The sequence below is a fragment of the Cervus canadensis genome, chromosome 11 (genome assembly GCF_019320065.1).
Source record: "Cervus canadensis isolate Bull #8, Minnesota chromosome 11, ASM1932006v1, whole genome shotgun sequence".
NCBI lineage: Eukaryota > Metazoa > Chordata > Mammalia > Artiodactyla > Cervidae > Cervus > Cervus canadensis.
Genome location: NC_057396.1, coordinates 24,918,864 through 25,202,098, shown reverse-complemented (window position 1 = coordinate 25,202,098; position 283,235 = coordinate 24,918,864). Strand labels below are relative to the sequence as shown.

Below are 283,235 nucleotides of genomic sequence, written 5' to 3'. Positions count from 1 at the left end.
GGTTTCCTTTGTCATTTTATGTATGTTACACATTTCAAAGGATTCTGTTTATTGCCTTAAAGTAAATGAATGAATAGATAGACTGATTCTGAAAAGAGGTCCATGGAATATCAGAACCCCTGAGGAAGACAGAGGCGGCCCAGGTCATGGGTGGGTGGGGAGAAAGGGAAAGGCAGTAAGGTTTTCTGTACCCACCTCCAACCATTATTAGACTCCCTCCCTAGGGCAGATGGGGCTTCTTTAGTGGCTCAGTGTAAAGAATCCAGCCGCGAATGCAAGAGACTTTGGTTCCATCTCTGGGTTGGAAAGATCCCCTGGAGAAGGAAATGGCAACCCACTCCAGTATTCTTGCCTGGGAAATCCCACGGACAGATGAGCCGGGCAGGCTACAGTTCGCGGGGGTGCAGAACAGTCTGGACACCACGGAGCAACTGAACAACAACCCTTGGATGGAGGTGCTCCGGGGGGGCAGCCACGGGGCGGGGGCAGCCAGGGGGCGGGGCATCCAGGGGGCGGGGCAGCCAGGGGCGAGGCCTCTGCCCTGGGTAAGTGCCCTCCGTGCTGGGCAAATGCCCTGCATGTGCTGGCTTTCCTCACTCACTGGGACGGCCTACACCTTCTTCCTTCCCCAGTCCCAGCCATGATCACCTCCCACCCCAACACCACCATCGCCATCAAGGGCCACGCCAAGGAGCTCAACTGCACGGCGCGAGGCGAGCGGCCCATCATTATACGCTGGGAGAAAGGGGACACGGTCATCGACCCTGACCGCGTCATGCGGTATGCCATCGCCACCAAGGACAATGGCGATGAGGTTGTCTCCACGCTGAAGGTAAGCCCCCGTGCCCATCTCAGGGGGAACCCCACTCTCAGAAAGTGGGGAGCCCACAGCTATTGCATCTGAATCCAGAAGAGGTAAACAGGGGTCTGGGAGCCCCACCCCGAAAAGTACCTCTCCTTTCCTACCTATTTCCCTCCTTCACACACCAACCTATGTCTTGAGCCTCATTTTGTCTCCTTTCTGACAACTCTACACTTTAAATGTATGGGATCCTCAGCCACGCCCTCCCTCTCCTCTCCCCCCTGGGCCCCTCGGATCCTCCCTCCATCCTGGGACCCCCTCAGCCCCTCCCTCTGTCTTAGGACCTCTCAGCTCCTCCCTCCATCCTGGGACCCCTCAGCCCCACCTCTGCCGTGGACCCCCAGCCCCTCCCCCCAAGCCCTCCAGCCCCTCCCTCTTTTAGACACGCTCAGCCGGCTCCCTGCACAGACTCTTCCACACTTCCATCCATTGAACTTCCTGGGAAGAGGAATTCTTGACAAACCCTGGGTGGGTCCCCTCCCAGAAGAAGGTGGTCTTGCTGGTCCCCCACTAGATGGGCCCCCTTCAGCAGATGGGGTCTAAAAGACTCTCCCCATTCCTTCCTCTCTCCGCGCCCTCTGCCCCTTGGACTGCCTCCCAGCTCAAGCCTGCTGACCGTGGGGACTCTGTGTTCTTCAGCTGCCATGCCATCAACTCATATGGGGAGGACCGGGGTTTGATCCAACTCACCGTACAAGGTACCTCACCTGCCCCACGTCCCCAGCCCCTTCCTCCGGGCTCTGGTGCTCACTGCCAACTCCCCTCAGGAGTGGGGGACACTCCACACCCAGGGGAGGTGACAGGAAACAGCTCTGGGGAAAAGCCTCAGTCCACTCTCCCTCCTGCCCAGAGTGGTGTGATAAGATCTTTCCAGGCCACTGCAGACAGCAAGGTCTGTGATGGCAGAAGCCCCTGTGGAGCACACTGTTGCCCCCAGAAGTGGGGGGCCTGGATCTGTGGGTCCAGACCCTGGGGGAGGTGTGAGGAAGGAAAGTAAAGATGGAAAACCTGGGAGCTCTGCATGGAGGGAAGCGGGCCATCGGCTGTGAGGGGTCCCTCCAAAAGGGGCTGAGGAAGAGAAGGGGGCAGAGCAGGGACCCAACGCGCCTGCCTCTGCCTCTGAGCCCTGCTGCCAGGCTCCTCCATCCGCATGCTGCCTTGCTGGAACTCCAGGGCTCAGGGCCCTGAGAGAGACCCTTGTGCCACCAGTCTGCCCAGCATAGATCCCTTGATCTCTGCAGAGGGTCGGCACGAGGCCAAGCTCTCTGCTGCCATCCTCACCCCTGCCCCCTTCCCCTGTCACTCCCCAGAGCCCCCTGACCCCCCAGAGCTGGAAATCCGAGAGGTGAAGGCACGGAGCATGAACCTGCGCTGGACCCAGCGATTCGACGGGAACAGCATCATCACGGGCTTTGACATCGAGTACAAGAACAAAACAGGTAGGTGAGGGCTCAGCCCACCGTGGCGCCTTGCACCACCTGCCTGGACAGTGTCCCTCCGGCAGGACAGCCCTCGGCTGTCAGGGCTGCCCATCTAAGACAGACACACAAGCCGTCATGTCTTCCAAAGGGAGGGACGTTGGTCAGGTTAGGAACCCAGGGGGCAGATGGAAGGATCCCCTCAGTTGACTGGGAGGAAATGTCAGTCCCTTCTTCCCAGGACTGACCCTGGGCAGATCCATAGGGCATTCTGATTTAAAGCAACTTAAAAGGCCCTGAGCCAGGAACTACTGGCTGTATCTGTGGGGTCAGAGACATCCCAGTTTCACTGGGTCATCTGGGCTGTCCAGATTTGAGATGATGGGGTTGCTTGGAAGTCAGAGAAACTGATCCTTCCCAAGAATGAGTCACTGGGGACGTAGGAGTCCCTGGAAAGTTTAGATCTAAGTTTCTTCTTAGAAGCCCTCCAAGACCCCTCCCTTGGGACTCTACTAATAGCTTCTAAGAGGTTGCCTTCTACTGTGAAGCCACTTAGAGCAAAGTGAACAATGGACCCCTGTGTCTTGGGGAAACCGGGGACCCACAATCAAGTGACAGGGATGGCAAGGAGGTGACAAATGACCTGGACAAAAGGCCAAGCCAAGAAAGAGCTGTAGGTGATGTTTGTATCCGCGTGACTATTTCTAAAAGGTACAGGCAACAGGGGGCTGCCCCTGACAGGGCCCTGCACTTCAGTGCAGGTGAGAGAAGGAAAAACAAACCCCTCCTCTTGGGTCCTTTCATGCTTTCAGAATTCAAGACCACCAGCCCATATAAGCCTTTTAAAAATACTTTTTAATATAAAACACAGAAAGCAAGTCTGGAAAACTGAAGCCTCCCCAACCGCCCTTCTCCCACCAACTCCAGCTCCTCTTCCAGTCCTCAGCATAGATCCAAGGTTTTGTTTCCTCAAAAGCCTTCCAGACCCTTCCTCTCTTCCTTAGCACAGCACATAGTCATTGGCTGTCTGACTATCTGCTCCCCTAAAGTGTCAGCCCCAGGATAGCATCCACAGCTGTGTTTACCTCTTGAGAAGCCACTCTGCCCAGGACACTGGGTTCCTCATTCTTGATGCAGGTTTCTACAGGAAGGAGCCCTGCCCTCAGAAGCTTACAGTCTAATTGGGGAGAAAAGTCAGCTCATAGCCAGACCTCCCAAGGTCACTGTCAGGGCAGAAGGAGGGCCACAGAGAGAAGGGGCTGCTGCATAGACAGGGGTCCTCAGAGCAGTATCTCTCCCGTCCTTGCAGATGCTGCCCTGAGCTGGGAGAAGATGGGAAGCTAACGGGGCCTATATTCAGGGAGAGGGAAAGGGCCGAACCCCAGCAAGGTGCAGTGCACTCCGGGGAGTGGCATGTCTAGCAGAGGGTTCACAGACCCAGCGGTGCTAGTGGTAAGGAATCCACCTGCCAATGCGGGAGATGTGGGTTCAATCCCTGGGTCGGGAAGATCCCCTGGAGGAGGAAATGGCAACCCACTCTAGTGTTCTTGCCTGAAGAATCCTATGGACCGAAGAGCCTGGCGGGCTATAGTCCAAAGGGGCACAGAGAGTTGGACATGCCTGAATGACTAAGCACACAGACCCAGTTTCTCGGCAATAAGACTAAAAAGTGCTCTGGGCTCCAGGTTGGGAGGGAGCCTCTGGACTGAGCTTTTATTTCCTTGGGGAAGGCCATTGAAAGCCACTAGCCATGTCTAAGATCCTAGTGAGAGACTTAAGCAACATGGCACCTTGGCAGGGGTCATCAGGCGTCATTGGAGAGGAGGGGTGTCCAAGAAGCGAGTGACCAGGCTGCCGCAGTCTGTAGCTGAAACAGGTGATGAGCAGGGGCTGGGCAGTGGTGGAGGCAGAGGGCACAGAGAGGAGAGGAAGCCCACTGGGTTCATCTCACATCTCAGGGCTTCCCAAGGCTGGGCACAAGCTTCCTGGGAGCCAGACAAGAAGGGATGGGTCTGTCCACAGCCAGCATCTCCCTGCCTGCTTGATGTAGCTGGCAGGGCTCCATTCCTGTTGGGGGTGGGGAGTGGATGCCCGGGCTGTCCCTCGGGTCCCTCCCCGACTGCTTCCCTGCCCTCCTCCCCCATGATGCCCCATTGCCCACTGTCCCCCTCCTCCACTGACCACCTTCTAATGTGTGGAAACCTTTCCTGGGGCGCTGCTCAGCCAGGCAAAGCTGAGAACATCACACATCTGGAGAGCTGTGGAGAAGGAGAGATGGGCAGGGAAGATGCTATTTTCAGAGCTCATCCACATCTTCCCCCAATCCTGTCTGGCTCTCCTGAAAGATGAGGAACCATCATACCCACTCCAGCTCTGGGGTACCAGGATGGACAGAAGGGGGAGGAGAGTGTAATGAAACCGAACCTCAGACTCTCCCATCCACAGGATCTTTGCACCTGTAAAAAAACAAAAAAAAACAGGTCACAGGATCAAGAGCCCAGAGAAGCTGGGCTGGTCCATTCTCCGGTCTTCCAGTAGGCCTACTCTGGGCCATGCCACTCAGACAGGCATCTGTGCTGCCATTTAGGAAAAGGAGTCCCGTGGGAACTGAGGAGAGTTACCACTGGAGTAAGGCAGAGGCTGTGAACACAGCATCGCTTCCTCATCTGTGAGGCCTGTCTTGTGGGAGTGTTTTGAGGACTGAAGAGAAAGCAGCTATCATGGGGCCGTAGTTCCTCTCCTCCTTCTAACTGAAATAGCTCGTGTGGCAGTTTACAGTCCTGTGGGACTTGCAGGCTGAAATGTGTGTCTGTCAGTCAGCAGCATGTACTGAGTGCCAATCATTTTGTTGCCGAGTCATGCATCGGCCATGTGGTAGAAAAGAGAAAGAACGAGGAGACAGAGCGCTGCCCTTGGAGCTGATGATGCAGTTGCAGTGAGAACATACAGAGATATACACACTTGAGCGTGCACACACACACACATGCACACACGCAGGTACTTTCAGGACCATTACAAAGCACTCTGCAATCGCATGTAATATACCACAAACTGAATTACGTGACAACTGAAAAAGGTATCCTAGGGAACGGATGGGTGACTCAAAGAAAGGAGCGGCATGTGTGTCTAAGTAGATCTTCTGCCTGCATGGAGAATACTAGAACAAGAACAAGTTTCAAAGCAGAAGACTTGGGTTGACCAAGTGTCAGGGTTGCGTGATCTTTAGCAAGCTACTTAAGGTCTTTGAGCATCTCTCTCTGTCACTACAGACAATGGCATATAATCCAAGGTGGCTGTGAGGAACACATGAACATGAAGATTTATGTGCCCGTGCCTAGCACAGAGCCTGGCGCATGGTCCCCATGCTGTGGCTCCTGTCCCTTCCCGCTTCCTCCTGCCCCAGACCGCACCCTCCTGTGGCTGGAACATCTGTCCCTGACCCCCTTCTTTGTCACAAGTGTGCCTCTGCCAGGTTTTCTGCCGTGTTGCTCATCATGCTAATTTTCCCAGGGAAATTACCACGTCTGCCCTTTCTAAGCCATTGTGCTCACGCTGACTCCTCCTGGCCCCAGGCAGCAGAGTAATAATACATGAATGCTGAATGATAAATAGCACCGTCCACACAAATCTATCAGACAGCGCTGCGCAGATTTAAAAATGCAGACACCACATTTCGGCCCTGTTTTCCAAGCAAGGAGCAGGGATGAGTTCTGTGAGGATGGCCCAGAAGGCAGCCTCATGGTAGGAACCATCAGCCATCATGGGCTGAGCCAGCCCCATGCGGCTTGGCACTGTGTGGGTGTGGGGCTGCCAGAGGGTCGGGTGTTGGGATGTGGTGAGTGGTCGCGGTGATCCAGGAAAGCCCTTCTCGGTGCAGTGGAGATCACCGTGGGGGGCTCAGAGCTGTGATGCAACGAGGAAATCAGAGATGCAGGATGGACCTGTTTCCCCCGCACAGGCAGCTGAATGCTCCAGATGTGGCTTTTGTCCAAACGCTCCCCCTTCTACAGTGAATGTGTCTCCTGAAATACCAAAGCCCCCAGGTCCCCTCCCAGCAAGGAGCCCACTGAGTAGAAGGCACTGACATCTCCCCAGCCGCTTCCTTATTTTTTAAGAAGAATATTTTGCATCATAAACCCTTTGATGAAGAAAGGGAGAGAGAGCCCTTAATGAAATATGTTAATCTGGGTAAGCCAGGCTCATATGAAAGGGAATATTAAAAGAGACAATATTCACCAAAGCCAGCTCAGTACTCTGAGAGCTGAAAAGGAAAGGGAAGAAAATAGGGCCACTGATTTCAGCTATTCAGGTCAGAGAGATGGCAGCGATCAAGTTTGGAAAATCAGCGAGTGACCTCCAAATTTGACTCTGATGCATGAGCCTGCAGGGGCTGTGGGGAGAGAGCGGTTTTGTGCCAACATCAAAGGTGATTTGGGAACACAAGGACAAATCCACCTGCAAATGACTGGCAATAGCAGAAAAAAGGGGGCCACTCTCTGGGATCCCCCCATCTTCCTATGATTGGCAGCTAGGGAGGAGGCAAGCAAGCGAAAAGCAAAGGGTATTTACTGTGACTGCAAAATGTGGAGGAACCACAAGTCCAACACCCAGGACCACAAAGTGGGCTCTGATCTAAGACCAACAGTGGGTTTTAAGTGCCCAGGGTGTGCCAAGTGGTAGAGATGGGCAAAGTTGTAGATATGGTTCCCTTCAGGGAGCTTCTCTGTGTATAGATGGAAATAGAATCCAGGGGTGGGAAAAATGTATGGAGTGAGAGGAGAGCATAGGATGGAGCCTTGAAGAACTTGAACCATAAGGTAAGAAAGATGTACCTGCAAAGTGAAGAGGTAACCCAAGAGATTAGTAAAAGCTAGAAAGTGAAAGTTGCTCAGTTGTGTGTGATTCTTTGTGACCCCATGGATGGGGTCCTCCAGGCCAGAATACTAGAGTGGGTAGCCATTCTCTTCTCCAGCGGATTTTCCCAACCCAGGAATCGAACCAAGGTCTCCTGCATTTCAGGTGGATTCTTTACCAGCTGAGCTACCAGGGACTCCCTAGGAAAAGCTAGAGACTATTTTAATAGGCAACCCAAGAGAAGAGTGTGTTGGGAAGGGACAGGTTTAAGTGTTGAACATACCTGGAAGGCCAAGTGAGAAATCAGACTTGATGACATGCACGTCCCCTGTACAGTGGAGATATGGTGCTGATGTCATAGAAAGGTATGAGGGGTAAATGGTGTCCATCACTGCACTTGGCACATCACAAGTGCTTGGTAAATATTAGCACCTCTTTTTTTTAACCCCTTAGTTTTCAGACACATCATTTGGGTCTCCTTCCTCTGCCTGCACTCATCAAAAATGAATGCACTGACTCATGATCGCTGTCCCTCTCCTATAAACATGGGCAAATCAAATATGACGTGTGAGCTGGCACCAGTTCCCAGGATGCCACAGAGAGAAGTGAACACCTGCCTCCACATTGCTAGCCCATTTCCTCCTGAACTAAAGTGGTACCCTCGGCAGGAAGGAGCCTGCGTGTTTGCAACTCTGGCTTAACCTCCCAGCCCCAGTGACTTTCGGGCAGTTGGGGTGTTTTGAAAAGACAAGGAGAATATACTGTTTTTCTGAGCATCCATAGTCTGCCATTTGTGACGCTGGCTCATGAAACCAAAGAATTAAATGCAAAACTGCACATGGGGGACCAGGCCAGTGCCCTTCACAGATGCCAAGCTGGTGTGGCTAAAAGAGGTGTTTTGAAAAGCATCAAGACCTCAATTAGCCAGAACCTGGGAGATGGGATAGTCTCTTTGGGTGAACCAATCCTCCTGATTTACCAGGCATTAGCTTAAAAAAGAGTCTTCCTAAAAAATTCTAGAATATGCCATCCTCCCTCCCTGATTCAGGGATTAAACTGTAGTGAATATAATTTAATCTTTTCTGCTGACAATTCTCAGGATCCTCTACTGTGGATTTAAAAGACATGGAAAATTAGGCTGAATAGTCACATCAGGACGTGCCCTGGGAAGATGTTTAAGCCACACTATCAGCTAGTTTCCTTGTGCTTTGCCTTTTTTTTTTTTTTTTTTTTTTTTTTTTTTGTCTTTTCAAAGCAAAGTGCCAATAACATAATCTGGTTATGAATTCTGGGTTTGGAGGGTACTAGCTGAGGCATTGCTGTAACTGCAACCCCTTCCATTTCCCTCTGGAATCCCCTAGTAGGTGCACAGGAAAAAATTCATTAAATGAACGACTGGGTTCCTCTGGAGATGCAGAATGTTTACTGTCACAATATCCCTGAGTGGTATTTATCGGGTATCTTTCACATTCTACAATTTTGCTAAACATTAGCCCTGGAATGGGCTGCCAGTCCCCCTGGATGAATTGGAAACATGCTCATCACTTTGTTGGCTTCTGACGCTAAAGATTCAGAGACCATTCTCTTGCTGGTGAGAGAGGAAAGGGTTTGCCTAGGGACTCTGGCACTTGGTTTATTCCCCCACCCCACCCCCAACAGCCTAGGAAACATTCAAGACCACCACCACACAAATGCACAGGAAAAAGAAATACAGAAGCACACACAGAGGAGGAGAAAGGGGGGTAAGACTTGGCTTCCCCATTTGCACTGGAATCTTGGGTGGAGGGGGTGTCTCACAGTTACAACACAGCACTGGTGTGGTGAGAGACCAGGAACAAGGGCACTGGCCAATAAGACCCTAAGAGACAGCAAGCATTGGTGATCTTGGAAGGGGCCATAGGAAACATCTGAGGTTTGGGTTTACCAGGCGGCCCTGGGTAGAGAAGGGTTAAGCTCCCTGATTCTCCAAGCAGTGGACTTGCTGTTCCCATGCTCAGGCATCCCGTGATCTCTTGAACTTCATGGAACAGAACAGTCCTCTCTGAAATTCTCTTGCTGCAGTCTCTGTAAGCAGGACCTCTTCTGGGCACCTAGGTTGAGTTTGGGATGTGCTGCTGCTTGAGGCTGGAGAGGGGTCCTGGAGTTTGCCTGGCTGTGGTTAGAAGTGGGTGTCCTTTCTCCAGATTCCTGGGACTTCAAGCAGTCCACACGCAACATCTCCCCGACCATCAACCAGGCCAACATTGTGGACTTGCACCCGGCCTCCGTGTACAGCATCCGCATGTACTCCTTCAACAAGATTGGCCGCAGCGAGCCGAGCAAGGAACTCACCATCAGCACTGAGGAGGCTGGTGAGCATCTCGCCCTGTCACCCCTGCCCATGGGCTCGGAGATCAGGGGCATCTGGGGCCCTCACCTACCCTGTCCACTGGCAGTGAGTTTGCAATTAGAAGAGGTAAGGGGGGAGATTCCAAGGTGTGTGTTTGTGTCTGCCTCTGGATCATCGGAGACTCTTCTGCCTGACCTTTTCCAAATGGGTTTCTAGATGCAATGTTTTCAGGAGCTGTCCGTGGTTCTGCTCCCACTCCACTGGCCCCAGCCTGCCTGGAAAGGACAGATAGGCTAGAATTGCAAAAGCTGGGGGTACTACTGCCCTGGATTATCTCCTGTGACTTTTGTCATGAAGTTTTCCTGAAAATTTAAGCAAGATTTCCCTTATTGTATTTTCTGTTACTGTCATTGCAAAATAGAAATTAATACCAAAAAGTACATATACATGTGCAGTTTTCCACATAGTAATAATAATAATAAAGCAAAAACTAGTATAACCAACACTCATTATCACTTCCCAGAGGTCCTCTATATACCCCTTCTCAACCATAACCCCATCCCTCCCCCTGAAGTAACAAGTATCCCAGCTTCCTTGTTTTCTTTTTCATACATGTCACTGGTATATGTACACATAACCATATAGTTTAGTTTTGCCTGTTCTTCTAATAGAATGCATGCATGAAATAATACTTCATATATTCTCTTGTATCCCCCTTGTTGTGGTCTATATTCCTTTTGTGAGCTTCAGTATAGCTGTATAATTTGTCTATTTTCATTCCCCATCCAAGGAATATAAACAGTTGCAGAATTACAGACTCATCAGATGGACAAACTTTGCTCTTTAACTGAAAAAAAAAAAAAGAAAATAAATGCCAAAATGTTTTCCAAAGGGTTGTACCAACTTGCTCTCCCATGGTTAGCATATAAAAGTTCCTGCCACTTCATATTTTGGTCTGCACTTTGTACTATCAAACTTTTTAAAAATTTTTGCCAACCTGCTGGATGTGGAGTCATATTTAATAGTCATTGTTTGCTATGTTTTCAGCAAACTATGGAGAATGAATAGGAAATTTAAACCCTATGATCACTTCAAGAGGGACTCAAACAGAGGTTCTTTGCTGCTTTAGACAAGTTTTTCCTTTCTCTGCAGCAGCCCTCCAGCTCAAGGATGGGACTGAGGACATAGGGCTCTTTTCTTCCAAGACATGACTCATAACGTTGTTTCTCCTGACCCCACCCCAGCTCCTGATGGGCCTCCCATGGATGTAACCTTGCAGCCAGTGACCTCACAGAGCATCCAAGTGACCTGGAAGGTAAGCAAAGTCAAAAGCATTTCCCCTGAAGTGTCTCCCTCCCTTTCCCATCCTTAATCTTCAAATGAAGCCCCAACAGACTTGTTAGTGTCTGGTGTCTTCCAGTACCCATGCCTACTTATTACTAAATACATGAGGTTGGAGGGGTGGAAAGAGAGGAGGATAGAGGAACTGGTCCCCCCACCGATCCCCACTCCCTTCTCCACCATGGCTTTCTGATGGAGGCCTCTGCTTGGAGTGGGATGAAGAATTTGTCAGTGCCAAGGAGAGAAGATGATTCTTTTACATGCTGGTCTGTCCTACAAACCCCACAGGTTGTAATATATCTAGAGCTGGAATTGATTTTGTGTACATTTCAAAGGGACTCTATGGATAACAGGAGACGAAATGACAGGGTCTCACCCTTGTCTTGGCCCTGTGACTAGAGCTGAGAAGTAGGGTGAAACCATCCCCTATGTTCTCACAGTCAAGACTTCAACAGGGAGCTTGGTCTTTTCTTGATTTCCTCCTCTGTAAAATCAGAATGAAAAAATAACTGCCCTCCCTAGTTCTGGGGGAGGGGGAGCTGTAGAGAAAACAAACCAGTGTGTGCTGCAGCCATTTCTAAGGGGAAGAAACTTGTAGATCTAGAAGGTATCTGAAGACTGTCTCTGATGGGAAATCTTAGAGGCAATTCCACAGCAGGGCAGAGAAACAGCATAATCTTGAGCATGACCGAGGAATGCTTTCCTGGGAAACTCTGGCCTCATCACCGCATCCCTGGCATGGGCACAGAAGGGCTGCCCATTCTGATGGCTTCCTGCTGCATTTTCCAGTGTTTGAGTATTTTCTTGCACTAACTTCTCTGTTCCTGTGGAATGGACAGAAGAGAGATTTCTCCTTCCTATCAGAGGAGGCCATGGTATAGAGATGCAAGGTGACTTCCATGGTCATTCAAGTCATGACAGGTGCGGAACTTCACTGCACACAGTCTGGAGCCAACGCCCAGTCTCCCCACAGAAGCCCACTGTCTGGAGGTCAGGAACAGAGAGTTTCCTAGGGCTTGTTCCTGTTCTTCTTCTTGGATTTCTCCAGCCCCACCAGTAGGGCTTGGGGGGTTACCTCCTCTGCATCTGGGCTTTGAGTCCAGGGTCATTTTCTGACTCTAACTCCTGGTGGAAAAACTCCAGGCACTTTAGTCCTCCTTCTAGTCCCTTCATAAAGGTAGACTTGAGAATCAGAGGGATTCAAAAGGGTCTAGTAATATTTTCCCTAAAAAAAAGACTGCGTGTTTGGGACCTCCTTGGTGGTTCAGTGGTTAAGACTTCACACCTCCCCTGCAAGGGATCCAGGTTCAATCCATGATCAGGGAACTAAGATCCCACATGCTGTGTGATGTGGCCAAAAAATAAAACAATTTTTTAAAAAACCAAGGGAAAAAAGACTACATGTCTTGGCATGCACACACACAAGGCAGCAGAGCCTGGTTCCCTCCCGCCCCAGAGAAATGACCAGGACAAAAGTGGGACAGAGGCTGGGCAGTTGGTCCTCCCTGGGTACCAGCCCTCTGAGTAGATAGATACCTGGAGCCCTGGTTCCCTCCAGGTTCAGATCTGGTTGCCAGAGCTTCCCTCAGAAACTGGGAGTGAAGCCTGGAGTCTAGACCCCAAGTCTTATCTGCATCCTGACTCTGCATCCATTTCCTAAGAATACTCCAAGGAAGCCTGGAGGTGGGGGCGGGAATGAATAAGTATGTAAACCTCTGAGACATTTGGCTACAAAGCTCCAACCTGGAGGTCGATAAAAATTTAGAATCAGATTTACTTCTCCAAAGTCTCATAATGAAAAATAAAATTGATTAGAAAGTTAGAACTTCAGAATGAACCAGCCTATCAATAAAGTTTGGGGCTGACTTCTCAAGGGAATTTTTTTTAACACCAAGAAACAGATTAATGAAAAATAAAGATTCACTTGAAAGATAAGTCACTTCATTTTAAGACTCTTTCCTTGAGATGGATCACCACTGCTTTATGACATAAATTTGCAATCAGCTCTATTGATTTCTTAATGCTTCAGAGAAATATTGTTAAGATTGATTTAAATCCTGAGTGTGCCTGTTTAAGGAGGTGGGGCCTTACAGGGAGAAGGAAGGGGGTGGGGGGGAAGATATGTCAAAATTTGTAAAAATGTGTGAATATCTATATGTATGTAGCAAGGTATGCCTGAATGCCTACCCAAGGCCTCTGCCAGTGTATGTTGATGTGAAGGACGGCAGTGTGGTGCTATGTATATCACACATAGATAAGTGTATATGGTGGTGCAGGCGGCTCTAAGTATGTAGGTGTGTGTGTCATTGTGCAATGATGTATATATCAGTGTATTTCAATGTGGGCACAGATATGTAATAGAGTATATGTCAGTGTGAGGACAAGGGCACCCTGAAGATATGTTTGTGTTTATAATAAGTGTCTGAATGTGTGAGTGTGTAGATTATTTGTTGTTTAGTCACTAAATCGTGTCTGACTTTGTGAACCAATGGACTGTAGCCTGCCAGGCTCTTCTGTCCATGGGATGCTGACAAGAATGCTGGAGTGGGTTGCCATTGCCTTCTCCAGGGGATCTTCCCCACCCAGGGATTGAACCCTCCTCTCCTGCATTGGCAAGCGGATTCTTTACCACTTAGCCACCTGGGAAACCTGAGTGTGCAGATACAACACCCACGTTCAGAAATTCTCCCTCTTACCAACTAGCAAACAGGACTAAGTGCAGAGAGAAAGATTATTCAGGCATCAACAGAAAGTCAAGTCAATTAAATACACACACACCTAGTTAGTGAGTTCAAAACAATTATGTTAAATTAAAAACTTAATTTTATTAAGTTAACGGTGAGCTTAAAAATGCAGTTCATTTGAAACATTCATTGAATTTAAAAAATGAGCTGTTTTACTAACTTAATTGTTTTTGATCACACTATTTTTTAGTACAGTAAAAGGTGGGCTTTTAAATTAACTGCCTCGTCTTCAAAACCCTGATCCAAGCTGTTTTTCTACGTACTGGTGTGTGTGCATGCTCTCTCAATATATAGATGGGCACGTCCCCTCATTAAAGGAGCCAGTTTCTATTTGTGAGTCTATATGTTTCTGGCCGTGGGTAGGTGTGTATTGGGATGTTTGCTTTGATGGATCTGGGTGTGTGTGTTCATGGTTCCAGATGTAAGGGGACGTATCAAGATCCTCTGTGTGTGTGTGTGAGAGAGAGAGAGATCACGTACAAGAATGTCTGTGTCAGTGTTTCCCTGTTGATGGTTTCTCTCTCAGAACACCTGTGTGCGTGGCTGGTTGTGTATCAGGGTTCCTGCTGGGGGTGAGAGTGTATTTTCCACCCCAAGACTAACACCAGTGGAGTCTTCTCCCTTGGCCTGCCCGCCTGGGGTCAGCCCTTCATTCCCGCCAGCCCAGACAGAGCTCCGTGGTCCCCCCTGTCACCTACCTGTCACCCCCATCTCTGTCCCTCCGTCCAGAAGCCAGCTTTAGGCCCAGGCTCTCCACGCACCCCAGCCGCTGGCCAGGATGTCAAGGGCAGTCCAGCTCCAAGAGGGGCTGGGCTCGCATCAAAGTCAAGGACTCTTTTTTTTTCTTTCTTGTGGTACCATACCATTTTATGTACATAAAACTGATCATTTTAACCATGTTCATAGGTAGAGGTCAGTGAAAATGTACATTAACAGTGTTGAGCAGCCGTCACCACTATCCATCTCTAGAACTTTGTCATGATCCCAAACAGAAACTCTGCGGACCCAGCCATCCTAGCCTCCAGTAACCTCTGTCCTACTTTCTGTTTCTGTAAATTTGGGGATTCTAGTCACCTCAGAGAAGCATCATACAATATTGCTCCTTTTGTGTCTGGTTTATCTCACTTAATGTATTTTCTAGGTTCATCTATGATGTAGAGGTTATCAAAGTTTCATTCCTTTTTAAGGCTGAATAATATTTCATTGCATGTATGGACCATATCATCCTTATCCATTCACCTGTCTGTGCACACTTGGGTTGTTTTTTACTTTGGCTTTTACTCCCATCTGGGTGAGATGGGAGCCTTACAAGGCTTGGGAGCAAGGGAGTGACATGATCTGCCTTTGGTTTTACGAGCATCCTCTCAGAATGTCACTGTGTCTTTGTCTCCCCCCACCACCCTCCCACCCCATACTCACAGGCGCCCAAGAAGGAGCTGCAGAATGGCGTCATCCGTGGCTATCAGATCGGCTACCGAGAGAACAGCCCGGGCAGCAATGGGCAGTACAGCATCGTGGAGATGAAGGCCACCGGGGACAGTGAGGTCTACACCCTGGACAACCTCAAGAAGTTTGCCCAATATGGCGTGGTGGTCCAGGCCTTCAATCGGGCTGGCACAGGGCCCTCATCCAGCGAGATCAATGCCACCACCCTGGAGGATGGTGAGGGCGCCAGTAGAGGGTAATGGGTACAGATCTCAGCTGTGGGCAGAGCCACAGGGGTGCCAGGGAGGGCTGGGGGCCCTTCCCTGCTCCTGGGCCCCATCATCATCCTGTGGTACACACAGCCTCCCTGGATCCCTCCATCTCCTCTCACCCATTGGCTTCTCAAGGGATGCTTGGTCCGTTTAAGCCTCTGGGCCTCTCCATCCATTGGCTGGCTCTCTATCCATCACTTTCTAATGCTTTGCCCATTGGTCTGTCTATTGAGCTACTGATCTGTCTGAGTGCCTATCTGTGCATCTGCCTGACTCTGCATTCATCTTCTCCCTCTGCCCCTCATTCTGGCCCCTCACCCACCTCTCTCCCCAAGCTTTCCTCTACACTCTGGGTCCTATTTCCCCTCCTTTAGGCCCTCCAGGCTGGAAAAAGGACAGAAGCCAAGTTACCTCTGCACTTCTGAGCTAGAACCTGTCCACCATCTGTTTTAGGGACCTGAGACGAGACTGTGGAGTTACAAAATCCCAAGGTCCATGGACAGAGGATTTGGAGCCCAGTTTTAAAAACTGAATTCTTTGAGGATTGGAGAGGACTCCAACTTTGAGTGAATGATGGGGTTTCTCAGGCAGAGAGGGTTAAGAGGCAGCAGGAGCATGCCGCTCTCCAAGCACAGAGAAGAGCCCACTGTTACCCGAGCTTGTGCTAGGAAACGAAAGGAGACATGATCCTTGATACCCACCCCAAGAGATGGAGCCGGGCTGGTCACAGCCCCCCAAAAAGCAGAATAAATAGAGCTTCCTTCTTGATACCCCAGCCTAAGACCAAGAAATGGAATTAAAACCTGTCACTGAATCTGAGCCTTCCCCCAGCAAAGGGAGGGAACTGACTGCCCTGGAAACATAATGCCGTTGCCCCACGGGCATCGAGATACCCAGCATTCTACCATTAGAGATTCATTCCTTTTGCTAAGCAATGTCCTTTCCTATCTCATTCTCTCTGAAAATGCAGACACCCTTGGGAGGGAGGACGCATCAGGTCAGAAACACCAGAAAGTAGATTAACTCATGCCAGTTGTTCTTAATTTTGGCTACAAGTTGGAATTATCTGGGGAGTTTAAAAATCCTGACGCCTGGCCTCATCCCCAGAGATTTCCATTTAATTGCTCTGGGGCTCAAGCTAGGCTTTGAGAGGGAGCAGATGTCAGTGCACTGAGCCCCCGGGGAAAAGGGAGAACACAGAAGGAGGGAAAGGTGCATAGAATGCAGAGGTCCAGAGAAGCACCTGAGCTACACTACCACCAGCTCCCTCACCCCCTCCACCATCCCACACCCTCACCAGCCCATCAGTCACTGCCCATCCCCCACCGCCCCCATGCTGGCCACAGGCCTGGCTGGATAGAGGAAGACCAGCTTGTCACCATTACGTACCAGCGGTGCAATCCCAAGCAGTACTCTGACACAGTGCTTCTCAAACCTGAGCACACACAGAGGGTTGTAAACAGATTGCTGGGCCCTCCCCCAGAGTTCTGCTTGAGCAGGTCTGGGGTAGGAGCCAAAAATGTGCATGTCTAATAAATTCCCAGGTGATGCTGATGCTGCCGGTGCAGGGAGCACCTATGAGAACCCGAGCACTAATGGCCAGGTCATTGCCCATAAAAGGACCCAAGACTCACAGAGGTTATGAACCTGTCTAGAATTGCCCATCTGATGAAAAAGAGACCAGGTCAAAATCCAGACCTGACCCTGAATCCCATACTCTTTCTACTTCACCCTGTTGTTACCCTCTTGCTTGGGAGCGAGGCTGGATGCTGGACCAAATGACGTGGATGCAGGATGCTCAGGGAAGTCACCTGCAGGGGGAACAGTTGCCCCAAGTCCATATCAGCACGCCTGACCAAACACTAAACTCCATCCTCCAGGGCCATCCCAGGAAACAACCTGGCCAGGCCCACCCTTGGCTTCCATCCCACATCCCTTGCTTTTGAGGGGGCTACAGTGGGGGCTGGGATTACCCACGGGGAGAGATCAGCATGGGCTGTGGAGACATTTTCCAAACAAAGGAGGAGAGGGGAAGAAAGTTTCCAGCAGCATTTGCTCAGCAGTTTTTCATACTTAATTAAGGCCCTCGTTAGCCTGTCAGATCCTGATCGTTTCCTGGCAATATTAGCACTCCTCCTGGGGTATTCAAGGGCCCCTGCCTTAGCAATAGTGTCTTTTCCATAATTATATTACCTTCATTTTGTTCGAACGGGCGATCTGTATTAGTTTATTACACTGGGTCCCTAATTACATGGTGCTTATATTTTTACACCTAAGTAATATGAAACAATAATCATTCTCAGAGAGGATCGTTAGGATGATGTATTATCATTTAAATGCTCATAAAAATTAGAGTTGCCTCTTGTGGGGCAATGGGATCTAATTACCTTCCATCCAGCCTGCGCCTCCTTTCTCCCACTCAGAGCTAAGCAGACGTGGCCTTCCCCTTTGCCCCCAGCTCCTCGGAAACCAGGGCAAGTGCCACCAAAGTTGTCCCTGGCCAAGGGGGCTCCCTGGGGCCTGGTGTCGCCCCTGTCTCTCATCTCAGATGGGTGGGCTGCAGCTGGGCCACCCCCAGAGGCTGGGACTTAGGTTAGGTTCTCAGATGGAGAGGGTTAAAGGCAGGTGGGCCACCCAGGCTGGTCTTGATATTTTTCCCTCACCCAATGCATTTTTGTGTGTTGGGTGCAGGGACAATGGACAAAGTGTAATGATTCCAGAAGCCCTAAAGGTGTCTGAGGGACCTCTTCTCCCCGCCCCAGGGTTATTTGAGAGCCTCTTTCCTTCTTTTCCTTCCCCTCAGCTTGGCACAGGGGCAGGGACACACACGGCTGGCAGCCATCAGATAAGAGCATCAGTTGCAGCTCCGCACAGGGCTGGCTTGGTCTTCCACGTTCTGTTATGTTCAGCGGAGGTGGACCCCCAGGAGCTCATGCCCGGAGTGCATCACCTTCTTCCCTGGACACTTACCCAGAATCAGGAACATGCCAGCCAGAGCCCAGGAACCAAGCTGGAAAGATCTCCATTCACCCAAATCTCCAGGGAAGGAGACTGGCTTCCCTTCCCAGCCACCAGCCCAAACTCTCGAGACTCACTGAGTCAGGAGGGCCTCCCACTTGGGTAACCCGAGGTCCCTCTGGCCGGGCAGCAGGGTCCTGCCTGCACGTGGACGTTGTCCTGTTCCTCCCTAACCAGGCCCTTTGGCTCTCCCCTCCGCAGTGCCCAGCCAGCCCCCTGAGAACGTCCGGGCCCTGTCCATCACTTCCGACGTGGCCGTCATCTCCTGGTCGGAGCCCCCACGCAGCACCCTCAATGGCGTCCTCAAAGGCTATCGGGTCATCTTCTGGTCCCTCTACGTTGACGGGGGTGAGTCTGCTGGGGGTGGTGGCCAGCTCATGGGGTGAGAGGCAAGGGGTTGGTGGAGGCCCACACTTAGAGCTGAGCATCTTCCCGTGGGATGTCGAGCGGAAGCCCAGCCTCTCCCCTGCACCTGCTATCCCATGCCAGAGCCAGGGGCCAGAGTGAGAGGTGGTGTCCATGGTCACCTGCCCGGCGGGGACAGACATCAGCTGCCCCTGTTCAGCAGTATGTTGGGCAGTGGCTTAAGGGGTGAGAGGAACACATTGGCTTTTTTGATGGAATGTGTTGATATAAGGACTCTGTGGCCATGTCAGTCAGGAAATAGGTGGTAAACTCAAGTGGGGCAATTGAGACTTTAATGAAGGCGCTGCATTCAGAGGAGTGTGGAGGGATGTTGGGGCCCCGGGGACTAGCACCAGCAGGAAGCCGTCACTGCCTAGGACTGAGGGGCAAGAGGAGGAAGCAGGGTCCCTTGGCCAGACGGATGGCGAGGCCTGTGTTCTGTGCAGATGAGCTGCCCAGGACCTGGAGAAGAGTGAAGAAGGTTGCACAGTGGAGCTGGGGGTAGGGATGGCAGAGGGAGGAGAGCCAAGACAGTGGCCCAACCCTTTGGGCGCCTTCCTTCCCACGGGACGGGCTAGTGTAGCCCCGCAAACACAGCAGCCCCTGCCCAGTGGTGCAGCAGAGCTCTGGACCAGGAAGTCATGCCAGCCAGAGGCCCAGCATCCCAAACCGTGGGCGTGAGTTTGCTCGCCACACCCTGAGCCTTCTGCCACTGGTCGCCTGACCCGCTCCTTCTCTCCTGGAGGACCTGGGACTCCAGCTCACAGCCAGCCCTCTGGGCCAGCTGCCCTCCCCGCCCCTCACCTGGGTTCTGGTGCACCCAGAGGCACTGCTGACAGGAATTCTCTCTCCCGGCCACACCTCCACCTTCTCCTCCAGGAGTGCGGAGGCCTGCAGGTCTTCCAGGGCCTTATGCGATGAGATGGCCTCACCTATCTGTGCTGAGCCACAAAAGGGAAGGGCCCTCATTTTCCAGAGCTTGCTCCCCCTTTTCGAACCCTGTGGCTCCCCAGCTCAGCCCTCGGGTGGGCAAGGCATCAGCCTCACTAGTCTCCAAAGGCCACTGAATTAATCGATGGCCAGGCTGCCCTCCTCCTGGGTCTTTCTCTGGCTCTAGTCCTGGACAGGTCCCTCCTGGTTTCTGACCTCCTGGAAAAGGAAAGTCCCACTTCTCAGGCCTCCGAGGGCCCCCTCCACTGACCCAGAGTCCCCTGAGGCTGGGTCTGGAGTCCTCACCCTCTGGACCCTGGCAGACTATGGCTGGTCCCTGGCTAGGCCCGAGACCAGGCCTCTGCCTGTGCCGGGTCCCTGGCGAGGCGCCAGGGTAGGTTTGCTGGTACTTGTCTTCTGCACAGCCTGTCCTCAGCTGGTGTCTGGGGCTGTTTTCTAAAAAAAAAAAAACCCAGTAGTCTCAGGGGGAGGGTTGTCAGCTCAGAAGCCTCTTTCCTCCTCCTGAGACCCTGGCTGTCCCACGGGACGCTCTCCCTAAGCTCTTCTTCAGCGTCTACAGCAAGTTCTTGGCAGATTCAGGGTGACGGGTTCTCGCTGAGCCCGAGGAAGGCCTGGCCCTCCCAGCCACGGCTGTCACTCCAGCAGCCTCGCCCATATCTGCAAGGACATCTTTGCAGACAAGATGTCCTTGATGTTTGAGGAAGGGAATGGGGCCTTAACCCCTTATCCTCTCGAGAGTTCAGGGTGCCGGTCCAGGAGCGGTCATGTGCAGGGCAGGCATCCCCAGCCTGTCCCAGGTCATGCCACCTGGATCCATCGCCTATGAGAGCTGAGAGCCCAAGGAGGTGTCAACTTCAAGAGCGGTCACAACCTGAAAGTTGAGAGTTATTAATAATTCGAGTGGGAATTTTTAGGACTTCAATCCTGGGAGACAGCATCTCAAGTAGCCCTGAGAGAACTGCTCCAAGGAGGTGGGCGGAGGTTATAAAGAAGTTTCGCCACGAAGACCAGGTAGCCTGAAGGTCAAAAGTATTTTTGTGAATGAAAGAAAGCTGGATATTCCAAGTTAAGGAATTTAGCCCTTTTCTGTGTATGGGAAGACAGAAGAGTCTGGACTCAAGGAAATCATCCCTTTCATATGCAACTCACTATCCTGCATTTTTTTACATCCTGAGTTCCTCAGTGTTTACTGTAGGGAGTGGCTGCAACCTGAGATCTGCCATATCACCCAGGTATTCTCTTTCCTGAGTGCCTTCAGGGCTCAGGGATTCAGTTTTGGAGGGCTAGAATGGTGATTGTGAAATCCTTGTTTACTGATATGGTAGGAAATAGTCCATTTTTCAGAGGTGCTGGGCAGCCAAGAGAAACAGCTGCCCACTGTCCACCTGGCCGAGGCTCCTTCTGGGTCCAAGTCACTCCTGGGGTCCCTCACATGGAAAGAGGGGTGGGTGGAGGACAGGGAAGTGAAGCTTGGAGAGATAAAGAGGTAACTATTTTATAGGGAGAGTATTAAGTTGAATTTGGTACAGCGTTGACTAGGGGCTGAGGCCCGGCTGGCATTTGTGGGTCACCCTGGTTGTGCCACTTGGGGAGAGACACGGCCTGGGAGCAGTGTCTCAAGTCTGCAACCATGACCTTGAGGTGAAAGGTCCCCCTTGTTGCCACCACCATGGAGTCAAGGTCCAAGCCCAGGCTGGTGGAGGGGCAGTGGCTGGGGGACCGTGGCCTGGCCTGGCCGGCCTGGGCCGCACTCAGGATGCGCATGTCTGGCAGAGTGGGGCGAGATGCAGAACATCACCACGACGCGGGAGCGGGTGGAGCTGCGAGGCATGGAGAAGTTCACCAACTACAGCGTGCAGGTGCTGGCCTACACCCAGGCCGGGGATGGCGTGCGCAGCAGCGTGCTCTACATCCAAACCAAGGAGGACGGTGAGTGCGCACCTCCCGCCCGGCCCCGCCTCGGCACTCGGGGCCAGCTCCCAGGACTTGTTGCTCCAGCCTTCCACTGCTCACCCCACCCACAGTTAAGGGGGAGAGCAGAGCCCCATCCTTTCTCCTATCCCTTCGTTCTCTGTAGAGTGACTCATTGGAAAAGACCCTGATGCTGGGAAAGATTGAAGGCAAAAGGAGAAGAGAGTGGCAGAGGATGAGATGGTTAAATAGCAGCACCAGCTCAGTGGACATGAACTTGAGCAAACTCTGGGAGATAGTGAAAGACAGGGAAGCCTGGCGTGCTGCAGTCCATGGCATTTCAAAGCGTCAGACATGACTTAGCAACAGAACAACCAGGGTGACTTTGAGAATTCTGGGAGCGCTGCTTTGGAATAATACAGCTTACCACAGGTGGTGGTGAAGTGCCCCAGGACTCATGCCTAAACATACAAGCCACCGTAACCCCCTCCCCTGCAGCATTGGGGTCAGAGGCCAAATACAGCCTCTCCTCCCACCCCCATCCCAAGAGCATCCTCTTTGTGGCATTTGCTCCCCTGCAGGGTTCAGCCTGGCCTCCTCTGGATACAGATGGTTGGGGATGCCGGGAATGGGAACATCACCCAGGTTAGGGACTTGGCAATCACACTGCAGAGGCCCCAGAATGAATGGGCCAGGCCCTGGACTCTGGTGGGTGTGTAGTTGGGGGGACACTCTCAGGACTGGGATGTGCCTGCATTTGGATCTGTGATCTCAAAGCCCTGCCTGCTGAGGGCAGAACTGGAAGAAAAGGGAGATAAGGAGCCAAACCTCCAGGGTAGAGTGATGCAGTCAGATGGGAGAGGCTGGAAGCTGAGTCAGCCCAAGAGTGATCAGGTCCAGACAAGGGTCAGACTTCCCACCCAAGTCAGAGCTGTACCCCTCAAGGGGCCTCACTGGGGACAGGAGGTACCATATGTGACCCTTTGCCGCTCTGGGCCCCTCGTCCACTTCCTTCCTCACCCCACCAACCCCAACACTTAATCGATTCTAATTCTCCTCAGCCAGGTGCAATGTGGTTAAAGAGTCAATTGATGTGACATGCCTTGCATCCAGTGGGTGCTTCATAAACAGTAACCAAGGTTGGCATTTTGGCCTCTTTCCAACTCAGCCTTGGTTTTTCCAAAGGATACAGAGACCCCTGGTCTAGGTTCTACCCAGACAATTTGGCAGAAGGAGCTGGAGGGGTGAGAGGAGTTACAATGGGGCAACTCAGGCTGGGAGTGGACTTCTCCCAGTGCAGACCAGCTTGGTGACTTGACGATGGGACTAACTGTGATTAATGCTCCCCACTCTCCCTAAGCCCCTCCCTTTCCATCAGATCAGCCCCTTCCCCCCACTTAAGCTCTTAGCAATTAAATATTTACCAACCTGCCTGCCCTACTTTTCCTGTCATTAATCCCCGCATCAAGGTTTCCTGGGACAGCTCCAGGCAGAGCCACCTGCTCTTGTGTGGAGACCTACCGGGGATGGTGCTCGGAGCCTGGCCCCTTTCAGGGCCTCAGGGATACACATACACACTGGCACCTTCCTGGCCTCTAGAAATTAACCACCCAGACCTCCAGACTTTCTTGCATCCTATTCTGATACAATGGGCTGCCCAGGAGGCTCAGTGGAAAAAGAATCCACCTGCCAATCAAGAGACTTGGGTTCAATCCCTGGGTCAGGAAGATCCCCCAGAGAAGGAAATAGCAACCCACTCTAGTATTCTTGCTTGGGAAATTCCATGGACAGAGGAGCCTGGTGGGCTATGGTTCATGGGGTCACAGAAGAGTTGGACATGACTTTGTGACTAAACATCACGACAACTCCAAAGGCCTGAGTTATAAGCATCTCCACATGCTTGACTGACCAAGATGAGACCCATGAGGGAACCCAAAGTCGAGAAGCACAACCCTCCCTCCAGGAAGCTGACCCCACCCTAGAGCTGCCCGTGGAGTCACAGGGGCACACACAGCAGGGGCCAGGGTCCTAAGGTGGCAGCTTTACGGGGTGGGAGGAGCAGATATGGATGCCCCAGCCCTGCCACTCATTGGCAGGTCACTAACAGCTCTGCCCCTCAGTTTCCTCATGATAAAATGGGGACAGTGCCTCATCTAGGTGTTGTAAGAAACAGCCTAACCATAGAATCTTTTCTAAAATGTCAAGTGCTGGCAAATGGTAGTTGGTTTACAGCTGCCCAGAGCTGGCAATGAAATGACTGCTTCTGGTGGACCCAGGTGCCCTTGGGGGAAGCCTAAGCCAAAAGGAACCCACTGTCAGATGAGGTCTCATCCAGAACAATGGTCATAACTTGACGTGTGTGATGTGCCATCAAAAGCGTGATTTAACCTTCAATACCTGGCTTCCCAGGTGGTAAAGAATGGTAATAGTAAAGAATTTGCCTCCCAGTGCAAGAGTAACAGGTTTGATTCCTGGATTGGGAAGATCCCCTGGAGGAGGAAATGGTATCCCACTCCAGTATTCTTGCCAGGAGAATCTCATGGACAGAGGAGCCTGGCAGGCTACAGTCCATGGAGTCGCAAAGAGTCAGACACGACTCGCATCTGAGCAGCAGCAGCAACCTTCCAATAGCCCTTTGGGGAGGTTATTATTTCCATTTTAGAGATGAGAAAACGGAGGCCTCGAGAGCTAAAACAACTTGCTGCAGGTCCCAAAACTGATGGGTGGCAAATGAGAGATTTCCTGCCTCCCCAACCTCTATGCTTTTCATCACACCATTTGTATCAGTTAGGAAGCTTTTGGTTGTGAGTAATGCAACTAAAAAAAGATTGAAGCAATAAGCACATTTATTATCACACGTAACAAGAAGTCTTGAGTAGGGCAGCTCCGGGGTTGGGTAACTCACTGGTTCCCATCTTTTCTGCTCTGCCATCCTCAGCCTGTCAGCTGTTCCTCCCATGATTTCAAGATGCCTGCAGCTCCAGGCATCACGCCAGACACGACAGAGTTCAGAGTGAGAGAAGCAGTCTCTTCCTATGGGCGTGCGTCTCTTGGGAGTAAAAGAAACCTTTCCCAGAAACCCCCTCAACAGACTTATGCTCATTTCCCATCAACAACAGCAGGGCAATATGCCTCTCGCGAAGCCAGTCACTGAGAGGAGAATGGAATTATCATGGCTGACTTACTCTAAGCTTGGTAAATCCTCTGGTGTAGGTGATGGAGACAGCTTTCTCTGAAGGGTGGAGGAGCACGGGTCACCCAAGCAAGGGTGAGACTCTGTTTGCAAGGAACATGGAGGAATGATGGCAGAGGGTAGGCAGGCAAGCATGCCCACCCCACCCTTACTGCTCCGCCGCCACCAGGCTCTGCAATTTTTAGGTAGCAGTCATCACAGTTATCACTCAACTGACTTGGAAAGCTGACAGATCCACATTCTAGTTCCATCTCTGCCATGGCACCTTGGACAAATATCCTGATCAGAAGACACTGCCACTTCCTACACACCGCCCCTACCAGGCCCCCTCAGGATTTTGCCAAAGGAAAAAAAAATTGACAGAGAATTTAGAGAAAAGCAAGTAAAATGCAAGCATATCAATTCAAGCTCACTTCTTAAGTCCAGATCTCTCGGTCTGAGCTTGGTTTCAGGCTGGCTTGGCTATACTCAAATTCATTAGCTCGAAACCTCTTGCCTGCTGCTCATCTGCTCTGTGACTACCAGACCTATCTATATGGCCTCAGAGTGCAAAGTTGGGCTGGATTTTAGACCACTTTAAAGGTTTTTAACTGAGGAAGAGGCATGAACTAGATGATAACTCTTGTAGAAGCATGGAGGATTGGTCATAGGAAGGGAAGAGGGGATAAGGACTGGGGTGGGAAAGGCCTCTTAGAACCTGTGGGCCTCTAGGCAGAGAAAAGGAGGGTGTGTGGAAGGGCAGCAGCAGTGAGGATGAAGGGAGGAGGAGGGACAGGTTTAGGGAAACATATCAAAGGGATTCCACTTCCAGGAATGGTAGCGAGTGTAATTCCAATCCACTCTCCTCCTTGCTGAGGACACTAGGAAATCGGAATAAAATATTTTTAAATACTTGCTTGAAGGTAATCAGAGGGTTGGCAGGAAAGTGAAGAGTTACTGGGCCAGGATCCAAGGAGAATAGAGGCCCAGGAGGTGATCCTGGTATTTGGGGCAGCTCTTCCCCTGGGGGATGTTTGCTGAGTCTAGAGGCAGTGACTGAGAAACTGAGCAGGTCCAGAAAGACATGAATTGGGGGCCAGGGCCTGCTACGGTGTGTGGGTCTGTCTGGTGAACCCTCCTCTGCTCCCCACCCCAGCCTACTTTGATTTGAGATTATGAAGGGCAGAACTCTAAGATTAAAAGTGGACCAAAAGTAAACAGCTCAGCCTCAGATCATCTCAGTCCTAGAAATTAGATTGAGGTGACCTCAGGTTGCTAGTGTCCCAGATTGCAGGTGGCTGTTGGAAGCACACATGAATTCTCTCTTTAGGACAATTATATCATCTGAGACCTCAAATTATTTCCGCAAACAATTTTGCAAACAATGTGTCTGGCATACAATAAAAACAATGGGGACAATGTGAACAAAAGCCAGCAGAAAAAGACAAAAGCAGCAGCTCTGCAAGAGTTCCAAATGGGTTTCATCAAATATAGACTTTAAAATAACTATTCTTAACAATTTAAATTTTAAGAGCATTGGAAGCTATGGAATAAAAAATCTAGAAACAAAAACTACTAATATCTGAACTTAAGAACTCACTAGATGGGCTTAATAACAAATTAGACACAGCTGAAGAGACAACTAGTGAACTAGAGGATAGGTCAAGAAGATAATATCAAATGAAGCACAAAAAGACGAATGATTGGAAAATAAAAGAGCAAATAAGACACAGAGCAGTGATTTTCAAACTTTACTGTGCATACAAATCACTTGGGGAATCATGTTAAAATTTAGATTCTGATTTAGTAGGTCTAGGGTGCAACCTGAGATTTTGCATCTCTAACATGCTCCCAGGTGACACTGCTGCTAATCCATGGACCACATTCTGAATATCAAGGACATGGAAGATGTGAGAAGATATCCCAAAGAACAGGATAAAGAGAATGGAGCAGAAGATAAAACGTCTGAAAACTTTTCAAAGCTGTGAAAGATATCAAGCCCAAATGCAAGACGCTCTACAACCTTCACAAGGAATAACTTAAAGTCCACACCTAGGCTTATCATAATAAAGCTACTGAAAAATAAACAGGTAGAGAAAAATCTTAAAAGCAACCAGAGGATGAAAAAACCAGTTACCTTCAAAGGAGCAAAAATAAGACTGTCAGCTAACTTATCAGAAACAGTAGAAGTCAGAAAACAATACAATGGTATATTTAAAGTGTGTATGAAAAAAAAAAGTAGTTATCAATCTGTAACTTTATACCTTTCAAAAATATTTTTCAAGATTAAGATGAAATAAAGACATTTTCAGACAAACAAAAACTGAGAAAACTTATCACCAACATAGCTGCCCTGAAAGAAATACTAAAGGGTATTCTTTAACTAGAAGGAAAAGGATCCAAGATAGAAGACCAATGATGTGGGAAGAAATGAAAGAAGAGCAATTAATGGTGAATATATGGGTAAATTGAAATCAATATTGGTTGCATAAAATGATGATGATGTAATCACCTTGAAAGGAGTGTCTAAATATTTACAGAAATAAAATATATAACAATGGCATGTAAATTGAGAGATAGTAAAGGGAAATTCTAAGCCCTTGCATTATCTGAGAAGAAAAGTGGCAGTTATTAGACTTTGTTAAGTCAGAGACTCACATTATAATCTAAAAGTTATGAAAGAGTGCATAATAGCAAAACTAATAGAAGGGGGAAACAGAGTTTCTTTTAATACACAATCCAAAGGAGGGCACAAAGGAAAATAGAAAGTAAAACAATAGGTGGGACAAATAGAAAATATTCAGTAAGGTGGGATAGTTAAACACAAATGTATCAGTAGTGAGAAAAATTGGCTAAATTCTCCAGTTAAAAGATAAAGACTGCCAGACTGGCTGGCAGTGAAACAAAACTCAAATATGTGCTGTTTATAGGAGACATCAAAAACATAAAGGTGTAGAAAAGTTAAGCATCGAAAAAGATAAAAGATATACCATACAAAACTAAGAGAAAACTGGAATATTAATATCAGACATAGTATGCTTTAAGGCAAAAATCATTCTTAGAAGGACACTTTTGTTATGATAAAAGACTTAATTTACCAGGCAAATAAAACAGTTCTAAATTTTTATGAACCTAATTACATAACCTCAAAATACACAAAAACAAAAACCAACAGAACAACAAGGATAAATAGATAAATCTACAATCATGGTGGGAGATTTCAACATATTTCTCTTAATAACTGGTAAGAAAAAAGTGTTCAAGGACAGGGAAGACTTGAACACTGCAGTTACCCCAGTGACACCCACCCCCTGCACCCCAGAACAGCAGAGACCTCTAGCAGAAGTAAATGGCAAGGCTGTAGTAATGAGGAAGGGCAGAGTCAAGGATGACTGCCAGCTTCTGGGCTCAGGCCCCTGGATGGGTGATGATACTGTTTCTAATTATTTTATTTAACCTAGCATTGTTGACCACTTATTAGATTTTTAAAAATTGAGGTAGGTGCTGAAAGCTGAGAGCCCAGGAAGGGAGTGCAAAAGTACTAATTGTTACAATTTATGGAGTGTCTTCTGTGTTAGGCACCATGCCAGGTGCTTTATCTTAATTAGCACTGATTCTCACTGCAAACCTTTAATGTGGTTGTTTTGTCCATATAGATGGGGAAACTGAGGCTCAGAGAGATAAAATAAGTTGAATAGGACACCATCACCATTTTCAAAGGCGCATAAAAGCTCCCAGGAGAGAAGACAAGTCACAGCAATACAAGGAAAAAATGAAGAAAGGAGAATATGGGCTGGAAACAGGATGCTGCTAGCCTCCAGGCCCTGGGGTCCCAGCCAGGCCAGGCAGGCCCAGACATGGGAGCAAGGGGAGGTCACAGTCCATATGGCTCAGATCCACTCGAGATGGGTTTCTCAGCCAATTCTAAAGTAGACTTTCCCTCCTGAAAAGAGAAAGAGCCTTGCCAGCACCCCAAGGGCAGTACCCTGAGTCCCTGGCAGGAAACACAGTCACCACCGGCTGACCCCTGACCTTTGACCCTCAGGAGGAGGCCGGCTCTGTGAGTCTCTAGAGTCCCCAGCCTCAAGGAGCTCATGGGCCAAAAGGAGCAAAGTGACCAGTGTATTTGGCCTAAATACAAGCTTAGTTAGTAGAGCATTGGCTCGGGGATTAGGTTAGGATCACTGGAATTAAGATGAATTCCTTATGGGTTCTGTTTCTTTCCTGTGTATCTTAAGTTCTTGGTTCTGGCCAAAGAGTTCTGCAGCTGGCCACTCACAAGGCCTTCATCTCAGAGACTTTGTTCCAAGCCCCTAATGATCACCTTTATCCTCTCACCTGTTTGCCATGCTAGAACCTCCTCTTTTAAACCAGAGTTCAAAGATGCCTCCTTCAGGAAGCTCTCCCAGATTAATCTGCCTTAGTCTCTCCACCCTGTCATTGTTTCCTAAAGGTTTTGTTCCTCCATTCTCTAAACTGACCCCACCTTCCCCTGCTCAGTTCCAGGTCCCCCCGCTGGCATCAAAGCTGTTCCTTCATCCGCCAGCAGTGTGGTCGTGTCATGGCTCCCCCCAACCAAGCCCAACGGGGTGATCCGCAAGTACACCATCTTCTGCTCCAGCCCCGGGTCTGGCCAGCCGGTAAGTGGGCCCAGGGCTGAATGTTGAGCAGGACAGGAGAAAAGGAAAGTACCCCATAGATCAGCTGCTTCTGGGCCAAATCCTGGGGCTGCTTATATCTGTGTTTCTACTTGATTCATGGATAAGTATGGGCACCAGTCACCCAAAAGTGGTTGAAGCCTTACCCAAGTCCATCTTGCGTCAGTCCTCCGTTCCAGGGCCTGCAAGATTATCACAAGCCCTGGAGGCTTATTTGAGTAGGGGTCTCCTTCAAGCAGGTGGGAGAGGGAGGACAGGGCCTCGGCTCTTCTGGTCTGGCTGACCAAGGAAGCTCCTAGCAGATCCCAGAGCTCTGGACTGAGCACTCGCTAGCCCATGGCTTTTGGAGTTGAATCAGCTTTTCAGCATGGTCAGTCTGGGCTTAGAGGGCTGCTGGAGCACTGCCCCAAGAGGCCCTCTCGGCATGGATCCAGTTTAGGAGGGGAAAAGATGGGAGACAGTTGGGAGAAGGCCAGGGCATCTCTCTCTGGGCACTGCCTGCCCAAACCTGGGAGTGTAAAGTAAGGAGCCCCCTGGCACTGGGGTGCAGTTTGGGGGGAGGGGTTGGCCCCTGCCCTCCACCAAGGGCTGCTAAGAGGGAGGAGAGGGTGAGGGCAGGTACTGGGGGCTATGCACCCACATCCCATAACAGGCATCCTCCCCTCTGCCCCTTTGCTTACCTCCAGCCACTCAATCACAGAGTTCTGCTGGGTGGCTGATCTGTAGTATACCTGTTCCAGTTGTGAGAGCAGGTGCAAAGAAACATGTGCCCTTGGGATGCCTCCAGGCTAATGAGGGGGGCAGAGGGGGTGCTTCCGGGGTGGGGGTGTGAGTACTGTTGAGAGATGTGCTCAGGATGGGGGAGATCAGGGAGCAGCAGCAGGCCGGCTTCTCCCTCTATCAGCAACTAGTGATGTGACGGCAGCCCCAGCACCTGCAGATGAGCTTCTGACAGCCTAGAAAGCTGCCCTGAAATTGCTCGGTAATTGTGTCATCATCTCGTCCTCCGCTCTCCGCTTTCCTGTGGTCTTTCTGAATTACCCTCTGAGCCATAGGCAGCCCCGCTCCTCGCCAGTGAGGCCATAGTTTTATTCCCAGAGGAGAAGCCCAGTAATGTCTTTTCAGTGACTCTGCCCCCTCCTCTCCATCCTCACCGTCACTGTCTCACACACAGGAAAGTACACATATGATGACTATACAACTCCATGAATTTTCATAGCACTTCCAGGCACTGAGTGGGAGGATTTCCAGAGCAGGAAACAGGGCAACACCCCAGAAGGTCACCACCCTCCCCCTACGGGTGTAACCATCATCCTGACTTCAGATTAATACTATATAAAGTACAAATACACAACATATATGGGCTTCCCAGTTGGCTTAGTGGGTAAAGAATCTGCCTGCAATGCAGGAGACTCGGGTTCAGTCCCTGGGTCGGGAAGATCACCTGGAGCAGGGCATGGAAACCCACTCCAATATTCTTGCCTGGAGAATCCCGTGAACAAAGGAGCCTGGCAGGCTACAATCCATGGGGTCTCAAAATGTTGGACATGACTGAAATGACTGACCACACATGCATGCATGCATTTTATGTGTGTGTGTGTGTGTGTGTATATATATATATATATGCATGCATTTTATGTATGTATACATGCATGCATTTTATATATATATATATATATATATATAAAAAATTTGCCTGGCTTCTTTGACCCAACATTAGTTTGAGTTTGTGAATTTCATCCATATTGTTGTGTGTGGTTAGAGATTATTCACTTTCACTTCTGTATAGTTTTCAATTACATGTATATATCACAAGTTATTTATAATTATCCATTGACAGGCATTTGAATAGTTTTCCCTTTGGGGCTATTGCAGTTGGTGCTATTGTGAACTCCATGTCTCTTGGTGGTCTTGTGTATATATTCCCATTGGGCCTGTGAAGGGAACTGCTGGGTCATGGGGTCTGCAGATGTTAGGTTGAGAACTCTGTCATTGTTGGAGGGGTGTGGGCCAATTTCCAATTAACGTGTTCAGGGGTGTCCTCTGCCCCTCTTTCCCCCCTCCTCCTGCCCCTCCCCCACACACACCTTTCGGGCTCTTTTTACATTAGGCTGGTCACCATTCTGGACACCTGCTCTGCCTTTCACACCCTTGTACCTCTGCCCCTACTGATCCTACCACCCACGGCATGTTCTTCATCCTCTAGCACACGCTGAATGCATTAAACGGCAGTTACCTGCTCACTCACCTGTCTCCCACACTGGTCTGTGGGGCCCTGTGAGGACAAGGGCAGCATCTTTTCATCTTCAGGTCCCCAGCTGTAGAACACTGTGCCTGGAACATCCTTGTCCCAGGACATACATTTGATGAATGAATTGCTAGCAGCCTGGCAATTGTGAAATCTTAGACATTGGGCAAGTTTCCCTTCATAAACTGATGAGAGGGTGGAAACTCCTTCTCCAGCTTGGGTCTGTACGCTCATTACCTCCTCTGATAATGAAGTCTTTCAAAGAGATTGGTGTCTGGGAGCAGAGCATCCTCATTAACTCAGTCTGCAAGAGCCCCGATCCACGGGTGGGGGACACCTCTCCCAGGCTCCAGAGCAGAGCTCCGGTCCCCATGCCCTCCTCCTGCTACTGCAGACCCGGGGACCCTCCCTCCTTCCTCTTCACGTCCTCAGCATGGAGGAACCACCTCTCTCCTGGGGGTGGGGGGGCAGATGTGCTGGTGTGATGAACACTCACTTCAGCCATGTTGCAAAGCAGGGACTGAGCTGAACAAGGGGCCAGGGGACCTAACCACCACTTGTGATTATGGGATGCGATAGTTTTGCAGAAATATACTCCAGGTCCCAAGCAACTGCATCACAAATCCATTTATGAAAGAGCTCCAGGATTGACGGCACACTTGTGTACATGGGGTGAGGCAAAACCGTGGGAATGAGTGTGGGCCTAGGCCACTGCACATGTGTCTGAGTCTGAGTGTGTGCATACATACTGGAGTGCATGACCTTGTGTGTGCAGAATTCTCAGAATAGATGTGGGAAACTGCATTAGGTGCAGGATACCAGGAATGGAATTACACCCTGGGGCTGGCCAGGGCTGGCCAGAGCTGCATTGAGTCCTGTTAGATGTGTTTCCAATTTAATACATTTGCTGATTTTCCCTGATTATCAAAATAATACAATTTTATTGTAGAAAATTCTCTAAATATACAAAAGAATAGAGAAGAAAGTAAAAATTACTTGCATTCTCACTCTCTAAAGATAAACACTGGTAATGTGTTGATGTATAATCTTCCAGTCTTTGACCTGCACATACAATATGATTTTGTTTTGGTTTTTTACAAAATTAAAATAAAAATTAAAAAATAAAAAAATAAAAAAAAATAAAAATTTACAAAGTGTTATATAATCTGCATTTTTTTTTAATTTTATTTTTTTTTAATTTATTTATTTATTTTACTTTACAACATTGTATTGGTTTTGCCATACATTGACTTGAATCCGCCATGGGTGTACATGTGTTCCCCACCCTGAACCCCACTCCCACCTCCCTCCCCATCCCATCCCTCTGGGTCATCCCAGTGCACCAGCCCCGAGCACCCTGTCTCATGCATCGAACCTGGACTGGCAATTCGTTTCACATATGATAATTTACATGTTTCAATGCCATTCTCCCATATCATCCCACCTCACCCTCTCCCACAGAGTCCAAAAGACTGTTCAATACATCTGTGTCTCTCTTGCTGTCTCACATACAGGGTTATCATTACCATCTTTCTAAATTTCGTATATGTGTGTTAGTATACTGCATTGGTGTTTTTCCTTCTGGCTTACTTCACTCTGTATAATAGGCTCCAGTTTCATCCACCTCATTAGTACTGATTCAAATGTATTCTTTTTAATGGCTGAGTAATATTCCATTGTGTATATGTACCACAGCTTTCTTATCCATTCGTCTGCTGATGGACATCTAGGTTGCTTCCATGTCCTGGCTATTATAAACAGTGCTGTGATGAACATTGGGGTACACGTGTCTCTTTCAATTCTGGTTTCCTCAGTGTGTATGCCCAGGAGTGGGATTGCTAGGTCATATGGCAGTTCTATTTCCAGTTTTTTAAGGAATCTCCACACTGTTCTCCATAGTGGCTAGACTAGTTTGCATTCCCACCAACAGTGTAAGAGGGTTCCCTTTTCTCCACACCCTCTCCAGCATTTATTGCTTGTAGACTTTTAGATAGCAGCCATTCTGACTGGCATGTAATGGTACCTCATTGTGGTTTTGATTTGCATTTCTCTGATAGTGAGTGATGTTGAGCATCTTTTCATATGTTTGTTAGCCATCTGTACGTCTTCTTTGGAGAAATGTCTCTTTGGTCCACATAATCTGCATTTTTTTATGTAGTATATGTAGGCACTTTTCTACACCATCAAATATTCTTTTTATTGAAATAGAGTTGACATCAAATATTCTTTTAAAATATTATCTTGAGTGCCTGTATGTACATAATCTATTCAACCAGTCCCTGAATTGTTCTATATTTAATCTATTTTCAGTTTTTTACCATTATAAATAATGTTCTTGGAGAATTCTTCATAAAAGTCTTTATGCACATTGTTTTACTATTTTCTTAGGATAAATTTTTATAGGAATCCATGGATCACAAAAAGTATAAATATTTTTGAGGTTTGCATGCATATTTGCAAACTACTCTTCAGGAAGTTTGCACCAACTTACTCTTCCACCAGCATTATGAGTAACATACTTTCCCCTTGTGCACATGCTAATCTAAGATATTATATATTTTTCATTTTTTGTCAGTTGGATTCTACACTAGTTAGGTTGATTATTGTTTTGTGTTATGTGACTTTGGGCTTTTTTCATCTTCAGATCATTGTCAATTCATGTCCTTGCTACATTTTTTATTTGGGTAGATCATGGTTTTCTTATTGATTTGTAAGTGCTCTTTACATATTAAAGATAATAACCATTTTTGCTCATATAGGTTGCAGAGGTTTGCCAGTTCATTACTTCCCTTTTTATTCTAGTTTTTATTATACCATAGGTTTTCTTTTCATATAATTCAAATTCATAAATCAATTCTAGTTATGACTTTTTGTGATTTTCTATTTTTTGATTTTTTGATTAGAAAGATAGGGGGGAAGAAAGAAAGGTAAATAATTAACCTGTAGTTTCTCCTTTCATAGTTTTACCTTTTTTTAACCTTTGATTACTGTGATTTTATTCTGGAGTGTAGTTGTATGTTTTTGAAAGTGATTTCAGGAGATTGGGGGGAGTCCAGGTTAAAAGGAAGGCACCCAGTACCTGGGTAAGATGCTAATACCTTCAAGGTGAAGCCAAAGCTTTCCTGCCCTGTGTAGACACAAATGTACAGTCAGGTACACGCTGACAGACACAAGCAAATATACTTAACTTTTCTCTACACATGCACACACACACTTCCACCCTCACAGAACACATACCCCCATTTACAAAGGAGAAGAATACGTCCCCATTTACAAAGGACTTGCACACCCCTTGCCTCATGTGTCCTCGCTGTAACCAGTTAGGGCAGGCAGATCTGGATTGCTTTCTTAGTTTGCAGGAGAGAAAACGGAGGTCCCAGGAACCATGAGAGACACTGTGGTCCATACAGTAAGAAAGGCAGGCACAGGCAGGTGTCAAAGCCACTTTATTGCCCTGCTTCGTGCTCAGATATGACCTGCAGATACCCACACGATCCCGGAGCACAGCACCCTGAAAGGACTTCCCAGCTACCAGGGCTCTGGTGGCTTTCAGGGAGCTCCTGGGCCCAAGGCCAGCTCCCCACAAGGGAGGCAGCAGGAGGGGGTTGCCAGGGAGCTCTGTGTGTGTGGTGGGGACACCTGTACCTTCTCCTGAGCATCTTCCTACAGATGGTCTGGGACCAGAAAGGATGTTTTCTCCTGTTACAAGTCACTGGGCCCCTCAGCCCTCCCCTGGGTGGCAAAGAATGTCCCTCTGTGACCCCATGTCTGTCTGGAGATCTGTCCCTCAGAATGTGCATGAATGTGTCTACACGTCCATGTGCATGAGAGCGTGTGCATGGGGGCATGTGTGTGCAACATCCCCTGACTGCAAAGATAACTAATTATTAGCTCCCTCTGGCCTCAGGGCCCCCCATCTGTTCCGGGGGCTGCTCCCCCTCCCTAGACTTCCGCCCTGATTTCAAAGAGGCCCTGGTGCTGTCCTGCTTTCCCTTCCCCGCGGCTGGCCAAAAAATAAAATGAAATGAAAGTCAGCCCCATCCCGCCTGCACCAGGGAAGGGGCTGACAGGAGGTCTGCAAACTAGCGCTTATCAAAAGCTCCTTCTCAAATTCATTTCAATATCTGAGCCTCTGGTTTCCAAGGCAACATAATCTTTTCATCAAAGCAACTGGTAAAACCACTGGGATCTGATATTGTTTTGTTGGCAACTTGTCAAAACTGTCATTTGGTTAAAAAAATTTTTATAGATTTATATAACCTACAAATATATACGGTGATCTATACCACTAATAATCATTAATAAAGTGCTGCCCCGTGAAGCTCTCCTAGTTCCCTCTCCCTCCCCTTCCTCCCCCAGAATGGGGGTGGGGGGGTGGGGGCGGGAACAGGTGGTAGGAATGAAGGAGACATTAGGCAGTAGGGCTGGGAGGTGACTCTGAGTGGGGACAGGCTGGGAGAGCCTGTCTACAACCCTAATAAGGCAAATGCAGTCATTTGGCTTCTTCTCAGAGACTCCCTTTTCTCAGGGTTTTCCTGGGACCCCCCCTCAACCCCCATTCTCCCTTCTCCTGTCTCCCACCATCTCTCACCCACCTGAAACACTCACATTTCCTGGCCTGAAGCCACCACAACCAGCGCCTGGATCAGTCCAAGAGGTAAACTGAGACTGACCCAGCAAACCGCCAGAGCCGGCCCATCAGTGCCCAGGGCCAAGTCCAAGGCAAGCTGTTCAGTGTTGCTCCAAAACCAGAAAGGGTCAACTAGGCAGGATTCTGTCTCCACTGCCCCCCACCCTGGCCATCATCCTCACTGAGCCCAGAGCCCCAGGAAGGGTGGAGGTGGAGACCCAGGGGCCTTGGCTCTTAGTACGCGTTCGCCTCTGCCCCGCAGGCGCCCAGCGAGTATGAGACGAGTCCGGAGCAGCTCTTCTACCGGATCGCCCACCTAAACCGCGGGCAGCAGTACCTGCTGTGGGTGGCCGCCGTCACCTCCGCCGGCCGGGGCAACAGCAGCGAGAAGGTGACCATCGAGCCTGCTGGCAAGGGTGAGCAGCCTGGGGTGGGGGCTGAGGGCAGAAACTGCCAGAAGGCCCCTTCCAGAATGACCGTTCTCCCCGACACGAGTTGTCTCCCTCCCCCCTGTCTGTGGCCTGGCTGTAAGGAGCTGGCTGGCCGCTTGCTTCCCTCCTGCACCCACCAAGACTGGGCCTCTGCTGCCCCCTGACTCCCAGAAAGGCTCACGACAGGCTCGAGGCCACGCCACTAGTCGGGGCGCCCGGCAGAATGCAGAATGCACCCCGGTCCCCCACTCCAGACTCTTCTCTGGGATTGAAAGAAAGGGCTGTTAGCCCCACCCCCAGCTCAGCTCCTCCAGAGGGGATGGAGGTGGGGTATGCTGCTTCCATGGAGCAGAGGGCTGCAAAGACAGCCCCCTCGTTCCAAAACCTGGCCATGTCAGGCTGACATGATCCCACTGATCACAGACGTTACAGAGGGCATGCCTCAAAGGAGGCTGTGGGCTGAGTGGGGCGCATGGGGTGAATAAGAACACGATTGCTTTTGAGGGTGCCCCTCTGAACCCCTGACCTGGGCATAAGTGTGGTGTGGGGGCATGTGTACCCCTACTTTATAGGCAGTGACAGTTCTGAGGCCTCAACCCAAGACCAAGACAGAGGCCATCTCACAGAGCTGCCAGGCTCCCCCATGCCAACCCCAGGGCACCGGGTTTGGCCGCACAAGCCTGAGACTTCCGGCTTCTACCTTGGCTCTGGGCCTCCCTGGGCCCTCCCTCCTGGCCCTGCCTCCTCCCACAGCCACCTGTGTCTACAACCCTGAGGCCCCAGGCCCAGGACTCAGACGACTAGTGCCTGCCTCAGCCCAGCCCCACTCCTGGGGTAACCAGCTTCCTTTGGTTGAGATACAAGAGGCGTCAGCCCTCCCCGCCTCAGGCTCGGGGTCAGCGGGCACTGAATGGAGGCCTGCAGCTGCCCTGCCACGAGGGTTGTTATCCCACTTTCCAGGAGACGCTCTGAGGCGGGATGGCACGGCCCGCGAACACAGCCGAGTGGGCCAGCCCTTCTGGCTCCAATTCGGGGGCTCTTTCTACAAAGCCTCAAGTTTCCTCCCTCCCCTGACCCCACCTCCCAGTGGTGCTGCCAACCCCTTCTCCTGAACTTATCTCCTTCCAGGAGGGAAAGGACCCGGGACCCCACACACACATAGAGACACACATAGACAGACAGATGGACACACACAGACACAGACACAGACACACACACCCCACTGAGAGGTCCCAGGAGCCAACCCCAGCCACAGGGCAGAACTGGCTCTAGAACAGTGTCTCTCGAGCTCCATCAAACATCCTTGGCAGGCAGCCAGGGGTTCCTCTAAAACTCCACTGTGAACATATCACTACTTCCTTGTGAGCCTCCTCGTGACGTCAGGAGGAAGCCCAGCCTCCTCGAGGGGCCAGCAGCGCCCTGGAAGCCCCTCCTCTCACTCACTGCTCCGACCCCTACGCTGTGCCCTCTCTTGACTCACTCTGGGCTTGGGTCACCCCAGAGGCTGGAGCCCCTCCCACTCACCATGGGTTTCAGGCCCCCATGCCTCTCTCAGTACTGTTCCCCCTTCTGACACACCTTCCTTCTCTGCTTACAGTCCATTAGGAATGTTGTGATAGGTTCAGGTGGACAGCAAAGTGACCCAGCCAAATATATACATGTGTCCATTTTCCACCAAACCCCTCTCCCATCCAGGCTGCCACATAACATTGACCAGAGTTCCATACTATACAGTAGGTCCTTGTTGGTTATCCATTTTAAATAGAGCAGTGTGTACATGTTGATCCCTAACTCCCTGACTATCCCTTCCCCCCATTCTTATCCCCTAGTAGTTTGTGAATTCCTTCTTTGCCTTCAGAATTCAAGTCAGAGCTTCCAATTGCAGAAGTCGCCCCCGGCCTTCACCTCCCCCATTCCTCCTTCCTGCTCCCAGGGCTATTGTACCTACCCCCACCATAGTATTTTTCACTCTAGTGATCTGAAGTGTCTGTCTCCCTTTTGGATGGTGAGCAACTTGAAGACAGGGACTAGATTATCCTCATTCTGTGGCTCATCAGAGCCTCCTGTGTTACCTGGTCCAAACAGGTATCTGATAAATGTCTGTTGAATGAATGATTTCCCCTCTGAAACTGAAAATGAAAACATGGGGTCCTTCTCAACCTCTCTTCCCTCTAGCCCCAGCAAAGATCATTTCTTTCGGGGGCACCGTGACAACACCCTGGATGAGAGATGTGCGGCTGCCTTGCAATTCAGTGGGAGACCCAGCCCCTGCAGTGAAGTGGACCAAGGACAGGTATGTACGGGACCCTTCAAGGATGGGTTACCCCCAGAGACAGGCATCGCAGAAGAGCTGTAAAGAGAACTGTTGTCCCTCCCTTCTGGCTGACTCAGCCACCTCCAGCCCTGGGGAGGCCCTTGCCGGGTACACGGCTACACCCTCACATGCTGGCCTGGCCTCCCTGGCTGCCCCTGTCTGCTGCCACGGATCTCCCTTCCCTGCGTGGTTGAAGAGGCATGGTTACTAGATATCCCCAGGAAGCGCTGAGTGAAAACCCAAGAATCTAGGGTCCCGGAGCCAGCGCCTTACTGCTCCCAGCTCTAACTGCCTGCAGCACCTGGGGTTGGCTCCGGGAGGGGATGCCTGCCATAAGCCGTCCCCACCCCCGGCAGTGAGGATTCAGCCATCCCCGTGTCCATGGACGGGCACCGGCTCATCCACACCAATGGCACGTTGCTGCTGCGCGCAGTGAAGGCTGAGGACTCAGGCTACTACACCTGCACGGCCACCAACACTGGCGGCTTCGACACCATCATTGTCAACCTTCTGGTGCAAGGTGAGACCCTGCGAGGTGGGCGGGGCTTTGAGAGGTAAGACCCTTCGAGGTGGGTGGGACTTGAGAGGTGAGACCCTGCGAGGTGGGCGGGGCTTTGAGAGGTGAGACCCTTCGAGGTGGGTGGGACTTGAGAGGTGAGACCCTGCGAGGTGGGTGGGACTTGAGAGGTGAGACCCTGCGAGGTGGGCGGGGCTTTGAGAGGTGAGACCCTTCGAGGTGGGTGGGACTTCAGAGGTGAGACCCTGCGAGGTGGGCGGGGCTCTGGTGGGGACAGGGAGGGCTAAGCGGGAGGAATTCCATCAAGAGACAGAGTGAGAAAGAAAGACAGAGACAGAGGTGTTGTCAAATAAAAAAGACCAGCCACCAGGGAGACAGACCCTCCGTGGATCAGAGGGGCCACGTGGGAGAGGAGGCAGGAGGGGTAGAGAGGAGAATGAGCAGGAATGGGGGAGGCAGCAAGAGGGCACCCCTGTCCCCCATCATCAGAGGTTAACCCTTTGTGGTGTGGGCTGCTGACTCTCCCCTCACAGTTCCCCCGGACCAGCCGCGTCTCACTGTCTCCAAAACCTCGGCTTCGTCCATCACTCTGACCTGGATTCCGGGTGACAATGGGGGCAGCTCCATCCGAGGTGAGGGGGCCAGGATGAGGAGTGGAGAGAATTCTGGGCCAGGGGCAGAGGAAGTGCTTCACTTACTCCCACCGCTTGTCCTCATAATGCTTCGGAAGTGATGGGAGGAGGGGTGGTTTGGACCACAGGGGAGTTACCCAAGTGCCATGGAAAATATACCAGCTTAGATGTCTGGGCTTTAGCTCACCACATTGCCAGTGGTGAGCTGTGTGAACCTGAGGAAGTCTGTTTTCCTCTCTGGGTCTTAGTTTCCAAATCTATAAAATCAACAAATGTCCTAGATACTGCTTCTTGAACTTAAATATGCATATGAATCACCAGGGGATCTTGTAAGAACACAGATTCTGATTCGGGGGAGCTGAGAATCTGCATGTCTAACAAGCTCCCAAGTGATGCTTTGGGGCCAGGGGACTATACATGGAGTAGCAGGGTCTCAATAGGACCCCTTTGAAGTCTCACAGCTCTGGTTTCTGCTCCCCTCCCCACCCTGGCTTCTAAACCCTAACACAAGAGCCAATGGGAGAGAGTCCTACAACTCACCTAAGATCCTTCCAGTTTTGCATCTAATTGGCACCCACCCCATCCTAACAGCCAAAAGTTCCCCCTGCTGGCCCCTGGCAGAGGCCAGGCCCATTACAGCTGTTGGGGGACCCCAGGCCCCACCCTGCCCCCCCTGAGCCAGGCTAAACCTCCCGGCCAGGCTTCGTGCTGCAGTACTCGGTGGACAACAGTGAGGAGTGGAAGGATGTGTTCGTCAGCTCGAGCGAGCGGTCCTTCAGGCTGGATAGCCTCAAGTGTGGCACGTGGTACAAGGTGAAGCTGGCGGCCAAGAACAGCGTGGGCTCTGGGCGCATCAGTGAGATCATCGAGGCCAAGACCCACGGGCGGGGTGAGGCCCGGGACAGGGTGGCAAGTTCTGGGATGGGGCAGAAGGGCAGAGGGAAGCACAGAGACTCCAGGGAGACCCCATCTGGTTCCATCGCTGCAGCATCTGAATGAATCACAGTAGGAAAAACTGGCCCCACTTCCCTGCAGGGGGTGGCAGACAGATGGCTCACCTCTTCCTTTTTCCTGCCTCCGTCTTCCTCCTGGGCCAGGCCTTGCTCTCCTCGTCCCTCTCCCTCTCCTTTTCTTCCTCCCCCTCTGTCCCCTGGAGCATCCCTACTCCCATCTACGCCTCCCACCGATCCCCTGGAACCACTGCAACCTCAGCCACCCCAGGGAAACCCTTCCCAGTCTCTCTAACCTCTGTCTCTCCCTCTGGCCCCCCAGAGCCCTCCTTCAGCAAAGACCAGCACCTCTTCACCCACATCAACTCCACGCATGCTCGGCTTAACCTGCAGGGCTGGAACAATGGGGGCTGCCCCATCACCGCCATCATGCTGGAGTACCGGCCCAAGGGCACCTGGGCCTGGCAGGGCCTGCGCGCCAACAGCTCTGGGGAGGTGTTTCTGACTGAGCTGCGGGAGGCCACGTGGTACGAGCTGCGCATGAGGGCTTGCAACAGCGCTGGCTGCGGGAACGAGACCGCTCAGTTCGCCACCCTGGACTACGACGGCAGTGAGTCAGCAAGCGCGGGCAGGGGCGCTGCCGGGGAAGCTGGCCGAGAGGCAGACACGTACAGCGCCAGACAAGCAAACAGAAAAGAGGCAGGACTCTAGTCAGGGACAAGGACTGATGGGTGAGGAAGCAAGCAAAGGACAGGCAAAAGGAGCAGCAGACAGGTAGACCGGTACGTGGGTAGATGCACCTGTGACCACACAGATGGATAGGCAGGCAAGCAGGTCAGTAACACTGAAGACAGAGGGTCTTTGGGACTTCCCTGGTGGTCCAGTGGCTAAGACTCCACGCTCCCAATGCAAGGGGATGGGGCCAGGTTCTATCCTGGTCAGAGAACTAGATCCCACATGCCATAACTAAGAGTTCACATGCCACAAATAAGACCCAGCACGCCAAATAAATAATAAAATTGAAGAAAAAAAAAAGATAGAGGGTCTTTGAAGGTGCAACCCTTGCTCTCCATTGCTTTAAAGAGATGAGAGGAGGCAGAGATGTAGTTGATGTCCTGCTCTATAAGAACACTCTGCTAAAATGGTACATTAGCCAGGATGGGGTAGCCTATGCTACAGTAACAAACACTAAAAGCTTCATGGCTTGATCCAATAAAAATTTCTCACTCTCATAACATCTTTTGAGGGTTGGCTGGCACCATCATTTAGCCCTGTTAGCTATACCATCTTGAACATGCAGCCTCCAAGGTCACCAGCAAGAGAGAGACAGAAAAGACACAGCAGTTCCTAACTGCCCTGGCCAGGGGGTGATAGATACTCATCATTTCTATTCACATTCTGTTGTCTGTAACTAGTAACATGGCTCTAACCTAACCGCCAGGAAGTCTGGGGAATGTAGCTGAGCACATGGATGTTTTGGTGAGCCCCAGCTGGTGTCTGCCACATGTGGATACCTCACACTCATGCACACACATGTTTAAGGCACATAGAAGGCTGAATTCATAGGGACCAGCTGTCACAAGCTTAACTGCATCTACCTGTGTGTTAAGGAAACAATAAAAGTGGCATCTTCAGGGGATTTGCTCGAAGAAGGAAGACTTCATGAAGAAGATGATTCTTAGCTGAGGTTTTGAAACAAGTAAACATCAGGACTTGGCAGAAGGCTCTATCAGCGGGAGAACTCATCATATCTCCTAGCAGCTCCCAGGGTTAGATATCACCCATGGGGGACAGGGGGCAGGGAGAGACTGCAGGGTGTTGAGTGGCTTTTGCCTCCATCTAGGGAAGAGAATACAGGATCCCACTGCCCTGACTTCTGTCTCCTGTGATCCTCATCATCACCACCCCCCAACCTTACCAGCTGGATGTGGGAATCTAAGCCCATCAGCTACCCTCTAGAAATGAACACTGAGCTCCAACAGGCAGGAGACCATCTCAGAAAGGATTCAGGATGATTCTAAAACAGGCCTAAGAGTCTTTAATATCATATGCAGTATAAAAACTACACAACCATTCATGGCTGTCCTGATGGGACCAGAACTTGGGGGCAGCAGAGGGGAGAGTTGGGGCTCTGAACTGGGAAGTAGAGATTGGAGTGAGACCAAAGGCAGCAAGAGAAGTCCAAGGGCTATGCTGCCCATGAGACTCTGCATAACGCTCAACTCCTAGGGACATCTGACTCCCTTCTTCACCCCCATTCAGGCACCATCCCGCCCATCAAGTCTGCACAAGGTGAGGGGGATGACGTGAAGAAGCTGTTCACCATCGGCTGCCCGGTCATCCTGGCCACACTGGGGGTGGCACTGCTCTTCATCGTTCGCAAGAAGAGGAAAGAAAAGCGGCTGAAGCGGCTCCGAGGTGAGCAAGTTTCTATGTGCTTCCTGAGAAGGAATGACCCTCAGCTGCGCTGGCCACTCTCCACTGGCCTGGAGCACTGTCTGGATGAGAGAGGGTGTCCATGTCCACTTGAAGGGAGCACCGTCACTCCAGCCTTCTGAAACCTCCTTAGTTGTTCACTGCTTCTTCCTCTGTGTCCCCAAGACTTTGTGCCTGCCCTCACCAGGTTGACTTTTAGTGGTCCACACTGGTAAAACCATGTTGCTGGTTAAGACATTTGAACAATTCCATAGTTGGTAAATAGGTGTTGTTCCCTTCCACCCTGGATGCTCCATTCTTTCATATAGGACCTCTGCAACTTTCCTAGGGCCCAGCCACTAAAGACATGCAAGTGGTCTCTAAGACCTTTCTCAGCTTTGACTGAGCTGTTCCTATACCTTGTCCAGTGTTAAATATTGTTAGTATCCTCCCCTGTCCTAATACCTGATACCATAGCCTGGCATGAATGGACTTGATTTATCCATGACCAACTAGTTTCTAGATAAATGTCTGTTCGCATATTTGGAAAACATTTATTGAGTATCTGCTGTATTGTAGATACTGCCAGACATTAAAGATATAAAAATGAATGAGAAGGAGCAGCCCATGCCCTTATAGAGTTCAAAGCCAAGGCACAATAAGAGCACAAAAGAGGGAATAACTAAGGCTGCCTAAGGTATTTAGGAGTTGGGTAGATAAATGGATGGTTCAGTGGGTGGTTGATAGTTGTCAAGTGGTTGGATGGATGGATGATTGGATGTCTGATGAATTGACAGTTGAATCACTAGATGGTTGGCTCGATGGATGGATAGATGGATATTTGAAGAATAGATGGATGATAAAATGGATAGATGATTTTATGGTTGTATGAATGGATGATTGGATGAATGGTTGAATAGATGAATGGATAATTAGGTGAATGGTTGGATAGAGGCTTGGATGGGTTGATGGTTGAATGGACAAATGGTTGGCATTCATTGGGAAGCCCATCAAACATCCAATCATCGATCCATCCAACCATTTAACAACCATCAACCACCCACTGAAACATCCATTTATCTACCCAACTCCTGGTGAGTGGATCACTGGATGAATGGATCAACAGTGGCTAGATCAATAATAAATGGATGGATGGGTGGGTAGATAGATGGTTGAATATATTCATGAAGCTAGATTCACTCTAACCAGTCATTCTCAGTTATCAGAGGTCTAGTGAATTACCCATGTCCTTTGCTTCTCCTCTCTTGTCAATTCCTGACCTGAGAGTCCTAAATTTACTCAGGGTCCCTATGAGATAAAACAGGCTCCCTGAGTGGCTCAGTGATAAAGAACCCACCTGCCAGTGTAGGAGACATAAGAGATACCAATTCAATCCCTGGGTCAGGAAAATCCCCTGGGTAAGGGCATGGCAACCCACTCCAATATTCTTGCCTGGAGAATCCCATGGACTGAGCAGCCTGCAGGCTGTGGTCCGTGGGGTTGCACAGAGTCCAACACAACTGAAGCAACTTAGCACATGCATGCATGAGATAAAACAGTGACCTTCAAATACATCCATGGACTTTTGGAGACAGATGCCCTAGAGAAGGAAGTAAAACTTCTTGGTTGAAGTCATCTGGAGGTGCCCACTGACCACTTGTATTTCATCCCTGACTCTCTCCTCTCTCCAACAGATAACCGAGGATAGATCTACCACGATGCCTATTTCCAACCTGCTATGATGTCTTATTTGATTAGAGTCAATTCAGGAAGTAGACGAAATACTTTATATACTGTCTCCCTGTTAGATAAAATTCTGAGGAAAGGAAAATAGACCTGAGTCAAATCCTGAACTGGGAGCAATAGACCTTATCATGTTTGGGATTGTCTCCAAGGTCCTTACATTTCTTCCCAGGAGACTAGCCCTGGGCCCGCTTTTGGGAATTCTCTCGCCTTGCTCCCCATGCCTCTTCCAATTCTGATACTGCTGAGACCCATTCTCATTCAGTGCCCTCTCTCTACTGTTTTGCAGATGCAAAGAGTTTGGCAGAAATGTTGATAAGGTGGGTGTCACATCGCTGCTTCCTCTATCCTCCCATTTCCCTCCCCTCACCCAGGGTACAGGCTTCTAAGACCCCACTATCCTGCAAAACCTCTCCCCCAACCCTTTGTGGCTGCCTTGTCACCCACCTCCAGCCCTTCTCCCCACAGCAAGAACAACCGAAGCTTTGACACCCCCGTGAAGGGGCCACCCCAGGGCCCACGGCTACACATTGACATCCCCAGGGTCCAGCTGCTCATCGAGGACAAGGAGGGCATCAAGCAGCTGGGTGAGTGACAGGTGCCACGAGCTCTCTGTCCTGCTGAGGGGGCTTCCCCACGCCACATCCCATGAAAAGCAACCACCAGTCCTCAGATAGTGCCCGAGGTTCTAGAAGCAGCCCCATCAACAACTCCACAACCCCAGAACTCACTGCAGCTTCTCTCTAGGACTGGGTTTCCTCTGTTAATGGGGAGACCTGACCTGACCTTTCTTGGGTTCAATGTCAGATAAAGACAAAGAGAAATTTGGGGAGCAAAGCTGGTCCCCTAAGGGAAGGACTCCTGCTGATTGTGCTGCTTCCTCCAGGAGATGACAAGGCCACCATCCCTGTGACTGATGCTGAATTCAGCCAGGCTGTCAATCCTCAGAGTTTCTGCACCGGTGTCTCCTTGCACCACCCAGCCCTCATCCAGAGCTCAGGACCCCTGATCGACATGTCTGACATCCGGCCTGGCACTAGTAAGCACCATCCCCTGGGAGACAGCCCTCCTCCCAGATGGGGTTTCTTGGGCACAGCATAATGCAGAAGTGGCTTTTTTTTTTTTAAAGGAGGGAGGAGCAGCATGGAAGAATGGAAAGAACACTGGAATTAGAGTCTAGAGACCTTGATTACAGACCCACTAGCTGTGGCCTTATGCATATCATTCACCTTATCTCTCTGGGCCTCACTTTCTTTCCCTAGAAATTTTGAGAGGGTTAGTTGTTCTTTCTCTCCAAGGGCCTCTGCATCTTGCACTGAGACTCTGGACGTAAGGACAGAATACATCCAGGACTGTAGGGAATCATACTCATGAGGCAGCAGGAGAGGAGGTGACTGTAGAAAAGATGGGGTGGCCGGGGAGGACTAGGATGCGCCCACTGCCCGTATGCCTGACACTGCTGTCCTCCTCCTCTGTGGATAGCTGTGTGTTCAGGAAAGGCAGCACACTCAGCTTTCCCAAGGGAGCTTCTGCAGCTGCTCCTGCCTCCTCCCTTGGTCCCCACCGCCCTTTCTGGTAAATGCCAGCTGCCCAAGCCTGAGTGGCCGCAGCTGGAGGGTGCTAGCTCTTGCTTCCTCTGTGCAGATCCAGTGTCCAGAAAGAATGTGAAGTCAGCCCACAGCACCCGGAACCGGTACTCAAGCCAGTGGACTCTGACCAAGTGTCAGGCCTCCACGCCCGCCCGTACCCTCACCTCCGACTGGCGCACTGTGGGCTCCCAGCATGGTGTTACTGTCACCGAGAGTGACAGCTACAGTGCCAGCCTCTCCCAGGACACAGGTAAGCCCAGGGACCTGGTTCCTGCTCACTCTCCTCAGGCTCCCCCATCCCCATCTTCTATTTTCCCCACTCCTACCCACTCCATTCACAGAGTCCAAGGCCCCAGTCAGTTTCATTTCCAGCTGGTCACAAAACACTTGACCTAACTGAGCTCTTCTTGTCAAGGATTTCATTTTCCTCTCCCAAAAAATGATGGAGAAAATGGTGCACATGATGTTTGTTGGAGAAGAGGTTAAGGGTTGCTCAGAGGGTGATGCTTATTATCAAGAATGAAAGCTGTGGGCTTCCATGGTGGCTCAGTCGTAAAGAATCCACCTGTCAATGCAGGAGACATGGGTTCCATCCCTGATCTGGGAAGATTCCACATGCTGCAGAGCAACAGAGTCCGTGTGCCACAACTATTGAGCCTGTCCTCTAGACCCCAGGAGCCACAATTACTGAGCCCGTGTGTTGCAACTACTGAAGCCGGGGCACCCTAGAGCCTGTGCTCCACAAGAGAAGCCACCACAATGAGAAGTCCACACATCGCAACTAGAGAATAGCCCCCACTTGCCCGCACAGCAACAAAGACCCAGCACAGCCATAAACAAATGGATTTCAAAAAGAATGAAAGATGTTTTGCATTTTGTTAGTCAACGATCCCACTTTTTAAATTAATGAATCGATTTTAATTGGAGGTTAATTACTTTACAATATTGTAGTGGTTTTTGCCATGTATTAATATGCACCAATATCAGTTGATTGGCCATGGGTGCACATGTGTCCCCCATCCTGAACCCCCCTCCCACCTCCTTTCATCCCTCTGGGTTGTCCCAGAGCACCAGCTCTGAGTGCCCTGCTTCATGCACCGAACTTGCGCTGGTCATCTGTTCTACATATGGTAATGTACATGTTTCAGTGCTATTCTCTCAAATCATTCTGCCCTCACCTTCTCCCACATAGTCCAAAAGTCTATATTTTATTATCCCACTTTTGCCACCACCACTACCTTCACAGAGAGAGCAGGGTCTTGTGAGCCTCGTCCACTCCGTAGTCAGGCCTTCAGATGGCTACTGGGGTTATGGTTAAGGTAACTGCTCAATCTGGTCTCATCTACACCCTCTCCTCATAAGTCCACTTTATTTTTCATTGAGCTATAACTTATATATAACATTTAGTTTCAGGTGTACAACATAATGATCCAATATTTGTATACATTGCAAAATGATCGCCACAGTAAGTGTAGTTAACATCCTTCACCACATATAATTAGTTTTTTTTTCTTATAATGAGAACTTGAAAGAACTACTCTCTTAGTAACTTTCAAATATTCAATAGTATTATTAACTATAGTTATCATGCTGTACCTTATATTCCCATGACTTACTTATTTTATAACTGGACGTTTGTACCTTTTGACCACCTTCACCCATTTTGCCCAACTCCCATCCCCCACCTCTGGCAACCACCAATCTATTCTCTGTATCTGTGAGCTTGGGGGTTTTGTTTGCTGTTGTTTTGGGGTGTTTTTAGAATCCACGTATAAGTGATACCATGCTGTGTTTGTCTTTCTTTGGTTTATTTCACTTAGCATGATGCCCTTGAGGTCCATGCATATCTTCCCAAGTGGCAAGATTTCCTTTTTTATGACTGAACAATATCTCACTGTGTGTGTGTGTGTGTGTCTTTTTAATCTGTTCATCCTCTCACGGACATACAGGTGCCTCCATGTCTTGGCTCTTGTAAATAATGCTGCAATGAATATGGGGGTGCCACTCATTTCCTTTTAACTCTGTGCCTTCCATCTCCCAAGACAAAGGACGGAACAGCATGGTGTCCACGGAGAGCGCCTCTTCCACCTATGAGGAGCTGGCCCGGGCCTACGAGCACGCCAAGCTGGAGGAGCAACTGCAGCATGCCAAGTTTGAGATCACCGAATGCTTCATCTCCGACAGCTCCTCTGACCAGATGACCACGGGCACCAACGAGAATGCAGACAGCATGACGTCCATGAGCACACCCTCAGAGCCTGGCATCTGCCGCTTCACCGCCTCCCCACCCAAGCCCCAGGATGCTGACCGGGGGAAGAACGTGGCTGTGCCCATCCCTCACCGGGCCAACAAGAGTGAGTGCTCAGACCGCCTCCCTTGCTGTGTCCCTGCCTTCCAACCCCCTGAGCTCAGGCTAGGACCTAGCCCTGCCTGCACCCTACCCGCCCACCCAGCACGGCTCCTTGGCAGGGGGGTGTAGTGCAGAGAGCAAGGACTTGGGAGCAAGCAGATCTGGGTTCCCATCCTGTCTAAATGCTTAATACCTCTGTGACCTCAAGCAAGTCATGGAACCTCTCTGGCCTTAATTTTCTTGTTTTTGAAATGTAAATGAGAGCATATACTTTGCATTGTTGTAATGAGCATTAAAAATTATGTACGTGCCTGGCACGGAGTTAAGGAGTAATCCTGGCAGCTAGGTCCATGGTGGTCTAACCTCATGGTGGGCAGTGACCCAGCCTGACTGGGACATCTGACTCCACGGCCCTGGCCAGAGTATATGCCCTTTGAGGTCAGCAGGGCAGGTCTAGGATAACCAGGGGAGGGAAGCAAGGGTGCCCACCAGTGGACATCAGGGCCACCGTATGCAAAGCATAGGCTGTCAAACCAGGCAGTCTGGTCTGCTCAGCACTGGCCTTGCCAAGGGGCCATGCTGACCTAGGGGTTCAGGGTCATCTAGAGAATAGCACGGGTTAACAAAAAGAACAGAGATCTAAGAGCCCAGCAGCCCTTTATGACTCCCCCTCCCCACCCAGCTCTGTGAATTTGGGTAAGTTACTTAATTTCTCTGAACCTCAGTTTCCTCATTTGCAAAATCCAAACAGCTATTAATCTATCCAGGGGTCTGTGGGGTCTAAATGAGATGACCTAAAGAGTCCCTGGCACAGTGGACAGGAGAGAGGCCGGTGCACAGGGTGCTCACAGGGTGGATCAGGATGTGGGTCCTGGAAGCGTGTCCTGTGGAGGCACTGTGAGAAAGGAGGAACATTCTGCCTGGAGAAGAGAGGACGGGGGAGAGGGATGCAGAAACGAAGTTGACTCAGACGTCTGAAAGGCGGCTTGGGAAAAGGGGGAGGCCTGCCCTGGTGGTCCTCAGAGGACAGAATCAGGTTGAATGCGGGGAATTGACAAGGAGTGACATTTCCTTCCTTCTCAGGGTATAGAAAAGCTTTCTAACAGAGCTTTTAGGATGACCATGTTTAGCAATGAGCCCACCACCAGCTGAAGCTGATCAGTTATAGTGAACAGTTAACAATAGGGATCAATCTATTGAGCAACGCTGTGCCTTTTCCCTGTGTGTGTGTGTTAGTCGCTCAGTTGTGTCCAACTCTTTGCGACCCCCATGGACTGACTGACTATAGCTCTCCAGGCTCCTCTGTCCATGGAATTCTCCAGGCAAGAATACTGGAGTGGGTTACCATTCCGTTCTCCAGGGGATCCTCCCGACCCAGGGATCCTCACTGCAGGCAGCTTCTTTACCGTCTGAGCCACACAGGAAACCCAACACGGGAAATTTGACCCAACACAGGACACCTCACCCGGCACCAACATGGGCAGGATTGACTGACTGACAGTTCTTTCTGGATTCCATGGGGGTTGGTGCATGGCCATTCTTGGTGGAGCGATTTGCCTGGTTGATTCCGATAAAGAGCTTTTTCCCTCCTCACAGAATTACTGTCGGGAGATGAGATTATCCCCATCTCATAGATGAGGAAACTAAGGCTCAGAGAGGCCACGTGACTGACCTTTCCCTGACTGGTTACTGCGCGTGGGTGGAGGGCCTGACCGAGGGCTGGGGGCGGGGGAACAGGCTGGTTCCGAGGGGCGTCTGCCGCTGACACCGCGCGCTTCCCCCCTTGCAGGTGACTACTGTAACCTGCCCCTGTACGCCAAGTCCGAGGCCTTCTTCCGAAAGGCGGAGGGGCGTGAGCCCTGCCCCGTGGTCCCGCCCCGCGAGGCCTCCATCAGGAACGTGACTCGAACCTACCACCCCCAGGCTCGCCACCTGACCCTGGACCCTGCCAGCAAGCCCTTGGGCCTTCCGCACCCCGGGGCCCCCACGGCCGCCTCCACCGCCACCTTACCTCAGAGGACTCTGGCCATGCCGGCACCCCCCGCCGGCCCGGCCCCCGCAGCCCCCGGTCCCGCCCCCGCCGAGCCCCCGGCGGCCCCCAGCACCGCCCCTCCGGCCCCCAGCACCGAGCCTCCGCGGGCCGGGGGCCCACACACCAAAATGGGGGGCTCCAGGGACTCACTTCTCGAGATGAGCACGTCGGGGGTGGGGAGGTCTCAGAAGCAGGGGGCCGGGGCCTACTCCAAGTCCTACACCCTGGTGTAGGGGCGCAGCCGGAAGAGCGGCCACGAGCCTGGACCTGTGTGCACCTCCGGCTCTCACACACCAACTTGGCTGATTTCCTGCATTATTTATATCAAACTGACAGGCAAAAACCCACCCACAAGGAAGAAAACAGCCCCCCGAGTCATGAACGCCTGTACATAGAACTCTTTTGTACAAATGAAACTATTTTCTTCTTCTCCATGAAGCCAGGGCACAAAGAATTTGACAGTACATGTCAAATCCCCCACCCCACAAAATCTGTGTGGAGAGATATATACCTATATAGAGAGAGAGGAGCACAGCGACGAGCTATATATCTATATATTTCTCTCACCTTATTTTGAGACAGAGGCACAAAGACTCAGCAATTTTTCCCTCCTACTCACCCTCCCTCCAATCTAGGTGGTTTTGACAAAGACCAGGATCCCAGCTCAGAGACACTGCATGCGATTTTACTGTTCCAAAAAAAACCAGGAGTTGCTTCAATTTGCAGATGCTTATGTGTTAATACCTTTTTCTATGAAAAAAGACCCAGCGCCGTGTGCAATAAAGGTTATGTTTCTACGTGGTGGCTTTTTTCCCATCTGGCAAGGGTCAGTAAGGAGGCAGGGACAAGAGGCCCCTCTACCAGGCCGTCGGTCTCTGGGGGAGAGACTTTGAGAAGACCAGCTTTAGCTCAGCACGTTAAACTTTTTAAAAGACTTTCCATTAGCCAAGCTGCCTCCTTGGGCATCTGTTCCATTCTCTGTTCTGTGCTGGGCCCTACAAGGGACCAGCTATGTGTCTTTGAGCAAACTCCTAAACATCTCTGAACCACAGTTCACTTGTCAGTGAAATGCAGCAACCTCGGTGAGAGCACTGGGGAGCCGAGATGACGGTGGGGGGCTGTGTCTACTGGCTTCTGCCCTTTGGGAGAATGCAGTGTAGCCAGGTGAACAAAGCTACTCTTAACAGCTAGTGGGCTGTTAAGTTGTGTAAACGGTGCCTCTAAACGGGGAGGGAGAGATTATGTTATCCTGGTGTGGGCCAGCCAAAGCTTGAAGTTCTCAGCTAACTCCTGTTAGGGCAAGATGAGCCCAAAGGGGGAAGGAGTGAGGTCATCAGAGGTCCGAGAGGTGATAAGGGCTCACAAGGAGGGGAAGAGGGTTCAGCCAGAGAGAATGAGGCCAGTGAGCCCACCAGGCACCATGCCTAGTATCAGAGGAGCTACATATGGTTACATTCAGGTGGACGTAATCACACCCACGTGCAGACACGCAGAGAAGCCAGTTCTCACAAGAGGGTCAAAGAGCATGTAAGCTGGGCTAGAGGACATAAGAGTTTGGATAGGCGGTGGGGAGAGGATAGACCCAGGAGATGCCAAAGCCTCCGGAAGGGGCGCTCACAGTCTCCCTCCATGGTGGCCAGGCCCCCCTGGGTGAGAAGGAAGTGCCCTTCAGAAGTACACAGGGAGGTCCTGCACTCAGCACCCCAAGTCAAGGCTGACTTGTGGACCCCGAATCTGGAAGGAAGGTGAGTCTGGGCCCTGCTGGTCCCACTGCACCTCCCTCGAGAGGAGGAAGTGGGAAGGGGACCCCAGGGGTGGGTGGGGAGGGAGGAAGGGAAGGTTTGTGCAGGATAGGAGTGGTACCCGTCAGTCTGGGCCACCGGAGAGCCTTCCCTGGGATGCATAACCTTGAATAGAAGTGCTTTTCAAAAAAGCAGCTCTTTCCACAAACGTTTTCTGAGCCCTCGCAAGTGCAGACACAGGAGCTCCGGCCCTGGGTAACTACATGTCAGGTTAAGGGCTGTCGGCATGAAAGAGGGGAGAAGGCAAAGGTTATGTGTTCCTGGGTGACATCTAGACCCTTGGGGAGACTCTGTTTCAGGCCTCCCAGATCCACCCAAGCTGTGGGGGAAACCAGCTGACGGCATTTGTGAGAAAAGGCCCTCTAGGCTCCTTGAGTGACTGGAGGACAGGCTGCCTCCCAGGGCTGCACACGCTATCTGCAGGTCACCTCCAAAACTGTAGGCACAGTGGTCAAGCCCCTAGGTCTCACTGAGGACTGGCTAATATAAATTCACGGCAGGTTATGGAAGCAGGCATCACGATCTCCATTGGGCAGGCGAGAAAGCTGGAGCCCTGCAGAGCTGAGTAAGTTATCCAAAGTCAGAGGAGCAGGAAGAGATGGAGATGAGGTTCAAACTCAGGAGTGTCTGAATCCTTAACCAGTGAGCCACGCTGCCCTGCATTCCACTGTTCAGAGACTGAGTTTCAGTTCTACCCTGAGGATGATGCCAGGTCCAGGGGACCCAGCTGGACTTACTGGCAGGAAAGTGGCCGGTGTGGAACTGTTCATGAGCCATTCAGAGAAGAGAACCAATACAACACACTGGGTGGGCCAGAGTGAAGGAGTGCCTCTGATGGACTGACTCTGGCAGGGGACAGCAATAGGAGGGGAGAGATTTGGCTCTGGGGGGTCTGTTGGAGAAGGCCTGGGACCAGAGGTGGACCATGTAGAAGGAAAAGGACTTGAAGAGGCATGAGAGCAATGAAGCACACGCCAGCTTCATTTGTGCTCAGTTGAGTTGGGCCCCTTACTAAGAGAGACAAGTCCTGGAAATTCAGACAGACTGGGGCAAAATCCACACAATTTTGTATGCTGATGATGGGTTTTTTCATCTAACCTTGATGGGTTTTTCAGCTAAACCACAAGGTTGCCTGTTAGGATGGGTAAGCAGGAGCTAGTTCACTCATCAGCTCACCTCCTGCTCACACATCCCCAGCTCAGCATCACTGAACTCTGTCTGGAGCAGCTGTCCTAAATATTTCTAGTTCCTTTTCAGATCTCCATGTTGTCTACCACAGACAAAGCCACCATGTGTCTCTAGAATCTAGATACTCAAATTGTGGTCCACAGACCAGCAGCATCACCTAGGAACTTGTTAGAAATGTGAAATATCAGGCCCCGCCCTTGAACCACTGGACCAGAATGCAGTTTAGCAAAATTCCTAGAGGATTCATACGTGCCCTAGAATTCAAAAAGCCCTCCTCTAGAAGGGCTTCTGAGAGAGCATGCCCCTGCTCTCTCCCTTCTAAAAACCAAAGCTAGACCTGTGGATCTTAGTTGCACATCAGATTCACCTGAGATGCTTGTTTAAAAAAAAAGTGATCCAGATCTCACCAATTCCAACTGAATCACAATTTGTGGACATGCAACCCAGGCATTTGTATTTTTTGTATGTGTGGGAAAAGATACAACCTAACATTTACCATTTTAACCATTTAAAATTTTTTTTATTTTATATTAGAGTATAGTTGATTTATGGGGTCACAAAGAGTCAGACACGACTGAGAGGCTGAACTGAATAGTTGATTTATGATATTGTGTTTCAGGTGAACAGCAAAGTGATTCAGATGTACATATATTCATCCCTTTTTAGATTATTTTCCCATATAGATTATGAAATATTGAGTAGAGTTCCTTTGCTATACAGTGTGATGGTGGTTTACTCACTCAATCATGTCTGACTCTTGTGACCCCAAGGACTGTGGTCTGCTAGGCTCCTTTGTCCATGGGATTCTCCAGGCAAGAATACTGGAGTGGGTTGCCATTTCTTTCTCCAGGGGAACTTCCCAACCCAGGGATCGAACCTGGGTGTCCTGCATTGCAGGCATATTCTTTACCAACTGAGCTATGAGGGAAATGTTCTACAGTAGGTCCTCATTGATTATTTTATATATAGTGGTGTGCATATGTTAATCCCAAACTCCTAATTTATCCCTCCACCTACCTTTTCTTTTTGATAACCATCATTTTGTTTTCAAAGCCTGTGAGTCTTCCTGTTTTGTAAATGAGTTCATTTGTATAGTTTTTTTTATTCCACATATAGATGATATCATAAGATATTTGTTTTTGATGTCACTTAGTGTAATAATCTCTAGGTCCACTCATGTTTCTGCAAATGGCATTATTTCCTTCTTATTTGTGACTGAGTAATATTCCATTGCATATATGTACCACATCTTCTTTATATATTCCTCTGACGATGGACATTTAGGTTGCTTCTGTGTCTTGGCTACTGTAAATAGTGCTGCAATGAACACTGGGGTGCATGTATCCTTTCAGATTATGGTTTTCTCTGGTTATATGCCCAAGAGTGGGATTGCTGGATCACATGGTAGCTCTGTTTTTTAAGGAACCTCTACACTGTTCTCCATAGTGACTCTCAATTTATATTCCCACCAACAGTGTCCACACCCACTCCAGCATTTGTTGTACCTTGACTTTCTGATGACCATTATGATCAGTGTGAGGTAATAACCTTATTGTAGTTTTAATTTGCATTTCTCGAATATTTAGTGATGTTGAGCATCTTGTGTTTTTTGACCATCTAATATGTCTTATTTGGAGAAATGTCTGCTCAGGTCTTCTGCCCATTTTTTGATTGGGTTGTTTTTTTTTTTTTTTTATACCGAGCTACATGAACTGTTTGTATATTTTAGAGATCAATCCCTTGTCAGTCATTTCATTTGCAAGTATTTTCTCCTATGGGTTGTCTTTTTGTTTATGGCTTCTTGCTGTGCAGAAGCTTTTAAGTTTAATTAGGTCCTGTTTGTTTATATTTGTTTTCATTACTCTTGAAGGTGGATCTGAAAAGATTTTGCTATGATTTATGTCAGAATTGTTCTTTCTATGTTTTCCTCTAAGAGTTTTATAGTATTCAATCTTATATTTAGGTCTTTAATCCATTTTGGGTTTATTTTTGTGTATGGTGTTAGAGAATGTGCTAATTTCATTCTTTTACATGTAGTTTTTTAGTTTTCCCAGCACCACTTATTGAAGAGATTGCCTTTTCCCAACTGTATTCTTGCCTCCTGTGTCATAGATTAACTAACCATAGATGGGTGGGTTTATTTCTGGACTTTATACCTTGTTCCATTGATCTGTATTTCTGTTTTTATGCCAGTATCATACTGTTTTGATTACTGTAGCTTTGTAGTATAGTCTGATGTCAGGGAGTCTGATTCCCTCAGCTCCATTTTTCTTTCTCAGAATTGCTTTGGCTATTCAGGGTCTTTCGAGTTTCCATATAAATTTAAAAGTGTTTTATTCTAGTTCTGTGAAAAATGCCATTGGTAATTTGATAGGAATTTCATTGAATGTGTAGATTGCCTTGAGTAGTATATTTTGACAATATTTTTTCTTCCAGTCCAGAAACATGTTATATCTTTCCATCTGTTTATGTGTTCTTCCATTTCCTTTATCAGCATCTTATACTTTTTCAGAGTACAGGTCTTTTGCCTACTTAGGTAGGTTTATTTGTAGATATTTCATTCTTTTTGATGCAATGATAAATGAGATTGCTTCCTTACCATTTTAAGCATTTTGAAGTGCACAATTCAGTAACATTAAGTATATTCACCTTGTGGTGTAACCATCATTATTATTCACTCCAGAACTTTTTCGTCTTCCCAAACAAAAACTCTGTACCTATTAAACACTAATTCCTCATTTCCCCTGCCCGCCCCAGCCCCTGGCAACCACCATTCTACTATCTACTATTAATGATTTGACTACTCTAGATGCCTCATGTCAGTGGTATCATACAGTGTTTGTTCTTTCAACTGGCTTATTTCACTCACTCATCACATTTTCAAGCTTCATTCATTCCTTTTGGACTTCCTTGGCAGTGTAGTGGTTACGACTTCATGCTTCCAGTGCAGGGGAGCATAGGTTCAATCCCTAGTCAGAGAAGTTCTTCATGCTGTGCAGAGCAGCCAAAAAGAAGAAAGAAAACATTCACTCATTTTTAAGACTGAATAATATTCCACTGCATGTACATATACATTTTTATCCCATTCACTTATTGATGGACACTTGGATTGTTTCCTTTTGTTTGTGAATACTGCTGCTATAAGATTGGTGTATAAGTACTTGTTTGGCTGCTGCTGCTGCTAAGTCACGTCAGTCGTGTCCGACTCTGTGCGACCCCATAGACGGCAGCCCACCAGGCTCCCCTGTCCCTGGGATTCTCCAGGCAAGAACGCTGGAGTGGGTTGCTATTTCCTGCTCCAATGCATGAAAGTGAAAAATGAAAGTGAAGTCACTCAGTTGTGTCCAACTCTTAGTGACCCCATGAACTGCAGCCTACCAGGCTCCTCCGTCCATGGGGTTTTCCAGGCAAGAGTACTGGAGTGGTATGCCATTGCCTTCTCCGACTTCTTTGGCTCCCTGCTTTCAATTCTTCCAGATATATAACTAGGAGTGGAATTGCTGGATCAAATGGTAATTCCATGCTTAACTTTTTAAAGTGAAGAATATATTTATTTTTAGTTGACATATTGTATGTATATGATTTGATATTTGTATACACTGAAATGATCGCCACAATAAGTCTAGTTAATATCTGTCTCAATACAGAGTTACCAGTTTTTTTTCTTGTGACTTTTAAGATCTACTCTTTCAGCTTTCAAACATGTGATACAGTATTATTAGCTATAGTTATCATGCTGTACATTATATCCCCATGACCTACTTATTTTATAGCTGAAGTTTGTTACCTTTTTGACCCCCTTTCATCCATTTAGCCCACTCCACCATCCATCTCCCCAACCACCACCTCTGGCAACCATTATTCTGTTCTCTGTCTCTATGAGCTTGGAGTTATAGGGCTTTGTTGTTGTTGCTTTAATAGTCCATGTATAAGTGAAATTATACAGTATTTGTCTTCCTCTGATTGACTTATTTCACTTACCATAATGCCCTCAAGATCCATTCATATCATCACAAACAGCAAGATTTTATGCTTTTTATGATATTGAATAGTATTCCATTGTGTGTATGTTGCATCTTCTTTATTTAGCATTAGTGGACACTTAGGTTGCTTTCATGTCCTGGCTACTGTAAATAATGCTGCAATGAGCATGGGGATATAGATATATTTTCAAATTAGTGTTTTCCAGTTTCTTTGGATAAACACATCTTCCCTGGCAGCTCAGAGGTAAGGCCTCTGCCTGCAATGTGGGAGACCTGGGTTTGATCCCTGGGTCAGGAAAATCTCCTGGAGAAGGAAATGGCAACCCACTCCAGTACTCTTGCCTGGAAAATTCCATGGGCTACAATCCATGGGGTCACAAAGAGTCGGACACGACTGAGCAACTTCACTTTTGGATAAATACATAGAGATAGACTTGCTGGATTGTGTGATAGTTCAATTTTGAATTTTTTTGAGGAAACTCTACTGTTTTCCATAGTGGCTATACCAATTTAGAGTCCCATTAATGGTGTACAAGAGTATACTTTTCTCCATATCCTTACCAATACTTGTTACTTCTTTTGGATAATAGCCATTCTGACAGGTGTGCTGTGCTATCTTATTGTGATTTTGATTTGTATTTCTCTCATTAATGATGCTGAGCATATTTTCATGTACCTCTTGGCCATCTATGTGTGTTCTTTAGAAAGATATTCAGATTTTCCTGCCCATTTTTTAAAACTTTATTTTATATTAGAGTATAGATGATTAACAATGTTGTGATAGTTTCAAGTGGACAACAAAGTGACTCAGCCATGCATATACATGTATCCATTCTCCTTCAAACTCCCTTCCCGTCCAGGCTGCCACATAACATTGAATCCAGCCCATTTTCAGTCAGATTTTTTTCATTTAATATGTATGAGTTCTCTATTTTGGATATTAACCCCTTATCAGATATATGATTTGCAAGTATTTTCTCCCACTTAGTAGGTGGCCTTTTCATTCTGTGAAGGTTCCCTTTGTTGTGAAGTAAACTTTTACTTTGATGTAATCCCACTTTTTAGTTTGATGTAATTGGAAAAGCCCTGAAGTTGGAAAAAAATTGAAGGAAGGAGGAGAAGGTGATGACAGAGGGTGAGATGGTTGGGTGGTATCACGGACTCGATGGACATGAGTTTGAGCAAGCTCCAGGAGATGGTGATGGACAGGGAAGCCTGGCATGCTGCAGTCCATGGGGTTGCAAAGAGTTGGACACGACTGAGTGACTGAACAACACAATCCCACTTTTTAATTTTTGCTTTTATTGCCTTCCCTTTTGAAGTCAGATCCAAAACAATTTTCACCACAAATGAAATCAAGGAGCTTGCTGCCTATGCTTTCTTGTAGGAGTTTCATGATTTCAAGTCTTCCATTCAAGTCTTTAATCCACTTTGAGTTCATTTTTTGTGTATGGTGTAAGACTGTGGTCCAGGTTCATTCTGCTGCATGTGGCTGTCCAGTTCTCCCAACAATATTTATTGATGAGACTGTCATTTTCCCATCATATGTTCTTGGTGCCTTTGTCATAAATTAATTGAGCATATCTGTGTGGGCTTATTTCTGGACTTTATTCTGGCCCATTGATCAACGTGTCTATTTTTATGCCATACTGTTTTTATTACTATAGCTTTGTAATATAACTTGACATCAGGGAGGATGTTGCCTCCAGCTTTGTCGTTATTTCTCAAGATTGATTTCTCAAGACTCTTGGGTGTCTTTTATGACTCTACACAAATTTTAGGGTTGGTTGTTCTATTTCTGTGAAAAATGCCACTGAAATTTTGATAGGGATTGCATTAAATGTTTAAGTCTCTTTGGATAGTATTAACATTTTAACAGTATTCTTCCAATCCATATTCCAAATAGAATATCTTTCCAATTACTTCTTCAATTTCTTTCACCAGTGTCTTGTAGTTTCCAGGGTATAGGACTTTTACCTCCTTGGTTAAATTTATTCCTGGGTATTTTATTCTTTTTGATGCAATTGTAAATGAGGTTGTCTTATAATTTCTCTGATAGTTTGTTAACAGTGTATGTAAACATAACAGATTTTGTATATTGATTATATCCTGAAACTTTACTGAATTGTTTATTCTAACAGGTTTTATTTTGGTGGAGTTTTTAGGGTTTTCTATATATGATATCATGTCATCTACAAAAAGGGACAGTTTTACTTCTTCCTTTCCAATTTGGGTGTCTTTTATTTCTTTTTCTTGCCTAATTGCTCTGCCTAGGACTTCCACACTATATTGAATAAAAGTGGAGAGAATGGGCCATCCTTGTCTTGTACCTTAACTTAGAGGAAAAGCTTTCAACTTTTTACCATTTGATGTTAATTGTGGGTTTGTCATATATGGCCTTTACTGTGTTGTGGTATATTCCCTGTATACCCACTTTACTGAGAGCTTTTATCATAAATGAATGTTGGATTTTGTCAAATGCTTTTCCTGCATCTATTGATGATCATGTGATTCTTATCCTTTAATGTGTTAAAGTGAAAGTCGCTCAGTTGTGTCCGACTCCTTGTGGCCCCATGGACTATACAGTCCATGGAATTCTCCAGGCCAGAATACTGCAGTGGGTAGCCTTTCCCTTCTTCAGGGGATCTTCCCAACCCAGGGACCAAACCGAGGTCTCCCGCATTGCAGGTGGATTCTTTACCAGCTGAGCCACCAGGCAAGCCTAAGAATTCATTGTGTTAATGTGGTGTATAATGTTGACTGATTAGCAGATGTTGAACTATCCTTGCATCCCTGGAATAAATCTCACTTGATCATGATGTAGGATTCTTTTAATGTATTGTTGAATTCTTTTGCTAATACTTTGTTGAATTTTTACATCTATATTCATCAGGGGTTTGGGCCTGTAATTTTCTTGTGGTGTACTCACCTGGCTGTGGTAGTGGGATAAAGCTGGCCTAACAATGAGTTTGGAATTGTTCCTTTCTTTTCTATTTTTTGGAAGATTTTGAGAAGGATTGGTATGTATTCTTATTAGAATGTTCAGTAGAATTCACCAGTGAACCATCCAGTCCTGGACTTTAGTTTGTTGTTATTGTTCAGTCACTAAGTCATGTCCAACTCTTTGCGACCACATGGACTACATCATGCCAGGCTTCCCTGTCCTTCAGTATCTCCTAGGGTTTGTTCAAACTCATGTCCATTGAGTGGGTGATTCCAGCCAACCATCTCATCCTCTATCACCCCCTTCTTCTCTTGCCCTCAATCTTTCCCAGCATCAGGGTCTTTTCCAATGAGACAGCTCTTCACATCAGGTGGCCAAAGTACTGGAGCTTCAGCATCAGTCCTTCCAATAAATATTTATGGGTGATTTCCTTTAGGATTGACTGGTTTGATCTCCTTGCTGTCCAAGGGATCCTCAAGAGTCTTATCCAACACCACAGTTTGAAAGCAACAATTCTTCAGCACTCAGCCTTCTTTGTCATTCAGCTCTCATATCTGTACACGACTACTGGAAAAATCATAGCTTTGACTATACAGACCATTGTCAGTCAAGTGATATCTCTGCTTTTTAATACACTGTCTAGGTTTGTCACAGCTTTTCTTCCAAGGGGCAAATGTCTTTTAATTTCATGGTTGCAGTCACCATCTGCAGTGATTTTGGAGCCCAAGAAAATAAAATCTGCCACTGTTTTCATTTTTTCCCCACCTATATGCCTTGAAGTGATGGGACCAGATGCCATGATCTTGGTTTTTTCAATGTTGAGGTTTAAGCCAGCTTTTTCACTCACCTATTTCACCTTCACCAGGAGGCTCTTTAGTTTCTCTTTGCTTTCTGCCATTAGGGTGGTATCATTTAATTCCTGACTCGATCTCCTTTCTAGTAATTGGTCTATTCAAATTTTGTTTCTTCATGATTCAGCCATGAAAGCTTGTATTTGTATTTGTTTCTAGGAATATATTTTGTCTTGGTTGCCCAATTTGGCATGTAATTGTTCATATTGGTCTCTTAAGATCCTATGTATTTCTCTGGCATCAGCTGTAATGCCTCCTCATTCATTCCTGATTGTCTTTATTTGAGCCTTTCCTTGTTTTCTAAATGAGTCTAGTTAGTTATATCAGTTTTCTTCTCAGGGAACCATATCTTTCCTATTGTCTTTTTTGTCTCTATTTTATTTACTTCTATTTTGATCTTTATTTCCTTCCTTCCACCAGCTTTGGTCTTCATTTGTTCATTTTCTAGTTCCTTTAGGTGTAAATTTAGGTTGTTTTGAGATTTTTCTTGTTTCTTGAGGTAGGCATTTATCTCTATTAACTTTTCTCTTAGAACTGCTTTTGCTGCATTCTATAAATTTGGGTATATTTCCATTTCATTTGCCTCAAGGCATTTTTTAATTTCTCATTTGATTTCTTCATTGACCCGTTTGTTGCTCAGCATGTTGTTTAATCTTCACGTATCTGTGAGTTGTCCAGCTTTCTTCTTGTAACTGATCATTTTAACCATCTTTAGGTGTACAATTCAGTGGCATTAAGTACACTTGTAATGTCATGCATCACCACTGTCTATTTCCAGAACGTTTTCATCTTCCTAAAGAAAAACTCTATACCTGTTAAGCACTAGTTCCCCTTTTCCCTTCACCCAGCCTCTGGTAACCACCATTCTATGTTCATTTCTATTAATGAGACTAATCTAGAAAACGCATATAAGTGGAATCAGAGTGTTGTCCTTTTGTCTATGTTCTTTTTCTCGGCACAATGTTTTCATGGTTCCCCCCGTCGAAGCATGTATCAAAATTTCATTCCTTTCTAAGGCTAAATAATATTCCATTATATATATCTTACACTTTTTTTCCCTTTCACTTATTGATGGACATGAGTTGTTTCCGTTTGTAAACTGAATACTGCTGCTATGAACATTGGTGTATAAGTGATTGTTTAAATCCCTGTTTTTAATTCTTTTTGGTATACAACTAAGTAGAGTTGCTGGATCAAATGGTAATTCTATGTTTAATTTTTGAGGAACCGCCCAATGGTTTTCTGCCAGCCATCTGATGGCAGTATTTGTAGCCAGAAAAATGATGGTCGAACATTTATTCATTCACCAAATACCCCGAAACCCTTATGCCCAACCACTGAGTTAAGCACTGGGGCTGCAAAGGGCCAGTGGATCAGTTCTAATGTTCAAAGGGCTCTCTGTCTGCTGTGTGTCAAAACTGGCAGAGTCCTGAAAATGGAAGCCTGGGGGAAGAGAATATATCGGAGACAACTAGTTGCCTGCCAAAGCCTCATGCTTACCCCACTATACACACACACTCACACACACTCACATTTTACATAGGTGCTGGGAAGTGGCTGCCCTGCTAGTGACTACAGTTTCTAGTTCCCTGACTTCTGGATAGGGCCCTAAGACTAAGTTCTGTCCAGTGGAATGTGGTATAAGTGATGCATGCTATTTTCAGGCCTGACTTAGCCACCCATCACTTTCTCCAACTGGATGTCAATGCAAGCTCAAAAGCCACTTACTATGGATGGCAGAGCCTCAGTCAGCCTGGGTTCCTATACATCTACGCAAATCTGTGCCCCACCCCCACCCATGCCAACTGGACTTTCTATGAGCAAAACAACCAACTTTTGTTAAGTCACTGAGATTTCGGCACTTACCTTAACAACAGCTAGCACCTTCTTAACCTACGCGGAAGATGAGGAGGAACTTGACCCCCCATAGAAACCTTCCCTCCATAACTCAGATTCAGGACATCTCCACAAATGCCATCTCTGCTTCACCCACACCTATGCAGGCGAAGTGTTGGGGAACGGCAGCTGAGGAGTTCAGAAAGGGGAGGGTAACTGTGTAGGATGAGGGTGAGGGAACCAATCAGGGCTCTGTCCCTCCTCCCAGAATCCATATCATCTGGGCAGTGGCAGCAAGGCTCTTAGGAAGAAAGGGCAACAGCCATCAGATGTGTGTTACCCTGGAGGTGATCCATGTTTGGTTTTAGTGTCTCTAAGGATCAGTGACTCTCAGGATTCAAAAATGCCTTCAAGGTTACCTAGTTCAGACTTCCATCCAAATCTTGAACCTCTTCTGCAATAAGTAAGGATTACCTGGCCTTCACATGCTTTACCTCCTGATAGAGAATGCATCACTTCCCAAGCCAGCACGTTTCACCTTTGGACAGCTCTGCTAGCATTGCCCCGTTTACAGTAAGCCTGGTCTGCCTCTCTGACTTTCACCCAAAGTCTTGGTACCACCAATGGCAGAGAATGGCCCTATCCCTTCCCAGTTAACCAGGACAGTGCTTGACATAACAGAAGTGCATAACATGTTAGATAGATGGATGGCAAGTAAAGAGTGGGAGAAATGATCATGGAAGACCAATGAAGACTGAGGTCTCATGAACCTTGGTTCTCTCAGCATAGAGTGCTAAGACATGAGAAAATAATCCAGTGTAACACAATAATAACTGCTGCTCTGTTGGAGAGTCTACTGTGTTAGGCACTCTGTTCATGAAGTATCATGGACACCTTCATATCTTTACAACTACCTTTAAGAAAGTATAACTCTTATGAAAACAAAAACGTGTGGCTCAGCCTCAAAGCAATGATGCTGGTCAGAGAACCCCAGTCCAACAACCAAACAAAATTTTTTTGTTTTAGTTTGTTATTTTTAGATTCCACATATAAGTGAGATCATACAATATTTGTCTTTCTCCGTCTTCCTTAGCATAAGGCCTTGAAGGTCCTTGAAGACAAGGACAACCATGTTGTCTTTGTCAATTTCCTCAATTTTTAAGGTTAAATAGTATCCTATTGTGTATATATGTACCACAACTTCTTTATGCATTTGTCCAAAACTTAGGTTTGATCCTTGGTTGGGGAACTAAGATCCCACATGATGTGGAGCAACCAAGCCTGTGCTGCATGTAGGGAAGCCCGTACATCGCAGCCACAGAGCCCAGTTCCTCTAGAGCCAGTGCTCCACAGCTAGAGGAGCCCACAGGCCACCGCGGGCAGCCTTTGTGCCACCAGCTTCTCCATGTGGCACCTTAGTTCCCCAACCAGGGATCAAACCCTCATCCCTGCATCAGAAGACGGACTCTTAACCCCTGGACCACCAGGGAAGCCCCCGAGTATACTGTTTTCCACAGTGGCTATACCAATTTGCAGCCCCACAAACAATGCACAAGGTTTCCCTTTTCTCCACGTTCTTGCCAGCAGTTCTCTCTCCTCGTTCTGATGATAGCCATTCTAACAAAGAGCTGGACACGGCTAAGCAACCAACACTTTCATTCTAACAGGCATGAGGTGATACCTATTTGTGGGTCTGACTTGCACGTCCCTATGACTAGTGATGCTGACCATCTTTTCATGTACCTGTTAGTTGGAAAAGATGTCTCTTCAGGATTTTGCCCATTTTTAACTGGATTATTGGGAGTTTTACTATTGAGGTGTATAAATTCTTTATATATTTTAGATATTAACCCTTATCAGATATACAGCTTACAAATATCTTTCCCCATTCCACAGGTTATCTTTTCACTTTGTTTCTTTTGCTGTGCAGAAAATTTTTAACTTTTTGTAGTCCCACTTGTTTTTTATTTTGTAGCTCTGTTTTAGGTGTCATATCCAAAGAATCATTGCCAAGGCCCACATCAAGGAGTTTTTTTCCTAGGTTCTCTTCTGGAAGTTTCATGATTTCAGGTCTTACATTTAATTTTTGAATCCGTTTCAAGTAAATTTTTGTGAGTGGTGTAAGACAGGGGTCTAGTTTCATGCTTTTACATGTGAATATCCAATTTTCCCAGCTTCATTTATCAAAGAGATTGTGTTTCCTCCATTAAGTATTCTTGACTCTCTTATCAAATATTATCAAATATTGACTGTACTTGGGGCTTCCCAGGTGATGCTAGTGGTAAAGAACCCACCTGCCAATGTAGGAGACATAAAAGATGTGGGTTCGATCACAGGGTCAGGAAGATCCCCTGGAGGAAGACATGGCAGCCCACTCCAATATTTTTGCCTGGAAAATCCCAAGGGCAGAGGAGCCTGGTGAACTTCAGTCCATAGGGTTGCAAAGAGTCAGACATGACTGAAGCAACTTAGCACACACATATATACTTGGGTTTATTTCTAGGGCCTCAATTCTGTTCCATTGGTCTATTTGTCTATTTTATTCCAGTATCATACTGTTTTGATTACTACAGCTTTGTAATACAGTTTGAAAGGAGGGAATATCACACCTCGAGCTTAGTTCTTCTTTCTCAGGGTTGTCTTGGTTATTCAGGGTTTCTATGGTTCCACATAAACTTTAATGTTTTTCTACTTCTATTAAAAAAAAAGTCATTGAAATCTTGATAGTGATGGCATTGAGTCTATAGCTTTGATTAGTATTGACATTCTAACTATTCTTCCAATTTATGAATATTTATTTTATTTCTTTCTCAATTTCTTTCATCAATAAGCATTCTGTAGTTTTCAGAATAGAGATCTTATACCTCTTTAATATATCTTAGTATTTTATTGGTTTTGATGCTATTGTAAATGGATTTTTTATTTCATTTTCGGATAATTTGCTGTTAGCATATAGAAACACTACTGATTTTGTTTGTTAATTTTGTATCCTACAATTTACTGAAGTCATGATCTAGTATTTTTTTGGTGGAGTCTTTATGATTTTCTGAATATAAAATCATGTTATTTACAAACAGAGACAATATTACATCTTACTTTATAATTCTGATGCCTTATATTTCTTTTCTCACCTAATCACCTCTGTTGAATAGGAGTGGTGAGAGTAGGAACCTTTGTCTTAATCTTAGAAAAAAAGCTTTCAACATTTTATCACTGAGTATGAAATTAGCTGTGGGCTTATCATAAATGGCCTTTATTATGTTGAAGTACATTCTTAGTATTCCTAATTTGTCTAGAGTTCTTATCATGAATAAATACTGAATTTTGTCAAATGCTTTTCATGAGTCTGTTGAGATCACATGGTTTTTTCTTTTATTCTATTAATGTGATGTGTCACGTCTATTGATTTACATATGTTAAACCATTCTTGCACCCCACATATAAATCCCAGTTGATCATGGTGAATGATCCTTTTAATGTGCTGAATTCACTTTGCTAGTATTTTATTGAAATTTTTGCATCTCTATTCATCAGGGTCTTATTTTCTGGTAGCTCCCTTTCTGGCTTTGATATTAGGGTAACAATGACCTTGTAAAATAAGTTTGGGAGTGTTTTCAGCTCATAATTTTTAGAAAGAGTTTGAGAAGGATTATTGATTTGTTAAATGTTGAGTAAAATTCACCAGTGAAGCCATCTGGTCCTGGACTTTTCTTCACTGAGAGATATTTTTACTACTGATTCAATCTCATCACTAGTAATTGGTCTATCCAGACGTTTTACTTCTTCCTGATCCAGTCTTGGTAGTTTGTATGTTTCAAAGAGTCCTTCCATTTCTTCTAGGTCGTCCAGTTTTCTTGTGTACGGTTGTTCACATTAGCCTCTTAGGATACTTTGTGGGGTGTCAGTTGTAATGACTCCTTTTTTGTTTATAGTTTTTATTTGGGTCCTTCTTTTTTCCCCTGGTTAGTGTAGCTAAAGGTTTGTTAATTTTGTTTATCTTTTTAAAGAATCAGCTTAGTTTGGTTGATCTTTTCTATTGTTTTCCTGTTCTCTATTTATTCCTACTTTTAATCTTTACTGGCTTCCCAGGTGGCTCAGTGGTAAAGAATCTGCCTGCCAAAGCAGATGTGGGTTCAATCCCTGAGTCAGGAAGATCCCCTGGAGTAGGAAATGGCAACTCACTCCAATATGCTTGCCTGGAAAATCCCATGGACAGAGGAGTCTGGTGGGCTGCAGTCTATGGGGGTCACAAAAAGTCGGACACAACTGAGCAACTGAACACACACACACACACACACACAATCTTTACTAATTCTTCCTTCTGCTAACCTTGGGCTCAATTTATTTTCCCCCCTCAAGCTCATTATGGCATAAACTTGTTTCTTTGGACTTTTTTTTTTTTTAATGAATTTTCTCCTTAGAATTGCTTTTGTTGCATTGCATAAGTTTTGAAACATTGTGTTTCTATTTTCATTTGTTTCAAGGTACTCTTATTTCCCTTTTAATTTCTTCTTTGATCCATAGTTGTTCATACGAGTGTTGGCAAATTTCCATGTTTGTGAATTTTCCATTTTCCTCCTCTTACTGATTTCTAGTTTCATACCATTGTTACCAGTGAAGATACTTGGTATGATTTCAGTCTTCATGAATTTTATGAGGCTTGTTTTGTGACCTAATACATGGTCTATCCTAGAAAATTTTCATGTGCACTTGATAAGGATGTATATTCTATTGTCCAATAGAACATCTATATATGTTTGTTAGGTTCACTTGGTCTAGTCTTATTCAAATTCACTGTTATTAATTCTCTGTCTAGATGATCTATCCATTGTTGAGAGTGGGGTATTAAAGACCTCAATTATTACTGTATTGCTGTTTATTTCTCCTTTTAGCTCTTAACTTTTGCTTTATGTGTTTATGTGCTCCAACATTGGGCACATAAATATTTACAATTACTTTATCTTCTTGATATATTGGCCCCCTGATCATTATATAATGATTTTGTCTCTTTATCACTTTTAAAGTCTGTTTTGTCTGATGTAAGTATAGTTACCCCTGCTTTGCTGTTGTTCTTACAATTTGTTTGAAACATTTTTCCATCCCTTTACTCTTAGTCTATATGGCTTTAAGGCTAAAATGATTCTCCTGAAGGCAGCACATCTTTGGATTTTTTTTTTTTTTTAAGAACACAAGCTTTTTATTTTTTCTTAGATACAATGTTCAGTTTGGATGATGAGAATATAAGCTAGCTAGCTCTACCATTTATTGCAATGAATTCCAATGAAGGAAGAGGCTAAATAGGATCTAGACTCTTTTGGTCTATTAACATTTAGCTTATCAAATCCACAGCCTGTACTTCTGGAGCAGGCATCCCCAATAAGGCCAAAGTGATAACTGTTAAAGATGGCAAATATGGATGATTCAACACATACATACAGTCCGGTCTGCTGTTGCTGCCTCCATACGCTCTCTAAAATTCCCTATTTGGCTAGAGCTAGGAGCAGTATCACAGTACTGGTTCATCTTTGCTCCACCGTTCCTCTGTTTCTTCTTCGCTGCTTTCGAGGGAGAACAGGTTCAGATCTTCTGGAAGCTGGTGGAGATCATTCCCTTGGCAGCTTGCTGGGCTAACCAGTACTTACATCTTTTGACTTTGGGCCTCTCAAAGTTCACCATGGACATAGGTACCTTCACAGTGTCAAGTCCAGTTACCGTCACCTGGCACCAGTACTCACCCCTCTGGGTGATGGGCTCTTCGGGCAACTTTAATGCGTGTGGGGCAACCACAACGCCAAGATTTCTGAGAAAGTGGCGGGCAACTATTTCAGGGTTTAGCTCCCATTTGACCTTGTTCTTCATTCCTACCTCCAGGTGACAACTCCTCAGAAATTTCACTGTCGCCTCACCTGCCTCGGTCTGGATCTTGTCTAGTTTTCCTTCTTGTCTCAGCAATTTCTCCTCTTCAAACAGCTTCTTGTTTTCAGGAGATGCATACAGTCAGTCGTTCAGGAAGTAGTTGATTACGGCCCACAGATTTTTTTCACCGAGACCAGGTCACCTCGGACTCCAAGTTTGTCCGCAGACTGGGTGAGGATGAGCTCCAGGCTGCCTTTGGGCCGGTGTTTCGTATCTTCCACGAGCTTGTAGACGCGGTGTCGCCGGTGCAGGCGCTTCCGGCCTTCTCCCGCTAGCGGCACCTTCCACCAGCTCTCTACAATGACCGTGCCCCGACTGAGAGACAGGCTGAAGTCGCGCTCCGAGCCGGGGGTGCGCCCTACAGGTCGCGGCCGGAGGAGCTCCCGGACCCCTCCTCGCAGCAGCCGCTCAGCGAACACCCGCAGCTGAATTCCCCGCGGGACCGCGAAAGCGGCTGCCGCCGTGTTCTCAGGCGCAGAGTTCTTTGGACCTTTTTTTCCCCATTCAGTCATTCTGTGTCTTCTAATTGAAGGGTTTAATCTGTTTACATTTAAGGTAATTGATGGTAAATAAGGACTGCTGCCATTTCATTTTCTAGGTCTATTGTTCATTGTTTCTTATCCTGCTGTCTTTTTGTGTGTTTTGATGTCTTGTGGTATCAAAATGTTTTGACTTGTTTATCACGTTCTTGCGTATAATTACTACAGGTTTTTCCCTGTGGTTACCATGAGGCTTAAATAAAATATCTTAAAATCGTAATTCCCTATTTCTTTAAATTTTTATATTAAAGTATAGATAATTAACAATGTTTTAATTTCAGGTATACAGCAAGGTGATTCAGTGATACATATACATGTATTTATTTTTCAAATTCTTTTCCCATTTAGATTATTAAAGTGTATTGAGCCGCATTCCCTGTGCTATACATTAGGTCCTTGTTGGTTATCTATTTTAAATACAGCAGTGGTAACACACTATTTTAAACTGATAACTTCAATAGAATTTCAAAGCTTGCCACTTTTACTTCTTCCCCTCACATTTTAGAGTATTGATGTTACATTTTACATGTTTCTACATTGTATAACTAAAAGAATATTGTTAAAATGGTTATTTTTAACTACATTTGTTTTCTAACTTTTAAACTAGAGTTGTGAATTACATACTACTATTACTGAATCTGACTGTATATTTACTATTAGCAAGTTTTACACTGCCGTAAGTTTTTATGATGCTAACTAGTTTTATTTCACTCGAAGAATTCCTTTTAACTTTTCTTATAGGGCAGGGCTAATGGTGAATTCCCTTAGCTTTTGTTTGTTCAGGAAAGTCTTTATCCCTCCATTTCTGAAGGACAGTTTCATCTAAGATAGTACTCTTGGTTGACAATTTTTTTTTTCTTTCTTTCAATATTTTAAATATGTTATCTCATTCTTTTCTGACCTAAAAAAATTATGTTGAGAAATTTGCAAACAGTCTCCCCTTATACATAACTTTTCTCTTGCTGCTTTAAAAATTCTTTGACTTTTGACAATTTAATTATAATATGTCTCACTTCAGCCCTATTCAGGTTCAACCTATTTGAGGTTCTCTTGGATCTGGATATCTATTTCTATCCCCAGGTTTGGGAAGTTTTCAGCCATTATTGCTTTAAATATACCTTCTATCCATTTCTTTTTATCATTCCAGAATTCCCATAATGTGAATATTGTTTCTTTTTAATGTGTCCCATAAGTTCCATAGGCTTTCTTCACTTTCTTTTTCCTTTCTTTTTGCTTCTCTGACTGTACAGTTTCAAATTTCTTATCTTCCAGGTTACTGATTCTTCTGAATGCTGAGTCTGCTTTTTTTTTTTTTTTAACTCTATATTGAATTCTTCCATTATATTTTTCAGCTCTAGGATTCCTTTGTTTTTGATGGTTTCTATTTCTTTGCTGAACTTGTTGGGATCATGCATTGTTTTCCTAATGCCATTTAGTCATCTTGTATTCTTGTAGCTCACTAAACTCCTTTAAGAGCATTATTCTGAATTCTTTGACAGAATATAGATCTCCATTTCTCTAAAGTCAGTTTTTAGAACTTTACTAGTTTCCTTTGGTCTCATACTTATCTGACTATTCATGATCCTTGATTATTTATGTTGGTATCTTCCCACATGAGTAAGGCTTTCCCAGTCTTTGTAGGTTTGCTTTGGCAGAGACAATTCACCTGTCAGCTCAGTTTAGCTCTGGATATATCTGTTGGTAATGTCCTTGGGCAGGTGGGGCCTACTAATGGATCTATTCCTGTTTGAGGCAATTGTTTAAGCTCTGAAGTTTGGAAGTGAGGTGCCACTGGCTAAGAACAGTTGGATAAGACTGCTGGCATGGTTCTCTAGCCAAAGGAGGCTGTAGGATAGGCTCTGCGGTTGCCTGAATCCTCTGGTCAGGCTTCCTACACAGTGGGGCTGGGTACTATACTTAGCAGTTGATGGGGCTATGGATTAGTTTCCCTTGCCCTCATGGGACAGAGGAATGGGACCCAAGGCCTGCATGGCTCCTTGTTTGGGAACCCAGATCAGGCAAAAGTTGTGCACTGGATATCCTCGTCAGGTAGGGCCAGCAGCTTTGCTCTAAAGACAGGGAAAGCCATGGGCTATACTCTCTGCCCAAGTGACACTATAAGCAGGACTGTTGGATGGGCTATATGCAGCCTCTCTCTCAGAAGATTCCCTGGTCAGGTGGGCTAATGGCTGCATTTAGCAGTAAGTGGAGCTATGAATTAGTTTCTCTGCCCAGCTGTTCTTGGGAGGACAGCTCCAAGGCCAGTAAGGCTCCTTGTGGTCTTGACTCAAGCCAACCTGTGCCCCAAGTTCCCTGGCCTGACCAGGGCTACTGCCCTTTCTCTAGGGGTGATCAGCTCTGCCCACCTGCCTCTGGGCTCAAGCATTGCTGGATTACACAGCACTTTTCAGGTGTTCTCAAGCAGCCCTTCCTCTTAATGGGCCAAAAACCAAATTGGCAGCAGGTAAGGCTATGTCTGTTCTCTCACCTGGGTGGGACTGGGAGGCCCACTTCAGACAACTCCCAGATTTTTCCTGAGTAGGCTTTCTGGCTGGGAGAAGCTGAGAGGCACGCCACAGCTGGTAGGACTGTATAAGTCAATTCTTCCACCTTGAAGTGAGCTGACCAGGCTCTGGGGCTGGTCGAACTCCTCATTTGAGGACCTGAGTCATGCAGACCTGCACTCTGCCAAGTTCCCTGGCCATGTGGCATCATTGACTTGCTCTGCAGATGAGCAAAGCCACATGTTGGGACTGTAATTGGGCTCTGCAGGCACAAATTTGGTCTGCCAAGACCCGGTGCTGGAAGCCCCTCCCCTTCCCCATGAGATTCCCAGTGGCTGAGCCTCGCAGTCTCCTGTGATCCCAGTGGGGTGACACCACAGCAAGGGCTCCTGTGAACTGACCCACAATGCTGGGGCTGCTGGATGTCACCCCCAGGCTCTTTGCCTCTGGAGGAAGCAGTCTCAGGAGAGACCTCTCCGTGTGGGGCTGTGCCAGCTTGGGGGAGGGGCAGTGTGGTCCGTGTGCAGCTGTCCCTCTTACCCCCCTCTAAGGCAGTATGTCTGGGTCTCTGTGGTACAGAGGGTGCTTCAGCCTTGCTCCCAGGTTCTAGGATTCTCTCAGTGGTGTCTTATCCATGAATAGTTGATAGTTGCTATTGCGAATGGGGGAAAGTCAGGAATACCTTATGTCACCATCTTGGTGACATCATTCCCCTTACTATGTGTTGAACACTGTTCTGAGAACTTTACATGGATTAACTTCGTTAATCCTTGTAACAACTTTATGGGCTAGATACTCCTATTTTTAAATCTTTTTATTTTTAAATTGTAATAGTTGATTTACAATGTTAATTTCTGCTATCCAGCAAAGTGACTGAGCTATATATTTCTTTCTCAAATTCTTTTCTGTTATGGTTTAAAACAGAATATTGAATATAGTTCCCTGTGCTATATAGTAGGACCCTGCTATTTATCCATCCTATATATACTCATTTGCATCTGTAATCCCGAACTCCCAATCCCACAAATCTGTTCTCTATAGATCTGTGAGTCTGTTTCTGTTTCAGATAAGTTCATCTGTGTCATATTTTAGATTCCACATATAAGTGATATCATATGGTATTTGTCTTTCTCTTACTCCATTTAGTATGATAATCTCTAGATCTATTCATGTTGCTGCAAATGGCATTATTCCACTGTTTTTATGGCTGAGTAGGATTACATTGTATGTATGTGCCACATCTTCTTTATCCATTCATCTGTTTATGGATATTCAGGTTGTTTCCATGTCTTGGCTATTGTGAACAGTGCTGCTATGAACATACGGGTGCGTGTATCTTTTTGAATTACGGTTTCGTCTGGATATACGCCCAGGAGTGGGATTGCTGGATCATACAGCAACTCTAGTCTTAGTTTTTTTGAGGAACCTCCGTACTGTTTTCCATACTGACTGCACCAGTTTACATTCCCACCAACAGTGTAGGAGCGTTCCTTTTTCTCCACACCCCCTCCAGCATTTGTTATTTGTAGACTTTTTAGTGATGGCCATTCTGACTGATGTGAGGTGGTACCTCATTGCAGATTTGGTTTGCATTTCTCTTAATACTTAGTGATAATGAGCATCTCTGTTTGTCTTTGGAGAAATGTCTATTTAGGTCTTCTGCCCATTTTTCGACTGGGTTATTTAGTGTTTTGTTGTTGTTCAGTTTGGCTAGATTTTGCTATTAACCCCATTTTAAAGATGTGAGAATCAAGCCACAGAGAGGATAAAGTGGGAACCTTTGATTCACACTTCCACTGCATTTAAACCTGAGCAGGACCCCTCAAGAGCAGATGCACCTCCCCTCCATAATGAAAAGTGGCGTTACACTGCCCTTCCCTGGGCCCTCTGTGTATGTACCTGCTGGAGGTGGCAAAGTCAATCAGGGAGGCAGGAGAGGAAGATTGGAGACGCGGGTCTAAAGGAGGAATGAGATGTTCCAGCTCATCAACACTGCTGAGGGGCGGGTGCTCCGTTTTTTTTTAACTATCACTTCCCTGCCTTCCCCAAACAAGCTGCTGGAGGGACAGGCGACAACAGCTGCCAGCACCCCTCCCCACCCCAGCCCTGTGTTAGGCCACTGGATGAGGCAGCTCCCCACCCAGGGCAGACCTCTCAGTCACCAAATCTGAGACATTCACCCTGCTTCATCCCTGGACTGTGGATTCGGGTTTCAAGCTCTTGACCAGGAAAGACACGGGCCCAGAAAGGACCTGTTCAGGTCACAGAGCTTGTAAATGTCAGAACGAAAAGTAAACCAGGTGTCCAAAGGCCAGGATTATTTCCCCACTCCCCAAACAGCTATTCTGTGTGGAAGCTTCCATGGTAGAGGGGCTATAATCATGCCCAATGCGTCTCCCTTAAGAAAAAGAGGAAATAAACATATCACAGAAGAGCTCTGGGAAACTGTCTGATCCCCACAGCAGGAATGGCCCTTATCCCACCTGTAAAAGTGAGTCAGAACAGTTTTGTTTGTTTGTTTGTTTGTTTGTATTTGCATAAAATCTCCAGAAAGAATTGGTATATTTGTTAACTTCAAGATGGCCTATGGATGAACTGACTTTTGTACTAGTTAAATATGACGCCATGTGAATGCAGAGCCTGTTCAAAATAAGTATCTTTTTAAAAATACTCTTTCCTGAAGCCCCAGTCAGGACTGCTCAGGTCTGGTCTCACCTCTGCTGCACCGACTGTGCCTTCGGCCTCTCCCGGACTCTCTCTGGGCCCCCTCCTCCGCTGTGAGTGGGCTGAGCCAAGTCATCTGTAGGCTGCTCTCAGTACCCTCCTCCCTCCCATCCGCAGAGCAGCTCAGACTCAAAAGGCTAGGTACCTTTGTCTGTCTTGTCTTTTAGGTTGGTTTTCTTTTGCAAGTCCATGAAATGCAACCTTCTCGGCTGGTTCTTCTGGCAATTTTGTTGCTATAAATCTAAGACCACACAGGCTATTCACACCACTGGAGCAGGAAAAAAAGCCAGGTGACTTTGCCAGCTTAGAACTTCAGGGAGCTCACCTCTGTCTGTGTGAAGAGACAGGGTCGAGTAGCCCCTGGGAAATGGCATGGTGAGTCTCCAGCTGGTAGGTGGAGCTGGGGGGTGATGAGGGAGAACAGCACTGCTCCAGGGGGACAGGGTGCTCTGAGGACACACACATGAGGTGTGAGGCTCCATGCTTGTAGGGAGCTTCAGGCATTTAAAAGACCTCTGAGCCCTGATTTTCTCACTCACAGAAATGGAGCTGAAACTATATCACAGGTGTGTAATTAGATTCGATACTGAGGTATTCTTTTTGAAAAATATTCTATGAGTGTCTTTGCTGGGTCTTTGTTGCTGCACGTGGGCTTTCTCCAGTTGCAACGCATGGGCTTCTCATTGCAGTGACTTCTCTTGATGCAGAGCATGGGCTCTAGAGCACAGGCTCGGTAGTTGCAGTTGTGGTTCACAGGCTTAGCCGCTCCGCAGCACATGGGATCTTCCTAGACCAGGGATCCAACCTGTGTCTCCTGCACTGGCAGGCAGATTCTTTATCACTGAGCCACCAGGAGAGCCCTAGCTGTTCTGTGACTATTCATTTCCTTCCCTTTATGCTTAAGCAGAAGGAAGCAAAGGCCTTCAAAAAGAAGAAGACACATTCACGCAGCGACTGTGTAGCAAATGGACCTGCAGAGATTTAATTGATGTAGAAAACACAGGATTGTCACCAAAGTTGGTTGCAGCACATGAGCTATTCCCAAAGCACACAGAATGAACAAAATGGACATCCTATGTGGCAGACTGATGCCGAAAAAGGACCTGCAGGTAAACAAGCCAATGGCATCTTAGTTCCTTATAGAAAGAAACGAGGGGTGGGATGGTGGAGAGGTGGTTTCTAGGCATTGGAGAGGAACCCCCACAGCTTTCAAGATGAGAAAAAGGGGGGCATTTAAACGATGGGGCAGATGTTGAACACCCCAGCATGTCCCCTCAAGGGGCCCGCTGACATGGGAAGGGTGGCAGGGTGCTGTGCCAGACGGCAGGCATGGGCCCAGCACCTCACCTCCTTCAGAACAAGTCCCCAGGCTCTGAGAAGGGGCGGCAGGGGTGGCACAGGCGGAAAAGACAGATGGAAACAACACACATATATACCCGAGGTGATCCAGGAAGACGAAACCAAGGTAAGCCCTCCTGGTCTCTTTCTATGGCTCACTGGCTTCCTGGAAGCTGGGTGCTTGATACCTGAGAATGTAGCTGGGGTGCTCTGGGGAGGAGCCCCAGGGTGGGGGGGGAGGAAGTGCCCCTGAGGAAAGCCCAGGACGAGCAGAAGGAAGACCGGTGGCAAGACTTCTGGGGCCAGTGTCCAGCCACCACCCACAGGGCTCTGGGTCCAATCCTGAGATAAGTCAAAAGGTGAGACAGAGTGCTCAGGAAAGGGGACGGTTTAAAAAAAAAAAAAAAGCTTGATCTCTACAGGGCTGAGGTATTAGAGAGGCGGGCCCTGGTCCCAGAGTACAAACATGCCGGGGGGACTTTGTTCTGGGGAGTGAGGGACCACACATGTGACCCTGGGAGCTCCAAGCGGGCCCCACGGGTCCAAGAGACTGTTTCCACTCCCAGGGAGTCCCCTGGCCTCTGAAGTAGGAGCTCCACCAGCGCCACCTCTGTCTCCTGAAGGCGCTGCCCCACGTCAGTGTCGCCAGGTTCACGCAGAAGTCACACAGGGCGGCCTGAGCTGTTACAGTCTAGGGGTGGCTTACTGTTCCTGGTCACACCATCCGTTTCCCCTGGTCCCCCGTGGTTCCTCTAAGTTCCAAGTGAGGCAAGCAGCACAGAGGGGAGGCCGGGAGAATGCTTTATCAGAGGGAGTAAAGTGCAGGCAGCAAGTAGGGCACACGGTCTGGGTGCGAGAGGCCAGGCTGCGCCCCCCACCCCCCTCCCGGCTCAGCGCCTCAGTAGTGATAGGTCTTCAGTCTGTTGCTCTCATCCAGGTCCAGCTGCAGGAAGCTGGAACCAGCCGCTGGCTTGGGCACCGAGGAGAAGAGAGGTCTGGCCACTAGATGAAGGAGAACTCTGCAGTCAGCTGAGCACGGCTGGGGAGCAGTCACGGGCCAGACGGGACCCTCCTGGGACCCCCACCCCACCCCCCTAGGGCCCACCTGCACTGGCAGTTAGAGCAGGAAGGGATCAGGGTTTGGGAGGCAGCTAAAAGGATACAACTTGGGGTGGTTCTTGTAATGCTCTAGCCACTTTTGGTTAGCCGCGATCGTGTCCCGGGAGTTGGAGACGCCCACCTCGGGGACTCGGGAATAGGGACGCTGCAGGAGGCGGAGCTGCTCACTGCAGGGAGGGGAAAGGAGGCAGGAGCCTGGCAAGAATGCCCCTCTGGGGTGAGGAGCATCTGTTTCCAAAAGGGAAGAGGGTGGAGCCCCCACCCTGGGTGAATGCGCCTGACTTCAAGGCTCCCACGTCGGCCTGTGCCCAGCCAATCTCATCAGCAAACACTTTCCTCTCTATCAACTCAAATACCGTCCCAGCATTAGCTCCCAAGCTGGCCAAAGGGTAAGAGGGGCTGTGCTTATGGTTGGGGGCCTGCAGGGGACACATCAAGGGGGGTACATTTGGCAAGGAATAAGATGAAGGGGAAATTAATAACAGGTTTCAATAATTGCCCATCTGTCTCCCCTAGAGGGAGCTCCCCCTCCCTCCAGATGTTGCTCAGCAGGTCTGGGGGAAGAAGGGAGCCGTGCGCAGCAAAGAGCTCAGGGCAGAGACGAAGGCCTCACTCCACGGCCAGATCCTATTTCTCCCCAGGGTGCCACCAGGGAGCTTCCTCATGGGGCTGGCTCAGGTAAGGCCATCCTGGCCCCGCTGGGACCTCAGCGGCTTCGTGGCCTGGGGGACCTGCCTAATGTCTGGGTGACGTGACAGGGCCTTCTGTCCCTTTACCAGGTCCCACCTGCCCTGGGAGCTGCAGCTGAGCGGCAGGGCCCCACCCTGAGCCCACAGGGAGGCTTACCTGGCAGACACATAGCCCAGCCTGTTTTCCAAGGGGGCAGGGCCACTGCTGAGGAACGGGATGCCAGCTGGCAAAGTGTGAGGGAGGCATTCAGAAAGGAGCAGCAGTTTAGCCAAGCCAGCCCCCTCTCGCCTCCCCCCACCCAGAAGCTGCAAAGGCAGTGCCCCAAACCAAAAAGCGGAAAAGCTTCTGAGGTTGGAGGTGAGAGACCGATGGTACCCAGGAACTGTCCTACTTATTTCTAAAACTGAAATTACTTTTCCGTTTGGGTCACGACAGGAACGTAGAACCTTTTCCTTCAAATAACTGTTTTTATGGATTTTCACATTCCTCAGCAGGGCCATGAGACCAGAGGAAGCCACATACAGCCAAAGGGCTACAAACCCCGAAGTCACAGACACGGGGTCAATTGCTCACTCCCTGGGTCCCCTGTAGGATATTACTTAACCTCTGAGTCTGTTTCCTCACCTGTAAAATGGGGATAAATATTGTGGAATAACCTCAGAGGATTATTATAAGGACTCAATGAAAAACCATACATAAAATGCCTGGCCCATAATATATAACACACAAGATGGCAGCGACCACAACTCTGACAAATGACCTCCTTAGGTTCAGCTGAGCTCTAGAATCCATCATCAAGGCCCCATCAGGTAACCCGTCCTTGACCCAGAGGGCCTCCAGCCACAGGGCAAGCAGCAAGGTCCTCCCAGGGACCCTCAGTGTCCGGGGGCCCTGCCAAAGCTGGGGGCAAGGGGCAGGCAGAGGAGGGAGGTGGGGAGGTGGAGCCAGAACCGCACACAGCCCAGAGGGAGGCTTACTTGGAAAGTACTTGCGCCACTTTTCCACCAGGAAGTCGTCCACGGTCTGAGCCACAGAGGAAGAGAGCCTGGGGCCCAGCCCCGGGTCCCAGGTCCATGGGGCAGACGTGGACTGAGCCAGGGACGAGGCTGAGCCCCGGGCCTGGGAGGGGTGGGAGGGAGCTGGGGCACTCCTGGAGGCCTGGATGGGGGGCGGCACAGGCATGGAGGTGAAGAGCGGTGGCGGCTGGGTGTTGAGGCTGCCCAGGACGCCGAGCACCCCATTGAGCTGGCTGCTGATACTCTGCAGGGAGCTGCTCAGATAGTGGATCTTGTTGGGGACGGTGGGGCTCGGGGTCAGGTTGCCTGAAAAGGGAAGAGGCGGAGGGTGGAGAACGGCCTGGCTGGTACTGCACCCTACTGGCCCACATCCCTACCCGCTTCCCTGTTCCTCTCAACAAAAGCCTCACGGCTTCAGTGTTCCAGAGCGTCTCCGGGAAGAGGCCCTCTGCCCCTGTGCAGGTCAGAGCGGCAGAGGGAGAAGAGACTCCCAGGCAACAGCAGGGGAGGGAAAGGCCAAGAGGGATGCTTTTCTCGCTGCAAGTCCCCTGTGCACTCAAAAGGCCTCCCCTGAGCCTCTGAGCCCCGCACACCCAGCCAGCTCACTCCTGCCAGGTCATTTGCTGACCACTTGCTCCAGACCAGCATGGCAGGGAGGGCCCTCTTGCAGGGCTGTGGGGAGGGGCTGCATCTCTGGTCCCCGTGGACATCCCAGTCCTCCCCCCCACCAACTCACGGCGAGGCAGAGGACAGGAGTCGGAACTGTCACTGCTCCCATCTTCCAGGTCGCTGAGGTCAAAGGTCACCACCTTCTTTGGGGGGGGTCCTCTCAAAGTGTCCTCATCTGAAGCCTGGTGGGAAGACGCAGCAGATGAGGATGGCACCTGCCCTGTTTTTCTGCCCTCGTGACAGCTGAGGACTTAGGTCCCAAGTTCTGGGAGAGGCACAGGCTGCCCTGCAGGTGAGGCTGAGAGAACTCGGACACTGGAGATACAGGCAGTAAGGTCACCAGAGTCACCCCAGTAAACACTCCCCATGGTGTCTTTCCAGCTTCTGCTGTGTCCCCATCTCAGGCATCCAGAGGAAAGCCTACAAGGCCCAGGGAAGGGAGTGAAACCGAGGAGCCTCTATTCCTGGCCCTCAAGGCACACCTCTCCTCGGGCACCAGGGCAGGGCCAGTCCTCTCCTGAGAACCTTCAGCAAAAGGATCCAAGTCTGCTCAGGATGTCTCGGCACAGATACCCAAACCCCTAAATGTGCTCGACAGTCAAAGTTGAAGCCACGGCCACTTTCAGAAGCCCCAAGCCTACTGCCAATCCTGGGCCTAAGCTGCCTTGACATGGGACCCAAGAACCCCCACCGAATCCCAGGAACAGAAGAGGGAGGCTGGGGCCAGGCTGGGCTGCACCTCTTCCCGGAGACAGGACTCCAGCTGATGGAGCTTCTCCTCCTCCTTCAGCAGGTCATGGCCTTTCCGCATGGCCAACTTCGTCTCATCCAGATGCCTGGTCTCCTGCAGCCAGGGAGGAAGGGGAGGAGAAAGACGGTGACTAACCACACGGGCACATGCAGGAGTCCCTGCTCTGCTGTTTGTTGGCTGGGTCATCTGGGTGAGTTTAAACAAATTCCTGAACTCTGGATGTTCATTAAAAACAAAAAAAAAACTTTTCATAGGGTCTTGAAGATTAGATGAGATAACGTATGCTATGCACCCTCCACTATGCCCACACCTAATAAATTCTCAAAACAGTTACTATTAAACAAATGGTTATTATTATCATCACTGTTCTACCATTACTACCCCCATCCTCAACAGCAGAGATTCAGCAGAGCAATTCCAGGCCCTGGGGGTGGAATGCAGATGCCCCTGGAAGGCTACCCCTCCATAAGAACTGACCTCTGACCCTCTGCTGCTCCCCAGTCAGACTTAGGGGCCACAGGGCCCACAATCCCTCACCAGCTCTGAGCACCATCGGAACTCTAAGGGACCAGACAATCTTCTGCCAAGATCCTCACATGGCAAAAAGATGTGTGATTCCACTAATAATAACCATGAAGTCGTCTCCTTTTCATTACAAATTAGGGTCTCAGAGAAGGAAAACGGGGAACTCAGGCTTATGCTGAGTGTGCTCAAAAGATTTTCACTTATGAGTAAAGTCTTGAGTGTGATAGAATGGCCAAGCAATGTGGAACTTCTAGAAAATGGGAACACCACTACAACCCTGTACATTGTCTCTGGTTCTGTGAGGCCCAAGTCACTTCCTAGTAGAGAAAGCATTCTACACTGCCAGGTGAGTGTAAGGAGCTTCCATCCTTGTGGTCATCCATAACCTCCATCTCCCGTCTGGTCTCCCTAGACTTGTCCAGTGACCCTGGCTCCTACCTCAAGGGGAGCCCAAAGGGAGGGCCGGCTTCCTGCCCCCGGCCTCCCCCACGTGGCTGAGTCCCACCGGGGCTCCTGACCTCCTCCAGGGCCGTGGTGCCTGGTAGGTCTTTGGCCGCCTTCTGGCGCCAGTGCTGTTGGGCAGCCTTCAGAGCTGTCTGCCGCCTCCGCATGGAGCGCGACTGTCGCACCAGGAAGTCTTTGGCGTTGCGGAGAGCCACCCCCTCAGCAGAGACGTAGTGCCGAGCACTGCAAGAGGACAGGGCAGGGGGTGGAGTGGGGACACACGCTCTGTGAACTCCTACTGTGGGTCACGAGCACTGCCCCAGCAGATGTCTAGCCTGAGCACAGACCACAGGGCTAGGAGAGCATGGGGATGCCGCTGCTTGATACCCACAGTGTGCGGCACACAGGATGAGCGCTTCAGTCCTCCCACCCTGACCCAGACAGGGACCAAGCCTGAGGCCTCCTGAGATGGCCAGACTCTCCTATCAGCCTGACCCTCAAGCAAGGGTCAGTGCATGCTAGCATGCTGTGTCAGTGATCACCCTGGGCACCTTCCTGGGTTGTCACAGAAGACTCCTCAGTGCCCCAGCCCCTATCCTTGAACCAAGCCCCACTGGAGACCATGGGCCCACATCAGTCCCCACCCCTGAGGCATGTCCTCACTCAACTATTCCTGGATCCTCAACCCAAAGCAGGACAGGTTATTGGAACGCACCTGTCCAAGGATAAGGCAGTCTCCTTGCTCTGGGAAGAGAGAGAAGGATACCTCTTTAGTCTGGGTGTAAGACACGCAACTGAGCAACTGAACTGAACTGAAGACACACGCAGTAGAAAACGCCCACTGAATGTAACAACATCAGATAACTACAGGCTCAATGGACTCCGAAGTCCCTCCTAGTGGCCCAGACAATGGTTCTGCCAGCCACTGAGCACCAGTCACTTACAGATTTAATTTGACTGATGGAGAAGTAGGGCTAGGAATGATAAGAATAGGAGACTAAAATCCTAGGCAGAATAGTCAGGACCCTTCCTGGAGCCCCTCTCCTACCCACTTTCCCCTGCTGGAGCCCCATCCCTCCTGGACCTCAACCCCTCCTAGAGCCCCGCCCCCCGTGAAGCCCTGCCCTATTCCAGCAACCCTGACCCTTCCAAGAGAAGCTCACCGTCTGGGGGGATCTCCTCAGGTCCTCGAGGTGGAGATCAGGCTCCAAATGTGGGGAAGCATTACTATCCTTTATCTCCAGCTCTTTCAACAAGTCCTGTTGCTTCTGAACTTTGACCTCCAGGTCGCTGTGATGGGAGATTGGGGTGGGGGGGGCGGGGGGGAAGAGTTGGTGAGGCAGGGTCACATGCTGAAGCAGACCTGGCAGCACCTTTCAGGACTCCTAGCGGGGAAGGGACAGAGCCATCTCCATTCTTTCAATCCTGCTAAAGATGCTGAGGCAGGGCTGGGGCAGGGACAGTAGAACTAGGGGACCCCGGCTAGTCACAGCCTCTTAATCCACCCCCCCAACCCCCTCTCCAAGTCCCTACAAATCTCAGCCACTCCGCTTGGCTCCACCTCCGCTTGCCAACTGGACCACGAGGAGACACAGCTCCCGAGCAGCAGAGGTCAGAGGGCAGGCGGGAGGCGCAGGGGTGGCGGGGCGCAGGGGTTCAGACCACCTGACATGCTTCTGCAGCCTCTGACTCTGGGCCTGCAGCAGCTCCACCTGGGACTCCAGCTCCAACTTGCGGGCCTGAAGCTCCTCGAGGCTTCTTCGGAGCTTCCGGTTTGACTCCAGCAGGTGGGTGTGCTCCTTCTTGGCCTCCTCCAGGTGCTGATGGGTGGCTGTGGCTTCCTGGGGGCAGAAGGAAAGACAGAAGGACCTGGAGACGCGGGACGCTGTCGACGGCGGAGGCACAGAACAGACAGCAGCAGACACCGGGGAAGCACTGGGCGAGAGGCTGGACCCGGCACACGTCAGATACAGGCCCTGCCCCTTCGTGGCCCCGCCCCCTCCGTGCCCCCCACCCCCACCCCCCGGTTGCCAGGCTAATCCCGCACAGAGAGGCAATCTGTGGGATGCTAGCCACCAGAGAGGCAATCTGTGGGATGCTAGCCACCAGAGAGGCAATCTGTGGGATGCTAGCCACCAGAGTTTGGAATCCAATTCCCCGGATAGACCAGGGGAATGAAGGGGCTAGGGAAGGAAGGAAGTGCAATGAGGGAGGACAGGAGGAGAGGCAGACGCACCTCGCTCTCCAGCGCGACCTGCCTCTGCACGTTGAGGAGCTGTTGCTTCTCTTTCCGGGCCGCCTCCTCCTGCGGGGCACAGAAGGTCTGGCCATCTGGCCGACTCTGGGCCTCTCCTGGGGGAGCTGACTTCCAGGTCAAGGGTACCTGAGAGCCTGTCCTCTGCCCCTACTCCCGCACCTGGACATCCAGCTGAGCCAATCGGGCCTTGATATCCTTGGTTCTGGTTTCAAGTTCTGCCTCTAAATCTTGGAGCTTCTTTTCCTGCACGGAATGTAGGTGGAGAGAGAAACGGGAGTGCAGCCAGCGCCCAGGCCTGAGCTGAGGGCCTGGAGGAGTTCACGACCCTGTGCCCCACACCACGTGCTCCAAGCTGGGCTGGGCTCCCCCAGCAGAGCATCACCCCTTACTTATTTGGGGGGGGGGGGGGAAGGGGAGCAGAAGCAAAGACACCAACCCCAAGGCCCGTGGTGCACTGACCTCCACTTCTAGTCCTGGGGATGCTCCCTGGCCCAGGAAGCAAAAGAGCAAGGATGCCCCAGCTTGGGGATGGGCAGCGAGAGACCTCCCCACCCCTGAAGCCGTTAGGCTCCACCCCGCCGCGGTGGCAGTGCCGGGCCCCCAGCACTCTTCTGCCCGGGTAGAGGGGTCGGGGAGGGCGGGCCCCAAGCGACCGTCAGTCCAGCGGCCCACCTGCTCCCGGTGCCGCCGCCGCAGGTCCTCCAGCTGCCGGTCCTGCTCCTGTCTCGCCGACTCCAGCTCTCGCTCGTGGGCCCTGCGCAGGCGCTCCAGCTCTCCCGTCAGGTGCCGGAGGAGCTCAGCCCGCTGCTTCCTCTCCTGACGGAGGGTGGGGCCATCGGCGGGAAACCACGGCGGCCCCTCCCAACCCTTCGACCAGAGCCGTCCCCTACCCCCTGCCCTGCCACCTCAGGTCAGTAAGATCAGGGATCCCACCAGGCCTCTGAGGCCGACTCTTGGAGAGAGAGGGCCCGGGACCATGTGGTCTCACCCCCAGAAACCCTGCACCCCCTCTGCTGCTGCCGAAACAACACTGGACAGATGTCCTGAAAAATCCCTGGTGTGGACCCCTGCCTCTCTTACCACCCCCAACACACACAGCCTTCCTTCCTTAAGGGAAGGGGTCTTGACTAAAATGTCACTATTCTTCAACAAGGGCAGAATTGGTTTAGGAAAGGAGTCAACTACATTTTCCTCTGGGCTGCTATTTCTGCCCTGGTGCAGAGTCTGGGATACTGGTTCGAGTTTCTGGAGGCGTAGCCTAGAAAATAGGGACAGAAGCCCACCCAGCTCTGGGCTAAAGTCAGCCACCAGCCCTCCCTGTTGTTCACCCCAATGTGAGCACACCAGCGTGGGTCCACTTAGTCATGTACTTTCCCCTCCAAGCCAGAGGCTGAAGAAGGGCAGGTAATATCTAAATATTGGTGGCTCAGATGGGAAAAGCGTCTGCCTACAATGCGGGAGACCTGGATTCGATCCCTGGGTCGGGAAGATCCCCTGGAGAAGGAGATGGCAACCCACTCCAGTACTCCTGCCTGAAAAATCCCATGGACAGAGGAGCATGGTAGGCTACAGTCCATGGGGTCGCAAAGAGTCGGACACAACTGAGCAACTTCCCTACTTCCCTTCCCTTGCCAATCTATTTCCTACAGTCCTGGAATTTCTATTAGGCCTGGAGGCATGGGGTTGGCGGTTAAACCAACCGCATCAGAAGGCTCTGGAGTCAGACAGTCTTGGCTTTAATCCTAGCTCCTCTCCTTCTCAGCCAGGGAGGCTTAGGGGAGTTGCTTATGCTCAAGTCTCAGTTTCCTGTTTTTAAAATGGAGAGACCGGTGGTAGCATGGACACCCCCGCCTGAGGGTATTGTGAAGACTAAATGAGGTTAACGGGCAAAGAGCTCAGGATGCAGCTGGCACATCATATAAGCTCAATACACCACGGCTGTTATTAACAGGAGAGCAAAGTGCAGCCTGATGGCAGGGAGGCTTTAGTACAAAGGCAAAACCGGATTTCACCACTGCCGGGGGCAAGTAAAGAATGCTTCCCACCACCCCTAACCCCTTCCAAGGCCCTCAGGACATCTGGGAAGGACCCCGAGGCGTGGGTGGGTGGGTATGGGTTTGTGTGTGTGTGCACACGCGCACACACATACACACACACACGTGCACCAGGGGATGTGGCCAAGTCACCTCAGCCTCGTACTGCTGCCTGGCCTCGGCTACCACCTGCTGGTGCTCCTCCTTCATCCTGTCCATCTTCCGCTCGTGCTCCCGCTCCACCTCCTGGCGCTTCTCTCTCAGGAGGCCGCTGAGCTGCCGGGCAGGAGGCAGGGATGCGACATGCAAGACTGAGGCTGGAGCAGCACCCGGGGACTGAAGCACTTGAAGGACTCACACATGTGTGCGACACATGCCCACCTCCCCCAATGTCCCCACATACACACACGGCCACACCCAGCACCCCCTCCCACTCCACTCACGTACAGGGCACAGGGTGGAGAAGGACTTGGCCTCCAGGGAACTAAGGCATAAAAACAGAGCCCCAGCTGAGCCGTCCAAAGCAAAGCAAAGACCCTCAGGCCAGAACGGCTCAGCTGGCGGTCCACGACAACGGGCCTGCAGAGCGAAAGGAGCAGACCGGCACTCACCTCCTGCTCGTACTCCAGCACCTGGTACACTTTGTGATGGGCTCGCTGCTCTGCCCACCCAAGGCTCTCCTGCAGCTGGGCCTCCTCTCTCTGGTGAGCTTCCTCCATCTTCTTCTGGAGGCTGGAGACCACCTGAGGAGGCGCCCACACCAGGCAGTGTGATCCTCAGAGGGCCCTACAGAGTGGCCGCGGGTGACTCGCTTCCCAGGGACCCAGCCCCCAGGGCTGCAGGAGAGGGAGGCCAGTGGCAGGGACGGTGTCGGGGTGAGTTCTTCTGCTGACCAGCCCAGCTGTGAAGGCTCAGAGCCCAGGGACCAGCATGCCAAGCTCTGCCCGGCAGGCAGGGCCGCCGCCCCTCACCTCCCGATGCTTCGCCTCCAACGAGGAGGAGAGCCGCTCCAGCTCCTCTCTGTGCTTCCTCTCCAGTGCTGCCACTGCCTGGGGTGCAACACAGGGCCCGTGAGGACCAGGGCAGGCTGGCCAGGCTCTGACCTTGGGCCGAGCAAAAGCCAGGAAGACCATCCCCAGTGCCCCCTGAGCTAAGGGGCTGAGGGCAACTGCAGGCACGTCTGTATTCCTCCAAAACAGCTGCCCCTCAAGTCTGCAAGCAAATGGGGACATGGAGGCCAGAGTGGAGGGAACCTTTCAGTGAGGCTTGGTCATGGCCCTTCCACCCTCGGGCCTCTGGGCCAAACCACAGTACCCAGGCCACACTCCTGCCTGTGAATAAGGGCCAGGAGGCCTGGAGGCTCAGTACCGTCTCCCTGAGCACGGGCAGCACAGTGACCTCCTCCATAGGTTCCCTTGGTCTGGGAACTGACACTCCACCCAGAACCAAAATAAAACACCAGTTCCACTTGACCTACTACCTACTTCAGCCTCTTACCTAGAGACAGACCACTGGATGGGAGGGACAGGGAGTGAGGACAAAGGAGAACAAACCCCCCTGAGTGAGCTGGCCTCTGCTCTGAGGCAGGGGTGGGAAGGAGAGATGAGAGGTCATCACAGCTGCCCCTCAGGGACGAGGACGGGGACGCTGCACCTTCGTCCTAAGACCTCTGGTCTGGTTTCAGATCTTTCAGTCATGGAGTCTTTCCAAACCCCCGGGTCCTTTCCCTTCAAACTTCTTCTCTGCTGCTGACAACTCCCAGCAGGCCCTGGAGGGGGGCCTCTGGATCCCACTGTGCCCTCTGTCCGCCGTGGAGACCAGGGCAGCATCTGCTCTGAGACGAGTGGGCTCCACATGGGCCCAGACGGCCAGCCCAACATCTCCGTGCCCCTTTTCACAGACCCCCGCACTACTGGCTCCCCTGGGCACCAAGGCTGGCTCTTGTTCTTCCTCAGCACCCAGCCCCTCCCCAGGGACACACAGGGGTGGACGGGGGCACTCACTTCTTTCCTCTCCCCTTCCAGCTGCTCCCTCAGCTGCTGCAAGGCCCTCTCCTTCTCCGCGTTCAGGGCAGCCTGCTCTCTCTTCTCCGAAGCCTCCATCTCTTCCCTGAGCTGCTCCAGCATCTGCCTGCTCCTCTCTTCCAAGCTGGCCCTCTCGGCCTTCTGCAGAGACTCCAGCTCTTCTCGCAGCCTCTGCAGGGAAGCCTCTTGCTCAGCCCTGGGCAGAAAAGGAGGTGGGGGTGGGTCTGGGCACTTACGTTGCAGGGGTGTGGGTGCAGAGAGGGGAGAGCCTCCGGGGAGGCCGGGCTGCCGACAGCCCGCACTCACCTGATTTGGTCCTCATCAGCCTCCGAGCTGGACTGCACCTGGGCGCGGAGCCGGGACAGCCTCTGGCTCTCCTGCTCTCTCATCTGGGTCTCCTCCTCCTCGGTGGCTCTCTGCAGCTGCTCCTTCAGGGAACTGCAAAGCAAAGGCAAGTTTGCTGGTGGGACCACAAGGCCTTCCCCCTTCTACACCTAACCCCTGGCTCTCAGTCTCCAAAAACCTAGAGCCTGCTTGTGAAGCTTCCTACATCTTAAGAACAAACCTAACCTCAGCCTCTGGCTCCTACTGCCTTTAATACCTCCCAGGGCGAGAGGGGCTACGAACTCTACCTGCCCTTTGCCACAGGAAGCAGATTACAGGCTCTGTGATCCCAGAATAGCATTTCTGCCAAAGGTTCTCCTCTGCCTCCAGGTGGGAGGCATTTACTCAAGCTTGGATCCAGTCTGACCCCAACCTAGCTCTGGCCACATCACATGAGCCAGCACCTCCAAACCCCACCACACTCCTCCCTGCCTCCTGGCCTTTGTTCAAGCCAGTTCTCTCATTGAGAATCCCCTTTCCTACCTGACAAACCCGTGTTCCTTGTTCAACACCCATCGCCCTCCTCTCGAAGCCTTTCCAACTCTCTCCAAGTTCACCAATCCTCTTTCAGCTCCCATCACACTTTATATGGGGACCTTTCTTATCCATGCCGCTCTGTGCCATGCATAACATCACACCATAATTCAGCCTTTGTATGTGTGTTTTCCTTACAGGTGTGGGAGTGTCTCAAGAGAAGGAATCTTGTCTTAAAATCTGCTGTCTCCCAAGTGCCAAGCACAGTAACAGAAATGGAAGTAGGGACTCCATGAGGGCTGGCTGAATTTGGGCAGTATCACCCAGGCCCAAACTACAAGCAAGTTCTGATTATCTGTGAGGGGTCCCTTATTCACAGACCAACGAGATGGTGACCATCTCATCCCAACCAGACAACCCTCGCGCAGCCTGCACGTGACCAGGGGCTGTCATGTGACCGGTGCTGCACACTCAGGGAGTTCAAGCCTGAGAAAAACATGATTCAGAAGACAATCTCTCGGAAAAGCTTCTGCAGTGAATTCCAGAGCCAGAAAAGACCGGATCATTCTCTATTCTCGACTATCAACACCACTGCTCTCTTCCGTAATGATAGAAAATTTAAAGATTCTTCCTGCTAGATTCCCCAGAAACCCTTTGTCTTTGTCCCAAGGCTAAATTTTACACATATCACCACAGAATGGAAGGTCTTCAGCAGTTAAGTCCTGCATTTTACAACACTCTCCTCTCTTCATCTTACAACTAAACTCAGTCTGTTTCATAACTTAAGAAACGAAGCGTCAGCCTGCCTGCCTGCATTCTCATTCAAGAAATATTTGCTACAAGGTCCACTGTGGTTTCCAGAAATTTCCACCAAGTGGTAATTTCCCAGGAGAGAGGAGACCCTACCCCTCAGAAAGGCTCATGTGTAAATAGAAACAGGGTTCTCATGACAAACTACTTTGAAGAAAGCCAGGCAAGGCACTGCCCACAGAGAAATCACTTAGTCAAGATCACCAACACTGTACTGATTTCAACTGAAAATATAACCAAGAGTCAGCTTTTACTGAGCAACTATCATGTTTTAGGCCCTGAGTCAGATACTTTTCAACAGGCTGGTTTTCACTACAATTTAGGAGGGCTCTGGGAGGCCCCTCTTAAGTTGGGGAGTTCGGGAAGGGACAGAAAGCAGTCAGCACAGCCCAGGGTGGCCAGGGAGAGAGAGGAGCCTGGTAGGTAGATACCACAAGTATTTCTTCCTAGGCACTGCCTCTCAAGGTAAGCTGAGTTGCACTCTATTTGGGAGGCCCCCTCCCCAAGTTCCAGGTGGCTAGAAGAGGAGGATGCCTGGGACCATCTATACTTTGGGGTGCTCTCTGGCAGGGGGACCCAGGAGGGGTGACACAGGATGGACCCTGGTCAGCAGAGCCTGTGTTAGGCTAATGAGAGAGACTGTCCCCAAGCCTCCGGGCAGTTGGGTGCTGGTTTTCTGTTAGTTTCTCTAAATTAAGCATAAATATTTTATACAGTCTTTGCCATGTATGATATAAAAATAGTAAGTCTACAGCACTTTGGGATCTTCTGTCCAAGAGGACAAGATTCAGCCTTTAGCTTAACTGCCAAGTAAGTGAAACATATTAACATCTTTTCGTAGCACTTTCCTCATCCTGGGACTGTGACAAAGATGGTTTATGACCCTCTCAATATCCATTCTCCCACTATTCTTTACTAAGAGAACCCTAATTTTATTCTCAGGCCCAGAGACCAGCTAGAGGACTACATTCCCCAGTCAACTTTGCACCCTTTGCAAGCAGGAGTGGCCAGTGAGATATAAACAGAAATTATTGGGTAAAGTTTCCATGAAAGTGCCTTCGAAGGGACTGAATGAGCTAGAAGGGGCCCCTATACTTCCTGCCTGGAACACAGATACGATGGCTGGAGATCCAGCAGCTACACTGGACTATAAAGAGCGCCTGAGAGTAAAAGTCAGCACTAACGATGACAGAGGGATTAAAGGACACCCGGTGACACTTCATTGTGGAGCCATCATGCCAGCCCTCAACTGCCTTTTCCTATAAAAACCAGAACTCCAGCACAGAAACACACAATCCTACACACACAGGCCCAGCCTAAGCTTACGTGCTGCATTTGTCGAGGGCCTGCCAGTCAGCTATTCAAAGAGTAGGAACCCAAACAGAAACTTCTGGGTCCTGGGCAAGAGCACCTCACACCCTATCACATGGTCCCTACCAATCTCACTGGGTCCCCACAGGGCCCCGACTCCCAGGAGAGAGGACGTCATAGTCATTCAGAAAACAGGCTCTGGGACTTCCCTGGGGGCACAGTGAGCAAGAATCCAGCTGCCAATGCAGGGGACACGGGTTCAATCCCTGATCCGGGAAGATTCCACACATCAAGGAGCAACTGAGCCATGCGCCTTAACTACTGAGCCCGTGCCCTAGAGCCTGGGAACCACAACCACTGAAGCCTACGTGCCCTAGGCCCTGCGCTCCACTGCAATAAGAGAGCAGCCCCCACTCACCGCAACTAGAGAAAGCCCGTGCAAAATGATGACAACCCAGTGCAGCCAAAAATAAAATACATAAAAATTATTCAAAAACAAAAACAGGGGACTTCCCTGGCAGTCCAGTGGCTAAGACTCCGAGCTCCCACTGCAGTGGGCACAGGTTCAATCCCTGGTCAGGGAACTAAACTCCTCCATGCTGCATGGTGCAGCCAAAATAAAAAAACAAAGAATGGTGTTTAAAAAAAAAAAAAAAACAACGAAACAGGCCCTGGAGACAAACCACCTGGACTGTTAATCCAGGCTCTGCTGCTTATGAGGCTCCATACCTTGGACAAGCTACTTAACCTTCCTGTGCTTCAGCTTCTTCATCTATATTATAAATTCTACAAAATAGACGATGACAACACCTCATAAGGGCCGTTCCAAGGACTGAACGCGTTAGCAGACATAAAGCACATGGATCAGAGTAATCTCTCAAAACATACCAGCCATCCCCATTACTATCATGCCTCTCAAGTCCCTTCCCAAGAAAAGGAAAGGCACGGGTCTTGGCCAGGGAGCCCACCCCTCCTCCTGGGCCAGGGAGGAGTCGTCCTGGAGGGGCCCAGGCATCCCCGTGTCTGGGCCAGGGGGCGGCAGTACCTGAGCGCCCTCTCTTTCTGCTGGTGAAGCTGCAGGGCCTCCGCCTCCTCCTCTCGCCACAGCTTCTCCCGCAGCCGCTGCATCTTCTCTCGCTTGGACTCCAGGAGCCGTGTCTGCTCGTGCGCGAGCTCTCGGGCCACCGCCTCTTCCGTGGCCTCCAGCGCGGCCTCTGAGAGCTGCTCCCGGGGAGCCACGGGCTCTGCAGATCGCCTGCCAAGGGCGGGAGCAGCGTTTCACTCGGTTTACTGTTCACCCACCTTCTGGCACCAGGGTTTATACAGATACTGAACAGCCCACATGGAGCCCTAACAGAGGGCCCCCGGTCAGGAGTCCTACGTGCATGTCAGGTTGCCTGAGGGCGAGCAGCAAGGCTACCCTCTCGAACACAAGGGCAGCATCTGTTCCAGAGCAGCGGCCCCCAACCTTTCTGGCCAACCTTGCTGGAACTGGTTTAATGCAAGACAATTTTTCCACAAATCAGGGGTTGGGGGGTGGTTTGGGGATGATTCACGTGCATTACATTTACTGTGCACTTTATTTCTATTATTACCGTATCAGCTCCACCTCAGGTCATCAGACATTAGATCCTGGAGGTTGGAGACCCCTATTCTATATGATAAGCTCTACTGTGGCTATGTGAGGGAGGGCCTAAGTGCCTAAGGAGTGGGATGACGCATAGGAGGCTCTCAGGGGACTGGGTAGGTTGTGGCCGGAGTGAACACCCTGAGACATGGCTCAGGAGCTGGTGGCAGGAGAAGAGGGCAAACTTCTGTCCCTCATGGGCTCCTCCCGAGTGGGTTCATGGCCCTGGTTCCGTCTCCTACCAGTGCTCTCCCTGTTACTTGAGGCTCATGCCAGCAGTTTGGGAAGTCCCCAGAGGCTGCTCCCTGACTCTCAAAACTGAACAGCGGTCAATGCTTATGAGCCAGCAGAAGCAGCAGCAGCATGTCTCCTAGCCCTGAGGCCCAGAATAGTCCATGGAGGACCAGGAATGCCCAACCTCTTTCCACAATGCCAAGAGAGCCAGGCAGGAGACCCTTCCCTAAGCCAGAGAGAGTAGCAGAGGCACATCCGAAATGCCAGGCTCCATATCTCCTCAACAGTGCCACAACTTCATCTGCTTAGAGTGAATTCACCGTGTGAAAATGGGTAAAAGGAATTCTGACTGGGATGCAAAAGGCAGGTGGTTAGATAAGGAACAATGGGATTGGTTAAAGAGATGTCTACAAAGTCATGAAGCTTGTTCTGTTGCGCATATTTTGGCTCTTGAAGGAAACAGCCAAAGAGAAACCCCAAGAACATCTTAAGCAATGGAAACATAAGTGGGATAAAGTATTTTGCCTCCCAGAGTGGCTTTCCTAAAGGCAAGGATGCATGTGCAGTCCCAGGTCCTTAAAGCTTACATTAGAAATTGGTCTGGCCACGCAAGCGCCACCTTCTCCCGCGATGATCAGCCTGTGGCAGGGCCTGGCACCATGGCCAAGTGGACCACAGCAGCATGCAGGAGGGGTCTGAATCAAGGAGGGGTGGGGACAGGGTCCGAGAAGGGAAGCAGCCTGCTGGGGATGCAGAAGCCCCTCTGCCCTCAGCCCCTGCTCTGCAGCAGATGGAAGGCGGTGGGTGGGATCAGACTAGCACAGCAGAAGGAAACGAGGGCTCTGGAATTCCCTTCCAGCCCCCTTGAGGCCAGAGACAGAAGAAACACACAAAAGTCTCTGAAAAATTGAGATCCTTCCTAAAATCGTGACTCAGACCAGAAATGGTCCTGAGCTCTGTCTTCAGCTCCCTTCTGCTCCCAAGCCCGTCTCCCTCCTTCCAATTCCCGCTTCCTCTCAGTCCCCTGACGCAGCCCAGACTGAGGCAGATGTAAGATGTAGCCGCCACCTCCTCTGAGAATCCCGCCCTGGGAAGAGCCTCCCCCCAACCCCGCCGCAGCTCTCCGCCTCATCAACCCTCTAACTCATTTCCAACCTGAGCTGAAAACATCTTTTTTTCCCTGAGATAGTACCTTTTAATGTCTCCCTTCCCTGCGGGCTGCGGAGCTATGTGGAGCCCTAGGGACAGATGCTGCGAAGAGACAGAGCACCAGCCGGCGTGACCGCGTGCACCCAGGCTGCACGCATCGGTGAGCCTGCCTGCACGCCTGGCATGCAGGCAGATCGGGGCTGCTTTTCCAGTGGGCCTCTTCGCTGTGTCCCTGTTTTCAAGACTGAGTATCCCAAACTCCCAGCTTAGGTCCAATGCAGTCAACAGTGAGCCTGAAAGATCTATGACACGCCTGGGGAGTCAAAGCCTCCAGGGGAAGAGGCAGGTCCGATTTCTAGGCCACTCCCCAAGTATCACCATCAGTGAGACCCAGTTTCCAACAGCGAGTGGCCAAGAGGAGGCTCAGCAGAACGTCGTTTCAGGCTGCCGGCCGAGTTACTCTGAGACATACGAGGGAAAGCGAGGAGGGACGGGCAGGGAGGGAGGAGAGGGTGGAGGGCTGTGGTACCCAGGGTCCTGACGCGGCCGTGCCACCACTAAAACTCGGATCGCTATCAGGGATTCTGTCTCCACTCATTTTCAACCCAGTGGTTTTTGTTTGTTTTTTAACTTTTTATTTTATACTGAAGTGTTAGTTAGTCCCTCAGTTGTGTCCAACTCTTTGCAACCCCATAGACTGCGCCGACCAGGTTCTTCTATTCTCCAGGCAAGAATACTGGAGAATATTCCCTTCTCCAGGGGATCTTCCTGACCTAGGGATTAAACCCGGGTCTCCTGCATTGCAGGCAGATTCTTCACCATCTGAGCCACAAGGGAAGCCCATTTTATATTGCGGTATAATCAATTAACAGTGCTGTGACAGTTTCAGGTGGAGAGTCAAAGGACTCAGCCATACTCCCCTAAACTCCCCTCCCATCCAGGCTGCCATATAACACTGAGCAGTTTCATGTGCTATACATGAAACTTGTTGGTCCTTGTTGGTTATCCATTGTAAATACAGCAGCATGTACCTGTCCATCCCAAGCTCTCTTAGCTATCCCTTCCCCGCAACCATAAGTTCATTCTCTAAGTCTGCGAGTCTCTTTCTCCAGCCCAGGGGTTTTAATGCATTTGCCTTCTCTCTCTACAAACACCTCATGAAGGATGCTGGGAAGACAGAAGGAAGGATATGCTTATTTCCCAGACCCGGGCCTTCCAGCCATAAAGCACACACAGCAGTGGCTGCTTGCTGGCCCCGCCTGCACTCTGACCTCCCTGTGCTCCTAACCCCTCCTGATTCTTCTTGACAACATCCATGCCGGTGACAGACTCTCCTAATCATGCTTTTTATTCTCTGTATTTTACAGTGTTACAATATCTGAAGAAGTTGGCTGGTCAAGGAGAGGGTGCCCCTCCTTGGACCAGGCAATCTTTATAGACAGCAAAGGGAATATGTCTTTCCTAAGCAAACCCACCCCTACCGTCTCTTAATCTATTTCCCATGCCCCAGATCACCCAGGGCCAGGCCCCAGGCAACCAGAGACCATGCCCAGAGCCCAAACCCATCCAAAATTATTCAAACTTCCCCCGCTACAATCGCTCGAGTACTCACCCCGCCTCACCCACTGCTTCCCAAGAAAACCCCAATAAGAGCTCCGGGTCATGCAATTCCTTCTCGCTTCTTTCCCCTCCTGACCAACTCTGGTCCTTCCCCACGTGGCCCCGGCTGGCAGGGCATGCCCTCTGGAAACACAAGGAATAAATTCTTCTTTCAGTGGCATCGGCCCCTCTGTGTTGTCACTCAGTCACCTCTGCAAATTATAATTCCATGGATACAAATGAGGCACAGCGTCACTCCCCCACGAAACCCAGAGAACAAATCCATTCTGAAGCCAGCTGTAAAGGTCAATAGCAAGGAAGTTCTAGAGCCTGAGAAGACTCCAGGAAAGGAGCAGAAGACATCTCCTAAGAGCACCGTGTAAACTGAACCTGTGGGGTCAAGGGGAGGGAGGCCCAGCAGGGACAGCCTCGCAGGGATGGGAGGAGAAACACAGGGAAGAGGACTTGTCAGCCCGGGTGGCCGGGAGGAGCCTCACCGCCCAACTTCTCTCCCAGAAGCCCTGTGAAAACGCCCTCTGACCCCTGACCTCCACCCAGAGGGTCCTGTTTCTGAAGCCCGCTCACCTCCTGTCCTCATCATAAGCAACCTGATCTGGCTGTCCACAGACACCAAGAAGACCAGGGAAAGCCATGTCATTCCCCAGGGGCAGGGCTGTCACCAGCGCTGGATGGGCTGGATCACCACCTGAAAAGGGGGCCAGCTCTTCCCTACATCACTCCTTCAGCACTACAGAGCTCTACAGGAGAATGTGCATTCTCGGTCCCGCCAGCCCTCGGCGACACTTACTGTGAGTAATCAGTGCATGAACCTGTCTCTGCTCAACAGTCAGCCCCAATCCTGAGGACTCTTAATCCTTTAGTACTGCTCAGCTCACAGGCAGGAAAAACTGTATCACCCTGAAACCCTGACACCACGCAGGGAAAAGACACAGTGACTGCAGACCAAGAGACAGAAGTCAACGGCTCCAGAGACTAGAATCTAGATCTAATTCTGCAATCGACTAGCAATATGACCTTGGGCAAATCCCTTTGCCCCTCTGAACCTCAGTTTCCTCATCTGTAAAAGGGGCGAGAGAGGGGGAGAAGAGCTAAAAGGTTTCTAAGTTTTAGAAGTGCAACAGAGTAGGTGAGCTGTGAACCCAGGCACAAAAGATCTACATTGTGTACTGGATAATTCCATTCAAATGAAGTCGGGGAACAGGAAAAATGAATCTATGGGACAGAAGCCAGAAGAGTAATGATCTGGGGTGGATGGACTGAAAGGAGAGGAGCCCGAGGAAGCTTACAGGAGGGACAGAAATGTTCTAAAAGATCTGGGAGGTTGTGACACGGTGTGTAAAAAGTGTTAGTCACTCAGTCAGGTCCGACTCTTTGCGACCCATGGACTGCAGTCCACCAGGCTCCTCTGTCCATGGAATTCTACAGGCAAGGATACTGGAGTGGGTAGCCATTCCCTTCCCCAGGAGATCTGTCCAACCCAGGGGTCGAACCCAGGTCTCCTGCATTGTAGGCAGATTCTTTACTGTCTTGAGCTACCAGGGAAGCCTGTGATATGGTCCACATGTATATAAACATTCATTGACTTGTACAATTCACGTGTACATACAACCAGGTACATAAATACCACAATAATTTTTTAAAGGAAAACATTGCTTGATAGAGTGGACAACGTGGTTGACCAGGTTTCTGCTAATGACCCAGCAGGTACTCTGCCCCCTCGCTTCCAGCCTCATACCCTAGGGGCTGACGAGGGGAGCCCTGAGGGCTGCTTAGGGGTCAAGGCTGCACACAGAACCAAGGGTACACTCACTTTCCCCCCACTCCACTCCTTGAGCCAGGGCCAGAGCACCCTCTCCCCACCACCCAAGACACGATGGGCACTAAAGCAATCCACACAATGGAGGACAGGGACAGACATGGAAACTGGCCCTTACACCTCTGGAGAGCCTGGCAGGGTGGGGCTGACCGCCACCTTCTCCTCGGGCTCTTCCTGCCCAGGGCCTGGCCCCTCGGCCTGGGGACGCCGTTCCTCGCCCCTCTCGTGGGCAGCAGGTGGGCTTGGGAGCATCCCTTGACAGCAACAAGGAAGGAACTGTGTTAAAACCAGCGGAAGGTGACAGGCTCCCAGGTGTATCCCACTTGGGGCCAAGGGAAGAGGCAGCCCCAGCAAGATGTGCGGTCTCAGGCCCCAGGCCTCAGCTCCGCTGCCCACTGCCCCACGCAGCAGGGGCTCCGTGGGTGCTGCTGCTCTGCCTCCACAGTGACTCATTCCAGCTGAGTGAGCTCTAAGGCCAGCGTCTTTCTCGTCCTGGGGGAAGCCCAGGGCACCGCACCTCCTTGACCTGGGGCCCAGCACTAGCAGGGCTCCGTCCACCCCCGGGGCTTGCTGAATGACTAGCGGTGGGATGATCATGGGGAAGAAGGGGGCTGGCAGGTGGGGACCAGGAGACGTGGTCGCCCCGCAGCAGGAACCGCCCAGCCTGGGTGACAGCAGACTCTGCCCCACCCCTGGCAGGGGGTGGCTGGGTTAGAAGAGATACTTCCTTGTGTCGGAGTTTCTAAGTTCCCCTAACCAGTCTGTGCACCCCGATTGTAGCTGTAGACTGCAGACTAGGAAGAGGCAAATTTCCTCCCTCCTCAGTTTTTATGAAGCACTAACCAGAAACCTCCGTTGCTGCTGCTTAGGCTGCAAACCCGCCCCCTGCTCTCCCCACCTCTCCAGACCCACTGCCCCCCAACCCTGGGAGGCTTCTGGCCGGCCCTTACCTCTGCAGGGAAACAGAGGGTGGGGGACTGCCCAGAGAGCCCTCCTCAGGCTTTGCTGCCTCCTTCCGCTCAGGCTGCCCCTCTGGGGCCTGCGGAGGCCCTTCGTCGGTGGCCTGGCTGTGAAGGAGACTCTGGAGCCGCTCCTCAGGCAGAAGAGGGGGAGATAACCTGAGCAGAGAGCAGAGTCAGGGCCTCCACTCGGACAGCAGCAGGAGAACTGTAGAGTGGAGTATGTGGACCCAGGTCCATGCCGCCTCCAGGCTGGACCCCAGTCCTGGCCCCACCTCCATGGAGAGCCCATGGAGGGCAACACAGCTAGAAAAGCAAGACGGACAAGCTCCCTACTGAGCTCGCCCTTTGCCTGGACTGGACTCAGCCCTCCCAGGTCCGGAGGCTGCATTTGCATGGCCCAGGAGTGACATCTGGGCATACACGGGTGTATCTATCCCCACCATCCCTGGGGTCTGGGAGTGGGGGGAGTGATGGAAGAATTGAGCAGAAAAGAGGGAGAAAAATAGAAGCCAGGCTCAAATGGTCACTCTATAGAAAATACATGAAGCTGAAGCTTTGAAGAAGTAAAAATGCTGATAGCTTTTCAAGTTTCAAAAAGTAGAATGACCACCCCCTTCCCCTGCCAGGGTGGCAACCCTTCTCTTTCGTGGGCCCAGGCCTGAGAAGCTGGAAGCCCCTGTCTCTCAATCTCTCTCTCGCATACACACACACACAGCTGCAGCCATTTCTGATGTGGCTAGGCCTGGCTCAGAGCCCTGAGCTGCAGCACCGATCCTCTAGCCTGGTCCCCCAGACCTCTAGCAGACTATCCAGCCCTGACCCATGACCAGGGACACACGAGGTTGCATCCAATTGGGTGAAGAGGACAGAGCCCTGGCCCCACAATGGTGCTATGGCCACAAAGTCCCACCAAACACTGCAGCAGTACCTCCCACTTCTGTCTTGGTTTGCCTGTGCATGTGCGCACACACACACACACTCGTGCGCACGCACACGCACAAACTCTGCAAGGCCATCCAGTGAGTTCATCACTGGCGCACACTGAGGCATGTAGGCCAAAGGCAGGAATTCTGGCCCCAAGTCCACGCCATCCCAAAGTCCCCAAGGGCCGCCTCCCACACACCGTACCTCTCTGAGACTCCGGACTGCTTGCTCTGCAGCTCCTCTTGGCTGGACTGGCTGGCATCCTTGTCTTCTCTTCCAAACTTCTGGGCCTGCAGACAAGCAGCAGTGGAAAATGTACACTGGGGTAGGGGGTCTGCATCGGGTTCTTTAATCCTCCAGTTGACGCCCATGCCAGGAGGAGGCACTGAGAAGTAGCTCTTGGTGGGAGAGGACCACTTGGGATGCAGAAGAGAAGGCCTGTCTACTGTACAACGAAGCCCCTGCGGCTCTGGCTAAGCCCCCAGGCTCACAGCTGTTCCCAGAGCCGGCCTTGCTGCCCTGGGGAGGATGAGTCAGATACCACAGCCACTGCAGGCAGAGTCAGAAGCCACAGGCTGAAGGAGGACACACAAGAAAAAGAAAATCCTGCCTCCTGCAGGTGGAAACATTCACTGCCAGCTGCAGAGAGAAAGCAGAGACGTCCGTGAACACCCCAAATCCACAGGCCCCCGACCGCCAGAGCCACTGATCATCGGGAATGCTGAAATTCAGTGAGCAGGATTGGGGACGGCAGACAAAGTGCATCAAAGTGGAAATCTCCTGGAGAGATGGAGACGTGGTGAAACGAGAGACAGCTATACTCCAGATGAGAAGGGCACCGTGAGGGCAACCGGAAGGGAGGAAGACGGAGCGCTCCTTTGCACCATTCTGAGATCCCCCGACACCCAGGTGCCATCAGTAGACAATGACACCCCCTTCCTAATAAGGAATTATACCTGCCAGACAGTGCAAAGAAGAAACAAAGAGAGTCAGGCCCAAACCTCATTTTAAAGTTTGGGTGTCTGGGCAAAGTTAGCAAGCTGGTGAAAAGGACTATTCTTAATACATTCACCAATTTTCTGAAGGGGTGAGGTGACAGGGGTATAGCAGTGCAGTCAGCCTGGACTTAACCCTTAGTTCCAGCACCTCCTCCACTACAAAATGGGATCGCAGGGCTTCCCTTGGGCTTTCCCGGTGGCTCCATGGTAAAGAATTCGCCTGCAATGGAGGAGACGCAGGAGACACAGGTTCAATCCCCAGGTCGGGTGGCTCAGCGGTAAAGAACTCGTCTGCCAGTGCAGGAGACACAGGTTCCGTCCCTGAAGGCGGAAGATCCTACACGCCCACAGCAACTAACCCTGTGCGCCACAACTATTAAGACTATGCTCTAAAAAAAAAAAAGACTGTGCTCTAGGGCCCAGGAGTCGCAACTACTGAAGCCCCCGCGCCCTAGAGCCTGTGCTACATTCAACAAGAGAAGTCACCAGTCACCGCAATGAGAAGCCCACGCGCTACGGCTAGAGAGGGGCCCCTCTTGCCACAACGAGAGAAAAGCCCACGCAGCAGTGAAGACCCAGCACAGCCAAAGATAAATAAATAATTTTTTTTTTTTAAATGAGATAGTGAACCACAGGGTACAGGGCTTTTAGTGGGGATTAAATGAGATCATATACTTTAAAGCCCGACTCCGGCCCAAAAAAGGCATGCTACAAACATGAGCTCTCCTCACACTCCTCCTCCTCTCCCCACACTCCTCCTCCTCTCCCCCAGCCCGGCGGGCGGGGGGGTGGGGGGGACAAAAGAAACCCAGCTTCGCCAGTGCCAGTCCCCATCCTAGGACCTGCACTCCTTCTGTCACACTCACAGGGGCCCCGTCTGTTCCGGCACACAAGGGTTAACAGGAGAGGTGGGGCTGGAGACAGCCCACTCCATCTTCCCCGGCGGGGTTCCGGCCGCGCTGGCACACCTCCGTGTCCCCAGCCCCGTGCCCGCAGCCCCCCACGTCTCTCCACTGGCAGCCTGAGCCCCAGCAGCTGTGGCCGACTCTGCCATCTGGATGGGTGAGGAAGGGCAGGGTCTGAACTAAAAGCCAGCTCCCCCCAAATTACATTAAAAATAGAAACGCTGCCTGGGAGTGCCTCCCGGTGCCCGCAGCAGAAGGGCTCCCTGCCAGCACTGCCATTCCTGATCGCATCAGCCGGGCAGAGCCCGCAGACAATGGCAGGGCGGGCGTCCTTCTCCCGCCCCGCCTCCTCCCCTTCCAGGACTCAACTTGCAACTTGTCTTCCCTACAGATCACACCATGCTCAGCAGAGAGCTCCCCTCCCACAGGCCAATCTATTTCACAAACTAAAATATAAGATGGGTAACAAGGTGCAGTGATCATAATAAATATTGGGGGGCTGAGAATCAGCAAGGATGAGCTGCAGACAATGTCTGTTTCCTTCCTGATTCACCTTTCTGCTAGAAACTCAGTCAGCCCTGAGCCAAAGAAAAGGGCACACCTTGGGCAAGTACCCACACAGAGGCCCTTTGAGCAGAGTTTTACTTGCTCCCTAGAACTTTCTGCCCCAGAAAGGGAGTCAAAGGAACCAGGCAAGGCCATCAGGCACATGGGCACTCTTCAGAACGAGGAAACGCATGCCCGTTCTAAAGCCTCTGGCCTAAGACTGCTCAAGACACCCGTTCCCCAACCTAAACTCAGCTCTGGGGTTTTGTTTTTGTTCACGATTCAGTCTTCACTTAAGTAAATCACAGGGACTTCCCTGGTGGTCCACTCTTTTAAAAAAAACCCCCAAGGAAATCTGTCTTTTTAAAAGCCCCCCAAGGGCTTCCCTTGTGCTCGGCTAGTAAAGAATCCGCTTGCAATGTGGGAGACCTAGGTTCGATCCCGGAAAGATCTCCTGGAGAAGGGAAAGGCTACCCACTCCAGTATTCCGGCCTGGAGAATTCCATGGACTGTATAGTCCATGGGGTCTCAAAGAGTCGGACACGACTGAGTGACTTTCGCTTTCTTTCACTTAAGGATTCTAATATTGGCCAGATTTTGGAGTCAGAGCAGTGGAAAATCACCTTGCCTGGCCAACTCGGTAACTTTCCCACTTACCTGCTGCCAAAGGTACCTCACCAATCACCTGCTCCAAACCCTTCCTGACGAACACCACCTGGCCTTGTCTGTGCCTTTACAGACCTCCAGTGCTGCAAACGGTGGGCAGGCAGTAAGGGGGAGAGATCCAGTGTCCAGCAGGGACCCAGTGGCTAAGCAGTGGCCCAGGAAGGCTTATCAGCCAGAGCTGAGAGGAACATGTCAGGCTCCAATCAACCGGACTCACAACTCTACCCTGACTCAGGACTGGCTTCAAGAAGGGCTCCCAGGCTTGATTCACATTAAATACCTTGTTTTACCCAAAGGAAACGCCCCCTCAAACCTGCAGAGACCACACGTCAGAACCACTCTCCTCTCAATAATCCCTCAGAGGAGGCAAAAAGATCTTGGCATTTATTTTTTACAGATTTTTTTTAAAGGATGGCCATTCCAGCTGGTCTAAAGGGATACCTCATTGTAGTTTTGATTTGCATTTCTCTAATAATTAATGATACCGAGTACCTTTTAATGTATTTGTTGACCATCTGTCTTTTTGTTTCAAAATTGGTGTTTATTTAAAATAAGTGGTAACGTTTTTTTGTTTCAAAATTGGTATTTATTTAAAATAAGTGGTAATGTTTGTTTGTTTGTTTGTTTGTTTTTTTGTCTGTCTTCTTTGAAGAAATGTCTGTTTAGGTCTGCCCATTTTTGGATTGGGTTGTTTGATTTTTTGGTTATTGAGCTACATGAGCTGTTTGTATATTTTAGAGATTAATCCCTTGTCAGTTTTGTTTGCAAATATTTGCTAGTGTTTCACCATGATATTGATGCTTGTTTTGAGAAAAAAATCATTTTAATCATGTTAAATAAATGGCTTCCTTAATGCTATTATTTTTAGAAATCAATATTAAATTTTTATCAAATACCTTTTGATCTCGAAGTGATCAGGTTTTACCCTCTGATTCACAGATATCATGAAATATAGTTAGAAGATTCATAATATTAAACCATCCTTCAATACTAAAAGAGAAAATGAAAAAATGACCTTGGCTTCAAGCTCCTTTATCCCCTACTCTGGGTTCAATGACACCCATGCCTGCCCAGAGCTTACATCTGGCCAAGGAGACAGAGAACCGGAAAAGAAAAGCAGCAGCGCTAAGGGAAGCAGAGGGGAGGACCAATCCATCCGGCACGGAGGAGGTGACGTCAGAGGTGGGCCTCCAAGACCAAGAAGGAGCTCTCAGGGCACAAGGGGAGGCGGCCGGCAGGCAGGGTGGTGAAGCAGTGGACGGTGTGGCCCAGGGGAATGGCGAGTGGTGGGCACAGCCAGGGCACGGCAAGTGGGCTGAGGATGTGGGAGCAGAGGTTGAATGGGCCAGGTGAGGAAGTGCCCTGAAATCCACAAGCTGCACAGTGCTTTTTTGCACAGGCATAAATGGTTGGCCCTCAGGAGCTAAATGAATGGATGAAGAGACAAAAACAGGGAGAACAGGGGCCAGGGAATGCCCTTAATTCACAGCAGCAACAGAGCACGAACGTTGGAAGCTCCATCACAGGCACAGTCAGGGCCTTGCCTTGATGAATCAGAAGCGAGAGAACTCCCAGAAATGCACCCTGGGATAGGCAGGCCTCAGCTCTTGATTATCAGCAAAAATGAGGCCCCAGCCCAGCCCCAGAGAGACTTACCTCCCAGCGGGCTCCACCCAGGACAGAGGAGTGCACATCCACATCCAGCAGGCGCTCTGAGATCTGGCTGCGGAAACCGAAGTCCTGGAGATGGTGGAGACGGGGAGGTCAGCTCTCCCCCAATCTTGGTCAGTGCCCACCAGAGATCAGGGCCTCTCCTCCACTCCCACCTTCCAGAAAGACGCCTACTATGTGCCAGACACTGTGCCAAGCATTCCAATACCTACTCATTAATCTCATCTTTAAAATAACACTGGGCTTCCCTGGTGGCTCAGACAGTAAAGAGTCTGCCTGCAATGCAGGAGACCCGGGTTCAATCTGTGGGTCAGGAAGATCCCCTGGAGTAGAAAATGACAACCCACTCCAGCATTCTTGTCTGGAGAATCTTATAGACAGAGGAGCCTGGGGGGGCTACAGTCCATGGAGTCGCAAAGAGTAGGACATGGCGGAGTGACTAACACTTTCGCTTTTCTTCAAAATAACTGCAACTAGATGGAAAGATATGTGGTAAAGCAACTATGGTATACTGCTCACTGCAGACTCTAGGGGGTGAGTATGTAGATATTCACTATAAAATTCTTTTAATTTTTCCATACGGTTGAAATTTTTCATACTCAAATTACAGGGGAAGAAAGTAACCCTATGAGACTGTCCTCTTATTTTTATCTCACAGAGTAGGAAGCTGTTTGAGAGCCCATGTAACTTGCCCAAGGTCACGCATCTGTTAAGCAGCAGGGCTGGGGGTCAGATGTGTCCTGGGCCGACTCCAGAGCCCAAGCTCTTTGCCTGACATGTGCTGCAAAGCATGTCACTTTCCAGCTGTCTCTCCCTGCTGGTGCCCAACAGGAGGCCTAAGTGCCCAGAAGATCTGTGGGCGGGTAGGAAACAGGGCTTGCCAGGCTCCTCCCAGCTGGTTTCCCCTTCCCATACAGGTGCCCCTCTGGACAATGGGGATGAATCAGCACCACTTTCTCCACTGGCTTCTCTTTAGGACGGGCAGCAAGGGCCCACGCAGGTGCCAGCTCCCCACTGCCCTCTGGCTGCCACAGAGCCAGGACACCTCCCCCTCTGAACCCAGGAGCCCCACTGGGCTAGGTGATGGATTGCTATCTGACAGCACGCTAACAGGGACAGTTCTGTCATCAGCCCTGATGAATGGCGCGATGCCCAGCCAAGGTCTGGTCCTGCTGGCCATGGCTTCCTCCACCCACTCCCATAAAGAAGAAAAATGCTGACGGACACACTTCTCCACAGGGCGACTCCCTGAGAAGGGCCAGGGCCCTTGCTTCAGAGAGCTCTGTGGCACGGTGACTCTTCATGATGGTTTCTGCCAATAGTGACTTTGCCTCCCCTTCCTGGCTTGTGGGTTTTCTGTGTGGATGACATTTTCCTTTCAGCGTGAGTTCTACTCCACTCAATGCAGCTGCCATCTGGCTCCTTAAGCCCATGGCTCGGCAAGGGGCTTGAGCACACAGCCTCCTAATTCCTCTGCACCCCCTCGTATCACTACTGCTCATCCCTGACCCTCTCCCACTAATCCCTTCCCTTTGATCTGCCTCCTCCAAACAGATGGAGTGTGGTTTCTGGAAGAAATGCTCTGCCAAAAAGCACCCCAGACTACTCCCCTTAGATACAAACCCGGCAAGTGAAGCCAGGATTTGGGAAGCTCTGTGGAAGGTGGAAGGGCTGGAACAAAGACACCATGGATGCTGGCATTCCAGAGCAGTCTTCACTTTGGAAATGACCACACCACAACACACTTCTTGGTCAGAGCCTGAAGACTGGTCCTTCCTTGCCACAGTTCAGTGATCCCATAAACACACACACACACAGCCTCGACTCTCTTACACTCATACAATGCTCTTGTTAAGAGCCCAGAGCCATGATCTCATATGATCTCACAGGCAGTTCAAGGAGCAGTAGTAATAACAGCTATGCTTGTTTAATAGTCATATGCTAATGATGTATATATGCTTTACCCCACTTTCTTCTCACAAGAAACCTAAAAAGTAGGTAGTGTTATCCTTGGTAGGGCGAGCTGAGGAAACAGAGTTATACAGGACCCAAGTTTGAGTCCTAACTTCCCCACTTACAAGCTGTGAGATGCTCGGCAAGTTATTTAACCACAGTAACTCGCATAGCCGTGCTCTTTATCACTACTCTGCTGCCCACCGCACCCCCGCACCCCCATCTCAGACTGAGACTCACCAAGCCCAGGAAAGACCTGGGGTCAGAAGCAGCGGAGTCTGAGAGCTGTAGCTGCTTCACGTGTTCACTGATCTCCGACTCCTGGGGAGACAGACGCAGAGAAGTCACCGGAGCAAAAGACAGAGGGTCGTTACCAGTCTCCATGGCGCCCACACAGGGCTGAACCCAAACCGAAATCCACCTCCTCTGGAAAACCTGAGAGGCCTGTGGACCCTCCCATTCCCAGCCCCCAGCCCACTCAGGCTGGGCAGCCCACGGGCAACACTCTACACGTGGAGGGACAGCCAAGCGAAGCGGAGGGGGAGGTGGTTAGAAAGTCAGAGGTGGAGAAGTTTGATGTTCTCCTAGAAATACATAACGAGAGCATCTTTTCCAGGAAGCAGTGAAAAGCTCTTTAATGAATTCCCTCACCATCCCCCTGGAGGAGGAGCAGGACTGAGGGCTGGAAAATGAAGACGCCAAATGCTCTCGCCCCTGGCTCCTACGTCTGTCCATCTGGGTCACTGGACCATCTTGCCAAGCAAGGCTTCCTGTAACCTGACTGACCAGTGCTGGGGCAGGACACTCCCAAATGTGGCCCCCCCACCTCCCTCCATGCTTCCTCTCTTTCTAGGAACATAGGATGCAACCAGGAATAACCCAAAACTGATGTCAAGAAGTAGGAGGGGGAGGTGGGAAATGGTGAGAGGAAGTAAGTGGGAGCCCAGAAGAGCATGAATATCCCAGGAGGGTGCCCATGGAAAAGCAAATGTCTGCTCTGAATTTCTAGTGCCAGCAGGTATGGAGTTTCATTCAGGATTTTACTGCCTGCTGGGTCTGGGCATATTTGTCACAATTAAGGGTTCTGGCTGATGTTGACAGCCCATTGCAGGGTCTGCAAATGAAGCTTCTGACTCAGTAATAAAGATGAAAAGAGAGAACCGTGCTCCGGGCTCAAGAGAGCAGAGAAGCCTGGAGCCAGCAACTGCCCTCGGGACCGAGTGACTTACTTCACTCGCCTCTGATCTGCTCTCTTTTGGGACAGAGGCCTCCTTCTTTGGCTCCTCAGCTGCCTCTTCCTTCCTGGAACCCTCCTCTCCTGCGTCCACTGGGTCCTCTGGTGCCTCTTTTTTAGTGGCATTGGCAAGCTGATCACCTCCGGGGTCCACCACACTTCTGGATGTCCCAGGATCATTCTTCTCATTCTTTCCTTTATCTGGGAACCAACTTGCCTCTCTTCGCTGTTGCTCTTTGCCGTCAGCACTGCTCAGGCTGCTGTCTGCACCTTGGCTGAAGGGCTTGCCAGCAGTAAGGGGGCCGGCAGCATCGGAATCAAGAGAAACGTCCTTCTCCTCTGGCTGGCTTGCTCTTGGAGACTCCTAGGGAGCAGCCAACCACGTCAGAAGGGAAGACATCAGGAATTAATGCAAGGAGTTTGGAGACTTGATAAGACAGAACTGCCATTGTTCCTTGATGCCTGCAGTTCTGAAACCAATGGTTATCCCATACCTGAAAAGCTTTTAAAAACAGACTCCTGGCTCCAGCCCAGATCCACTGACTCTGAACTTCACGTTGACCTGGATATACCCAACCTGACGCCTGTCCACTGAAGGGCTTGGAATCCAGTGCCCTGGACAGTGCCCGACTCTACAACCACCCATCACATCCTCAAGTAATAAATCTGTCTTGTTCCAGTCCCACTGGCCAAACCGTAAGACCGCAGGCTCAGAAGTCAATGTTTGTTTCTGACAATGAGGACAGAGAACCACACGAGAGAAAGGTCCAGAGCTTCTGTTTTTCATTTTTAAAGGCAGCAGGAAAATGAATAAATAAAAGGCAGCAGGGAAGAAAGATCGAGAGGGTGCCCCTCCTCCATAGCAGCGAGGGTAGCTCTCTCCCTAAAGCACCCACCCACCCGCACCAGGAGGCTACACAAGCAGCCCAGGGGCCAGGCTCCTCTGTCGGAGGACTGTCCAGTGAGTGTTGTGGGCACGAGGTGCCAGATGGGGTGAGGGTAGGACACTGATGGGGGAAATGCCCAGAGGGCCCGGGAGGTGGGGGGAGGCCTGGGAACACAGGTCTGAGAAAGGGAAGGCAGGGGCCCAAGTAGGAGCGCCTTGGGCCACAGACCAGGTCTGAGAGGGCCTCCAGCCCCGGGGAGAGCCCCGCAGTCACCAGGCAGAAATGGCCCTACTCTGGGACCTGCTGCACCACCACCAACTCCTTCAACAAGCCGAGCCTTGGCACGAGCCGGGGCAGATCAATGGTTCAGGAGCTGCAGGCCGTCAATCCACCAAGGTCCCCTCGGCGGGTTCTCTTCAAAGGAGACGGGAGCAGCACCCCTCTACAGCTGCCCACCCTGCTTCTCACTCACAAACCCCATGGGAAAGACCTAGAGAAGAGACCTAGGAAAACGTTTAGAGCTGCCACAAGAAGAAAAGGACCCTGCCCTTGGAAACACAGCCAGCAATCTCTTCTGGGCTCAGGCAAAGACCTTCTCCCAGAAAACATCTGGCCTGACACTTGAGCCATCAGTGTGAACAGTGACTTTTGAGACCTCCTGACCCCCAACTCTGGAGACTCCAACAAGAAGCCCGATGACCAGAGTCCAGAGGGCCAAGGAGAAACCCCAAATCCAGCATTCATCCATGCCGTCTGTCTGTAAAAGGATCCACTGAACCCAAAGCTGTGACCACCCACTGTGGGTCTGGTAGTCGACCAACAAGCCCACCCAAACTTTCCAAGGATGGTTAAGAGAGAGAAGCAGCAGGGTGCTTTCAGAGCCTGGCTTCAGAGACAGAACACCCAGGTTTCAAATCTTGGCTCCATGCTTCCAGGGACCTCGTGGAAACTAAATTTTCTGTGCCTCAGTTTCTTCCCCTAAAATGAGGGGTATCATAAAGCCTATCTCATAGGGTTGTTAGGAAGATTAAATGAGTTAACGCTCATTAAGTGAGTAAAGAGCAGAGAACTGTACCTGGACACTGCAAGCGCTCCATAAACGCTAACTCATTTTTTCGTGTGCTTATTTGGCTGTACCAGTCTTATGTGGCAGGCAGGATCTTTGATCTTCATTGCAGCATGCAAGATCTTTTTCAATTTTTTTAAATTGCAGCATGTAAACTCTTAGCTGCGGCAAGCGGGATCTTAGTTCCCTGACCAGGGAAGGAACCCACGCCCCCTGCATTGGGAACATGTGGAGTCTTAGCCACTAGACCACCAGGGAGCTCCTGATACCTCATGTTTTATGATGAGGCCCACACGTTCATTCACTGAGCACCTTCTCAACCCTGCCGTGGGGACCCAAATATGAAGACCGATCCTGCCCTCAAGGAATTCAGCTAGGTCTGGAGAAAAGTGAAGTGTCCCCGGTGGCCCTGGCTATGAGCTTTGACTGCCAGAAGCAAAGGACACGGGACACAGTGATGATGCTGTCATCAGCTCCCAGCCTGCGCCCAGGGAGGGAAGCGGAGGCCGAACAGAGAAGGGGTGGGCTTCCCTCACGCCCTGGCAGCACCAAAGCACAGTGCCCTCCAGTGCTGCCCACCCTCCCGACACTCCAACTGCAGCGTGGAGGAGATCCGCAGTCAGCTCCTCCCTCCTCTGAGAGGCCTCTCCAGGGCAAGGCCAGGCCTCCTCACCTCGGTGTCCCCACAGCGGCCAGCACGCAGTGACTGGTCGGGGGCTCACGGAGGATGTGGGTAAAGAAGATGTGGTACATGTATACAACGGACTCTTTATTACTCAGCCATAAAAAGGAATGAAACTGCGCCATTTGCAGAGACATGGATGGACCCAGAGACTGTTATACAGAGTGAAGTAAGTCAGAAAGAGAAAAACAGATAGTGTATATTAACGCATATACGTAGAATCTAGAAAAAGGGTATACGTAATCTTATTTGCAAAGCAGAAAGAGAGACAGACACAGAGAACAAATGTATGGATACCAAGCAGGGAGGGGGGTTGAGACTGACATATATACTCTGTTGATGCTACGTAAAAACCAGGTAACTAACGAGAACCGCACATGGAACCGCAGCGTGCCGCCCAGCATAGCTCGGGGCTCTCGGGGACCTGAATGGGACGCAAATCCAGAGGGAGGGAACCCGTGTAAACACAGAGTGGATTCACTTTGCCATATGGCGGAAACGAACACAACATCACAAAGCAACTATAATCCAACAAAAATTCATGAAAAATCTTATGGAGAAGAAGAATGTGGGGGTGTCTTGAGGGGAGTGAAAGGTGTCTGACTCAGTGAGCAGGCCCAATCTGCCCTGGCCATGCTCATCTCCTGATGAAAGACAGGCAACAGACCTCTGATTGGAGGACAGAGAGGGTATCAGACCAAAAGTTCACATCTCCTCGCACGGCTCACAGCCCTTCTCAACAAGCCCTGCCTGCTCCTCTGAGGTCATCTCCAGCCACACACATCCTGCCTGCGAACAAACATCACGCTATTTCCCTGCTCTGCTGTGCGTATCCTTAACACACACACACACACACAGAATCTACCCTGACAAGCTCCCACTGGTCCTGACAGCATCACCTCTTCCAGGAAGCCTTCCTGAAATCAGCCTGCCCCAACCTTTTGCACAACCACTACTGTATTATAAAGGCTGACTTCCTTGTCTGTCACCCCCACCACATCAGCTCCCTAATATCCTCAGTGCCTTCTAGCACATACAAGATGCTCAATGTTTGGGACTCGATTTTTAAAAATGATTAAGTGCATCAACACAGAGAGAGGAGTTCCTACTCTGTAAAGTTGTATCTACTTTGCAAAGCTATACAGAGATCAGATTATATTTGTCACGGTGGTTATGAGATGGAAAATAGCTAAATAAAAGTCAACTATGGATATTCAGGATGATGGAAAAACAAGTATGCTATCAAAAATCAGAGGACACCAGATCCACATGGAGATTCCCATTCTTACACATGAAAGAAGACGGCCAGACAGCAAGAATGTCAGGCCCAGGCTATGCCACGCTCAAGCCTTCAAAAGAAGAGTGTTCCATGACAGAACTGAACCTATTCTGTCTATCTAAACAGTAAAATATTAAAACATGGCTAACATTAAAATAAATGAACTTGCATTCCCTGTGCCCACGTCAACTAACTGCAATGACAGGGCGGGCAGAGGGACATCTTGCGGAGGAAGACGGTAGAGGCAGAGGCATCTGTTGTGGATTATCCACAAATGGATGAATGGGAGCTATATGCCTGGAAAACCCAGCCGACTCCATGCTCCTCTCCACCACTGCTCCTCATCCCATCTCGGGGCTCATGGCCTGAGGCCCCACCCAGGACGCACGCCCAGGCCCCTGCACATGGCCCCCTGCACCAGCGTCCTATGGGGTACCCGGGTGAGAACAGGGACACACCCCCGGCACAGCCCTACTCCCAGCTCAACCATGCTCCTTCTGTTTCCTCCTGTCACAGCCCCTGGTCCTTGAGTGTCTCAAGGCACATTCCTGCTGTTTATTCCAAAAAGATCTTGCCATCTGCATGAAGGGGTGTGGGGGAGGGTGCAGGAGAGTGCCTGTAAGAATCGGTTCATGAATATTGAACATACCCCCCAAAAGCTCTGAGGTCTTCCATGCCGCAGTCCCCCTCCTGTGGCCCAGAACACAAAGGCAGGGGCCCTACGATCCACACGGGGGCTCAGGGGTGGGGAATGGGGGAGCTGAACACAACGTCCTTGCACTGATCCCATGCTGGGGAGACCCCCACCAAGCCAAACGTCAGTCTGGTTTCTTTCCCACGCCTCATTCCCACCCAGTCCGTCTCAGCTCTTTGCACTGCTCCCTGGTGATGTGGTTAGCGCTTTCCAATCACACTGACATCATCCTGTTATTTCTAAGCGCAGCTCCCTCCCTCCCCTTTGATCTGCTGATGGGCTTTTCAAGAGCTCCACAAGGCCACCTGCTGCCTGCTCATCTACCCTTCAGCCTTCCCTCTTTCACTCCCTTCCATTCTTAGTGTCTGTTCCAGGAACCTAGCGCTTTTGATCCTGTAATAGACTAGAAATGGGTTTAAGCTGAAGGCAGGAGAGGAGGGGGAAGGAGAGAGAGAGGCATTCTTGCCATCCTACTGCCCTCTCATGGAATCATGAGCAAAGTGACTGCTCACAGCGAGACAGAGTAGAACAAACCATAGGATAAGCCCTCCATCTCCGGCAGCCCGAGATGCCCAAGAGCTGGAAGAGGTAGGCAGTTCAGAGGACCCAAGGTCTACACTACTGCTGTTCAGTCACTAAGTCGTGTCTGACTCTTTGCAACCCCACGGAGCGAAGCCTGCCCGGCTCCTCTGTCCGTGGGATTCTCCAGGTAAGAATACTGCAGTGGGTTGCCATTCCCTCCTCCAGGGGATCTTCCTGACCCAGGGATCAAACCTGAGTCTCCTGCACTGCAGGCAGATTCTTTACCATCTGAGCCCTACCAATAAACTGGGACAAAAGCCATTTTAAAGGGTATGGCAATCAGAGACAGCTTTGTCTGTCCTGAAACTCCCGTTCATCCCCAACACGAACAGCCCCAGTTCCTGCCTGAGGCTAGAACACAGGACTCCAACACTCCATGTGGCAAAAAGAACGAAATCTGCTGGGATGCTAGAGACAGAGGTGGGGAGTGTATGTAACACCTCCTACTCCAGACATTTCCCCCCCATCACACTGAGTTGCCTATTTATATTAAAGAGGTTATAAAAAAATGCGCTTAAAACACCCACTCCTTCAAAGAAACACATAAAGATCAGAAAGGAAGTGTCTGAAAATCCAGGACATGTCAAAGAAGAAAATCCCTTTTTTTGTTGACATTTATAATCAATTATAAAGTAAAAATAAACTCTTCCAAGTCATAGTACATTATGATTGGTCCATATGGGGATTTTCAATTCACCAGCTGAAGCAGGGACCAAGTATCTACTCTAGTTAGGACCCGGGAAAACCCAGGAAAGAAAGAAGCACAATGAGACCTGACAGCATATCCTCCGGTCCCAGCGTGGCTCACTCACTCACTCACTCACCTATTCATCCTCTCAACAGAAAGTGAAAGTCACTCAGTTGTGTCCAAATCTTTGCAACCCCGTGGACTTAGCCACAAGGCTCCTCTGTCCATGGAATTCTCCAGGCCAGAATACTGGAGTGTGTAGCCATTTCCTTCTCCAAGGGATCTTCCTAACCCAGGGGTCAAACCCAAGTCTCCTGCACTGCAGGTGGAATCTTTACCATCTAAGCCACCAGGGAAGCCCAAGAATACTGGAGTGGGTAGCCTATCCCTCCTCCAGTGGATCTTCCCAACCCCGGGATTGAACTGGGGTCTCCTGCATTGCAGGGGATTCTTTGCCAGTTCAGCTTCCCGGGAAGCCCTTCATCCTCTCAACTGCTCAGCAAAATACACCCATGCACTTCCTAAGTTCCACAGCAAGCCAGGTGATGGACACACAGACATGAACAGGCCAGAATCTTTACTCTCAATTTGCTCAGTCTCAGGGAGACTGCCCTTTCTCCAAAAGCCAGGGAGTCCTCCTGACACCCTATTCCTACTCATGGTCATCCTTCCAGGCTCAGAACCTAAGCTACTGATTCCAACAGCATCGTAACATCTTAATGGCAGATGAGAACTAATAAAGTTATCATTTCAAAAGCACCAAAGAGGCAGAAGGCTATGGATTTAATGCCAACAGACCATGCCCCACTTGAAAGAAACAGTTTCAAAGTATACCCAAATTAGGTTGATGACACTCAGAAAAAAGTGTCACATGTGACAGAAAGTGTCAAAGTCACAATCAAAGCATACATGATTGAGCAGAGCCAAAAACGGAGACAGTTTCTGAGGCAACAGAGACAGCTCAGGGACTCCTCAGGTGGCCCAGGGGTTAAGAATCTGCCTTCCAATGCAGGGGGACATGGGTTCGAATCCTGGTTGGGGAACTAAGATCCCACATGTTGTGGGGCAACTATAAGCCTGCATGCCACAACTAGAGAAACCGCTGCACACCGCAAAGAAGACCCAGCACAGCCAGAAGTGACTTTACAAAATAAAACGAGACAGCCTAAGTATAAAACGGGACCCACCTAACGGCCAGAGTGGGATCAGCTGAAAAAGCCCACCTGTATCTCAGGATGTGAGTGTGAGCAACCTCCGGAAGACGGTGAAGGACAGTGAAGCCTGGCAAGCTGCAGTCCACGGGGGCAAAGAGTCAAACACAACTGAGACACTAAACAGTACTTCAGGGGTCAACAAGCGTCCTCAACCTCAGCCAGTCTGGGACCCTCCCCTGGCTCTCGAAGAGAGCTGAAGACCATGAAGCAAAAGTCAGAAACAAGAAGAACGTGGAAAGGGATAAGGATATAATAATAGAAGATAATAAGCAAACAGTGAAATCTGTGATACATGCATTCTTGTTTCATTGGTCAGTTTTATGAGCATTCTAATAAATGTGAGTGATCTCTTCATTTGAAAGTGTTTAAAGTCTTTAAGAGAATTTTCTACTTTACGGAAAGTTTAACTGACCTGGCAATCGATATTTCAATGTTTGGGGAAATCTGAGTTGCTGACTTCATGATGTATTGGTTGTTTGAATACTTTGGGCACCCTTAGAGAAAGCTTAATTGTCAAAAAAATTACTAAATTAGACATTAGGCCAAGAACAAACAGTAGGCAATGTGCCTTTTTCAGTAGAAAAATGCATTGGAGGTTTTAGCTATTACAATGACCTAATGAGTTTCAGGTTCTGTCTGTTCGTTTTAAAGAACATTCTCGTGGGAGTGAAGGACAGACCGGGGGAAAGAGATGAGAAGCAACACAACTGCTGGGGGCACAGTCTGGAAGCTCTTCCCATCCACATTCTGTGGTTCCCAGGCCTTGTGTCTTTGTTCAAGCTGTTCACTTGCCTAAAACATCCCTTCCACTCCCACGTCTCGAACTTAACTATTTCTCTTCAAGATCCAGGTTAAATGCCGTCTCTTCCAAGTTCTCCCTGATCTCTCAGCAGGTAGTTTCTCTCCCCTCTAAGGACTTCCCTGGTGGTCTGGTGGCTAAGACTCTGCTCTCCCAATGCAGGGGCCCCCATTCAATCTCTGGTCAGGGAACTAGATTCTGCATGCCTCAACTAAAAGATTCCATGTGCCACAACTAAGACCTGGTGCAACCAAATAAATAAATTCTGAACAGTGTAGCAGTGCTGGAGCTCTTTACACACCCTCCCCTGCTTTAAAACTTCCTAAATATTCATTTATTCAACATATACTGAAGGCTCACGAGAGGACCCAGCAACCTTCCTCTCTGACTGCACACTCCTGGAGGCCACCCTGGACCACACCTTACCAGTGTTCAGATCGCCCACAGGGTCCAGCACACGGATGCCCCACAGCCAGCACTCAACAGATGTTAAGAATCCGGATGGCGGGACTTCCCTGGCTGTCCAGTGGCTAAGACTCCGCATTCCCAATTCAGGGAGACCGGGTTTGATCCCTGGTTGGGAATTACAACCCACGTGCTGAAACTAAAGAGCCTGCATGCCACAATGAAGACTGAAGATCCTGAGTGCCACAACTAAGACCCAACACAGCAAAAAAAAAAAAAAAAAAAATTTTTAATTAAAAAAAAGAAAAAGAACCTGGATGGCATTACATTTTCATTCACACCCTCCGATGGCTCCCAACGCCTGTGTAATTCAGTCCCAAATTTTCAGCCAGCACTCAGGTCTTCCATGACCCAGCCCAACCCGCCTCCACAGCCCCACCTCCAATCCTCTCCCACACGTGCCCGAGCTCCAGGTGAAAGACTGGCCCTCGTCCTCCCCTCCTGCCTCTGCCCATTCAGTGCCCTGCAGCCGGCTCGCTCCCTCACCGCTCGCCTCTGCGCATGCAGTCATGCTACCGTTCTTCCTGGCTCACCTCAGGTGTCAGATTCTCACTGAAGCCTTCCCAAACAGACGGGACACCCCGGGATTCTGCCCGCCCCCCACCCACAGCACTGCGGTTTACTGTCTGGACAGCCTCCCTGCATTCTACTCTTGTGTTCTGATTACAGGGGTCCCTCTTTTATGAGACTATAAACTCTTCGAGGGCGGGAATCGCAGCTAACTGAGACTTGTACGGCTGAGAGTGAAGTGCCTCACATAGAAGGAGTTAATAAATGGCGGTTATTTGATAAATGAGTGAATGGATGAATTCCTTTCCCGGCTTGTACTTCCCCCAACCCCAGGAACCCCATGTGGACAGGACCGGGACAAAAGAGTTATCTTTCCAAATATGTATCCCTGAGAAGAAAGGCTCAGGAAGGAAGGGGGGAACCTGCCAGGCTGAGACAACTGTCTGCAGGTGCTTCAGGCTCTTACCTCATACTCAAAGTCACCCCCCAGCGCCCCGATGTCCAGGTGCAGGTTCCTAAGAAGCTCACTTGAGCTGCGAACACTCTGAAAATGAAAATGATGGCAAGCAAACTGGTCAGCCCCGGGTGCAGGCCCAGAAGCTCCTCACAAGTCCAAGAGCTGGGTCAGACCCAGCAGGGATACAGACTGGGCAAACAGTGAAGCTGTGGGCTGGAAAACCACTTTCACTTATTTTCAAAGTAGCACAGAGATTAAACCAGAAGGTGAAAACAGCTCAAGTACCCAACAACAGATGAACGGCTGAATGGAATGTGGTAATTTCATACAATGAAATACTATCCAGTCACACGTGCTACAAAACACCATGCTACATGAAAGAAGCCAGACACACAAGAGGACAAAGACAGTATGATTCCACGTATATAAAATACCTAGAACAGGCAAATTCACAGAGACAGAGAATAGACCAGGGACTGGGGAGAGGGGAGGATGCAGAGTTATTGTTTAATGGGTACAGAGAGTCTCTGGGATTATTAACAAGCTTTGGAGACAGATGGTGATGAAGACTGTATAACACTGTGAAGGTATTTAAGGCCACTGAATTGTACACTTAAAACTGGTTAAAATGGTAACTTTCATGGTGTATATATTTGACCACAATTTAAAAAAAATTTTTTTTTGTTTTTTTAATGGCCCAAAGGATATTCAGGCCAAGAAAAGGATTCATTCTTACCTGGTTGTCACTGTCTGCCTCATCCTCCTCGTTGGTCTCCTCTCCTAAAGCCAAGAGGCTGACAGCATTCTTGTCCTCATGGACGGAGCCCAGGAGACCTTTTGTACAAGCAGAAGGCTTGAGACCCTGTGCCGGCTCCAAAAAGAAGGAAGGTCAAGGCACTTAGTGGGAAGACCCTCAGCATGAGTTCGCCTCTCTCTGTCAAGATAGCGCCTACAGCGAGGCCACCATGTCCGAGAAGCTGACCCAGCAGCTCCAGCTCAGTGGTCCCTCCCTGTCCAACTCCTACTGCCCTGGTCACAGGGACCGGGAAATGAGCCCTGAGTCTCTCTGACCATCCTCCACGGCCCACCCACGTTCAGCATCACCCAGGTGTGACTCACCTTCTTCCACACCATATAATGTGTGTTGAGGAATCAGCCTGTGCCCTGTATTTCTCCATGGGCCACAGCTCCTAGCATGGAACACGGAGGCCCCACGGTAACTAACTATACTGTATACGAGAAAAAAAGCATTTACCAGTAAGAGTTCTCCGAGCTGACCGGACTCCACCGAGCTCCCCAGGCTGACACTCTGAGGTCCACGAAGAGCAGAGGGCGGGGCGTCCACCAGGCCCCTTAACGGGGCCAGGCCCCCGAGAGGAACATGGATGGGAGCTAACGAGGTACCCACGGCCTGGGCAACAGAAAATATCCTGTTAGAAACCCAAGCAACCACAGGGCTCTAAGAGTGTGGAGACGGATATAAAAATAAAACATCTAAATCCTGCCCACTCAAATTTAAACCACCTCCGTTCAGAGGCTGCTAATGAAACACAACATCCAGAAGTCGGTATTGTGCCAACCATGTGAGAATCATGGGCTTGTTTCCCGATTCTCGTAACTCTGCTGCTATCTCCCAACAAACGGCTCTTTCACGTCTAGAGAAGCTGCAGGGGGCCCTGCTCTCCCTTCTGAAGCCACAGAGGAAGCTGGGGAGGGGGTGAGGAGCAGAGACAAAAGCCTCATCTCCCAGCATGAGAAGACTCAATACATAAAGCTGAAAACTGATGAATCAAGAAAAAGCAGCCTAAGCATGTTATTTACAATATGGAAGCAGACCCCAGAATAAAGGCATTGCCGGGGTGGAGGTAGGAAGGGTACCCACACTGGAGAACTGCTATATTTTGTTCTGCACCTTTTGGCTTGTCTTGGCATTGTCTAATATGGGCATGTATTACTTTGATTAAAATAAATATTCATTCTGAAAAACTCCCATGAGGGTAATTCCCTGGCGGTCCAGTGGTTAGGGCCCCATGCTTCTACTGCGGGTGGCATGGGTTCAATTCCTGCTTGGGAAACTAAGGTCCCACATGCCACACTGCATGGCCAAAAAAAAGTAAAAGAAAAAAAGACATGTGAGTAACAGAAGAACTCTCTTTCTGCTCTCCACTGAGGAGCAAAGGGGCTGTAGAGAGCTCAGCCAGAGGACTACAGCGGCCGCTCCTCTTTCGTGTTCTCAGGATGGCGGGCTTCATGCCAGTGAGGACTGGGGAGAGACACCAGAGAGATGGCAGAATTTGTGAGACTTGGGCCACTCACAGAATCTTGGATTCTCAGTTTACTCATCTACAAGTCAGAGATGATATGTGCAAGCTACTTAAGGTCTGCTGAGAAGTTCAAATGAGATACTGAATGTAAGAAGCATGCGTGCATGGCCCAGACAACCCCAGTGCATGTGTGTGTGGTCCGGGCTACTCCAGGCATGTGTGCGTGGCCCGGGTTATCCCAGCGCATGTGTGCGTGGCCCGGGTTATCCCAGGGCACGTGTGCGTGGTCCGGGTTATCCCAGGGCACGTGTGCGTGGCGCGGGCTATCCCAGGGCACGTGTGTGCGTGGCGCGGGCTATCCCAGGGCACGTGTGTGCGTGGCGCGGGCTATCCCAGGGCACGTGTGTGCGTGGCGCGGGCTATCCCAGGGCACGTGTGTGCGTGGCGCGGGCTATCCCAGGGCACGTGTGTGCGTGGCGCGGGCTACCCCAGGGCATGTGTGCGTGGCGCGGGCTATCCCAGCGCATGTGTGCGTGGCGCGGGCTATCCCAGGGCATGTGTGTGTGGTCCAGGTTACCCTAGTGCATCTATGTGACCTGGGCTACCCCAGTGCTATGGAATTGCTATCATGACAGATTTGTATTACAATGGTCTGGGCTCAGAAACTGAGGCAGGTGACAGTTTACAATGAGCTCCTCAAAATCCATTTCTCAAAGTTAAAATGTGTATAAAACAAAAATTCCATTCCTAATCCCACAGTGACTGAAAAGAGAAAGGGGAACCCGAGGGGGTCAAGATGAGAGGTTCAGGTGGCCCGTCTTCTTACCTGCGGCCGGGCCTGAGGCCAGACCATTGGGTGGGTTCCAAACACAACCTGTTTCTGCCCAAGAAGGGCGTTAGACTCTCAGCTGAAAGGTGACATGAGACCACCCACTGCCCACCACCCCCTCAACCCCAAGCCTTTGTATTGGGTTAGCTAAAAGTTCGTTTGGGTTTTTCTGTATCATCTTATGGAAAAAAGCCCAAACAAACTTTTTGGCCAACCCAAAGAGACTCCCAGTCATCTAGCCTGTTGCAGGGTATCTTCTCGAGGCAGAAAAGGAGCTAAAAATAATAAAACTGGCCAACATTGCCTGAGTCCTGGGCCCCTAGGTAAAAGCACCTGTCTCATTCTGCTCTCAGAACCATCTGAGGCCCCAGTCCCCACAAAAGCAAATGGAGATTGGTGAGGTCAAGACCTCTGCCTGCCCCAAATCGCGAGGCCAGCAACCACAGGAGTAGATATGAGAAGCAGGGCAGTGTCTAAGCCGCTATCTCACACTGGCTGTGGCGAAAAAGGAGCCCGGGAGAGCTGCTCTGCGGTATACTCTGAGCAAACCTGGCCGGCTCCTCCCAGCCGCCCAGCCCACCCAGCAGATCAGTGAGCAAAATTCTTCCCACACTGTATTGATGGAAAATTACAGATTCCTGACATGGCTAATTTGCTAACGTGCTGGGGGCCTGAGGGAGGGAGATGGGCCCGCTGAGGGCTTTGTTCTCCCAGGCCTTGACCACATCAGCAGTTAGTAGAGAAATTATACATTCCTGGCCCCTAGCTGATCAGTTTCTATAGATGGCCATTAACTCTGGCTAAGAGCTGTGCCTGGCATTGTCCTTCAGAGCGGATAAACTTGCCGCCATTGGGCTAATTAAAACTTTGCAGGATAATCTGCAGCTTATCTGATGTTTATAGTGCTACAGGGGTTATTAGAGCTAACGGAGGACCCAGGCATGCCAGCAATTAGGAACTGAGGTAACAACTGGGTAAAGCCACAGCTGGGCAATAGCAAAAGCAGCCAGGGAATGCAGATAAACCCCATGGTCTGTGATCCTATTTGACTTCTGAATGAAGAAGGTGACAATTCTTTAAAGGGACAAAGGGCCCCGAATGACAGGGCAAGCCCACTCTTTGGCAGATCCCACTAGGGGAGGACGTGGTCTGTGCAAGCCTGACACAGGCTATTCACATGGTTCTGGAAACCCTGGGAAGGAAGGAGCAGAAGCAGCCACGGAGCAGAAGAGAGTCCGGGCTTCAGCCTCTCCTCTCAGGTGGCGCTAGCGGTAAAGAACCTGCCTGTCAGTGCAGATGTGAGAAGCTCAAGTTCGATCCCTGGGTCAGGAGTAGGGAATGGCAACCCACTCCAGTATTCTTGCCAGGAAAATTCCACAGACAGAGGAGTCTGGCGGGCTACAGCCCATGCGATCGCCAAGAGCCGGGACACAAGGGAGCAACTGGGCACGTCATACCGCAGGACAGTACTAACTCTCTGTGCTGAGTCTCTTCAGTTGTGTCTGAGTCTCTGTGACCCTCGGCATGGCAACTCACTAATTCTGAGTGATTCCGAGAAGGGACTAAGTTCAGAGGCTGGGGGCGGGGTATCTTTTTGGGAGGACCTCTCTACACTATCAGCTCATGCGGAAGGCGTCCAAAGCCTGGAACAGTACCTACGTCGTGCAGGAATGCCATGATCTGTGCCACCTTACTCACCCTCAAAACGGATCATCTTCAGAGCACGTAAAGCACCCGTGAAGTATGGTCAGATCAAGGGAAGGGAAGTCCAGACATCCTCTGCCCCCATCTTGTAGGTGATGAGGTAGAAGAAATAGGAAATGCATGTCATCCCACAGGATGGCCATCCCGGGTGGCTAAGGGCTCCCTGGTCACTGAGGGAGGACAGACAACAGGAAAGCTGACCTGATGGCTGGGTTCAGACTGTCAGCACAACCTGCTCCCTGCCTGCCAAGTTCACTGGGCCTGAAGGTCGTGATGCCCTCTGAGACGCCTACCTGGTCGAGAAGCTGCATCTTGCCTGGCTCTGCTGCAAGCCCTCTGCTGGAACTCAGCTCGACCAGCCCCTGCCTGAGGGGGCTGCTGCCGGGCCGGAGACGAGAGGCCTCCTGCGCGGCTGGGGCAACGTCCACTTCTGGAGGACGCTCCCGTGGCTCCGGCCCCCAAGGCAGAAGCCCGGAGTCCGTGGCAATGATGGCCTCGTGCTCAGCCTCGCTAGACAGCCTGGAAGACTCGGCAGCCAGGCAGCAGATCATGCTGGCCAGGTCTTGGCCTGGCATCTCCTGCGCGCTCTCGGGCAGCCCCAGGCCCTCCAGCCGCCGGGAGATCTTGACCATCTGCAGGATGTGCTGGTAGAACCTCTGGTCCTCAGAGTAGTCTTCGCTCTCTGACTGCTCCTCAGCGGAGCTCTGCATGGGAAGCAGCTGGGGCGCCAAGAAGGCGCTGGGGTGCTGCTCTATGGGCCCGGGGCCTGACTCACCCATGCCCCACTCAGACCCCCGCGGGCTCTGCAGATCCCACGGGAAGTTGGTCACCTCCCCCAGGACCTCCAAGCCAAGGCGAGAGGCCAGGCTGCTGCTGCTTTCCAAGTCGGGCTCACACCCGCTCGGCCTCCTGTCCTCTTGGGGGGGCTCTGGAGAGCCTGGGGATGGGTTCTCCTCAATGGCAGGAGGCCCCCCGGGAGCACTCCCTGCAGGGGCGCTCTGGACCAGTTCTGAGGCTAGGGTATCAGCGGGTGTTAGCAACAGCCCCTGGGGTGGACCTCCAGCTGAGGCCCCTGGAGTCTCAGGGTCATCAGGCTCGGTTTCCTTGCTGCCCCTGGAGGCATCCCTGTGGACAAGCTTGGAAACCTGCCCCATCCACAGTCCTGGGGGCTCTCTTCTCCTCCTGCCTCTGCCCACGCTCCCCGCTTCCCCAGAAACACTCTGCCAGCTCTGGTCTTCAGCTGGGTTGCTGTCTAACAACAACAACTTGCTCTTCCCGGTGAGCAGCATGGGGTCAGAAGAACAAGGGGACAGTGAGGGGGCCTCCTCGGGGGATGGTGAGGGAACGGGGCTCTGGCCCTTGTCCCCCTCAGGGCCAGTGGAGCTCCGTTCGGCCACGTCATGCCTGTGCTCCTCCCTTCTCAGCTGCGGGCCCTTGAGGGTCTCCGAAAGCTTCGCATGGACAGAGGCCTGTGTCTTGCTCTCTAACGCATCCTGCCTGTTCTGGAAGGGCCCGGTGTCGTCAGGGCCCAGAGCGCCAGGTTTCAGCTGTCTGCTCCTCATCTCCAGCTCTTCTATTTCAGGGTCTGAAAACCCCAGGTAGATGTTCTCTGTCAGCGGCTGGGGTTTCTCCAGACCCTGCTGGTCACCTAATTCTGTCCTGCAGTGGGCTGGGGCCCTGCCTAAGATTTTCTCCACGTCGGCAAAGATCTGGTGGGTTCGGGAAGCTTGGCCTTTGAAGAGCGGCTGCAGCTTGCTGGGCAGAGAGCCCGTGAGAGGCCTGGGGGTGTCAGCCAGCACACACGGGCTCTTCCTTTTCTTAAAGGAGCCCTCAGTTCTAGCCTGCATCTCTCGGTCTAGGTCCAGATCAGCCAGCCCAGGCGCTGGGAGAGGGGACGGGCCACGGAGAAAGGAGGAAGAAAGCAGAAGGCCCTGCTCAGGCTGTGTTTCCTAGACGGGTACATAAATAGGCAGAGAAAACGAAGACAAAGCGCTGCTGACTTCTACTGGCTACCGGAGCTACTGGCAAACCCTTAGCAGAAACCCACCCTCCATTCAAAGTGAAAACAGAAACCAAAGAGGGAAGAAAAGCTAAAAACTCCCTTGGGCTTTGTTGTTTTCTAGGCTCTACTTTCCTCACCTACAAAGAGACTTGACTAGATCCATGGGCTCAGGACCCTTGCTCCCCATGGCACCTTGGGGCCACCATAGTGGGTATGTCGTGGGGAAGGAGCATCGCCCAGACCCCCACTCCCAGGTTCAACCAGAGCAGCTCCACTTCTTTTTGGACACTGGTCTTCCACAGAGGAACTGATGTGAAGACGGCGTCACTACTAACAAAAAGTCTGAAAATCTCCAACTAGGTTATCCTGGAGATACCATCAAGCTCTCAAGTCTGTGACTGGTTAATTTCATAAAAATCCACCATTCTTATCAAGGACTATCAGAAATAATCTAAGAAGGGAGGAAGAGGGGAAACATGAGCTGAGCCTTGAACACTCAGACTAAGTCTTCTACCAAATGAGCTGGTGCTGCTCAAGAGAGGTCCACACAGCCAGGGAATCTTGGGGTTACCAAAAAAAAAGTTCCTAGGGACTTCCCTGATGGTCCAGTGGTTAAGAAGCCGCCTGCCAATGTAGGGGACGTGGGTTCAATCCCTGGTCCAGGAAGATCCCACATGGCGCAGAGCAACTAAGCCCGGGCGTCACCAACTACTGAGCCTGCACGCCACAACAAGAGGCCACCACAGCGAGAAGCTTATACACTGTGACGAAGAGTAGCCCCCGAGAACGCCCACATGCAGCAACGAAGACCTAGTGCAGCCATGAAGAAAGAAAGAAAGAAAAATTCCTAAAAGATCACCCAGCTCTCCTCCAGGGAGCCCAAACTAGCTGAGCCCAGATCACCCACCTGGTCAGGTCTGCCCCCAAACAAACTCAGCTTTCAGGCACCTGTCCTGAGCCCTAAGATCCAGACTGACAGCCCAGGCCTGTCCACTTTCCCTAAGATCCTGAACCACAGGAGGAATCCTTTGTAACAGGGAGCTCCAGGAACTCAGTCAAATACCCAGAACAGATCTATTACCCAACTCTCCAACACAGAATCCTCACTTCATTCCCTCTCTCACCTGCAGTCATGTCAGAGACTACCCAGATGCCGACTGTCATCTAAAATAGGCCCCGGCAGGAATTCCCCAGTGGTCCAGTGGTTAAGACTCCACACTTTCAGTGCAAGGGCAGTGGGTTCCATTCCTGGTCAGAGGAACTAAGATCCCACATGCCTCGTGACCAAAAAAAGAAACTAAAATAGTCTGGGATTAGTGAAAAGTCCATTATCCATCTTCTACCTTGCATGCCATTAGAAAATTCAACCTCTTTGGAAATGACTTTTCCTCTTTTCTCCACCAGAAGAAATGGGTTTGTTATCTTATTTCTTAGAACCATGACTAGTAATATGGGGTGAGGGTGGGGACACGGGGGAGGCCTATCAGTAGAGCTTGAAAATGATAAAAAGGATAAATTTATCAGCAACCATCCAACATCAGAGCTGACACCTTGGGAAGGAAGGCAAATGGAGGAATTTTTGCTGAGAAGTAACCATCAGGCACCGGTGGGAAATAAAGACCATAAATAAGAGAGCAAATCAACTCGACCATTCAGAGGATTGAGAAGGTATTCCCAGGGCTTCCCACCAGGCTGAAATGGGTTCCCAAGTGCCTCCCTCTCCTCAACGTGGCCCATCGGCCTCTCACCTGGAGGAGGGACACAAAACAACAATGGGAAAGAGCACTTTCAACTCTCGAGTGAAAAAGCTGCTTGGGGAGCAAGGTGAGGGCACTGCACTCAAACGTCGGTTTCCGCCACAAACCAAGGACACCGGCAGCAAAGACCACCCATGGGAGCAGATAAAAAACCCTCAAACTTCTCTTTTTGGGTCTTGAAGGCACTGGTGTTCTGACAACCGAATTATGGCCCATCAGACATCCAGGAACTCGCACCACTGAGACACACGATGAATCCACTCCGGGCAGGCTTGGCTTGGAAAGGAAAGGGGAGGCACATGCTCCTCTAGGCTCTCTGGCCTCCGCCGACTCTCCATAGAGGCAGACGGCATCAGTTCTCGGACCACTGCAAAACCCTGTCCCCAGTCGGGCACTTGCTCACTAACCTTATTATGTTATATATGCCTCCAAACAGGGAGGAGGGCAGAAATTGCTTAGCGATAGTAAGCACTAGTTCTAGAAGCTAAAAGGAAAATCTGCCAGAAAACAGGTACAATTCAGATGATGTACTATCACAAAATTACTATATTATTCTTGTTGGTCTTAATCTCCCAGCTGTAAACAGCCAGACGTTCCCAATACCCCCTCCTCAAGTTTCAGGCCTGGTCTCCCTGGGAGCTGGCACCCACTAACTCACCAGGGGACTCTTGGAGGTCTCCTTATCCTTCTTGTCTTTCTTTTCCTTTTTCTTTTTCTTTTCTTTCTTCCTAGTGGCCCCAGGAGTTGACAGCTTGCCTCGCTCTTGGATCACCAAGTTCCGATAGTGTTCATCACAGGGGTGGTCCCACGTGGACTGGCCGTTGGAAAAGTTGAAATAGTAAATGTCACCTGTGATGTCCTGGCTGGGGGATGAGCAGAGGTTACACGTTAGTTCCTGCTCAGGTCCAAAGCTATGTAGGAAAAAAGAAAAATGGCAAGGAAGCAGAGAAGAGGAAAGAATTGTGGGGATAGGGAAAGAGGGAGAGAGTAGGAGGAAGAGAAGAAAGAGCTAACACAAAATTGGCTAGATTTGGCTAAGAATAAGGAGTTAGGTTAGACAGAGACAAACAATTAGGATATTAAGGATTTCTCATATCGAGATGTTTAATCATTTGGGTTCCTGAGAATTCATGCTAAACTAGAGTAGGAATAAACTTAGTTTTAGATGGATAAATACAAACGCTATGATGTCTTAGAGGTAAATTCTAGGATACACCTTGCTTAGTATTTTCATAAATGATCTAAAGAAAAAAGATATGTTGTGAAAGCTCTGATTTTGCAAAAGACTCTAAACATATAAGAGGCAACAATCCAAGTTAGTGGGGTCAATCAACAATAAAAGAAAATAATGTAGAAAGTGGGCCTCAAGAATCTGTTTCATTATGGCTGAAATAAGTCTAAAATAAGTCACTCACCCCATCCACCATTATCTGTAATCCATTAGGACAGCTAATAGGAAAAAACCTATCACAATAGCAATGTGAAAGATAAAATACCCAGGAATAAACACAGTGTGTGCCAGACCTTCATAAAGTTTTACTGAAAATTCAAGGGGGAAAAAAACAATTGGTGAGACACCCTGTGTTCCTGAATAGGATTCAAGTCTGTAAACATGACAATAATCCTCAAATTAATATATAAATCCAATACAATCCTAATCAGGCTCCTTATGAAACTCTACCTTGTCTTGGCCAAGAAGCACATGAGAAGATGCTCAACATCACTCAACATTAGGGAAATGAAAATTAAAACCACCATGAAATGCCACTTCACACCCATTAACACAACTATTATCAAAAGAGCAGAAATTAACAAGTGCTGGCCAGGATGTAGAGAAACCGGAACTCTGGTACGCTACTGGTGGGAACATAAAATGGTATAGCCAAAGCGAACAACAGCGTGACAGTTCCAACAGTGTAACAGAAAAGTTAGAATTACCGAATTTCCCTGGTGGTCCAGTGATTAAGAATCTGCCTGCCAGTGCAGGGGACACGGGTTCAATCCCTGGTCCAGGAAGATCTCGCATGCCACAGAACCAAGCCCGTGTGCCACACCTACTGAAGCCCCCGCACCCTAAAGCCCGTGCCCCGCAACAAGAGAAGCCACCACAATGCGAAGCCTGCGCACCCCAACTAGAGTAGCCCCTGCTCTCCGCAACCGAAGAATGCCTGCGCACAGCAACGGAGACCCAGCACAGTCAAAAATAAAAATAAATTTCAAGTTTTAAAGATATAGCACTATATTAAAAATCTGAATTACCATATATAAACCAGCAATTCTACCTCTGGGTATACACCCAAAAAACATTGAAAGCAGGAATTCAAACAGGTTATTTGTACACCAATGTTCACAGCAGCACTATTCACATAGCCAACAGAAAGAGAAATTCTCAGAGGTCAGAAACAGAAAGAAAGCATGAAATCTGAGTAATAAGTGCATGAACTGACAGGTCAAGGTCGGGATCTGACCTCGATACAGGCCCACGGAACTTGAGTTTAAGTGCCAACCTAGAACAAAATGTGGTCTTAGGGCATCATAAGTTTGGAAACTAAAACTGAGACCCTAGATATATCTGGGGTTCTTCAGGCTGTTCTCTCCAGAATAAAAGGACCTAGTGGGCCACAGAAGTAACAAGGAAGCACATCACCCACTCCAGGTTCTAGGTGGGGAAAATAAAATTTAATGAAAAACTGAAACCCCAACACATATGTAGACAGAGTCCAAAACGTGGTAAGAAAATGCCAGATCCGGGAAATTAACGTAAAAATTGAATCCTAAAGCACTAAAAAAATCCTTGACAGAAACCACTGTAAGGCTACTCAGCAACCCAGGAATGAGACACTCACAGAAAATAACCTCTGCAGAAAATTAATTCACAAAATGCACAATAGATAATTACAAACCATGTGAGGAACACTTAACCATGAGGGAAAATCAGTAACACAATGAAAAGAAGAACTGAGAGTAGAACAACCAAAAGAAGACTAAAAATAACAATATTTTAAATTATTGGAGGGATAAAGGAAGAGAATCCATAATGAAAGAACAGAACTCTTTAAAAATAAATAAATAAATAGACCTATGCATATTGAAAAGAACATAAGGGGACTTCCCTGGTGATCCAGTGGTTAAGACTCCATGCTCCTAATGCAGGGGGCCTGGGCTCAATCCCTGGCCAGGGAACTAAGATCCCACATGCCACAACTAAGCCCACACACCACAACCAGAGAAGCTAGCATGCCACAACAAAGACCCACTGCAGCCGAAATGAAAAATAAAATTAAAAAAAGAAAAGAACATAAGAGAACTTGTAGGAATTAGTAGTCATTAAATTCAAAACAAATCAAAAAAAAAGAACACATTGATTAAGCAGCAGATTTGACACAGAAGAAACAAACAGTGGATTGGGAAATATATATGCTAAAGAAAATTATAAAGTCATTTTTAAAATATGAAATGGCAGTTAAAAGACATGGTGGATAAAAATAATAAGGTCTAATATATTTATAGTAGGAGTTCTAGAAAAGAAAGTGATAATGGTTGAGAAGTTTTCAAAATTGGAGAGAGACATGAGTCCTCAGTAAGAAAGCATTCCAATTCCTGGACACAGTAAATAAAAGTGAATCCACACCTAGATATATTGTAGTGAAATTACAGGACACCAAAGATTAAAAACAAAACGATGAAAACAACCAGAGGGGGGAAACATTGATTACCTACAGAGGAAAAACTAATAAAACCAAAAAACATGTCTTATCAGCAAACCCAGCATACAGAAGATAAAGGTATACAATATTGTCAAAGGGCTGTTTGACAAATCTGTAGGCAACTAAACCATTATTCAAGAGTGAGACCAGGAAATTCCCTTGTGGTCCAGTGGGTAGAACTCAGCACTTTCACAGTCAGGGCCCCGGATCAACCCCTGGGTGGGGAAGAGCGAGACCAGACAACAATTGCTCAGGACACAGGAAGATCAACACATTTGGCATGCCTGGTGAAAAGGACATTTAAGAAACAGAAACAGACTCACAGACATAGGAAACAAGCTTGTGTTTACCAAAGGGGATGGGGAAGGACACATTAGGAGTTTGGTATTAACAGATGCAACAAGGTCCTGCTGTTAGCTCAAGGAACTGTGTTCAATATTCTGGAGTAAACCATAATGGAAAAGAACATAAAAAAATATTTCTTATACATATATATATAAATACACACACATATACATATTTGAATCATTTTGCTGTATACCAGAAACTAACACAAAACTGTAAATCACTATACTTAATCTAAAAAATGAGAGACCACATTCTTATCAAGCACAGATAAAACACTTAGATAAGCAGGAACAATTACTGAACCAGAATTCTGTAACAGCATGTAACAAAGAATAGATATAATGAACAAATAAAATTGGAAATCAATAATTTAAAAAATACCCAACTCTATCTCATCTCCTTCAAGCTATTATTTTGGAGAAAAGATACTTAACAAAATTTTAAAAAATGAAATCCAATAATATGTAACCATTATCAAGCAGTTTACCCCAAGAAAGTAAGGTCGGTCTAACAGTTGAAAGCCAATCAATATAATTGACCGTATTAACAGACCAATATAGAAAAATCATGATTCTTCGGTATATGCAGATGCATATATAGACGTAGAAAAAATATTTAACAAAATTCAATATCCATTTCAGATTTAAACTCTCAGCAACCTAGGAATACAAGGGAACTTCTTCATCCTGACACAGGACATTTAGAAAACCCTACAGTTAACACTGGCTAAAATCACTTAATGGTGAAAGACTTAAGGGGAATGCTTCCCCTTAAGATCAGAAATAAGCCTAAAATGTTCATCGTCACCATTTCTGTTCAACTGTATTAAAGGTTCCAGTCAGTGCAATAAGGCAAGAAATAGAAATATAAGGTATCCAAGTTAGAAAAGAAGATGAAAAAATGTCTTCATTCCCAGAAGACATACTATCTATGTAGAAAATTCTATAGAATCTACAAAAAAAAGCTATTAGAACTAACGTAAGTTTAGCAAGGTTGCAGGCTAGAAGATCAGTATACAAAAACCAATTTTATTTTATATGAATGCAACCAACACTTGGAAATTGACATTTTAAAAAATAACATTTATAAACATAATGGAAAAGCATATGAAAAAGAATGGATGTATATTTATAACTGAATCACTTTGCTGTGCAGAATTAATACATCATAAATCAACTATACTTCGATAACAAAAATAAATACAAGATACCAGAAGCATCAAAAAAGGAGATAAATCTGACAAAATATGGGCAAGATGTGTAAACTAAAAACTATAAAAGATTTCTTAGCAATATTAAAGAAAGCCTAAATAAATGGAAACAGACTGTGTTCATAAGTTGGAGGACTCAATGTTGTTTAAGATGTCAGTCCTCTCAAACTGATTTATAGATTCAGTGCAATTTCAGTCAAAACCCTAAACAGGATTTTTTATAGAAATTACAAGCTGATTCTAAAATTCATACAGAAATGCAAGGGACCTAGAATACAACTTTGAAAATGGAGAACACAGTTGCAGGATTTACTCTAAACAATATTCAGATTTATAATAAAGTTACAGTAACCCTGACAGCATGGTATTTGTGTAAGGTAGACAAACAGACCAATGGAAGACAACAGAGAATCCAGACCTGGAAGGCATTCCCCAAGTGACAGCAATTACTCACGGGATTGGGTGTAACGGTGAAAGAGGACACATGTACCTAGGCTTCTTTTTTTTTTTTAAGTAGGAAGTAGAAATAAGTTTATAGAAATGAGATAATTTTTTCAGTACACAGCATGATGATTTGATAAACTTCTTTACTATGAAATGATTACCACAGCAGGGTTAGTTAACGCCTCCACTACCTCCATAATCACCATTTCTTTTCTGTGGTGAGAATATTTCAGATCTGGGACTTCCCTGGTGGTCCACTGGCTAAGACTCCATGCTCCCAGTGCAGGGGGCCTGGGCTCGATTCCTGGTCAGGGAACTAGATCCCACATGCCACAAGTAAGTGTTCGCACATAGCAATAAAGACCCCACGTGCTGCAACTAAGACCCAGCACAGCCAAATAAATACATTAAAAAAAAGGAAAGAAAAAGAATAAAGAGATTAATGATGAGGCAAATGTGGCTAACATGATGGATACTGGAGGCCAACAGAAACCACTACCTACAAACACAACCATGAAGCCTCAGCACCTAGAATACCATGCACAGTGCTGACGGCATTCCTACAAGAAAGATGTCATGAGCTGGAGAAGGTCCAAGGAAAAGTGGCCAAAAAGGTCCAGAGAACAGGGAACCTGCCATGCAAGAAGAGCTGGAAGGATTAGGCCTCTGAGGCAGCGATGAGTGAGGCGACAATTGCAGTCATTTTGAAGCATGGCCAATGCATCCAGTGGTTCAGGAAAGAAGAGAATAATCACACCTTGTACACACAAATGCACAATCCCAGCAGAAGACACGACCCCCTCCCCGCCCCGGGGGACATCTGAGGGCTAGTGTGGGACAAATAGGAAATCCCATTCTTTGGTACAAAACTCGGGTCACTTACTGTAGGGAGGCAGCGTGGAGAGAGCTCTGTGTACGTGAGGAAGACAGAGCTGCGTCTCCAAGAGTGAAAATCCTGGTGGGGGGGAGGAGGGAGACAGGTGGATGGCAGCGGCTGCCCCACCTCAGCCAGTCTGATCCTCACCATCAGCCTCTGCTCACCCGAGATGACCTGAGCGAATACCTGCTCCTCACAGTGCACAGCCCAAACTGAAACTGGAAACAGGGACCCATTCATGACCAGGTCACACAAGTTCAGGGCTGGGCTGTGCAGGGAGACAGAAACCGCTGCCGGTCTGTGTCGCCACAAGCAAACCTCTCCAGCACCAGCATCCACTCTGGACACGCTGAGGAGGTCCCAGTGTTCTCCTCTCCATCTCAGTCTGCAAAGAACAATGACACCTCCTCTGTGAGTCTGAAGCAGATGGTGGTGCTCGAGAGCTTGATGCAGGGCAGCAGGTGAGATCCTGGGACCCTCCGGGGACCAGAAAGGTAACCTGATTGCTGTTGTCCAGTTGCTCAGTTGTGTCCAACTCTGCAACTCCGTGGACTGTAGCACACAGGGCTTCCCTGCCCTTCACCATCTCTCAGAGTTTGCTGAAACTCATGTCCATTGAATCGGTGATGCCATCCAGCCATCTCATTCTCTGCTGCCCCTTCTCCTCTGGCCTTCGAGCTTTCCCAGCATCAGGGTCTTTTCTAATGAGTCCATTCTTCACATCTGGTGGCCAGAATACTAGAGCTCCAGCATCAGTCCTTCCAGTGAATATTCAAAGTTGATTTCCTTTAGGACTGACTGGTTTGATCTCCTTGCAGTTCACGGGACTCTCCAACATCACAGTTCTTCTCCAACATTACAGTTCGAAAGCATCAATTCTTCAGCGCTCAGCCTTCTTTATGGTCCAACTCTCACATCTACATGACTACTGGAAAAACCAAAGCTTTGACTGTATGGACCTTTGTCAGCAAAGTAATGTCTCTCCTTTTTAACATGCTGTTGAGATTTGGCATAGCGTTTCTTCCAAGGGGCAAGCGTCTTTTAATTTCAAGGCTACAGTCACCATCTGCAGTGATTTTGGAGCCCAAGAAAATAAAGTCTGTCACTGTTCCCTTTGTTTCTTCATCTATTTACCATGAAGTGATGGGACCAGCATCTGCTGGATCATCAAAAAAGCAATAGAGTTCCAGAAAAACATCTATTTTTGCTTTATTGACTACACCAAAGCCTTTGACTGTGTGGATCACAATAAACTGTGGAAGATTCAAGAGATGGGAATACCAGACCACCTGACCTACCTCCTGAGAAATCTGTATGCAGGTCAAGAAGCAACAGTTAGAACTGGACATGGAAAGGAGTACGTCAAGGCTGTATATTGTCATCCTGCTTATTTAACTTGTATGCAGAGTACATCTTTCGAAATGCTAGGCTGAATAAAGCACAAGCTGGAATCAAGATTGCTGGGAGAATTATCAATAACCTCAGATATGCAGATGATACCACCCTTATGGCAGAAAGCGAAACATAACTAAAGAGCCTCTTGATTAAAGTGAAAGAGGAGAGTGAAGAAGCTGGCTTAAAACTCAACATTCAGAAAACTAAGATCATGGCATCTGGTCCCATCACTTCATGGCAAACAGATGGGGAAACAATGGAAACAGTTAGAGGCTTTTTTTGGCTCCAAAAAAACACCATCACTGCAGACAGTGATTGCAGCCATGAAATTAAAAGACACTTGCTCCTTGGAAGAAAAACTATGACTAACCTACAAAGCATATTAAAACGCAGAGACGTTACTTTGCCAACAAAGGTCTGTCTAGTCAAAGCTATGGTTTTTCCAGTGGTCATGTATGGATGTGAGAGTTGGACTATAAAGAAAGCTGAGTGCCAAAGAATTGATTCTTTTGAACTGTGGTGTTCAGAGTCCCATGGATTGCACGGAGATCAAACCAGTCAATCCAAAAGGAAATCAGTCATGAATATTCATTGGAAGGACTGATGCTGAAGCTCCAATACTTTGGTCACCTGATGCGAAGAAGTGACTCATTGGAAAAGACCCTGATGCTGGAAAAGATTGAAAGCGGGAGGAAAAGGAGGACAACAGAGGATGAGATGGTTGGATGGCATCACCAATGCGATGGATATGAGTTTGAGTAAATTCTGGGAGTTGGTGATGGACAGGAAGGACTGGCATGCTGCAGTCCACGGGGTCGCAGAGTCACACACGACTGAGCGATTGAACTGAACTGAACTGATGGGACCAGATGCCATGATCTTCTTTTTTTGAATGTTGAATTTCAAGCCGGCTTTTTCACTCTCCTCTTTCACTTTCATCAAGAGGATCTTTAGTTTCTCTTCGCTTTCTGCCATAAGAGTGGTATCATCTGCATATCTGAGGTTATTGATATTTCTCCCAGCAATCTTGATTCCAACTTGTGCTTCATCCAGCCCAGCATTTCGCATGACATACTCTGCATGTAAGTTAAAATAAGCAGGGTGACAATATACAGCCTTGACGTACTCCCTTTTCCAATTTGGAACCAGTCCATATTCCCATGTCCAGTTCTAACTGTTGCTTCTTGAACTGCTACAGGTTTCTCAGGAGGCAGGTAAGGTGGTCTGATATTCCCATCTCTTTAAGAATTTTCCACAGCTTTTTTCATGACCCAAACAGTCAAAGGTTTTAGTGTGACAATCAACGAAGCAGATGTTTTTCCTGGAATTCCCTTGTCTTTTCTATGATCCAACAGATGCTGGCAATTTGATCTCTGGTTCCTCTGCTTTTTCTAAATCCAGTTTGAACATGTGAAAGTTCTCGGTTCATGTACTGTTGAAGCCTAGCTTGGAGAATTTTGAGCATTACTTTGCTAGCATATGAAATGAGTGTAATTGTGCAGAAGTTTGAACATTCTTTGGCATTGCCTTTCTTTGGGATAAAAAAGAAAGATGACCTGGGCTCTGGCCCAAAGTGGCCAGAGGGATGGCCCACTGCTGTTCTCAATTCTATGCAGGACAGGCTTCAAAAGGTGGCCAAAGGATTTCCCTGGCAGTCCAGTGGCTAAGACTCCATGCTCCCAATGCAGGGGGCCCAGGTTCAATCCCTGGGCAAGGAACCAGATCCCACATGCCACAACTAAAATCAAAGACTCATAACTAAGACCTGATACAGTCAAATAAATAAATAAAAATGAATTTAGAAGAAAAAAAAAAGGTGACCAGTTAAAGCCGATCTCCCCCCTCCGCCACACAGGCCAAGCCAGAGGGCCGCAGCCATGCTGAACTCACCATGGTTTCCACTCCACAGGCAATGGGGCCACAATGCCCTCCCGCGCCAGCCACATCAGCTCTGGTTCCTTTATGGGATCAATACCAATCTCTCTGGCAAATTCAAGAATTTCTGCAAGGAGGAGCAGGGGGGTGGCAAGGTGAGAGAGGTAAGAATGGGAGGGGGTGGATACAAAGAAGGAAAAATCACAATCAGTCTTGGGAGATAACGAGAGAGATACATTGGTCTCTGCCCCTGTTCCAGCTAATATTTGGTCTTTGGCCCCAGTTCCTGACACTGAGCTCCTACATCTTGTGGCATTTCATGAGTGATAGGAGGGTCTTCCGTCCCAATGAGGCGACTCTGGGTGGGCTCCTGGGTGTGACCTGGTCACCAGGAAGACCAGTCATGATTAGAAGCTTGGAACTTTCAGCCTCACTGCCCGCATTCTCTAGAGAGGGGCTATAAAATGAGTTAGTAGGTGATCATACCTACATGACGAAGACTCCATGAAAATCCCTAAACTTGGGTTCAGAGAGCTCCTGACACTTCCACATGCCAGAAGAATGGCACATCCCAGCTCCATTGGGCCAGGAGCTCCGGCACTTGGGACCCTCTCAGGTGTCGCCCTATGTACCTCTGCATCTGGCTGTTCACCTCTAACCTTTATCCTATCCTTTTTGGGCTCCCCTGCTAGCTCAGCTGGTACAGAATCTGCCTTCAATGCAGGAGACCCCAGTTTGATTCCTGGGTCAGGGAGATCCCCTGGAGAAGGGATAGGCTACCCACTCCAGTATTCTTAGACTTCCCTTGTGGCTCAGCTGGTAAAGAATCTGCCTGCAATGAGGGAGACCTGGGTTCAATCCCTGGGTTGGAAAGATCCCCTGGAGAAGAGAAATGCCACTCCAGTATTCTGGCCTGGAGAATTTCATGGACTGTATAGTCCATGGGGTCGCAAAGAGTCAGACATGACTGAGCGACTTTCACTTTATGGGTCATCTCAGCAGAGGATTTTGGAGGCTGACATACCCAGGGACTAGGAAAGGCAAAAGGGACCAGCTGAAATGTAGCTAGCCAAGGACTATGTGTTCATTAATTTCACAAATATCTTCTGAGTACCTTCTATGTGCCAGTCACCATGTGCCAAGACTACAACAGAAATGGCCTCTGTCCTTATGGAGCCTACATGCTGGTAGAAGAAACAGCCAGTAATGACATCGACAGATAAATATACAAGGAAGTAAAGCTTCTGATAAACATAATGAAGGCAGTAAGCGGGGTACGAGACTGAGACTGTCGAGGTGGAGGGGCACTCCTTTAGAATGAGTGGTCCAAAAATCTCTCAGAATGGTGACGCTTAACTAATTCTGTGGGAGACAGAGGAGCCAGGCGTGCAAAACAGCGAGCAAAGAGCTCTTGGGCAGAAGAGCAGGTGCAAAGGGCCTGCGACACGTAGCAGGCTGGGCTGTCTGGGGATGGCCAGAAAGGCCGTGTGCCTAGTACAGGGGGAGACAGGCGCTGAGCCAGCCCGGCCAGGTGGCAGAGCTGGGTCACACAGAGTCCTGCGCATCCCACTGAGGGCGCTGTGCTGAGAACAGTGCAAGATCACATGGAAGATTATAAAAAGCAGAGCGCTGACAGGATCCGCTTCACACTGCAAGTTCACTCTGGCGCTAAGTGGAGCACAGATTGCAGGCAGAGGAGGAGAAGCAGGGAGGCAGACTGGGAAGCGGCTGCGAGCCCAGGAACAGAAAATGGGGGCTCCAACTCAGGATGTCTGCACGGGACTGAGCAGAAGAGAGGTTTTTTAACAAAAATCCTGAAAAAAAGTTAGACCCCTTTCACAACAGCAAACCAAAAAGAATAAAATATTTAAGAAATAAGCTGAGGGGACTTCCCTGATGGATCAGTGGTTAAGACTCCACACTTTCAAAGCAGGAGATGTGGGTTCAATCCCTGGTTGAGGAACTAAGATCCCACATGTCACATAGCACAGCCAAAAAAAAGAAAAAAACTGAGCAAGAGGTGTGCAAAATCAAAATGAAGGAAACTTCCAGTCACCCCTGAAGAAAACAAAAAAAGATGCAAACGGAAAGGAATAGATGTTCTTTGATAGGAACCCCCAGGTTGACCTGGATGCATAACTTAACTGCACAGAGATGGCAATCCTCCGCAGGCTCATTCATAAATTTAACACAATTTTCTCTAATTTTTTTCTACTAACAGTTCCCCAATACACAGCCCTCCCCAGAAAGACAAGGTGATTATAAAGTCCATGGGGAGATAAAGCAGACAATCCCAAGATAACCAAGAAAACTTTGAAAAAAGAAGAAGGGCATTTCGGCCTTACTAGATACTGGAAGGCTTATAACTTGAGCCTCAGTAATTCAGAGCACAGCTCTGTATGAACAGACAGCCTCAAAGAATAGAAGAGAAAGTAGACCCTCATGCACAAATGTGGCACTCAACCAGTGGGTGAAGGATGAGTTATTCAGTGAACAGTGTGGAGACAAACCCGAGGAAAATCTGAGAGCAGGGGAGCTTTTCTAACTATGATCAAAATTCAGGGGCCATATGAGAACTGACTTATAAATTTAACACAAAGATTAAAAATTTCTACATAGCGGGACTCCCCTAGTAGTCCTGTGGTTAAGACTTTGTGCTTCCATTGCAGGGGGTGCAGGTTTGGTCCTTGGTTGGGAACTAAGATCCCAGGTGCCACACAGAGTGGCCAAAAAAAATTTTTTTTTTAATTTGAATTTCTTCATGGCAAGCAAACAATAATCCTATGCTATATAACAAATGCTATCTTATCCTATCAGATCCACAGACACAACAGTTCTTCCCCCAAACTGGCTCACAAACCATCTGAACTATAAGCAAAATCTGTGTGTCTAGGTCTGCAACTCAGGTGAAATTCAAAGAAATCTTCACCCATCAAAATAGCATGGTGTTTCACAGTGAGGCCCTGGAACTAGAAGACCTGGGTGTGGATCCTCACTGCCCTATAGTAAACTGTATGACTATTAGGAAGTGACTTAACCTTTTGGTGCCTTGGTTTCATCATCTGTAAAATGGGATAATAATAGTGCCTCAATCATGGAGTTGCTATGAGGGTTGAAAAGGAAATAACATGTAAAGTTCTTTTGTACAGAGACTGGCACATGGTAGCACTCAATAAATTTTGTTGTTATTTTTACTAATAATGCTATTGTTGTTTTAAAAAAACACAACCACTTCCTGATGGCTCAGACTGTAGAGTCCACCTGCAATGCAGGAGACCCGGGTTCAATCCCTGGGTTGGGAAGATCTCCTGGAGGAGGGCATGGCAACCCACTCCAATATTCTTGCCTGGAAAATTTCAGGACAGAAGAGCCTGGAGGGCTACAGTCCATGGGTTGCAAAGAGTTGGACAGACTGAGCGACTAACACACTTTAAGAAACCGAGTTTCTGGAGAAGGAAATGGCAACCCACTCCAATACTCTTGCCTGGAAAGTCCCATGGACAGTGGAACCTGGTAGGCTACAGTCCATGGGGTCACAAAGAGTCAAACACGACTGAGCGACTTCACTTTCACTTTAAAGGACCACAGAAGAGGAAACTGACATGAAAGGAAGTGACAAGAAGGACTGAGGGTGGCCCTGAAGATGATGATCAGTGAAGCAACCCCATGTAACATAGCTTTGGGATGGCTGGGTTGACGCAAGGTCAGGCATTGACAGGAAGGGAATTAGAGCACTAGTGATGTTGTTACTTAAAGCGATGGGAAACTAGGATGACCAGCTGGGCTGAGGGAGCAGAGCTTGGAGAGTTCAATGAGGTTGAAGAGCATGCTCAGGAAGAGCAAGAGCTATTGTGATCAGCGACTAGGTTGTTGGAGTTTAAGGTCTCATAGGTAGAATGGTTCTAGATGGTGAAAATGGTCTAGGTCTGGTGACTGAACTGAAAAGAGAAGTGAAGGAGGTTTACATTAAAGAGCTCAAGGAAGTAAGAGGCTAAAACGTTGATTAGGACATTGGTTAGTTAGATGTTAGCAGGGTAGTTGGATGCTTGCCAAAGTCCTAGATAAATAAGAGAGTTTTAGTAATAAGAGATAGATGAAAAGGATGAGGGAAGAAGAAGGCAGTTGACTAGGATGGAAGGGAGTTTTACAAGTAGGTGGAAGGACTGCTCTGGGGAACTCAGAGAGTGTCTGCCCCCATGGACTTTTCAGTTGAGATTATGGTGGAATGAAGGGAGCACTCTTGAGAGGGTGCTGTAAAGTGATATCCTGAGGAAGAATTAAAATCATCTGAGGCCTGAAAGAGATAAGAATGTAGGCTTTCCAAAAGCCTCAATAAGAGGAAGGGGTTCAGTAGGGGTGGAGGAAGGGGGAGGAATGTGAAGATACTAAGGTGTAAGGAAATGAGGGAGCACACTGGGGAGGACCACAGGCTAAATAGCCATGACTCTGGGCCCTTCAGCCTGTCCAATGAGTGAGGGAGAGGGGATTCTCACTCTGGCACAAGATGCCCAAAGAAATGACCTTTGGTCATTGCTGTTGTCAGAAAAAAAAGAAAAAAAAAAGAAAAGAAACCGAGTTTCCCCTAGCCTCAGGACATACTGTATTTTATGATATCCTCTACCATATTTTCATTTAAAATTAATCACTGATTTGACCCAAGGTCACCAAGCTTTTTCTGTAAAAAGTAAATATTTTAGGCTCTGTGGGCTGTACAGTCTCTTGTCACAACGACTGAATACTGCCCCTACAGTGTGAAAGCGGCCATAAATGACATATAAACAAGTAAGTGTGGGTGTTTTCTAATAAAACTTTATTTACAAAAGCAAGCTACAGGCCAGGTGAGGCCCATGGGCTATAGTTTGCCAGCCGTGGATGTAACCCAAAGATACCGAGCAGCCCCGTGCACGTTCCCTCCTCTACATTAGAAGGACGAAAATTAAATCAGCAACAACTGCCCTCACAGAACCAGCACGACACCCTCGGGGCCTCTTACCATGCTCGCTGGGGATGTAGTTCTCATCATAGTCTTCCTCCAGAACCAGCTGGTCTCCTATGCGGATGGGTCTGCCGGCCATGATCGGTCTGAGCTCCAACGCCTAGATCCCCAACCCAGAGAGAAAAATCAGTGCCCCAGCTTAGAAGCAGAGAAGCTGAGCTGGTCTTGGGGCACCTGGGCAGCCCAGGTCCTGCAGGCCAGCTGGGCCAGAAAGGAGGTTTTTCCAGACATTGGGGAGAGTGGAACAGGGAACCAACAGCTCAGAACTTACAGGCCTTTTAGGCTCTGTACCTGGAAATGTTCCTGGAGACACACCTCCCCCAAAGCCTTGCTGAAGACTCCATGGACCACAAAAGTTCTGGAAACCCAGCTCTCTCAAGGGTTTGATGTCATACACTTGCCCACAAAGATGAGTAAGAACTAACAGCCTTGACCCCTGCTAGAAAACCCTAGTGAGACACCAAAATAACTAGCAGCACATGCACCCCCATACACCAATGTCCCCCAGTGCGCTCAGGCTGTCTCAACATGTGGCCCTATTTGCACATCCTTACTGACATTCAGCGAAGCCCTCAGGGAGCTTACAGTCTAGTGGCGGCAGGCACACAGCTTCACCAGCAGTAGGAGGCAGAAGAGAAAAAACACATTCTGCTCTGGGGAGTATTAAGAAAGAGGTCCCACACTCCCAGTGCAGGGATGAAGGCAGACTTTGTTAAGGAACCGGGTACAGAAGGCTAACAAGAGCTCTGAGAGCGGAGAGAAGAACCCAGGCAGAGGGAACAGCCTTTGAGGCAAGGCATTATGCAGCGCCAACGCCAGCATGCATGGCAGGGACCACGGGGAAGCCAAGCCTGGTCATGGAGAGCTTGGTGGATGGGAAGGGCCTTGACTCTGCCCTGTAGCAGAGGGGAGTCACTGAGGGCTTTGGTGGAAGAAAGTAACACAGAGTGGCCTTTTTTTTTCAAGATGAGAACTTTGGCAGGAGTGGCCCGGCCAGATTGGAGAAATCAGAGACTAGCGTCAGGAAAATCACTAAAGAGGCTACGGTTCCTGGGAAAGATGATGAGGGCTTCAGCTAGGGCAGAAGTAGTGGGAATGGAGAAATAGGGATAGACATAAGGGACGATGTGATGTTAGGTTTAACAGAGACAGAGTCAATTCCTAGGCAGGTTGATAGGAAGCCGGGATTCCTGAGGCGAAAGGCAGGTCTGGGGCTCTGGAATTCTTGAGATAGGGGTCTGGAATTCTCAAGGAGGAGGAAAGGACAAACACCTTTTATTCTCTACATTCCTTAGTCTTAGGCACCTAAAACACTTTTTTCTCTTTAAGCCTGGAACTGATGATTACATAGCAAACAACTCAGTTTAAACTTTGTAATAAGGATAATATAACAACAATGTATCCTGCTTGAAGACAGTTTCTCCTTACTGAAAACCTTCTGGCTAATCCTGTTATCTTAAAAATGTAAATTATGGGAGTGGGTCTAGTAAGATCTTTACAACTTTGACACATTCTGTTGATTTATTGTAATAACTAATTTAAAAAGTATACAACTCCCTTGCTTAGACTAGCAAGAGGGGCATTCTCCATTCCCCTTCTGATGTCTATGTCAGAAGCTTTCGAAGTCCCTTTTCACTTGAATAAAACTCTGCTACACAAAAGTTCTTGAGTGATCAAGCCTGGTCCCTGGTCCCCAAGTTAAATCTTCTTCAGAGATCACGAATCCCACACTGTTCACCTAAGCTATCAACCGGACCAGGATGGGGTGGGGCGGGGGCAGGAAGAGTGGAAAGGAACCCAACCTGAATGCAAGGTTTCTAGCTCAGGGACGGGGCAGTACCACATTCTTCAACTGACAGGCTGGTGTGGTTCCAGACCTGTTCCTCCCTTCGCATCCCTACTCCTTCAACAACCTCAGGACCCCAGGTCACAGCACCAGTCCCCTGTGGGAGCTCGCACACTGAAGCCTGATGCCGTCAGGACAAGTCAGCCTGTAGCCTGTGCAGACAGCCCCACTGAGGCAATGTCAGCCATCCCATTGTGACCAAAGGGAGCCTGGAGGAACTTTCTGACATCTCCTGCAGCCGCCTCTTCAGAAGCAGGCAGTGTTCACCTGGGGCGGCGAGCAAGACACAGCCATCGCAGCAGGGGAGTGAGCAGACAGACCTGGTCGTCAGAAAGGAGGCCGGGATACAGCTCATAAAGAATGGTCAGGAAATGGCCAGGTCAGTGACTCTGGAGGGGGGTCCCTGATAAACACAAAGGATCTCTGAAGGACCATTCCGTAGCCCTCGCTGCGCCCTGGCAGGTGAGAGATGGACAAGGGAGGTGTCTTGCCTTAGGACTCACAAAAGATGGTTCCCAGACTTCCCTGGTGGTAAAGCGGAGAAGAATCCACCTGCCAATGCCAGGGATACAGGTTCGACCCCGGTCTGGCAAGATCCCACATGCCGCAGGGCAACTGAGCCCAAGTGCCACAACCGCTGAAGACCGCGTGCCCTAGAGCCTGTGCGCCGCAACAGGAGAAGCCACCGCAATGGGAAGCCCACGCACTGCAGCTGGAGAGCAGCCCCTGTTCATCACAACTAGAGAAAGCCCAGGTGTAGCAACGAAGACCCAGCACAGCCAAAAATAAGCAAAAACGCTTTTTAAAAAAGATGTTTCCCTGTGTCTGTCACTGGACCCAATGGAGCCGACCTTCTGCCACCCATCAGTCCCACCATGGCACCTCCAAGCAGTAACTTAGGGCCTCAGGAAGAAAGGCTAAAGAAAGCAGCACTCTTCCCGGCAGTACTTAAGCCCAAGTGAGATGCTCTCTCCCTCCCCGAAGAACACGTAACACCTATGGATGTAATGCTTGTAATGCCCCCCATGCAGTCTACCGTAAGTAGGGCTCTGACGTGGAAAAAGCAAAGCAAGAAGTACTGAGAACCAGGGCAGCAGAACGTGGTCCACAGGCTGGTGGCTTAAAGAGATCTCAGAATCATTAATCCTGAGTCAGAGAGGAGAGGGCAAGGAAAGAAGAAAGGATCTCTATGGGTGGAGGAATCACAGTGGCCTAAACATCAGGCTGTTCCTTATTCAATTCAACAGGCAGTGATCTATACAAGGCACCGCACCAACTAACTCAGGGAATCTGAGAAGTTCTGCCTTTCACAGACTTCCCTATCCCTAGACACGTGCCATCTCCAGAAAGAGGGGGCAGGTAAAATCTCTTGTCTTCCTGGCAAAATGCCTCATTAGCTACTTACAGAACTGTCTGTGTTAAACTATTTATAAAGTTCGGGAAGAATGTGGAAAATCTAAATTCCTGAATCACTCAAACGTCAAACAAATCTTCTGCCGGAAAAAAAATTAAAATGTGGGAGGTCTATTTCCTGGCTTCAGGAAAGAGGTAGGCAAGGACAGGGTGAAAAGAACAGGGATTGCAGGATTGAGGAAGGTAGTGGAAGAGAAACCATATTCGTTTAATGGCAGCTGGAGATCACTTATTCATTCAAGAAATACTGCGTTGGCCCAAAATGTGCGTTTGGATTTTCCCTTAATATCCTACAGAAAAACCCAAATGAACTTTTTGGCCAATCCAATATTTATTTATTGCTGGGCACTGGAGAGGCGATTAAAAACAGATTCAGCTGCTACTCCCCTGGAACTGGTCTAGTGAGGCAAGGAGACAAACCAGTCACAGAAAAGTGTATAACTTTAACTGGGGAAGAGCTCTGAAGGATATGTGCCTGATTTAGATGAAGCCCGTGCTGAAAAGTGAAGAATGAATAGGTAGTCACCAAAGAGAGGAGATAAAGGTGTTCTAACAACTAGACCAAAGAATTTCACAATTTGTATGGAAATACAAAAAACCTCGAATAGCCAAAGTAATCTTGAGAAAGAAGAATGGAACTGGAGGAATCAACCTGCCTGACTTCAGACTCTACTACAAAGCCACAGTCATCAGACAGTATGGTACTGGCACAAAGACAGAAATATAGATCAATGGAACAGAATAGAAAGCCCAGAGATAAATCCACGAACCTATGGACACCTTATCTTTGACAAAGGAGGCAAGGATATACAATGGAAAAAAGACAACCTCTTTAACAAGTGGTGCTGGGAAAACTGGTCAACCACTTGTAAAAGAATGAAACTAGAACACTTTCTAACACCATACACAAAAATAAACTCAAAATGGATTAAAGATCTAAATGTAAGACCAGAAACTATAGAACTCCTAGAGGAGAACATAGGCAAAACACTCTCCGACATAAATCACAGCAGGATCCTCTATGACCCACCTCCCAGAATATTGGAAATAAAAGCAAAACTAAACAAAACCTAATGAAACTTAAAAGCTTTTGCACACAAAGGGAACTATAAGTAAGGTGAAAAGACAGCCCTCAGATTGGGAGAAAATAATAGCAAATGAAGAAACAGACAAAGGAAAAATCAAAAAAATATACAAGCAACTCCTGCAGCTCAATTCCAGAAAAATAAATGACCCAATCAAAAAATGGGCCAAAGAACTAAACAGACATTTCTCCAAAGAAGACATACAGATGGCTAACCAACACATGAAAAGATGCTCAACATCACTCATTATTAGAGAAATGCAAATCAAAACCACAATGAGGTACCATTACACGCCAGTCAGGACGGCTGCTATCCAAAAGTCTACAAGCAATAAATGCTGGAGAGGGTGTGGAGAAAAGGGAACCCTCTTACACTGTTGGTGGGAATGCAAACTAATACAGCCACTATGGAGAACAGTGTGGAGATTTCTTAAAAAACTGGAAATAGAACTGCCATATGACCTAGCAATCCCACTTCTGGGCATACACACTGAGGAAACCAGATCTGAAAGAGACACGTGCACCCCAATGTTCATCGCAGCACTGTTAATAATAGCCAGGACATGGAAGCAACCTAGATGCCCATCAGCAGATGAATGGATAAGGAAGCTGTGGTACATATACCCCATGGAATATTACTCAGCCATTAAAAAGAATTCATTTGAATCAGTCCTAATGAGATGGATGAAACTGGAGCCCCTTATACAGAGTGAAGTAAGCCAGAAAGATAAAGAACATTACAGCATACTAACACATATATATGGAATTTAGAAAGATGGTAACGATAACCCTATATGCAAAACAGAAAAAGAGACACAGAAATACAGAACAGACTTTTGAACTCTGTGGGAGAAGGTGAGGGTGGGATGTTTCAAAAGAACAGCATGTATACTATCTATGGTGAAACAGATCACCAGGCCAGGTGGGATGCATGAGACAAGTGCTCCGGCCTGGTGCACTGGGAAGACCCAGAGGAATCGGGTGGAGAGGGAGGTGGGAGGGGGGATCAGGATGGGGAATACATGTAAATCTATGGCTGATTCATATCAATGTATGACAAAACCCACTGAAATGTGAAGTAATTAGTTAGCCTCCAACTAATAAAATAAATAAATAAATAAAAATTTTAAAAAAGAAAGAAAAAAAAAAAAAGGTGTTCTAACAAAGCAGCAGCAAGTGCAAAGGCCCTCCAACAGGAAAGAACACCAAGTGAGGAGAAGGGCTGTCGGAGACGATGCTGGGCAGGTGAGTGGCAGCCAGGTCACGCCAAGAACTTGGCCTGGAAGGTCCAGAGAGCTGGAAGTCAGGAAAGGGTTTTCCAGATACACATTTTGAAAGAGGTTACTCCAGGAGCCACTGGAAATACAGACAGGAACGGAGGCCAGGCTGGAAAGAAGAAAATCAGACTAGCTGCAGAGCGATTAGGGAGGAAACCATGAGCCAATCTAGATGAGAGCTGATGATAACCTGGGCGAGAGGGGGTAAGATGAGAGGTCTAAGAAAACAGCCCTGAGGTCAGCTTCGGCAAATACACGACACGTGTCCTAACATTTCCCACCAAGCCTGAGACCCTGAGGGACAGCACTGTCAACCTTGGCACCATCGACGAGGCTTCAGGACCATCCACACTGCACTCCATGCAGCCCTTACCAATGAAGCAGATGAAACCTGATGACATGGGTGTGCCACCAGGCCTAACACTCACTGAGCCACAGAGCTTTGGGGGAGGGTCACCCAACTGTCCTCACCCATCTCCTGCCAATCCCAGAATCTAGCAAAAAAAAAAAAAAAAAAAAGGAATGGCTCATATACCTCCTCCAGGAAGCCCTCCCTGACTAACCTCAGCCTCTCCTGTCAACTTACAACCACTCCAGGACAAAGCACACAGGTTTTCTTGTGTTCATAGGCATATAATTTTCCACATGACCTCTTCCATGGGAATGTGTTCTACCTCTCCTGTTAAACCACAGACTTCTGAGGCCATGCCTCTGCCTCCTTCTGCATTTTGCAACCAAGCCTAAAATAAGCTATGTAAAGGTAGGAGCTTGGTCACTGCTCTAAACCACTAACAGACAACAGAGGAATCTCAAAAGCCAGAAGAAAACCACAGGAGCTTTGGTCCAACTGCCCTTCCCACACCAAAGTTCTCCTCTGTGCTTTGTCAGGTAGCATTAATGGTCGAAGCACCAGTTTGGGGGCCAGAAACAGGCGAATTAAATCCCATCTCCCTTGCTCACCAGCTGCTTGACCTTAGGCAAGGTACTTCCCCTTCTCTAAGCCTCAGTAACCTCATGCACATAACTCAAATCAGCCATGATAATCTACCTCAAAAGGCTGTTTGAAGATGAAACAATACTTGTACCTAGCGCAGTCCCTGATACACAAAATATGTTAAATAAATTTAGCAGTATTACTGATATTACTGCCAATTCCACAGTTAGATCACTCTTAACTATTAAATGGTCTTTCTCACATTAAGCCAAAAATCTGTTTCTAAGAAACTTCCTCCCATTTGTCCTGTTCTACCCTTTGGACCCACAGAGAGCACCCAAGGCATCTCTACTCCAAGTCAAGTTTTCCCACCTCCCTTCCCTTCATCACATGCCATTGGTTCCCAGTCTCCCCACATCGTGGTTACCTTCCTATGCATGTGGTCTAATTTAACAGGCATAGCCAAAAAGTTCAGCACACCTGTATACTCACCGAGCATACACACACATATGCATACTTAGGGTTCCCTGAGTATTATTTCTTCCACCCTGCTCAAACAATTATAAGGAAAGTTCACTACCAGAAAAGAGAAGATTTACTGGAGAAGGCATTGGGGAGAACACTGAAGCCATTAGAGTTGATTAGGTAGTGGTAATGAGCACAGGCTTGGGAACATTCTTGGCTTTGAATTCAGCTCTATCACTTACCACCTGGGTAAGTTGCCTCAGTTTCCTCACCTGCAAAACAGGGATAACAACAATGTCTATCTAAAGGGTTATGAGGATTAAATGATTCAATACATGTAAAATACTCAAAACATAGTAAAATCTCAATAAATGTTAGCTGTTGTTATTGTTGTTCAGTTAGTAAGTCATGTCTGACTCTTTGCAACCCTATGAACTGCAGCACGCCAGGCTGCCCTGTCCTTCACCACCTCCCAGAGTTTGTTCAAACTCATGTCCATTGAGTCAGTGATGCCATCCAACCATCTCACCATTCACTTATTTAAAGGGCATAGTCTACATTGCTCCAGGGGACAGATCTAGTACCAGGGAATATAAATTAAGGCCATTCAGACATCCAATAACCACTTATTGAATGGTCAGCACTGTGCTGTCAGGGCTACAAAGCTGGTACCCTCAGCTCAGGCTAGCTATGAAGCCAAATGTGTAAACACATGAGTATGCGGTGTGTTAAGTGCATTAAGGGAAGTAACAGAAAATAGAACAGAATACAAAGGCAAGGGCAACCTATCCTACTTTGGGAGATCAGGGAAAACACTGCATAGGAAAGGACCATCGAGATAGCTTTTGAAAGTTAAGAAGGAGCTCATCAGGATGAGGGACTAAGGTTATTTGGAGGCAAAAACACAGCTTGTACAAAGGCAAAGAGGCAGAACAGAGTATACGGCAGGTGCAGAGAATTAATGAAGACAACAAAAGCTTATATTCACTGAATACTTTCTATGTTCCAAGAACTGTACTAGTGCTGTATATAAATCATCTCACCGCATCCTCTCTGCTAAACAGAGATTTTTATAATCTCTTATTTTTCAAAAAATTAATCTGAGGCTCAAATTTAAAAAAAACTTAAACTTGCTCAAGGTTTCACAGCTAGTAAATGGCACAGCAGAATATGCATGCATCCATGTCTATCTGAATCGAAAGCCTTAAGCTCTTAAAAAACACCCTTTTAGACCTAGTTGTTATCCCCATTTTACAGATGAGGGAACTGAGGCAACTTGCCCCACAGGTAAGTGGCAGGGCTGGGATTCAAAGCCAAAGATGTTCCCAAATCCGTGCTCATCTGTTGTTTTTGTTTAGTCACTAAGTCGTGTGACTGTCTTGTGACCCCATAGACTGTAGCCCGCCAGGTTCCTCTCTCAATGGTATTTCCCAGGCAAGAAAATTGGAGTGGGTTGCCATTTCCTTCTCCAGGGAATCTTCTGGACCGAGGGATCAAACCCACATCTCCTGCATTAGCAGACCGATTCTTTACCACTGAGGTACTAAGAGAAGCCTTTGTGCTCATCACCACTACATAATTAACTCTAATGTCTTCCACGTTCTCCTCAGGGCCTTCTCCAGGAAATATTTTTTTTTCTGGTGCTGAACTTTCTTTATAATAGTTCAAGCAGAGTGACCAGCACACAAGGGACAATGGCAGGAGAAAGACGTACCATGGAAGGCAAGGAACACATGATAAATGGCTTGGGAGGATTGTGGCTGCATCTTGACATAACAAGGAGCCATCACAGGATTTCACAAAGGAGACCAGCCTGATCAGATCTGTAGTTTAGAGAGATGATTCTGACAGCTGTGTAAAACTAATTGGAGGAGGGCAAGAACAGAAGCAGAGAGAGCACTTAGAAAGTTATCCTGAAAACACAGGCAAGAAATGATAAACGAAGTCAGTGGCTGTGAGAATGAAAAGGGCCAGATTCTAGGTGTTGTAGGAGGTAGAATAATAGTATCTGATGTCTGCAGTAAGTGAGGGAGAAACAAGAGGACAATCAGAGCACTTACGCCAGTATATTGTGATCATCTGTTCACTGCTATGCCTTGCCCAATAGCCCCACCTAGCATACTGCCTAGATATAGGAAATGCCCAACAAATATTTGCAGCATATTTTAGATGAATGAATTACAAGTGCAGACGTGGCTAAGTGAGTGAAGGGATGAAGTCCTTCACTGGGACAGGAGCTACAAAGAAGGAAGAGATCTGGGGGACCAGGAAGGTTAGGTCAGCATTCAGCTGGGGATGATCAGTAAGCAAGTGGACCTCAAGAAAAGAGGTCTAGATGGGAGCCAATTGGGGAGTAACTGTTAAATACATAGGAACTGAAACTCTGGGTGAAATAGCCCCAAGACGGAGTGTGGTGGGTAGAAAGGAGGGGCTTGCGAAGGTTGATTGCGGGGGGGAGGGGGGGGCGGGACTAGAAAAGCAGAGACAGAGGAGTCGTAGAAGGCAAGTGAGGAGGGCACTTCCAGACGGAGGTGGATTTTTTAATCAATGCAAGGAAAGAAAAACACAAAAAAACTTACTATCTTCCCCAGCTGACCAAAAGACGGCAGAAGGTTGGGCCTGCCCGGATTCGGACACCGGGGAAGCTTCCCCAAGAGAGGAGTATTCAAGCAAGGTTTAGAAGGCCGGCCTTACACACTTAACTCCGAACAGGACAAACAAGCTAGGGCCCCCGCCAGCCCACACTCGTGGCCCAGGGCCCACTCTCATTGCCCCGCCAGCACTCCAGCCCAGGCCCTCCCGCCACTCAGATTTTGGATACAGCCGCACTGAGCGCTCCATCTTCACTTCTTCCTTCAGTTCCCGCCCACACTCGTGCACATCCCGCTGGGTGGCACAGGAATGTGCCTCGATTCTCCCGCTTCCCTCCCTTCCCCGCCACCCAACCTCTCCCTCGAGGGCATTCTCACCTGTCCCCCAGCCCGGGAGGCCCAGGGCGCTAGCTCCCGGCTCTACGCGGCCTCCCCAGCACCACCCCAGCTCCCGCTTCCAGGGACGCCGGGGTGTTGCCCTGCAGCGGCCAACAACCACTTCCGGAAAGGGTACCAGCCTAGCAACTGAGGGTACCGCCTCTACCTGTAGTCAATAGGTCTCCGAATGAGAGCCTGGCATCGGATTGGTTAAAGGTCCCGTCGAATCACGGAGGCGTTCTGCACGTTTCCCGTTGTATGATGGGAAATGTAGTCCAATATAGTAGATTGGTTTCCGCCTGAAGTTAAAAGAGGGTTCTGAATTTAGACATGGGGGCAATTTCTTCCCGGGCAGGAAAGGATCATTCACAGTATCAACAGTAACGTGTATTAACTAAGGTAATTTTTGTTCATCATTTTTAGTAGTATAATTAACTTCAGGTGAATAATACACTGATCCTCAATAATCAACCTACAGGCTTTAATAAACAAAAGACTCTCACGTGCCACTCAGGAGTTAAGAGACCACTACCCATCTTTTTACTGGAGCGCAGGGCTCAGTTTGCATCTCTGCAAGAAGAGGATAATAATATCTGTCTTAACTATTTAAAATTGTCTGTTTAAGAAGAAGTAGCACAGTGTGTAAGCCCCGCAACACACCCTGTCTAGCAGAAGGGTTACTAATAATTTCAAAGGCTTTAGTTTTGTTTTCACAAGGGCAAATCTTCCTTTCTCTTACATATCCTTAACCTCCCGAGGAAATTTAGGACAATTCCAGCTCTGGCCACTACATTAATGGTGTAGGGAAAGAACAATTGGCCAGGTAGCAGTGGTCAGGCTCTCTCATCCCACTCCACTCATGTCCTACAGCTGAGGTCATGTGTGGTACTGTGAGCACCCATCCGGCACATTGTGGTGTGCTTGCTTGGCTGTCCTATATAATCACCACCTGTGACGCTCTTGTGGGCGAGTTGAGTTGTCACTGCTGAATCAGCCATTAGAGAGTAAAGCACATCTGCCTTGCTTTATTTATGTGTATTTATTCACAGTGTATTTATTCACTGTGAATAAAGAATGTCTGCGGTTCCTATGGCTCCTTATATCGTCTTCCAGCTTTGCCTTGGCTACCCTGGGTTCAATGATCAGCAAGACAAATAGGAAAACCAGGGAGCGAAAAAGTGAAGTTACCTGTTTGCCGAGAAAGATGGATCATCTGGAGCAGCTCCTGACAGGCTTCATGGGGGAGATGCCTCTGGCTCCTGCTAAGCCCAGAAACTAGTCCCAGCACCACTCAGGGCCTGATCCCAGAAGGAGGAACTCAGACCAGTGTTCCTGTGGATCCCAAAGCAGATATCTAGAATGTATTCCTTGTGTTTAACTTCAAGTCTTTCCTATGGCAGTCCTGCCTGTACTCCTTTTTTTTTCTTTCTCTCTGTAGAGGACAAATCATGGCCTCCTCTTCTTCTCCACACTCCTTAGAAGTCTCACAACCACTGAAGCCCACTCTAGAGCCCAGTGCTCTGCAACAAGAGAAGTCACCACAATGAGAAGCCCCTATACACAACTAGAGAATAGCCTCTGCTCACTGAAATTAGAGAAAGCCAGAGCACCACAATGAAGACTGAGCGCAGGCCCCCCCCAAAAAAAAGTCTCATAGAGGGGCCAAGGGACAGATTGGGAAGAGACTCTGAGAACTCACCAGTTCATCTACCACAGTCCTTGCACAAAACTGGGGTTCAATAAATCATTCATAGATTTGGTCCTTCCATCCAAGAACTTGCAATTAATCTAGCTGACATTAATTGCCATCAAAATTCTTAGCTTTTATTCCTTAGTTTGTGTCCCTTGCTCTCTCATGGGGAAAGCTAATAAAATAAGGGTTACTATAGGATTAATGAGGTTACCCCACACAGATAAGCAATTTGCATTCTATCAGGTTTCCCTGTAGATTTGTACTCAGAAATGCAAACTAATTTCTAACTGCCCTTAGGCAAACATAATTAACAAAGCAAGTCTTTGGGGGAAAATAACAAAAATGACACATCAATTGATATGCCAGTACAGTAAGTCCCCTACATATGAAAGAGTTCTGAGAGCCCATTCTTAAGTCCAATTTGTTCTGAAGTCCAACAAAATTAGCCTAGGTACCTAACTAACACAATCAGCTATATAGTACTGTAATATAGTATTGTAATGGGTTTATAATACTTTTCACACAAATAATATGCACATAAAAAGACAAACAAAAAGTAAAACATTTTTAGTGTCATAGCACCTTGAAAAAGTACAGTAGTACAATACCACAGCTGGCATCTAGGAGCTGGCATCGAGTGAACTAGCAAGAAGAGTTACTGACTGGAGGAGAGAGAAGAGGTGGGAGATGGTAGAGCTAAAGGATCATCAGCAATAGGAGACAGAGGGCAAGCTGCAATTTGATTCACACCTGACATTGATGGCACAGGTTCTGGTTCCTTACTGAATTCAATTCTATCTACTCTCTTGAAAAAACAATCCAGTAATGTCTAGGTAGTTGTTGTTCAGTCACTCAGTCGTGTCTGGCTTTTTGCGACCCCATGGACTGCAGCTTCCCTGTCCTTCACCATCTCCCACAGTTTACTCAAACTCATGTCCATTGATTTGGTGATGCCATCCAACCATCTCATCCTCTGTCGTCTCCTTCTCCTCCCGCCTTCAATCTTTCCCAGCATCAGGGCCTTTGCTAATGAGTTGGCTCTTCACATCAGGTGGCCAGAATACTGAAGCTTCAGCTTCAGCATCAGTCCTTCCAGTGAATATTCAGGGTTGATTTCCTTTAGGGTTGACTGGTTTGATCTCCCTGCTGTCCAAGGAACTTTCAAGAGTCTTCCAACACCACAGTTAGAAAGCATCAATTCTTCGGTACTGAACCTTCTTTTTGGTCCAACTCTCACATCTGTACATGACTACTGGAAAAACCATAGCTTTGACCATACAGTCCTTTGTCAGGAAAGTAATGTCTCTGCTTTTTAATACACTGTCTAGGTTTGTTGTCGCTTTTATTCTGAGGAGCAAGCATCTGGGTTACAGTAGCTCTTTTTTTTTTCTCATCACAGATAACATGGTGGCACCAGATTGCATTCTGAATGACTGCTATAAACTTTGTGTACCATTCTACATTTAGATCTGGTGCCTCAAAAACCAAGTGCCTCCTCAAATAAACAAAATTCTCTTACCATTACCTGTGTCATGAATCTCTTTGGAAGAAGGAAGGAAGGAAGAAGATCTTCCTCCTGTCTCTCTTCATTCTTTCTCCTGGCCTCCAATTCCATCAGGTCTTCACATTCTCATCTTTGAAAGTTCACAACTCGGAGGTTCACATGTAGAGGACTTACTATAATATATCCAGTGAGTGAGGAAGCAAAACAGAATTTCACACATTGTAGATTACCCTTTGCAGTCAGGAATGAACATTTAGGAGTGATTTTTTTTTTAATAGATGGGGGAGAAAAAAACAAATTATTCTCAAGTGTTATGCCACACTCCCAAGTCAGAAACTCCACTGTTAGAACTTTTTCTTCTCTTTTCATACTGTTTATTGTAATATACAGAAAACCATCTTTATAATAAGAAGAACATTCAATCCCACCTTTTTTTTTTTTTTCAAAAAGTATGTAGAGATGTGAAATGTTTCCTCTACACTTTTGACCCACCTTACTTAAAGTTGCAAACTGGGGGGACTTCCCTGGTGGCCTAGTGGCTAAGATTCCATCCTCCCAGTGCAGGGGATCCCATATGCCCCTACCAAAGATCCTGCCTGTTGCAACTAAGATGGTGCCACCAAATAAATAAAATTTTTTAAAGAAATAAATAACATTACAAACTGGAGACTTCCCTGGTGATCTAATGGTTAAGACTCCATGCTTCCACTGTGGAGGGTGTGGGTTCAATCCCTGGTCAAGGAAGTAAGATCCTGCATGCTGTGGGGCCAATAAATAAAGTAATAACCTTTAAAAAAAATAAAATTTCAAACTGCCTTTCCATCTTCCTTCTCTGCATTATTTATCTTCAAAGCGCATATCACCATCTGAAATGCTATAATTTTTATTTCTTTATTGTCTGTCTTCCTACCTTAGAATGCATAAGCTACATGAAGATAGGGATTCTGTCCATTTTATTTATTGTGTCCACAGTGCCTAAAACAGTGCTTAGCATGTAGTAGGCATTAAACAAATTTGCTGAATGAACAAATGAGCAAAAGAAGGAAGGAAAGAACCCCACACTTCAGACAAGAGGAAATCACTGTTGACATTTCAGTCCCCACCTTTGCTGAAGACTTTTTAATGTCTATGCAGATGTAAATTTATGTGCAAGCATGTATATGCACATGTGCATACACTCTAATTTTTACAGAAATGAGATCAAAGGTACATATTATTCTACAATGTCAAACAACTGAACATGTCATAAACATTCGAGGGTGAGCTCATAGAAGTTACTCCACTCCTTATAATGGTTATATAAGATTCCATTGATTGAATGTCTCATGTCCCTATTGATAATCATTTTTTTGCTTCCAAAGTTTTGATGTTGTACATAATGTTGAAATACTGTTGGATTTTTGTTAGATAGGATCCTAGAAGTGACACTGCTCAGAGTTCACACTTTTTATGTTTTTACGAACATTGCCACATTTCTCTCTAAAAATGGAGTCATTTACAGTCCAACCAATACCTTCACCAACATCAAATATTACCAATGTGAGAGGCAAAAATAAATAAATGATGATGGTTATCTAAATATTATTTTGTGTGCTTTCACTATTAATGAAGTTGAACTTTTTTTCATATGTTTAGTGGCCATCTGAATTTCTTCTATCAAATATCTGTTCATATTCTTTGTTCATTTTTCCCAGGTTGTTGGGGGTTTTATAGACTTATAGAAGCTCTTTGTATATTATAGACATTTACCATTCGTCTCTTTATTGTGTGACAAATACATTGTGTGACCAGGGCTCAAACCCATGCTCCTGTGATTGCTTACCAGGTGATTTCTCTGATGGCTCAGTCAGTAAAGAGTCTTCCTGCAATGCGAGAGACCTGGGTTTGATCCCTGAGTCAGGGAAGATCCCCTGAAGGAAATGGCAACCCACTCCAGTATTCTTGCCTGGAGAATTCCACGGACAGAGGAGCCTGGTGGCCTACAGTCCATGGTGTCACAAAGAGACAGACACAACTGAGTGACTTTCACTTTCACCCTTCATCTCTTTATTGTGTGACAAATACATTGTGTGACCAGGGATCAAACCAGTTGCCCCTGTAGTGGAAGTGCGGAGTCTTAACCACTGGATTACCAGGGAAGTCCCTGTAGTTTTGTTTTTTTAATGTTGAGCTCTTTGATCTATCTGCAGTTTGTTTTTAGATGAGATAGGGATTTAGTTTTCTTTCCTCCCAAAAGGCAGTCAATTATCCCAACAACAGTTATTAATAAATGTATCCATTTCCCTTTAGTATGAGTGTCATCTTTATTATATACAAGGTTCCCCCATATATATATATTTGTATATTGATTTTTGTTTAACCTGTGTCTAATCACCTTATTGGTTAGGATTTCTCTATCCATATTATGTGATTTGTAAATAATGATCCTTTGCTTTCTAACATTTGTTCCATTTTCTCATCTTACCAAATTAGCTAGACTGATCTAATCTGAGATAAGAGTGGTGATAATGATCTTCTCTTTCCTAAAGTGGAGTCACTCAATCGTGTCCAACTCTTTGCCACCCCATGGACTGTAGCCTGTCAGGCTCCTCCATCCATGGGATTTTCCAAGCTAGAATACCGGAGTGGGTTGCCATTTCCTTCTCCAGGAGATCTTCCCAGGTCTCGCTCACACCAGGCAGACTCTTTACATCTGAGCCACCAGAGGGAATCACTTTAGCGTGTTACTGTTATGTTTTCCATGCTCTTCTATTATCTTGTTTAAGAAGCTTCTCTTTGGCTTTAATCAAGACTTCTGAATTTTGACAATAGCTTTCACATTTGATAATGTTTTAATATAATCATATGACTTTTCTCCTTTAAGCTATTTTAGCACTAAAGCTTTTTGTTTTAAGCTCTTACCAATTAACATAAAGATACTTCTTGGGATGGTAACACTTTAGAGCTGAGCATGGCCATAACCTTCAGCTCACTGACATCACAGAAATCAGTAGGGGCTTGAAGATTCACCTCAGTGGGGGTGGAAGTGAGGGCGGGTAGAGCACCAAAGACACAAAAAGATTCAGCTGAGAGAAGCCCCAGGTGGCTCTCACCTGCCTGCAGGTTGCAGGCTCCAGTGAAGGCAGAACACTCTCTGCATTTCCCCTTTGACCTTGCTCTTTCCTTTGGCTGCTAAGAACACGCTTCTAAATCCCTTAGTCTTGCTATCCAAATCTCTGCTCTTAGAAAATCCACCCATTCTTTAAGGTTCAAATTAAATATCACTTCCTCCCAGTGAGTCTTCCCAGGGACCCTCCCCACCCCCAAACCCCTACTCCTTAAAGTCCCATCATTCTGTGTGCTGAATGTGCATTTTATTTCTCTCCGTGGCCCCAGGGCCTGGCAGAGTGCCCGGCATACAGTGGGTGCTCCAGAATTGCCCAGTGAAGGACTAAAGGAATGAGAGACGTCAGCCACCACTCCATCTCCACGGCCCTTCCCGCGCTGCCAGGGTCCTGCAGGGTGGACTCCAGCTCGGCAGAGGGCATCCCAGACCCCTCACCAACCCCGGAAGCCGGGCTGCCTGCCGTGGAAGGACTACACTTCCCAGCGATCCCAGGGAAAAGCGAAAACCCTTTGGCTTTGACAGCCACCACCACAAGTCTTTCCGCCTCCCCGGGCTGCCTGGGAGCTGGGAGCTGGGAGCTGGGATTATGGTGGCCTGAACAGCAAACGCAGCCGCAGGAGCCTGGAGCCCCTGACCCTTCCCCTGCCGCCACCCCGCCAGAAAGACCAAGGAAGCAGCCTCGGACCTGCCATGCCCGCCCCGCCCAGCCCCCCGGGGGGCCCGAGCCGGCCTCTCCCGGACCACCGCTGAGGCTGGACCACCAGCCAGATGTAGCCGGGCTCCGGAGCCGTCTCCTCCCCTCCTGTCTCTGAGGATCTCTCCTGCCTGATCCCCACCTCCTGGCCCAGGGGCCGACCGAGGGGCCTGCAGGCTCTGGAGCCCTGATGCCTTCCTGCTCACTCTCCTGAGAAGCCACCTCTAGCACCCAGAGTTGGGGGCAGGCCCCAGGGACGGACGTGGGCCAAAGTGAGCCCAGAGTGCCCCAAGGCCAGGGCCCACCATGGCCCAAGCGCTGCCCTGGCTACTTCTGTGGATGGGCTCCGGGGTGCTGCCTGCCCACGGCTCCCAGCCCGGTATCCGGCTGCCCTTGCGAAGCGGGCTGGGGGGCGCCCCCCTGGGGCTGCGGCTGCCCCGGGAGACCGACGAGGAGTCCGAGGAGCCCGGCCGGAGGGGCAGCTTTGTGGAGATGGTGGACAACCTGAGGGGCAAGTCCGGCCAGGGCTACTACGTGGAGATGACCGTGGGCAGCCCCCCACAGACGGTAAGGTCGCCAGGCCAGCCCTACCCTCCCTCCTCATGAGCCGAGGAAGAGAGGCTGGGGGTGCAGCATGCGGGGGGCTCCTGCTAAAACAGGAGCTGCATGGTGTGGGCTGGAGGGATCCCCTCCCAAACATGTCCTCTGGGATCACAGTGGCAGCAGTCAGCCCCAAAGCCCCACGCCCCACTTCCCTTCCCCTCACAGGCTTTGACTGTCCTCCCCTCACTCCTAGTCTTATACACACGCCCCTCAGGAAGGATTTGGGGGCAAGAAAAACACGTGGATGGGGGAGGCCTGACCTGGGGAAGAGTCCAAACCATAGGGGCTGTGAACAGGTGTCAGCCCACACCATGCCTGAGTCTCCCCACCCCTCTGCTCTGGATCTTGGTCGCCCAATCTCAGCATCTAGGGTTCTGACCAAGGGATCCTGGCACGAGTTGGATCAGCCCTTTTCTCCCTCTGTCTGGGCGGCCGCAGGGCAGCGAAGCGAGGTTTCTTGTGACCTCCACTCTAGCCAGAAGCCGGGAGCTGAGTGTGGCCTTCCCGTCCCTCCTTCCTCCCCACCCCTTTGCAGCCTGCCCTCCAGCCCCTCCCCCACCCAATGCCTCCCTGAGCACTGGCCAGAGGGAACTGAACTGAGCCTGGGGAAAGGACAGATCATAAACTGCATAGAGAAAAGGAGCCAGAGCCCCCTTCTAAGCATGAGACTCTTTCCACGAGCCGATAGATGCTTGCGGGTGGCAGCGATGGAGAAAACACTGCCTGCCAGGTCCCCATGCCCCATGCTTCCTGACAGTCCTCCAAGGCACCTCCTAGGTGGCCATGGAGGGTGCAACCTTTGCGCCTCTGCCCGGGAAGGAGTTGGCCACGAGCAGCCCTCCGCGGGGATGCTGTGGCTGACCTCTGTGAGCATTTGCTTCCTCGGTGGGGGAGCCTGGGCACAGGTAACAGGATGGCTGAGTGTGTGCTGGTGAGTGTCACCTTGAATCTGAGCCTGCACATCTCTGAGGCACCCCCCTCCCCCAGATCTGTGTCTGGGAGGCTTGTCCTTGGGAGGGTCTGTGAAGGTGGGAGTGTGTCTATGGGCAGAGGGAACTGCTACACTCCCTGGACTTCTCAACAGCACTTATGCCAAATCTGGGGGAGAAGCGCACCCCGCTCCCCAATTACCTGTTGGAAGCGAGCCTTCCGAGGTCCAGGCCACCCAGGCCTATCTCCCACTGCCCTCCACCAGCAGATCCAAGGCTCTGGGCTCCCCCACTTACCCCTCCTCTTGCCTGTGCACTATCAACAGACTTGAGTCAGTGAAAGGACAGAGCCTGAATCCAGGCCTCTAGCAGCCTGAGCCAACCAGAGGCCAGGTGTTGTGAGGGAGCAGGAAGCTGTGGGACCTGGTTCCTACTCCCGTTTCTGCTACAGATGTGCCGTGCAAATTGGGCATAGATCCTGTGACATGGACACAGGACAGGCTGTGGGACCAACAAGAGCTTTGGGGTCAGACAGACCCAGAATGCCACCTCCACAACCCACAGCCTTTCCTTTTCCCAGCTGTGTGGCCTTGGGAAAATTATATAACCTCTCGGAGCTTCTTGCTGTGTCTTTAAAATGGGTGATATGAGATCTCCTTTGCAAGGTGATAGGATTAACGGAGACTTTGTAGGTGAAAGCACCTAAGACAATGCACCTGGACACATACTTCACCTCCAGTAAATGTGAAATCCCTTTCTTCTAACTTGCCTGGCCACTTCTACCTCTTCTGTGTTCTGCAAGGAAGCATAAAAACTTGAGTGTTCTGAGCCTCCACATTTTACATGTAGAAGATGTAAATGGGGGGCCTATTAACCATACTTCCTTGGACCCTTGAGATAAAGTGTACACACCCCCAGCCCAGGAACTGACACAGAGCAATTTCCCAATGTGTCAGTTCCCTCCCCCTCCTTCCCAGGAGAAGGGGAAAGTGGGCTTAAAGTTCAAAACCAGCCCAAGGAGCCCGTGGCAGATGAGGCAACTCTGTGGGTTGTCTTACGGCTCCTAAGCCAATGCCAGCCAGTCTGCGCTCTTCGGTGATTTCAGTTCTCCCTCCAGCAGTCTGGGAGAAGGATCCCCTTTTTCCTGACCCTGGGGTTTTTAAGCACCAAATGAGAATGTGAAAGGCCCAGTGCCCTGAACAAGTACCAGTGAAACTTGGGGTGCACTTTCTGTGTGCCAGGGAATTAACTGCGGGGTTTGGGAGACTGATCCACAAAGAGACAGGAAATATATTTTCTGCCTCAAAGAGCTTTAGTATGGAAGTGAAAATTTAAGTCCCCGGAGGAGGAAATGGCAACCCACTCCAGTATTCTTGCCTGGAGAATCCCATGGATGGCAAAGCCTGGTGGGCTATGGTCCATAGAGTCACAAAAGTCAGACATGACTGAAGCGACTTCGCACCACGCATCCGTACCTAAATCAGAATCTCAGGTTTGAAAATTACTGATCTGTACTACAGTGAGTGGATGCTGTAGGTGTTTTTTGCTTTCGTTTTTTTATTTAAATTTTTTCCATCTATACTCTTTTGAGGGAGGGGTTATTTTCTTCACTTTATTTATTTACTTTGGCCGAATTATACGGCATGCGGGATGTTAGTTCCCCAACCAGGGATTGAACCCATGCCCACTGCAGTGGAAGTGTGGAGTCCTAACCACTGAACCACCAGGGAAATCCCTATAGATGTCCTGGAGGAGGTAAAAATCAGGCAAGGTCTCACAAAGATGTGCTGTGAGCATTTGTGAGCATGGTCTTGAAGGATGGATAGGAGGGGCAAGGCCGTTTCAGTGAAGAAAGGTCCCCCCGAACTGTGTGCTTCACTTGTGTATCCACTTCTTCCCACCATCTCCCCCTGAGACCAAGTGAGGACACAGTGAATGAGAGAACGAGTTATGTGTGTTTGGCTTTATGCATGTTTGTTCAGGAGACAGTGAGAAACCTAGGCCGGACTTTGGTCTGCTAAAGTGAGGGGAAAATTGAATATGTGCAGCAGAATGACAAAAGAAGCAATCTTTTAGAAAGAGACACCTGAATTTTAGAAAGAATGGGACTGAGGGATGCAGGTAGCAGGAGGCTCTATCACAAAGGTCCAAGTGTGGAGGGCTGTGACAAGGATGGCGTGAGGCTGTAAGCAGGGGAAATGGGAGGGAGACCAGGCTGCAAGGAACAGTGTGAGGCAGATAGACCAGACTTGGTAACACTGGTGTGAGGGTGAGGGAGAAGGTGTCAAAGACGATTTCAAGATTCCCATCTGGGATGAATTAGAAAATGACAAGACCATTTGTGAGAAAGTTGGCAGCAGGGGATGGTTTAGGAGTGCGGATATACAAATATATCCTTGTATTTATGGTTACAGTTTATAAAAGTTTTAAAATAAACTCTATATAGATTGTTTTGTTCTTTCCAGTAATTCCTGCATTATATAAAAAGGTCTTAACCATTTGAAGATTCTAGCAGAAGAAATGGGGACTGAAAAATAACTGGCCAGTTGGCTGGTCAATAAACTGGACCCTGTTTCACCCTTGACTTCCCTCTCAGCCTTGCGTGTGTGCTGTGCCAAGTCGTTTCAGTTGTGTCCAACTCTTTGCAGCCCGTGGACTGCAGCCTGCCAGGCTCCTCTGTCCATGGGATTCTCCAGGCAAGAATATGGAGTGGGTTGTCATGCCCTCCTCCAGGGGATCTTCCTGACCCAGGGATCAAACCCGCATCTCTTATGTCTCTTGCATTGGCAGATGGGTTCTTTACCATTAGTGCCACCTGGGAAAGCCCTATTCAGCCTTACTACCTACCTATTTGTGTATCTTGAAGAAGAAGAGAGTTTATTAGAGATCCTGCTTCCATTTTCTCATCTCCCTTACTGCATTTATCAGCATATGTCACTGTTTTTGTGACATAAAAACTTCATAAAACACCAAGCTCTTGAGGACAATGTCCTTTTTAATTGATTATTTTTTTTCAGGGTTTCATTTCTCCTTAGCTAATATCTATGATAGCATCAGGCTCAGAAAAGGCACCTAAAAAGTGTTCAGCGAATGAATAAATAAAATGTAAGACCTCTAAGTAGAACTTTTGATGAGCCATTCTAAGTGCAGGACTGGAGCCCTTGGAGAAAGCATTTTCATTCTCTTCGCTTCAATGAAAGAATGTCATCTCATTGGAAAGGTATGCATATCACTATCCAAACACAGGCTCATAATTTAACTGTTAGGGTTGAAATCTGGCGGTGGTCAATTTTCAGTTTAACAAATATTTGTTGAGCACCTATCATGTACAAAAGAGAAGGATATGTCAGTCTCACTCCTTGGAGCGCTCATGATTTGGTGTAAGATACAGATATGTAAGCACCTAAATATCACATAAGACCAAGTGCAATTGGTACAGAAAGAAGAACAGTGAGAAGTTAGTTCCCTGGCGGTCCAGTGGTTAAAACTCCGCAATTCCATTGCAGGAGGCGTGGATTTGCTCCCTGGTTGGGAATTCTGCATGCTGCAAGGTACGGCCAAAAAAAAAAAAAAAAAGAAAAACAGAACAGTGAGTCTTAGAAGTATACAGCAGCTACTTCTGACAGTGTTAGGAAAGGCTTGCTAGAAAAGGTAGCATTTGAATATGGCCTAGAAAGATGAGAGAGCTTTGCTATTTGGAGAGTGGTTGGGGAGAAAAACTTCAAAAAGAGAGACATGAGCTATGCTAAGAAGCTGGAAGTTGTGATAAGGATGCTGTGAGGCTGAATGGGGGTTGGGCTTCATTCTAGAGGCAGCAGAGAGATGGTCTAGTGAATTTTGGTTCCAGGAAAACAGTTCCAGGCTGGAGGATAACTTGGATGGTCTAGAGTTTAAGAAGAGGATCTCAATTAGGACACACGGGTCTGAAAGAAGATGTGAAGGAGGAGAGGTCTTCAGAGAGATGGCATCACCTGTTAGGTCAACAGGGTGTTCCGTGCCCCTGGTAGGGGAGAGGGAAGAGAGGTCCACTTCCTTTGAACTTCTCTGACTGTGTTTGTGTCAGGATAGACAACAAAAGGAACAAACTTTCAAAGCACAACGTGCTTCCCTGGTGGCTTAGCAGTAAACAATCTGCTTGTAATGCAGGAAATGTGGGAGACATAGTTCGATCCCTGGGTAGGGAAGATCCCCTTGAGGAGAAAGTGGCAACCCACTCCAGTATGCTTGTCTGGAAAATCCCATGAACAGAGGAGCCTGGCAGGCTATAGTCCATGAAGGTGCAAAAGAGGCAGACATGACTGAGCAATTGAGCACGTTTAAAGCATAGTACAGTTTACCAAAATTCCATGTTTATTATTCTGCTTTCATTACACAGGCAAGGTATTAGCATGTCTCTTTTGGGGAAGAGGAAACTGAGGCTCAGAGAGATTAAATGGTTTGCTCCAAGTTATTCAGTTATAGAAGAACAGAGCTGGATTCAAATCCTGATCTTTGGATTCCAAGTCTACATACTTGGCTCTTTCTAGCACTCTATAGTCTGGGACATGTTGGTTGACTTTGAGATGCCAATGGACAATTCTTGTGGATGCAACCAGCTGAGAATGAAAGTCAAAGTGAAAGTTAGTCATTGAGTCATTTCTGACTCTTTGTGACCCCATGGACTGTAGCCCACCAGTCTCCTCTGTCCATGGGATTCTCCAGGCAAGAATACTGGAGTGAGTTGCCATTCCCTTCTCCAGGGGATCTTCCCGACCCAGGGATCGAACCCAGGTCTCCTGAACTGCAGGCAGATTCGTTACCATCTGAGCCATCGGGGAAGCCCTCAGCTGAGAATGGGGATCTGGATACCAGGAGAGAAGTTGGGACTGGACAGGAAGATTTGAGGATCACCTGCAGAGGTAGCTATGGAAGTCAAATTAGCAGACTTATTCTTTGAGAGAATGGAGAGAGAACAGAGAAATGATTAGGGGAAGAATATTGGGTACAGAGGTCAAGAGAGCAAAGAAAAGTAATCAGAAAAATAGAAAACTACAAGTGGGACTTCCCTAATGGTCCAGTGACCAAGACTCCATGCTCCCAATGCAGGGGGCCCATTTTTTATCACTGTCAGGGAACTAGGTCCCACATGCTGTAATGAAGACTGAAGATCCTGAGTGTTGCAAAGATCAGCATAGCCAAATAAATAAATACTTTAAAAAATAAAGAAAACTATATAGATTCAGGATCTCAAAACCCATGAAGGGACTTCCCTGGTGGTCCAGTGGCTAAGACTCCATGCTCCCAATGCAAGGGGTCAGGGTTCGATCCCTGGTGAAGGAACTAGGTCCCACATGCTGCAACTAAGACCCAGTGCAGACAAATAAATTTTTTTTAAAAAATCAAAAAACCATGAAGACATAAAGTGGTTTTCCTGACCCCTCCCTAGAATGATTTTCAAACTATGATTTGTGGGATTCGGTAACAGGACCTCAAGGAAGAGGGAGAGGTTAGGAGACAGGTAAGCAGGCAGACTCTGTATCTTCCACCTTTTCACTCACCAGGCACCCCCTCCCCTGTCCCACCTGCCTCCAAGTCTCCCAGCACAGGTCAGTTTTGTTTTTAAACAGTGGAATTCCAGGTTTGGTTGATTGGCCTGCATATTGAGTTTCGGTAATTAAAAGGTTGAAAACCTTTGAACTCAAAGAACCACCCTCTAAGTTAGACAACCCTGAAGCCCAACAACCCCAGACAGTGCTGGCCTCAGTACTGGGAGGCGACTTCTAGATTGGGGTTCAGGCTTCAGCTGTACATAAGGCTCTGCTAGGACTCTCAGGCTGTCTTTTCACCCCTGTCCCCTCCTTCACCTCCCCAGGTCTGGAAGGAAAGAGTTCAGAGCTGGGAGTGGGGGGCACTGAGAAAGACTGTGTCCTCTCACTAAGGTAGGCAGTCAGGAGCCCTTCTTTGGTATCTCTGGTAAAGAGCTAAGCAGAAAATTGTGGTTAAAAATCCAGGAAGAGAAACATCCCCCAGGAAAGCTTCCTCCCTGACAACTAACTTCTCTGTCTGTTGGGAGCCACCTGGCTTGGGGGCCTGGGCAGGGGGCAGTTCTGGAAACAGACCACGTTCCTGGTCCTAGAGTTCCCTGGGCTTCCCCTGGCAGGAAGGGCCCAGTGGCTACCCTGTCTGCTGATCACTTGTAACCCCACCACGTACAGGCTGGACTTCTCGGTCGGCCTCTCAGGGTGGGTGAACGCTACCAATTGTTTGACTCCAGCACCTTTGGAGTTTTCCCCAGATAGCCCAAGGCCTGAACCCTGGCGTCTCCTTATGGCTCAAGCAAACAGACCTATGTAGGGACCACAACTCGGCACCATGGGGGAAAGTGGGTATACGCCAGAGATCAGCTTCATTCTCACCCGACAGACTCAGAGATGATTACAGCCCCTGCAAGCTGTGGATGGGATGAGGTTAGACAACAGGAAGAACACACCCTCTGACAATAAGCAGGCAGCAGTGGCTGTGTACCCTCAGAGCAGGGTTTCCTAAGTGGGTTCCGTGGAGACTGAAGGTGCTAAAGAGACACTTCGAGGCAAGGAGGGGATGGAGTTACGGGAAGTAAAACCTCTCTTTCAAGCACAGCATTTCTGCTTTTTTCTCTTTGATACACTGGAATACTGCATGAGATTGGAAAAAGCTTCTGTTGCTTCAAAAAAAAAATTGAAAACCATTGTCTTAGATCTGTTGTTTCAGAATAGTAGGCATGTATATTTTTTTGACCATTTACATCTATCATTGCATTTGAATAGGAAGCACTGATAAATATTAGTTGAGCTGGGTTTGAGCCTGGGGGAAACGGAGCAGCCTGTCTAAAGTGGGAAGGGTACCCTTGATAGGGTTTGGGGTGACCTGGCCTCCTTGGGATTCCTTTGAAAAAAAAGAAAAAACAGCCCAGGACCAAGGAGTCTACTTGCTCCCAGGTATTGATTGCCAGCTTCAGCCTGGAGAGCGAAGTGGAAGCAGAGGATGTCTGGAAAAGGAGTCCATTTCTATCGGGTCAGCTGACTTGGTCAAGGTGGGAGGCGCCTGGATGGGACAAAATTGCCGGACTCAGTTTGAGGCAGGAGCTGTGCGCTGCGCTGGCCCTCTGCCATGCCCAGCTGCTGACTTGCTCCTTGTGTCCTTCCTTGCCTCTCTCTCTCAGCCGTGGGCAAACTCAGGTCTGGGGATATCCACTTAGGGAAGCAGGCGAAGCTGACTCAGAAGCCTCTGGGACCAGCAAGTCCTGAAGTCACTCCAATTGCTCTAAGAACCTGGGTGTCTACTCTGTCAGTTTCAGTGGTGGGCATCCACTGTCATCATCACCATACACCGTTTCCGACTGGAAATCACCCCTGAAAGGACCCTAGGGCTGAGAACTAAGAGTGAGAATCTACAGTTACAGAAACCTGCAGCAAATGAGGCAATTATGGTTACAATTACAGTTTAAGAAAAATCGTTACAGAGCACCTACTGAGGGCTAGATAAGAACTAGATAATTAGCTCAGAAATGTGTTCCCTGCCCTTGTGGAGCTTGCCATGTGTGGGACACACAGACATTGAATAAATGGTTTCAAGTTGGATGAGGGGGTAGACGAAGCGGCACAAGTGTTCTTGAGGACCTGTGAGAGTCCAGGCTGGGCTGGGGCGTCAGGGCAAGACCTTTGGGGAAAAGGACGTTTAAATGGTGACTTGGAAGTTGAGCAGAAGTTTGACAAAACAGGGAGAGAACATTTCAGGCAAAGGGAAGAGCCTATGCACAGGTGACGGATGGTTGTGCTACTGTGAAACTTGAGAAGCATGATGAGAGAGGGGGAAAGAGACAAGAGATGGTATTTGGAGTTGACCTATGAGTGGTTAGGTGCCCCCGAAGTCAAGGATCTCAGGATTTAATTCAGAAAGTTTTTTTTTTATCAGTTATCTGATGCAGTGTAACAAAGTAAAACAAGAATCATCATCTCTCAGGATTCTGTGGGTTGGTTGTGGTTCTCTGGAAGAGCTTACCTGGGCTCCTCATGTGGCTGGTGGGTTATTTGGGGGTCAGATGAAGCTGGGCTGGCTGGACCTCCTTCTCCATGAAGTCTTTCAACTTCAAGGAGGCAAGACAGAGCCTCCTCACACACAATTTCAGGGCCACACTCCAGGAGGCCAGTGCCCTCCCCACCCAGTGCACACACACTTATACCTCTGCTTTCCTCCTTTGTTGATGTCCCACTGGTCAAATCAAGTAATGTGGCCAAGTCTGGCATCAAAGTTACAGGGGATCACACAAGGGCATGGACACAGCGGGTGTGATTCACTAGTGAAACAATCTGCCTGTCCTTTCCAAATGAGAGAGACAGGAATGTCAAGGAGACGAAAGAGCAGACTTTCACGGATGGGCAGAACCAAACGACCCAAGCTTTGTGGCTTGTGTGTGTGGTCAGTTGCCTCAGTCATGTCTGACTGTGCAACGCTATGGACTGTAGCCCACCAGACTCCTCTGTTCATGGGATTCTCCAGACAAGAGTCTCCACAGAATACTGGAGTGGATTGTCCTGCCCTCCTCCAGGGGAACTTCCTGTTGCAGGGATCGAACCCATGTCCCTTATGTCTCCTGCACTGGCAGGTGGGCTCTTCACCATGTAGTGCCACCTGGGAAGGCTTGTGTGCAACAGGGGTCAAATCCTTACTTACCCTTGATCTCAGTTTTCTCCTTTGTGAAATGGAAGAAAGGCTCCTATATCTCAACCAAGAAGCTTGTGATATGAGAATATAAGGGCTCTTCATCATAAACTCTGAGGCCGACATAGAAGGAAACAAACTTTCCTTTGGCAGAAAGAATCAGAGTTACAGCCCCCTCCCAGGGGTACGCAAAAGTGGTAAGACCCTAACATAGGCTGCCAAGAAAAGTTGTGTTTGTTTGGCCAAAACAATAACTCTTAATAACTGGAGAACTCTCAGAATGAGAACAAGCTCCCATCTGTCCAGGCAAACAGACAGATGACTCCTGAAGGTTCTTTCCATCCAGAAGAATGGAAGCAACTCCCATCTGCGAGTGAGAGGAGGGGCCAAGACAGGTGGGATTTGGGGGACAAGGAGTTTACCCTGAACTCACCGGCTGCATGCCTGTCTCATCACCCAAGACCTACTGCTGCAAACCCCTCTAGGGGAGCCTTGCCAATAGAGCAGAATGGTGTGTGCTGGTCCCTGTGGGGCTTGTTAGCACTTCCCTGTGAAGCTACCAGCCCTCAAATGCCCCCAGGGACATGCTTGTTTGTTAAGTGATTGGCACTGACCTAGTCCTGACCCCACGCTGCAGCCCTCTGGGCATCTCAAGGCCAGAGCTACAGAGACTTCTGAGTTGACCTGGCCCCAAGGGATGAGAAAGACGTTAAGATGATTCAAGGACTCCAGGCTGCTGGTCAAACCAGTGGACCTGGTGAGAGGAAGGCAGGTCTGAGCTAAAGCCACACCTATAATCTAAAAACACCCACAGTTCGGGGGCCACTGAGAGATCCCTCCCTTACCCTGAAAATAGGGTAGATTAGCTCTTTCCCTTTTTTCCTCTAACCATTCATTAATTCAAGGAATACTTATGAGAATTCCCCTGGTGGTTCAGTGGCTGACTCTGCACTCCCAATGCAGGGGACATGGGTTTGATCCTTGGTCAGGGAACTAGATCCCGCATGCCACAACTAAGACCTAGCACAGCCAATAAATATATAAGATATACTTATTGCCAGGCACTGTGATATCCACTGGGGACACAATGGACATTAAAAAAAAATTAGATTTACAAGGAAAGGTGAGATTCAGTGGCAAGTCCTATGGAGGCATCTTAACAAGAGAATATGACCTGTTCTTTCTCCCTGAGGAAGTCCCTTCTGAACTCAGACTGAAGGATGATGAGTAGACAGAACTACAAGTGGAAAGGAGGATGGTCTACGTAGAGTGAATGACCCATGCAACCGTCTTTGGGGAGGGACCATGGCTGATTGGAGGACCTGAAATGAGGCCAGTGTGGCTGGTGGGCAGAGGACTTGGGGAAGTATGGGACAAGCTAGACTGGCTACAAATAGGCAGGGTTGGACCATGAAGGGCTCTATATGAAACATTAAAGCTTTAAATCTTTATTATAATAGCAAAAGGAAAACATGGGGGGGGGGTGACTTGGTCACATCTACACTCTGGAAAGAACATCTAGCCACAGTACAGAAACAAGTTGGCGAGATCAAGGGTGGATGTACCAAGACCAGTTGAGAAGCTATTGTGATATTCTAGGATGAGATGATGAGAGCTCTGCCAGGGGTGGCAAAAGAGTTGGCAAGAAGAGAATACTTTCAGAGGCCTTTAAGCTTAACTGGACAGGACTCGTTGATGCCTTGGATAGAGATGTGAAGAGGAAGGTGTTAGGATGTCTCTGAAGTTGCTGACTTACGGAACAGATGGATGGTGACTAACAGAGCAAACTTTGGAGAAAAGACAGATGGGCAGGACCAGGTAAGGTCAACCCTGGCCATGCTAAATTTGAGGTGTCTTTGAGGCAGTTCAACAAAGAGGAAGAACCTAGAGCTCTAAGTTCAGGAGTCAGAGGGATATAGGTGGTAATTGCAGCTGCTGCCATGGGCGAGATGGCCTGGGGACAGAGCAGAGTGGGAGAGGAAGCGGACCAAGCCCAAGCCTTGAAGTGAGCCTGCAGAGTAGACAGAAGATCCATCAGAGAGGTGGGAGGAAAGTACGCAACAGGGTGACAGGGAGGAGTGTTTCCAGGGGGGAGGGGTCCTTCCCTGGTGGTCCAGTGGCTAAGACTCCAAGCTCCCAATGCAGGGGGCCCAGGTTCGATCCCCATTTGGGGAACTAGATCCCACATGCCGCAACCAAGACTGGCACAGTCAAATAAAAAATAACTATTAAGGAGGGAGGGGTCAGCAGCATTGAATGTTCTGGAGAAGTCAAGTGAGATGATGATTGATTTGAAAACAGTCTTTTGTATTTGGTGACGTGAAATTCTTGGTAACCGTAGTAAGGGCTGTGCTAGAGCGGAGGAAGGGATAGAGGCGAGACTCAGTTTGAGGATGGGCTGCGGAATGAGTAGGAGGTGCAGAAATGAAGACAGCTTGTCCGATAACTTTGGTTGTGAAGGGAGAGGAGAGAGAGGGTGACTGGAGGCGGGTGTGAGAGTAAAGTTTTTTTTTTTTTTAATGAAGGGACAAGCATTTATAAATGCCAATAGGAAGAATCGACGATTTGGGGGTGGGGGTGGGGTGGCATGAGAGTCGAATCCTCCTGAGCTAGGAGGAGGGTCTGCTGAGAGGTAGGACACCGCACAGCAAGGACAGGTGGGAATGGTAGTTGTGGGGGATGGGGGGTCCATCTGGAGGCCCCCATTTGGTGAAATAAAAGGGGAGGGCATCAGCTAAGATCTGGCTGCATGTAAACCCTCCCCTTTCAGGCTGCCCAGGGGACTCATGATAGAGATGTGGGAAGGACCAGACCAAAATCACTTCTCTCAGAAGCAGGATCGCAGTGCAAAGGGCAAACTGGCAGAAGGATATTTGCTCGGGAGGAAATGGCAACTGTTTATTTTGGTTTCCCCTTTTTTTGTGGAGGGTGCAGAGGAGGCGGCAGAGAGAGCAGCGGGAGCCTGAATTCCTGGTGTGGGGGTTTGTTAGAGGGATGGGGAAGTAGTGGAGGGGGTCTTGCCTCCCTGGGCAGAGCAGGGAGACCTTCCTCAGGTGAGGAGAAAGGCTGGGACTGGAAGGGCACCAGGAGAGACAGGGGTGGGGGTCGGGGGGGCTCCGGGCTAGAAAAGGAGGGACCTGCAGAGAGGGTTCTTCTCCCTACAGGAGAGAGAGGAGGAGTGGGGAGGCCTGAATCCCCCAGATAAGGCTGCCATTCCAGGGTCAAGGGTGGTCGGATTCCCCTAGGGCCGGCCAGGCGCCCATACTCCACCCCAACCCCCCACCCAGCCACGGGCACCAGCGTGTGGAGGAGACCCTCTTTCTTTGGGGTCCAGTGGTAACAGGGATCCCTGTAAACCTGAGGCCAGCCCCTGGGGTGGGGACCAGAGTCCTGGAAGGTGGGGGAGGGCGTCCTGAGGAGTGGGTGGGTGAAGCAGCCTTTTTAATCATTAACCTGGTTGATTGAAATCTGAACTGCTGTGCCTCCCGCTTTATTGATTCTCTCTGAAAGCGCAGCATCTGGGGCTGGTGGCTGCTAAGAGACCAGGGAGAGGGACAAGGGGAGAGGTAGGGGCTGGGGAAGAAAGGGGAGCCGGGCCAGGAGTGGGGGCTGGGAATGGGGGAGGAGGTGGGGTCCGAGGGCTGGGCAAGTGGGCGCTGGGGGAGGTGTGGTCAGCAGAGCCCCAAAGGACCACTGAGAGCAGGAAGGAGCCAAAGAACCGGATGGTGGGGGGAAACACAGTGACCTGCCCAGGGTGACAAGGTTAGAGCCTGCCACAGCCAAGGTCAGCTGACTTCACTGCACTGAGGAGAAGCGATACAGAAATGGAGGGCCCCAAGGTCAGGGGAGAAGCTGAGGTGAAGGACACAGTAAGTCGGCAAGAGAGGATTCACTTGACAGATCACTGTGCTCCTGAGGACCAGGGCCTTTCCTTTTGCCTGTGAGGATGGAGGAGGCATCAAAAAATGGCTGACCACCTGAGGAGGGGTCGGGCCACCTCAGGAGGAAGAAGAGACAAAGGAGCCGCACAGCGAGCAATGGCAGGACGACAGCTGTCTGTCTTTGCTGAGCCAACACCAGGGCTTCACACAGGGCTCCTGGCTCCCCACTGCCTCTGACAGTGGGACTCCTACGTCTGGGTCACCTCTGAGACAGAAGGGAGCCCTTCGTGAGGAGCTCCATTCTGGCAGGCAGGGTCAGAAACATGTGGTCTCCCTGTGCCATCCTGGTACCCACAGCGCCCCTGGCCAGTGCCAGCTCCGAGAATAGCTGGTCTCTGAGCCAGGAGGGGGATGAGCCAGGCTGCCTGCTGGTGACGTGCCCCCTAGAACCAGAGGTGAGGGGAAGAGGTGAGCTCTGCAGACAGGCTGGGCCAGAACCCAGGGTGAGGAAGGGCACCTGGTGGCAGAAACAGGGATGGAAACACGCACGCGCCAGCGCCGTGGCTCTGATGACACAGAAAACATTCCAGTTCTGCAGAGAAGACAGCAGCAGACACAAGGCTTCTGAGGCCGTGCGGAGGCTGTCACAGGATGCCTCCGTGTCTGTGGTCCTGGTACTAACAGGGGCCAGTCTGTCCAGTCCTGCATCTGGGAGCTTCACCCTGGACACTCCAAAGGAAGACCACGTGGCCGGGGTGGGAGGCGAGTACAGGACAGAGCAACAAAGGGAGTGAGTCCAGGCCTCCTGTCCTAACATCTTTCTTTCCCTTCTCTCTGACAGCTCAACATCCTGGTGGACACAGGCAGCAGTAACTTTGCAGTAGGGGCCGCCCCCCACCCTTTCCTGCACCGCTACTACCAGAGGCAGCTGTGAGTACCAAGCGGGGTACTGAGAGCAAGCGGGGAGGGCCCTTTCCCAAAGACCCGGGGCCAAGGAGCATCTGGGCAGGGAGGAGCTGCAGGGAGAAGGACCAGCTCCCCAGACAGTGACCCAGTGACAGGAGGGAGATGGGGAGTAGAAAGGCTGGGTGGAAGGGGAAGTTAAGGGACGGCCAGGACACGCTTCAGTTCTGAGACAGGGCAACTTCCTGGCGGAGGGAGGGAGGAGAGCAGCCCCAAAACTCACAGTACAATCTCGGGGTCCCCTGTCTCTCTGCCTTAACTGCAAGGCACAGGGGCTCCATCCCACAGACCTCAGTGGCTCTTGTTTTCTGACACCCATCTAAGTCGAGGCTGAGCACGCTGCAGCGACAGCTCCCTTTGCTGTGTCCTCACCTGACACAGTGCAAGGAAGCGAAGGACAAGCCTTCCACAATCCCACTGCCTGACCTGGTTATCAGGGACTGAAAGCTAAATGCTTCCCTGTGCCTCCCCAGAGTTGCAGCTGGACTTGACTAACGTGTGGGAGTGACAGTAGAAGTGGGCTTTTAAGGTATGAGAGGCAGTGAAGGGTGATCTGGGAGCCCCTTTAACAGAAGAGCAGGAAGAGGTGTATCTGTGTGTGAAAACATGTGAGCGGAGGCTGACATCCCATCCCTGGACTTGTAGGCAGATGCCAATGCCGCCTTCTCAGGCCCCTCCCCTTTAACTTTCCAACCTCAAGAAAGCAGTCAGGGAAGGGGGCGTGGTCAGGAAGAGGGAAAGAGCATTCACTCCATATCTGTGTCCCCTCGCTGCCCCATCACTCACACACCAGCCCTGGTTGGTGTGATCCCACACAGGCAGGGAGACACATGGTATGAGCATGTTTCCTACAAGGGCTGTGCCTTGCCTACCCACCCTGCTGAGGTGCCGGTGCAAACCCTGTCCTTGGACGAACTTGCTGAAGAGATTTTACACTCACCCTGCCTGGTACTTTCTCTACCACTCAGATGGTACCACCAGGTCCCAAGGCAGCAAGAATCAACGGCGCCTTTTCTTTAGGAGCGAGATAAGGTCAGGGGGTGAGAGGTGGGAGATGCTTGCTAGCTGTCCCTTCCGCAGCAGCAGGCACAATACACAAAGCCTAGGCTTGTTCTGGCAGGGCCTGAGCTCCAGATATAGGAATATGAGCTGTGGACACAGGACAGTGAGCCCCAAGCAAGGTCACTTGACATTCTGTTCTGAGTGAATCATCTACGGCTGCTCTGTGGAGCAGAATGACAGCAGGGTGTAGATACCTGGGATGAGATTAGGCACAAGGGAGTAGGTAGGATGCCGGATCCCTGTACTGGTTGTGGTTACGCACCCACAGATCTCTGCCTCCTTTGCACAGGTCCAGCACGTACCGGGACCTCCGGAAGGGCGTGTATGTGCCCTACACCCAGGGCAAGTGGGAGGGGGAGCTGGGCACCGACCTGGTGAGCATCCCCCACGGCCCCAATGTCACCGTGCGTGCCAACATTGCTGCCATCACGGAATCAGACAAGTTCTTCATCAATGGCTCCAACTGGGAGGGCATCCTGGGGCTAGCCTACGCGGAAATCGCCCGGGTGAGAGGAACAAGGCACTCTGTCTGCACGCTGCACAGGGATGGAGTTGGAGGAGAGGAGGGGTGGGAGGGAACTGAATAAGGGAGGGAAACAAATCAGCTTAAAGAATTGCTTGACAAGTGGACAGGGTGGCAGTCTGAATTTCATCCATACAGGGGGCTGAACTATGCTGACAGGTAGAGGAACAGGCTGTTTTTTTCTATTGACTCTCAGATCTTTAAGAATAAGAGGCCCCCATAACTCAGACAGGTTAAGCCGATGGGAATCAACGATCCTGTAGATCTTTTCTGTGTGCACTGCCAGTGTGTCTTGCTGTCCCTCTCACCACCAAATCTCAGTACCTTAAGATGGTCTTTCCCCAGGAACATCCTCCCAAGTTTTGCTTTTGCCCCCCGCCCTGTTCCTCTTTCCACTGGGGCCCTCTGAGCCAGGACTCACTCCTTGTCTCTTTCTGCCACAGCCCGATGACTCCCTGGAGCCGTTCTTTGACTCCCTGGTGAAGCAGACCCACGTGCCCAATCTCTTCTCCCTGCAGCTCTGCGGCGCTGGCTTCCCCCTCAACCAGTCGGAAGCGCTGGCCTCAGTTGGAGGGAGTATGGTGAGTAGGTCCTAGGAGAGAGGAGCCCCCCTGCTTCCCACCCTCTGAGGCTCCACCACAGCCTTGGGCTCCATTACTGAGAATCAAGAGAAACCTCTGTATAGTCCCCGCCTCCACTTTTCTTCTTCCGCCCTTGTCTTCTCTACATTATTCCAGAAAGGATTTGAGGCACCTATGGTAAACTTGGAAAGGAGGAAAGAGGATTAGGAAAATTTCAAAGGAAGTGGAAATAAGGCCTCTCAAATCAAGACGATTCAGTCTGATGATCAGAAGGCAGAGATGTAAGGAGTTTAAAAGTCTATTTATTAATTAATTAGGACAACTGGTGAATGGTTCTCTATCTCCAACAAGCAGAGAAAATAAAACTTGTAATAGAAGCAAGTTATCATTCACTCCACATTTATTGTGCCAGTTTAGGTTTAAATAACTTTATATCAAGGGTTGTGTGATTCTGAAACAAGTAATTAAAAATCCTGGAAAGCCTCCTCCCCTGAACACATCCTTGATACACTGAAGAAAGTATTGATCGCTTTAGGACAGGGTCTGATTAGATGCAGGAAAATGAGAAAGCGGATGTGCAGAGGGCTTTGCCCCGCCGCTCCTCCCAACCCTGAAATGGCCGCTCCTACTGCTGGCACTCTGGGTGACTTGCTGTCCTTCTGTGTCGGCTCACGGATACTGCCTTTTTTTCCCCTAGATCATTGGGGGTATCGACCACTCACTGTACACGGGCAGCCTCTGGTACACTCCCATCAGGCGGGAGTGGTATTATGAGGTGATCATCGTCCGGGTGGAGATCAATGGACAGGATCTGAAAATGGACTGCAAGGAGGTAACAAAACCCAGGGGGAAGCAGGGAGAGGCAAGGGGGAGGAACAGAGCCTGAGGCCGGACCCTGAGTTATGAGGCTGGGAGGGTGCCGCAGAGGGGCAGGACCTGCAGGAGGGCTGGGGGCTGAGCGCGGGACTGCCAGGAGCCTAACAGTCACAGCAGGGCCAGAGGTTTGGGGCTAGGCACTGGCAGTGCCCTTCCCCAGGGCCCACGTGGGTTAATGTCTGGTAAGGAAAAAGCATGTCTTGCTAAGTGGCCCTGGGCAAGTGGTCCAAAAGGCAGAGTGACAGGATGCAGTAGAAGGTTCTGGCTTCAGAGTCAGAGAGCCTTGGTTTCTAGCTCTGTTCTAGCTACATGCCCTCAGCAAGTTACTATTCTGTGTTTCAGTTTCCTTATCTGCAAAATGGAAGTAAAAACAGCTTTTCCAAAGATTGTGGTGAAAACAGAGAAAATGAATAAAGTGTTTATCCCAGTGCTTGACACAGGGCAGGAACCAGCAGTTGAACTATTTGGGCATTCCTTACCTAGATTCTTAATGTAGGTTAAGTTAGAACAGATACAAATGTATTATTATGAAAAGTTAAAAGTATTATACAAGATGTTTTTTTTATTTTCAAGATTTGGAGAATGTCTACCCATCCAAGAAAATACGAGTTAACGTTTACTGACTGCTTCCTATGTGCTGGGCACAATTCTCAGCACTTCAAATATATTAATTTATTTAATGCTTATAATAACTCTTTGAGGTAGGTACTATTATTCTCCTCATGTTACAGATGAGGAAATTGAGGCACAGATGTTCAGTAACTTGCCCAAAGAGATCCACCAAAGAAGTGGCAAAGCCAGGATGCCAACCCAGGAAGGACCCCCAGCAGTCAGACTCACCCCTCCGATTCTGGCCAATGCCTGGCATCACAAAGCCTTTTGATGTGCTAACCTCTCTTCTCCTCTCAGTACAACTATGACAAGAGCATCGTGGACAGTGGCACCACCAACCTTCGTTTACCCAAGAAAGTGTTCGAAGCTGCTGTCAAATCCATCAAGGCAGCCTCCTCGGTCAGTGGGACTAAGGACAGGGATACAAGAGATGACAGTGTCACGAGGGGCACAGTCCTCCACAAGAGCCAAGACGCCTATGCTCAGACCCCTCTACTTAGATCACTTAAAAGGGGTTCTCTGCTATGGGCCTCAGTCTGTTGGCACACAATCTCCCTGGTCAGTTTAGCCTTCACTCTTGCTCTCTTCCTCTAGTCCTTGGGTTTTGGCTTAGCATCCCTAGGTTTAGATATTTCACAGAAAAGCATGTACAGGGCCCAGTAAGTGTGATCTGAAAATAGGAGGGGCGAAGTGGTCTCATTGTTATCCCTTTCTTGCCAACACAGACGGAGAAGTTCCCAGATGGTTTCTGGCTAGGGGAGCAGCTGGTGTGCTGGCAAGCAGGCACCACCCCGTGGAACATTTTCCCAGTCATCTCACTCTACCTAATGGGTGAGGTCACCAACCAGTCCTTCCGCATCACCATCCTTCCACAGGTATGTCCCTAGCCTCAATCAGTGGGATCCCAGGACAAGAACAAACTATATACTAAGAGATGGTGAGCAGGCCTGGCTTCCTGGAACCTGGAAGACAAAATAGATGAGGGCCCAGTGGGAAAGGGCTCTGGGGGAAACCAAACCCGTGGAGCTCGGGGCTGGCAAAGGAAAACACAGCCTAAGGGCATCGACACCAAGAAGGCAGAGATGGGGTGGAAGAGAGGAAAATACGAACTCTTACTCTGTGACTGCTTATCCTTAGCAATACCTGCGGCCAGTGGAAGATGTGGCCACCTCCCAAGACGACTGTTACAAGTTCGCCATTTCACAGTCATCCACTGGCACTGTCATGGGAGCGGTCATCATGGAGGGCTTCTACGTTGTCTTTGATCGGGCCCGGAAACGAATTGGCTTTGCTGTCAGTGTTTGCCATGGTGAGAGCACCAGGGATGAGGGTGTGGGGTCAGTCTATTCTCCCTGTCCAGCGGTGAGGGCACCAGACCCCTGTCAGTCTGGGAGGGAGGTACCTCAAGCCAGAGTCCACACATTGTGTAAAAGCTAGTGTCAGTGCTTGTGCTTCCCTTGTGGTCGCTTGGCATGGTGACCCCTGCCTGGACTGGCAACCTCTGTTGGAGACTCGGAGCAGTAACACTTGCTTTGGCACCCCGGAAAGGTCTAGATCCACAAGCAGCAGGCTGGGCCAGCGGTGACCCTGTCAGCTGCCATATGCCAGAGTTGAACACGACTAGCAGGGGCTTGCCACTGAATTTCAGCAGGAGCACGAGTTTACTAGGTATACGTGGGGCTGGCCTTTTGGCCAACTTAGAATGACTGGATTTGAGGTATCATTCCTACTGGACAGGTAGACAGGAAAGGATTGCTGCCCCCAGTGACCTGGAGCAGGGAAAGCCGGGCCTCCACTAGCAATGGCTGTCTGTCCTGCGCCTAAGTATCACCCAGAAGGGAGATTCTACAGCCTCCTCAAGGGCTGGTTTCAAGGCCTGTCCCAGGAAGCTCGTTTTGCTGTGTAATCCTAGCTGCTCTGTGACTCACATACGCCCTTTCCCCAGTGCACGATGAGTTCAGGACAGCGGCGGTGGAAGGCCCTTTCGTCACCCCCGACATGGAAGACTGTGGCTACAACATCCCACAGACGGATGAGTCGACCCTCATGACCATAGCCTACGTCATGGCCGCCATCTGTGCTCTCTTCATGCTGCCCCTCTGCCTGATGGTGTGCCAGTGGCGCTGCCTCCGCTGCCTGCGCCATCAGCACGACGACTTTGCTGATGACATCTCCCTGCTGAAGTGAGGAGGCCTGCAGGCAGGAGCGAGAGATACCCCCAAACCACATCTGGTGGTTCACTTTCGTCACGAGGAGGAGACACAGACGGTACCTGTGGCCAGGGCACCTCAAGAGCCTCGCCCACCCACAAATGCCTCTGTCTTGACAGAGAAGAAGGAAACGCTGGCAAGGTGGGTTGCAGGGACTGCACCTGTAGGAACCAGGACAGGGAAGAAAGAAGTACTCTGCCAGCGGGAATCCTCTTGGTCACCTCAAACTTGAGTTGGGAAATCCTGCTCCTTGAAACTTCAGCCCTGAACCTTTGACCACCATCCCTTTATAGAGTCTCCAACCCAAAGTATTCTCCTTTTCTTACTTCTGCAAGTAAGGTGACCCGCCCACAGGTGTCTCTGCAGTACCCTGGCAGAGCAAGGGCCAATCTTGTTTCCCTGCTGGCCAGTCAGCGGGAGTGGATGGATGCACAGTTTGCTACTTGCTTTAGAGATAGGGACTGTATAGACAAACCTAACCTTGGTGCAAAGACTGCCTCTTGAATTAAAAAATAATTAAAAAACAATTTGTACAAATAATTTGTACAAATGGGGGTGGCTGGACGAGGAGAAAGAGAGGGAGTGCAAAGACAGGGAACAGCTGGGATCAATGCTAGGCAAGGTTAGAAAGTGACTGCTCGCCAGGCCCAGTTTTAGACAGCATCTCCAAGACAGAACCCATCTTCTAAGATGGGTGTTGCTTCCCAGTGTCTTCTTTTCTGTGGTTGCAGCCTGACCAAAAGTGCGATGGGAAAAAGGGCTTCTCAAGCCAAAAAGCTCTTTTTAGCTCTCTTAAAGGAAAAGTGCCCACTAAAAAGTTCCATCTGACAAATGAGTCCCTACCTGAACCCTCTATTCTACATGTGATAGGCAGCACTGAAAAATCCTCAACCCCAGGAGCCCCAGATGCCCTGCAGGAAATCATCCGGAAGAGAGCAAACACAATAGGGCTGCACTTTGTCTTCCTGGCTGCCTGTTCACCCCCCAAGCCCCATTCCTCTGGAGCTTCGCAGCTGAGGTGCTAAGAGCAGATAGGAGTTCTCTCCTCTCTAATCCTTGAAAGCAGAATCCTGGAGATTCATTCAACAGGTACAGAGTTGATGCTCTGTAACCCTGCCTGGATTTCTTTCTGTTCAGCTGTTAAGTGGTAATAAGATCTTGACATAATCAGAGCAGCTTCATTGCCTTCTCACCCTCTCAAGGGCGCCCTCATTTATCTGGCTAAAGCATCCCACAGTGGCACTAGTATTATGCCAAGAGTGTCGGGAACGCAGGGCTTTCTGGCTCCAGCAGCATCACCTTCAGGATCAAGGCTGCGTGGAAAAAGGATAGCAGCCCCCAGGCTTTCTGATTCCCTTCACCACAAGAATCCCTTGATGGAGGCCATCCTTTGCCCCATCCTGCTCTTTCCTTCCCACTCCCCACACGACTTGGGCACCCAGGCTGGTTCTTGGGCTAGGCAGTGGGGACCAAGTTCATTTCCTCCCTATCAGTTCTAAGCCAGTGGACTAGACCAGTGTTAGTGGGAAAAGCTGATTTCTCTGACTGTTCCACTGGATCCTATTCCTATTCGGTCAACACTGCTTCCAGGTATGGGACCTGCAGAGAGTGGAAATACCTGCAGAAGAGGCAGAGGGAAACACAAGGAGGGCCTCGGGAGATCCTGGTCTCAGTCAGCTGCCCACAAGCCATAAACCAATAAAACAAGAATACTGAGTCACAGTTTTTATCCGAGTCCTCTTCATTCCCACTGCACTTGATGCTACTCTGACTGGCTGGGAACACCCCATGACCACAGAGACTGACAGGAAGATTGGAGACTGTCCACTTCCGGTTCCGAACTTACTGTGTAAATAAACTTCCAGAATTGCTTCTATGAAATGAAAATGCCACGTTCTGCTTTATAATTTTTGACCCATGTTGGGGAAAACTGGCTTTCCCCAGCTCTTTCCAGGGCATAAAACTCAACCCCTTCATTAATAAGACTCATTGTCTGATTTTTTTTCTTTTAAAAGAGAAAACTTGTACTTATTTTTCTTTTCACAGTTTCTTCCTTTCTTACCCTGAAACCATGAACTCTGAAGTGTAAAAAAAATCTTGACCACAGCTTTTTGCTTGTAAAAATATGTACGATATATTTCTATTTTTAAATCTACGCCAGAAAAATGACTGTGCCATCTCCACTCTCTCCATCAGGGGCCTTCCCCATGGGTCTGTGTGGCTTGTACCAATGCAGGCCAGGGGACAGAGGGAAAAGGGAGAACAACGGTGGCCAAAACCTAAGTGTTGCTTTTGGATGGATCCTGAACAAGAAAGAGCAGAGAGTGAAGGGGCCCGGGGCCATGCACACCTTCCACCACACTGTCCCCCTGTGGCGCTGGCTTTCCAGGGGCTTTCACTAGGAAGCAGTTAAGCCCCCCACCCCCTCCTTTTTTCTCTTTACTCCTTTGGTGTCAAGGATTTGTGGAAAAGAAACAGAATATTCTTTATACCCATTTCTAATTTCTAAATTTTCATGGGATATTGAAACATACAGCGAGTGGCCCAAAGGCTGCTGCAAAGTTGAGGGGAGATAAAATCTGAAGATTACAAGATAAAAAATGAATCCCTCCCCCAAGTGAAAAAAACAAAGGAACTGGTCTTCCAGTTCCATGATGTTCATGATGTTCCAGCTATCATGTTCATAATAGCTACCAAACGGGAGACATTAATATGTCATGAACCAAAGAAAGTGGGTCATCTGACCTCTACAGTGGGGAGTGTTCAGGCCATTTCAATCACCCTACAAGATGCCAAGGAGATCCCGGGAAATCCAGCTCCTTATACTGATGCCAGTCAGTAGACCTGGGCAAGTGAGACAAGAGAGGAGAAAGAGTATGTTCACGACCTGACAGGCCAGGGTGAAAGACAAAGTAGGAAGAGTCACATAAACACAGAGGAGAGAATTATTTGCTCTGACAGGAAAAGTCTTTGCTACCCTCATATGTACTGCCAGTGCCGATAAGCATTTCCAGGTCCAAGAATGGGAAAAAGTCAGCTGTTGGTAATATAATAATATCCTTTCCCTGGAGCTAAGTTTTTATTAATGCTTAATTTTTACTTGGGCTTTCCTGGTAGCTCAGCTGGTAAAGAATCTGCCTGCAATGCAGGAGACCTTGGTTCAATTCCTATGTCGGGAAGATCCCCTGGAGAAGGGATAGGCCACCCACTCCAGTATTCTTGGACTTCCCTGGTATTCTGAGCTGAGCCAGTAATCTTGGCTCAACTGGTAAAGAATTCGCCTGAAGTCATTTCCTTTAAGAGTAAAGATAAAAGGATAGGAGAAGATTCAAAGCTCTAATAGAAACTCAGCTTTCCCAAGTATAAACCTAGGAACTGGAAGTGCTCAGTACAGAGGTGGAAAAATGACTCAGTTCCAACTAGCTATCCACAGAACAAATGACTTATAAACTTGAAATCTAACCTCCCTTCTTCATATTACTTTGGTCTCCATTTTCTCCCTGATAGGACACATGTCCCCATAGCTTTCTGGCTTCAAAAATTCAAACCTGTATCCCATGATCATTCTGGAAGTAATTTTGCACAGACATCTCCTCACCCCAGTGCCTGCCTGGAACTCACTCAAGGTCACCAAACAACTTGGTTGTGAACCAACTGCCTTAACCTTCAGGGGGAAGAGGGAATAGCTAGACCAGGACACCGGAAGTGAAGGGGAAGAGGTGAGGACTTCACAAGCTTGGTCTGTGAGAGCCTGACCAGAAGCCAAGGCAGTGGTGGAAACAGAGGGCGTGGCCCAGAACAGACCTGTGGGCTGTGCTAGTTTCTACAGAGATGACTACCCAGGAGGCAGAGTGGACAGAAGTCTGTGGGAGGCATGGGGGCAATGGGACCTGGTTACACTATTATTCTTGGACTGTGAATTTTGCTGATGTAAAACAGACTATCTTGTAAACCTAATGTCATATACAAATAATGAGTGTTAATACAGTAAAACATTCAAAATGAAAAGCCAAACTGTCAGGGTTACATCTTGTTTTCCTCAATCACTCTCATCTTCTCCATTTGGAGGAGAGAGGCTGGACAGCACTGAGGCTTCCGGAGGCTTTCAGTGAGCAAGGCATCTGGCTTTACAGCAGGTGAGCACCAGGGTTCAAATCTGCATACGTGAGCCTTAAGAAAATGGACTAGAGGCTGAGCCAAACCAAAGCAGGGTGACCGTAGAGCAAGAGCAGCTTCCTAGCTGGTTTTTACATGTATCTGAAAACAGCCCTAGGCAGGAATATCGTAATTTCAAGGCCAAATGAAACATCACCTTACCTACAATCTGCTTCCCCCAGAGGATCTGCAAGGTGAGGGGGACAGACCATTTCTGCATAATATACATACTTTCATTTACGAACATTTGAATACAGACTTTCTATACACACATTACCTATATAATAAAAATGTACATGGCATGAGTATATGTCACTGTATAAATATAGAGTTTTAGAAATCTGGAACCCGCGCATCCTGTTCACATCAGTTTCTCCTCTTCATCCTCCCCAGTCAGGTCCGTCATTTAAGAGTTGGACAAAAGGGACAAGTGTCATTTGTGTTGGTCTGGGCCCAGAATTTGATACACTGGAAAGAAAGAAAGACATACCTCAGGTTGATCTGGAAAGATGGAGAGGGGTGGAAAGAGTGTGATTAAGGTTTTCAAAAGATGTATGGAATGCTAACTAAGTCAGAAAAGCTCACAGGGGGACCTAAAGGGCTGGCTTTTACCTCCGTAGAGTCTTCAGAGCAGGTGAACCTGATTTTTTTACAGGAAACACTAAAAACCAGCTCATAATAGTGTGAAGCTGCTTTCTGTTGACTGACTAGGCTTGCTTCTTCTTACAATCCATTTAGGCTGAGATGAGCCTCCATCTCCTAATATGCATTGCCCTCAAATCTTATTCAGGGTTTTCCCTTCCTAAGAATTTAGATGTATATTTAGTTTCTACCTCTTAGAAAAACAAAGTGAACAAAACAAAATAGTAAAAAGGAAATCATCCCGGGTGCTAAGAGACTTAACTCTGGTAACATAATAAGAGATAGGAATAACTTGTCAGTTTGTGAAGATAATCTGTAACAGGTGAGTCTTCAAACTATTTTATTAATGGAGTTACTTATTTCATATTCAGGTTCCCTATCCCATTCCTATCACCTAAGCAAAATTTCTTGGCAATGGTACATCTGAAACAATGACTAGATACATACATCTTTTTGTCAATTTTCCAAGACAGTGACTCTCAGTGTTCTAGTATGAACTGTTTATCCAGTCCAGTCCCCTCCAGGGAATGGGGTAGAAGGAAGCTGGGAGAGCCTAACTGCCGGTATTCTGAACTCTGCTGATGTTTTAAGCCACGATTTACTGAAAACCTTATGTTTAGATATTAATGATGAGCATCAACACTGTAAAAGATTCAAGAAAATTAAGATGATCACAGCTGTCAAAAAGGAAGAGCGGAAAAAGAGGGAGGGCTGCAGCACCCACCTCCTTGTGCAGCACGTGGGTACATGCCATCGGATGCAGCTCGCTGGGCTGGACGAGTTTCTGGCACATTAGACACAGTTTACAGGTGGCTGGAGCCTGCACAGCAGAGGAGGGACCGTCAAAAGAGGGAGGAACCTCTGGGTCTCCTTGCCTTTTATGCCCATGATTCCATCTACAATATCCACGTAGCAAAAAGATTTTACACCAAAGAAAGAAAAGTTCAAATACAGAGTACTTGCATTTTCCCAGCCGGGGCTACCAACAACCCAGCTGAGGAGATAATGGTTTCTTCCTGCACTCTACCTATAAATCCACTCCCTCCTCACCACCCCCAGCTTTTCCAATGTCACAGTTTTCAAACAAAAGAGTCTTACATGTGAAGACCTCCCAGGATATGAAACTTGGGCAGAAGGCAAGAACATTGGGGTACTGATTTGGGCCAGTGGAGCAGGGTACAGGGCCCGGATCCGACCAAGTGGCTGTGGGCAGAAACGTTGTCAGAGTGAGGGAGGAACGTCTGAGTAAGAGGGCGTTAACAAAAGGAAATCATTCATTTCTCAGCCCAGCAAAGGAAGAAAGCAGGCCAGGTACCCCTGGCTGCAATGCTGCTTCTCATCCCCAATTTTTCTGAAATCTGCCTCTTGCCTCAACATCTCAACAGGTCTGAGCTCCCCCAGGCAGCGCCTCTTACCTGAGCACTGGCCGCCACCCGCTCGTGCTCTGCCAGCCGCGCAGCTACCAGCTGGATCAGCTCCTCCATGGTCAGACCTGCCATGGTCGTACGTGCCGTCTTGATTTGCTGAAGAATGTTGGTCATCTGGGCCCTAAGAAAGAGAGATGTTGAGGCGGAGAAATTTTGTGCTACCCTCATGGGGAATATCTACGAAACCTCTCCTATTTTAACCCATAAATATTTCTCTGGAAAACACTTTTTAAATTAATCCTTAAAGATACTTACTTATTGCATTGTGGGAACCGAGTCAGCAACTTCTCCAGAATCTTCTCCAGTTTGTCTACTGGTTGGGGCCGGGGAGTTTCAGTAGAAGCCTTAACACCACCCAAGCCTGGGGGAGGCGGGATGGAGGCGGCAGGGGGCATGTGCGGACCATGGGGGCCGACAAGGGAACCCAGGCTGGGGCTACTTCTCCCATGAGAGCCAGGAAGGGGTGGGGAAGGCTGGTTGGGCTGGGAAAGGGCAGGGTTCAGGATTGGGAAAGACAAGGACCGGGGATCTGCACTGGGCATAACCATGGGCATTGTGACCTGCCCAATGGAGAAGGGCATCCGAGGAGCCAGAGAGGGACTGGGCTGAAACACCTGAAGCATGAAGTCTGTCTGCAGAAGGGAAAAGGTGGAAGATGAGAGGGAGAGAAAGAAAACAGAAATTTAGGAAACTAAATTTGTGAGCAACTAAAAGTGAGCAACTCTTTCTTGTACCAAATAAGGACACCCAATACCTTCATAAAAACAAGTGAAAGATTCCACCAACATGAAAAAGTAGACTCGCCAGAGCGAGCGTGCTTACCTCTGATGGGGGTGGAGGCAGGGTGGGGGTAGGGATCTGAGGAAGGCTGCTCAGCTTGGCTCCATTCCTCACGAGCTGGATGTGATTGTTAAATTGGTCCTAGAAAAGAGAGAAGAGCAAGCGTTATCCTTTACTGCTGAGCAGAGTGAGGCTCTCTATGAAGAGACCAGCATCCTGTATCAGGAAGACAAGAGGAGTGGTAGAACAGGCCCTAAGGGCACTGCAAGTGGTCCTGCCCTATGGCCAGGAGCGTGCGAGCACAGATGAACTCCAGCTGAATGATCACCCATCACTACACTTACCCGAACATTCTTTTTCATTATCCGAACTCCATTCAGTCTTGTCTCCCACTCCTGTTTGGAACGAACTGTCTCTAGTGTTGGGGGAGTTGACCTTTCAAGAAACCAACAGTGATTTACAGAATTAAAGAGAGTCCCACTCCTAACTCTCTCAGATAGCAGAAGAATAGCTAGAGAGAAGGGCCTGCAGAGAAGAGGTTGGAGCAGGTACAGGAGAAGGCCGTGGTCCTAAGCTGTTTGCCTCACTTTAACTCCAGCATCATGGACACCAAGTACTGGAGAAAGAGGGCTCTCATCTGGCTGAAAATGCCACAGGGGTCTCCAGACTTCATGGCAGAAAGAGGACAAATGACTGTATAAGAAACATATCTCAAAAGACATTTGTTATGCTTGACAGAGTAAGAGATACTGTTTATCCAATTCAAAATAATACAAGAAAAAGGACAAAACTATAAAACTGTAGAAAGAGAAGAGCCAGAGAATGTGGAAGTTTAGAATATGGAAAGAGAAAAATCACTGAACAAAATACTGTCACACAAAGATGATTTGCTGTGAAGATAGTATATGTGCCAGACTAGCTGGCCCTAAAAAGAAATTCCCCCTAAAACCAAAAACTGCAGGGCCATTAAAACCCTAGAAACAGGAGGTACTTACTTGAGGTAAGTAAGGTGTAGCTCTGCCTCTTTTTCTGCTTCTTCTAGTTTCAATACCAGCAGCTCTTTCCGACTCTCTAATGATAAGATCTAAGGAAATCACACACACACACACACACACACACACGCTTTATTAATTTTACACACACAAAGGTACCCCTAGCTAGTTAAAACAATGTTTAATGGCTGTATGGTAGGATACTTATATGGCTTGGTGTATAATACCATACTAAAAGTATGTACCACCTGGAAGCCCAAAATCCACACCTTCAATACAGTGGGTCTTCTCACCTCTGCCTTCCAGGCCCGTTCTGTCTCTTCCATAATGTTCCGATTTATTTCACCATCTTGATTCTTGAGTCTATCCAGTTCCATTTCCCACACTTCTCTGTAAGATAAGAAACAAATGGAGATGTGAACATTTCTACTTTCAAATACAGGGTGTTCATACAATTTCAGACCACTTTAAATATTATTTGTATTTATCTATAGTTAACTTAGACTGATAAAGTCAACTCGTGTAATAGATACAACTAAGAGGGCATATTCTTCCTTAATCTATATGTGCTGTCCTCCCCAAATAAACTTCCTGCCAGAGGAAGAATTCTCTAATAGTTAGACAAAGGTTTATAGTTAGATGTATTCTCCTAATATAGCTAATATTCCTCAAGTGAAAAAATAAATGAAGAGTCAGAATCCTCTTACCATAAGAATATGTAGAATTATGTTGTGGGGTCAATCAAGGATCTATTTAGCCTACTAAATATTCTTTGACAATGGGATAATTATAGGAAAACATGTCAGCTGCCTTCTGTGAATGACGTTATTCTGAAAGATTATAAGTGTTCATCCAATACCTCTAACTTTCACTAAATCATTTGTCAACTGCGGTAACACTTATATTAGAAAAAGTCACTTACTATGTCAATGGGGGGCATCCCACAAATTCACATACAAAAATCTTTTCTTTTGGGCATGTGACAACATTATCTCATTGGGATCCAGTAAGACAAAAAGAACTACTAGCAACCACAACAAAAATGGTTAAGGAATTCTTCAACAGTCATAAAAATGGTCAGCCTTATCATCCGGTCACTAGCCTGTAAGATATGTATCTGATTTCACTTCACTAAGGGGTACTAGCTGCAACCCATGCTAGGGAAAAAAAAAAATCAGTTGGCCATAATAGATGGTCAAAAAATTCCTTGGTAGAATAGAAATCAATGAGTATGTTTTAACTCTTTAAATGCATGGTTTAACTTCTCTCAAGTCCCATGCTGTTGTTATTTTGCATAACCAGTTTAAGGAATCAATGGTTCAAATGAATAAATCCTACCAGATCATACAAGTCTGACTTGTTGCAGGTCCCAAGATGTTTGCAATTTGCATAATTTAAAATTTTTATTTTGCTTTTGGTCATGTAAATACAGCTTATAAAAAGTTAAGAAAATACAAAACGGAGTCTACTGATTCAAAAAGATAACATGTGCCCCAAAGTTCAGAGCAGCACTATTTACAACAGCCAAGACACTGATGCAACCTAAGTGTCTGCTGACAGATGGATGGATAAAGAAGATATGGTTTATATATACAAAGGAATATTATTCAGTCATAAAGAAGAATGAAATAATGTTATCTGCAGCAACATGGATGGACCTAGAGGTTATCATACTAAGTGAAGTAAGTCAGACAGAGAAATGATACCGCTTACATGTGGAAGCTAAAAAAATGATAAAAATGAACTTATTTACAAAACAGAAACAGACTCACAGAGACAGAAAACAAACATGGCTATCAAAGGGGAAGGGGGAGGGACTGATAAATTAGGAGCCCAAAATTAACAGGTACATACTACTTTATACAAAATAGATATAAACAAGGTCCTACTATATAGCAAAGGGAACTGTATTCAATGTCTTATAATCATCTATAATGGAAAAGAATCTGAAAAGAATATACATACGTATATATGTAAAACTGAATCACTTTGCTGTACACCAGAAACTAACACATTACAAATCAACTGTACTTCAATTAAAAAGCAGAGTCTCAGAGACTTCATGGACAAGCTTATAGTAGTCTGGGGGGAAGGGACAGTTGGGGAGTTTGGGATGAACTGTACAAACGGCTACACTTAAAATGGATAACGAACAAGAACCCACTGTATAGCACAGGGAATTCTGCTCAATGTTATGTGGTAGCCTGGATGGGAGGGGAGTCTGGGGAAGAATGGATATATGCAGATGTAAGGCTAAGTCCCTTTGCCATTCACCTGAAACTATCATCACATTATTTGTTAATTGGCTATATCCCAATACAAAATAAAAAGTTAAAAAAAGAGAGAGTGTCTAATACAGATGTCCCAACTCTTGTACTCACTGCTTGAATGACCCGTAATAAGTTACTTAATCTGTCTAAGGCTCAGTTTCTTCATCTGAAAAACGAGTAGAATCTACATCACGGTTCTGATGGGAGAGCTCACTGAGGAAACACACATAAGGAATTTAACAGGGTGCTCCGCACACGGGGAACATCCAACAAATTGCTCTACAACTGCAACTGCTCTACTCACAAAAAATCACTATTATTCTTTCTCAAGATTATTTTGGCTATTCGAGGTTTTTTGTATTTCCATACAAATTGTGAAATTCTTTGGTCTAGTTCTGTGAAAAATACCGTTGGTAGCTTGATAGGGATTGCATTGAATCTATAGACTGCTTTGGGTAGAATAGCCATTTTGACAATATTGATTCTTCCAATCCATGAACACGGTATGTTTCTCCATCTGTTTGTGTCCTCTTTGATTTCTTTCATCAGTGTTTTATAGTTTTCTATGTATAGGTCCTTTGTTTCTTTAGGTAGATATACTCCTAAGTATTTTATTCTTTTTGTTGCAATGGTGAATGGTATTGTTTCCTTAATTTCTCTTTCTGTTTTTTCATTGTTAGTATATAGGAATGCAAGGGATTTCTGTGTGTTAATTTTATATCCTGCAACTTTACTATATTCATTGATTAGCTCTAGTAATTTTCTGGTAGAGTCTTTAGGGTTTTCTATAATGGAACTGGAGGAATCAACCTGCCTGACTTCAGACTCTACTACAAAGCCACAGTCATCAAGACAGTATGGTACTGGCACAAAGACAGAAATATAGATCAATGGAACAGAATAGAAAGCCCAGAGATAAATCCACGAACCTATGGACACCTTATCTTTGACAAAGGAGGCAAGGATATACAATGGAAAAAAGACAACCTCTTTAACAAGTGGTGCTGGGAAAACTGGTCAACCACTTGTAAAAGAATGAAACTAGAACACTTTCTAACACCATACACAAAAATAAACTCAAAATGGATTAAAGATCTAAATGTAAGACCAGAAACTATAAAACTCCTAGAGGAGAACATAGGCAAAACACTCTCCGACATAAATCACAGCAAGATCCTCTATGACCCACCTCCCAGAATATTGGAAATAAAAGCAAAACTAAACAAATGGGACCTAATGAAACTTAAAAGCTTTTGCACTACAAAGGAAACTATAAGCAAGGTGAAAAGACAGCCCTCAGATTGGGAGAAAATAATAGCAAATGAAGAAACAGACAAAGGATTAATCTCAAAAATATACAAGCAACTCCTGCAGCTCAATTCCAGAAAAATAAATGACCCAATCAAAAAATGGGCCAAAGAACTAAACAGACATTTCTCCAAAGAAGACATACAGATGGCTAACAAACACATGAAAAGATGCTCAACATCACTCATTATCAGAGAAATGCAAATCAAAACCACAATGAGGTACCATTACACGCCAGTCAGGATGGCTGCTATCCAAAAGTCTACAAGCAATAAATGCTGGAGAGGGTGTGGAGAAAAGGGAACCCTCTTACACTGTTGGTGGGAATGCAAACTAGTACAGCCGCTATGGAAAACAGTGTGGAGATTTCTTAAAAAACTGGAAATAGAACTGCCATATGACCCAGCAATCCCACTTCTGGGCATACACACTGAGGAAACCAGATCTGAAAGAGACACGTGCACCCCAATGTTCATCGCAGCACTGTTTATAATAGCCAGGACATGGAAGCAACCTAGATGCCCATCAGCAGATGAATGGATAAGGAAGCTGTGGTACATATACACCATGGAATATTACTCAGCCGTTAAAAAGAATTCATTTGAACCAGTCCTAATGAGATGGATGAAACTGGAGCCCATTATACAGAGTGAAGTAAGCCAGAAAGATAAAGAACATTACAGCATACTAACACATATATATGGAATTTAGAAAGATGATAACGATAACCCTATATGCAAAACAGAAAAAGAGACACAGAAATACAGAACAGACTTTTGAACTTTGTGGGAGAATGTGAGGGTGGGATATTTCAAAAGAACAGCATGTATACTATCTGTGGTGAAACAGATCACCAGCCCAGGTGGGATGCATGAGACAAGTGCTCGGGCCTGGTGCACTGGGAAGACCCAGAGGAATCGGGTGGAGAGGGAGGTGGGAGGGGGGATCGGGATTGGGAATACATGTAAATCCATGGCTGATTCATATCAATGTATGACAAAACCCACTGGAAAAAAAAAATAATAATAATAATAAAAAAAAAATCACTATTACACTTCTTTCCAGTCTTTTAAAATAAACATTGTGTGCATATCTATGTATGTATGCTGTTGTTGTTTAGTCGCTAAGTCGTGTCTGACCCTTGCAACCCCATGGACTGTAGCCCACCAGGCTCCTCTGCCCATGGGGTTTCCCAGGCAAGAATACTAGAGTGGGTTGCCATTTCCTTCTCCAGAGGATCTTCCCAATTCAGGGACAGAATCTCCTGTACTGGCAGGTGGATTCTTTACTGCTAAGCCACCAGGGAAGCTCATATATATGGATATGTAACATATAAATCCATTACATATGTTTTTCAAACAAAACCTATGATTTTATGTTACTTTTTCATTCTAATATATTTTTCCATATCATTAAAATATCCTTCAAAAATGTGATTTTAAAATAACTATCCATTATACATATATCTCATTATTTATTTAGGTATTCTCTCAAGTTATTTTTAATTTCACAATTATAAATATTATAACGTGCATCTGTACAAGTGTACTAACATAGGTTGATGATAAAAGTAATATATTTAGATTTGTGAGGGAGTTTCTTACAGCAGTTAAGAGCATAGCTCACAGCTCAAACCCAGACCCTGTTACTATCTATGCATCCTCTGGCAAGTTACTTAATCTTTCTGTGTCTTACTTTCCTTGAGTAAAATGGAGATAATAGAATCATCTATCTTCCACATAGGGCTATTATGCAGATTAAATGAGTTAATACATGTAAAACGGAACAGTTTCTGACATATAGTAAGAACTTAATAAATGTTAGTTATCATTTGGATGTTAGAACATCTTCCTTCAAAGAAACTAAAATATATGAATAACATATTTTCCACCACAAGTGGAGAGAAGCAGATGCTAAGTGTCTTAATAAATAAAATAAAATAACATAGAGACAGAACTAAAAATTAAGATCTTGAGTCCTCAGCCCAAATACCGTCCTTTCAGAATGTATTATACTCCAAACAAGGCAAAAGGAAACAAAACAAACACTGGTGGATGAGTTAATACGGACAGGAGTTGGTTGTCCTGAATTTGAGGTAGGTTATGAAGTCCTTTTCTCTGAACTGAAGCTATTGAGTTGGCCAAGAAGTTCATTCAAGTTTTTCCATACAATTATACAGAAAAACCTAAACAAACTTTTCAGCCAATCCAATAACACAAACCAATATAGAATGAATGGGATCAGACAAAAACAGAAAAAAACTTCACCCTGAGATGTAATGCAAACTTATGTTTATGAGACTAGAATTCTTACGTGATTCAATTTAACTCAACATCTGCTAAGCAGCCTACAAAGTGCTAGGAAAGTGAAAAGAAAGTGTGAGTCACTCAGTTATGTCTGATTCTGTGACCCCATGAATTTCTGCTAAAAGCTGGGGATATAAATGGTCATGTATGAATGTGAGAGTTGGACTGTGAAGAAAGCTGAGCACCAAAGAATTGATGCTTTTGCACTGTGGTGTTGGAGAAGACTCTTGAGAGTCCCTTGGACTGCAAGGAGATCCAACCAGTCCATCCTAAAGCAGATCAGTCCTGGGTGCTCATTGGAAGGACTGACGCTGAAGCTGAAACTCCAATACTTTAGCCACCTCATGCAAAGAGTTGACTCATTGGAAAAGACCCTGATGCTGGGAGGGATTGGGGGCAGGAGGAGAAGGGGACGACAGAGGATGAGATAGCTGGATGGCATCACCGACTCGATGGACATGTGTTTGAGTAAACTCCGGGAGTTTGTGATAGACAGGGAGGCCTGGCGTGCTGCGATTCATGGGGTCGCAAAGAGTCGGACACGACTGAGCAAATGAACTGAATTGAACTGAACTGAGTTCCTGCCCTCAAGCAGCTTACAATTCAGTAATTATCCAAGTGAACAAAAGGAACAGGAAATTCTGGACAGATCAAATACCATGTGCAAACACCAAAGAGAATGAGAGCACCAAGCTGAGGAAAGAATCCAGGTAGGCAAGCAGTATATAAGTAGTCCAGGCTGGGATACAGATGAGAGTGTTACTGGCATAGAGATGGCAGTATGAGCCCTAAATAAGAAAGAAATAACCTGGAACAGCAGTTTGAGAGAGTCCACAGTCCCCAAAACCCTTTGAGGGCCTGGTCTATAAAGCAAAATTAATTTCATGATAACATTAAATTTATTTGCCTTTTTCACTCTCACTCTTTCATGAGTCTACAGTGGAGTTTTCCTGATGCTACATAGCATGTAATGATATCATCACTCTAGTGGTTAGTGGAGTATGTGTTTCTGTAGTCTAATGTTTTCTAACATTTTCTAAGGTACTAGGCTTAGGGTATAATTCAAGTTTTTTCCTTCATAGTACTTCTGTTTAGGCTCTTATAATTATCTCCAGTTATATATGATATAACCTCATTATTATCCAATAAATCATTACTGTAAAATTTAAAAGTTCTCCACACACCAGGTAGGAACAAGTACTTTTTGTTATTTTGCTTTGCAATAATACTTTTTAAATTTGGGGGAAACTCTCCTTAATTTTTCAGTTCAGTTTAGTTTATTTGTTCAGTTGTGTCCGACTCTTTGCAACCCCAAGGACTGCAGCACGCCAGGCTTCCCTCTCCATCTCCAGGAGCCTGCTCAAACTCATATCCAACGAGTCAGTGATGCCATCCAACCATCTCATCCTCTGTCATCCCCTTCACCTCCTGTCTTCAATCTTTCCCAGCATCAGAGTCTTTTCTAACGAGCCAGTTCTTCACATCAGATGGCCAAAGTATTGGAGCTTCAGCGTCAGCATCAGTCCTTCCAATGAATATTCAGGATTGATTTCCTTTAGGATAGACTGGTTGGATCTCCTTGCAGTCCATGGGACTCTCGAGAGTCTTCTCCAACACCACAGTTTCAAAAGCATCAATTCTTCAGTGCTCAGCTTTCTTTATGGTCCAACTCTCACATCCATACGTGACTACTGGAAAAACCATAGCTTTGACTATACGGACCTTTATTGGCAAAGTAATGTCTTTGCTTTTTAATATGCCATCTAGGTTTGTCACAGCTTTTCTTCCAAGAAGCAAGCATCTTTTAATTTCGTGGCTGCAGTCACCATCTGCAGGGATTTTGGAGCCCCCAAAAATAAATTCTGTCACTGTTTCCATTGTTTCTCCATGTATTTGTCATGAAGTGACAGGACCAGATGCCACGATCTTAGCTTTTTGATTGTTGAGTTTTAAGCCAGCTTTTTCACCCTCCTCTTTCACTTTCATCAAGAGGCTCTTTAGTTCCTCTTTGCTTTCTGCCATAAGTGCGTGAAAGTCGCTCAGTCGTGTCTGACTCTTTGCAACCCCAGGGACTGTATAGTCCATGGAATTCTCCAGGCCAGAATAATGGAGTGGGTGGCCTTTACCTTTTCCAGGGGATCTTCCCAACCCAGGGATCAAACCCAGGTCTCCCACATTGCAGGCGCACTCTTTACCAGCTGAGCCATAAGGGAAGCCCAAGAATTCTGGAGTGGGTAGACTATCCCTTCTCCAGCAGATATCTTGACCCAGGAATTGAACCAGGGTCTCCTGCATTGCAGGCGGATTCTTTACCAACTGAGCTATCAGGGAAGCTCTTCTGACATAAGGGTGGCAGAAATTTTTAAATTATATCTAATGTGTATTATTTTAGAGTTTATTTTTTCTAAAATAAAAGAAAATTTATTCATAATTTTTCATTTATATTTAAGAATGAATCATTGACTCTGGAATTCCCTGGCAATCCAGTGATTAGGACTCTGCACTTTGACTGCTGAGGGCATGGCTTCAATCCCTGGTTGGGAAACTAAGATTCTGCAAGCTGCCTGGTGTAGCCGAAAAATTAAAAAAGAAAAAAAAAATCATGGACTCAAAACAGGGAGATTAGAAGACTTACTTTCTCAACCCACAGCTGCAATACATACATTTAAAGATTGCTAAAATAGATGTAACTGGCCTAGAGTTTCTGACTCATGGAAAGGAAGAATCTACTCCAAAAAAAACTGGGCAAAATTATATATAAGAAACCACAGCATGACAAGAGCCATTTTTCTTTCTCTTGACTTTATAGATGTTAATAATTTAGCTAACTGTATCTTAAGCAACAGAACATTTTCTAATTATATTATGCCAGTTAAGTTACAGTGACATTTTGAGATCATTCGGAATTTAAAGTAGTTGAATATTTTAAATGCAGATGTGATGAATCTTTACAATTCTTAAAGATTGTTAACACCTTTCAATCTAGAAATGAAAAAGTCATTGAACTACCTCAGGGTAAGTGACTGAACTTCCTTAACTGGAGAAGCACAACTTGGTACAGCTGACATTGCTACATGCCTGCTGAATGAAGTCAGTAAAATAAATCATGGCAATGCCTCTCTTTTAATGATATACTTTTAATTTACCAAATTAAAGATTCTGCTGCAAATCTAAGACTTGATTACTATCTCATCAGCGGAACTAGAATTTTACTTTACAGATGAATCCATAGACAAGATTAGACCTGCCATTTTGTTTATATTCATCTAGCACTGGCACCAGTTAATCACTGACAATGATGTCGTGTATGAATTCTTAGTAACAAACACAAGTGATGCTGACATAATCCAAGATGAATATAACTGTTTTGAATCTCGTGGTTTATCTTAGAACAACTGTGCGGACACTTACTCTGCACTTACTAGTATGAAAATTACAGTGGGTACAAACACTGGCACCATACACAAATGAAGTCATGGCATCACACTACACCTCTAGTCACTGTATTCTCTGCTGCCACACACACAGTTGGGGGAGGGGCAGTTTTACTTCAGGATGCCTTGACAAAGCCATCAAAAGTAATAATTTTATTAAATCTCAACTCTTAAACACATATATTTTTAATATTCTGTTTATGAAATGCTACGTGCCAAAATACTACAGTTGTCTTGAGGAAAAGCATGCGTGAGCCTGTTTAAGTTGAATCAGCCTCTTTTTTCATGTAAAATAATTTTTACTTCAAAGAACAACTGACATGCTCTTGAAAGTGAAAAACTCTTGTTATTTCAAAGGAAACAACTGACAGTGTTTGTGGCCAACAATAACATTTGAGCTTTCAGGCAAAATTTAAAATTTTTGGAAAGTCTACATGGGCCACCGGGTTTCCATTACTTATTCTGATGACATCAAAAGAGACATAAACAAATGTGATTCTTTAAACACTGTATAATAAAATCTATTAATACTTGGAAGAGCTACATACCTTTGAACCAGTATTTTCCAAACTATCAATGTATTTTTCACCAATTCAACTGTAGGACCCACCTGGAACCCCAGAGTTGGTATAAAGATTATTTTCAGCTGAAGACATTTAAGGTTCAACAGATGCAGAAAAAAGCCTCCTCAGAGCTTTCTCTAGCTAACAGCAGCAACTTTTGGGAAATAAGGCTGTCATAAATTCCTCTTCAAGGCAGATCTACTCCCAGAAGAAAGAATGCAAATAAAATCTACCCAAATCCCTTCTCTGGTGGAATTTTATGGCCCTAAAGGAGATGGAAAAACCATTCATACCTATATATATTATCACAAATTTAGAAGTACCACTTGTTCTCCTGAAAACCCATTTATCTTTCCCAAAGTCCAAAAGCTGTCCTTTCTCCCCACTTTTCGGAAGTCTTCTGTTTTCCCAGAAGCCCCAGATTCTAACCATTCCTTTGAGCTAGTCATCACTGAGTTCTTCTACTGTATGCATGTTGCATGTATAAACTGGGTTTTTTCCTCCTGTCACTCTTTTGTCAGTTTAATTCACAGTCCTCAGAAACTGAACCTACTAGAGTAGAAGGAAAAGGTTTTCCTCCCCAAGTCAAAATAGATAAAGATCCATTCAAAGTGCAAGTAAAGACAGTGAATTTTAATGTAACTGTACAAAATCACTGACGTGCTTTCAGATTCCATAATGCAACGAAACTGTAAGAAACTATCAGGTGTCAAGCTATGGAGCACTATCAAAGAATAGCCACAATTATCTAAAAGGGCTATTTGGGACTTTCCTGGTGGTCCACTGGTTAAGACTCTGCACTCTGGTAATAAAAAAAAAAAAAAAAAAAGACTGCACTCTGGTCCAGGTTTGATTCTGGTCAGGGAACTAGATCCAACATAATACCACAACTAAAAAAAAAAAAAAAAAGATCCTGCATGCATCAACTAAAAAGAAAAATACCACATGCTGCAATAAAGATCCCACGTGCTATCTAGTGCAAACAAACAAATAAATAAAAATAAACATTAAAAAGACTATTACAATATCCCTTGCTTTTCCAACTGCACACCTGTGTATCACCAGACTTTCTTCCTAGACTTTAACCAAAACAACATATTGCAATAGAGAAGTAGATAGGATTAAAGAGGCTTACAAAAATATAAACAATGTCATTCTTCTAACTAAAGGGTTAGGCATAGATTTCTTGGAACATAAAACATAGGAACCACAAAAGAAAAAAAAAGGTAACCTGGACTTCATCAAAATTTAAACTTTTGGAAATAAAAGGAATCCAAACTGGAAAGGAAAGAGGTAAAACTGTCACTGTTGGCTGATAACATGACACTATACACAGAAAAGGCTTCCCTGGTGGCTCAGATGGTAAAGCATTTGCCTGCAATGCAGGAGACCTGGGTTCGATCCCTGGGTTGGGAAGACCCCCCTGGAGAAGGAAATGGCAACCCAATCCAGTACCCTTGCCTGGAAAATCCCATGGACAGAGGAGCCTGGTAGGCTACAGTCCATTGGGTCACAAAGAGTCAGACACAACTGAAAGACTTCACTCACTCACTCATACACAGAAAATCCTAAGGACACCACCAAAAAACTACTAGAGCTCATCAATGAATTTGGTAAAGTTGCAGGATACAAACTTAATATATAGAAATCTGTTGCATTTCTATACACTAACAAGGAACTATCAGAAAGAGAAATTAAGGAAACAATCCCATTTATTACCATTAAATCAAAAAGCTAAAATACTGAGGAATAGGCCTACCTGCGGAGGGAAAAGACCTGTACTCTGAAAACGATAAGACACTGATGAAAGAAACTGAAGACAACACAGATGGAAAGATATACCGTGTTCTTGGACTGGAAGAATCAGTATTGTTAAAAATGACCATGATATCCAAGGCAATCTATAGATTCAATGTAATCTCTATCAAAATACCTAAAGGCATTTTTCACAGAACTAGGACAAAAATTTTTAAATTTGTACAGAAACTCAAAAGACATCAAATAGCCAAAACAATTTTGAGAAAGAAGGTTAGAGCTGGAGGAATCACACTACCTGACCTCAGATTATACTGCAAAGCTACAGTAATTAAAATATTAAGGCACTGGCACAAAAACAGACACCTACATCAGTGGAATAGGATAGAGAGCCCAGAAATAAACTCAGGTACCTATGGCCAATTAATCAAAAAAGAAGGTAAGAATATACAATGAAGAAGACAGTCTCTTCAATAAGTGGTGCTGGGAAAACTGGAGAGCTACATGTAAAAGAATGAAATAAGAACTTTCTCTAACACGATATACACAAAAATCAACCCAAAATGGATTAGAGACCTAAATGTAAGACTGGATACTATAAAACTCCTGGAGGAAAACATAGGCAGAACACTGTATGACATAAATTGTAGCAATACTTCTCTGGATCCATGTACTAAGTAAAGGAAATAAAAGTAGAAATAAACAAATGGGACCTAATTAAATTTCAAAGCTTCTGCACAGCAAAGGAAAGCACCAACAAAATGAAGAGATATCTACTGAATGGAGAAAATATCTGCAAATGATATAACTGGTAAAGGATTAATATATCCAACACACATAAACAGCTCATACAACTCAACATCAAAACAAACTGATTAAAAGATGGTCAAAAGAATAGACAATTTTCCTAAAAGAAAATGCAATATGGCCAACAGGCACATGAAAAGATGTTCAACATTGTTAATCATAAGAGAAATGCAAATGAAAACCACAATGAGATATTACTTCACACCTGTGAGAATGGCTATCATCGAAAAGAACACAAATAATGGGATGTGAAGAAAAGGGAACTCTCATACACTGTTAGTGGGAATGTAAATTGGTGCGGCCACTGTGGAAAACAGTATAGAAATTTCTCAAAAAACTAGAAACACAACGATCATATGGTCCAACAATTCCGCTTCTGTGTATATAACCAAAAAAAACCAACAAAAAAACACAAAACCAAATAACCCCACAAATTCAAAAAGATATGTGCACCTCAATGTTCAAGGCAGCATTATTTACAACTGCCAAGATATGGAAGCAACCTAAGTGTCCAATGACAGATGAATGGATAGAGAAGATGTGGTGTATATACACAATGAATATATTCAGCCGTAAAGAACAAAGAGATTTTGCCATTTGAAGCAACATGTATGGGCCTGGAGGGTACTATGCTAAGTGAAGGGTACTATGCTAAGTGAAGTCAGATAGAGACAGACAAATACGGTACAATATGTGGAATCTAAAAACTACAACAAACTAATGAATATAACAAAGTTAGAAGACTCACAGATATAGGGAACAAACTAGTGATTACCAGTGGGGGATAGCAATACAAGGGTGGGGAAGTGAGAGGTACCAACTACTGAGTGTAAGATAAGCTAGGAGGATGTATTAAACAACACAAGGAATATAGACAATATTTTGTAGTAACTGTAAATGAAGGAAAATTATATAAAAATAATTATTTTTTTAAATTAAACTTTTGCATTTCAAAAGATACTGTTACAAAACGCAAAGGCAAGTTATATACTGGGAGAAAATATTTGCAAAACACAGATAAAAGGACTTGCACTAAGAATACTCAATAAGAAAACATGTCTTTTGGGTTTTTTATAGAAAACATGTTTTTAAATGGGTAAAATATTCAAAGACTTCTTCTCCAAAAAAGAACAACAAATGGCAGATACAGACATGAAAAGATGTTCATATCAATAGTCATTAGGAAAATGCAAAATAAAACCACAACAAGATACTATTAAACACTTATCAGAATGGCTAGAACTAAAAAGACTGATAACACCAAGTACTGGTGAGGATACGGAGTAACTAGAACACTTATGCGTTGCTTGTGGGCATGCAAAACAGTAAAGCAACTTTGGAAAACCATTTGCCAGTTTCTTATACAGTCAAGCCAACATACGGTCCAAGCAATCCCACTCCTAACTATTTACTCAAGAGAAAACAAGTTCACATAAAGACTTGCACTTGTTCTGTATTTCTGTGTCTCTTTTTCTGTTTTGCATATAGGGTTATCGTTACCATCTTTCTAAATTCCATATATATGTGTTAGTATGCTGTAATGTTCTTTATCTTTCTGGCTTACTTCACTCTGTATAATGGGCTCCAGTTTCATCCATCTCATTAGGACTGGTTCAAATGAATTCTTTTTAATGGCTGAGTAATATTCCATGGTGTATATGTACCACAGCTTCCTTATCCATTCATCTGCTGATGGGAATCTAGGTTGCTTCCATGTCCTGGCTATTATAAACAGTGCTGCGATGAACATTGGGGTGCACGTGTCTCTTTCAGATCTGGTTTCCTCAGTGTGTATGCCCAGAAGTGGGATTGCTGGGTCATATGGCAGTTCTATTTCCAGTTTTTTAAGAAATCTCCACACTGTTTTCCATAGCGGCTGTACTAGTTTGCATTCCCACCAACAGTGTAAGAGGGTTCCCTTTTCTCCACACCCTCTCCAGCATTTATTGCTTGTAGACTTTTGGATAGCAGCCATCCTGACTGGCGTGTAATGGTGCTCGGGCCTGGTGCACTGGGAAGACCCAGAGGAATCGGGTGGAGAGGGAGGTGGTAGGGGGGATCGCGATGGGGAATACGTGTAAATCTATAGCTGATTCATATCAATGTATGACAAAACCCACTGAAATGTTGTGAAGTAATTAGCCTCCAACTAATAAAAAAATTAATTAATTAATTAATTAAAAAAATAAAAAATAAATAAAATAAAAAAATAAAACCCTTTCCTGTGCTAAAAAAAAAAAAAAGGCTTGCACTTGAATATTCAGAGCAGCTTTTTTTTCAACTTTTTTTTTGGCCACACTATATGGCATGCAGGATCTTAGTTCCCCAACCAGAGATCAAACTTGTGCCTCCTGCAGTGAAAACATGGAGTCATAATCACTGGGCCACGAGTTTTATCTATAATAGACAAAAAATGGATATAACCCAAATGTCCATCAACTAGTAAATAAATAAACTTAGTATATAATCTTAGTATATAAGTAAATACTATTCAGCAATAAAAAGGAATTAAACTACTGATATATGCAACAACATGAATAAATTACAAAAGCTTTTATCCTCAGTAAGAGACAGAAAAGGCTATATATTCTATGACTCTATTTACATGAAGTTCTAGAAAAGGCAAACTACACTGAGAGAAGCAGACCAGTGACTGCCAGTGCCTTGGGGTAGTGGGGGCAAATGATTCCCAAGAGGTATGAAGGAACTTTCTGGAGTGATGGAAATATGTTATACCATGATTGTGGTGGTAGTTATATGACAGCATACATTCTTCAAAATTCATCATTTAAAACTGGTGAATTTTATTGTACTGCATGGTATCTGCGTTCAGCAGTTAATTCTTGCTGGGTGTTCAAAGAACAGTGCCTGGCATTGTTTTTCTTGGCTTTGTGCATGTTAGGCCAGTATTTTTACTGACACAGTATCCCTGAAGTTTCTCATACTGTTCAATTTGACATAATCTTCAATAGGAACTAATACTTCTGTTTCTCTAGGGTCTCTAAAACTCAGAACCAGGCAGACCCATCTCCTCTGACCCTAAACATGGTCCTAATGTAATAGTTTGAGAAAACTGGATTCCAAAGATTACTGGTGGGGAATTTTAAGATTTTTTTTTTTTCTTTATGAGGACCACTTTTTAAAGTCTTTATTGAATTTGCTACAATATTGCTTCCGTTTATAATTTTTGCTTGTTTTGGCTGAGAGGCATGTGGGATCTTAGCTCACCAACAAGGAATCAAACTTGTACCCCCTGCATTGGAAAGTGAAGTCTTAACCACTGGACCACCAGGGAAGTCCCCAGTGGGAATTTTTGAAGTATGTTCATATTTCACTGGAGATCAAAGAAATCCAATTAAAAGAATTGTGGCAAGACTGCTTGACATGATAACTGCGGATTGAGCAAAATTCTTTTTGAAAGGACCACCTTGAAGATTATGTTCCAGACACTGGAGGAACTAAGGTGACTGGCAGTGGCTGGAAACAGAAAATGTGAAATTTCTTAAAAACGTACTGACTTACATAATTTTGCCTATGTTACACATAAAGAAAACCCTTTACAATTTGTAGGGGGAAAAAGGGTTAATTTTATAGAAACTATATCTCCTTAAAACTGTATTTAAAACAAAAATTAACAGCCTCCACCCTCAAGGCCACTATCCTAAATCTGCTCTACTTGCTTTATTCATCGTCTCTGCCATCTCAGCCACCTCATTGTCACTACTCCTCTTCTCCCTCTAACAACCAACAAATCTCACCAACCCTACCTCAGAACACCCCTGCTTTCTCTTTTTCTTCCACTGAGATCAGGCCCTCATTTTATCTTTTCAAAACTCTGTCTTCCTGACATAAATTTATCTTCACTTTAGCACATCTAACTTAATGAAGCCACAACTGTCCCTCTAAAAATTAAATCTGTAGAGCTTCCACTTCCAGTAAGAGTAGTTGTTGTTTTGTTGTTCAGTCGCTAAGTTGTGTCCCACTCTTTGTGACCCCATGGACTGCAGCACACCAGGCTTCCCTGTCCTTCACCATCTCCTAGAATTTGATCAAACCCATGTCCACTGAGTCGGTGATGCCATCCAGCCATCTCATCCTCTGTTGTCTCTTTTCTTCTCGCCCTCAATCGTTCCCAGCAACAGGGTCTTCCCCAATGAGCTGACTCTGCACACCAGGTGGCCGAAGTATTGGAACTTGAGCTTCAGCATCAGTCCTTCCAATGAATATTCAGGATTGATTTCCTTTAGGACTGACTGGTTGGATCTCCTTGCAGTCCAGGGGACTTTCAAGAGTCTTCTCCAACACCACATTTCAAAAGCATCAATTCTTCAGCCCTCAGCCTTCTTTACGGTCCAACTCTCACATCCATACACAACTACCGGAAAAACCATAGCTTTGGCTAGACAGACCTTTTTTGGCAGTGACGTGTCTGCTTTGTAATATGCTATCTAGCTTTGTCATAGCTTTCCTTCCAAGTAGCAAGTGTCTTTTAATTTCCTGGCTGCAGTTACCATCCGCAGTGATTCTGGAGCCCAAGAAAATAAAATCTGTCACAGTTTTTACTTTTTTCCCATCTATTTGTCATGAAGTGATGGGACCAGATGCCATGATCTTAGTTTTTTGAATGTTGAGTTTTAAGCCAGCTTTTTGACTCTCCTCCTTCTCCCTCAACAAGAGGTTCTTTAATTCCTCTTCATTTTCTGTCACCAGAGTGGTATTATATGCATATCTGAGATTATTGATACTTCTCCCAGCAATCTTGATTCCAGCCTGGGATTCATTCAGCCTGTCAGAGTTGCTCCTAATAGACCAACAATTTCTGCAGGTAAAAAACTATAAGTTCTACACAAAATGTAAAACAGCACCTATCTAAAGATACTAAAGAACAAACAAAAGCCAGGAGAAGACCTGACAACTGGAGGAAGTGAACATCACTGTTTTTTTCTGTTTTTTATGGCTAGTCATCATTCATCTAAAGACAAACCCCAGATAGCTCTGTGCTGACAACTAAAACTGAGATAGAAATTTTGAAGCCTTACCAGTTCAAGAACATAAAGGATAAAACTGGGAGCTACCATAACAGCTGGAAAGTGAAGGAGAAATCCCCAAAAGATAAAAGTCATGGACAGGGAGGCCCCAATTCTGCATATAAATCGATTTAATCTCTGGATGATCCCTGAACCACCCATGCACAGAGGGGACTCCAAGGAACTCAACTACAGATACATGAACTGAACAGAGACCACAGTTGCTGCCTACCAAGCAGGTATGTATGATGTTTAAGCCTAGGAAATAGCCTGATGAAAGAAATTTTTAAAAAAGAAACAAACCACAAGATTCTATGGAAGAATACAACAGAATTGAGAGTTTCTGCAACATATTATTCACATACTCAGGACTCAACCCTCAATTACCAATATATAAAGAAATGGGAAACATGATCCATACTCAAAAGTAGGGTCTGCAAACTATGGTCTGTAGATCATATTCTGGCTGCTACCTGGTTTTGCAAATAAAGTTATAATGGAACACAGCCATACTCATTTTATTTACATATTGTCTATGGCTGTTTTCATGCTACAACAGCAGAGTTGAATAGTTGTGACAGAGACTGTGTAGTCTGCAAAACCTCACATATTTACTATATGCTTGCCAATCCCTTCCCTCCACCCTGATCTATTGACAACCAGTGATCTGCTTTCTCTCACTGTAGTTTTGTCTGCTCTAGAACTTCACAAAAACAGAATCATACAGTGCATACCTCTTGTGTCTAGTTTCTTATTTAGCATAATACTTTGATTCTGACTTCTGGTCAAGAAAACAAGCAATCAATGGAAAGGACTCCAAGGAGACCAAGATGCAAGAATTAGCCGGCAAAGTTTTAAAGCACTTATTTTAACTATGCAGAAAAACATAAAAAAAATATGCTCACAAGGAGTGAATAGATAAGAACAGTTTTGTAGAGAAAGAGAAACCATAAAAAAAAAAAAAAAACTAAATGGAAATGAAAGAACTGAAAAACACAATATTGGAAATATAAAATTCAATGTATGGGCTTAACAGCAGACTGGAAACTGGAAATGATATAATAAAAAGTAGGATTTCTCAGGCACTCCAGTGGTTAAGACTCAGCAATTCCAATGCAGGGGGCACAGGTTTGATTCCTGGTCAAGGGACTAAGATCCCACATGCTGTGTGGCATGGCCAAAAAAGTAAACTTGAAGATACACAAATGGAAATTATCCAATATGATGAACAGTAAAAAAGAACTAGAAAGAAATAAAAGAGCCTCCATAAGCTACAGGACAATACCAAAAGTTCTAACATATGTGAAAGTGGAGTCCCAGAAGCAAAGGAAGGAATGAGGCAGGAAAAATATTTGAAAATTATGTCAAAATTTCAGAAATATGGTGAAATACATAACTTTATAGAATAAGCAGCTGAGAAAACTTGAAACAGGAATAAAAGGAAGAAAGCTATACCTGGGAAAATCAAAGTCAAGCTGTTGAAAACCAAAGATAAAATACTGAAAGAAACCACAGGAAAAAAACGACCTAATACACAGAAGAAACAAAACAACCGTTACTGAGTTCTCATCGGAAATATTAGAAGAGGGTGGATGAATTGAGAGAGCAGCATTTGAACATACACGTCACCATACGTAAGACTGACAGCCAGTGGAAAGCTGCTGCACAGCACCAAGAGCTTAAGCTGTGCTCTGTGACAACCCAGGAGGGTGGGCTGGGGAGGGCGGCGGGACACGTGCATGCTCACGGCTGATTCACACTGTTCTACGGCGGAAACCAACACAACACTGCAAAGCAACTATCCTCCAATTAAAAATTTTAAAAAAATTATAGGAGACAGTTACTATTAAAACAACATTTTCAACTGAATAAACAAATTGCTAGATACTCACACAATGGACTATATTCAGTATTAAAAAGAAATGAACACCTATATCTATTTTTAAAATTGATTTAATAATTAATAACCTTCTAAAACAGAAAATACCAGGCCTAGATGGGTTCACTGGTGAATTCTACTACATATTTAAAGAAAAAATTAAACCAATTCTCTGCAATCTTACCCTAATACCAATACCAGACAAAAATAATAGAAGAGAAAAAACTACAGATCAACATCTCTCCTGAACAGAAACACAAAAGTCCTCAACAAAATACTAGTAAATCAAATACAAAAAAAAGTATAAGAAGGATTTTGACCAGGTGGGATTTATCTCAGGTATGCAAGCCTAGTTCAACATTTAAAAAATCAACTAAAAGTATCCATAATATCAAAAGACTAAAAAAAGAAGAATCAAATGATCATGTCAATATATGTAGAAAAAGCATTTGACAAAATCCAGCACCCATTAATGATAAAAACTCAGTAAACTAGGAATAGGGAGAACTCTCAACTTGGCAAAGATTATCTACAAACAATCTACAGTTAACATCATACTCAAGAGTGAGAAACTGGAAGCTTTTCCAAGATCAGGTACAAGCTAAAGATGTCCCCTCACACCATCTCTTTTCAATATCATACTAGAAGTTCTCGCTAATTTAATAAAGCAAGGAAAGGAAACCAAAAGTATACAAATTGGAAAGTAAGACATAAAACTGTCTGTGTTTGCACATGACGTGATCGTCTATGTAGAAAATTAGAAAGAATAGACAAAAAAACCTTTGAACTAATAGGTGGTTAAAGCAAAGTTGCAGGACATGAAGTTAATATACAAAAGTCAGTTGCTTTTCTAAAACGATGAGAGTAGCCCTCATTTGGCGCAACTATAGAAAGATCATGCATAGTAACAAAGACCCAGCACAGGCAAAAAAAAGTCAGTTCTTCCCAAGTTGATCTATAGTCAGTGTAATCCCAATCAATTCCCAGCAAGTTATTGTATGGATATCAACAAATTGATTCTAAAGTTTATAAGAAGAGGCAAAAGACCACAATATTGAAGGAGAAGGACAAAATTGGGAGACTGATGCTACTTGACTTCTGGACATACGATAAAGCTATAGCATCAAGACAGTGTGGTATTCCTAAGAGATAAATGGAACAGATCAGAGGGCCTAGAACTCCATAAATAGCCAAATGATCTTTAACAAAGGAGTGATGACAATAAAATGGAGCAAAGAGTCTCTTCAACAAATAGTTAGATGTGGATACGTTAAGTGGCTTCAGTTCTGTCCAACTCTTTGTAATGCTATGGACTGTAGCCCGCCAGGCTCCCCTGTCCATGGGATTCTCCAGGCCAGAACACTGGAGTGGGTTGCCATACCCTCCTGCAGGGGATCTTCCTGACCCAGGGATCGAACCTGCATCTCTTATGTCTCCTGCACTGTTAGGCAGGTTCTTTACCACTGGAGCCATCTGGGAAGCCTGTTAGAAGAGGACATCAACATGCAAAAAAATGGATCTAAACACAGACCTTACACCTTTCACAAAGATTAACAGAAGTTGGATCATGGACCTAAACATAAAACACAAAATTGTAAAACTCCTAGAAGATAACATCAGAGAAAACTAAATGAATTTGATGTAACACCAAAGACGTCCATGACCCATGAAATACCTGATAAATAAGACTTCATTAAAATTAAAAACTTCTGCAAAAGACAGTATCAAGAATAATAGAAGACAAGGCACAGACTGAGAGAAAATATTCGTAAAAGACACATCTGACAAAGGAATGTCATCCAAAAAATACAAAGAGCTCTTAAAATTCAACAATAAAACAAACAATAGGCGAGTTCCCTGCTGGTCAAGAGTTGGGACTCCAGGCTTTCACTGTTGTGGCCTAGGTTTAATCCCTGGTTGGGGAACTTAGATCCTACAGGCCATGTGGCACAGCCAAAAATATAAGAATACAATTAAATTAAAAATATAATCTCTCAGTTAAAAAAAATAAGATTTACAAAAAGGGGCCAAAGACTTTGACAGACAGCTCACCAAAAAAGACATACTGATAGCAAATGAAAATGTGAAAAGATGCTCCACATCACTTGTCATCCGGAAAATGCAAATTAAAACACCAATGAGATACCACTATATACCAAGTAGAATGGGCAAAATCTAGAACACTGACAACAACAACTGCTGGCAAGGATGTGGAGCAACAGGAACTCTCATTCGTTTCTGCTGGGAAAGCAAAGTGGTACAGCCACTTTGGAAGACAATTTGGCAGTTTCTTTTAAACTAATCTTATTCGTACCATACAATCCAGCCATCGCACTTCTTGGTATCTACCTAAAGGAGCTGAAAACTTATGTCCATACAAAAACTTGCACATGGATATCTATAGCACCTTTATTCATAACTGCCAAAACTTGGAAGCACCCAAGTTATCCCAAAGTAGACGAATAAAGAAAAAACTACCGTACATTCAAACAATGGAATATTCTTTGATGCTAAAGAGAAATGAGCTATCAAACCATGAAAAGACATACTTTCAAATGCATATTACAAAGTGAAAGAAGCCAATCTGAAAGGCTACATATTGTATGAGTCAACTATATAGCATTCTGGAAAAGGCAAAAGTACAGAGACAATAAAAAAATCAGTGGGGGAGTGTGGGATGAACCGGTAGAGCACAGAGGATGGGCAGTGAAAAATACTCTGTATAATGATGGATATGTCATTATACATTTATCCAAATCATAGGGTGTATAATACCAAGAGTGAACCCTAAGGTAAACTATGGACTTTGGGTGATTATGACGTGTCACTGCAGGTTCACCTTTGGTAAAAAATGTGCCACTCTAGTGAGTGACACTGATAAAGGGAAGGTTGTGCGTGTGTGAGGGCAGGGGGCATATGCCCTCTTTACTTCCTTCTCAATTTCATTGTAAACTTCAAACTATAATTTAAAAAAAATAAAGTCTTTTTTTAAAAAAAGTAATGAACTATTAATATAGTTCACAGTCATCACAACATCATAGATGAATCTCAAAAATGTGGTAAGTGACGAGACTTCTCTGGTGATCCAGTGGCTAAGACTCTGTGCTCCCAACGCAGGGGGCCAGGGTTTGAACACTGGGCAGAGAACTAGATCCCATGTGCCACAAATAAGAGTTTGAATGCCACAACCAAAGATCCTGAGTACCACAACTGGGACCCAGTGCAGTCAAATAAATAATTTATGTCTAGAAAAGATAAGTATAATAACTAATAAGTTATAATAAGTAACAGTGAAGGAAAGTGTTCACCTGGGAATGGAGGGGAGGAAGCAGAGTGATTAAGAAGAAATACAGGGAATATTTCAGGGTAATGGTATGTGCTATACCTCGACTGTGTTAGTGTTAACATGTGTGATTAATCTGTCAAAACTCAACAAAATATAACTTAAAATAAGGGTATTTTATTATATGTAAATTATATGCAAAATTTTTTTAATTTAAAGAATAACTCTAAGTTTCAGCAATTAAGACTATGAAAATTTCCCAAATACTTTATTCAATAAAATTATAAATCTTTCTAATATGGCATAATCACCAGGCACATAATTTGTTTTTATGAAGCATTTTGACAGTGAATTAAATAGATGTGTATTCAGGGTGAAAAAGGCCAAATTAAAACAGAATTCTACAGAATAGTCAATGAATTAATATTTAATTTACACAGTAAAGACTGGACCCAAATCTAATCATATCACTAGCTGTATTAAATACAAATACTAAAAGCCTCTAAAAGGAACCTTGTCAGAATAGATTGAAAAAAAAAAACCCAATTATATGTTGATAGGTTGAAGGTAAAATATGGAAAAATATATACTATGTAAAGAGTAAGCATATCTAACTGCAATATTTATGTTAATATTACACAAAATAAACATTAAGATTATGACCAAGATAAAGACATTTTATAAAGATAAAATGTCAATGTCAATAATGAAGACAATTTATCAAGAACACATAATAATAATAATTGTATATGTATCTAACAACACAGCTTCAAAAGATAAGAACAAAAATTGACAGAGTTAAAAGGAAAAAGAGAAAAATTTATAATCACATAGATTTTAACACTGCCCCCTCAGCAAATGATATAACTAAATATTTTAAAATAAAAAAATAGAGAAACTTTATTCTATATAAATTATACCTAAAATTTCATTTTTTAAATTTAAAGGATAATTCTAAGTTTCAACAATTAAGACCATAAAAGTTTCAATGAACACAGACATAAAAAGCCTTTTCAAATATCAGTGAGTCAAATTCAGCAATACCTAAAAACAATAATATATCTTGCTCAATTTGGTTGCATGCCAAGAATGGAGAAATGGTTTAACATTTGAAAATAAATCAATGTAATTCACTATATTAACAGAATACAGGAGAAAAAATATTTGATAATTTTAATAGATACAGAAAAACCATCTGACAAAATTATGCATCTATTCATATTAAGAACTCTTAGAAAATCAGGTGTTTTTATAGAAACTGATAAGCTGCTTCATATATATATATACATATATATGCACCCACACATATACACACACACACACACACACATATATGTAAATGCAAACAACCTAAAATATCCAAAGTAATCTTGAACAAAAAGCAGATGATTTTGCATACTCTGACTTCATGACTTACTATAAGTCTATAATAATCACAGTGCTATGGTTTGACATTAAGATAGGCAAATATATCAATGCAATGGATTAGTACTGTACCCAGAATAAACCCACTATTTATATAAATGACTCATGGTGCCATTTGGTTTTTGGCAAAGGTGTCAAACAACGCAATGAAGAAAGGAATGTTTCCCAACAAACGGTACCAAAACAACTGGATATTAACATGCGGAAAAATTAACTTCAACCCCTACTCATCATCATACACAAAAATTAACTTGAGATGGATCACAGACATAAATATTAAAGCTAAAATGATAAAAATCCCATGAAAAAACAGAGGAGAACATCTTTGCTACTTCAGAGTAGGCAAAGGTTTTTTAGGACAGAAAATACAATAACTATAAATGAAAACTTAATAGATATCACGGAAATTAAATTTTCTGGCCACCAAAAGATGCAATTTTAAAATGAATAGATAAGTCAGAGTAGAAGAAAATTTTCACAGAACATGTAACTGACAAAAGACTTATATTCGGAATATATAACAAGCTTCTACTACACAGTTACAAAAAGCCAAAACCTCAACCTCTGGCCTGCAAAAAGGTAGTGATGGGGAACTATTTGACAGAACACTTCACAAAAACAGATAAATGAACAGCCAATAAGCACATGGAAAAAGTGGTCAACATCACTAGTCATTGCTGTTGTTGCTCTTTAGTCGCTTCAGTCGTGTCCGACTCTGTGCAACCCCATGGACTGTAGCCCGCCAGGCTCCTCGGTCCATGGGATTCTCCAGGCAAGAGTACTGGAGTGGGTTACCATGCCCTCCCTCCAGGAGATCTTTCCGACCCAGGGAATGAACCCAGGTCTCCTGCACTGCAGGCAGATTCTTTACCACTAACCCACCAGGGAACCCTAATGACTAATGGGAAACGCAAATTAAGCCACAATGAACTACTTATTGCACAGTCATCTGAATGGCAGGGATATGAAGCAACCAGAATTCTCAAACACTGTAATAGAGTATAAAATGTCATATAAACTTTGAAATATGTCTGGCCTTTTCTTAGAAAACTAAACATATACCTACTACCCTACAACCTGGTAATTCTATTCCAAGGAATATACCGAAGAAAAATAAAAATCATATGATCAAAGACTTGTACATGAATATTCATAGCAGCTTTATTCATAATTGTAAAAAATCTGGAAACTGCTACTTGCCATCAATAGGAGAAAGGATAAACCAGTATATTAACAACAGGAATACTACACAAGAATAAAAAAAGACAACATGAAAAATTCCAAAAGCACTATGCTAAATGAAAGAAGTCTTATACAAAAGAGTACAATGTTGTATGATTTCATTTATATGACATTCCAGAACATGCAAAATTAGTCTTTGAAGAAAAAATTCATAACAGTGGTTACCTTTGGGAGCATAAAGACAGGGAATGATAGAGAAGGTGCATGAGGAATTACCTGGTTTAATGACAGTATTCTCTATATCCTGATGGGATTTGAATTACACACGGATACACTGATTGTCAAAACTGACTGAATGGGGGCTTCCCTGGTGGCTCAGTCAGTGGTAAAGAATCTGCCTGCCAATGCAGGAGGTACAGGTTCAAATCCCTGATCCAGGAAGATCCCATATGCCTCAGAGCAACTAAGCCCATGAGCTACAACTATTCAGCCTGTGCTCTAGAGCCCAGGAGCCACAACCAGTGAGCCCACATGCCGTAACACTGAATCCCACGTGCCCCAGGGCCTGTGGTCTGCACAAGAGAAGCCACCGCAATGGGAAGCCTGCGGACCAAAACTAGAGAGTAGGCCCCACTCGCTACAACTAGAGAAAAGCCTGTGTGGAAGTGAAGATCCAGCAGAGCCAAAAATAAAATAATAATAAATAAAAAAATTTTTAAACTTACTGAATGGTGTACTTAATATTTATATATTTAACTGCATATATGATTTATTACCACAAAAAAAGGAAGCACAAATTATATAAATGATACATATTTATGAGTTTAGAGATGAAATTATTGATGACTACATCTAACTCTAACATGCATAAACAAATAACATGGACTAATGGACAGAGGGAAACACTGTTAAAACAAATTTAACAGAATGTTACCTGCTGTTGTTAATCTAGGTCATGAGTTAATGTACAATACTTGAAGTTTCTATGAATGAAAATTTTCATAATAAAATATTAGGGGGGGAAATAAATCCAATAACCTAATTCCCCTGCCTAAAAATCCCTATTTACATTTAATATTTATCAATAGCCTTTACTCAGACCTGGTTCTCATTTATACCCTACAGTTTCTGACACTGTTAACCACCTTCTCCCTTTGAAACCTTATACTACTTACTATTCTAAACGGTTTCCTTGTCTTTCTCTGATAATTCTTTTTGCCTTCTTTTCCTCTTTCTACTCCCAAACTGCAAAGTTCAGAACTAAGCCCTACTCTATATTTTTTCCCACAGAAAATTCACTCCCATTATTTTAACTATTGCTTATATGCAACTCCAAATGAAGATACAGCATCTTTTCTGTATTCAAGTCTCCCATTTCTAATTGTCTACTAAGTATTTAAACTTGTGCATCCCAAATCATTAAAAATGTTACTTTATCCTCAAAATTTAGAACTGGTATTCTACTTCCCAATTATTGTCCATGGTGGCACAGTTACCCAGGGTAAAACAATGAAGTTATTTTTGACTTCTCCCTCCATCCTAATCCTTAAAATAATTGGATACCAAGTCCTCCTAAATCCATTTTTCCCTTTTCATTCAGCCACCATTAATCTTATAATAATTCTTGGAAACTAACTTAGAGTTTACTGGTTCATATCCTAGCCTCTGTTTCTTCACATATTTCTAAAACATCTTCAGTTACGTTACTCCTGTTTGTATATAACTTCTATGATTTCCCAGATGGCTCAGTGATAAAGAATCTACCTGCCAATGCAGGAGCCGCAGGAGACGCGGGTTCAACCCCTGGGTCGAGAAGAGCCTTTGCAGGAGGAAATGGCACCCCACTCCAGTATTCTTGCCTGGAGACTCCCATGGACAGAGAAGCCTGACAGGCCACAGTCCACTGGGTTGCAAAGAGTCAGACACGACTGAGAGCAACTGAGCATGCACGTGCTTTTCCATACCTAGATAATACTGCCGAGTAGAAAAAGTTAAACAAGATGTGTTACTTGCCACGGTAGCAAATCTCCAGGAACGGAGTCTTCCCAATGAACCAGGCCTCCTCCTCACAGTCCCCTCCCACACTGAATCTGGGCTGGCCCTATCACTCACGTTAAGCAACAAAATGCCACAGGAGTAGTGCTGTGCCGGTTCCAAGTCTATGCCTTAAGAAATTCTGGACTTCTGCACGCTTGGAAGCCCTGAGCTGCCAAGTAAGAAACCTGACCCCTTTGCAGGAAAGACCACCTGGAGAGGAGAGAGTCCTGAGGCAACATGGAGAGAGAGAGAGTGAAAAAATCCTAGACATCCCAGGGTCCCACCTGAGCCCAGCTTTTCGGGTGGCCCTGCCAAGGCAGCAGAAATATGAATGAGGCCATCTTGGACATTTCAGCCCCAGGTGCCGTGAAACTAAAGCTACAAGAATGTCTCCAAAGGGGACTAGAAAAACCATCCAAAAAAATAAATAATAATAAAAAAAAATAAAAACCATCCATCTGAGAATCAACCCAAAGAATTGAGCGCTTTTTTAAAAACATGAAAGCAATAGATAATTGAAATACTTGCTCTCAAAAAGCTAACTATATAATGCGGGGAAACATTCCAGTAAACAAGAAGGACCATCAGAGGTCAATGTTATGACAGGGATACACACACTATGCTAGATGAATACAGAGGAGAATCATCTAAATTAAATGGGCACGGTGTGTGAAGGGGTGTATAAGGGGTGCAGCTGGGGAAGTTCTCTGGAGCAGCGGATACAGGCTGAGTTTTAAGAGAGCGCAGGATACTACATGCAGCAGTTGGGTATAAACCAGTGTGGTGGTCTGTGCTATGTGCTCAGTTGCTCAGCCATGTCCCGCTCTTGGCGACCCCATGGACTGCAGCCCGCCAGGCTCCTCTGTCCAAGGGATTCTCCAGGCAAGAATACTGGAGTGGGTTCCCTTTTCCTTCTCCAATGGTGGTTTGGGGGAGTGCTAAAAAAAGTAGCAGGTTTCCCTAGTGGCTCAGTGGTAAAGAATCCGCCTGCCAATGCAGGAGACACAGGATAGATCCCTGGGTCAGGAAGATCCCCTGGAAAAGGAGGAAAATGGCAACCCCCTCCAATATTCCTGCCTGGGAAATCCCTCAGACAGAGGAACTAGCAGGCTACAGTCCATGGGGTCACAAAAGACAAAAGACTGAGCAACTAAGCCACCACCAGCAAAAGATAAGCTGGGGACATAAACAGGAACTAGATAATTAAGGGCTTCTTACACTAAATACAGAGTTTAAACTTTACCCTAGGAATTATGAAGGATTTTAAGCAGGGAAATGACATTTTCAGATCCATATCTTAGAAAGATTTCTATGGTAGCTGTGTACTAGACAGACGAGAATGGAGGCAAAGAAAGGTCGGTAGCCTGCTTCAGACCTAGAAGAAGGGATAGAAACCTGAAGTAGGAGTGGCAGAGCGAATGGAGAGGGATCCCTAATGTTCAGAATCTACAGGAGATGATAAAGCACATGTGGTGGAGAGGGGCTAAGAGAGAGGAATGACTCGTTTCTCCCGCTGAGGCCTTGGAAGAGGGTGTACTGCCACTTATGGAAAATTGGGAGAAACAAGAGGCAACAGGATTCACACACAAGTAGGAAGTTTAGACTCAGATATAAGAACAGGAAGAAAGCATGGATGCGTCTGCTGACAGGAAACAGAAGGAAGCTTCACTCAGTGGCCCCTATTTTTTCAGTGAAATAAAAGGCAAGCTCACATGCTAAAACTAATGAGAGAAATGGTGGAGACGGAAAGTTTAGAAAGAGAAGTAATACTCAGGGACAGCCCTCAGAGGAAGAGGGAGCCCTGAGGATCTATCTGGGTGTCTGAAAGTCAAACTCATTCTGGCCTCAAGATGCACAGTGGTAGGATTTCCTCCAGCAGACTCAGCAGCCCAACTATAAGAATAGAGATGTCAGGTAGCTAACTTGGGCCAGGACTGGAGTACTATGAAAAAAATTAAAAGAAAGGAACAAGTTTCAGCAGAATTGATGGCAATGGTAAAAAAGTAATTCCAGTAATGGACTTTGAGTCTCAGTGGGCTAGGGAAAGAATCACTTCCAGGGAGCTGGAGGACTAGTGGAAAATGCAATGAGGTCAACAAACAAGAAAGAGGATCTGATGTGGTCAAAGTGTACATTTACTGGGAATAAGAAAGCTGGAAGGACTGAAGGCTGTGGTCAAAATATAGAATGTTGCAACAGTCTGGCTCACTGCTTTGTACCTAAGAAATACTCACAGAACTTACTGACGGCCAGACAGGCTATTAAGACTTCAAAGCCTGTCAGTTAAACAAACTAGCAATTGCTAAGAAATTTCCAAAAGGAATCCTCATGCACACTGTCAATTCAATATAGCATAAACTCTTATGTCACATCCAAAGTAATGCTTCCAACATTAACTCCCCTGATCTGCTATCTACCTATCATGAGCTCGTCATGAGCTCGTCAGGCAAGCTCAAAGCATTTAAAAAAAAAAAATAAGGATCTTGCTTGATACTGCAATTTTTCTGCTACTTGTCCCAAGCTACCTCTGAATCAACTGTCTTGTTTTTTTTTGTGACGTTGTCTTTTAAAATGTAAGCTCACCATCTTTATTCAAGAAGAGCCCTATTTGCTGTTATACTTGATGAGTCACTATTCATCAAGAAGTTTGGCGCTAGAAAAGAACTAGCTTGGCAGCCTCACCTTTCTAATATACCAGCAATAATCTCAAAGCTGGGGTCTAGACAGTGTCCCCTCAAAAGCAAGGCAATGTCACTGTAGAGCAGCCAGGTGTCAAGGAGAACAGAAATCAAATTTATGACTAAACTGAATATTTGGTCCTTTACTTTTTTGTCAATTCATGGTGTCTTTGTTAAAATTTTTAAATTATATTTATAAAACAGTGACTACCTTCAAACAGTACAAAGCACTTAGCAGATTTCTATTAAGTAAATTCATCTTTATATAATATCAATGAGAAACTATCTTAATTTCCTATACAGTAATTCAAATTCTTCAGTCTCTCTATCAGGGAAAAATCTCAAACTCCTTAACAAAGTATATAAGCCTTTGTGATCTGACTTCTGACTTCTCCACTAGCCTCATTCCTGTCTACTTAATCTCAGTTGTTATTCTCTCTCCTCTGCAGGTCCCCTGCCTGCAATGTCTTTTTCCTTACTCACTGCCTGGCTAATTCCTCCCTATATCTACCCTGCAGCTTTTCTTTGAAAATTTCAAACCAACATAAAAGTTAATAGAAGAGTACAATAAACATATCTCCTAAAAATAAATAAATATATGCCCTTCATCTGGATCCACCAGCTGTTATACTTTTTGCCACGTTTACCTCTCTCTCTGAACTATCTGAAAGTTATAGACATTATGACACTTAACCCCTAAAACTTCAGCAAGTATCTCTTAAGAATAAGATCCTTCTATGTAATCACATACCATAATCATCCAAAATATTTACCACTGATACACTATTACCTAATATGTAGTTCAAACTCAAATTTCCCCAGATATTCTAAAATGTTCTTTCATAGTTACCATCTCTCATAATTGAAAAATGATTTGGCAAATGAACCTGCTACTTTCCACTTAGCTCTCTGACACATTAGCAAGCTAAGAATTTCTTGATACATAAAAACTCATTTCAGTAGAATTTAAGTAAAACCACAGTATTCACAGCTACTTTGATTTCCAAACAGGTCACAAGAAGAAACTTGGAAATTTGAAGCTATGCCAGAATTTTATGTCCACCTTAGTCCTGCTGCCGTACCCTGAAAAGGACACTTTTCATTAAACAGCTTTCCAAACCGCTTACAAGGCTACTTTTGAAATTTGCTTTTGGTGTTGAACAAAAATATAATCAAAGTAGTCTCATCGTCTAAACTGTAAAGTATCAGATAAAGCAAATGAAACAGGTGCTAGATATATACCAAAATCTTGATCATATCTGGGACCAAGCAATTCACTACTATCATTCCAATGCATTAATGAATTCCTGAGACACTTTTTGCTAAATTTAACATAGGGTGCTGAAAAAGCTAAAATTACTAGAGGATATTAATTTGTGCACTTGTTTTTCAAATAAAAATTAAGACTGAAAGAAAAGGAACTAGAAACACAAACAGAACCGGCCTCTTATATACAAACACACACATTCACACAGCGTTTTTATTCTTAACAGTATCATTTACCTTCTGCCCTTCTCACAAAGCTTCTCAATTTCAGCTTTTAGATCCTGCTCCTTCTGCAGAAACTCCTTCTTTTCTTTCTCTATTTTCTTCTTCGTTTCTTCTCGCTTTATTGTTACGTCTTGGATAGCCTTTAATATCTCCTGAGTCCCACACAATTATAGTCACACACAAAGAAGGAAATGAATTAATTCTTTTGGTCTGAAGGTTACTTTCAACTATCACAAATTAACACTGACTTTAGTGAATTTAGAGTGAACTGAAGGAATCTAGTTCATGAGTAGTCCCAAAAGCCAGTACTTACACATAAGGGAGTAAGTAATAATGCAGATATCAATTCAACAGGAGAAAGAATTTCTAAGAATCACAACTGTTCAAAAATGGAATTTGCTGCCTTGTGAAGCAATAATCTCTCTATTACTGGTGCTCAAATAAAGGGTGAATGAACACCTATCAAGACTGCTGAGAAAGGCATTCTTGTACAGGGTGGGAGTTTGTTACTTCCAACAAATATCATCTTGGTTTGTTTTGTTATGGTTCTACTTTATTATGTGTAGGGATTATCTGTTCTTTTTAAATTATCTGACTATATGTATAATAAGTCAAACAATTAAAAAGTGCTAAATTTAAGTCATCTCTTATTCAGTCGCTCAGTTGTGTCTGACTCTTTGAGACCCCAGGGAATGCAGCACACCAGGCTTCCCTGTCCTTCACCATCTCCCAGAGCTTGCTCAAACTCATGTCCATTCAATCAGTGATGCCATTCAACTATCTTGTCACCTGTCATCCCTTTCTCCTCCTATCTTCAATCTTTCCCAGCATCAAGGTCTTTTCTAGTGATCAGTTGTTTGCACCAGGTGTCCAAAGTCATCTCTAATTCACATCAATTCCACCCATAAAGTAATCAATGTGTTAAAGTGTTTTGTACTATGCTCTCGCAACTTTCTCCATCCTCACACAACATGTGTACTTAGATACGTATTTCTTTGCTTTTCTGGTTTTTTATAATGAGGTAATTTTATATACCTTATTCTGCATCTTGCTTTGTTCACCTGACATGAGCATACTTGCAGCAAATATAGACCAAACTAAAAAACAGCTGCATAACACGACATGACACATGTATTTAGCCAATATAGCCACTCTCTGTTAAAAGCGTCCATCAGGTTTACTCCAGTTTTCTTGTACTACAATAAACATTCTATGTCTATACTTTCATACAAAAACTTTTCATTTCTGTTGAGTAGACTTCTAATAATGAGGAGTCTAGGTCAAGATGTCTATACATTTTAAAATATAACTGACAATTCCCAGTATCTTTTCTTTAAAAAAAAATTGTTAACAATTCACACTCCTACCAATGTCTAAGAAGAGTTCATTTTTTCTTACCCTTGACAGCTTATTTTGTTTTGCCCAATCTCACGGGAAAGGGGGAGGAAGGGTATCTAGTAATTTTAACGAGCATTTTACCACCTCCTATTCTTTTACTGTTTTCATTGTCTGTCTCCTCCAACTAGAATAAACATCCAACGAAGACAAAGACTATGTTTTGTTTACCACTAAAACTTCAGGGACTAGATGAGGAACTCAAAAAACATTTGTTGTATGAATGAATCAACACTAGTAAGGCTGAGTTTATTTTCATGTATTTATTCCCCATTTGCTTTTCCTCTTCTGTGAATTACTGTTTATAATTGTAGGCAAAATAATAGCCCCTGCCTCACAAAAATGTCTATGTTCTACCCCTTGGAACCTCTGTTACCTTCCTTAACAAAAAGATAGAGAGAGAATCCTGGATTACCTGGGTGGGTCCAATCTAATCACAAATAGTTTTTTAAAATAGAGAAACTTTCCCTATCCTGAGCAGAGTAACATGTGATTAGGGAAGAATGGTTACAGAAATGCAACATGGCTGACTTTGAAGAGGGAGAAGGGGTCACAGATCAAGGAATGCAAGCAGCCTCTAGAAGCCAGGAAGGCAAGGAAATGTCTTCTCCCTTGAAGTCCCCAGAAAGGAAGGCTGCCATTCCAATACCTTGCTTTTAGCCCAGTGACACCCATGTCGGGCTTCAGACCTACAGAACTGATACAATAAATGTGTTGTTTTAAGCTCTAAATTCAGGACAATCTGCTACAGTAGCAATAGGAAACTATTACAATATAAAAGTAATACAATAATCTTTCCTGGTGTTTCTTTAGACTATTTGGCTTTTACTATGAATTTGCAGGAATCTCAGAGTGTCTTGTAGCTTAAACCCTTCATCAGATCTGCTAGAAATATTTTCTCTCAGTTTAATATTGATCTTTTGACTGTTTTCTGTATCATTTACCATATCAAAAATTTTAATTATATATGATTAAATTAATTTAAAAAAATCTTCTGGGTTTTCTGCTTGGATTAAGAGGACTTCTTGCAACTTAACGTACATATATATTCTCCTAAATTTTTCTTGACCTTAAAATTTTTTTCCAGTTTTCCATGTATATTTTTAATCCACTTAGAATTGTATTTTTAAATACAGTATGAGATAAAAATCTAATCAAATGACTTTCCAGGTAGGCAACCAATTACATCAACAAAACACATTAAATATATTCTGAACTAAAATAGGAGTGAGAATTTGGACAAGATGCCCTCAAAGTTCTTGTTTATACTTAAAATTCTATGATAACGATTAAAAAGTTACTTGCAGATTGCCTTTGGGGGATGTGATTTGTGATGCTCATGTCCACAGCTCACCTGTGCAATGAAATTTGTTTACTCCATCTTTTGTTCCTAGGGACTGTTTTAATTTTTAATTCAAATACATTGTTATCCTTTAGTCAAAGGACATGGGAGTATGTTTTAGGTCATTTTAACCTAGCCTCGCTAGGGCTTCCCTGGTGGCTCAGATGGTAAAGAATTTGCCTGCAGTGCAAGAGACCTGGGTTCGCTCCCTGGGTTGGGAAGATCCCCTGGAGAGGGAAAGGAATGGCAACCTACTCCAGTATTCTTCCCCACAGAATTCCATGGACAGAGGAGCCTGGCGGGGATAGTACATGGGGTAGCAGAGTCAGACAAGACTGAATGACAACACACACACACACACACACTGCTTTTTTATTTCTATTAATTTGAAAACAAGGTTAAAGTCTAATTAGTGACTATAGCTTTACTTGTTGCCAATTTTAATATAAGCAGGATACCTGGTGATTCTTCATTTCTTCTTCTCTCCTTTGCTGAAGTTGCTTTAATTGCACTTGGAGCTGATTCTCCACTTGCCTCTGCTTGTCCAAGACCTCCTGGTAACGCTCCTTCAACAGGGTTCTCTCTGTCATCATTTTATCCTATGGGTAACAACAGAAAAGGAGTTGAATTCGTCAATTTAGCTGCAAGAAACATTCACCATAGGCTTACTTGTTCAAGGCATCATGCAGAGCTCTTAAGCTGCAGGGTCCAATACTGGAGCTACTAGCCATGCTGTCTGTTATGTAAATTTAAAGTAATTAGAATAAGAAAATGTAAACAGCCGGCTCTTCAGTCACCTTGCCACACTCCTAGCACTCGGTAGCTTTGTGTGAGTAGTGGCTACTATGCTAGACAGCACACATAAAGAACACTTCCGTCGTGAAAGGAAATTCTGCTGTACAACACTGCACTAAGATGTGGGTGGCAACCATGGCCTACGGGCCAAATCCAGCCATCGTCTGATTTTATAGGTAAATGTTTTCCAGGAACGTCGCCATACCCAATGGTTTACTGGCTGCTTTCACACTACAACAGCAGAGGGGAGCAGTTACAAAAGAGCCCAGCTCACCTAGATTCTTACACAAACTATTCCTCTGCTCTAGGAAATAAGCGAAATAAGGTATTTTATCATCTATTAAGAAGAAGAAGAATGAGCAAAAACAAAGAACTCAAAATGCATCCAGAAACTGGATTCCTTACTGGTCATTAGCACTAAGAACTGACAAAAACCCACCAGTGCTCTGGGGGACTTGTGATTCAGATTGGACAAATTGGCAAGTTCTTACATAAAGTAGGAGCAGGAGTAAAGCTTTTAAGGGCCACAGTTCAGCTCTGCCTCCCTGACATTAGTAAATCAAGAAAAGTAATGGTTAGCTTTCAAAGGGACAGGAAAACTTAGAGGGTCAATTTAAAACACATTTGGTACAAGGTAGCCCACGTAAAACTTAAACAGAGCATTAAACTGAATTCATTCACTAGACAGTAACTATTTTCAAAGAAAAGAAAGGTTTTAGAAGTGAATGGGGGAAAACTTATCACCCTATGACAAAAAAAAAAAAAAAAACAACAGAAGTTCTCAAGATGGGACTTTAGCTTTGGGATAAGCTAGTCCTTAGTCCAGGTACTGAAATGTGACTAAGGCTCCCTAAACAGATGACTCCTTAGCATCATAACTTTAAAGGTTTTCTGAACCTAAGATCTATGCATAGGTGTGTACAAAATTTTTTGAGAGGAGAATTCAAAGTTTTCAAAAGATTCTGAAAGATCTTAACCCAAGAAAAGTTAAAAAAAAAAAAAGTTAAGAACCAACTTATCAAACTAGTAAATAAGAGCATTCTTTTCTTCTCTCTTTACTTTCTTACGGAAACTTTTTTGTCCATGATGCATCTTTATATATAACACAGGATGCGGGGGAAAAAAAGAACTCAAGTCTTCACAGAAGGAAGTTTCAAGGACACACCATTAGTACATGCAAATTGATGACTCAGAGGTGTATAGGAAATTACTTGATCCAATTCTTCTCCAAGCCAAAGGGTTACACACTGCTACTTTGTTTCACTGGTGGCTAATTGGTTCTGAGAGCCCAGAGGCCCAATTTGAAATGCAGGCAGTGGGCAATTACTGTAAGTGCATGAAAAGGGTAGCAAATAAAACAACAGCAAAGTTCCCCGCACTGCCATCCAGCTTAATACCTGACTAGTTCCACTGCCTTTATTAAAGCATGTGGCCCACATCACCACCTATAAAAACACAGCCAAAGAGACCACAACCCTGGGCCTCTTTCAGTCCAGTGGCTTGCCAGTCTCTACCCATTTCAGACTGATGTTAAAGCTTATCTGCAACTTCTTAAGTTGGCCTCTTCAACTGCTATATAGTCATCCCAACTCCACCTTACAACTGTGGGGACCAAATAAATACTACATGCAAAGTGTCTAGAGTAAGTGCTCAAGAAAAGACAACTCCTCCTCCTCCCCTTGGAGGTTCTTGTCTAGCCTCGTTCTCAGCTTGCACACGGCCATCAGGTCTCTCCTCTCTGGTATCTTTTTACTTGCCTGTTATAAATAACTCCTGAGTTGCTACTCTCTATTTAAAAGTTTTTATTGGCTTCATGTGGTTAACACACTCCGATAACTGACTTCTTTCCATCTGCCCCTCAATTTCTTTGACTTATGTCAAATATCTACTTTATTTCCTCTTATATACTTTTTCCTCAATAGTACCTACTGTTCTAAAAAATTCAAAACCAAATAAACAACAACAAAATATTAACTGGTTTTCCTCCTTATTTCCACTCAACTAACATATCTTATCCTAAAGACCTCTTCCTGAACCAAGGGTGCCTTTCTGCACATTATCCTTCCTCTTAAAAATAAATGCTCAGATATTCACACACATACAAGGTAGAAGTTTTTGCCACAAAATGCCAGGGACAGATCAAGGGGACCACTTTAACAAAAATAAATGTGAAGCTCTCTAAGTTTTAAAAACCAATTACCTAGGAATAAAATAGGAAGACACAACTAAACAATACATGAGAAAATGACATGATGGAGTTTGAGTGAAAGCTCAACAGTGTGACGAGACGGTCAAAACAAGCTGCTGTCAGCTTAAGAAACGGTGTCTAGAATGAGAGAGAGAACAAGGGTCCCACTGTATTGTGAAGTAATTATACTATATGTGCATTACTATGTTTAGCTCTTAAGATCACATTTTAAAAGAAACATTGAGAAGATGGAACCTCTCGAGGTGGAAAAGAAGTCAGGATGATGAAAAACTGAAAAATATACGAAGAAGGTTAAAAACATCTGGGGACATTTCACCTGGAAAGGTTCAGACCTGAGAGGTAAGAGCAAAAGGCATTAAAAAAAAAAAAACACTTTGACTATACTGGGGGCTAACAAGTAAAACGTTTTAGATTTACTCTATGTAGCTCAGGAGAGAACTATAACAAGAAGCTTTAGTGGTTCTGTTCTCACCCCATAATAAGATCTAACAGTAAGATCTATTTTCTAAATGCAGTATGTTGCTTTGTGAGTAGTAAACATCCCATCTCTGGAAGTAATCAAGCAGAAGTTAGCTGACCATCTCTCAGGGATTTTATAAAGGAGATTCCTGCACCTTTTCCAATTGGGATGATGTGACGCTAGATCTTCCACATTAACAGTTTCATAGACCAATAACGACAGTTTAACTACTCACCAGATTCTTTTCAATATCTTGATCTGTGTTTACCTCTGAATCAGTCGTCTTAAAGTCAGTCTATAAAGAAAGAAACAATTATATTCAGAACTGTTCAGAGACATTTTAAAAAGGCAGAATTATATAGTCCTTTCACTGAGAAATCTGTCACAAGTAACTGAGAAATTAACTTTTTGTTCTTTCTCCTTATCAGTTTCACAGCAAAAGAACTGTAGTTCTGGCAAATGCCCTCTGACATCCACGCTGCATTAAGCACTTATCCCACAAAATAACCTGAATGAGACCCCACAACTGATGGAGAGACAACCCCAAGGCTGAAACAGGAATTTTGGCCCCCTACAACTTATTCTGCCCATTCTTCTTTCTACGACAAAGCATATTAGTCACTAGAAGGCAGGAGACACTGTACTTCTTAAGATGTAGGTCAGAGAATTAACAAGGATTCCTCCTGCAAGTGCGAAGATGGGAAATATGAATGCTAATGACCTACGCTCATCAATTACTCGGTGCAAGCGATTGTATGTAGGTCATGAAGTTCCTAGTTGCCATGATTAGACACTGGCTGTTACTTATGGAACACCAGTAACACCAGAACGCAGTTATCACAGAGCACCGTATGAGAGTAGTATGAGAGTTGCCAGTAGAAAAAGAGAGACAGAGCCGTTCTCCACCAACTATGAAGAAGTATCTCCTGCCCTCCAAAAAAAAAAAATTAAATTAAAAGCCCGAATTCCATGTTAGTAGTAGAAACTTGATACTTGACCTGGACAGCAATGTTCTGAGAAAGCTTCAGGGAAGAGCTATCCTGATCATCATCCTGATCCACTCTGACTCCTTCAACCCCATTTGCTGGAGGCACCACAGGTGGGAACTCCAAGCCTGGGTCCCTGCTCCCTTCCTTTAGGGTGGAGGCTTGTGGGGCCTTCTCTTCAGGACAACTCCCGGAGGCAAGCTGCTTTGTATGGCACCCTGCCTTAAGAGACCGAGTGGCGGGGTGGAGGCTCTCCTGAAGGCACGTGTCCCCCTCCTCTCCTGCCGTGCTGGCCACGTCCTTCAGATCAGACTGGGACCCACCGCCAGACAGACCAAGGGCCGTGGCTATCAAGTTTTCTCCTAAAACCGCCCGGTGCGCTGCTGAAGTGTCACCTGCTGATGAGCCAGGATTCTGCTCTGGGTGTTCCAAATGGGCATTTCTGTTATTCTCCTTGGTTATCGTTTGGTTACTTACACTCGACAGAGGCGAGTTCTTATGCTTCTGTGCAGGGTCTTTGGGGCTATGAAAAAAGAAGATAAAAAGTTTCTCTCCATCCAATCTTAAGGAGGGTGAAACATATAATATTTCCAATACAACCACTAGAAGAACAAGACTGACCTATATAAGCCCCTCCAAATTATCAGGATGAAAAGAAACTTAGGTTCCATTCAGTAATTTTGATCACACACACAAAGAATATAGCCCGGTGGTGAAGAATCTGGGTTCTGGAGACAGTCCACAATAAATAATCACACATGAATGACTCTGGGGACCCAGAATCATTGGGGGATGTCAAATTTAATAATTTGGGGGAATGCAGATGAAATAGCCTATTGTTAAGACTATTTCACTTAGGTACATGTACTATTTTTGTTACACATAATATTTTTAATAAATATTAATTTGGAAACTGTTTTTATTCCACTCTTGTTTCACAAAATAATTCACACTCAAATTCCCTAGACAGATCTTTGACCAGAACCACTTTTTAGGTTCTTCAACAGCTTTCTAGAGCATAACATCACTACCTCATGTTGCCTGGAGTATAGACAATTTTGAATCCAAAATTGAAGCTGTCAGTAGAAATTTTATCCCAGATGACACATGTATAACACTGGAAAAACTGTTTTATCATTTGCCACAACCATTAACACACTGCTTTTAAGAGAAATCTTCAAAACCTATTTATAAGGACATCCAACATTCACAACTCTTTCACCCAATAATAATGACTACATCTGTGTCAAATTCCTTTGCCATTAAAAAAATTAAAACTGATTCTCTCCACCAATACCCTTAAGGACTCCAAACCAGCACTGACTGAGGCTTTAAGTCATTATGCCTTTCTTTCCTCAAGTACCTACCTTTCTAGAAAATTCAAAAACAAACAAACAACAAGAACAAAATAGTACCTACTGTTCAAAATAAAACAACAGGGAGCATCTTGTGACATGAAAATCTTTATAAATGCTCTTTACTGACTCCTTGCTAGGATCAAGTGGGGTACGGGGACACAAATTATAAATTTGGACAGACACAGTACCTAGATGTGAATCCTGGAAATGGAAACCCACTCCAGTATTCTTGCCTGGAGAATCCCATGGATGGAGGAACCTGGTAGGCTACAGTCCACGGGGTCAAAAAGAGTCGGACACGACTGAGGGACTTCACTCACTTCACTAACTCTGGGCAAGTTACTTAACTCCATTTGTAAAACAGAAATAATATTACCTACCTAACAGGTTTATTGTGAGGATTACATGAGATAAAGCATCTGAAGTATTTAGTTCTGGCATACAGTAAACACTCAATAAACCCTGGCTACTATTATTATTACTAGTAGTATGTGCCTGTTTTGGGGGTTTTTTTTTAAGCTGCACCATGCAGCATGTGGGACCAGGTATTGAAACCATGCCCCCTGCATTGGAAGGGCAGAGTCTTATCAACCACTGGACCACCAGGGAAGTGCACTATTTATAAATGAAGATGCAAGTTTATGGTGAGGTTTTACTTGACTCCTGTCCCCATTACAATAACAAACCTCTCTTCTTCATTTAAACAGATGTTTATTAAGTACACTGGAGTCAGACAAGCCTGAGTTTAAATCCTGACTCCAACACAGCATGGTAACCTTGGGCAAGTTACTAACCTCTCTTAGTTTTCTCACCTGTTAATGGGAATAACAGTATTAGCACCTACCTCCTGGGATTGTTAGGAGAATTAAATGTATTAACACATACAGAGCTGCTAGGACACTGTTATCTATTGCATTAGGTCCTACATACTCTACAAAAGTGTTGAGGTAGCCAACCTAGTACAACATTATACATAACAATGGTTTAATCACTACAAAATGCAAGGCTGGGTAATCATAATTCCAGTCCTCAAGAGTTTAGATGGAAGGCAAACTACACAAGTAGTAAGTCATACTAACAAAGCTATCTATTTATCTGTAGATACAGATGTAGATCCATGTACATATACAAAGCACACATATATACTAAGTGTGTATGTATACATATACATGCACATACATACATATATATATATATATACACACATACATATATATGTATACATACACACAGGTACAATATATAAACATATAGTTAAATAAAGTCCATGTAGGAGAAGTTGGGAAATATTTGCATTTTCAAACAGTTTGACCAGCTGTATTGTAATCTATTTACTCAACAAACAATCAGCATGCCTGCTGAGTGTTGGATACTGTGCGGGGTACCAAATATACAAACATAAATCAGGCAGTCCCTACCTTTAAAAAGTTTTCATCTAGGGCAATGCCACTAGAGCCAAAAAGGGGAAAGACCTTCTGTAAAAAGCCCATCTCCAAAGCCCTTCACCCAAACGAAATCTACCCAGTCAGGAGTCCACACGTTACCTTAGACCATCTGGGGGACCTTCATCTGGTTTGGAAGCACAAACACTAGAAGAGGATTCCGCAGGATTCGGAGCAGTGGCCACCACGCCAGCTACCTCAGATGCCGCCATCGTGCTCTGCACATTCAGAAACAAATTACAGCTACAAGTTCCAGGATCTCAAAACAAACGTGTCTTTCCCCATCAGAATGTCCATACAGCAGAATCATATTAGGAAAGAAACACAAAGAAAAAGCTGGGCTCCAGGAGAAAATATTTAAGAGTATTCTTCAGTAGGATATAAAAAGAGCCATGACACACAACAGGTCCCAAAGGACATCAATCCTCAAACATCATTATATATATCATTACATACATTACACACATATATACGTGTGTGTGAACACTATATTTGCCTGTGCAACGCTTTTTCAGTTTAGGAGAAATGCAGTCTCACAGACTGTGAGAATCCTCCAAATGATCCACATACCTACCTTGCCTAATATCATTTACAAAAAGATGTGACTTGGGGCCTAATATCAACAATATCTTATGTTTTAAAATCATTTTATGCCTGTCACATTAAAAGCATTCTCCATTAATATAAGTAAAGTTTTCTGGAAGTATTCTTGTGGGAGAGAAAAAATAGTATTTAATTGGGCAATCCAAGTATCTTTTACTCTGTGTTCCCCAAAGATGGGAAAAGTTTGACAACCACTGACTGCGGAAAGTACACTCTTCAGAGTTACTGGAGGTGCTAAAGAGTAGGAGAATCTCAGTTACTCCAGCATGAAAATGAGAAGCTGAAAAACAGTAATCTAAGTAAGGGAAGTGGGACACAGATCTTTTTTAGATCAAAAGGTCATCCTTTATGTTGCAGGACAAATTCACGGCCTTCTATGGTGAAAAGATAAAAAAGAATATGGGAGGAGGGAGGTGTAACATAAGGCTAGCTCGAATTCTCGTTTTTATTTTAATAGCATCCCAGGTACATCCCTGACCCGCGAAGAAAGCATAGGGCAGGCACGGAGGCTGGCCTGTGTCAACACTTAAGTCCCAGGCTATCTTCCCCCTGTGCCTCAGTTTTCCCCATCATACAAGGCTCCCAGGAGAAAAACGGGCCCCAGATCGCCATTACTGTTCGCACAGGTGCAAAACGTCCTGCCCCATCGGAGCCCGGGCCGGGGCTTCCCGACGCCCGGTCAACAAAACCACAGGTCACGGGTCCTACGTGCAACTCGGTGGCTGAGAGCCGCAGAGGGGAAGGGGACGGGGACATCTGGCAGGAGGCTGCGGCCGGAGCGCGGGGCGTTAGGTCGAAGAGGCCAAAGGGAGCCTCGCACCGCAACCCGGCGGCGACGGGTCATTGGGGGAGATCCGGGGACGGTCGCGAAAGGGACAATGGGGAGAAGAGACGCCGAGTGGTCCCGGCCGCCCTCCACAGGGGGGCTGGCCCCGCCGGCCGCAGCCCCCTTCGCACCTTGTCCTCGGCCCCCCGGTCAGGCTGCCAACCCCCCGTCCCACTTCTAGGCCTGGACCCCCGTGCCCGTCCCCGCAACTCCCTCCACGCCCCCCCACCCACCCGCAGCCTCGACCCCCGCCCCTCGCGCCGCAGCCCCTCGCCCGCGCGCCCGCCCCTCACACACCTCCCGCGCCGCGCCCCGGGGAGCGAACGGGGGAGGGACGGGACGCACCTGAGCGGGCGGAGCGGGGGGGAGGGGGCGGCCGAACCTGGGGGGGGAGGGGTCGAGCGCCGGCCCGCGCGCGCGACACCTCCCACTTCCGGCGGCACGAGCGGCGGGGGGCAAGCCTCGGCCCCGGAGAGGAGAGGCCGCGGTGGCACCCGCGCCGCCCCCGATGGCGCCCTCTGGCGGCCGGAGCCGGCGCGGTCGGGGCCGGGTGTGGGGAGCGGTGGGGACGCGGACTTGGCGGAAACCGCCCCCCGCGCTAAGATGCTAGTAGATTCCGCCCGGGCGAAGGGACTTGAGAGATGGCGACCGCGAGAAGGACTTGAGATCTGGCGGAGGGAGAAGCCCTCTCTAGGAAGGTTATGAGGCAAGAGTCAGGGTCATGGCGGTCAGAGAAAGAAGAGGAAGAAGTGTTGTTTTAAAGGTCTCCACCGAGATGCCTTGTCCAGAGGACGCCATGAGGCAGAGGACCGGCGTTATGGAGAGGGTAGCTTCTGAAGATTCCCCGAGGACTCAGGGCGGCGGGTCAGCCGCCGCACACGCCGCTTCCTCAGCGGAGGACGCCCAGAGGAGCCACCCCCCCCACCCCGCCCCCACAACGTCGCCGGCGGCTCCTGGCCATTCGGCCCGGCCGGGGGCCCGCCGCTGATTGGCTGCGCCGCCGGGCGGAAGTGATGCTGCTGTCACCGGCTTCTCGGGCTCCCGCGGAGCCGCGAGTTTCCGCAGGGGGCGGCGGCGGCGGCGGCTGCCGGGCCGGTGAGTTGGAAACTCGGTGGGGGCGGGGCATTGGAAGTCCGGGTGCTCTAGAACTGGGGGACGCGGGGGCGTGGGGGGGGGGTGTGCAGCCGCTGTCTGAGGGTGAGTGAGCTGCCCAGAGGCTGCCTTCATTCCCCGCGTGCGCGAGCCCAGCGAGAAGGGGCCACGGCGTCCAGGATTCCAAGATCGTGCGAGTCCTCTGAGGAGAGGGGGGCCCTTTGCACCGGGCATTGGAGGCCAGCGATCGATGAAACTGACCTCTGGCAGGCAGCCTGATTTCTAGGAACGGGTTGTAGAGGTTCCCAAGAGGAGGAGAAGGACAGCCTCTTGGGAACAGGAACCTTGGACTCGGGCTGCCCTCCTTGGCAGCTAAGAGCTGTAGAGACACGCCTAGTTAGTTGGGGCGAAGTTGAGATCCGCTTTCAGAGGATGTCTAAGGTTCCTTTCCCAGAAGCCGAGGGTGGAGGTGAGGTGCTGGGTAAAGTCCTGCCCTGCCAGAAGGACTGGAGGATGTGGTGGTCAGGTATCTCCTGTCTTCCGGAAATCTGTGGGCTCCACTGAGACGGAAGGAGCCTTGCCCAGTTGGGTCGCTATCAAGTTATCTCACAAGAATTTGATTTTGCTTCACTAAGGCCTGCAGACTGGGAAGGACACCTGAATGTCTTGGGACAGTGAAGGCTGCCAGAGAGCAGCAGGGTATTTTCCTAGGAACCTAAGAGAGAAGGAGATACATGGATCTGGTGAGAGAAATGTTAGGTGGCAGAAGTTCCCTCCTCCCTTTCCAAAGAAACTTGTGTACAATACCCATATTTTCAGACTGATCCACTTGGGTATGTGTGCAGGTACTAAACCCTGCCTCAAGGTGACCCCCACCCCAGCCCGCTAGACAGCAGATGCTTCTGAAGGAGCTCAGCCACCAATAGGGACACACTTGTTCCACTGCCCGTTCGCCTGCCCCTGTCCCTACATTTGCCCACTGATTCGGCCCTTCTGTCAAGCCATGGGTGGCGGTCCCAGGTTTAGAACACTTCACAACTTGCTGAGCTAGTGACTAAGGGAAGCCCTGTAGTGGTGCTTTCCAATCCCCACCCCACCCACTTGCCTCTTATTCCTGTTCAGTTTTGTTTGCATTCTGGGCTTTTCCCCATTTCCAACCCCCCCCCCACCTCCTCCTACTCTTACTTCCCCTGGCATCCTTCACAGGTACAGAAACCAGGAAGTGAGCTGCCACCCAGACTTCTAAGAAGCAGTAATACCTACTTTTTTGTTCTTTTATTATTATTATTTATTTATCTATTATTTATCTTGGCTGCACTGGGTCTTAGTTGTGGCATGCCGGATCTTTAGTTGCTGTTTGTGGAATCTAGTTCCCTGACTAGGGATCGAACCCAGGCCCCCTGCATTGGGAGCGCAGAGTCGTAGCCAGTGGACCACCAGGGAAGTCCCCTATCTACTTTTCAAGAGGAGTTTTGGGTAAGAGTTCAGGCCCTCTTCTAGGCATCTAGGAAAAGAAGAGAAGAGGATGGCCTGATGTTTAGGATGAGAAGTAGGGTTTCTGGGTTTTGTACCCATCTGGCCTTACTGTACCACTTTGGTTCCAGTCTGTGACCTATTTGAGATTCCTGCAGGTGATCATTGGCAGTTTCTTTGGTCACAGATCCCAGGTTCCCAGCCTCTGCCTGCTCCACTGGGTTTGAGAGGACACCGTTTCTTGTTTTCTTGGGGCCTGCAGGTCTGCGGTCTGTGCTGAGAGTCACCGCTACTCACAGCGGAAGGAATGCCTTTTCTCCATTTGCACAAAATGAGCGTGAGGTGGTTAACCGGATCAGGAGCTCAGCCTCACTCTGAGTCCAGGTGGGAACGGGGCCCCACTGCGGGAAGTTAGCCCTCAAGACCACGGATGGGTCTGAGAAGTCAGTTGGAGGAAGATTTCTGTCCCCTCTGAAGAAGGGAGGAGGGTCTCTTCTAAAGAAAAATCATGGAGCTGCCAGGAATTGGCAGGAGTGATAACGACTTCTGAGCTCAAGATGGCAACAGTGGGGAAGAGCAGTGTGGTGCCTGTTAGCAGCTAGACCTCTTGCTTGATTGTCTCGTGATAATCATGTCATGGAGGGACCCACTAGGCTTAGTGCTGGCTCCCCACTCCCCCCAGGGGCTTATCCCTGTTGGTCAGAGATCAATGTGAATTAAAAGAGAGGATCACACGTTTAATGATTTAAAAAGCATGGGTTAGGAGTCTCCGGGTGTGATACATTGGTGCTCAGTCGCCCCCTGAGATTCCTGCCGTCATCAGCTCTCTTACCTCTGATGTCCTTCTCTTTGTCCGCAGCGTACTGCTCTGATGCCGAAAGGGAGGCAGAGAGGGCCACACTCGGATGCCCCCCTGGGCCTGCCCGCGGGCCTCTGGCTGGAGTTAGCTGGGCTCTTCCTACTGCTTCCCTGGGTTATGGGCCTGGTGGGGGCAGGTGGGCTCAGGGCCCAGGGCCCAGGGGGGCTAAGCTGGGCAGTGTGTCTGGACGGTCCGGAAGGCAAGGGGGCAGAGGAGTCGTTGGAGCGGCGGGCAGAGGCTCTGGCCCAGGCGACGGGGCTGATGAACGCGGGGCGCATCGGGGAGCTCCAGGGGCACTACCTCTTGGTCCAGCCAGCGGGGCGTCGCCAGGCCCGGCAGGCCGAGGCCGTCCGGCAGCGGGTAGAAGCCGTGCTGGCCGGGCACGAGGCTGTGCGCTGGCACGCAGAGCAGAGACTGCTCAAGCGGACCAAGCGCGGCGTCCACTTCAACGACCCCAAGTACCCGCAGCAGTGGCACCTGGTGAGTCCAGCCTGGCCGCTTTCAGCTTCACACAGCTAGGGTGGGGGTACCCGGTGCTCTAGTGGCCGTTGGGGTTAACTCTTCAGGGGCCTCCCATCCACGGAGACATTTCCGTGGGCTTCGATGGTGGGCTTCATCCTCGGGCTCCACATGCCCTTTGCTCACTCGCAGAGAGCTAGAGGACTGCGGTGCCCGGCGTGGGTGCTGGGGCCAGGCCGCCGGGGCTGCCTGCTGCTGACTAGCTTGTGCCTTTGAGTGCACTGTTTAACCTCTCTGTTAAGGGAGAGGTAATGGTTACAGTTAAGTGAACTAATGTATGTGTGCCAGACACATGGGAAACACTTTACAAGAGTTAGCTAGTAACATTATATTATACAATGTTAGTATAATGTATATCATGCCTGTGCAGGGTTAACTAGTAATGTTATATTATACAATGTTAACATAATGTATATCATGCCTGTGTGGGGTTAACTAGTAACATTATATTATACAATGTTAATATAATGTATATCATGCCTGTGTGGGGTTAACTAGTAACATTATGTTATATTATACAATGTTAATATAATGTATATCATGCCTGCGGGGTTAACTAGTAATGTTATATTTTACAATGTTAATATAATGTATATCATGCGTGCAGTGGGTACTAAGTTGCTTCCCTCACATCCTACTCTGTGACCCCATGGACTGTAACCACCAGGCTCCTCTGTCCATGGGATTCTTCAGGAAAGAATACTGGAGTGGGTTGCCATGCCCTCCTCCAGGGGATCTTCCCAACCTAGGGATTGAACCTGCATTTCTTATGTCTCCTGCATTAGGAGGCAGGTTCTTTACCACTAGTGCCATCTGGGAAGTCCCAATGTATATCACACAGCATATTAATCTCCAGCCCTTAACCCTGGTCACTGTTTCACCCTTGTTGCCCATGAGTGATGCCAAGCTTCCCTGCACACCTGTGCTGTGGCAGAGCTCTCACAGGTCCCCTCCTTGGCCCCATCCCACCCACCCCAGTTTGTCCACCCCTCTCTCTGGCTCCCTGACAGCAGCCAGGAGTGAGAACGGGCTGCTCACTGTACTTGTCTCACTATGGGCCGTGCCGCACATCTCTGGACTCCCAAGGCCCAGAGAGCAGTTCCTGACCCCATCTCTCCCCCAGAATAACCGGCGGAGCCCCGGCAGGGACATCAATGTGACGGGTGTCTGGGAGCGCAACGTCACCGGGCGCGGGGTGACCGTGGTGGTCGTGGACGACGGCGTGGAGCACACCATCCAGGACATCGCACCCAACTACGTGAGTGGCCCTGGCGTCAGTCCCACCCCCAGGCCTTACCTGATTCTTGATGTTGTCTCAGGCCTGTTCCCTTTCCCAGTGACCTCTCTCTGGGCCAGAGGAAAGGGCCTAGGAGGTAGGATGTTGTTCTTCATCTGCTCCTCTCCCCCAGGTGGCCTTGTGGCCTGGCAGCTAGGACACAGGCTCCAGCTCAGCAGAGAGATACTTCCTGGATCCTGCTGCCACTCCCTGCCCTGGGGAGTAAGGAGTGGCCCTGGGCAACTTCCCTCTCCACTCAAGTCCCAGTGCCTCCCCCTCTGTAAAGCCTGCCCTTTAAGTAGCTGGAAGCCTCTTTTATCTCAGGCTTCCCACCATGGAAGCAGCTCCTGGGCATGTTTCTATAATAATGGCCAAGAGAGAAGTTTGCCTAGAGCTATAGCATGTCTCCTGGCACTAGTAATAAAGAGCCTGCCTGCCAATGCAGGAGGCCTAAGAGACACGGGTTCAATCCCTGGGTCAGGAAGATCCCCTGGAGAAGGAAATGGCAAACTCCTCCAGCATTCTTGCTTGGAGAATCCCATGGACAGAGGAACCTGGTGGGCTACAGTCCATGGGGTCGCAAAGAGTCAGACTGAAGCGACTTGGCGCAGCCCAGAACAGCACACAGCACTTCTCAGCGTTGCCTGAGGTGCCCTGTCCTGTGCAGCCTGTGTGGTTGGCAGAGATGGGCCCGCAGTGTCGGCTCGGAGCCCCAAACCCCCAGTTCTCCTCTCTCCCTGAGCTCCAAGACCTGACTGGTTGGAACTAGTGAGTGACCACATCTCCCCCCTCCTCCCCCGCCACGTTTCAGAGCCCTGAGGGCAGCTATGACCTCAACTCTAATGACCCTGACCCCATGCCCCACCCGGACGTGGAGAATGGCAATCACCATGGCACGCGCTGCGCGGGCGAGATTGCCGCTGTGCCCAACAACAGCTTCTGTGCCGTGGGAGTGGCGTTCGGGAGCCGCATAGCAGGTACCTCTGGTCCAGCCTCGGTACACCCCACCGTGACTGCTGTCTTCATTCTCTGTCCCTCCGTCTTGAATTCCAACACAACTTTATTACCCCTTCAACACACAGCAGAAAGCAAAAGGTACACTTATAAATAGGTATCAGCAGGGCAGATCGGCTCATTGATTTTTTTTCTCAGTGCTTTGGTGTTTCTAACATGTTTTTAGCAGCAAACTCCACTTTAAAAGGGCTTCCCAGGTGGCTCAGTGGTAAAGAATTCGCTTGTCAATCAATGTAAGAGACACAAGAGACGTGGGTTTAATCCCTGGGTCAGGAAGATCCCCTGGAGTAGAAAATGGCAACCCACTCCAGTATTTTTGCCTAGAAAATTCCATGGACAGAGGACCCTGGCGGGGTCCGTGGGATCACAAAGAATCAGACACAACTGAGCACATACGACTATATAAAACAGCTAAGAGCGTGAAAATGAGCTGGATGAGAGATGGAGACCCAAGCCCACCTGCTCAGACTCCACTTCCCTTTTTCTGATCATGGTTATGCCCCATCAGTGCTCAGCTCACTGTAATGATAGCTCCTTTTACTTATCCACATTTTTGTATTTTCAAGGTTAACCAATGGCCTCCTCATCTCCCCCTCTTTGTTGATCCTGTGTGTCTGTGGAGGCCTCTCTCCCTTCTCCCAGCTCTAGCTCCCGCCCCTGCTGACAGTCACTGTCTGCTCCCCATCTTTTCAAGAGAACCAAGTGGCCCTGGTACCTACTGGGGTGGTTCTATGGCTCCGCGGCCTCTCGGTCTTTGTCCATCAAGGCAGAGGGTGAAGGGAATGGATGCAGATGCCCTTCTGGTGATTTCTCATAAATGCTTGGAGCCTGCATTTACGAGGCTGGACCAGATTGGCTGCATTCCTCTTATAGTCCAGCAGGGGTCAGCAGCCCTCTCTGTAAATGAGACTACAGAGCGGGGGAGCCCAGGTCCCTTCTGAGAGCTCCACCAGGATGTGACCTGCCCCATCTTAGAAAGTGAGACTAGACCTCCATGGGAGGAGCAACGGGCTGAGAACCATCTGTTGAATACCCTCTTGTGTGTCAAGCAGTGTTTTATGTGATAAAGGATGCATGAAAAAAGGGAACTTTGGATTCCCTACCTTCTAGCCTATGCCTCCGCCCACCAGACCCCAGGATCCATAAAGTCTAAGATTTAGCATTATGTTAGAAAATATTTCTGGCCAGGTACATGCACATGGTATAAAAATTAAAAAGATCCTAGAGCACTTAGAAAAGTAAGTCTCCACAGGGGGCCCCCACCACCACCTGGCTCCCCATCTAGGAGACCCGCGTTACTGAGGAGCTGGTGTGGCCTACACTGCCTAGGTATCCGGGTGCTGGATGGACCCCTGACCGACAGCATGGAGGCCGTGGCGTTCAACAAGCACTATCAGATCAACGACATCTACAGCTGCAGGTGAGGTACAGCCAGGAGCAGGGAAACGGGCCAGGGGCCGGGGCACCGGGCGAATCCCCCAACCAGAGAACAGTAGTGGGGGGGGGGGGGGCTCTCCCTTGGGGTACAACCTGTGAGTCCACGGCCCTCACTTCTCCAGATCCCCAGCTTCTGGGTTCTCCGTCGTAAGCCCCAAGTCACCCCAATGATCAGGTTGCCACACAAGGAGCATTCTATCCTGCCTCGTGTTTATTTGTTTAATAAACTCGTAATGCTCTGGGAGAAATTGAGGATTCCTGTCCTACCACAGCTGGACTGAATACCCAGTGCAAAGCCCCTCTGCCCCCACCCAGGGACGCACCAGCAGCTCTGGGTTGTGGATCTGGTAGGAAGGGGGTGGATGATAAGGAGGAGCTGAGGTTGGGCTGCTCGCACCGCGTTGACAGCAGCCTATTCTTCCCCGGCCAGCATCTCCTGTAGATACATGATGTGCTCCACACTTAGAGATAGGACAGAGATCTCCTAGACAGCTTACACAGGTTGTCTGCTTCCTTTCCAGGTGCTCTGCCATCAGGCCTAGAATTAGCTCCTTCAGTGGGGAAGGGGTGGCCTCTCGTCCCTTTCCACCACCCTGTACTCCCTGGGGACCTGAGAAGGAGCAGGTTAGAGTAGTCCTGAACTGGGAAGGTTTCCAAGGACAAGAACGTTAGCACATCCTTCTGTTTTCCACTTTGGAGTGAGGGCTGGACTCTTAACATCCTTTCATCACGCGAGTCCTGGGCTGGAGCCCTTGGGAGGAGGGGAAGCGTGGGGCAGAGGCACAGCCCGCTGAGGCTGGGCTGGGTGGGCAGCCATGGCCTGGCCCTGGCTCTTTCCACTGGGTGTCTCTCCACAGCTGGGGACCAGACGATGACGGGAAGACGGTGGACGGCCCCCACCAGCTGGGGAAGGTAGCTGGGAACCGTGGAGACTTTGGGGACCAAGTTCGCCCTCTTCATTCCGTTCCCGGAACTGCTCCCGCCCTCCCCAAGACCTGCCCTGTAGCCCCGACCCCTCCTTTGGGAACAGCACTCCTGCCCCAGGGTGAAGGGGTGAGGGGGACATTCTTAGAATGAAGTGGTGTTTTGCTCTGATTTTGCGCTGGCTCCCCATTTCTGGCCCCACCTTCTCTGAGGAGCAGAGCACATCCATCAAGCAGTTGTTCCACTAATAGCCCCCTTACCCTCTTAAGTCAGTCTTTAAGTCTCTTTCTCCCTTGTCCAATGCCCTTGGGTTATTTTTTTCTTCTCCTTCTAGAAGGAGACAGGAGGGCGAGTGGCGTGGGGGGTAGGGTCTTCCTGTGAGTTCCTCAGCTGACCTGGTTGTTTTGCTCCTCAGGCTGCCTTGCAGCATGGGGTGATCGCTGGCCGCCAGGGCTTTGGGAGCATCTTTGTGGTGGCCAGTGGCAATGGGGGCCAGCACAACGACAACTGCAACTACGATGGCTACGCCAACTCCATCTACACCGTCACCATAGGTAGTGGGCCCAGTGGTCCCGCAGTGCATGGGTGCACGTGTGTGTCTGTGAGAGAGAGAAAGACGCAGCAGTGAGGAGACTTGTATCTGGGTGGGGGGTGGTGTCAGAGGTAGGGGACCATGTATCTCAGTGTGTGTGATTGTGTGTGTCACTCAGGGGTGAGGGGACCATGTATCTCAGTGTGTGTGATTGTGTGTGTCACTCAGGGGTGAGGGGACCATGAATCTCAGTGTGTGTGATTGTGTGTGTCACTCAGGGGTGAGGGGACCATGTATCTCAGTGTGTGTGATTGTGTGTGTCACTCGGGGGTGAGGGGACCGTGTATCTCAGTGTGTGTGATTGTGTGTGTCACTCAGGGGTGAGGGGACCATGGATCTCAGTGTGTGTGATTGTGTGTGTCACTCAGGGGTGAGGGGACCATGTATCTCAGTGTGTGTGATTGTGTGTGTCACTCAGGGGTGAGGGGACCATGGATCTCAGTGTGTGATTGTGTGTGTCACTCAGGGGTGAGGGGACCATGGATCTCAGTGTGTGTGATTGTGTGTGTCAGTCAGGGGTGAGGGGACCATGGATCTCAGTGTGTTTGATTGTGTGTGTCACTCAGGGGTGAGGAGACCATGTATCTCAGTGTGTGTGATTGTGTGTGTCACTCGGGGGTGAGGAGACCATGGATCTCAGTGTGTGTGATTGTGTGTGTCACTCGGGGGTGAGGAGACCATGGATCTCTGTGTGATTGTGTATCACTCAGGGGTGAGGGGACCATGTATCTCAGTGTGTGTGATTGTGTGTGTCACTCAGGGGTGAGGGGACCATGTATCTCAGTGTGTGTGATTGTGTGTGTCACTCGGGGGTGAGGGGACCATGTATCTCAGTGTGTGTGATTGTGTGTGTCACTCGGGGGTGAGGGGACCATGTATCTCTGTGTGTGTGATTGTGTGTGTCACTCAGGGGTGAGGAGACCATGTATCTCAGTGTGTGTGATTGTGTGTGTCACTCGGGAGTGAGGGGACCATGTATCTCAGTGTGTGTGATTGTGTGTGTCACTTGGAGGTGAGGAGACCATGTATCTCAGTGTGTGTGATTGTGTGTGTCACTCAGGGGTGAGGAGACCATGTATCTCAGTGTGTGTGATTGTGTGTGTCACTCAGGGGTGAGGGGACCATGGATCTCAGTGTGTGTGATTGTGTGCGTCACTCAGGGGTGAGGGGACCATGTATCTCAGTGTGTGTGATTGTGTGTGTCACTCAGGGGTGAGGGGACCATGGATCTCAGTGTGTGATTGTGTGTGTCACTCAGGGGTGAGGGGACCATGGATCTCAGTGTGTGTGATTGTGTGTGTCACTCAGGAGTGAGGAGAACATGTATCTCAGTGTGTGTGATTGTGTGTGTCACTCAGGGGTGAGGAGACCATGTATCTCAGTGTGTATGATTGTGTGTGTCACTCGGGGGTGAGGGGACCATGTATCTCAGTGTGTGTGATTGTGTGTGTCAGTCGGGGGTGAGGAGACCATGGATCTCTGTGTGATTGTGTGTGTCACTCAGGGGTGAGGGGACCATGTATCTCAGTGTGTGTGATTGTGTGTGTCAGTCGGGGGTGAGGGGACCATGTATCTCAGTGTGTGTGATTGTGTGTGTCACTCAGGGGTGAAGGGACTATATATCTGGGTGTGTGTGAGGGGTGAGGCGACCATGTATCTCAGTGTGTGTGATTGTGTGTGTCATTCAGACATGAGGGGACCATGTAATCTGGGTGTGCCCCCAGCTTCCATGTTTCTGTCTGAATGTGTGTGCACAGTTTTCTCCGCAGACTCTGATAGTGAGGAGGAACCAGCCCTGCTCTTAGGGGAGGTCAGGACTTCCTTACGAGTTATACCCAGGAGCACTTTCTACCCATCATCTGAGATAACCCCCTCTGCGCCCCCAGCCCCCACATCCACCACCACAGCTGGTTAGGCCTCTGCTCCAACCTCTCTTCCCACAGGTCACTTCCCTCCTGCTTGAAACCTTCCCTGACCTCCCTGCCACACCAGCCTAAATTAACTGCCTTGTACCTGTGCTCCCTACTGTAGGCATTTACCCTCCCAGCTGTATTTACTTCCCTGACCTGCCCCCTGACTATGGGCTCCCTGAGATCAGGTCTGTGGCCCTTCCCCACAGCCCCCATCTGTCACTCATACAGTGTGTGACTTGCAGTAGATAACTGATAAGTAACTGATCCATTGCTTGTGCGAGTGAATGAGTCTGTGTCGAGTGGGCCACCCCCTGCAGTCTGCTGAAAGAATGGTCTCCGCACAGACTACCCTCTGCCATTTGAGACCACTTTTCCGGGAGTGGGGGCGGGGCGTGTGGGTACTTGAAGGACTTGGACCACTGAGATCATTTTTTAAGCCCAGGACCAACCCCTCAATGATAACTAAGATCAGAGCTAAGTCTGATGTTCTCAGACCCTCACCTCCGCTCCCATTTCCCTGCTCCTCCCCCAGGCGCTGTGGACGAGGAGGGCCGAATGCCTTTCTATGCCGAGGAGTGTGCCTCCATGCTGGCAGTCACCTTCAGCGGAGGGGACAAGATGCTCCGGAGCATCGTGAGTGCCCTGTCCCCTACACCTGCCCTCTGCTCCCCAGCCCGGCTCTCGGGATCTTCTTCCCTAGCAGATCTGTTTCCCTAAGAGTCTGCCCCTGTTGGTAGAATGGAGTTGAGGACTCTAAATGTATCTGTGTAAAGGGATTTTAATCTTTAAATTGTTTAAAATCTTACTTATGTATGGCTGTGCCGGTCTTCCTTGCTTCAGGGGCTTATCTCTAGTTTTGGCAAGTGGAGGGCTCTGTTGTTACACTGTCTGGACTTCTCACTGGGGGGCTTCTCTTGCTGCAGAGCACGAGCTCTGGGACACATGGGCTCAGTAGTTGCAGCTCCCAGGCTCCAGAGCGCATATGGGCTTAGTAGTTGTGCTGCAAGGGCTTAGTTACCCCGAGGCATGTGGAATCTTCCTAGCCCAGGGATTGAACCTGTGTCTCCTGCATTAGCAGTCAGATTCTTTACCACTGAGCGAGGAGGGAAGCTCCTTCATCTTTAAATTTTTAAGTTAACAAATATGCGTATCTTTATAGAAATTACTCTGAGCACACACTGATGAAAGAACCTTTGATATGTCTTCCTTTGGTAGAATACAGGCTTTGGCTAATTTCTGTGGGCTTAAAAAAAAATCATCATTGCATTGCTATGCAGTCCTTATGTAAATACTGCGAGTTTTGATCCTGTTCATCCTCAGGAGTAAAGCTAGTGGTTGTCTGCACCGCATGGATGGGAAAAGGAGTCTGGAATGTCCCCATCAGCCCCAGAGATAGCTCTTTCCTTGGAGCTGGGCTTGGAGTCACAGCAAACAAGAGGTTGGAGCAAGGAAGTGGAGTTTCTCAAGCTGTGGGAACCTGTAAAGGAATTCAGAGTGCAGTGCCTACCCGCAGCTGGCTCAGCTCCAGCCCGTCGTCCTAGAGTTCCCTGCCCGTCCTGATGCCTGTAACAGAGTGACCCGGGGACGGGGGGCTCTCGGGCAGGGCTGGGCTGCAGCCAGCCGGTGTCACATTTCTCCAGTGGCTCGCGCTTGGGAGGACTCTCTGGGGCCATTGGGAATTGGGCTGCTGCCTCTGGGTCAAATTCTCTTTCCCAAAGTAAAATTCTGTTTTTGCTGCTCAGTGACTTCTGGTCAATACAATGTTCCAAGGCTCGGGGCCAGGTGACCCCAGCCCTGCCCCCCACCCTGGGAGAAGAAAAAAGGGAGTGAGCTAAAGTAAGTGGGCAGGAGACTTTGCTTAACAGACAGGGGTCTGGGTACAGAGAGGCACCACCTACCCCCAGCCCGGGCCAGGCTAGAGGGGGAGGAACAGCAGGAACATCCTGGCAGAACTCTTGCTCACCCCAACCACAGTCGGGGGCCAAGAAGTTACCAGACATGCTAGTTTCTCCTCTGGACATACTAGTTTCTCCTCCGACTCAACTCTGCTTCACCCCCACCACTTTCCATCTAAACTGTAATTTGTCCAGAAATGCAAAGCGAGTTTGTTCAGCCAACCTCCCATCTTTGGGTTGTTCCTGTGTTGGAAACCAGTTGCCAGTTTCTGTTCAATGACCAGCTCAATGGGGCTGCCTCCCCGAGGGCAGGCACAGAGGCACACGCCACCCCGCCGTCTGCTGCCCGGGGCTCCTGCCACCAGAGGCAAGTTCCCGGGCCTCCCGGCTCCAGCCTGGACTGTCACTGTGAGGCTGTTTCCTTAACAGGAAAAAATTAATCTGCTCCCTGGCACAGACCAGGCTTCCCACCCTCACTGAGACTTCCACTTGGAGAGTTTTCCCTTCTCTTCTGTAAGAGCGCGACTTCTGAGTGGAAATGACACGTCTTGGCAGCTGCTATAACAGCTGGAAGGCAAGCAATGAGGACAGTGGAGAAAGGGCAGCTCTTGGCAGAAGGCAGCACCTTGGTATCCGAACCAGGAGAGAAGCCTGGAAGGAAAAGATGTTCTAGTGTTAGCATGGGCACCACGTGCTAGATCCAGAGGACCATGGGCTGGAGTGGATTCAGGCAGGGCCTTCCCCGGCTCCACCCTCTGTGGCTCCAGGGAGGATGAGAACGTGGAAAGAACTGGGTACCAAACAGGTGCCATGTCCCTCCCCCTCAACCCCCACCCCCACTCTCATCTCCCACCTCAGAGCTGCAGGTAGAGAAGGGGGACCCGAGGCACTTGGCCCCAAGCAGGGATGTGACCTGGCCCATCGATCGCCACTGGCTAGGGTGGGCAGTGGTGCAGATGTTCACCCATGCTGAGCCCACCATTGGGTGAGGGGTACGGTGTCCTCTCCCTGGGACACAGTCCCTTTGTTCACACTGACGTCAGGCCAGCCCCGTCTCTGAGCCGCCAAGCCGGAGTTCCTCGCCTGGTGCCGTCACTGTTGTCCCAGTTCCAGCTGGGGGCCCCCGGAGCTCCCAGCCACTCCTCTGTCTCCACGGCTGCAGGGGTAGGGGTGGGTGGAGGGGGGGATTGGGGAAGGGGTCATCAGCTGAGCAGAAATCAGGACCCATGAGGCCTCTCCCCTCTCCACCTCCTTTCTGCGCTACTGCAGCCAAGACCCTCAGAGTAACTGGTTTTTCTCAGCTTTCCAGAGATTCTCCTGTAAGGCCCAAGAGGATGAAGAATCTCCTTCATCCTGACCTGCCAAACAGAACGGTCCCTGGGAGACTCGCTCACTCTGAGGCCCCGCCCTGCCCCCTCCTCCAACTGCCCCTGGGAACTCAGGCCCTAACCAGCCCCCGTCCCTCCCATTCTGCTCCCCAGGTGACCACTGACTGGGACCTTCAGAAGGGCACCGGCTGCACAGAGGGCCACACGGGGACCTCGGCTGCCGCGCCCCTGGCGGCTGGCATGATAGCCCTGATGCTGCAGGTGCGGCCCTGCCTCACGTGGCGTGACGTCCAGCACATCATCGTCTTCACGGCCACCCGGGTGAGCCATTCGCCAGCAGATGCATGGCCTGGCCCAGCCCACCTCAGAGTTTTGGTACCAAGGGCTTGGAGGGATCAGGAGGTTCGGATTCTAATGTCCCAGGCGTTAGATGCCAGTGTCTCCCAGAGTTGCGTTCCTACGGAAGCAGTGTGGAGACCCCGCCAAGACCGTAGACCTAAGTTCACTTGTCCCTGTCCTGCTGCTGCCATGTCACCTGCAAAGGGGCATTCTGGGCAGGCTCCCAGGTCCCTCTCTGTAAGCAGGCCATTCGGCTGGAGACATCACAGGGCTTTGCCCTTTTGTCCCAGCTTTGCTCGGGGAGTCCCTTCCTAGCAGCCTTGGTGGGAGAGTCTGGGCTGGATCAGCCATCTGGGTGAGTCGGGAAACCTAAAATCTGCAAGGCTCACCAGGACCCCTGTGCTGTCAGTACGAGGACCACCGCGCGGACTGGATCACCAATGAGGCCGGCTTCAGCCACAGCCACCAGCACGGATTCGGCCTGCTCAATGCTTGGAGACTCGTGAACGCCGCCAAGGTGAATGGCTGTCCTGCATGGAGGGGCCCAGGGGCCGGGCCGAATGCCTGAAACACTGCCCAGCACGTCATAGGTGCTCAATAGATGTTCATTCACCCGAGACCCATTTTACCCATGAAGGAGCAGGCTCAACATTCTATAAAGTTTCTTAAACTGACAGGAGAATAAATGAGACCTCAATGTCTCATGGAGCCCTCAGGGTGCTCAGCTTCCCATCTGCTGCCCTGGACACAGCATGTCCCCCGGTTCCGTGTTGTGATGCCATAGGGAGCAGTCCAGGGTGTCTGCAGAGTGAGAGACAGTGATGATTAAGGGAGAAATAAAAAGAGTGCGGCCCTAGGGGTCAGGTAGGTGAGGTTGGGTGTGCACGGTCCGTCCGTTTGTTCATTTACCGCCCCCTCTTCCTTTCATAGGTCTGGACATCTGTCCCTTACTTAGCTTCCTACGTCAGCCCTGTGTTGAAAGAGAACAAGGCGATCCCGCTGTCCGCCCGCCCCCTGGAGGTGCTGTGGAATGGTAAGCGGTCAGCAGAAAGGGGGTTAATCCTGGGCCAGAGGCTCAGGGCGGGGTGATGGAGAAGTTAAACTCGTCCTCCTGCTGGTCCTACCCCTTCCTTTAGGAGCTGAGCTCCAGCCAGATCTGCGGCGTTCTCTTTGACCATTTTAGGACATGTTGCTGCTTCTGAGTTGGCTGGCCCCCGGCTGCTTGAGAGACCTTTCTCCTGAGTTACGGGTGGTGGGAGGGAGCTGCTGAGCAAGCCATTAGGAAGGCTGGCAGGAGGGCTGGACCTGGGGCCTGGGGAGACAGGCACAAGTCAAAAGAAGTTCCTTTGACTTCCATGCTAGGAACTTGCCAGATGATCTTCTGCAGCCCAGTGGGCTTTGGATGAAGTGAAGGAGCTGGGAATGTCTCCCTTTGATTCTCAGGCTTGTTTAATTACAGAGTCAGCTGGGACCTGTCAGGGGGAGGACAGAGGAGTCCCCAGAGGGCTCTCTAGACTGGAGTGGCCCTCCCTCTGCCTCCGCCTCCATCCCACGGGGCCACAGGACTGTCCGAAGGGGTGAGGGCTGTCTATGCGCATCTGAGACGTAGTCTCGTTTTGAGCCCAGAGGTTGAACCCCTTCCCAGAGAAGAGTGCGGCTGGGCTGGGGTACTGTGCTAAAGGATCATCTCTCTGCGGACTTCCCAGAGTTGCCACTGAAGAGTTTTCCATACCTCCAGTTTTTTGGGGATTTTTTTTTTTTTCTCAAGGAATTTTGACAGGCAGTTATCCACTGTGTTTTGTAAAGTCGGAAGCATGTCATGCTTTGTACCCAGGTGGAGCTTTGTCCTTGCTGTTCTCATCCTCCTAGGAAGTGATCAGACCAGCCAGTGGCTACGAGGAGGGATGGCCAAAGATGGGAGCGTGGAAGGGAGGGTTGGGGCTGCTCCCCTGGCTGGGAAGAGTTCCGTTGTCTCTCTCCCTAACCACGTCCAGCGCTTGCCCAGTTTCCCCTCTACGTGGAAGGAAATCCATGGGCCCGGTTCATTGCATTTTCCGTAAAAGGAATGCTATCTTGGAAAGGGCATAAAGCATCAGCCAAGGCAGAGGAGTGCAGGAACATTCCCAGGAATGCAGTTCAAATAGGAACCTCTGGGCTTTTTACTCACATGTCTTGGAGACAGTACATCTTTTAACTTTCATTACGTCCTATCCAGAGCTGCTGCCTCTCATTTAAGTAACAGTAACCCACAGTCACATCCATCAAGTGAGAGGGTCAGCTTAGAAGCGGGTTAGGGTCCTTTTCAACTTCATCATCCTCTGCCTCCCACTAACCAGAGACATTCCCCCGGCATGTCTGACAAACTTCCCTCGGTACAGAGGCATCTGGAAACTGCTTGTTTGTCACGAAGGAGCAGGAGGAAGAAGGACAGATTATTCTGGGAGGAGGAAAGCAGGAGCTGGAGTAGGGGAGAGAAAGATGGAGAGAAGGGAGGTGGACCCAGCAAGTTTTGCTGATGGAGCCCTTCACTGGTTTGGAGGGCGGCCAGCAGTCTGCTGATCTCTAGGGTCAGCAAAGATGTCTTCCCCTCTGTTGTTGTGACTCCAGACAGAACTGAAGGTCCAGACTTGTGGGCATTCTTGGAAGCTGGAGGAAGTCAGTCCAGTTCATGTAGAGCTAAGCAACTCAGTCCCGGACAGTCAGCAAACCTCTCCCCCTATGGCCAGGTGATAGTCTTTCCCACCAAGACCTGGGCAAGTCAGTGTCCAAGGGCTGGCAGGTGAACTTTTTTGTAAGATAGAAGGAAATGAATCTTCCTGAGATGGAAAAGCAGGTGAAATGCCAAGACTCTAGAGCAGTGGTGACCAAGAGAACTTTCTATGATGGTGGAAATGTTCTCCATTTGTGCTGCTAAGCTGCTCCGTGGCACAAGGGATCTTATTTCCTCGAGCAGAGATTGAACCCATGTCCCCTTCATTGCAAGGCAGATTCTTAACCACTAGACCACCAAGGAAGTCCCTGTAATTGATTTTAAATAGCCATATGTGACTGGTGCCACCTTCTTAGGCCAGGCAGCTCTAGAGCAAGACAGGTTGTCATTTCTCCCCATTGGCAGGAGGGCCCCTCGGTTCCTTTAGCTCTGACTCTGGGTCTAAAATGTCTTTGGAGGGCGGGAGGGAGGGTGGGGCTTGGGAAGTGTATCTCAAACACAAGGGAGCCTGTGTGTATTTACAGAAGATTCCTGAATACCTGTTGCAAATACCCTTTTATCCTTGTTTGCAGCCCCAGCTGGCTACCACCACCCCCTGCCAGCCATGTTTCAGTCCTGTTCCTTCCTGGCTCCGAATCTTCCTCTCCTGCCCAGTCTTTCCCTCCCCATTGATTCCTCCTTCTGCCTTCCAACACCCTCAGCACATCTGTTAGAAAACACCTTTTAAGTCCCTGACTGCCTCCAGCCAGTAACCTTTTCAAATGAACTGACCAAAGCAACTGCTCACCTTTATCACCATCCCTCCACTGCTGAAGACTTACTTCATCCCTCTGAGGTGCCCCTCTCAGGCTCAGACCTGGGGCCAGCTCACAGCTCATCCTGGTCGATGATGCTCAACGCTGTTGTCGGACCAGATTAGCGAGGCCTGTGTGGCAGCCTTCCACCTCCTCCTCCCTGCTCCTCCTGTGGCTCTGGTGACCTCCTTTGCTCCATGGTCCTCTTCTGGCTTCTCTGCCTGAAGAACTTGGTTTTCTGTTCACTCACCTCACTACTTCCAAGCCCTGAGTTTCTTCTGAGACTCAGGCCATGTTCCTGACCCTCCCTCTACGTCTTCATCCTCGATGGCCCAGTTGTACTTAAGGCTTTAGCTGCCACCTCTCCACAAATGATTACTAGATTGACATCTCTTATTCTGATCCCTGAACAAGGATAGTGACAAGGATAGAGATTTTCCTAGCTTCATAAGATTATGGGCAAATAAAGCCCTGGGATCTTCTCAGCGGTGGTTGAACAAGATCCTGTGTTGCTAAAGGTAAAATAATAATATGATCATCATCATCAACTAAGATGAGTGCCTCTGGGACTTCCCTGCTGGTCCAGTGGTTAAGACTCCACACTTCTACTGCAGGGGATATGGGCTTCACCCCTGGTCAGGGAACTAAGATCCTGCATGCCATGCAGCGCAGCCAAAAAAAAAAAAGATAAATGCCTTTTATGTGCCAAACACTGGCCTAAGGGTTAACTCATTTAATATACTAGCTCAATTCTAATAAAATACATCTCATGTTCTCACATGCATGGCCACCCAAGTCCGTGTACACACCAATAAGTAAATGCACGTGGGCCACTCTGTACACAGGCTGACACAGACGGGCACTCAGGTCTCTTTTAGGATTCTATTCCCTTCTGTTATGCTCTGTAATGTGTCACTTGGTGACTCAGACGGTAAAGAATCTGCCTGCAATTCAGGAGACCCAGGTTCGATCCCTGGGTCAATAAGATACACTAGAGAAGGGAATGGCAACCCACTCCAGCATTCTTACCTAGAAAATTCCATTGACAGAGGAGCCTGGTGGGGTACAGTCCATGAGGTCGCAAAGAGGTGGACACAACTGAGTGACTAAGCACACCTACATGCATAGTAAAAATTTATATGTATGTAAATTTCACATATATAAATGTACATATGTACAACCTCACCAAAGTAAGACTAAAGGAATTAAAGTGGAATGAGCACAAGGACAAAGAGAATGAGAGAAGAGATCACAGCAAAGTAGAGATCGCAGTACATTTTGGAAGATAGAAAATGAATGGTGAAGTAAGCAGGGCTAAGAAAATTGCAAACCAAATACCTGCAGGAGTGATCCTAGGCAACAAGCTCGTTCACACTACAGAATCTCCAAAGACTCGGGGCTGGGAATTCCCTGCAGTCCAGTGGTTAGAACTCTGAGCTTTTATTGCCAGGGCCCAGGTTCATTCACTGGTATGGGAACTAAGATTCCACAAGCCATGCGATGTGGCCAAAAAAAAGGGCTCAGGACTTGGAGGCCCCATGCACTACAGAGGACGAAGGTGGGTATGAGAGTAGAACTCGGTGTCAGTTAAAAGGTAGACGCCCGGGTGCCTTCTCCCATGCTTAGCAGCCAGGTGGTGGCCCCTTTCTCATCGAGGCAGGAGTTGGGAAGTTTATTCTCCAGAGCCCGGAGCCCCCAGGTACAGCAGAAAACAGGAGACAGAGGCTGTATCTTAAAATGACTAACCATGAACTATATAAAGGGGACATGTTACAGATAAGGAAACTAATTCTCATAACTAGTAAATGCCTGATCTGGGATTTGAACCCAGGCTGGGTGGCTCCAGAGCCCAGGCTCTTAGCACTAGTAGGCACAAGTGATGAGTTGAGAAAGGGTTTGTTTTTCCTTTGTAGTGGGAAAGGCGTAAGCAAGAAAATCCAGCCAAGAGACTGTATAATTGGTCTGATCTGGTGTTGGCCTTTTGCCAGATAGTTACTGTGAAAGGAAAAAAAAACAAGGGAATGTAAATAAGAATGTGTTGGCGAAATGAGCTGTGGGATCTTAGGCGGTTAGGGAGGAAGAGCTTGACGGATCTCTTGAGGAGCAAGAAAATGAAGGAATCAAGAAGGCAGTGGAGGGACTTTCCTGGTTGATGGTCCAGTGGTTAAGACTCCACACTTCCACTGCAGGGGGTGCGGATTTGATCGCTGGTTGGGGGACTAAGATCCCACATGCTGCGTGGTGCAGCCAAAGAAAGAAGGTAGTGGAGAAAGCGGAGGGACAGCTGGCTGCTTTCTGGGAAGGCGGAACACTGGCTTCCATGAGTTGCGAGGGTGCAAGACAAGACACACGTGCACACAGACAAACGCAGTGAGAAGGCTCAGTGGGTATTTACCAACATGGCATCAAGAATTGCAGGAGCTTTTTTGTTCTCATTTTTGCTCAATTGCTGTTCTAATTTGTGTTGTTTATGTAATAAATCCCACAAGGGAAGTTACTAACCATTCAGAAGTGAAGCAGTGCCAGATAAGGACGAGGCCCAGGGTCTGGCCATGGAAGTCTGTGCTGATGTGGGGTGGAGAAAGGTCTGTGGAGTCGGGGAAGGAGAGGGATGTGAAGAGATGGCATCAGACAGGTAGATCTCGAACACTGGTGTCGTCGGGTAATGGGTGGTGGCCCCCCTCCCTGACGCGAGCCCAGTGAGAGGCGGACTGAGTGGAAGGCCAAGACGAACAGGAAGAACGGACGGGCCACAGGAAGCCCTGAGCCTTTTCTTCCCTCTCTCTTCTTTTTTACCTTGGCTGTGCTGCAAGGCTTTGGGGATCTTAGTTCCCTGACCAGGGATTGAACCTGGGACCTCGGCATGAAAACTTGGATTCCTAACCACTGGATCATCAGGGAACTCCCCGCTCTTTCTTCTTTGACCAGTTATCCACACCCACACTGCCTCACCCCTAGACTAGAATCAGACATTGTAGCTGGCCTTCCTGTCACCTGTTTCTTCTTTCTACTCCAATTCAGCCTACCCACAGCTGTTAGGAGTAACCTCCCCTTAACACTTTTTTTAAAAACTCCATCTTTGCATGGTAATCTCTAATAGTTCTCGGTTATGTGTTTAAAATAAAAATGTTAAAGCCCTTCCTACCCTAGGTCCCATGCCCGTCGTCTCTCACCTCCTCTCTGAGCTTCTTCATCTGTTAAATTGGGTGTTGCTCTCTGCTTTGCCTGTTGGCCTGAATTAATGGAAGAAAAGTTGTCTTGGAAAGAGGCATTTCTTATTGCAGCTTAATTTCTTAATATTCCTCAACTGAGTCTTCTACTTCACTAGTTTGGTTTTTTAACTTTTTATTTTGAAATAATTGTAGATTGACAGGAGGATGCAAAGAACTGTTCAGGGAAGTCCTATGCACTCGTCTCCTGATGTTAAATGTCTTAGAATAGGACAATAGGAAAACCAAGAAAATTATATTGGTCCAACTCACAGAACTTACTCAGATTTTACTGGTTAGATATAGATTCTCTATGTATGTGTATGTGTGTGAGTGTGTGTATGCAATTTTACCACGTGTATAGTCTTTTGTAACCACCACCACAATCAGGATCGAGAGCCAGCCCATCCCAGGACTCCTCTGTCACCCCTTAGGGCCACACCCGACCCCTCTGCCCCATCCCTAGCACCTGGCAACCACTCATCTGTCCATCTCCACAGTCAACGTTATTCATGAATATTAAATACATGAAATCGTGCACTATGTGTCCTTTCTATATTGGCTTTTTTCCCTTCAGTACAATTTCCTTGAAGTTTGTTCACTTCACTAGTTTTGGTGGGTTTTTGTTTGTTTGTTTAAACGCATAGCTCATCTTTTTATTTATTTATTTTTGGCTCTGTTGGGTCTTCATTCCTGTGTGCCAGCGTTTCCCCAGTTGTGGCAAGCAGGGCCACTCTCCGCTGCAGTGCACGGGCTTCTCATTGCGCTGGCTTCCCTTGTTGCAGGGCCTGGGCCCCAGGTGCGTGGGCTTCAGTGGTTTTAGTGCTTGGGCTCACTATCTGTGGCACACAGGCTTAGTTGCACCATGGAATGTGGAATCTTCCTGGACCAGGGATCGAACCTGTGTCCCCTGCATTGGCAGATGGATTCTTAACCAATGGACCACCAGGGAAGGCCATCACTTCAGTAGTTTTTTGGTTTTTTGTTTTTTTCAAAGAACTTGTTTTTCCTTCAATATGAAACTTGTTCATTTCTACCTCTGCCTTTGTATGTGTCATTTCCCCTCCTAGAATAACCTCTACCAACACTCTCTACCAATCTGTATTCACTTCCTTCCTCAGAGTGTGTCTCACAACTGAGTGCCTAAACCTGTCTGCCTCGTCTCTGCTCTGGCATCAGTTATGTGGACCTCATACAACATCATTTTCCACTTGCTGGTAGAAGGCAGAGGCCATAGCCAACTTACCTTTACGTTCCCAGCGTCTAGTACGGCGCCTGAGATGTAGGAGGTACTCAGGAAATTACTTTTTGGATGAATGAATGTTGGGAACGGCTCCATTTCTTTCTTGTCTTGTGTCTTGGTTACGTGTTGTCGTCCCGACTAGACTCTAAACTAAATTAGAAGCTTGAAATGAGCACACGCACTCCCTTTCCTACTGTTCACAAGGTTCAGTCGGGTTGCCAAAGATACTCGTATATGCCTTTGTGTCTGGTGGGGTGAAGTGAGGGCATAAGTGTCTGTGGGGCTGGTTTCCCAGCTGCCCAGCCTGACTTCCCACAGTCAGCAGGACGGACCTGGACATGTCGGGGCTGAAGACCCTGGAGCACGTGGCCGTGACAGTCTCCATCACCCACCCACGACGCGGCAGCTTGGAACTGAAGCTCTTTTGCCCCAGTGGCATGATGTCCCTTATCGGCGCCCCCCGCAGCTTGGACTCGTACGTACTCGTGCCCCTACCTTCTGAGGTCTCTCTGCAGTGAGGGCCTTGCCCAGGAAGAGATCCGGGCTGAGTGGACACTCGCCCTGCCCTAAACTCCCCTGGCGCTGGCTTTGTGACCTGCCTTGTTCAAGTGCTCACAGCGTGCTCGGCACTGCACTTCACGTATGTTTTCTTCAATCCTTGTGAGAACGATGAGAGGGACTTCCCTGGCAGTCCGGTGGCTAAGACTCTGCGCTCCCAGTTCAGGGCCTGGGTTCAATTCCTGGTCAGAGAACTGGATCCCGCCTACCACTCTGCATGACCAAAAGAAAGACGATTGAGAGTCGACTTTGTAACCTCCTTTTACAAATGAGGAAACAAGGCGTAGACCTAGTAAGCGCCCGAGAGTTAACAGTGAGCCTAGCTCTATGGGACTCCCAAGCCTGTGTCCTCTCCACGTTTGCTTCTTCCGCTTCACCATGTTGACACAAGCCCCTCAGCTCCTGAGAGCATCCCGGGGCAAGGGCCTGCGCTTGAAGGCCCTCATGGCGCCCTCCTGCTGGCTGTGGCTCAGACCACAGCTGCTGCTACAGTAAGAGAGTGCCCCTGGGCAAAAGGGGTCCGTTCCCTGCTCCATACCTTCCCCTGTCTCCTGTGTTCTTGCCCCAGGGATCCCAACGGCTTCAATGACTGGACCTTCTCCACCGTGCGGTGCTGGGGGGAGAGGGCGAAAGGGACCTACAGACTCGTCATCAGGGATGTAGGTAAGCCTGCCTGCCTCCCAGCCAGGGCCCTGCCTTTCACGAGTGTCGTCTGTTCCTCTGGATCTCAGAGTCCCCACAGAAAGTGTCCCAGGTGGAACACCTGGGGTGCCATCGGACCAAAAGGGTAGCTGCCAAGAAGTATGCCCCATCCACAGAATGGGCGTTGAGACCTGTTCATTAATTGTTCATTAATACTACCTCTCATCTTCCTTGGCAAAGTGACTGATCCATTTTTCCTCAGGATAGCAACACAAATTCCTTGTTGAAACCACATTTCAAGTTCTTTCACATATAACCATCCTGCGGCCAGCCCTGGTAGGCAGGTAAGGGCAGGACTAATTTTCCCCATTTTTTTTTTTTTTTAACTGAGGCCCACACAGAGGTTTGAAGTGACGTATGGAAGTCATATAGTATTTCAAAGAGAAAATTGGAAATTGAACCCAACCCTTCCAATTTCCCCCAAATTAGGTATACATCAGGCTTCCCTCATAGCTCAGTTGGTAAAGAATCCTCCTGCAGTGCAGGAGACCTTGGTTCGATTTCCTGGGTTTGGAAGATCCCCTGAAGAAGAGAACAGCTACCCACTCCAGTGTTCTGGCATGGAGAATTCCCTGGACTGTGTAGTCCATGGGGTCACAAAGAGTCTTTCACCTTCAGGTATACCTCACCAGACCAGTGGTTTTCAGTCCTTTCTTTAATTTAGCAGGACTTTTTTTTTTTTTTTAAGAAAAATCCCAGCTGAAACCCTAAAATATGAAAGAGGAAAAACTTCTTAGCTTTGGAGTGCTCTCTTTCACCCTCCCCTTTCCATTCCTAAGACCACCAGAGAGGTAGGTCTGCAGAACCCCAGGGTCAGTGGGACACAGTTAAAGACGACTGGCCGCCCACTCATGTGGTCTGAGTCCCTCCGGGTGGCGGGGCAGGCGGACCTTCTGCCGTCTGGCCAGCTGCGAGGAGAGGCTCACAGACCACCCTGCTTGCCGCCCCAGGAGACGAAATGCCCCAGGCCGGCGTCCTCCTACAATGGCAGCTCATCCTGTATGGCTCTGTATGGAGTCCAGTAGACATCAGAGACAGACAGAGGTAGGTGTAGACACGGGCGTCAGAGGGCTGGGGATTTGGGGGTGGGGTGGGGAGGCCACCTAAGGAGCTCCACGTCCTGCCTCCCCTGTCTGCTGTGGGACCTCGCCCTGTCCAGCTGTCAGGTGGGAGGGTGGGCAAGGCAGGCGGGTAGAGGACCAGGCTGAGTGGGGCATCCTCGTCTCCTCTCTGCTCCACAGGCTACTAGAAAGTGCCATGAGTGGAAAATACCTGCATGACGGCTTCACGCTGCCCTGCCCGCCTGGGCTGAACATCCCCGAGGAAGACGGTTACACCATCACCCCCAACACTCTCAAGGTGCAGACAGGCAGGGGTGTCCTGGGGTATTGTCCTCAGTGGGAGACTCAAGGCAACTTGGGAGTGATGGATTGGGCAGACCTGGGTCCCCAGTCTCCGGGCTAACTCTTGTCGGTGGGGGGAACAGAGGGTGTGGCTTGGGGTGGGAGAGGCAGCCTCCAGAAGGAGAGAGACTCTCTGAGCTCACTGTTCTGGGCTGAGAAAGGCTGCAGGCTTCTGGGAGAGCAGCCCTACATAGGTGTTTGCCTTTCCCCCAGACCCTGGTGCTGATTGGCTGCTTCACAGTCTTCTGGACCATTTACTACATGCTGGAAGTATACTTGAGCCAGAGGAACGTGGCCTTTCGCCCAATTTGTCGGAGTGGACCGTGCCACTGGCCCCAGCGAAGCCAGAAAGCCAAGGAGGAGGGGACAGAACTAGAATCAGTCCCCCTTTGCAGCAGCCAGGACCCAGGCAGAGCGGGGCTGGAGAGCGAGGGCGCTCCCGCCACCTCAGGGCTCCACGCCCCCGACCTGCTGGATCCGGGGGACTGGAGCCTGTCCCAGAGCAGGGGTGCCCTGGGTGTCCCTCAGCTCCTGCCCCCAGACCTGCTGCAGGGGAAGGAGGCGCAGATGTGCTGACCCGGGGCCTCACAGCCACCGTGGGACGGGCTCTCACTTCCTACGCCTGGAGGAGTGCGGAAAGCTGCTTCCTAGTTCTGGGAGCTCGGGGCAGAAAGCAGTCCAGGTGCTTCCAGCTGGGACCAGAGGCCTGAAGATGCCTTCTGGCTAAAGACCACGCTCAGGGAGGGCACGGGCCTACAAAAGGTCCAGTCAGCAGAGCAGCGATGCCAGAGAACAGGCTGGCAACAGCCATGGAGCCTTCCTCCAACGGAGTAGGCGCTTTTGGTGAGAAGGTCTCAGATGACGGACTAGGGCTTCCACTGGGCTGGCCTCCATCCTTGCTTCTCCAGGGCAGGCCAGCGGCGTGGGCCACCCAGACCCTCAGCACGCATGGCCAGAAGAGCATCTCAGCAGAAATGTCACTGGGGTCCCTTGGGAAGAGGGCTTAGGGATGGAAGCTGGAAAGAGCCCCTGGATATGCCTGTCCTTTTAACGACCCCGGGGCCAGAAACAGCAGCCCTTCCCTTTCTGCCCCTCACCATCCAGCCTCAGCCTTGGACTTGGCCATGTTGGTTTGGCAGTCAGCCCCCAACACAGCACACGTGCCCTGAAAGCAGCTGCCTGCATCAGCCCTGATCAGCAGAAGCCACCTTGAGCACGCCCCTGACCCCTTCATCCTAAAGGACCGGTACAATGCGCCTGGCGGGGCTGTGGGTGGGCACGGCCCCCAGGCCCAGGCTGCTCCACCGAGGCGTCTCCAGCAGGACTGCCGCCACCCCGTCTTCCTCTGCAAAGTACTCAGGGAAACGGCCGTGCCCACCCAAGGCCGGCCAGCTGCCTGGCGGGCTGCAACTTCCTCCCACTCTTGGCCTCCTCCCCTCTTCTGAGCGAGTTGGTTGATTGGAACTTTGTTTTTTTTAATGCTTACGATTTGGTTTTCTCTTTCCACAGCAACATTTTGTTGAATTTTTTCTGCACAGCTTTTCCAAAATAAAAACCTTCCACACAGCGTCACCCTCTGCCCACTCCTTTCGGCCACCTCCCCAAAGCTAACACAAGTCGCCACGCTGCCCCTTTCCCTTCAGAACTGTCATCCATGCCCCTCATTTCACCCCCTGAAATCATGGAACACGAGGAACACGAGAACCCGAGCTGCCTGCCTGTTCCCCGCTCAGACTTCCTGGAACCAGGACTGAAGCGACTAGGGCAAATCAGACTCTGGCAGCCAGGCCTGAGAAAAAAATTTATGTATATTTTTTTTCTTTTTGAATTTCAACCCCCCAAATATTCCAGCAAAAAAAAAAGGGGGGAGGTTGGGCTGGGTCTCCTTCTATGAGCATCTGCTTCCAAGGAGGACAGTGGACTTGCCCACACCCAGGCTACCGCCAGCCCACGTCTCCCCTGCTCAGCCCAGGATGGGGACACGGCAGAGCTGGTGGGGCAACTGGGAGGCGGGCCGGGGGAGCAGTGCTTTGGGGTCAGGAGTTGGGCTGAGGCTGAGGGGTGGGGGCGAGCTGCCCAAGTGCAGTCACCTTTGCTCAGTGACAGAGCCTCGAAGCTTGGCCGGGGCTGAAGGAACTACACAGCTGTGTGTGAGGCGGGCGAGGCAGGATGCTGTGGCCAGCGAGCTGGGCAAAGGCGGGGCTGGACGCCAGCCCTCGCCCTCTTAACTGATGATCTGCCGGGGCCGCCCGTAGCCCGTCATGCCAGCCTGCGAGGCCCCTCTGTTGCTGCCCATCTGTAGGCCGATGACATGCTTGCCCTCCTGCAGCTGGCTCTCCGTGAATTCCCTCTTATGCTCCTGGGCTTTCCTAGGAGAGGAGGAACCAGGACAAAGACTTGCCGGGACTGTGTGTTTTCCACCTGCCTTTGGTTTCCTCTGTTAACTTCCTAGCCCGATGCCATCCCCTCCTGTGTTTCACTGCTCTCATTTCCTTATTGTAGCTGCCCCGCAGCACAGGCTGGAAAGACTGGCTCAGATAGGAGGGTAGAAAGGGAGGAGCCAAGATGTACCACGGACCCACTTACCCCCACCCTAGACCTTCAACTGTGTACCTTTCTTGGCTTTCTGCTTCCTGTAATCGCTGCACTAACCAGCCAGCCCACCTCCTGTAGAGACCCAAGCTTAGGGTGCAGGGAACCCCTGGTGGCCACATACTTCATGAACCAGTTGGGATCTCCACGGTAGTGTCCATCATTCTTGGTCACCGCCAAGCTGCCCAGGGCCATCAAGGTCCTCTGCACCGCCGCCAGGTCTTTGCCTGTGAGTAGGAGGAGGGGAGGGGGGACAGCCTTTAGGACTGTGTAAACAGAACCCAAGGCAGAGCCAGCCTGTGCCCCCCAGAGAGATGGCCAGCCAGGGGCAAAGGTGGTCCTGAAATTGAAGGGGGCGCAGAGATCCCACCGTGGGTGTGGGATTCTCCTGGTGTGTGCCACTCCTGCGGTGCAGACCCGTCATCGTGGCAGGTTTGATCATCCCTCATCCCTGCTTCCGCTTCCTGTCCACCTGCCTCGTCCACCCCTCTCCTCTCTCTACCTTCAAAGAGGTCAACGGTCTGGAACATGTCAGTCTTGGTGACGCCATAATCCTCAGCGGCCTTCAGGAACTGAGCCACCTGCTCCATCTGCTTGAAGACCATGGAGGGCGGGTTCTCGGGCACCTTCACTGGCTTGGAGCCATCAGGATACAGGCTGTTGACCAGCTTGCTCAGAATCTGCCAGACGAAGAAGGCAGCTGAGCACTCAGCTGGGGGTGGGGGTGGGGGGCCCTGCCCCCTGACGCTGGCACAATGGCACGACCCCTGGCCCCTGGCCCAGGTGTCACTCACCACGCCGTTCTTCAGCCAGACCTGGAAGCCCAGGCGCCCACGGTCGGGGCGCCCCACATCGGGGCCGCACTGCACTACGATCCACTCCACCAGCCGCTCCTCCAGCTCCTCGTCATACTTCTTCTCGATTTTCGACTGCACTTCCCGGCTCATGCCATAGGAAGGACCCTTGTTGGCCATGTTGGCGGGGAGCTAAAGCAACACAGGCAGAAGAGGGAGGGGGTCAGGGAGTCAGAACGGCTCTGCTGTCACCGGCGCCTGGCAGCTCTTGTCTTCCAGCTCTGAGGGTCGGGGGAGTGGGGAGACCACCCTAGCTCTTTCTCTGCCTCCCCTTGCTTCCTGGTTTTGTCTCCACGGCACTCACCTGGGCTAGCTCATACCCTCAGTCCAGGAAGCCTCTCTGAACTTGGAGACTAGATCTTTGGCAGTCTAGAGCAGGAGTTAGAAAACTATTTTGGTAAATAACCAGATAGTCATTTTACTGACAGTCATATTTTAGGCTTTGCAGGCCATAAAGTCCTGCCATTGTAGCATCGAAGCAGCTTTGGGCAATATGTAAACAAGTGAGCATGGGTGGGTTCAAATAAAACTTTATTTACACAAACAGATGACAGGCTGCATTTATGGGTTTGACAATCCCTGGTCTACAGCACCCTTTCTTTGCTAAGATTGGTGACAGAGGCACTGGAGAGGTCTTTTGGAAGAGACCACGTTGACCCTCAAAATGAAGCCAACAGATGTCTTTGTCCAGTGAGGTGTGAGGTGGTTTGGTGCCTCTGCCTGAAGCTATGGGGGTCCCTCCAACTCTCAGTTCTCCCAGAAGCAGGAACCCCAAAACTCCAGCTCTTTGCCAGCTCAGCTCAGCCTCCAGCCGACAGCTACAGAGGCTGAAGCTTCCCCACCCCTGGTAAGGGCTAGGAAGCCAGCAAAGCCCCGGAGCTTCTGGCCAAGAAGTTGCATTTCCCCAGGGGAGCCAGATGCGTGGGGGCCGCCAGCTGGTACCCCCACCACCCTGCCTGGTGACCGCAGGCTCTCACCACTGTGGAAGCTTGCGTAACCACAAAGCCAGAGTTCTCCGGGGACGTGAGCCCAGCATCTGCCAAGCAGAGCAGGGAAGCCCTCCCCAACCTGTGACCCTAGGGCCCGGGGCTGGCCACACTCAGGAGCGCCCACAAGTGGCAGGGAGCAGGGCCAAGCAGGGAGGCTGCTGGGCAGGCTTGGGTGTGGCCGGTCAGGAGGCACCTGAGCTGGCCTCAGGTACCACGTGGCGCCAGAACTCACCAGAAGAGTCCTTTGAAAGAGGAATCAAATGAGGCCAGCCCATCCCCTGGCCTCCGAGAGGTCAGAGGTTGGGAGGGAGAGAAAGGTCTGAGGATGGAGGCGGTCAGTACCGTGTGCTCCCAACTCCCTCTCCTGTCAGAGCTGAGCCCTTCTTCCTCCCCACTCCCATAGGAGGCAGTGGACATCACTTCACAGGGGCCCAGGTAAGTTGCCAAAACCCACTTGCCCGGCCCTTCCTTCTCCATGGCTGACGGCTTTCTTGAGCTCTCATGCCCCGTCTGTGCAGGGAGGATAATGTATCTACCCCAGAGAACTGAGAACTTTCCAGGAGGCCCTGTCTGTGACGACCCAACACATGGCCTGTCCCTCAGCGGAGCTCCTCAAAACGTTAGTCTTTTGCCCCCAGAGCCGGTCTCCTGATAGTGACCCAAGAAAGCCAGCCCCTGACCAAGTGGTAAAAACAGAATTTCTCCTGCTCCAGCCTCCACCCCTCTTCATAATCATATTCCCTGAGAGGATTGCAAAGTTTGAGAGAAGAAAACAAGAGAAAGGCTCCTTTAAATTCCAGCCACTTGGCCCCTCACTTCTCCCAGAGTCTGCTTCCTTATTTGTAAAGTGCGGGCTGGACCACCTCCGAGGATGTGGTTCTCAGAGCATCCCAGCCAGCAATGCCAAAGAACCCAAAGGCCAAGTCCCTCCCTTCCCCACCCCGCTGTGTCTCATCCCTGCTTCCCAAGGACTCCTGGGCAAAGAACTGGGGTCAAGACACACCCGCAGCTGGGGCCAGGGGATTTCAGCCCCTATCCTTCATCCAGGCCTCCCACCCTCCCTCCTTCTCTCAGCTTTCCCCGCACCATCCCAGGCAGGCAGGAGGCACCCCCACGGTCCAGGCCCCACCCCCCACCTCCCAAGTCCTGCCTTTCCCTCCCCTCTTCCCCCCTTTCTGCCCCTCCCCACCCCCCAGACTTCACACTGGGCCCAGGAGGAACAGGGGCCAAGTGCATCTCCCACCCCCAGCTTCCAGACTCTGGAGATTCGGGACAGTCTAGGTGGCAAGGTCACAGGGACAAGAACACAAACTTGCAGCCCCGAGATCTAGAGACAACATTCGGATTTTGATCAGAACCAGGGAGGGGGATGAAAGATACCCCACCCCCACCCTCCTCCCTCCTGGTGGAGAGTCTGAAAGTGGAGGGTTCCAAGAAGAATCCTGCCAGGCCTCTGACAAAAACCTCTCCAGGCCCACCTTGGAGCTTCTGGGGAGGGGAGGGGTGAGAAGAGAGAGCGGCCCCCCCAGGGTCTTCCTAGGCAAAGGCTCCTAGCACAGAATGGACAGGGAGCCTGGGGCTCTGCCTCGACCCCCACCCCGGCCCTGTGGCTCCATCAGCCTATCCTTCCCGGAGAAAAAAAACAAGCCCAGCTGCCAAGAGGCGGGGGCAGCTCCTCCCAGCAGGAACCCGGAAAACCAGGGTTCTCTGCAGGACAGCTGTGCCCCTCAGTCTTCAGATAAAACAAAACACAGTACCCAGGACAAGCCCAGGAGCGGTGGCTTGACTAAATTCTGGGGTCAGGGGAGACCTGTCCTACCCACCTACCCTTTGAAAAACCACTAAAGGAAACGCCAGACCTCAGGGGAAGGCCCTGCCTGGCCCTGTCTGCATCGCCCAGGCCATCACACCAAGGCTCTTGGCAGGCCACCCCACCCTCTGCTGGTGGGTGACCTCCCCCCCCAGGGCATGGAGGCAGCTTCGTGCCTGGAGAGGCGGGTCTCTTACTGTCCCCGCATCCTGCCACCCAGCCAGTTCCAGAAGACAAGAGCTTTGTGGTCCTTCCCACTTCCTCAGTGGCTACCCAGGGCCTCTCCTAGGCTGCTCCTGGGGACCCCAACAGAGGGACACTTCACTCCAGCCCTGGTGTACCACACACCCCCTCACCTCCTCCGACATCCTCCTGGCCTGGCTGGATAGCAGACAAGCCTTGAGTCTAAACCGACTCCACCTTTGAGCCCATCACACCACACATAAGATGACTATGGCTGAAAATGGGGTACCTCCCTGACCCCAGTTTCCCAGGTTTCCACCATCAACCCTTCTGCACCAGCCAAGTCTCCCTGGGTATCTCAACTGGGTTCAAGGCTGCCCAGGCTAAGAGGTACTGGACTCTAGTAACCCCCTCTCACCCAGCAAGCTAGGACCACCTCTACAGCTGGAGGTGGGGAGTGCACACTCAAGAGGGTGGGCTTCCCCCAGCCTGGGAGCCTGAGAGTCCTGCCTGCGATACACCCACTGCGACCGCCAACTGCCGAGCCCCAGCTCAACTCCCCTCCAGTCCCGAGACAAATGCACTTACAGGGGTTCCTCGGGGCTCTCGGGAAGGCGTGAGCTCTGTCTGGACTTGGACAGACAGGATGGGGCGCTGGCTGGGTGAGGGGTTTAAAGGGCTGCCACGGCGGTGATGTCAGCCTCCCCCCCGCTGACTCGCCCCGACCCGCTCCCGGCCAGAGGAAACTGGCTCCTTCCCCACCCCCGGCTCCCCCAGTGACTCCACACAGGCTCCATATTTGGGGAAAGACACCAAGTTGGAGCAGTCTGCCGGGGGCTGCCCGAGACATTCTCTGCGTGCTTTGGGGATGGAGCCGGCGGGGGCGGGGCCGCGCTGCCGGCGGGGAACCGCCGGGAAAAGCCTTTTATGGACAGGACCACGAAGGCTTTCCCTGCCGTCTGGACTTAGGGTTGCTCCTCTGACACTGTTCCCTGCCTCCGGGTTTGCGGAGAGGGGGAAATTCAAGAGGGGCTGTCCAGTGAAAGAGGTTGGGGGACCCCTCCCTGAGGCTTGTGGGGGACTAACCAGCCACTCTCTCCTCCTGGGGCTTTCAGCTCTAGCGGGAGACAGGAGCTCACCTTTCCCGAGGATCAGGCTACATGCCAGGCGTTTTGCAAACGCGCTCATTTGATACTCACAGCTGCATCATGACAGCATAATTACTCTCCCATTTTACAAATGAGGAGACAAAGGTTCGGAGGGAGTCTTACCCAAGGCCACGTGGTGAGTCTTGAAAGGCAGAACCTGGACATCCCTGCCGACCCCCCAGCAATGCGGGAGCCAGAGAGGCTGGCAGACCCACCCTTCCAGCTGCACCTGCTCAGATTGAGAGTTCGCAGTTGGGGTGGGTCTTAAATCACACGCTTTAGCTGGGGGGTGGGACTGGAGGGCTCAGCAACAGCTCAGTCCCAACCAGAGGGTCTGCAGGGCCTGAGGCACCAACATTGGGGTTGGAGGCTCAAAGACTTCTATCATCCCTCCCGCCTTTTTTTTATTTTTTTTAAAAATGTATTTGTTTATGGTCAAGTGCTGCTCCGCATGTGGCATCTTAATTGCATGTGGCATGTTAATTCCCCAACAGGGATCGAACTTGCACCCCCTGCAGTGGAAGGGCAGAGGCTTAACCACTGGACCACCAGGGAAGCCTCCCCACCTACTCCTTTTCAAATAGTCTCTACCTCCTCTGGAAAACAGACGACCCCGTCACCCAAGGAAGGAGATCCGCTCAAATCTCGCTTCAGCGAAGGATAGGGAGTGAAGAAAGGTAAGGGGCACCCGGTGGGGGCTCTGGGCTGCCTGCTGTGGCACCACTCCATCCTTGGGCGGCCTGGCAGGGAGGAGCTAATACTCCATCACACACTGCACACCCACCACCCGGCACCACCAGAAAAGGCCTTTCCCGCACAACCAGCTCCGGACGCCGGAGCCTAGCAGTGCAGAAGTACAGTGCCCCCCAGTGGCATCTGCGGGGAAGAGCAGGGAGAGGAGCTAGGGAGCAGCTGAGGAGCAGCTCTAGACTTTCAGGCATGTCCTTAATTCACCAGCTTCCTCATCGCAAGCCCGCCCCACTCCGCCCCGCTCCTCATCTTGTCCTCCTTAGGCTGCCGAAATTTAAATAGCCTTCCAGGGTCATCTCGAAGGTTCCTCCTCTTGGAGCTTGCGCGGTGCCCACTCCCCAACCATCCGCTCCATTTCATGTTCCCTAAGCATCACCTGTCCACTCAAGTCAGGTGAGGGAGCATTGCCCTGTGCCTGCAGCCTGCTGAGCCAGGAGGGCCTCAGATAAGCAGTGAAGCTGGCCTGACTGGTGGCTGCGAACCAGGTGGGCAGAGGCTACCCCCATTTGCCAGGTGAGATGGCATGGCTACGGCTTTTTCCCTACAAGATCCTCTCCACCCTCATGGCGCCTGGCATAGAGCAGGCCTCTGGTAAAGGCTGACTGAACTGATGCCATTGCTCAAAGGAGAGAAAAAACATGAGGCTGTCAAGGGACTGCTATTCCCAACAGGACTGGGGCTTGGAAGAGAAGGGCTGACCAGAAGACCTGGGAAATGGAGGAGCCTGGCCCCAGCCCTCATTCTCAACATTTCCATCCAGAAAGAGGGAGCAGAGACGGGCCCAAGGACTGCATCTGGTTGTTTCTTTAATTGAATGCAAACTCATTCATAGAAAACAGAAATGCAACCATAGCATGGAAACAGACATTAAACGGAGCTCTGAAAAAAGATCCAGACCCTCCGCCTCTCCCCAGCCCGAGGGAGAGCTATAAAAACAAGCTGAGGAGAATAAAACACATTCCCATCCCCAAGGCAGAAGCCTGACCTGATCTCCCCAACCTTGGCATCTGGAACGGACCAGGCAGGGCGAAAGAGCAGCCAGGGGAACCAGTTACGGCAACTCAGTGTAAACTCAAGGTTTCATATGTGTGCATGTGTATGTGTAACACAGAACTTGGCTGAAGACTGGACGGAAACTTAGAAGCCAGCCCTGTGTCCCAGAGTGAGGCTGGACCTGGGACACAGGGGGGAAGGGCATGTCCCTTCCCTGAGCCCCTAAGATAGGCACTGGGGCTCCTGTGGCCGTGGAGGAGCTGTGCTCTCTGTAATGCCCCTCCTTCGCCTCTGGACATTCTCAGGCAGTGTCAAATGGCACTGAAAGGCCCACAAATGGGGCTTGGCAGGACTAAGGGCCTAGAAAGAGAAAGAAAGGAAAGGAGTGAGTTGCTTTTCCCTTCCAATCCTGGTTGCCAACATCAGTCACTGGGTGCCATCGTCAGCCTGGGGGCTGACGGCATATGAAAGACCTCTGAATTCAGCTCTTCAATCACAGGCGGTTCCCACGCTGCGGGCTTTGTCCCTCATTGCTAAAGAACCAGCCCTGAGCGCAGGTCAGAGGGAGGCGGCAGCGCTGCCCAGGATCCCTTGCAGGCCTTAGCACCAAAAGCCCAGCACCAGCCAGCCAGCCCCCAGATCCGACAGCCACATCCATCCTGGCTGACCAGAGAGGGCAGTGATGGCAGGCAGGCGCAGACCCAGGAGAAGTGGAGCGAACTCTGGTACAGGACAGAGAATCAGGCCCCAGACCGGGGGGGCCCTGGAGTGGAAGCTCGGGCAAGAAGGGTAGGCTTTGGGTCCAGGCCAGGGGGGAAGGGGAAGGACGGCCAGACGCAAGCTGTGAAATGGGCAGGCAATGCTTCCCTCCTTCCTCCTGCAGAACGACAATCGGACAGCTGATGGACAGGGACCCGTGGAAGGCCCCGACACTGAGAATAAAGCAGCAGTTTGGCCAACATTCGGGGCTGAAGGGGCACAGGCCTCATCCCTGGCAGAGGGCAGGAGCAAGACTCAAGGTCACCCTGTGACTGTCCCAGGCCAAGCCTGGGCTGGACCTCGCTGTCCCATCGCCCCTGGCACTGGGCGGCAGGGCTGGGACTCAGGCCCCTGGCACTATGGAACCTCCGGGCGGTGAGGCAGAGGAGCTCGGAGCTCCATGAGAGAAGCAAGGGGCCCAGCTCCCCTAGAAGACGTAGATCTTGTCCCGTTGTACAGTGTCCAGGTCATCATCCAGCGTCAGCAACACCTGGGGGGGGTGGACACCGAGTCACGGAGGGGACGGGAGGCCGCCTCTGCCCCCTCTCCAGTCCCCCCACCTACCAGGAACGATCCAAACATGGCGATGGAGGAGAGAAAGTGCCAGATGTCATGGTCGTCAAAGAAGTCTAGGAGGATGCAGTCCCGGTTGTGCTCCCGCGACTCTGCGGGGGTTTTCTGGAGAGGAACAAGGAGAGCTGTTTGCTGACACCACTGGGGCGAGGCAGGGCCAGACCTGCACCCATCCGCTGGAGGGCACCTCTGATGCCAGCCCCAGCCTCAGGCCAGAAAGCACCCTCTTTCTGGCTCACCCCTTGCATTATCTCCCACATCTAAGAATTGGCCTTTAGATGCAAACTTCTCCCTAAGGGCACTGGTCCTGATTCCCTTGCAGAGCTAGCAGGTCACCAAAGGCTCCTAACTGGTTCCCTGCCTTAGACCTCGCCCCCTGCGCCAATCAGTCCTCCAGGGCTTCTTCCAGCTCACTTCTTCTCCAAAACACTCCAGTCAGGTCAGACAAACCTGCCCGAGGACCACAGTAGCCATCACCTGCACCTCATGGTCCTCCATGCTCTCCCCAATCTCTCTCCAGCCAACACTGGCTGGACTGTGTCTAAGGGCGGTCTGTGCCACACACTGAGGCTGCAGAGATGACCAAGAAAGACCTGGTCTGTCCTCAAGGAGCTCACCATCTCCACGCACTCCCAAGAGAATGCATCATTGACCCCAAAGCTGTCTCCGTCTCATTACTCAAGTCATGGTGCCTCCGGGCCACAGAGTCTATACGGCCAAAAGCAAGGTCCACCTCCTCTAAGAAGTTTTCCTGGACCTCCTAACTCACAGAAGTCTTTCTGTTCTCTGCATCCTGCACATCCCCTCACTTGTCCTGTTACCCTTCATCTTGTGCATCATATTGTAGAGAAAAGCCAGGAACTGACAGTCTCTCTGTCCCCGGAACTAGATTTTAAGTGTTTCAAAGGGGACTTCCCTGGTGGTCTAGTAGTTAGGACTCTGCACGCTCATTGCCTAGGACCTGGGTTCAATCCCTGGTCAGGGAACTAAAATCCCACAAGCTGTGCCGTGCAGCCAAAAAAAATAAAATTGCTTCAAAGGCAGAGACCCTGCCAGATTTAGTTCTGATCACAGCAGGTGCCCTATGAGCAGAGGGAAGAACCTGACATCTTGGCTTCAAACCCCAGCGGTGCCACTATTGGCTGTGTGACCCTGGGCAGGTCACTTGTCTGTCTGAGCCCCGGCTGCTGCATCAGTAAAATGGGGATACCTCCACACCAGCATGGTCAATGTCAGGAGGATTAAACGTGAAAGTGGCTGTGAAAGGGCACGGGTGATGCTCACAAACAGGTTTGAAGAGAGACCTGTTTGTGGGCTCATGATGAGCCTGTAGCAGAAGGACTACTCACCTGCCAGGTGCTGAGTCCCTGGAAGAAGAAGAAGAGGGCGAAGCCCCAGACCACCGAAGTGCAGACGATGCAGAGCAGGGGGATGAGCTTGATCCTCTCCCCGCTCCGGAGCTGGGGGAACACAGGAGAGACCGGCCTGAGGCCCCGCCCCACTGGGGAGCAGGGGGAAGACCAGCCTGAGGCCCCGCCCCACTGGGGAGCAGGGGGAAGACCAGCCTGAGGCCCCGCCCCACCGGGGGAGCAGGGGAAAGAACAGCCTGAGGCCCCGCCCCACTGGGGGAGCAGAGGGGAGACCAGCCTGAGGTCCCGCCCCACTTCCCGCCTGCCCTTCAAGCCGCTTCCCAGACGGACGCTTTAGGAAGCCTTCTCAGATCCATCCCATCACCCCAGAGCCTCACCTGTCCCCACACTGGCAGCCAGGTGTCCTCACCCTGAGGTCCACCCTGGCGGGGCCTCCATGTGCCCTGTGCTGCTGGGGGGGTGCGCTGGGGGGCTCCTCTCACACTGGATGACATAAAGGCCTTGGGGAACCCCTGGCCCTCCGAGGCCCAAGCCCGCCCAGTCTCAGCGAGCCCCACCTCCTCAACCTTTTCTATGCAGAACGGGACTCTTGCCAGCTGTGTCCTTAAGTGCTACCAGTTTCGTGGGACTGAGACTACAGAAGGGGCTCAGGAAACAGTCTGAGGATGTGGCGGGCTTCCAGGGAGTACGCGGAAGGGACTAGCCTCTCCCCTCCTCAAAACTCAGTGGATGGAGAGGGACAGACGGAGATGGACAGAAAGATTCCCCCTCCCTCCCGGTGCTGCCCCAGGCAGGCTGTGTCCATGTCCTTCCCTTCAAAGCAGAGCGCTGGCCTGGCTGGCCAAGGCGGCTCAGCCCTGCCGGCTCACCTTCATGATAATGTAGAAGGCAAAGTAAAGAAGCAGGTTGCAGATGCCAATGGCCAACAAGTAGGAGGCAAAATCATTGGGACGCATGATGAGCCCATAGGCCGCCCTGGCAGGAGGGAGGACCAGCTGGTGAAGCAGGGGACGGCCAAGAGCAAGGAAGGGGCTACCCCCCAACCCTCCGCCCCTACCCTGTGTTTTATGAGGATGTGGGGCAGGGTTCAGAGGCCCACAGAAGATTCTAGAACCCCAGGGGCCAACACCTGTCTCCTGGGCCCCCATTTCTCGTGCCCATATTTGTCCACGGCCCCCAAAGGAGCCAGCGGCTGGCCAAGTCCGCAGCTGCCCACCCAGCCTGGGGACACAGATGATGGCTGGACTCACAGCGACCAGTTGATGATGTTGCCCATGACCAGCAGCACCATGCGGTCCTGGAGGGAAGCAGAGACACAGGGACTGAGAGACGGACGAGAAGGGGAGGGAGGCCTGGGTCAGCAAGTCCCCTCCCTTCCCCACCCCGGGGCTCTCAGCTTCGCTCCGCCCACCCCCACCCCCCCAGTGGAGGAAGGAGTGCAGACAGAGGAGGAGGGGCCCGGGAGCTGGGCAGGTACCACGTAGAGAGGCCCACTGCACTGCCGGATGCAGTCCGTGTAGAGCACGTGGAGGATGCGACGGCAGATCCCTGAGTCTGCGAGAAGGGAAGGTGCTCAAAGGCCCAGGCACCCATTTGCCCCAGACCCTGCTCTGCGCCAGCCGAGAGGGCCCAGGGCCTTCAGGGGCACAGCTGTGCCAAGGCCTCATGAATTCCATGCCCGGTGGTTCTTCCGGGGTCTCCATGAGAGGGCAGAGCCCCAAAGTCTCCTATCAGGCCAGGTCCCCGAGGCCCCAACCCCGGCAGGCCCTGGGCAAGCCCTCACCCAGCTTCCAGCGGCCCATGTAATAGAGCTGTGTGCTGAGCAGCAGGGTGGCAGTGATATGGATGATCGAGAAGATGATCCAGAATGCTGTGTTCCCCTTGCCGAAGACCTGTGGGGGCCCCCGAGGGCAGGGGTGAGGAGGCGCCGGGGAAAGCACCCTCCCTCCGCCCCGGCCTGCCCTTCTGGAGAAGCTGGGCTGGCAGCTGTGCCAGGCGGGGAGGGCACCCTAGGGAGGGAGCAGGGGTCTCTCCGGCAGGGGGGGGCGGGTGGGAGTGTGTGCACACGCGTGCACCTGTCCTCCGGGTGAGCAGAGTGGGCCAGGGCCTCACCACGCCCAGCACGGAGAAGAAGATGACAATGGCCAAGCAGGCGTAGGCGCTGTAGGCACTGGCGTTGATGTCTGGGTGCCGCTTCTGGTACAGCTTCAGCATGCAGAGCCCCGCGATCATGTACATGAACGACGTGTCTAGGCGGAGGGATGGATGAGGCCATGAGCCGCAGAAACCTCCACTGAGCCCCAGCGTGGAACCCCAGCCCCCACACCTGTCATGGCCACAGAGCAAGCTGGTGGCAGCCTGGCACTTGAACTCCAGCTCCTTAATTGTCCCTGCCATGCCATGCTGCTGGCCCTCTGGCTGTCACCCACAGTCTGACTTCCCCTGATGACGAGGACAACTCAGTCCAAGCACCCTGAGATTAGGGACTGTGTCTTAGTTATCTTTTTCTCCACAGAAAAGACTTGACAGATGCATGAAACAGCACTCAGACGCCTATTTTCTACAAGCTGCAAGGAGATCAAACCAGTGAATCCCAAAGGAAATCAACCCTGAATATTCTCTGGAAGGACTGATGCTGAAGCCAAAGTGCTAATACTTTGGCCACCTGATGTGAAGAGCCAACTCATTGGAAAAGATCCTGATGCTAGGAAAGATTGAAGGCAGGAGGAGAAGGGGGTGACAGAGGATGAGATGGTTGGATGGCATCACCAACTCAATGGACATGAGTTTTGAGCAAACTCCAGGAAATAGTGATGGACAGGGAAGCCTGGCGTGCTGCAGTCCATGGGGTTGCAGAGCAGACAAGATTTAGTAAGCAACAACAAGGTGTAGGTTCACACAAGTCCTCCAGCCCTGGAGTCTCCCACACAGCTGCATCTTGGGGATCTCAATCCTTGCAGGTGAGTAGGGAGGGCAAAGTCAGGCAGGTCCCTGTTCTAGGTTCAGCCAGCGAAGAGGGAGCCCCCACTCACCAAACTGGAAATTGGTGTAGTTGGGGCAGACGTGATAGCAAGCGCTAAGCAGCCCCTCCATCATCAGGGCCGTGCCCATGGCGTAGAAGAGGCCAAAGTGTTTGGGAATCCCACATTCCTGTCGGGGAGGGAGAAGCGAAGGGAGAGAGAAGGTAAGGCGGTGAGGTGAGAAAGGAGGAAGGAAGGGGCCCTGAAGAGGGAGATCACGAGAGAGGAGTAGGAAGGGTTAGAGTGATTTAGGAAGGGCTGGGCTTTGATGGGCAGGGCAGGGCTGGGCAGGGCCACGCCTGCTGGCAAGGGTCTGGAGTGAGGCCAGGGCGGGCCGCTCACCAGAGCACAGAGGTCGTTGCGCAGCAGGGCCCGGTTGTGGTTGATCTCCCGTTGCAAGATGATGAGCAGGAAGAGCAGCCCCAGCAGGATGTACCCCAGGTTGCTGAGGATGTTGTTGAAGGCGCTGGAAGGGGTGACACAGGGCGCATTGTCTCGACCTCAGGCCCGAGGCCCCCTTCCCCACCCGAGAGGTGGGCATTCACAGAGCCCCTGCCCCTTGCACTGGTTCACCGAGAGACAGGAAAAGGGGGCCTCGCAAGACGGTTCCCACCTGAGGTTGCCCAGCGGGTGGGCACAGAGGAAGTTGTAGTAGCAGATGTCCTGGTTCCCTGTGACATTCACCACCTGCAGTGAGAGTGAGAACCAGGGGGATGGGGAGCTGCTAACTCGCCTGACTCAGCCCACAGCCTGTGCCACCACCCGTCCCATTCTCCAAATGATGGGGGGTGCCACCTCGGCCAGCACACGTGTGCACACGACACCAGCGAGCCCCACTTCTAGCACAGTCACTGCCCTCCTCACTAGGTGTGGCTGAAAACTCTCGAGGCATGACCATGACTGAGGTTCTTGCCCCACGGCACAGAGAAGAGGGAAGGGAAACTGAGACTGACTTTCTTACCACTTCCGTTTCATAAAATCCCTACAAACTGGGGGAGGTGCCATCAGAGCTAGCATGCTGCCCCCCATTTGGCAGATGAACCGACTGAGGCTCAGGGAGGTTGAGGGGCTTGCTCAAGGCCACCCAGCTGGTAAGGCAGAGCTGGGACTGGAACCCTAGGACCTCGCCTTGCTCCAGAGCCTCAGGCTGGGAGGCTCTGCCTGGGCAACGCCCCAGAGTCTGTGGCAGCTGCTCAGAGGCACTTAGCTTGGGCCCCGCCCGCTCACCGTCTGGTAGGTGATCACCAGCTGCACCACAGGAAGTGCATAGAAGACGGCAATGGTGGCGATGTTCCTGGGGAGTGGGAGGGCGCTGGTGAGCTGGCAGCACCCAGAAAGAGAGCCCGAGACCCCACCACCCTGTCCCACCCCACCCGCTCACCAGAAGTAGATCTGGTATTTCTTCCGCAGGACACGTTTGTCCTTGCGCGCCAGGTCAGCCACGTAGAGGTATTGCTACGTGGCGAGAAGCTGGAGTGAGCCCCCTGCCCCACCGCCCTGGAAGGCCCTCTTGTCCTGGTAGAAGAGGACAGGGGGGCCTCCCTCCCACTGGCCAGGGTTCTGGTGGGCAGAGTTTCGGATGGTCCAGAGGCCTGGGAGCCAAGTCAGTTTCCCCGGAAGCTATGCAGCCCTAACAGAGCTCTCTCCATTTGCTTTCCTAACATGCCACGGGCAGGGGCAGGGGTGGTGGGGGGCACATATGTGGGGCCAGACATAGAATCTCGCTTCCTTGTTAACCAGGGCCAGCCCTCCTGGGCTCACACCTTGGTGCGAATGACATTCTTGTCTGAATCGATGTCGGCCAGAGTGTCATAGTCATCTTCCTCCACGGAGCTCATGGAGTCCAGTCGTGGTCGAGTGCCCACGGGGTCTGGGGAAGAAAGCGGGAAAGGGTTACCAGGTAGGCACTGAACCCAAGGTCTGGGGCAATTGTCACAATTTCTAGGTGGTGGGAGGAGGCAAATTGTGGGCTCAGAGTGGGGGCGGAGGTGGGCTCAGGCCTGGGGAGGAGGCATCAGGTGCTCCCGAGTCCTGGAGGGGAGCCAGGATGGGCTCTGCAAATAGTCCACCCACCAGGGACCGCTCGAGCCCTGCCCCTCACTGGGTTAGGGCTTCCAGGCCAGGACACTGAGCAGACCTCAGGCCCCAGACATGAGCAGCAGGACTGAATCAGCAGAAGTCATGCTGATTAGAAGATGCCCAGCCGTGTGGGTTCTGAGAAGACACTGCCGTGGCCCCCGCTGGGAAAAGACCCAGTGGGCCCTGGGGTGCAGGCAAGGGTGACAGGCTGCCTATAAGAAGAGCACCAGCTACTTCATCCTCTTCTTTTCTCACGTCATCAGAAGCTTCCTCCCACAACCTTGCTGACCAAAGCCCCCAGAGGCTGGGACATAACACCCTTGCCCACAAGCCCCAGCAGGCCAGCAAGAGAGGCGCTGGGAACCACAAGAGCTGACAAACATCTGGCCTGGGCATAGAGGGGGTGCCAGCCCACCAGCGTCAGGGGCCAGTGCCTGCCTATTTCAAAAGACACACGAGCTAGCAATTATCGGCATTAGACGGGCAAGCCATGCACAAAGCATCTTTCTGGTCCTCGAGCCTCCTGGCTCCAGTCAACCGCCCTGGCAGGAGCTGATTGGCAGAGCAGCGCCCACCCTCCCCACATCTACCCATGGCAATGCACAGCTGCCGCATCTCGCCAAAGGGGAGGCGTCGCTTGAACTGGTTGTGCCCTTCAAAGGAAAGGGAGAGTTACGGGGGAAGCAGGGCCAAGGAGGAAGGGACGAGGGAGGAGGAGGCAGGGAGACAGCAAGCCCTTCCCTGGTTCCAGCAGCTGGCAGAAGAGGCAACAGCAGCTAGCACCAGCCCGGCATCACACGGCCCTCCCCGGCTTGGCCCACTCACCCTGGTAATTGTAGGATAGGTCCCCGGGGCCCGCACTGTCAACCAGACCGTCAGTGGAGCCAGTGGAGCCAGAACCGTTCTCTGCGGGGGAATCGTAAGTGGTGAGGCCGGTAGAAGAGACCTCAGGGCAGGTGGCCCTGGACCCGACCCCACGGGGCGCTGAGGAGACACCTACCAAAGGAGCCGTAGTTGTAGCCGTCATAGGGGGGGCCGCCAGGAAAGGAGTCGGCCAGGACCCGAGGGTGACCTGCAGGGAGAAGTCAGGGACCCTTAGCCTTGGAAGCAGAGAGAGGCTGAAAGCCAAGAAGAGGGCAGGAGGACTCCAGAGAAGAGAGATGCCAAGGACCAGGGTGGCAACAAAGAACAAGCAGCTATCCTTCCAGCAAACACAGCGCACTCCTGCCGCCACCACCACCTGCCCCAGTGTAAACACTCGCCCCCTCTGTCCTCCCTAGAGAGACTGCAACTTCAAGGAACTGACCATCTAAGTTACCAGCAGCAAGGACAGACCCGCATCGCCGGCCTGGGTCCCACACAGACCCCCCGAGAAACTTCCCTTTCCCACCCACTCTGGATGCCAGCTCCTCTGCCCACAGCACCTGGAGCTTACCAAGAAGAGAAGCTGAGAGAGAAGGTCCCAAGCAGGAGTGAGGATAGAGAGAGCAGGATAGAAGAAAGGGAAAGAGAACGAAAGGTTAATAATCCCAGACATGGTGAGCTGCATTATCTGAAGCGGCAGACCAGGTACGTAGATCCAGGCACTGAATGAATCAAGTGCTGGCCTTTAAAATGGGCGTGTTAGAGACCAACAGGCACTCTGTCCCAGCCCCATTTCCACCTGCACTGTTACTCCCTATCTGAACATCCCAAAGGCCCTGCCTCCTCCAGCCCCCCGGGAACCGTCCACCGTATCCCCTCCACACCACAAAGCAGACAGCCGTCCCCACCCAGACCCTCTGCAGGTACCGCTTTCTGGGCAGGCTCGGTCCACGGTCACCAGAAGGCTCTTCTTCCTTTGCCTGCAGGGACAGAATCCAGAGGCAAACCAGAAGGGCAGGAGGAGGCGCCATCCTCTGCTGGGCCGGCCCGCCTTCCACCCATTCCAACCCACAGCCCTGGCCTCCCCCCACAACCCCAGGGGTCCTCCCAGGCTGGGAAGCAATGTGGGGTCTCCCTGCTGGGGAAGAAGGTTGAGGAGGAGGGGTTGGTCTCTAGAGGAGAGGCCCAGGGACCTGAGACCCTCACAGGGACCCGCCTTCCTCTGTCCCATGGAAGTAGCTTACCCAGGGGCGCTCAGATCTGGCCAGGCCATTTCCCCGACATCCCCTACCTGACCCACCCTGGAGCAGGGGAGGGTCCAGCAGTTCCACTTTACCTCCAGTTTTCCCAACAGGCCAGGAGCACAGTAAGCAGGTAGAAGGAGAGAAATATGCCCAGGCAGAAGAGCATACCGCCAACGTAGGCCTCCGCTGTGGGGAGGGGAGCAGGCAGGAAAACAGACCAACGCTTTCCAAGCCTTCCCATCCGGCACACGGGGCCCAGCCTCATCTCTCCCACATCTCTCCACAGTGGAATGGCCCAGCCGGTGCAGACGATACACCAGACATGGCTCCTGTCTGCTCATGCACCTCCCTCTGCTAGAACTTTCTCTTCTCATTCTTTCTCCTTAATCTTCAAAGCACAGCTGAGGCGCTGCGTCCCCTAGGAGGCCTTCTCCGCCCAGACCTCCCGCAGAGACCGTCCTGGGCTCCTCACAGCCCTTGGCACCCTACAGGGCAGCAAGCTCTAGGCAGGGGCCCCCTAAGGACCACAGGTGGAGCACCAGCAGTGGGCAGGTAGAAGGGGCTTGAGACCAACGTGCCGAGTAAGGACTCTGCATCGGAGAGGCAGCTTCTTTCCCCTCCCGTCACGATCTTTTATGTTTATCTTATACATTCCACTTTACAAAGGGCTCTATTCAGTCACTCAGTAAATATTTATTGAGCCTGACTAAAGGACAGGGAAGTTTCCTACCAATTTTGTAGGACTGACCAATTTTGCTGAACCGACTTAGTGAGACTAACAGAGGCTAACAGATTCTAGTACTCCTGTTACAGAGATGGGGAAACTGAGGCTCAGTGAGATTACCCTGCCTATAAAGGCAGACACAGATCTAGAACTCAGTGCCGCAATCTCTTCACTCATGGATGCTCCGAAGTGCATTACACTGGCACTCACTGCGCTCCCATCATGAAGTCTGCCAAGAACACTCCTTCTTCCTACCCTGTCAGCCTGCTCGGGTAGGTCCTCCTCACCCGTCCCATTCAGAAAACACTCCCTACCCCAGGCCTGAAAGAGGAGCCAGAGCCCAGGCCATCCCCACTCAGCCACCCACACTCACACGTGACTGCTCTCGAGACCAGCACGGACAGGGTTTTCTGGCGGTGCCCTTGATCGACCGGTTCATCTGGAAGTAAAATGTCAAAATGGCAAGCATCTGCCTGGAGCTTGGGTAGAGTTGGTGGGATCAGGCCTGGACGAGTCTAGGGCCAAAAACCTATATCCCATCAGATCCACCAGCCATGCAGGCTCTAATACTTCCCAGGAAGAGCCCAAGCCCTCTCCACCCCCAGCCAGGCCCAGGGCACAAAATGTACCTTCTATAAAGGGGTAGAAAGGCAGGGAGCCCCCACAGGCCTGGTCTTCAGTTTTCACCACCACCACCACGTAAAAGCTGTTGCTGGGGAAGTCCTTACGCTGCAGGATGATGACGGTGATGATGGTGACGATGGTGACGACGATGGTGGTATGATGACCACTGTTGTCATCACATCATAATCACCATTTGTCATCACCATCCCCACCCTCTTCTGAACAGACGCTATGCTAAACACTTGGCATATATATTATTTTACTTAATCCTCACAAAGATCCTCATGAGTAGGTACTATCATTATCCCTGTTGGACTTTACCTTGGTGCCAGTAAGTGATACAGCCAGGATCATCTGACTTCAGAGCCCAAATCCTGCACCTACACTATTGCCAGGTGAGCAAATGTGGGTATGCCCACCATCGTGGAAGGCATGGGGGCCCTATTACAGTTTGAGCATCAGTCAGGAGAAAAAGTGGAGGGATCACAGTGCCTCCATCAGCTGCACGACTAGATGTCATGAGGTGAACATATGCCTCTCCCTCCCTGGCTCCAGCACAGGTTTTAGCCTTTGCCAAGAGCAGCTCTCATCACTAGCCAGTTGCGGGGAACAGGGCAGATATGGTAGCCAAAAAGGGTACTTTGCTCTTTCCTGTCCCCAATGGCAACTGGGATTGAGATTCAATGCTTGCAAATACCAGGGGACCCAAAGTCTTGGGGACTGGCACACCAAGACTGAGTCCTTTGGCGGGTTAGGAATGGGGCAGGGGCAAAGCAGCAAGGTTGAGGAAGGCTAATCACCTGGCCGCATCCCCCAAGGGGCCAGGTGCATTTCCTACCTGCACGGTGATGGCTGCCTTCTTGGTCATCGTCTGATACATGCCGATGAAGGCTACGTTGTTGTCCAGGTCATACACAGGACACTGCAGGGGGAGGAGGGCAGAGATGAATGGACAGGGTCCTGGGCCCCGTCCCCCCTCTTCAGCAGCCCGGCCACCGGCGGGGCGTGAAAGGGCCGCTGACTCACCAGCACATCCTGGATGGAGATCACTGAGCAGGGGAAGGCCGTGTTGGAGGCCACCTTGACAATGACCGAGTCCACTCCTTCGGGGAACTCATACTTGAAGTACTGAGGGCACAGGGAGGGCGGGGAGAGCCCCATCCCATGAGGATGCTTTCTCTGCCCCTCTAGAAGGGAAGGGTGTGAATCCTCCCGGGGTCGGGCAGTGGAGACTCTCTGGAGAGAGAAGCCCTGACCACAAGCGGCAGCCCCATTTCCCACACACCGCTCCGCTCAACCTCAGCTGGGTATGCAGGACAGTGCCCAAGAGGCCAGTAGGAGAGATGGCTGTCCAACCCCATGTCTCTGTGCTCCCCAGGCCGTCTGTTCCCCACCAACTTGGGGCCAGGGCTCCCGTCTCTGTAGAGTTCTCCATGGAGAGTACAGCCAACCTGAAACTCCTTGCAAAGACTGCTGGCCACCCCCACCCCCCAAGTTTAAGCCTCCCCATTTCTCCCCTTGAGAGGCAGTAGATGGGGAGGTCTTACCTGGGGCTGCGCTGCTGTGGTGTTGAAGCTGAACGGCTCCCCGGTCCTGTGGGGCAGAGAAGAGCCCCCCAATACCATCACTCCCAGAGCTTGGGAAGGACAGTCCCGCACGCCCCCTCTCTCTCCCCTGCAGACCTGAGCACGAAGTCATCCATTCGGCTGACGCGGAGCTGGTATGTGGTGTTAACTGGTGACAGGGTGGACACATCCACGTAGAAGAACTGGACCTCGGACTCATTCTTGGTGGGGGGCTGACACAGCGTTCGCTCCACCTTTTGGTAGAGGTACTTGCGCTGGAACCTGTGGCCCGAGGCAGAGTCAGGACGTGACTGTGGCCCTGCCGCTCCAGGGGAGCACGGCCCTCAATTCCTCCACCCTGGTCCCACCGCCTCCCTACCCCACCCCCGCTCCCGGTCGGATGGCTTGGCCCTCTTGCTGTTGACCAGCCTCCTGTCTTAGGGGATTGGGAGGAGAAACAGAGGGGTGCCAGGGTGGTCAGAGGCTCTGGACAAGGGTCTGGGGGAGGTTCTGATCAAGGCCTGGCCTGAGAAGACCCACCCCCACCCCGCACCCCACGCCCAGGTCCTACTCACATCCCTCGGAGGATCAGGGGCACCTGGAAGGACACCACCGCCTCCTTCTGGCGGACCACAAACAGCAAAGGAGCGCCCTTCTGCTTGTTTAGGACATTCACGGACACTCTCACACCTTCCGTCTACAGGAGGACATGGAAATGCCCCTTGGTCAAGCCCATGGTGGTTCTAATCCCGTCACAGAGAACATATGGCTCCAGAGACCACGAGCTCTGCCCTCGCTCGGCAGACCACTCTGTGCTTTCCCATCCGGGTTAGGCTGGGGAGATACCTAATGGCACCCCACTCCAGTATTCTTGCCTGGAGAATCCCATGGACAGAGGAGCCTGGTGCACTACAGTCCACAGGGTCGCAAAGAGTTGGACACGACTGAGCAACTAACACACACACACACACACACACACACACTGCTTCTGCCAGAGCAGCCCCCAGGGTCCAGGAGGGACTTAGAAGAGAGGACAGGAATCACAATGGAGACCTGGGGTATCCCCCAGGATACCCCACTTCTGTAAAAGTTCACGGCATGCACATGCGCCCGCACACACATGCGTGTACACACAAATGTGCATGTGGAGGGACACAGGAGAGCAAGAGTGCTCTGCAGCCTCCTCCCTTGTGAGTCAGGAAAACTGCTAGTCCACAACTCATCTGGTGGCCAGAGGCCACACACAGGGAGGTGGGGAAACAGGACTTGTTGAAAGCCAAGAAGGCCAACTTCTATCCTCAGCTTTGACCAAGGGTCAGGGCTGTGGAAAAGTCACTTCACATCTCTGAGCCTCACCTTACCCCCTCTATCAAATGAAGACATTGCCACTCTTGGCACTATGAAGGAAAGGATATAGGACACTCAGAGCTTAAAGAAAAAGAATAAAATTAAATGAATCTTGGGAATGCTTGTTATTGGGTTGCTGAAACCCAAACTCAGGGCAGCACTCCCCTGAGGGGTAGAGGTCCCTCAGGGTAACCCCACATATGAGTAACCTCACATATGGGGGCAAACAGAGACAGGATTCCAAGCTGGATGAGATCAAACTTCAGAGAACCAAGCACTGAAGGCAGATCCTGGCCTGCCGTCGAAACCTAATATCTCCCTATTCTGGAAAAAAAAACAGATTCCCATTCTGAACTCCACTACTTCTTAGTAAATTCGGTCCTGGTGAGAGCTGAGTCAGAGACCATCAGCCAGGCTGGGGAAAGAGCTCCCAATTTCAGCCCCACCTTGGGTCTGAATTTCCCAGACCCAGCTATGCCCCTAGCTCACAGGTGGGGAGGAAATGAAAGAGAAAGCAGAGTGGGGAAGTTTCTCCATGGTAGGCAAACTCCCTCTCCCCTCCCACCCACCCTGGGGTTGGCTGCATCCCCACCACCTTCAACTTTCAAGGCCATCTGGCTTTCCAAGGGAGGATGAAGGCTGGGAAGGTCCCAGCAGTTAACAGCAGCCTGGAAAGTCCTGCATTCATTTCCCCAGGGAGTCTCAGCCATAAGCAACCCCCAACCGCTAGGCAGAGGATTTCAGCTTGGGCCACTCTCATCCTCCTGGGGTTTTCTGGGCCAAGCCCAGTAGCATATCTGCTTCCTTGCTCCCAGACCCACAACACTGTCAAGATTCTGGGTGTTGGATAGGGAGCAAGGCCAGTCCTGCTCAGACTATAGCTGATGGAAAGGAAGTGATCAAAAAGAGAAGGGGGGAATGAGGCAACTTCAGAAACCCGTCAAGGGGTAGCTTCAGAACAAACATCCCCAGCACAGGAGGAAACTACTGGCAAAAGGGTCCAGTGTGGTTCTGGAAAACCCAGGGGGGCAGCTGTTCTTGGGAACTGACAGAGCCCTGGTCGGCTGACTCGCCCCACTCGCCACCAGCCCGGAGCCCAGCCCCTTCCCTCACCCGGTTGCGGGTCACGGTGTGGTTGAAGGTGTAGATGTTGACCAGCTCGCTGTTGACCTCATCCACGTAGGTGCGCTCAAACTCCGCGTCTTTCTGCGAGACGTTCTTAGGCCCCAGAACTCCCAGATGGCTCTCGACCGAGGCCACCAAGAGAGCCAAGAAGGGCAAGCCCAGGGCGAACATGGCCCCGGCAGGGTGGCAGTGGCGGCGGCAGCGGCGGCGGCGGCGGCAAGCGACAGGACACCTCCAGGGCGGGTTGGGGCTTGGGCCGCAGCTTCCAGCATCTCACCAGGACCAGAACTTTAACCCCGGCCTGAGATTAGGAAGCGTCCCCTCCCTGGAGCCGCAGACGCGCTCTCAGGGACCAGGGAGGGGACGGGGCGGCCGGGGGCGGGAGGGCCGGGGGAAAGGTGACGGGCCTCAGGAAGGGGCCCCAGCTCGCCAGGGGCCGAGCACGGCCGGGAGACTCGGTGGGCGCCCGCCGGGGATGTGACAGCCGGGAGGCGGCTGGTTGCTGGGAGCCTGGAGACGCCGCAGGGGAAAGGGGGAAGCGAGGGAGGGAGGGGAAACCGGTGGCCAGGCCGGCCGCGAAGGGGCGGAGAGTCTGAGGGTGAGGGGCGTGATAGGAGGTAGCGACCCGACGCCGCGCGGCGCCGCCAGTTCTCCCGGGCGCCGGCCCTTTAAGGGCGGGCAGACGCGGCGGCTTCGGCGCTCAGAACTCCGGGGAGTGAGCGACGCCGCTGGGCGGTAAACAGCTGAACTGCCGGCCCGCCCGCTGACGTCAGGGGAAACTGACACGGATTTAAAGGGCCAGGCCTCGAATTGGGTCTTAAAGGGGCCGCCGCTTTCCAGCTGGAGGCTTCTCCCGCTCGTATCCTGTTGCCGCCTCCTCTTTCATTATCTTTCCCGTCTCTGAAAGGTCACTTTGGATTAGATGGATGGCTCCGTGAAGGATCTCCAAGAATTGAATTCTCGCTGACAAATTCTCTTTCTCAAACATAAGGATTACCCTCACCCCTTCAACGCTGCCATTACCACTAACACTCCTGGGCCTTTTTTTTTTCTCCCAATGATCCTAAGAAAAGAAAAATTTCTAAGAACTAGGAAAGTGCCCGCGGAGGGGGAGCCCAGACAGAACCGCTAGAGGAACCCTCTCGCCTCCCTGCAGCGGCCACATAGCTTCAAGGATGCTTTCAAAGCTTGCCTTTCTCTCTGATGAGGCAGCTACAAAGCTCATTGAAAGATAGTGACTTTGTAAATTAGTGAAACCTTTTCTACAAATTATTTTTGCACCATATCTTAAGAAGCTTAAAGAGCTTTACACTCTTTGACCCAGTAATTCCACTTCTGGGGCACTATTCTAAGGAAATAAGAAATACAGATAAAAAATTGTGTGGGCAAATATGCTTATCACTGTGATACTTACATAGAGCATAAAGGAAACAGTTTTAATGTCCACAATGAAGGAGTGGTTAAGTGCACTATTATCATGAAGCCATGGAAAGTGACACCTAAGACTTTTAGGAATATGCAAGCAAAGAATTCAGGGTATGACCCTATATAAGCAGTAAGTTTTCCAAATACATAGAAAAACATTGACAAATGCATGAAATTTAGTAATGAGTATCTTTGAATTACAGGCTTCCCAGGTAGCTCGCGTGGTAAAGAATTTGCCTGCAGTGTGGGAGATCTGAGTTTGATCTCTAGATTGAAAAAATCCCCTGGAGAAGGGAATGGCAACCCACTCCAGTATTCTTGCCAGAGAATTCCAGACAGAGAAGCTTGGGAGGCTATAGTCTATGGGTCACAAAGAGTCAGACACGACTGAGCAATTCACACACACATCTCTGAACTACAGGTGGCCTTTTAAATAACATGTCATTTCCCTCTAATTCCAGCATATAGACAAGTACCAAAAAGAAAGAAGGAAAGAAAGAAATGAGAAATGGAATATTTCCTGTCATGTCAGTAAACAAGGATGCCATAGTGATCAGCAATTCAGGACCTCCAAAAGTTAATTCCTGAGCCATAAGGGCACTCAAGAAGAAGAACCCCTGCACGATTAGGCAGCCCTCAGGCTGCAGCCACTCTCCACAGTGAGCACTGAGTAATTTCAGTCAGTTCAGTTCGGTTCAGTTGCTCAGTCATGTCTGACTCTTTGCAAGCCCATGGACTGCAGCATGCCAGGCTTCCCTGTCCATCACTGACTCCCAGAGATTGCTCAAACTCATGTTCATCGAGTCGGTGATGCCATCCAACCATCTCATCCTCCTCCTGCCTTCAATCTTTCCCAGCATCAGGGTCTTTTCCAATGAGTCAGTTCTTCACTTCAGGTGGCCAAAGTATTGGAGTTTCAGCTTCAGCATCAGTCCTGCCAATGAATATTCAGGACTGATTTCCTTTAGGATGGACTGGTTGGATCTCCTTGCAGTCCAAGGGACTCTCAAGAGTATTCTCCAACACCACAATTCAAAAGCATCCTGAGGAATCGAGGATGTGAAAAATGCAGAATACTGGCCCCAGATAGCTGAGATGCATATGAAAGCAATGAGCCCAAAGATGTGTATGCATCTTCCCATACACAGAAAAGCACTGAATTCCTTAACTCTGGATGTCTGGTTTTCTTTAATTGACAATAATCTATCCAATTAAAATAAATAAGTAAAAATAATCTTTTGATGTTCAGACTACCTACTGTTGGTTGCAAAGCTTCTATATAACCTGGCTCGTCCACTCGCCTCCTTGAAGCAGTTCTCTCAGGATTACTTGAGGTACTGCCTCCCTGGTTTAAGTCCTAAAAATTTCCTCCAAATAAAACATAACTCTCAACTTTTAGGTTGTGACTATTTTTTAAGTCAATAGAAAGGTAGACTTCCCTGGTGGTCCACTGGTTAAGAATCTGCCTACCAATGCAGGGGTTACAGGTTCAATCCCTGGTCCGGGAAGATTACACATGCCTCAGGGTAATTAGCCCGTGCATCATACCTACTGAGCCCCACACTCTAGAGCCTGGGAGCTGCAACTATCGCAGCCCACGTGCTCCCATGCCCTTCAACGAGAAGCCACCACAGTGAAAAGCCTGGGCACTGCAACTAAAGAGTAGCTCCTGGCTACTTGCTGTTCACTGCCCAGTGTGGAGAGTCAGTGTAGATTTCCTATCCCAACCAGGCTTCACCTTTCCTCTCATTGCAAACCCCCTGGCCCCCCAGGAAATCTGGGACTCTAAGAAATACTGTCACCCTGAGCTTGAGCTCCCCACTGAGCCTGATGTGACTTAACTGGTCTACCTCTGCTAGGAAATTTCCTGGGTGCTGTGAGGATCACAAGTTGAGGACCAGAGCATCTTTGCCACAGGCTGGTTGGTGCTGCAGCCGTATTGAATAAGCCCAGGCTGTGCTTGGGGAAGCAATGAGAGACATTTCTCGGGCTCCAAAAACACTACGGATGGTGACTGCAGCCATGAAATTAAAAGACACTTGCTCCTTGGAAGAAAAGCCATGACCAACCTAGAAAGCATGTTAAAAAGCAGAGACATCACTTCGCCGACAAAGGTCCGTCTAGTCAAAGCTATGGTTTTTCCAGTAGTTATGTATGGATGTGAGAGTTGGGTGATAAAGAAAGCGGAGCGCCGACTGATTGATGCTTTTGAACTGTGGTGTTGGAGAAGAAAGACTCTTGAGAGTCCCTTGGACTGCAAGGAGATCAAACTAGCCCATCCTAAAGGAAATCAGTCCTGAATATTCATTGGAAGGACTGATGCTGAAGCTGAAACTCCAATGCTTTGGCCACCTGAAGTGAAGAACTGACTCATTGGAAAAGACCCTGATGCTGGGAAAGATTGAAGGCGGGAAGAGAAGGGAATGACAGAGGATGAGATGGTTGGATAGCATCACCGACTCAATGGACATGAGTTGAGCAATTTCTGGGAGTTGGTGATGGACAGGGAAGCCTGGCATGCTGCAGTCCATGGGGTTGCAAACTGTCGGACAGGATTGAGCAACTGAACTGAACTGAACTGTGCTTGGGATGGGGAGAAATGTCCCAACTCTGCCTCAGGTTTGGGGGCACAATGTGCCCCTCAGCCTTTTAAAATGCACACAGAGACCCTACATACAGTATTTTTTTTTTTAATATTTATTTATTTGGCTGTGCCAAGTCTTAGTTGCAGCACGTGGGATCTTCAGTCTTCATTGCAGCATACAGAATCTTTTAGT

The 283,235-nt window shown here is 48.5% G+C and overlaps 8 protein-coding genes, 1 long non-coding RNA gene, 1 other non-coding gene and 1 pseudogene across 13 annotated transcripts in view; 5 read left to right on the top strand and 6 right to left on the bottom strand.

Annotated features, from left to right (window-relative positions):
- Positions 1-51,995, top strand: part of DSCAML1 (DS cell adhesion molecule like 1) — a 365,655-nt gene extending 313,660 nt beyond the window's left edge. The window contains exons 12-33 of the mRNA XM_043481523.1: positions 633-832; positions 1,464-1,560; positions 2,173-2,301; positions 9,318-9,485; positions 10,708-10,778; positions 14,970-15,210; positions 18,465-18,611; positions 21,393-21,548; positions 29,203-29,342; positions 36,501-36,654; positions 38,845-38,962; positions 39,340-39,503; positions 40,034-40,132; positions 40,833-41,021; positions 41,405-41,692; positions 43,345-43,500; positions 45,530-45,560; positions 45,709-45,827; positions 46,127-46,279; positions 46,885-47,079; positions 48,872-49,183; positions 50,969-51,995. Coding sequence (XP_043337458.1) covers positions 633-832; positions 1,464-1,560; positions 2,173-2,301; positions 9,318-9,485; positions 10,708-10,778; positions 14,970-15,210; positions 18,465-18,611; positions 21,393-21,548; positions 29,203-29,342; positions 36,501-36,654; positions 38,845-38,962; positions 39,340-39,503; positions 40,034-40,132; positions 40,833-41,021; positions 41,405-41,692; positions 43,345-43,500; positions 45,530-45,560; positions 45,709-45,827; positions 46,127-46,279; positions 46,885-47,079; positions 48,872-49,183; positions 50,969-51,444 — 3,803 coding nt within the window. The 3' untranslated portion in view covers positions 51,445-51,995. The remainder of the gene's footprint in view (positions 1-632; positions 833-1,463; positions 1,561-2,172; positions 2,302-9,317; positions 9,486-10,707; positions 10,779-14,969; positions 15,211-18,464; positions 18,612-21,392; positions 21,549-29,202; positions 29,343-36,500; positions 36,655-38,844; positions 38,963-39,339; positions 39,504-40,033; positions 40,133-40,832; positions 41,022-41,404; positions 41,693-43,344; positions 43,501-45,529; positions 45,561-45,708; positions 45,828-46,126; positions 46,280-46,884; positions 47,080-48,871; positions 49,184-50,968) is intronic.
- A 17,397-nt stretch (positions 51,996-69,392) lies between these two features.
- Positions 69,393-70,243, bottom strand: LOC122449230 (annotated as a pseudogene).
- A 6,210-nt stretch (positions 70,244-76,453) lies between these two features.
- On the bottom strand, positions 76,454-150,516 carry CEP164 (centrosomal protein 164). The gene is made up of 33 exons (XM_043480783.1): positions 150,368-150,516; positions 140,377-140,479; positions 135,399-135,510; positions 126,186-126,390; positions 118,227-118,382; positions 117,708-117,842; positions 116,981-117,058; positions 107,644-108,012; positions 106,655-106,735; positions 104,447-104,530; positions 99,880-99,965; positions 98,740-98,907; positions 98,113-98,453; positions 97,908-98,043; positions 92,389-92,598; positions 88,671-88,802; positions 88,344-88,560; positions 87,312-87,389; positions 86,952-87,083; positions 86,494-86,616; positions 84,980-85,123; positions 84,467-84,550; positions 84,287-84,355; positions 83,716-83,891; positions 83,214-83,340; positions 82,766-82,794; positions 82,125-82,293; positions 81,070-81,174; positions 80,398-80,512; positions 79,623-79,967; positions 78,802-78,868; positions 78,000-78,122; positions 76,454-77,831 (listed from the first exon to the last, which is right to left on the bottom strand). Exons 2-33 carry the CDS (start codon positions 140,456-140,458, stop codon positions 77,735-77,737), a joined length of 4,575 nt encoding a protein of 1,524 aa, XP_043336718.1. The 5' UTR covers positions 140,459-140,479; positions 150,368-150,516; the 3' UTR covers positions 76,454-77,734.
- LOC122449407 (B-cell CLL/lymphoma 9-like protein) lies at positions 118,395-126,175 on the bottom strand. The gene is made up of 2 exons (XM_043480912.1): positions 125,519-126,175; positions 118,395-123,717 (listed from the first exon to the last, which is right to left on the bottom strand). Exons 1-2 carry the CDS (start codon positions 125,741-125,743, stop codon positions 121,936-121,938), a joined length of 2,007 nt encoding a protein of 668 aa, XP_043336847.1. The 5' UTR covers positions 125,744-126,175; the 3' UTR covers positions 118,395-121,935.
- A 6,651-nt stretch (positions 150,517-157,167) lies between the features above and the next one.
- BACE1 (beta-secretase 1) lies at positions 157,168-182,291 on the top strand. Its single transcript, XM_043480909.1, has 9 exons — positions 157,168-157,931; positions 172,298-172,386; positions 173,771-173,987; positions 174,448-174,585; positions 175,283-175,417; positions 176,371-176,472; positions 176,799-176,948; positions 177,211-177,382; positions 178,019-182,291. Exons 1-9 carry the CDS (start codon positions 157,671-157,673, stop codon positions 178,258-178,260), a joined length of 1,506 nt encoding a protein of 501 aa, XP_043336844.1. The 5' UTR covers positions 157,168-157,670; the 3' UTR covers positions 178,261-182,291.
- Positions 182,292-182,313: 22 nt separating this feature from the next.
- RNF214 (ring finger protein 214) lies at positions 182,314-230,060 on the bottom strand. 3 transcript variants are annotated; one of them, XM_043480906.1, is made up of 15 exons: positions 229,486-230,060; positions 227,814-227,929; positions 224,924-225,434; positions 224,161-224,220; positions 220,920-221,060; positions 217,737-217,876; positions 186,573-186,669; positions 186,283-186,371; positions 185,632-185,722; positions 185,330-185,428; positions 184,763-185,139; positions 184,496-184,628; positions 184,179-184,283; positions 183,805-183,900; positions 182,314-182,906 (listed from the first exon to the last, which is right to left on the bottom strand). In XM_043480906.1, exons 2-15 carry the CDS (start codon positions 227,921-227,923, stop codon positions 182,841-182,843), a joined length of 2,115 nt encoding a protein of 704 aa, XP_043336841.1. In that variant the 5' UTR covers positions 227,924-227,929; positions 229,486-230,060; the 3' UTR covers positions 182,314-182,840. The 3 variants fall into 3 exon arrangements, with proteins under 3 accessions (XP_043336841.1, XP_043336842.1, XP_043336843.1); XM_043480907.1 differs by lacking the exon at positions 229,486-230,060 and adding an exon at positions 229,438-229,477; XM_043480908.1 differs by lacking the exon at positions 229,486-230,060 and adding an exon at positions 229,438-229,477 and having other exon boundaries at positions 225,389-225,434.
- On the top strand, positions 201,531-201,648 carry LOC122450682. Its single transcript, XR_006272181.1, has one exon. It is a non-coding gene; the product is annotated as a small nucleolar RNA SNORA8 (small nucleolar RNA).
- Positions 230,061-230,083: 23 nt separating the features above from the next.
- On the top strand, positions 230,084-255,992 carry PCSK7 (proprotein convertase subtilisin/kexin type 7). The gene is made up of 17 exons (XM_043480905.1): positions 230,084-230,235; positions 231,968-232,089; positions 232,565-233,044; positions 234,207-234,341; positions 235,171-235,336; positions 236,703-236,793; positions 237,668-237,722; positions 238,150-238,288; positions 240,772-240,872; positions 243,616-243,783; positions 244,211-244,318; positions 244,732-244,834; positions 252,076-252,232; positions 252,884-252,978; positions 253,968-254,061; positions 254,259-254,376; positions 254,634-255,992. The coding sequence occupies exons 3-17, from the start codon at positions 232,577-232,579 to the stop codon at positions 254,994-254,996; spliced, it is 2,361 nt and encodes a 786-aa protein (XP_043336840.1). The 5' UTR covers positions 230,084-230,235; positions 231,968-232,089; positions 232,565-232,576; the 3' UTR covers positions 254,997-255,992.
- A 218-nt stretch (positions 255,993-256,210) lies between these two features.
- Positions 256,211-261,593, bottom strand: TAGLN (transgelin). Its single transcript, XM_043480910.1, has 5 exons — positions 261,437-261,593; positions 257,807-257,998; positions 257,515-257,692; positions 257,137-257,239; positions 256,211-256,789 (listed from the first exon to the last, which is right to left on the bottom strand). Exons 2-5 carry the CDS (start codon positions 257,984-257,986, stop codon positions 256,645-256,647), a joined length of 606 nt encoding a protein of 201 aa, XP_043336845.1. The 5' UTR covers positions 257,987-257,998; positions 261,437-261,593; the 3' UTR covers positions 256,211-256,644.
- Positions 261,594-261,805: 212 nt separating this feature from the next.
- LOC122449406 lies at positions 261,806-263,551 on the top strand. Its single transcript, XR_006271931.1, has 3 exons — positions 261,806-262,132; positions 262,581-262,673; positions 263,418-263,551. It is a non-coding gene; the product is annotated as an uncharacterized LOC122449406 (long non-coding RNA).
- SIDT2 (SID1 transmembrane family member 2) lies at positions 263,533-279,775 on the bottom strand. Of its 2 annotated transcripts, XM_043480903.1 has the most exons (27): positions 279,022-279,775; positions 277,137-277,258; positions 276,679-276,843; positions 276,544-276,589; positions 276,023-276,124; positions 275,835-275,918; positions 275,002-275,101; positions 274,746-274,811; positions 273,741-273,834; positions 273,332-273,384; positions 272,976-272,987; positions 272,541-272,612; positions 272,366-272,446; positions 271,225-271,331; positions 270,843-270,916; positions 270,689-270,755; positions 270,075-270,148; positions 269,804-269,927; positions 269,474-269,591; positions 268,554-268,690; positions 268,225-268,333; positions 267,919-267,995; positions 267,692-267,738; positions 267,311-267,416; positions 266,421-266,531; positions 265,063-265,176; positions 263,533-264,988 (listed from the first exon to the last, which is right to left on the bottom strand). In XM_043480903.1, the coding sequence occupies exons 1-27, from the start codon at positions 279,202-279,204 to the stop codon at positions 264,926-264,928; spliced, it is 2,508 nt and encodes an 835-aa protein (XP_043336838.1). In that variant the 5' UTR covers positions 279,205-279,775; the 3' UTR covers positions 263,533-264,925. The 2 variants fall into 2 exon arrangements, with proteins under 2 accessions (XP_043336838.1, XP_043336839.1); XM_043480904.1 differs by lacking the exon at positions 272,976-272,987 and having other exon boundaries at positions 279,022-279,773.
- Between the last annotated feature and the right edge of the window lie 3,460 nt (positions 279,776-283,235).

Excerpts from the sequence above, each read along its gene's own strand:
- LOC122449407 (XM_043480912.1), bottom strand. The coding sequence starts at position 125,743 with ATGGGCCATAATTCGGTTGTCAGAACACCAGTGCCTTCAAGACCCAAA. Across the intron at positions 123,718-125,518 it reads GTTTTGTGTCCCTCCTCCAG|GAAACACAGCCTGAGCAGGG; the intron begins GTGAGAGGCCGA and ends GTACCCGTCTAG.
- CEP164 (XM_043480783.1), bottom strand. The coding sequence starts at position 140,458 with ATGGCCGGCAGACCCATCCGCATAGGAGACCAGCTGGTTCTGGAGGAA. Across the intron at positions 135,511-140,376 it reads CTACATCCCCAGCGAGCATG|AAATTCTTGAATTTGCCAGA; the intron begins GTAAGAGGCCCC and ends TCCTCCTTGCAG. Across the intron at positions 85,124-86,493 it reads GGCAGCAGTACGAGGCTGAG|GAGAGGAAGCAGCGGGCTGA; the intron begins GTGACTTGGCCA and ends ACCCTCCGTCAG.
- BACE1 (XM_043480909.1), top strand. The coding sequence starts at position 157,671 with ATGGCCCAAGCGCTGCCCTGGCTACTTCTGTGGATGGGCTCCGGGGTG. Across the intron at positions 157,932-172,297 it reads TGGGCAGCCCCCCACAGACG|CTCAACATCCTGGTGGACAC; the intron begins GTAAGGTCGCCA and ends TCTCTCTGACAG. Across the intron at positions 176,473-176,798 it reads CCATCAAGGCAGCCTCCTCG|ACGGAGAAGTTCCCAGATGG; the intron begins GTCAGTGGGACT and ends TTGCCAACACAG.
- RNF214 (XM_043480906.1), bottom strand. The coding sequence starts at position 227,923 with ATGGCGGCATCTGAGGTAGCTGGCGTGGTGGCCACTGCTCCGAATCCT. Across the intron at positions 221,061-224,160 it reads AAGATATTGAAAAGAATCTG|GATAAAATGATGACAGAGAG; the intron begins GTGAGTAGTTAA and ends TGTTACCCATAG. Across the intron at positions 186,670-217,736 it reads CTTTGTGAGAAGGGCAGAAG|AGAAGTGTGGGAAATGGAAC; the intron begins GTAAATGATACT and ends CTTATCTTACAG.
- PCSK7 (XM_043480905.1), top strand. The coding sequence starts at position 232,577 with ATGCCGAAAGGGAGGCAGAGAGGGCCACACTCGGATGCCCCCCTGGGC. Across the intron at positions 238,289-240,771 it reads CATCTACACCGTCACCATAG|GCGCTGTGGACGAGGAGGGC; the intron begins GTAGTGGGCCCA and ends CTCCTCCCCCAG. Across the intron at positions 252,979-253,967 it reads ACTCGTCATCAGGGATGTAG|GAGACGAAATGCCCCAGGCC; the intron begins GTAAGCCTGCCT and ends TTGCCGCCCCAG.
- TAGLN (XM_043480910.1), bottom strand. The coding sequence starts at position 257,986 with ATGGCCAACAAGGGTCCTTCCTATGGCATGAGCCGGGAAGTGCAGTCG. Across the intron at positions 257,693-257,806 it reads TCTGGCTGAAGAACGGCGTG|ATTCTGAGCAAGCTGGTCAA; the intron begins GTGAGTGACACC and ends TTCGTCTGGCAG. Across the intron at positions 256,790-257,136 it reads GATCCCAACTGGTTCATGAA|GAAAGCCCAGGAGCATAAGA; the intron begins GTATGTGGCCAC and ends CTCCTCTCCTAG.
- SIDT2 (XM_043480903.1), bottom strand. The coding sequence starts at position 279,204 with ATGTTCGCCCTGGGCTTGCCCTTCTTGGCTCTCTTGGTGGCCTCGGTC. Across the intron at positions 270,149-270,688 it reads TGGTGATCACCTACCAGACG|GTGGTGAATGTCACAGGGAA; the intron begins GTGAGCGGGCGG and ends CTCTCACTGCAG. Across the intron at positions 266,532-267,310 it reads CCTTCTACATTATCATGAAG|CTCCGGAGCGGGGAGAGGAT; the intron begins GTGAGCCGGCAG and ends GTGTTCCCCCAG.